The sequence below is a fragment of the Halichoeres trimaculatus genome, unplaced genomic scaffold, assembly GCF_033239565.1.
Source record: "Halichoeres trimaculatus isolate MK-OKI-2021-1 unplaced genomic scaffold, fHalTri1.1 fHalTri1_scaffold_6, whole genome shotgun sequence".
In the NCBI taxonomy this organism is placed as follows: Eukaryota; Metazoa; Chordata; class Actinopteri; order Labriformes; family Labridae; genus Halichoeres; species Halichoeres trimaculatus.
Genome location: NW_027437184.1, coordinates 30,811,642 through 31,099,999, shown reverse-complemented (window position 1 = coordinate 31,099,999; position 288,358 = coordinate 30,811,642). Strand labels below are relative to the sequence as shown.

General features: G+C 40.7%; 2 protein-coding genes across 4 annotated transcripts; both read left to right on the top strand.

The window, feature by feature from the left end:
• The first annotated feature begins 87,094 nt into the window (after positions 1-87,094).
• On the top strand, positions 87,095-232,395 carry med13a (mediator complex subunit 13a). Of its 2 annotated transcripts, none has more exons than XM_074671898.1 (30): positions 87,095-87,702; positions 105,137-105,371; positions 127,698-127,866; positions 169,524-169,669; positions 183,048-183,248; positions 183,352-183,546; positions 183,634-183,796; positions 185,312-185,422; positions 190,597-191,346; positions 197,561-197,777; positions 203,642-203,672; positions 204,094-204,215; positions 204,461-204,551; positions 208,592-208,803; positions 209,173-209,369; positions 214,308-215,227; positions 215,386-215,553; positions 215,993-216,216; positions 216,564-216,753; positions 216,993-217,371; positions 217,722-217,953; positions 219,949-220,140; positions 220,929-221,152; positions 224,184-224,326; positions 224,422-224,580; positions 227,365-227,553; positions 227,923-228,065; positions 228,176-228,340; positions 230,485-230,585; positions 230,770-232,395. In XM_074671898.1, the coding sequence occupies exons 1-30, from the start codon at positions 87,637-87,639 to the stop codon at positions 230,900-230,902; spliced, it is 6,468 nt and encodes a 2,155-aa protein (XP_074527999.1). In that variant the 5' UTR covers positions 87,095-87,636; the 3' UTR covers positions 230,903-232,395. The 2 variants fall into 2 exon arrangements, with proteins under 2 accessions (XP_074527999.1, XP_074527998.1); XM_074671897.1 differs by having other exon boundaries at positions 183,352-183,549.
• A 1,817-nt stretch (positions 232,396-234,212) lies between these two features.
• ints2 (integrator complex subunit 2) lies at positions 234,213-280,083 on the top strand. Of its 2 annotated transcripts, XM_074672965.1 has the most exons (25): positions 234,213-234,733; positions 237,169-237,477; positions 239,970-240,108; positions 245,393-245,495; positions 247,324-247,437; positions 251,106-251,236; positions 252,460-252,630; positions 253,012-253,232; positions 253,432-253,557; positions 253,767-253,838; positions 255,624-255,738; positions 256,190-256,258; positions 259,438-259,572; positions 259,683-259,859; positions 261,431-261,545; positions 262,288-262,392; positions 264,960-265,124; positions 265,899-266,100; positions 269,290-269,415; positions 271,956-272,157; positions 272,360-272,641; positions 273,252-273,359; positions 273,473-273,578; positions 276,078-276,254; positions 279,544-280,082. In XM_074672965.1, exons 2-25 carry the CDS (start codon positions 237,185-237,187, stop codon positions 279,723-279,725), a joined length of 3,636 nt encoding a protein of 1,211 aa, XP_074529066.1. In that variant the 5' UTR covers positions 234,213-234,733; positions 237,169-237,184; the 3' UTR covers positions 279,726-280,082. The 2 variants fall into 2 exon arrangements, with proteins under 2 accessions (XP_074529066.1, XP_074529067.1); XM_074672966.1 differs by lacking the exon at positions 234,213-234,733 and having other exon boundaries at positions 237,173-237,477; positions 279,544-280,083.
• The last annotated feature ends 8,275 nt before the right edge of the window (positions 280,084-288,358 follow it).

The following is a 288,358-nucleotide window of genomic DNA, read 5'->3' as shown; positions in this document are numbered from 1 at the left end:
CTACAATTAGGCAAACACAGGCAGTTGCCTGGGGCCCAAAGATTCCCAGGTGCCCCCAAAGCATCTCCTAAAAACTGATTTATGAAGTTGTCGTCAATTGAAAGCATTTCTATTTTCTAAATCTTACTTCACATGCTTCAAAATACATTGAAAGGCTTAATCTTTAATGATGGTTTTGGGTACTCCCCCTCCCTTCTTATTCAATGGGCTATTCCATGTTACAACACATCTGAAAATTTGATTCAGGAAGAAAGTGGAAACCCCCCCCCCCCCCCCCCCCCCCCCCCGCCTTTTTTTTTTTCTTCTTATTTTCAACCAAGTCAGAAATATAAACAATGTTGCTCTGAAATCTGAGATAAACATAAGAATTTTAGGATTTTAAGGACATTATCTAGCCCAGAAAATAGGATAATTTTCTCAAAATCAAACTTTTTCAGTTGGTAATAAACATTATTGTACAAAATCTCTTTTTTGGATGCATAACTCACTGGACAGGGGGTCAAATAAAAATACATTAACTTTAAAATAGCAGTACCAAAAAGTATGGTAACTGTAAATATCACCTCTTTCATTAGATTTTTTTCCAGTTTTATGTTGTGCTTGATATTTACACATTTTTCTTTACTAAATTAATTTTTCAATATTTACCTGTTGTAATGTTTTTCACTTCATACTTTCTTGTTTGTTACTGTTACTCTGTAAATTCCCCACTGTGGGACAAATAAGCTGTCAACTGACCATAAAAGATTTCAAATCCAGGACTAAGTGGACTAAAGTATGTATTCACTTTTTTCTAAATCACACTAAAGTTCAGAACTTGAGGAAATGCTTTTAGTTGTGTTAAGTTATCATGTACAAGATTAGCACTGTCTCATACCTTGATTCTGGGAAAGAGACAGTGGACCCAGGGAAGGCCAGTCTAGCTCTGAGGAAGATGAGTTACAAGGACATGGAGGGCCCCATTGACTGGGTTTGCCTTGGGCCCCCAAACAACTAAATACGCCCCTGTATCAAATACATAATCAAATGCATTTCAAAAAATCTCATGTGACAGGGTTGTGTGCTCAAGGTGCAATGAAGTTATACATAAAAATGAAGGTCCACTGTGGTAAAAAGAAAAAGTTTTAAGGTTTTAAGGGCTTTAGGGTTTTTGGGGTATGACAGTGTTTCCAGGAAGGCCTTAACAAATGATGTGCAGACTTTCATGATTTTTATTTCATTATTATAACCAAAATTATTATTATTATTAAATAGATCAGTTGCAGAGACAGATCCAATGCAAACTCAAACTGCATCGATAATTTATCATATTTACTACAAAAAGGTAACATTCTGTATGTAAAATCATGTTCAACACAACAACTCTTGATTCAAACTGACAATTAAGGCCTTTACACACTGAGTTTGTTATTATAATTATCTTCATTATGGTTTTTAGGAATTGGTTCAATTTTTGGCGTTTTTTTTTTTTTTTTTTTTGCATCAGCTCATTTCCAAGGTTTGACTATTTAGAGATGCTGTAGGCTACTTAACTAACATCACATTTCTGACATATTTTCTCTACACATTACGGGGAATGTTTGGTTGATGAATGCAGACGTGTGTGTGTGTGTGTGTGTGTGTGTGTGTGTGTGTGTGTGTGTGTGTGTGTGTGTGTGTGTGTGTGTGTGTGTGTGTGTGTGTGTGTGTATGTGTGTGTGTACACCATAGACTGTAAAAAAAATGGACACCATTTTGCTCAGCTCAAAGTGAGCTCACCACTAAAACTGCTCCCCCTGGTGGCTGGCTGCAGTATAGGTGAAAAAAAATCTGTCTCTCCACTCATTCCAGATGAGCTGAGGTCACACTTTAAAAAACTGATACTCCTCGTAAAAATGTTTCTCACGTCTGATTGTTGTGGTGATTTGAAGATATCATTTGGCTGCTTTGTATTCAGGTTCCCTTCTTTCTGAAAAAAATTGTTTTCATTAATTATAAGAGATGAAAAACAAGGTTTTACGTAATGTTTAACGATGACTGACAGCTACTGTTCTTGTGTATTTTTTTCAGTCCAGATCTTTATTGAACTTGTTCAAGCTGCTATGAATGGAAGTAGGAGCTGAAACCTTTAAAAAAAGACTTATCATGACTAACAATAGACATCACCAACTCACAGTTTTAGTTCTTTTTACACCTCACGCCACAACATAGAAACAGTCCTTACATGAAATATGAATGAACAATTTAATGCTTTTTTTTTGTTTATTTTTTCAATGCATGTTCAGGAAGATGTCACACAAAAGTGCCACATAAAGAATGAAGTGATTCAACCCTTTTAGCTGCAGGTACTCTGGGTTGATGTGCTATGTTAGCACAGAATATGTGCAGTGAGAGAGGTCTGAAGAGAGGCACAAGGATGGAGAGGAGAGGAGAGGAGAGGTCCTCCAGCTCTGCGGCTGTGTGACTTCAGGAGGCCCCAGGGTTGCTTCCAGACTGATTTAAGTTCTGGGACAGGAGCATTTGCCTCTCTGTGAGCCTCCGGTGAGCTGATTTATAGATCTCCATCTCTCGCCTGGTGGCAGCGTTTGTCCTCCTCTCCTCCAGTATGGCTGCTTTAAACTCTTCCTCCCTGGTGGTGGCCCTGGCTCGAAGCTCCTCATATTCTTTTTGGACCTTATTCTTGGCCTGGAGCTGAGCGTTTAGCTTCTCCACCTCTTGTCCAAACATCTGCTCTCTATGGGCAGCAAACTGCTTCAGGGTGGTGATTTCCTGTGCCATCCTCTGGCAGGCTGCTTGATGCTCAGCTTTTAAGGACGTGATGGCTGACTGGTCCTTGGAAGCACTGTTGGCCTTGTGCTGCTGGAGCTCATTCTGTAGTGACTGCAGCACCTGCTCAGCGTGCTGCATATGAGCCTGGTAGGTCTGGCTCTGCTCTGCCATTTTCTGACGCAGGGCGTTTTGCTCTTTCGTCATGGCTTCCATGGCGGCCCTGTCCTTGGACACCTTGTCAGTGTGAGCTTGCGTTTGTCTCTGAAGCTCCTGCTGGAGGGTGTCGGCTGTCTGCCTGGCAGTGAGCAGATCAGCTTGGTGCTTCATCTTTTCCTCCGTGGTCTTCTGGAGGAGAGCTTGGTGTTCAGCTCTGAGGGATGTATAGGCACCCTGATCCTGAAGAGCTTTGTTTTTGGCGCTCTTCTGCTCCTGGAGCTCATGCTGTTGTGACTGTAGCACCTGCTCAGCGTATTTGAGATTAGCCTGGTATGTCTGGCTCTCTTCTGCCATCTTTTGACGCAGGGCGTTGTTTTCCCTCGTCATGGCTTCCATGGTAGCCTTGTCCCCTGTGGTCTTCTGCAGCAGGGCGCTGTGGTGGGCTTGTAGAGAGGAGAAAGCAGCCTGATCTTGTGAGGCTTTGTCAGCAGCCTTCTTCTGTTGCTGCAGCTCTTGCTGTAGAGCCTCAATCCTCTGCTCTGCACTTTTGAGGTTGTTTAGGCTACTCTGTCTTTCTTCAGCCATCTTCTGAAGCAGGGCGTTGTGCTCTTTTGTCATCGCCGCCATGGTAGCCTGATCTTGGGCCACTTTGTCAGCATAGACCTGACCTTGTTTTCTGAGGTCGTCCACCATCTTCGTGGCGTCATTAGTCAGACTTTGGTGCAGGACTTGCAGCTGGCTGTGAGCACCTTTGAGCTCCTCCAGCTCCTTCCGCAGGCGTCTGTTCCTCCACCTCTCGAGGTCCAGCTCAGCATTGTCCAACTCCATGCTGTCATTCCCACCATTGGCTGCCTTCTTGGTCTGCAACAGCTGCAGAGGAGGAATTTGGACTGAGGCGTTTTTCAGCAGTGCCTCCAGCTCCTTGCATCTGTTCTCACAGACCTTCCTGAGGTTTTTCTCTTTGAGAAGATTCCTCTTGGCCACATCCAGGTCTTTGCGGAGTGCAGCCTTCTCCTTTTTCTGTAGCTGGCAGGTGCTCCTTTCTTGATTCAGCATATTGTTGAGCTTGCCTGCATCTCGTCGGAGTTTATCCACCTCCAACATGCTGGTGTTCCCAGCTTTTCCCTGGACCTGATGTTTGAAGGTCTTCAGGTTGATCTTACTTCTCGCCTTGTTGCCATTCATGGCGTTGTTATGGGCAGTTCTTTTTCTGCAGGTCTTTCTGTCGACCTGAGAGTTTCCTGCTTCCTTTTTCTGAAACATTTTCTGATTTGATGGCTCTTAGTCAGACACTTGTGTCTCCAGCAAACGAACAGTTTGAAATGACCACTTGGAAAGCTGCTCTCTCATAGACCTGCTCATGTAAAGGCTCCACTGTGACTCATAATGGAGAGCTTCTAGAATTCTGTTTGTTCTCAGGTTTGAACTCAAATTCAAATGTAAACATGTAGAGGCCAAACTTCTTCATTCTAAAATGTCACATTACTTGTTTGGGAAATTTATTTCAAAGTATGATTTATGGAATGAATTCCCTTTCTTAAATCAAGAGCATTTTTAATTGATTTGAGAGCAGTATTTCATTGATTTCATGCTCAGGTTTAATAATATTGACTCTGCTTTTGCACTCAAATTTGCTCTGCGAGTGCTCAAACTGCATCCTCGCATCATATACCTGGCGTTGAGAACAATGTTACACCTGTATGACAGTAAATGAGCAACCTTACCTTGATTAGCCAATGTGTATATGATCAAATATTTAGTACACAGCCCAATATAGTTTTCATTAAAGTGAATTTAATACAACTTGCCTGACTTCCTTGACTTTATTGGTCCATTTTTGCCTGAGATCTATTGTCCTGCTAGCTTCATGATGGTGACATTGTTTTCTCCACCAGTACACTGCAAAGAGCACTGTGTCATGCGGCTATGATTCACAATATAGCTATTTCAGTGAAAAACACGGGCGCTTATGTATTTAGTGAATGATATTTGAATCCAACAGTGGACAAAAAAAATAAAAATGGATTACAAAAATATTTATTGATGAGATTTAAGACCAGCAGCACCCTTAGACACAGAATTCAGATATTTACTGTACAGTATAGGTCAACAAAGGTTAGATAAGTTTTTTATTTTTTCATTTTTTAGAAGAAGGAGTGAAGATGGAATTTAGCAGAACTGACAGATTGACATCAATTAATGACATCGTTTTCATGCAAGCATCTCCCTATTAAAAAACAAAAGTAAGAAAACAAATCGTACTTCATACTTTGATAAATAGTCTGTTCAAAAAGAGACAAAAATGACTTAAAGAGCTCTAAAAAGGTATATATTGGTTGCAAAAGTAAGTGTCAATTTGTACTCTGTATTAACAAAATTGATAGGATAACATTTGTGTTCTTTTCATATAGATGTGCTGCAGTAGTATTTGGAATTAACGCGAACTGCTCCCTCTAGCGGCCATGATTGTGTATTGCTTCTAGGTTTTAATGAAGCTATGCTCACCATTGTAATGTTATGAAACCGAGACGTAGCTCATAAAAAGGCGTGGGAATCAATATAAATCGATTATGTGCCAACGTTGAAATGTGATAGACCCTCTTGTTTATATTAAAAAAATCCTGTGTCATTACGTAATTTAAATAGTCTGTTTTTGTTCAGGCGGCTGTAAAGTCAGCTGCAGCTAGGGTCCTAGTTCAGACTGGAGGTGACATTCAGTGGGTTAGCATCCACAGACGGGTCAACATGGCACAGGCTGTGCAGAAACTGGTTGCTAAGGTGCCCACCCTGGTCAACGGTGAGTTGTTATGCATTTCTAAACATTAATGATGCTAAAGAAAACGATAAAGTCAAATATAGTTAAGCAAAGCCGAGTTAGAACAGACTGTCCTGATGAGACGCACCGCTTCTGAGGCCGACTGTCACCTGCACAGCTAGCCATCAAATGAATGAACATGATACAGAGCCAGCTTAGGATAATTTTCTCAAAATCAAACTTTTTCAGTTGGTGATAAACATTATTGTACAAAATCTCTTTTTTGGATACATAACTCACTGGACAGGGGGTCAAATAAAAATACATTAACTTTAAAATAATAGTAACAAAAAGTATGCTAACTGTAAATATCACCTCTTTCAGTAGATTTTTTTTTCCAGTTTTATGTTGTGCTTGATATTTACACATTTTTTCTTTACTAAAGTAATTTTTTCAATATTTACCTATTGTAATGTTTTTCACTTCATACTCTCTTGTTTGTTACTGTTGCTCTGTGAATTCCCCACTGTGGGACAAATAAGCTGTCAACTGACCATAAAAGATTTCAAATCCAAGACAAAGTGGACTAAATATGTATTCACTTTTTTCAAAATCAAACTAAAGTACAGAACTTGAGGAAATGCATTTTGTTGCGTTGAGTTACTATGTACAAGATTAGCACTGTCTCATGCCTTGATTCTGGGAAAGAGACAGTGGACCCAGGGAAGACCAGTCTAGCTCTGAGGAAGATGAGTTACAAGGACATGGTGGGCTCCATTGACTGGGTTTGCCTTGGGCCCCCAAACGACTAAATACGCCCCTGCTGCCGCCAACAGGCCAAACTAAAAACAGACAAAAAAAGGGGGATTGAGATTCGTATTTTGGCTTAACAGTGTAAAATTTGACTACCTCTATGCACACTCTTTTGCTATTTCCTGAATTCATCTGCCTCCACTGATACACATTAGTTTAGTTACCTCAGGGGTCTTCAACAAAGAAATGTGGAAAATCATCAAACATTATATCTTTGCATTTAATGCAAAATTTGACCCCTACTTTTGACTTAATTTGTGCAATAATAGGCAAAATCTGTATAATCCTGGTCCCCACTTTGGGAACCACTGGTCTAAACTGACTCAACTTCTACGGTCTACAAACTCCGACAGTACATCCTGCATAGCGCTGCTAACGTCACGGTTAAGCACTGCTAACAAGACACTAAAACATGTCCTCTCTGTGTCAGAGACTTCATAAAGCCCATATTTACAAATGAGCTACAAGAGCCAAGCCAGCACAGCGTGTAAAGTCAACTATAGCAATCAGACTTTGATCACTTGTAGTTATTTGAATACATTTTTAATCACAGGAAACATATCTCTGACATTTGTAAATTTTTTGTTGGCTAATTAGCTCTTCAGCTTGTGACAAGTAAGCTTGTGTCACGTACTTGAGAAGTTTGACAGATATACATATTTATATCAAAATGAAAATGAAAAAGAAAAAAACAGCATTAGAAATAAAAAATAAACAACAAATGTTAAATATGAGTAGGAGAGGTTGGGGGGTTGGTATGAAGGCCTCACAGAACCAGACCTCTCATATACGCTTTCCAGGTGTACACAAACATCCATCCATCCATTTTCTATACCGCTTATCCTGTTTAGGGTCGCGGGTGGCTGGAGCCTATCCCAGCAATCATTGGGCGAGAGGCAGGGTACACCCTGGACTGGTCGCCAGTCAATCGCAGGGCTGACACATAGACAGACAACCATGCACGCACACACTGACACCTAGGGACAATTTGGTGTGACCAATTAACCTGCATGTTTTTGGACTGTGGGAGGAAGCCGGAGTACCCGGAGAGAACCCACGCATGCACGGGGAGAACATGCAAACTCCACACAGAAAGACCCACCGGCCGAGGTGGGGATTTGAACCGGTGACCTTCTTGCTGTGAGGCTGCAGCGCTAACCGTTGCACCACCGTGCAGCCCCGTGTACACAAACATACACATCAATTTCCCCGTTTAGATGATTGTAGCACCATGAATCCTTCTCTTGCTTCAGCTCTTTTTCTCATTGGTTTTAACAGACAACATCGCCTCACTCCTGTTTTGTTTCCCTCCCATGGCTCCCAGTGTGCTCCAGTATTGATGTTTAGATTTTACTGATCTCTTATAAAGCTCATCTGTGTTGTAGAATTGCTGACACCATATGAGCTGTCTCGCGGCCTTAGACCCTGGGATGTGGCTTTTTTGGTTGTTCCAAAGTTGAGGCTTACAAAGTTAGTGACATCTTTAAAACCTCTTCTTACAACTCACTGTATGTGATTTCACCTTTTAACTTCATCCTAATTTCAATGTAAGATGATTTAATTTATCCACTTTGTCATTATTCTCCTTTTTGCGTGTTAACCTTATTCTGTTGATCCTTCTCTGATTCTCTTAATTGGTCTTATTGATTTACTTGTTTATTCATTTATCTTTTCATTCTGATCTCATTTTGCCACATCCTTTCAACTGTTTCTATTTTCTGTGGTGTCATCTTCTTCCTGAAACCTTTGGTTAACCATCCCTTCATGCTTCTATATTATATTAGCAATCAGACTTTTCTGTCTGTTTTTTGTCATATTTCAAGTTTTCCCAGGTTTTCATCACTTAAACATAACACATAAACATCTATGTTTAAAGGTGTGATATATGAAGTAAGCATGATTATGATTATTAATTGAATCAGTGAATGTCTCACTCTGCCTTGATAGGCGGCTCTGTGTCCTTTTTTCATAAGTGAAGCTGTGTGCATACAGAACTTTTTTTTTTTTTTTTTTTTCAGTAGATGAGGAAGCAACATTCTAACGCCAATGCCTGAAATAGATACAGTTGTAGCTCTTAATGTTTCATACATGCTGTGTTCTTCTGGTTGAAATTTGCTTGCACTGAACACCGAGGCATACCAAGACATGCCAAGTCCACCTTCTGTCCAACAGCAATCACATCCGCTACATGTGTCGACTGAAGTTGCTTATTATGTTGTGGCCTGTTTACATGCAACTTAACAGTCCAATCTCGTGCTGTAATGCTGCGTTTCAAACAACTCGGAGGTCGAGGTTTTTCCTAGTCGAAAATTTCAACCTCTCACTTCAGAGCATTCTCGACGTACCCTGTTGGCCGTAAATATAAATGGCTGTCGGTAACAAGGTAATGCTGTTGTAGCAGGCGGTGAGGAAAATGAACAGTGAAAACTTCAGCCTGGTGTATTTAAACAAAGCAGATCATGTTTATAAGTGAGAAGTGTTGTGACAGGTTTAATTGACAGATTTAATTTCAGATATTGTTTGCAGTAACTTGCTGCCAATCAAATTAGTTATATATTAGCTAATCAAATAAGCTACATTTATGAACTCTACTTACATTCAGAACTGCTTCTGTCTGTAACTGAGTGGAAAACTGGAAAATGTCAATAATAATTATAATAATAATAATAATAATAATAATAATAATAATAATAATAATAATAAAAACATTTTTAACACCATTTTACCATCCACTTGTGGCTTTTCTGTGAAGGCTGCCACTTCTGTGGAGCTCTGACTTCAGAGGATGTTCCAATGTAGTTTTTCAAGTAAGGAGGGTTGGGATCATTCTTCATTTCTTTCCATTTTGTTTGTAGGTTTTTCAAAGTTCAAAGGTCAGGATGGATTTTCAGAGTTGTTTTTGGTCTTTTCTGCCAATAATAGGAGGGATATCTAAAGAAAGACAGGAAATACAGGGAGTAGAGAAAAGGAAAAGGCATGTAGAAGGTTGTTGCTGAAGTAGAGCCTGCGACCCCCCCTGTGATGAAGACTAAGGCCTCTGTATATGGGAAACATGCTTAACTGTAGGGTCTGCAGGAATTTTCATCACTTGTTAGTAAACACAACACTCAAACTGGACTCCTCCTCCTTGGATCAGTGCCAGCGGCAGCACACACCGACAGCTTCCAATCATGACTACGTGAACACACTCACTAGCCCAGCAACCACCTGTAGAATTGTGACACATACCTGGTTAGCAGACAGCCAACTCATGTCTTGTCCTGCTCTACAAGTGCCTGAAAACAAGTGCAACACAAGCTTCACCCTCGTCAAGGAAAAACTCTTATCTGTTTGGCGTTCCATTTCACTTTTGTTGTGTATTTCTTCCTCCATGCTACGTCCACTATTATAGCTGCTCAGGATAGCTTCTTCCACTTGCAAATCAACATACAAAGTCACTTGTGCACTGGGTGCGTTGTGATTGGCTGAGGTAACCACGCTTATTTTCAGCAGAAACATTCTGAAACAACCAAAACATCAACACACAGGCAGAGGAGAGGGTCTGAGGCAGACACAGACACTGACACACATGTATAGAGGCCCATAGGAGATGATTGAGCAGGGTCATTCTGCAAAAAGTTGACATTTATTTTTCAGAAAAATCTTGTAGACTCTACCTTTAAGCCAGATCCCTAAAGTTCTGGATCATTTTGGAGTCATAAAAGTCTGATTTTGTAAAGTGAAATCTTAAAACAAAGAGGAAAACAGAGAGAGAAACTTTCTCTTGGCCTTCTCCACATGTCTCTGTTTATGCTGTTGTTTTGTTCTCAGGGACGTGTTTCCTCTGTCCCAGCCCACTGTTTCGTGTTTTCAACCAGAACTCTAAGCATGTTACTCCCACTCGAGACACTCTGATGTTTTGTAATGAAGGCATGTAATATCTCAGCAGAGGTCCTTCTCCACCCTCTCCTCCTCCTCCTCCTCCTCTTCCTCCCTCTCTCCAATCCCCAATCTGGAGGCCAAAAGCTCGGGCCACCGTGCCAGTCGTCATAAATCCTCAGCTGAGAATGGCAGCAGCAGCAGAAGGCCTGCATTCTTCAGGAGCCCACACTTCCCCTGATCTGCCCTGGAGATGGAGCAACACTTGGCCCTACTGCTAGGGGAGAGGAGAGGAAGGGGAGAGTGGGAGCTCTCCTGTGACAGGAGCATGTTGTGTTTAATGAAAAACACTGGGAATGTTGGAGTTGGGTCCACTCACACCCTCTCTTTAACAGGAGAGAGACCCTCACCCTATACCTGCTTCACTTGTGTTTTCATCCACACGTACCACTTTGATCCTCTCTGCTTGTTTTTGTAGGAAAAAATGAGACAGAAAGAAGAAACTCAGAGGTTCAGGACGAGGAAATGCTTTGCAGATGTGTGCACTAACGTGTCAGCCAAGACATTTTTGCTGCTGCAGAAAAGAACATAAATCCACGTCGTAAACGCTTTGAAAGGTTTCATATGTTGCTGAAATGTACGAGCATCTCCTCAGCTCTTTAGCATCCTGTTAGCTTCCTGTGAAGGTGATTAACACGGTGATTGTGCAACAGAGCTGGTCAATACCCCGGGTTTTGTCTACTAATACAGCTGACACAGCGGTGTGCGGTCTTTATAGGGATCAGGCCTCCTTGAATGAATTCCTCTCTGCTGGTTTCTGGTTTCAATTGATTGCTTTAATTTGTCCTATAATGAGTGGGATGCCTCCTGCCTGCAATTAGTATATGTGTGTGTTTGTGAGTGTGTGTACTGGTGGGCTGTGTTTAATTACTGCAGTGGATGGATGCTGTGTGGCCCAGCAGGAGGAATGGGAGGATCCCTGACACCTCTGCCGACCGTGTATCAGGGCCAGAACATTACTCAGAGATTTCCTGTCCAGGGGAAAAAGCATATTTTGAATCTTAAACCCTGGTTTCTGACCCTGTGAACTGAGCTCCACATGATAAAACCAGGTCACAAGGATTGTGGGAGAAGACAAAGACATGAGGATGTGTTTAAATATAAATTTTTGCCTTATTGAGCCCAACTATCAGACCTTAGCCGTGGCTGCAGATCTGGAATATGTTACGTAAGGTGGAGAGGAATGAGAGCAGTTGGACTGAAAAGGAGGAGGAGGTGTGTCAAATCCTTCACTAATGATGTAATGATTCAGATGATCCAGCACAGGGGCAGTGTGGGACCATGTTTAAAAAGCTGTAATGATGGTAATAATAATGATTATAATTAATAAGGCTTATATATTACAGAGATAGGGAGGGAGTGGAGGTGTTTGACAAGGTTTTGTGTTGGTTTTTAAATGAGTGAGGTGAGTCAGAGCTATGGATGTTTGAAAGGAGAGAGTTCAGAGAGCTGGGGCTAAAGCTTGGTGTGGTCCTTGGTCTTGGTGATGGGGGTCAGGAAGCTGGTCTCTGATGCTCTGAGGGCGGGGAGTGGTTTGAGATGCTCAGTCAGATTTGAGGGGGCGAGGTTGTAGGTGATGAGGAGGATCCTGGGGTGAAGATGTTGGAAGATGTTGAAGGATGGGTGTGATGTGAGCTCAGGTGCCGCTGAGCTTTGAACATGGAGTTTGTGGAGGTCAGTAGAGGGAAGGCCGTAAAGGATGGTGTTACCCAGTCAGAGTATTTTCCAGCCTGGAGGTTATGAAGGCGTGAACAAGTGTTTCTGCTGTAGAGGACAGAGTGGGTCTATGTCATGTGGTCTAATGGGGCACTGACTGAGGTCTTATAACATTTTTTCCATTATTCCCAGTTTTAAAGCACTTTTGTTGACAATCAATCTTGGACCAGTGCAATGAAAAAAATCGTCATTGTCGAGGTCTAGACTTTATATATATATATATATATATATATATATATATATATATATATATATATATATATATATATATGTATATATACACATATATATACGTATATATAAGGCCCTGTTTACATGACAACGTTTCATCTGAAAACACTAAAACGCAGTGAAAAATAATCTGCGTTTTTACAGAAACGCTGATGGACTAAAAACGCTGTACTAAGCATGCCAGGCCTGTAGGTGGTGCTATGACTGTCTTGTCCAGAAGCCGCTTTTGGGAGATCTCCACCAAAGTAGAGTTGAGCCGATCATTCAGTGTATTGGGGAATACCAAGTTAAAATTTGGAGTAAAACATGCACATTTTGTATTAAGACAGTCAGCAGATACAGCAGATTGAGCAGCACAAGCACAACACAGTAGTTCGCGGCGAACGTAACAACTATACTGTTGTTCTGTCGTGTGTGCACGAGCGAGGCAGAGAGTGACGTCATCGTTTCCACTGAAAACGCCGGCTTACTGTTTACACAGCAACAATGTCGGCAGCGTTTCAGAAAAATCCCACTCTGGAGGCCTTTTAAGGTCGGCTGAAACGCCGTTTTCGTGTAAACGCGAGGCTGAAACGCAACAAAACTTTTTGTGTTTCACCCTAAAACCGTTGTCGTGTAAACGGCCTCTTAATCTTGTTGAGATAACATTTTTTTGTGATTTAGCATTTTATAGATGTAACGATTGATTGTTAACCAAAGTGCCTTAACTTGAGAGTAATAGAAAAACTGTTATAACACCCCAATCCTACACACATTGCTACGACCACATGACACAGACCCACTGTGTCCTCTACAGCAGAAACACTTGTTCATTCCTTCATAACCTCCAGGCTGGAAAATTGTTACTCTTAATGGGTAACACCATTATTTACAGTCTTTCCTCTATTGACCTCCACAGACTCCAAAATGTTTTACACTCAGCGGCTACTGAACACACATCACACCCATCCTTCAACATCTCCAACATCTTCTCCCCAACATCCTCCTCATCACCCACAAAGCTCTCAATAACCTTGACCGAGCTTCTCAAACTCTACTTCCCTGCCCCACCCCCTCAGAGCATCAGAGACCAGCTTCCCAATCTCCATCTCTTTGCTTTATCCAAACTTGAACACAATTATCGAGGTCAGCATTTCTGATATACCCCCCATTTTTATTATCACACTATTTATTCTAAGGATGAAAAAGTACTTACGGTGAGTATGATGATGATGATAAAAATCTACTACTTGTGGTTTGTGAACCAAAAAATGGCACTTTCATTTATATTTGCATTTATTTGACAGCTATAGATATACAAAACACCTACCAATAAAAAAGTCAGGGAGAACATTGATTCATTCATTCATTTTCTAAACCACTTATCCTGTTCAGGGTCGCAGGTGGCTGGAGCCCATCCCAGCTGTCATTGGGCAAGAGGCTGGGCACACCCTCACAGGGCTGACAGAGAGACAGACAACCATTCACTCACACACTCACACCAAGGGACAATTTAGAGTGATCAATTAACCTGTGAGCATGTTTTTGGACTGTGGGAGGAAGCCGGAGGACCTGGAGAGCCTGGGAAGAACCCACGCATGCACAGGGAGAACATGCAAACTCCACACAGAAAGGTCCACTGGCCCAACTGGTAGTCAAACCGGTGACCTTCTTTTGGGAGAACATTTTTGTTTTAAATGAAAAAAAAAAAGGAAAAGGTTTTTTTCAACTAAAAGATTCAGAAATAAAATGGCTTTAAATATATATATATATAAAAACTCACTAGAAGCCAGGCAAGCAAATTTTCATTTTATATTTTTTTAATTGTAAAGTTCACATCATTCCTGATCATTTGTGCAATTATTTCACTTTTAGGAGAAATGCATCAGAAATAAAACTGGTCATTGCAAGTAAGTCCCAGGTCATCCTGTCACAAGTCTTTAGGAACTTTCTTCATCCTCCAGGGGGAACCCTGGCCAGGAACCAGAGATGAAAAGTCAGTGCCTGTAAAGTCATTCAAAACATATTCAAGAGAAAAATTAAGATCCTGTTTTCAGAGCTTTTGAATATTCACAGAAAATTAGGACTCTACTTGGACCAACACGATGAATATTTGAACTATTGATGAAACTCATTATCTCAAAGAACCTCTCAGTTGTAGTACTTTGAATCATTTTTACATACATGCATTTGCAAAATGAGTTTTAATGTTAGCATTATAAGAGGAGATAAGTGTAGATATACAAAAATTAGAGCAGCAGAACTCCATATTTTGATCAAAATTTCAAGTTTGAAGATCTTAAGTCCAAAACATGAACAGTGACGTGTCCCTGAGCTGCAGTGTTCAGAATAAGTAGAAAGCAGCTAAACTGAATCTAACAAGAGTCTCTTTACGGAAAAGCAACTAGGAAAAGATTCATCTATAGTTTGCTTCTCTGAAACTTGACTTGTTAAGGAGAGTTTTCAAAGTTTTAGCTACTTTTCCCTTCAGTAAAAACCACTCATCACACCGTCTATAAAGCCTTTAGTCACATTGTCCATTTACGTCCGTCCTCCTCTTTCTCTCCTCCCACGTTAATAATGTTCAAAGTTGAGTCGTAGGAGTTAAAAAGGGGTCGTGATCTTTGAAAATGGAAAGTGAAAGTCACAGTGATTGCTCCGCAGGTTAAAGACTGAGATAATGATGCCAAACATATTTTGACAGTAAGAACAGAATAACATGGTTTTGAAAACACTTCTGTACGTGGGAATTAAAACCATTAATGCTTACAGAGTTTCACAGAGCGTGCTGTTTCTGCCTTCAGGATTTTGTATGGTGCACACTTTTTGGTGCATGTTGGAAAATCATGGGGGAATTACCAGACTCCAAAAATAACACACAGGCAAAACCTGCATGGAGACATCCAGATGGTAGACTATCAGAGGAGCTGATGTCCTCAGCATAATGAAAACAAAATTCACTCTTAGACAGCCTCCCTCTGTCTCTCATTTGTCTCCCAATCACTGTTTTCCTCTCATAAAATCATGCTTGCTCATCAGCAGAGGAGGCCGGCGTCTCCTCTCGCCGAGCGGAGCAGCAGTTCCCTCGAGGTGTGATGGAGGTGGAGGTGGAGGTGGTGGTGGGCTCGGTTAGGCATGATGGTCTGAAGTGAATGCAAATGAGACCCCGCTGTCTCTGATAAACTCTCCGTCTAACTCACTCCATCCCTCGCCATCACGCTCTCTCCCTCATTGTCTCTTGTCCCATCTATCTCAAGGTCCTGCGGGTGCACACAGCCTCCTCAACCTTTGTTTAAATCATGATAACAAGGTGCACTGAGCACTTAGCTGTCACACACACACACACACACACACACACACACACACACACACACACACACACACACACACACACACACACACACACACACAGAGTGGAAAACTGTGGCTTCAGTACGCCACGGGCATGCAGATTAATAGAGAGATACACGGTCGTGATCATGCGGATCATGACAGGTTTTTGACACAAAGCCCAACAAGGCTGCAGGCTAGTCCCCAAAACAGGCCTCCTCATGCATAATAAGTGATTGTAAAATGAGCTGCTAATACATGACTGTCCTTGTTTTGGTTATTGAATCCCAACAACAGCACGCTGCTTGAATTCAGACTCCAGGAAACAACTGACTATGATACATGAGAATCAGGCTGTTTGTGAGCCTTAGCTTAGCATTTATCACCCACTGTCAGACTCAACAACCCGTAAGTCTCTCATTAGACACTAAACCTTGGACAATATCTGACTTGAAGCCACATTTTCATATAGTCAACCTGACTTTGTTGTAGCCCTAACGACTGACTTCTACTGTATAATGCATATAACTGGATGTCCCTGACTTTTTACTCTTACTTTAATCATGTTTTGAGCCTTTTCAACACAGCATGTTGAGCATTCAATAACACTGGGGAACATTATTTTTGTTGAGTCAGGTCAGACAGCTGTATTTAATGATTCTTTGGGTGCCGAATCCCATGGCATAGGCAGTATAGGCAAATGCTAGGGGCGCCGGCAATCATGGGGGGGCCAGTGCAGCTATCTTTTTCGTATAGGAGATTTTTCAGACTTAAATTCAGGAATGTTCCAAAAAAATCCTGCAAAAAATGACAATAACCTAAAAAAAACTCTATTTTCCTACACTCGGCTTGACCCTGAAGTGCGCATGATCACAACACCAACACCGCTCCTCCTCACCTGCTCATTTATGGCCGAGATGAACAGGCAGTTTATGCTGCTTAAATGATACTGACCGACAGTACGCTAAATAACAGGTATCATGTCAAAAAGCCTAAGCCTTCAGGAGCCCAGGGGTGAAAGAGAAGAAGAGAGGAGAAGGAGAAACGCTAAAAAGACAGAGGTATGTGTGTATTTAGGAGTTTTACTCTCAGTTATGCTAGCTTGTTACCGGTTGGTAGCCACGTTTGACTGGGTAAGTCCTAAGTCCTTATAAAGTTAATGTCAGTGATTTTCACTACTTTTCAATCAGGTAAACAAACATTTTTATACATGTAGATAAAAGAACCAGGTATAGAATTACAGTTTTTCTTTTGTGAGGCAGGTACCGTTAGAGTCCTGCTTCTTATTAGCATCGTTGTGCACTTAGTAAGCTAACATTCGGCTAATTTCAGATACAAATATTGTAATAAATAGTTTGAAGCACACTTGCCCTGCTGCTCTGATGAAGAGAAAACAAATCTAGGAACCTCTGGAATAAAGCTTTTTAAACATTTGCTTTATTATCAATAAATATTCACTACTAGTTACTTAACTGATATGTGACTAACTTGATTTCTTATTTATTGTATTTTGTTTTAGGTTCCTGTGATACACACATTGTTTAAATCTTCAATTTGTGTTTATAGATCTTTGTATTTCTTTCTTTATTTTATTTTGTATTTATTTGAATTAGATTAAAATGTTTATTAGCAGGTTTTTCTTTTATAAAACCAAAGTCACTAAAATGTAGAGCTGTGTGATAGCTTTATTTAAGTATGTTAAAAATGTTATTGGTGCTGGAATATAAGGGACACCAGATGAAATCTTGCCTAGGGCACTAAACTGGTTAGGAACAGATCTGGCAGAATCCAAAACAGATCTCAGTTTTTTTTTTTATTTATCATGTCAAGTTTTTTTTTGTAACTATAGATACCCTTTTCTTAAAGTACATGAAAAAATACATTAATATAACAGATGTATGCTTTTTTAATATAAAAATCTTCAAATATTGACATACAATAAAATGTGAAAGCAACAGGCATGACTGCAGTGTTATGTTTTTACAAAGGATATGGCTCCAGGAGGAGCTACAGGAGCAGATATGATCTAGAACAAAGGAAATATATACCTATGTAACTAAAACACTAAGATGGAAAAGTTACAAGCTTTGAAAACTAAATTAAAAAAAGTATAAACAAAATGGAACTTACAATGGTATGTCCAATGTTAGAAGGTTAAGTGAAAAGCAGCACAAATTCTCAACAAAAGCCCCATTTCACCACCAAGCAGTCCAGTTTAGATTAGGACGGTTTGGTACGGGTTGGCTTGGTTAAGCTTGGTCCTGTTTGCATTTCCACAGCCAACCATACCCCTTGTGGTAGGCTGTGTGTAAGATGCCAATAGTTGTATCAAGAACATAATATCGTTACACCACAGCAGCTCGACACAGTGTACTCTGCTATTAAATTCAACGAAGAAGAAAAACACAACACAGTAAACAAATAGCAACAAGGGAAGACATCAAGCAATTCGTCCTCTTTATGATTGGCATGTGGCCCTTTGATACAAAGTATAGTCAAGCTTTGTTTCAGTGAAGGCTGTTTGCCGGAGAAATCCAGCAGCCGCTGTCTCACTGTAAATGACGATTCTTCAACCAATCAATGGTCTGCAGTGTTGTAGCTCCACCTCCCGAGATCTGATCGGTTCAGTCTGGCACCCGTACGGAAGGGTGCCAAAAAGTGGGATGGCTTGTCTTGGTTATTTTTAGATCTGTCCCGGAATCAGTCAGTGGATACGCCGTTGAATGCATGCTGTGCTGAGACAAACCAAACTGAACCACTTGGTGGAAACAGCGCTAAGGAGTCAGAGCCTGGGGTGGAACAGGAGACCACTTCAGTGAGGTCTATAGCTTCAGTATCTGTGGTGGATGCTGAAACGGTATGGTCTAAAGGCAAATGACCATCAGCAACATATTTACCTATTTCTTTCCTGGAACTACTAGCTAACTACTACTACTACCACTTCCACCAAACGGTTTAGTTTGATTCGTTTTGGTAGGGTACGCATTTTGTGGCTTTTTCTTTGACTTAAAACTGGGACAGGTCTCCAATTTACCAACTAGTAACCGTCCCATTTTTTGGTACCCTTCTGTTGAAGAGCCAATCTGACCTCAGAAGGTGGCGCTAGAAACACTGCAGTCCATTGACACATAACCTTGCCATGTTTAAATCTCGAGTCAACTTTGTGAAGATAACTTTGTATTTGTCTGGAAAATGACGTCATGGAACGTTCAGTGACAACAGCGTTTTTCTGCTTCACTGGATTTATTGGCGAGGTACACTGTGTGGTGCTGCTATGCCATCGTGCTATTGCCTAGCTGACACAGCTATCAGCATCCGGCTTTATTAAAAAGGGCACAGTTGGCTGTGGAAACACAAAAACAGGATCAGGTTTTACCGATCTAACCCTGTAACTGGAAATGAAGCTGCTGTGAGGGGTTGGTGTCAGACCAGTGGGTGATAAATTTGAGTGTTTAAATACAGCAGAATGACCCTTTAGGATACCAGAAGTTCCTCAGAGGAGCTGTCACGTACACCTGTTACCTCCTCATGGTGACTCCTGAGGATGTGATAAAAACTCCCACAGGCTGAAAACACGGTAAAATCTCAAACACAAATATTCTTTATTAGTTTGTAGAAAATATATTAAACTTTGAATGATTGTTTATGTTTCATTAAGAAGTATCTTTGATTGTTTGTTCACAAATCTCTGGTCTCCAGTAGGCCTAACCTCCACCTCGTTTTAATTATCTGCTGCCTGTCTCATGCTAATTTGAAGTGTCGAGCAGCTTTTTAATGATGTCCTGTGTTTGATCGCTCTGCAGCTCCTCCACCAGTTGGATGGATACCGTTTGTTTTTCTCACTCATTAAGCAGATAATCTTGTGTTGATTGCTACCAGCTAATTACAGTAGCCCCTGCAGGAGATTTCTGCACAGCAAAGAATAAAGCAGGCATACAGGTAGAGCTGAAGAGCTTTTATCGCAGCTGCCCCGCTGCTCTGCCATCCACAGTCCCTTTATAATCCTCATAAATATTATTTATTGTTTCCAGAAGACACCATATAGCTGTTTTATTCACTGCAGACTTGATTGACCTTCCATACAGATGCATTTTAATAAGCTGATCCTACAGAACCTTGTGCCCTTGGAGACTAAAGTAAGAATCATACAACACTTTTATCAAATATTTACGGCCTGCATGGATCGTGAAGCACAACATGACACGTGGAAAGCAGATAAAAAGCCTTGTTTCCCCCCAGCTGCTGGTTATTGAAAGCATACATTACATGCTTTGTGCTGTTTGTGCGTCAAACTGCAGTTAAAAAAAGTGTCAGAGCCCAAAAAGATAATGTAAGGGTGCTCTTTTTCTGCACTCCTTCAGTGTTTTATGAGCCTTTAATGTGTAAAACCTTGTGATTTGAGGTTTGATTTGAGGCATACGATCTTCAACGCCTGAAGAGAAGTTTAGTCAGCTGTAAAATGTGATCCCGTCCTTGTGCTCCTCCACAGCACTTTCCAAAAAATGACGGCATTTGGGGAGACCTTCCAGCCAAACGTGCAGCTGCTCCTCCAGAAACATCATTCCTGCAAATAAAGTGAAAGCACACGGCGGAGACGAGGAGGGAGATGATGCAGCAAAGGAGAGCACTCAGTCAGGTTTAAGAGACATAAAGCTGAAACAACAGCTGAGCAGGTCCCTGAGCCTCACAGCTTTATTAAACATTCTGAGCGCTGAGTCCACGTCCGTCAGGGGTCCAGGTCCTCCCTGAGCCGGCATGTAAACCTGTCTCTTTTATAACACCTCTTCACTCCACGGTTTGAAGCCCTGATAAATTTCAGGCATCAAGGTCTTCATGAGCAGCTGTGGCTCAGTGTGGAGCTGGTTGATGGTTTGACCCCAGCTCCTGTGGTCGGCGTGCAGACGTGTCCTTGGGCTAGTGTCCTTACAGAGACGGTAAAACAGGTCAATGGGTTTCCCCGTCAAATGTCTCAAAATTTAATGACAGAGCATTAGGACTGAATTAAAGTCATACATCATGACTGTAAAGTTGTACTTTTGGTTAAACGTTAACCTGAAGGTCGACCTGGACCGAAAGATGCCTAAACTACGACTGTCAGAAAGGAGGAAGTTTGTCATAATTGCGTATCAAAATGGCTGGAGGTTCTGAAAGTTACCCCAAAGGGGCAACCACTACGATCACAAGTGATGACAGGAGAGGAGGAAAAAGGGAAATAATACTGAGCAGTCTGAGATAACAAAAACCCTGGTGAGAAAGATGAGGAACCAAACCACCACTGCCCAGCAGCTGAAAAGAAACTGAGCCGGAGAACCTCCAGATAAAAAGGAAACACTATAGATGGCCAGGTATGCCTAACAGAAAGAGGTGGGATATAAACAAGACCAAGAGACTACAAATACTGGGAACTGCTTGAAAAGGCACTTGGAAACACTAGAAACTCACACACACACACACCTGACCCTGCTCTGAGATGACAGTCAACCAAGCTCATAGACCAGACTGAAACCCCTCACAAACAACAGAGACGACAACATGAAGCATCTTTTTAATTGAGGTTTCAAATTTCCTGCTCTGTTAGTGTCAGGACTCTTGTAATAATGTGCAGAAACCATTTGGCTTTTTATTTCTTTGTTTCTCTTTTCTTGCCTTTCTGTCTTTTGCACCATCTTTCTTTTCTCTTTTTTCTTTATCTCCTTTGGTAATATTTTATGTTTTTCTCAAACCACTGTCTTAGGTCATTATTCTTTCATTTCCCACTCATTCTTTTTTTTACCCTTCCTTTTGTTTTTCACTTTCTTTAACTTTATTTCCCCCTTTCTTTTTGTCTCTTCCTTCCCCTCTCTTATGTTCTTTTCCTCTCTTTTGAGCCTTTTCTCTTCCACTTTTTCTTTTTTTCACTTCCTCTAGTTTGTTTTTCCCTTTACTTTCTCTTTCTCACCTTCTGTCAGTCTTTTTCCACTCCTTCATTCTTTGTTTTCTTTTCTTTTTCTCCTCTTTCATATTCTTTCTTTTTTCCACTGCATATTTTTCTTTCGATTTTTTTTTTTTTTTACTTTTGTCCTATTCTGTCCTTTTTACCCTTTCCTTCACTTTTAGTCCCTTTTCTCCTATTCCTTCTTTCACTATTGTCTCTGATTTTTTTTCAGTTTTCTTTCTTTTTTCCCATGAGGTCCTTCCTTCCTTCCCTTCGTCCTTCCTTCCTCCCTTCCTTCCACTTATTCTTTTTTTTTCTTTGTTTGACATTGTTTTGCACACAAAGAATCAGTGCCAAAAAAGACAACAACAACAAAAATAATAATAATAATAATAAATAGCAACAAAAAAAAAACAGTAAACACTATAACACTGCTAGATAATACAAAAACCAGAAAGTTTTCCTCTGCAGTAAAACTAAAATTGTTTAGTGTAAAATAAAGAGTAACATCTATCCATATGGTATAAATATATCATTTTGCATAGTTAAGGGCGTGGCTGAGGTGTCTGACAGGTGTCGTGTCTTGATGCTGTTGACTTAAGGTTGACTGGAGTCAGCAGTTTTAAAACAGCGCCCATCATGCCTGGACCTCAACAGACCTTTACCCTCTTTATCAGGACTTTGGCTACGCCTGTCGAAAAAAAACCACTGATATAAAAACTTTCACTGTGACGTTGTACTCCTCCTGCTGCTGTGTCCTTATGTCTGACCCTGCCTCCTGAGAGGTGTGTGAACAGGCAGCTGAGAAAACCTTAAGGTACAGGCTGTGTTGAAATGTTCTAGAGGTTTCCAGGAGTCCATATGTGACAGAGGCTTTTTCAGGTGTCTTGTCTTTATAAATGTTTGTTATTCTCAGTCGTAGTTTGTCTTTATGATTCTATGCCCACTCTGATTTATTTTGCTGCCTTCGTGATGCACCTTGTATCTTGGATTCTGAAAATTACTTTATTGATGATGGTTATTATTCAGAATTTCCTCCCAAACACTCTGTAGAGAGCATCCCGCATGGGTGCAGTAATTGAATCCATTTTCCTCAGTGTGTAGAGACACTCGGCTGTCATCATCTGTTTGTCCTCCTGCAGCGTGTGCGGTTATTTCAGGACATCCAGCGGCAGCGTTCCATCTTTGAGGGAAGTCTTTACTGTACCCTTCAGATTCAGAAATATACAACAGCTCCCCTCATCCCTCTGTTTTACATCCTCTGTGTCATTCAGGTGTCCCCGTGCCTCGACCCCTCTTTGTTCGTACATTTCTCCTCTGTAATAATTGCCGTTGTTGCCCTTGGCCTCAGCTGCGGAGGCAGATACCTCCCAGATAACAGCTTACTCTTTGCTCCTCCTCTGTCCTCAGGGACAAGCAGACCGATGCTCCTGGCCCTGGAAAACACTCCTCTCACCGCAGTTTATCCTGTAATAGATAAGAACTACTTATACTGTGAGATGAATCCCATTAACTCGAATGCAGCCCAGTAATTGAAGCACAAGGATAATGCTTTTATACAGGTGAACTGGCTGTGTAAGGGAATGCAGCGACACAGCAGCACTGCTTTATAAATAGTCAGAGGTTGAGTGTGTTTGCAAATGAGCCCACACAGCAGAAATTGAGCGAATTAAATGTGTGTGTGTGGCTGTGAACTTGCACTTGTGCACCTGTGTGTGTGTGTTAGTGTGTGTGTGTTCCCTCGCCCCGGCTCTGTTTGTGTAAGCTGAATGTTGTTGTTGCCTTTGAGACCTTCCAGTGCCTCCAGCTGTGGGCTTCAACCCAAACTGCTATGGGCTGTGTGACCCACCACATCTCTCTCTCATCCTCACACACACACACAAGTACACACACACACACACACAAATTTATAAACAGGCATCTTAAGCTCTAATTTATGCAATCACTGCTCTCAATTTACATACATTACCATAGATCATACATGCTGAGGCTGCTTACAAGGTCACTGCTGAAGCGCTGCCTCCTGTTTAAATGAGAGCATCACATGTACGATTGCTGTTACTCTCCGTCTTTGAATTTATTCAAGGAGCTAATCCCTGAGATTTCTGACACTATGTGACACGTCTGCACTGCAAAAACTGAAATCCAAACAAGCAGTTATGTCTAGTTTCAGTAAAAAATGCTCTTATTAGTCTTCATATAAACCACGTTTTTCTGACAAGTCCAGAAAAACGTCTTATTTCAAGATATTACAAGACAAAAATGATGCTTGAATTGCTGCTCAGCAATGTGCTTGTTTATTTTATTTTTTCATTAAGACGTTACATTTTTTTTTAATAAACTTGATTTGTGATTCATTAACAGAGCCACCAACAGGTAGAAAGCTCATATCTACAAAGTCCCAATTGTCCATTAAAGAGGGGGTATCCTGATTTGCCATTTTTTAAACATGGATAAAAAGTCACAATACTGTATGGTCAAACTAAACGTGCAGATTTTCAAACTTCTACATTTTCATAGAAATCCCAGAATCTGTTAACTGGTCAAAATGGTCTGTTCTAGAAATATCACCATATCTTCTCGAGATCTTCGAGAGACTGGCTGAAATAAGAATCTCCTAATTAGTTCATGACACACTAGAGATGCGGGCCTTTAACATCAAGGTCTGCTCATAGCTCCGCCCCCTGACAGGCCTTATAGGGGGCTTATAGAGCAGGGAGCCTTAAAGAAACAGCAGATTAAATAGAATGTTTAAGATAGAGGCACGTTAGAGCCCGATTTGCAACAACCTGATTTTTTTTTTTTTTTTTTCAAGGAATAAGACACAGAATGTAACAAGTTGCAACATTTCACGTTTTTTCTTATTTATTTATTTATTTATTTATTTATTTATTTATTTATTTATTATTTTTATTACATTTCAAGTGGTTGTTGCAAATCTGGCTCCAACATGGCTGCAGTAAGAGTTCCCTTAAAAACACCAGCATGAGAAAAATATGCATTATTTTAAGCTTTAAAGATAATATAGGGGGACCACAGAGACAGAATAAAGTCGGAAAAAAAATCACAATACCCCCTCTTTAATTTTTTTTTTTTTTTTTTTTTAACTGAACATGGCATGTGGTTCAGCCACAAGCTTTGTAAAAAAATAATTTGTCATCTATCTAACGAGCCTGTTTGCAGAGGCAAGTTTAAAGTAAATTTAAACACATTAATCAATTTTGAAAATTACATTGACGAAGTATCGAGAGACAAGGTTTCTGCTCATTAGCAACAATATGTAACTGCAAGGGTGCAAAAAAAAAAAAAAAAACTACTGAAAAATAATGAGTGATGTTGGGTTGTTCATGTTTGAGGAGTAAAGGATTAGAATATTAACTTTTTTTTTCTTTTATCTGCACTCAGACAGCCAAACAATGTTTAAGTCACTGGAAACACAAACAGTCCTCAAACCATGTAACCTACATATATGGTCGTATTAACATTACAGGAAAAAAAAACAATGTTAAAGTAAAAATGGTAAAAAATGAAATGAAAATAATAATTATAAGTTAAATATAAATAAATTAATTAATTAAAAGTTTTAAAAAGTTAAATTTATTTATTTATTTATTTTTACTTCAATGTCTACGAGTTTTGCAAATCGGTTTGGACTCGCTCATGTCAAAAACCAAGTGGTCACAGGCGCCTCTGCAGCCATGGAAATTTTCTTTAAAGCAAAATGAGGTTTTCTAAAGTTATGGATGTGTTTTTGTTCAGATTTTTGTGAATGTACATAAAGACTTAAAACACGCTGACTTCTCTAAGCTTCACTTTGGAAGGCTTGTGTAAGAAACACAGTAACATGTAGCGATAAAGCCTTTATTCCCGAGCTGTGGAGGATAATCTATAGCTCACAGAGAAGAGCTGTAATCCCCATCACGACCATCCCTGCGTCTTCCTTTCTACCTGCTCCAGCAGCTGAAGAACATATGTAGAAATGCATTACGGGGTGTGCATAATTGCAGGGTGCAACAGCAAGGATGTCTCCCTGAGTATATAAGAGCCCCTAATGCTGAACAATGGGCCCCTGTGTCTCCTCTGTGGAGGTATGTAATGGCATGTTAGCGGGTGAAAAGCGGAGGGGGCTGGAGCCTGCGATGACTCCCTCCCTTTCAGCTGGTTAATATGCATTTCATTAGGCGGCCTGCTGTTGGGGAGCCGCGCTCCTTTGGCTCGTTTCTTCTTCTCTCAGCGTGACGCCCTCCGTGATGGAGCGCAATCATTCTCCAAAGATGGCTGCAGGTCCACGTGTTTTTCCACTCTGCATCCATGCACGGAGGAAGCTGTGGATAATGCACCGCTCCTTACTCCCCTGCCTCTTAACAGAGATGGATGCAGATGAGCTTTTCTATACCTCTCTTTCTGCAAGTGTGTGAGTGTGTGTGTGTAGGAGGGGATGTGCCTGAAGGAAGAAATGGATTGGTCTGTGTCTTTAGACAGGGCCCGGTGAGGCAGGCGGAGAGTATAATCTGATTTAAAGCATGTCAGGGATTGTGAATAATTTCCTCATTACCCCCACCCCTCCCGTCATTTTCAGGCCATATTTAATTTAACAAGAAGAAGGAGAGGCTTTGTGTGTGTGCGTGTGTGTAGGTGCATGTGTGTATTTCTGCACGTGTCTTTGTGTGTGTCACGTCTACGCTGAAGTCTGTCTCCTATCTTCTCGCTCGAGGAGGAAAGAATTACTCCTTGGATGCTCAGCCTCCCTCCCTCTTCCTCCTTCTCTGTTTCTCTCCTTCTCTTCGACCCCCTGAGAGCTACAGCTGTCACAGTGTCACTTTTCCCATCCATAATTGAGGAGTGCGCGCAGCACAAAGCCCATGAAACCATGTCAACCACTTCCAGTTGCTCCTGTTAAATAATCAGGCAGAACCAACAGTGCCAGGGGGGGAATCTGCCTTTGCTGCTGCCTGGATCTCTGGATGTGAAATCAGTCCTTAACTCAACCTCTTCTTCCTCTTCTCCTTCTTCTTCTTCTTGGATCTCACCCACATTCCTAAACACACATTCACACTCATGAATGTTACATACACACTTCAGAGGTGAGGATGTGATGAAGGGTGTTGGCTAAAGTGTCAGGGTTGACCTCAGCAAGACTTCACAGCTGTTTGATCAGAAACAGGTTGTACCATCAGATGTTGTACAAACATGCATAGAATTTTGTTGCAGTTTGTTTACTCTAAAAGCTTCATCCATTAAAATCCAGGAAACATCAGCCCCTCTCGCAGATGAACTCCTGACATTTTCTAGATAATTTCCCAACACTGAAGCTCTGACATTTTCAGGAATTTGCTCTTCACTCGTGTTCCTCATCACAGCAGGATATTCATTCTGTTGGAGGCATGCTCACAACTACAGATACTCTGTGAATTGGCAATGGAATTTGACAATAGCCCGCCAGGATGCAGTTTTGGGGACGATAGATGACACAAGCATAAACTGAGATGGACATCAGAGATAGAGGATCAACTTGTTGATGTGTGAACAATAAAAGTCATTTCACACACACTTTGGACAATTGCAAGAAAATTTTTGACGCTTCGGGATGGAAACCTTCCAGAGGTGACTGTTCACACATGTCCCACGCAGCACAAAGTCCTCTCCTTTAATGTGGGTAGGATTTTTTTTTTTTTTTTTACCTTATTCTGTCTCTCTGATGCATGAATTATTAAAACTTGTTGGAAGATTATTTTCCTAAGGTGTTTTTATTCTTCTTCATACATGGGATTTTAATTTAATTTAATTTAATTAATTCAATTTAATTTTACTTTATTTCATCTTTTCTAAATAAAAATATTAGTTTTTTATTTCAGATATTATAGACATTTCGGCTCCAGTGTACTACATCTTTCTTTCTTTCTTTCTTTCTTTCTTTCTTTTTCTTTTTTTTCCTGTGGTAATTTTAATAAATTATTACTTTTTTTTTTTTTTTTTGCGAGATTTTAAATATATTTTCACACCTTTGAATTTTTTGTTGGAAACATGCTTGGTGTAACATGGTGACCACTTCACTGGAGCCATGGTTAATTGTAATTAACTCCTTTTATAAAAAAAAAATAAATAAATAAATAAAAAACGAAAGAAAGAAAGAAAGAAAGAAAGAAAGAAAGAAAGAAAGAAAAGAAAAATAATAATAGAATAATAATATTACTTGCATGTCACTGGATATCATAATTTTTTTTTTCCCTTTATGGTCTTTGAAACAGACAGGTTTCAGATTGACAGGTTATCCCTGCAGGGTTTCACTAGTGTAGCTCTTGGATGGTCATCTTGGAATCAGGGGAAATTGACTTGCAATTACAAAGACTGACCATTGAATGAAGCTTAAAGGAATGGAGCGACAGAAAGCACCCCAGAGGCTTATACGTTGTTCCACCATAGAGATTGTTGCATTTAGGAAAAACTCACTTATAACAGCTGAGCACTGCAGCCACCACTATGAGCCAGAGGATTACAATTACTTTGTTTTCATGAGTTTGTAAATTTGAAGCTGTATTATTCTTGACATTTCAAATGAAGTTGATTTCAAACAGTCTGACTTGTGCTTTGTGCATCCATACAGACAGAATCCTGGAGCCTGCCCTGAAATCATAAGGAGGGGTTGGTAGGAGAGTATGAACACGTGCTGAGAGCATCTTTTGATAAAGGATTTTAGTGTAACGACAAACCCATCTTTGACATCTGATAGAAACATGTCATATAGAGAAGCCAAAACATTCTCTCAGCACACTTATATCTGCCTTATTGTCTTCTATATTTAATCTATTTTTGATACCCCCTTAACCCTCATGTGCTAGTTCCTAAATTCCTCGCTGTTATTGTCAGTGATTGGAAAAAAGTTGATTTCAAAATGTCTTCAGAAGAAGCAACATGGCAGGTATTGGTCTTTAGATCAATGACCCAACAACACACTGAAAGTACCCTCAGTGTCATCGAACACTGGATGCTTTTGGGTACCACAGTTTGCTACCTAAAGACATTAATAAGTATCATAACTTATCATACTGCAGTTCTATTTTCAACCAAATAGCAAAACTGTACACTGAATACCATCAACAATGTGGCAGTTTTTTTTTCACTTGTTAAAAGTAATGATAAAAAAACTAAGACATCACATGTCCATAAATATTCAGTCTTGGCATTTTACTTTTTGATGCACCTATGGCAGCAATTACAGCCTCAGATCTTTTGAATGATGCCACGAGCTTGGCTCACCTATCTTTGGGCAGTTTGGTCCATTCCTCTTTGCAGCACCTCTCCAGCTCCATCAGGTTGGATGGGTCACTCAAGGACCTTTACAAAGTTGTCCTGAAGACACTTTTTTGATATATTGACTGTTTGCGCGGAGTCGTTGTCCTGCTGAAAAATGAACCGTCACCTCAGTCTGAGGTCAAAGAGCTCTGGAGCAGGTTTTTATCCAGGATGTCTTAACATTTTGCTGCATCCATCTACTCCTCAATCCTGACAAGTCTCCCAGTTCCTGCTGCTGAATAACATCCCCACAGCATGATGTTGACACCACCATGCTTCACTGTAGGGATGGTATTGTCCAGGTGATGAGGGGTACCTGGTTTTCACCGAACATGACACCTGGTATGCACACCAAGAGTTCAACCTGTGTCTCATCAGAGCAGAGAATTTTCTTTCTCATGGCCTGAGAGTCCTGGTCCTGGGCCTTTTGGCAAACTGAAGGCGGGCTGCCATGTGCCTTTTACTGAGGACTGGCTTCTGTCTGACCACTCTACCATACAGGCCTGACTGGTGGATTGCTGCAGAGATTGTTGTCCTTCTGGAAGGTTCTCCTTTCTCCACAAAGGAGTGCTGGAGCTCTGACAGAGTGACCAACAGGCTCTTGGTCACCTTCGTGACTAAGGTCCCTCTCCTCTGATGGCTCAGTTTAGACGAGCCAGCTCTAGGAAGAGACAATTTCTTTCTTTCTTTCTTTCTTTCTTTCTTTCTTTCTTTCTTTCTTTCTTTCTTTCTTTCTTTCTTTCTTTTCTTATTCTTTTTTTTTATTTTATGCCAAAAATGAGACCTAAACACTTGCTTAGATTTCAGTTTTTGCAGTGAACAGTATACTGAAAGCTGAGGTGAGCAGTAAAGAGTATAAAGCAGAGCTCAACATAAACAAAGCCACGTCATCATTCTGCCCACTCATCTGCAGCAAATCCTCCTGACTTTTACCTGCTGCAGTCGCACACCGGCTCACCACAACATCTTGCAGATATTTCAGGTGTCTGCAGGAAAGAGTCTGTATGCATCTGCATTCATGCATCTCACCAAGATTAAGTTGATTTCCGGGGTTTGATGCATGTGAACTGAACTTTTTAAGCTTAATCAGCAGTTTTTTTATTTGAAGAGAAATTACAATAAGCTTTAAAATCAATTAGCTCTCTGATTTGTGATCCACAAAGCAGAAGAAGGAGATGTCTTCCCTCCTTTGTTTTATCCCTACTTGTCTTTCACACCCTGTCTGCACCCTGCTTTACTTATCTGCTCACAATCCCTCCCCTCCTCTCTCCTGACCCCTCCTCTCATTCCTCCTGATGGCAGGTTCTTGCTGGCGTCTCACCACGTCAGGAATCAAAGCAGGCGGAAAGCTCCCAGGAAGGCGTACGGCATGCTGGGTAACAGGCACTGAGCTCCCACCCTCACCCCAGCCACCTGCCCTGCCTGGGTCTCTGTATAATTAGGCATGGCCCCCCTCACTGAGGTACTGCAGTGACTCACACGGCCCCATTAGAATAACCCACATCCCCTGATGATGGTTAGACTCAGACTACACTCTCACAGCAAAGTCACCTATTTCAGCTCATGTGGAGAATTGAAGGAAAAAGGCGTTTAAGATGTGTCAGCCACTTCAAAACGACAGCATGCATTTAGAAAACGCAGGAGCTGCCAGGAGAGAATCTGAAATGATACAGCAGCCTACGTACAGAAATCACCCCGAGAGTGTGTGTCTGCTGTGTGTGATCAAAGCGCTGAGTAGAAACGTACACCCTCCTCACAAAGGTAGAGTATAGTGAAGCTCAGTAATGAAAGATCTGTAATTACCGTGTAGTGAGCAGTAATGGTGACTCCCACTCTGCAGGCTTTTGACAGCCGTAAAGCCCTCCCAGGGGAGCACAGATTTCTTTATATAACAACGCGCTCTCACCCAAGTGCTGTCAGAGACGTGCTGCACTATTCCAGGTCCGGTGAATTACCGGTGGATACCGAGGGAGTGGATCACCGCGGAGGACAGGTGTAGAGAAATACGGCTCTTTGTTTCTGTTATACACCCTGGAAGTCATCAGGTACTGTATACACTGTACAGCACAACAAATGTAGAGCACCACTGAGTGCTGGTGCTAACAGCTCACCTTAACAGGTTTTTTCAACAATCAGCTCAGAGGTTTTGTTATTCACTATAGAGAACAAAAACACCTTTCACTCTGTGCTCTTACCCTTATTTCAAAGTACAGGTCTGATCGCATCTCCATTTTCATCACAGTCATAAACCTTAATGAACAGTTTTAAAATTTATTAACAATGATGAGTAACTGCTCATATTTTCAGATCTTTTTTCTTTTTTCAAGATATTTTTGGGTGTTTTTTATGCCTTTTAATTGGAGAAGATAGGGCACCCACTTAAAGGGCAACACCGTTTTTTTGACACCTTGACCTCATTTATAGGTGTGTGCATGCTCATATACTTACTCAGACAAACATCATGCAGCTCGGAGTCCTTCAGAAGTTATTTAGATCCAACCGATTTTAGCCGCACTTAGCGGGGGCCACGGCAAGGAAGCTTCAGCGCGGGACATAATCTCTGCAAAATCGCTCATTTCAGCTATATTTTTTCATCCATCGCCAGTGTTATCACAAAGTCAGCTCGTCTACCGTCTTCAGACTACGACTTCGAGTTTGACGGTTGTCCTTACCGGTTTAAGCCTGAGTACACGGACGAGGAGCTCCATGAAAGAAGGATGCAGAGGGAGAGAGACGAAGAGCTGGCTCGAGAACAATAAACAGGAGCACGTCCACGACTCAATGCGAACTGCTGGTGCGCTTGTGGACAGTGTTCGCCTATGGCAACAGAAGAGGAGTGTGTTTGTGATGACGCTGGTGATGGATGAAAAAATATAGCCGAAATGAGCGATTTTGCAGAGATTATGTCCCGCGCTGAAGCTCCCTTGCCGTGGCCCCCGCTAAGTGCGGCTAAAATCGGTTGGATCTAAATAACTTCTGAAGGACTCCGAGCTGCATGATGTTTGTCTGAGTGAGTATATGAGCATGCACACACTTATAAATAAGGTCCAGGTGTCAAAAAAACGGAGTAGCCCTTTAACAGTAATGACTGAAGTGTCACTAGATGAAATTCATAATTAAACTGACTTAAATCATTCATATCAGCATATTTACTTCCGTAATTATTCAATTAAATTGGTGAGAAGTGATCCAGAGGCTGCACGTAGTCCTGGGCTTTTTGAATCATCTGTCTCAGTCAGAGGAGGCTGCAAAGACTTTCAAAATAACCCAGACATCTCAGGCTCCAATGTTTATTTAACCCTGAGACATTTCAGTGATATTTCATACAAACATACAAATATCAATGTGTATACGCTAAAGGTTACTTCAGAGGCATTATTGTTGTTGTATGATGAATCATTGTATGAAGCGTCCTCGTATGTAACCTGAACGATGATGTCAGGCCACACTGCTGAGCTCCTGCTTTGTTGTTATTTACAGCGACTCATGTAGGGAGAGGAAAAGGTCAACAGCCTCTCTCATGGAGGGAAATAAGAGAAGCTCGGGATCATGACGTCTGTGTATCTATTAGCCAGAGAGCGCAGCTCTGACAACCAGTCTGAATGAGGAGTGATGATTAGGAGGATCTGAAGGAACCAGCTCAGGCTGTGTTATGTTAATGTGAAGGCTGCTAAAGGAGAAGAAAGGAGCATGGTGTTGTGTTTGTGTTTCCTGCCACTTAGAGTCTGAATCTGATGAAGGCAGTCAGCTTGAAGGTTTGTGTTCTGTGCGCATCCAGAGTTATTCATAGCTGTGATTGCCCCTGAGCTTAGCTGTGTCGGCGAGGAAGGACTCACAAGCTGTGCAAGACGCGGTCGACGTAGGAGGCATGGCTACGTTTAATTCTCCTGAAGTTTTAGAGGTGACAAAAAGTCTGTAAGTCTGAGTTTAAATTTAAAATCAGACATAAGTATCAAGATAAAAAGTGACAAGATTTAATATTTACAAAAAAATACCATTTATTTTTTATTTGTATACATATGAAGATGAGTTCATCTGAAACAGTTATAACCTCTGAGTCAGCCTCCTGCTGCAGACTTGGTGATTTTTGTCTTTCTTTTTTTAGCAAAGACTAGAAAGCAGCGCCCGTCTTCCAGCCTGCCAGTCTTCATCAGTGGCTGAAATGGACTAAATTGATTGGAAAGATTTTCTTATTTTCTCTGAGAAGTAGATGACTTAGTGGAAACTAATCTCAATCTTGTGCAATCTGTCTGTCCGTGTTGGTGCAGAGTTTATTCTCTGCATCGCTGTATGCATGGACGCTAAATTGCTATAATAATAAGAAATGGGGACGTCACATAATTAATTTTTCAATTGTGAAAAAGTGCAGTATTTCAACAGTTAGTCACGGATTATTTCATGTTTAATCACATGTTTAAAATTCTGTTATGTTGCAGTTTAGAGCAGCTTTTAAGCCCACATCCATAAAGTTAAACATTTCTCACCAGAGCCTTGATTTTGGAGTTCGATGAGTACAGTGAAAGGAGGCTGCTTCAGACTGCCAATTCTGCAAAACACAGTGTTTATTTTTTAGATTTTAAGCCTTTAGAGATAACTTTGCATGAGTACATATTCAGAGTGTCCACTTCACTTAAATACGCTGCTGTTATTCCAAGATAATTGTGATACTCACCGGTGTCCAGTGACCTCTGTTTGAAGAAACAGCTTCACTTGGCTGATGTTTAAACACATCCTTTCACATCCTCATGTGTCCCCTGTTATTCCCTGCTACACTGTAAACCCCAAAGTTTACATTACTCCATTGGATTAAGCTATTTAAACTTATAATTAGTTTGTAGATTTAACTTTTGTTACTGTTGTAGTAAGCACAGCTTCATAAGTTTTTGACTGCGTTTTGTAACCGCAAGTGAGGAAGGGATGCAGTCCATATGAGACCCTACTGTACTAAGCTGTTTCCACCAAGCAGTCCGGGTCGGTTCAGTTTAGGACGGTTTGATATAGTTAAACCTGACCCCTTTTGCGTTTCCGCAGCAAACTTTGCCCTCTAGTGGTAGGCGGCGTGTAAGTCGGATGCCGGAAGCCACATCTGTCAACTAATAGCGTGACGCCGTAGCAGCTTACCCCGCTATTAAATCCAACAAAGAAGAAAAACACGACACAGTAAACAAAGAGCACAGTTGGAAGACATGCAGCATTTTGTCCTCTCTGTGACTGGTATGTAGCTCTTTGATACAAAGTGCAATCAAGCTTCGTTTCAGAGAAGTCTGTGTGCCGCCAGGAGAAATGCAGCCGCTGTCGGGGTAAGTTTAGTTTAGTTTAGTTTAGACAACTTTATTTATCCCAATGGGTAATTCTGATTTTGCAGTCCACCTAGGCTACACATTTATCTACAGACAGCAAAAAGAGACAACAATGAACAAAATATAAGTAAAGTCATTACATGACAGAGAGCACATCAAAACACAGCAGCCTTCAACAGACCCTTCCCGTAGCCAGGGTCAAGCAGATTACAGTACACATCCACAATTAGTAGGTAAAAGGAAACATAGAGATACCCAACATCCAAGATCCCACACAGTACAACAACGAGAAACAAACAAACAAACAAGTACCAGCATGTCAGTCTAACAGATTGCTATCAAGGTTAAGCAGTCTGATGACAGATGGAATGAAAGACTTAAAGTATCGGTTTGTTCTCCTACTGGGGGCGATAAAGCGTCGACCTGAGGGCATTAGGGTAAACTCTGAATACAAGATGTGGTCATGTTGGGAAATAACTCCTTTCGCCTTTCTGACCACCTGTCTCTTCCATAAAGAACACAGATCTCTCTGCTGGACTCCTGTTATTTTGGAGCAGGTTTTAACAATGCTGTACAGGCTGTTTCTGTCTTTGACAGACAGACCATCAAACCAACAGATGAAAGAAAATGTCAAAAGACTCTCAATAAAGGATTTGTAGAAAATACTCAGCATTTTGTCACAGACATTAAAAGACTTCAACTTCCTCAGTAAGTGGATTCTTTAAGTGAAGATTCTTTTCACCAATCGATGGTCTGCAGTGTGTTGCACCATCTTCTGAGAGCAGATCGGTTCAGTCTGGCACTCATACGGAAGGGTCCCAAAAAAGTAGGCCGGCTCGTCTCGGTTTTTAGGGATCTGTTCCGGGATTAGCCAGTGGAAACGCCACAAAATGCGTGCTGTACCGAGACAAACCGAACCTGTCTGCTTGGTGGAAACGCAGCTTTAGTTGTAGCAGTGACACAGGTTCTCTGTGCTCCACATAACACAAACTATTGGTGCGTCACAGTATGGACCAGCTCTCTGTGCTCCTTATGGCATTGATCAGCTGTCCATGCTCTATGTGGTGTGGACTAACTGTCTAGGTAAAAAATAAACAAATTTTTTTTTTACATTTTCAAAACTGGCCTAAGTAGCATGATAGTCCAGTCAAAAAATGCATTTATAAACACATTAACCATTAAGCACACAGCAAAATCAGTAGGTACAAGGGTAGCTGAGTCTATGACGTCTTTTCTGAGACTGAGAAAAGTAATGTAGCTCAAATACTGTGTATTTCAAACACTCACCGTGTAAGTTGCTTTTTCATTAACACAAACAAAGCATTCACTATTACTAAAATCTGAATTTTCTCATGAGCAGAAGTAAATAGACCTTCAACACCTCCCCAAAGGTTCCTCAATACACTAACAAAATCACTATACAAGATTCAAAAGTGGCTCTGAGACCACTTGGAGTTCAGCTACCAGGATAGGAAGAGTGATGACTGCTAATGGATTTCCCTCCAAAGATAGACGACACAATGACAGTCACATATTTACAAATGTCCTTCACAAGAGTTGCGGTTGAGCTCTGATTAAACAGTTGTTGTTTTTTTTCTTTTTTAATGTGAGCACTTTGCTTGTTTGTGATTAAGGTTGATTCAGGAGACACCACCAGGGTCTGGCTCTACTGGGAAGTACTCTCTGAAAGGAGCTCATTTCCTCCAACTTGTTTGCCCAGCTATCCAATTAAAAACACCCCCCTAAATGAATTTATCAAAAGGTCAGGCTGAGGTTTTCCAGTCACTGCACATGTGTAAACTGCTACACAGTAAAGGCATCACACACACACACAGAAACACACTGTATGCTGTTAGATAATTACCCTGTCACTTTAAAGAGCGGCTTGTTAAGGGTATCCTGAGATTCACTGCAAGGTCTTGGGCTTGTAGTGGATAAATTAAAACCTGAGTGTGTTGGCTGTTTTTTGATACGTTTAGTTCTGTTTAGGATGTTTTTGCAGCTATGATCTTAAATTTTTGATTAACAGCCTGTTTTGGTTTAAATCAAGCGGCAGCCTCCGGTCGAAGAATATGACTATGTGGAAGTGCTCAAATCTGTTGTTTCTTGAGCGTCCTTGAGGCTGGCTCTGGAAGTACCAGGAGTCACAAACACACAGCTGTTTTCACAGCCTTGTCACCCATCTGAATCGTTAAGTCCACAATCAGCACACACAGTAAGAGATGAGAATTTTTTTCTGACTCAGCAATTTTGAAGATATCAAGATCAGAAGTTTGCCCAATCAGGGGTACAGCTCAGGTCATGTGACTGACAGCTGCCCTATAGCTGTTGGTTTGGATGCTCAAAGCCCGCCCCACTTGAAATATGGCCGCGCCAGCCAATTTGCTTCAAAAATCTGTTTCGGAAACAGATGGGTGACGTCAGGGAGACTATGTCCATTTGTTTAACAGTCTATGGTTTACATGTCGTGTTTGATAAATCTATCTCTATCTACCAGGGCTGGGACGATGTGCTTTTTTTCCCAGTCTGTGATGATTGATTGGGATTTTTGGACTGTGGATTCAATATAAATCACATTTCTTCAACATTTCAGATTTTTAGTTTGCTTTTTTTTTTTAACACCAGACCATGTGAAAAAGTTGGATGATGATGATGAAGTCTACAGAGTATATCAGGATCCATATTTTACCCATAAAATGCACATCATGTAAGTCAGAAAAAACATTTTGCCTTCTCCTGAAGAAAAGGGATAACTTTTTTCCAACCCAGCTTATGAACAAAGACTCAAATGAAGGATTTGTAAATGGATTTTTTTTTAAAAACAAAAAAACTTAATTTAAATATCATTAAACGGAAAATCCTGATACTTTTATGGATCATTTTTTTCTCCAATCTTCTATCTACTCTGTTGTTTGTCCCCGGCACTTGTTCCTTCGTCTTGCATTTTGAAGCCCAACCTAAAACCTGCTTATGATCCATCAGTGCTATCTATAAAATGTATATATGTATGCATATGTATATTTCTTCCTCAGTGTTCTTTTTCTTATATGTTTGTGTGTATGTATGTGTGTAAATGTAAACCTGTATGTATGTGTAGGTGTATATGTAAGTATGCATGTATGTACGTAAATGGGTGTTTGTGTAAGTATGTGCATGTAGATATGGGTATATATATATATATATATATATATATATATATATATGTGTGTGTGTGTGTGTGTATGAATATATATATATATATATATATATATATATAAATATATATATATATATATATATGTGTGTGTGTATGAATATATTTATTGATTTGAATACATTTTTTTTTTCCCTTCCTTTTTTTTTCCTTCCTGTCGTTTTGTTTTTGGTTGTTTGCGCTGTTTTCACTACTATTATTATTTGGTACAATGCAGTTTGATAAATGTTGAGCTTTGATTATGAGTGAAAAAATAAAGTAATTAAAAAAAAAAGTATAAGCAAAATCTGGCAGCCATGTTTTAGATCTTTAATCTGACACCACAGGTGTCTGATGTCCATGTTCAGTCTACTGAAGGCTATAAGTGTGCTCTGGCTTGTTGGATGAAGGGCAGATGAGGCGTCGTGTGTCATGCGATTGAGAGAAACAGATTGTGTATTTCGTCACACGCTGCGCAGAAGAGGACAAATATATGCAGAGTGCAGGAACAAATGTTCCCTATCCGTGGTTTCAGGGGAGGCCTCTCTACAGGCTGCCTCACAGCCGAGCCTCTTGTGTGCGCCATGTGTTAGATAAGATGTGACACGGAGGAGGATGGAGGGGCTGTCGTGGTGATTCCTCCTGCGCTGTCTCCATGTGTGTGTTTGTGTGGATGCAGATCAACACACTGCTGAGCTCATGTGTGAGTGTATTTGGAGGTCAAGCTGTACATCATGAGGAGTGCTGCAGAGGCCTTGCACAACATGATGATAATCTGACTGCAGTGTTTATTCAGACCATGGGGATAATATCTAAACCTCACACAATGATGTCCACTGCTTATTCTGTCTCTGTGTGTGTATGTCCTCAGGTAAACATTTCTCACCATAACAAGGCACTTTATGGGATTATTTTACCCACACAGGAGGAATCATCATCCTCACTCTGATGTGTGTCAGGATCCTTCCTAATGACTTCCTTGTGTTTTCAACGGCCCACCAGTCAGAATGTCCTTGAATCTGTCAGCGGCTTAGCTGCATAGATAGCATGGGGAGAGTTTAATACTGTGTGTGTGTGTGTGTGTGTGTGTGTGTGTGTGTGAGGAGGAGAGAGATGTGTTTGTGAGCGGGAGAGCCATATACATTTTTTATGGAGTATGTGTGAATTAAGTATATGTATGTTTCTTTTTGTATTTGTGAGTAAACTTGAGTAAAGCTGTACAAACACTTTGTTATAAGAGATGTTTGGAATTATTTCACACAGTTTTTACAACCAACTTTGGATTTATTTCTGACAGAAGTTACAGTCTTACCATAACACTACTGATTAAAACTAAATTGTAATTCTTTCCCATAGTCCAAACATGGATGAAAAGTAACAATGCTGTATGTTTATATGAAATAAACGTGCAGAACTTTAAACCTCTACATATTCATATGTTGTATAAATCCCTGAATCTGTACGTAAACTGATCAAAATAGTCTGTTCTAAAAATAGTAGAGATCTGTATGAGACTTGCTGAAATGATGAAGTCAGCACGCAGAGATCTTTCATATGATAAATGGCATGTTCAAGGTGTGGGCCTCAAACACCAAGGTCTGCCTATAGCTTTGCAACCGACAGTTCTCCAGAGGACTGGCCAATCAGGGTGAACTGAGTTTGTGAAGCAGGGAGTTTTAAAGAGACATTTCAGACATATGGTTTTATGAGAGCTTTCTAAAACACCATGAAGAGAAAAATGGAGATTTTTTTTTTTTTAAAGTTTTAAATCATGCAATACAGGGGCAGTGTCATAGGCGGGCCCAATGGTCCCAGGCCCACCCACTTTCTGACAGGCCCACCTCAAACTTGTCTTTGAGAAAAAACAACAACAACATTTTTTGTCTTTTTTTTTTTCAGTTTTAAAGAGGAAAATTAATAATTTTTTGTCACTTTATTTCTGTTTTGTTATTGTTAGATGCCCTGTCTTTATAAAAGCCAAGTTTGGGAATCTTTTAGACTTTTGGTAAAAAAGTTATGAATCATTCAGCCTCATGTTAAAACGGTAGGACAAAGGAATGATGAAAATGATTTTGGAAGAGACCACAGATTTTTGTCTATAGCCTTTTAAAACATGGAAAATTGAGGCAGGGCAGCCCATTGGTGCATCAGAGCACCAATCTTTGGTCGATACAATTGAGAGCCATTGCTGTCTGATTTTTTTTAATTTTTTAATTTTTTTTCAATTCTATAAATATTAAAGTTCAAACATCAACCAAATCTGCTTTAAAACATATATAGTAACAGTTCTATATCAATTTCGTAATAGTAATAGTTATTTACAAACTTTTGTAATTTGAGGCCCACTCTAAGTTGGTTTGGCCCACTAAAAATTTAAATCCTGGCTCCATCCTTGGTGCAAAGCTACTACAGGTAACCATATGGATAATATGATGCTTCTAGAAAAGCACTATGTCCCCTCTTTGGGCAGTTTTCCAGTGTTACAGGCTGAGATTAGATTCTGTATCACATCTTTTCTTCCTGTACTGATGGAGAAGTTTTAGGTATGGTGTCATTGTATATTATGACATTTCTTCCATTTGTAACCAACTACACAATTAGTACCATTAAATCCTCCAATGGTGTAACCACAACAACATGCAGATTATTAAATAATTCATCTCTTAGAAATTACAAAAGTGTACTGATGAAACAAGCAATTTGTTATAAAATATCACCTCAAAGTAAAATTAAAATATTTCATTTCTAAACTTGATATAATTAGTTTTTTTGTTCTGAGCAAGCCACTAACCCACAGACATCACTGTATAAGTTTTTAACGTTGTAGTATACTAAAATCATTGTCATAGTAAACTTTTTTTTTTTTACACAATCTCAGATTTTTTCTTTCTTTTTTTCTTTCTTTCTTTCTTTCTTTTTTTCTTTCTTTCTTTCTTTTTTTCTTTCTTTCTTTCTTTCTTTCTTTCTTTCTTTCTTTCTTTCTTTCTTTCTTTCTTTCTTTCTTTCTTTCTTTCTTTCTTTCTTTTTACAGGAAACATTGCTTAAACCAGTTGACATTTATCAGTTATACATCTTTGGTTAACATGGTTAACATAGACATTTTACTTTGAAACTCCAATATTTAAAAAGTAAATAAACAAACAAACAAAACTTTTGACTATACATACATCTGAAGATAATGACCAGCCGCTTTGGGTAGTAAAATGACTTTTAGGTGACTTTCTTCTTTGCTCAGAACTTGCTGATATGTGATTGGCTGATACTACAACCAGAAATCAAAACACTTCTTATACAACATTTGACGCCTTACTGATTCTTCATCTCTTTGTTGACAATGTAAAAAGAGGAAGAGGGGCTGGAGTCAACCCCAGCAGTCAGTGTGTGAGAGGAGGGTCACGTTGAGGAGGCAATACATTCTCAATACAAATGTTTGTTATTGATTATCTGAGTTATTATAGGATCTAACATATGATTAAATGGAATTGAAATGATTGTTTCTACTTTTGCCAAAGTCAGTCATCTTTTCCCACACAGGGATCTGCTCATGTCCTTGGTGGAAACTGTTTTTACTTTTACAACCTCTGGCGTGCAGACATTGAAGAAACCTGGTCCTCCTGCACTGTACGGCGCAGGCCCAGTCTCTGCTCTCCCGACATCTTGTGCGTCTCTGGTGAGTAATCAGGTAATTGATCATAGAGACAGGTAATTATTCCTGTGCCAAGCTCACTGGCAAATGAAAAGTCCAGCAAAAGCATCCGTCTCATCCAACACAGCCTGGAGTTAGAGGACAAGGGAGGAGTAAAAAAAATGAAGCTTTGAGAGGATGGATGGCCTAAAGAAAAGACCTTAAATCAGTTTTAGTCTTGGAGTATTAAAGAGGGTTTTGTTCCAGATGTTCTTCACCACAACCTCAGAAAAATGAGGGGATTAAAAAAGGACTCAGGAGGGATTCCTGCTCAGTAGAAATACATTTCTCTCTAGCACAAGTTTCCCTGCTTGCTCTTTAGATGTTTGAATACGAGCCTGAAAGCAGCGCGTAGTTGGTTTCAGTGGTCATGTAGTGTGGTTCACTCAGGCCTGCACTCTGTGGGCTGTAAAAGGTGAGCTACTGTTGGTGTTACAAAGTGCTTACAGGCAGAATTTTACCTCCCCCTGCGTTCATCTGTGATCTAGATTGCTTGCTTCATTGATGTCATTTAGGTTTGTTCTGGAGCAGTGAGTAAACCAATCTTCTTACATACACCCCTGTCTGCAGTTTTCCTTGATTTATGAAGAGGGAATAACCCCGTCCAACTTGAGGCTCATTTGTCACCTGTCATTAAGATGTACTGGTAAGGTGTTTTCCTGTTACAAACATCCCCCATCGGCACCCTCGGTTGTTGTGCTGCTTCTGGGCCTGTTGTCGAGGCTCACAGTGAAGGGAAAGGCTGTCCTGTTGTTCGACTTGTCTGCTGTGATTCACAGTGTTTGCAGAGTCTTTTTTTTCTCTGTCACACTCAGGAAAAGAAGCTCACATGCTGCTATCATGTTGCACCTCATGCTGGGTTAAATGCTTGATTCTAATTGGTCAATTAAGGCCTTCTAATGTATGCTTTTTCTGTATTGCTATAGGAATGCCCTGTTGCTATAGAGGTTATACACTGATGTCTTTCCTATAATCATGCTCCCAGGCAGAACAGCCTGCAGCATGACTGCAGCCACAATATGAAGTCATGCTAACAATGTGTTTCTGTAACTGCACAGCTTCATTTCATGACTTTATTAAAGTAAAATGGCAGTTTAAATCTATTTACTTTCTTTAACTAAGAAGCCTTGTGTTTCCACAGCCTTCAGGCCACATTCCCAGGGCAGCAAATCTCTAGTGATTTTAATATCAGAGTGGGGAGTCTGAGCAAGTCTGACTCTGTGTTCACTATGTGCTGAAAGTTTCATTCAACCTGATTAACAAATATGCTAAATATATATATATATATATAAATATATATATATATATATATATATATATATATATATATATATATAGATAGATAGATAGATAGATAGATAGATAGATAGATAGATAGATAGATAAATAGATAGATATAAATATATCCACAGGGTCCAGGACTGAGCTTCTTCAGCAGTGTTCAGTCTCTGTCTCCTGTTTCCCGTCTGCTCACAGCAGGTGAAGCTCTTCCAATGTGGTGTCCATGTCCAGAGTTAGCTCTGTTAGCCATGTCTGTGGATAGCATGATGCTACTCTGCCTTCTGGTATTCCCTCTGTTGCTGGGTTAGCACAGCTAGCTTGTCCATCATATTGGAGATAGATCTTACGTTCCCAATAACAATGAATGGAAGGACAGGTCCATGTCCTCACTTCTTAGCTCAAACCTGAGAATCAGCATGTTGCCTCACCTCCTTCTCCTCACCTTGTAGGGAAACATCAGGCCTTGCACCTGTTAGCATTGACGTGCTACAGACTGCTAACAGCTGATTTCACAACAATGCGGCCATGGTTACATGTAGGATCTCCAGACAAACACGGGCGCAAAAATTGTAAAAATTTCACTGAAGACAAAACCAGTTTGGTGTCCATAACCAACGAACCATACAAAGTAATGATCTGCTCCAAATACAAAGATGACAAAAAAAGACAAAAAAAATTACGAGAAACGGACAAAGAAGAGAGAGCTGCTGCAACAGGCAGCCACAAGCAACATGGCGGCGCCTAGCAAGCCCCATCACTAATATGTGACCAGGTGCTTACAAGCCACACATGGAACAAGGAGTATGTTTATGTGGGACAATGTGGGACACTTAGCACAATGCTGAAACATGGGCAAAACTTTTAAATTTAATTATGTCCAACCCTAAAACATCAATATTTCTATTCAGACCAAGCTTATATGAATAACAATAATTTGATTTGGTTGCACACAGTATGCACATTTGTGTCGATCTCTTCCCCTTTAATGCAATTTTCCCAATTGAAAAGACAAGGAAATGCAATTGACTAACTATTGAAAAATCTACTTTTACTTATCTTCTTATTTTTATGATCAGTTCCTGTTCTTGACTCTTAAAGGTTAATTAATCTGTGCACAATGAAACAAAAAGGCACAACTGACAACATTTTAACTATCTGTGTGAGCTGTTTCTTGAAGGTTTTACATCATGACGTGTGTTGCTTCTCATCATACACACTTTCATGCACTGTGGAGAAACATTTGATAATGTTACCAAAACACTAACTGCATACATTTGATTTAGATGTCCCTAGCTCTTTGTGCCTATGAGACAGATATGTTTGCAATTTAACAATTTACAGTTTCACTTAGCAGACACTTTTGTCCAAAGTGACATCTAACACTGTGCAGATGGGGTGTATGGTACCTTGCTCAAGGGCACCTCGACAGGAAACCGCTCTCCAGTTATCAGCTGGATGGGGGAAGAGGAAGGATTTGGAGTAAAAGAGAGGAGGAGAGCTGAAAGCTAGGAGCAAACAGGCAGTGAGTTGGCCACCACTGCCGGCCCAACAACTGGAGAGTGTAGTGGTTCAGGGGCCGAAACACTCTGTGAAAGTTGTGTGCCACTTGATGTCTGCTCTTGGCCAACAGCTACAGTTCCCATAGCATGTAACCCCAGGCTCACACTGAATCCGGTGCGGGTCCGGTGTGGCTTCCGCATGTAATACGTATCATTAAAATTACTGTTGTAGGCTCACATTAGCCCTGTGCAGTGCGAGTCCGGTTGTGGGAGCTGTACGGCACAACAGAAAGAATCCGCAAGAAGTCTATCTCTTCTGGACGCCGGAGAGGGTCTGCATCAAGTTGAATGAAATATGACGAGCTATACAGGAAGTGAATTGCCGGGTGGCATGAAGATCTGTTGTTTTTTAAAATAAAATCAGTGTACAAACAAATGTAAACTGACTCTTCTTTGACAGCACAGTTGCGCCAGTAGTAAATGTAAACATTACATCACACCTAGTGACACGAGGTCACATTTTGACAACAAGGGACGACGAGAGACTCATTCTTGAAGTGGAAAGTCATCCTATTTTATATGACACATCCCATACTTATTATCAGGATAATACAAGAAAAGAAAAAAGTAACGTTATTAAAAATAATAACTATTAGAGGACTAAAGCTCTCGCGCAAGTCCAGACAAGAACGTGAACCCACGTGAGCTTCCACTCTCGCGAGTGCCCTTTCCGCACCCGGCACCGGAGCCAGCCGCAGCCTCTATCTGGAGCTGATGTGAGTGGCAGCTTGCTGAAAATCCGCACGGTATCTGGACTGCAACCGTCCCGGAGCCAATGTGAGCTCGACGTAACTGTAGCTGTAGCTCTAAGGTCAGCTCTTAAAAGCAAAGAGACATCGTCGGAAGCCTATGCTCACATCGACAAGGCCTTGGCTCTGCACACTTCCAGCAGCTGGGAGAGGCACTTACCAGGATCAGCTGAGATATGGTTCAGGCTGAGATTCAGGTAGGGGAGGATGAGCTACAGATAGCTAAAGCACCTTAGCAACATGTTTCCAAGGAGCTTGGACAAGATGGGACTTACCAATGCACAAGGTCACATGGCCAGAGCTGTGGCGACTAAAGCCTTACCATATACCTGTCTTCCTGCAGTTTGTATACGACATTCTTCCTTCACCATTACATCTGCACACATGAAGGCTTAGAGGAGATCCGTGCTGGCTCCCCATCCAACTCAGCATTTGCCCTAGGCCTAGATGAACGGAGCAAGAAAAAGGCAACTCACAGGATGGGAAAAATTTTTGGACTTATAGTGAGAGAAAGGAGGAGAGCTGAAGGCCAGGAGCAGACAGGCAGTGAGTTGGCCACCACTGCCGGCCCACCAACTGGAGAGTGTAGTGATTGAGGGCCGAAACATTCTGTGAAGGTTGTACACCACCTGATGATGTCTGCTCTTGGCCACCAGCTACAGTTACCTGCTAAGTTCACTGGGGATAACACCCTTGATGTAAGTCACAAACCCAATCTTGGTCTATGCCAGGTCCTGAACCAAGTCCTTATGGACTGGGCTACTGCCACCCACAAGGCAGAAGTGTGGTTACTTCACCTCGTACCATAACTCTCGTGTCACTTATGATCTGAATGGATAAGACTGATGTTCAACCAGGCGCAAAATTCAAATTATCACTTGAAAGAGATAGTAACTTTTGATCAAAAGTTTCAAAAGTTTTGCAAACCTTTTTGACTAGCAATGGTTTAGAACATTACTTGAGAACAAAGGACCTTTTGAGGAACCCTGCACTTTTTCTTTGCAGGAACTAGGGTATAACTTTGGTCCTGGGTTTTTAACCTTTGAAAAAAGGGAGTGGTACTTCCCAAAAGTCCAGAAACTTTGGGGGGTGGGACCTGCAATACAGAAAGTCTCAGATTGGTGGTGTACTTGCAGTTCCACTGCTGTCCACATTAATTTTACACTCTTACCATCAATTGTCACACACTTGGTGCAACAGTAGGTCTTCTTTGAGCCTAATTGTGTGAATGTGTCTCTGTCAGCTCCTGGTGTTATAGTTTAAAGGGTGACCCTGTAAACCTTCAGCTGAACCTGTCAGTGGAGATCCAGTTTACAACACCTGTGGAAACAAAAAGAAGTCATTAAGAATGCACCCTACTGTAGATTTTTATCCATCCATCCATCCATCCATCCATCCATCCATCCATCCATCCATCCATCCATCCATCCATCCATCCATCCATCCATCCTTCCATCCATCCATCCCTTTTCTTTACAGATTCTTCCGTCTTAGGATCCCGTGGAGTTGAAGCCTTTCCCAACTGTCTTTGAGCACAAGGCTGGTACACCAGGGACAGGTCACTAGCCCATCACAGGACTGACATGTTGACAGGCACCCATTTACACACACACACACACACACACACACACACACACACACACACACACACACACACACACACACACACCCCCCCCACACACACACACACACACACACACACACACACACACACACACACACACACACACACACACACACAAACACACACACACAAACACACACACACACCTACTGGCTGTTTGAAATGACCAGTCAGACAGAAAAGCATGTTTCATGTTTTTGGGCTTTGTGAGGAAGCCACAGTTCTCAGAGGGCTGTCACCCTGACATTGCTCTGGTTCCGGCAAACCAGCCCCTGCTCATACCAATTCGAGGAGAACAAAAGTGGGATGGTGTTATTTATGTTACTCAGGTGAAAGTAAACAAGGCACTGGCAAAATGCACTCTATCAGCTCTTTTTTTTATTTTTTTCCAAAACATTAAAAAAAAATAAAAAGCCAATAAATGTCTGCTTTAAAACTAAAAATCCATGTCTGTCTTGGAACAAAATGTAAACAAAGATACATCAGTAAAAAAAAAAAATTGAATAAATTAATTCTCTGAATGTGAAGTAACAATCAAAAGTATAAATGGACTTCATTTTAAATTTTCAATGATGTTTCTGACTGGTGTTGCTGACCCAATTTACCTATCCTCTAATTCCTTTACTTCCTACCTTTTGCTCATTTTATCAACACAGAATATGGCACGCCTTCCTATGATGTCAGGTGATTGTGATTAGTTGGCTAGATTTTTCTACATTATTAAAAAAATAAATAAATCCTGCTCTTAAGGCAGCACCTGCAGTCAAATAACTTGTAGCACTGGGTCGCTCTGACTGGATTTTTACTTTGTCCAAATTCTTGCTTGTGTCGTACGTTTGGGCGTTTGGACGCTTGGAACAAAAGCATCTGCAAAATGAAACTGTAGAACTGTAGCTTTTCATGTTCTGAACCAATTTTTTCCAGTCTGAACACATTGGCCGGTTTAAAATCAGGTTCGGGAACCGGCACCGGCACAGAGCCATGCATGAGTGGAAGTCCTCAGAGTTAGGCATCATTCTAGCCAGGGGATCAATCAAACCTGGATCCTTCTTGCTGTGAGGCAACTTTCCTAAATCTAAAGCTCTTTGTGAGAGACGCACTCAGCTGAAAGTCACAACAGTCTGACATGGTTTTATACAGTCTGCCTTCAGGCTTTTAGTCCCGTCAGTTGTACCTGTTTCCTTCCAAGTGCTGGTTCATTTAATCCATTTGCAAAGCCATAAAGCTCAATCAGTAACAGAACAAGTTGAATGAAAAGCACCTTAAGGTACCTTTATCCAGCTCATTAGTATTACTTAAAGCATTTTATCATCAGTTGCTGATCAGTCAGATATTGACAGATTACTCACAGTTATATGACTTGCAGACTTGAACATAGAAGTTCAGCTTTAAACAGCGTTTCCCATCATGCATGTTGCCAGAGACAGAAAAACACTTGCAGAATATTGTGCACGACACTTTACATCTTAGGACCTTATTTCCCCTCACAGCAATCACTCATTGTCATTTTTCATCATTTTCAAGAGCATGCAATGTCTTTTTCTGTCTCCTTCTTACCCCTCCTCCTCCTCCTCCTCCTCCTCTTCCTCATGCACCCCTCCACCACGCGCAGAAGTGGTTGCGCTCTTGTGGGCTCAAACTCCCACTGGAGACAGACACTTATTTGGCTCCAGGATAAAGCTGGATGTGCGCTGAATTGAAATGCTAAGTCTAGCATGAAACTCGGGGGCCATGGGAGACTAATCAGTGGCTGAGAGAAAAATAAATAAATATATTTAAAATTAAAAAAAAAGAAAAGAGGCGCGCTGCATATTTAATTTATCCTGGACGTTTGCTCCTGACTGCTGCTTAAGCTTTAGTTGTAAAACACAGGCAAGAGCACGAGCCCCCTCCGCCCCTTGTTTCAGACAAGAGCAATAAAGAGATGGATACTGGGGGGCATTAGCTCCAGAGAGGGGAGGAAGGTGGGAGGCTGGATGGGTGGGTGAGGCTGAAAGAGGCACAGTTGCAGATTTGTCATTAAATATGTATCCCTCTCAGCAGAAACCCCTCTAAACACACTCCCTGAACTGACATCCAGTTGGTATCCTCCGAGCTGTGAAGGGGGTGGAAAAGGAGAGACAGACACACAAAGACGAGACACACACAGACGGAAAGAGAAAGAGACGTGAGAATATGTTTGACAGGAGTAAAAAACAAAGGCAGGAGTGGCTGTCTGGCTAGCTTTAATCTAATGACAAGTGCTTCACATACACAAAGTCAACAACAACAGAAATCCTGGGAAATGAATGGGAACATTGTTAACCAAATTCAGCTTCAGATCTGCCCGATTTTTCTTTGAGGAGGAAACAAAAGTGAGGCTCCCGTTCCTGGAGTGAAATAACTGGAGCATGTGTGACAGCTAAGATTACACACAGCTACACCGCTAACACTCATTAATATCCGAGTCTAATTATAGCAACTCTGATTGAGCTTGTGGGCTCAACAGTCTTTTTCCAGAGTCTCTCAGTGTGAGTTCATTTACCTGTTCACACATAACTCTGAGGTGCTACTACGCCTTGTAACAGAGGTATTTCCAAGCCCACAAAGACATACAGGAACAAAGTAGATTCCAGTTAACCGATTGAGGATATTACCTCACTTTCAAACTCCTTGGGCCTCTTGCTGTATATCTCATGTGCATTCATTTTTTGATCATTTTGGCAGGAATGGGTCAGAAGGGCAGAAGTAGCTTACATCTCTGGGACTGGGAAACGTCTTTGGTTTTGACGTTAATCATTTTTTCTGCTCTGGTTTGAGTATTTCTATACGCCTATATTTGCCAACTTGGCTTTGAATAACTGAGCTCAAAGTACAGCTAAAGCTGAAAGGGTTAAGTAATAATTTTCACAGGTGTTTGGTTGTAGATAAAAGTATTAGAGAATTGAATTTTTAATAGTTGATGAATTTTTAAAGCTTCGGTCCAACTGAGATTAAGTTTCTATTTTTCTAAATTAGTTCTGTCAGAAACGTTGCTGTGTTTAACCATGCCTTCCTCTGTTTGGATTCATGCCTCCTGATTTTTTATACTATGGCTGAATATATTTGGTTGAATGCTTGCTGACAATTAGAGGTATTGTGCTCTGTTTGTGCATGTCAGAAAAGCATCCTCTGTTTGGTCTTCATGAAACCAGAGGGAGGACTGAACTCTCAGAAAGCCAGAGTCATTCCACTCCCTGACTTTAATCCATCAGATTTAAAAAGTGTAGGCTAAAGGCTAAAGCCAACAGATGCCATATATCATATACTGTATATACTGACAATAGTTACCATGCAGCCAATAACAAAAGCCCCTTTCTTTACCATACCACCTACAGATGGTGTGGTAAAGAGATGATCATGTTTGTGATCAAAAAGCTACGACCTTATGCACTCCTGATAATATCTAAAGCCTTAAACTCTCTGGTGCATCGTGGTGACTGCCGTGAGCAGCTAGTTAAAGTCATTTTCTCCTAAATGCCGTAGTCTCTGTGGTGGAGCTGCATATCAACCTGTGTCAAGATCATTTTCTCAGACGGTTTTATTTTTCATAAAGCATAATTTTTTATTTTTTTATTTTGTTAAATTTTTGAAAGCATAAAAACAAATAATTATTTGTGGGATAGAAAAAAAATATTAATGCATTCTTACATTAAGTCCATTAAGTTTTTAATGTTCTATATTGAAAATCAACACAGAGTTTACAGATGTTTGAACAACTGTGCAAGTTAAAGGGTCTGTGAGGAGTTTAAAAGTCATCTTGAAAAAGATATATGTCAGATCGTAATCCACACTTGAAGTGAGATTATGAGCTCCAATATGGGTTATTTAGAAATATTTTGTAGCTCATACTTCTTAGCTTCCTAGTCTGGTCGAGAAGGACTGGAATGATTTACGGCACATCCAAATTTCAATGACAACACCACGCTAGCTGATGAAGTTTAGTGGTGAGAAGAGATAAAACACTGAGATCTGTGTTTTTCTCTGCTGAAAACAGTTTCTGTGATTAATTTTGTAGTGATGGTAAACACTGGAGCCTAACCGTCAGACAGAAAAAGGACAGAAGAGCAGAAGAAAGATAAACAGGAGAATGATACAGCTGAAGCTAAAAGCTAATTAGCCTTTAGCTTGGGGGGGCTAAACTGTCTGTGCTAATGTTCATTCCAACCCACAGTCAGCAGTTATTCTGCAGTGGTCTGTTCAAACTTGAGAGTCTATCAATAAAATGAAGAGTGAGGTTACGTTAGCTCTGCTTGGTAGATGACTGGCAGGACATAGCTAACCAGGATTTACTAGCGTTATACATCATGGACATGTCTTAGAGCACCGAACGCTAGCTGCGCTAAATATAAACTACTTACAAACTGACAGTGTTTACTTGTTTTCACGTTAGCCTACAAGTACATCAGAGCAATAGGCTGATCATGTCACTAGCATATAGCCGGCTGCTACAACATTTGCTCGATGTCATGCTTCAAATCGCAGGGCTACATGACTGCACTGATAAACACCTTACCTTGGCGCGTCATATCCAGTAAAAAGTTGTCTTGGACAAAGAAATTTGTTTTGATCCAATCTCCATTTAATTCCAAAACAAACACCCACCTCACTAAAAGTAACTTGTGACAGTGTGAGGAGACTCCGGGCCACAAGGTGGCGAGGGAGTGCAATCCAAACAGATCCTCCTTATAGCATCTACAAGTTTATAATGTTCTATGTTGAAATCAAAACAATGATGCCAGATGTTTTGACAACTTTGAAAGTAAAGTCTTTGAAATGTCGCCCCCGAAGAGGCATCTGCCACATGAACTAAATATCACCCCATCGTCCACCCACTCGTGGTGAATTTTCCTTAAAGGTTTTGTCTGCTTATCTTGACTTTCTGTGGGAACGCTATGAGGGGCTGACAAGAAATAAAGGTGAGGTAAGTTAGGTTTGCTGGTGCAACACATCCAGAATATTAAAAAAGTGTTGTATGGAGTGTGAATACAGCTCAAGGGATGTCAGCTGAGACCAACAGTTCAAAGGCTCATATTCACTATGCACTTCCTCTCTGTGTAACTCACCAGAAGCATATTTCAAGCAGGGAATTTAAACTACCTATTCAGCATTTTTAACATGTTCGTCATCTGGGATTACATCAGCAGTCAAGCACAGCATAAAAGTACACGTAGATTAACCTCTGTGGATGACGGATCCAGTTTTTAGTCAGCCAATTTGTTTTGTGCAGGTGAGTCCTCATAAGATAAAATGGGTTTAAAAAACTTTTCTTACTTTTTATTTGTTGCTGAACAAATGCAAAATCAGTGCCGCCTCGGAGTACTAAAAAAAGCAGTCTCAGAAATCAACATGTAATTTCATAACATCCTAGTTTTGTTAAAAACTCAGAAGAAGCTTTTGGGGAAAAGAAATGTATTTTCAGTTAATTTTTCCTTGGACGTTCAATAATGCAGGAGCAAACTTTGTTCTCAGTTCAGTCCAGAAACTAAGCCTGAGCTGGAATTCATTCCTATTCCTGCAGAGCATGTTGATTTGAGAGCAGCCTGACTCACTGACTGTTATCAGAGTAATTGCATGCTGGAGAGATTGTGGGAAAATGTCCACTTGTCCTAAAGAGAAGCGTCATCGTAGCAGCGAGAACATTTCCTTTAAATTATTAAGCAGCACTCTCTCTGCTCCTCCGAGGCTCCTTCATATTTTTCTATAGGGAAGTAAAACCTACATTCCTCTGAGTGAATAAACTAATATTTGACATGCACTGCCTCACACACACATGGATTTAATTTCTCTTCAGAGAGTTAAGTGTTGCACGTCTGTGTCGTGTGAGCATTTGTTGAGTTAGTGTATATGGAGCAGATATCACTAACATCAGGCAGTGATAGCTGTGATAAACCTGCAAATGTTCTGCAATTACAGCTGCAACAAAGACCACTTCTGACTGAACGTGACATCAGTCTAGTTTTTGTTCATTACACTGACTGTGTGACCACGCAACTTACAACTCATTAGTTAGTTTTAAATCCTTACAATGTTACCCCAACTACATTGAAGTTTTTTCTCTTTAGGTTTTTGTTTTTTGTCCTTTGACAGGTCAATTCATGATGTTTTTATTGGAATACGACAGGAAGACAATCTTTTAGGGTAGATTTGTTTGTGTGTAAGCACAATACTAGTGTTAAAAAAAAATCGTATACGTTAACACTTTGTCACAGACAGATGACATTTTTTTAGACCAGGAAGATGTTGTCACTATACTTCCTTGAAAGAAACAATAATCTTATCGAGCAGAGCCCTGGAGTTCTTATGATACCATGACCAGGTTTTTTGTTACTATGTTTTTGTGACTCTGGAGTTTTAGGAGATGAGATCTAATCAAACACACCTCGTCACCAACACAGTAACAGATCAGGGTCGGTATGCACGTCCAGTCACTACACAGATGGAACTATTAGTCCCAACATACCATTTTGGAACAACCCATTTGGCTGTTACACCTATCCTACAAATTTGAATTGCGCATGTGAACTACAGCTTAACATTGATTAACATGGCAGGAAGTAACTGCCACTGAGAGAAAATCAAGCAAAAGAAAAAAAAAGAAAATTCAACAGAGGAAATGGACATTTCATTCAAAGAATATAGACTGACGAAACAGCTGTTATCAGTGAATCATTCTGAACTGATGGTGGTGATTGCCCATAACAAACACCATCTTCAAGCATAAGGGTGTCCATAAGTGCACTTGGCACCAGAACACCCTCGGCCACAGTTCGATGATCGACTTTGTAGTCGTGCTGTCGGACTTGCGGCCGCATGTCTTGGACACTCGGGTAAAGAAAGGGGCGGAGCTGTCAACTGATCACCACCTGGTGGTGAGTTGGCTCCGATGGTGGGGGAAGATGCCGGTCAGACCTGGTAGACCCAAACGTATTGTAAGGGTCTGCTGGGAACATCTGGCAGAGTCTCCCGTCAGAAAGAGCTTTAACTCCCACGTCCAGGAGAGCTTCGACTGTGTTCCGGGGGAGGTAGGGGACATTGAGTCCGAATGGGCTTTGTTCCGTGCCTCCATTGTTGAGGCAGCCGATCGGAGCTGTGGTCGTAAGGTGGTTGGTGCCTGTCGGGGCGGCAATACCTGAACCCGCTGGTGGACACCAGCGGTGAGGGAAGCCGTCCAGCTGAAGAAGGAGTCCTATCGGGTCTTTTTGGCATGTGCAACTCCTGAGGTAGCAGACAGGTATCGACAGGCCAAGCAGAATGCAGCTTCAGCGGTTGCTGATGCAAAAACTCGGACATGGGAGGAGTTTGGTGAGGCCATGGAGAACGACTTCCACACGGCGTCAAAGAGGTTCTTGACCACCATCCACCATCTCAAGAGGGTGAAGCAGTGTACTGCAAACACTGTATTCAGTGGGGACGGTGGGCTGCTGACCTCGACTCAAGATGTTGTGGATCGGTGGAAGGAATACTTCGAAGACCTCCTCAATCCCACTGGCACGCCTTCCTTGGAGGATGCAGAGCCTGGGAATGTAAGGGTGGGCTCTTCCATCTCTGGGGTTGAGGTCGCAGAAGTGGTTTAAAAGCTCCTTGGTGGCAGGGATTGGCAGACCGGGGTGGTGGTCCCTCTTGTTAGAAAAGGAGGACCGGAGGGACTTTTTATGACTGTGGTAGCTTCTGCACTTTTCAATGCAGTGGTCTGCTGGGGAGCAGGGAGTACTGAGAGGGACAGAAAGAGACTGACAAGACTGGTCAGGAGGACCAGTTCTGTCCTGGACTGCTCCCTAGACTCCCTGGAGGAGCTGGGTGAGAGGAGGATGCTGAGAAAGCTTGCATCTATTAAGAACAATCTCTCTCACCCACTGCATGAGACTGGGGGACTTGAGCAGACTCAGACTCCCACCCTGCAAGACGTAGCGCTACCGCAGGTCATTCCTCCAGACCGCAACAAGATTTCATAACACATCATAACAAACCAAACTCACACCTTGCAATCCAGCATTAAAAAACTAAACTGGCTTTTTCTTGCACATCATCTCTCACTGTTATGGTCAAGTGCTGATCTTGTACTGTACTTATTTGTTTTTATGTAATAATGTAAATAATAATATTTTTCTACTTTTCTATGTTTCTTTGAATTTCTAATTTCATATTCTTATTCTAGTAGTATTCTATTTTTACATTTTTATTGCATTTATTGCACTTTTTTTGTGAGCTACTGTGTCAAAAAAAAATCCACTATGGAGGATCAATAAAAGAATATTCTATTCTATTCTATTCTATTCTATTCAGACAACAAAGATGAAAGGAACGTTTGGCCAAAGATCTTGAACAGAGTAAATGTGTGTGACGTTTCCGAGTGCACAGTAGAAGACCTTAAAAAATGAAATAAGCAATATGAAAGCTGCTTCCTGGAACAAGCACCCCAGCAAAGCCCCAGTGACTTGATGAATAACTCTACAAACAGTTGTTTGATGAACTTACATTTCACCACACACATCTTGGGAGGACCAAGACGCATCAAAGCGAAGAGAAACTTGAAAAACTGACGGCAGCGAGCCGCTGGTTTGAGACTTCTATTGCCCTCTTTGTCTCATCTGTTCACTGAAAAACTTTTTATGTAGTTGAATCCCTTAATATCTGTTCTCTTCGCATATTTCGTCTTAGATGGTAATGCATCAGCATGACGTTCATCATCAGGCAAACAGGTGTGGTAAACCTGACACTAGTTCCTGTCACGGTGGAGTGTACCGTACCTCAGTTAAACTTAATGCTCTGTTGGGGCTCTGACTTGGCTTATACATACCGCTAATTGATTTTCTTTTTCACCATTAGCACCAACAGTCAGTTTTTATCTCTGGTCGGCTGGCCCAGACAAACAACATCTGACTCTGACTAGCTTAAAAACTGACAGATGATCACCAAACAGGAGATCCAACTCAGTGGCATCAGTGACAGTATTGTTTTGTGTCATACTGTATCGTATCCTGTCCCATTGTACAGAACTGTAGATTGGAGATTGACAGAAAAGTAATAGCTGATAGCTGAAGCAGGCCATGGAGAAATAATTAAACTTCCAATGCCTCAAAATAGAGAAATCAACATTTTTCAACTTGAAGTTAAAAGAGTTAATCCAAAAATAAACATTAGAAAAAAAAAATCTGTTATCATGAAATCGAGACACTAGATTGAATTAGTTCTTTGTAGCACTCTTATGTTTTCTGCTGTGAGATGTCTACCTCCTTTTACAGGGAAGAATCTTCGTCTTCTCAATAACTAAATAAAGCTGGGGTTTCTGAACCACTTTTAAAATCCTCCAAAGTGAAACAAGTTGGGAAGTTGAGTCAATCCATAAGACCTGGTCAGATTTAACAAAAGCACTGGGCTTTCCACTGCTGCTGGGTTGAAAAAGGTAGGAGAAAGCCAGGGAGGAACGGTCTTTCAATTCTGTCTCAAGGTCAGTTTCTTTCCTGCGACGGGTTAATCATGAGCTCAGTGCACTCAGACCTCTCTGACTCCCAGCTGGAGCTCACCCTGATGGGGGCAGGTAGTAGGGCTCCTCTGGCCCCCTGCTGAGACTGATGGGGGACAAAACATGGAAATTACATTCACAGGCTCAGTGGGAGCTGCTCTCCACTCCTTTTGCCTGGTCCCACAACGCCTGCAGAAAAAACACTACAGAGTTCAAAAGTACTGCTAAACATAGTTTATTACAAAGGAAAACATTTGTAATGTCTCAGAGAGGTTTTTATGCAAACCACTGATTAAGTCATTGAAGTACTTTCTTCTTTTTACAGCTATAGCCACACAGAGACCTTGGATGAACTCAAACCCTACAAAATCTGATAGCACTTCACCTCACTTTATTTTTTTTAAGGGAATAAATTCATTTATGAACTCATTGGTTAAGAGCCCTAGTGATCTGTAATTGTTATCATACATGTAATAACAATAGAATAACCTATACAAAATGCACTTTTACTATGTGATAGTAATGTAGTCATAAATTCAAAAAATTCTATTATTTTTCTCCATATTTTCCTTTAAATGTTTCATGAGTTATTAATTAGTTTGTATTTTTACAGCACCAAATCACAACAAATACTTTCCAAAAACATAAGCAGGTAAAAACCTAAAAAGGTCCAACATTAAGACAAGATAAGCAGTTTGGTCTCATCCAAACTCACCATGAGTCGAGAGCTTTGCAGCATTAAGTAAGTTACAGTGTTAAGAAAAAACTTCCTCTAACAGGCAGAAACCTCGAGCAGAACCAGACTCAAACACACATCTGCTGAGACTGTGATGGGGTTTAAAAGATAGGATGGACAGAGATGGACAGAGTTATAAGTTTGGCATTGTACTGGTAGCTGTAGGAGCTGGAGTCTGGCAGGTCCACAGCAAACGGCAAACTCAAAAAAGATGAAGCCTAAAGCTGCGTTTTCACCAAGCAGACCGGTTCTGTTCGTTTCAGTTCAGCATTTTGTGGCGTTCCACTGACTTATCCCGGGACAGATCCCCAAATAACTGAGACGAGCCGTCCAACTTTTTGGGACCCTTTCGTATGGGTGCCAGACTAAACCGCTCCACTCTCGAAGGTAGAGCTACATCACTGCAGACCATTGATTGGTCGAAAGAATCGTCACTTATGATGCGACAGTGACTGCATTTCTCCTGGCAGCTCACAGACTCCTCTGAAACAAAGTTTGATCGCACGTTGTATCCAAGAGCTACATGCCAATCACAGAGGATGAAATGCTGCGTGTCTTCCATCTGTGCTCTTTGTTTACTGTGTCGCGTTTTTCTTCTTCTTTAGATTTATAAGTGGGGTAAACTGTGTTGCGCTGCTACAGTGTCATGCCATTATTTAACACCTGGGGCTTTTGGCATCCAACTAACCCACCGCCCACCACGAGAGGGCACAGTTTGCTGTCCGCGGATGTTTCCTCTGTATTCCTTTCAGTCGCCATCTGTAGCAGCTCTGTGTGCTCCAGTTCATGCAGGTATCCTTTTGGTTCCAAAGTGAATGGAACTTCATCATCGCTGTCATAGTCACTAGTTTTGAATTTCCTCCGCAGCCTCACAATCCTTAGAGACAAACAAAAGAATTACGATACTTGATCGAACTTACACGAGGCTACAACCGGCGCCCGAAGCATAGCTTGTTTACATTCCCTACAGCTGAAAGGAGGAGCGGGGACGGAACACACTAGCGCTGCGCGGAAGGATACATGACCAGTTAGTTAGGTCCGGATAGATGTTTTTATTTCCAAAGACTTAATGCACTTAAAAATATTTTATGTATCGTACTCTTAAACTGTGGTTTTACTTTTTGATTTTAGTTCTTGTAGACGGAGAAAATAGCCTTTGAATTTGGTACCGTCTGTCCCTGTTAGCGTCTATTTCCTCGTCACCATCGATTACAGTCTGTGTCTTACTGAGGGAGAGGAGACACCTTTCTACTGTATCTAATGTCCTCAGTGGTCACATAGAGCTCATACAACCCCACTTCAAAAAAACTGAACTATCCCTTTAACTGTACCAAACCGAACTGAACCGGCCCGGACTGCTTAGTGGAAATGTGGCTTTAAGGTCCATCTCTTGTGTCAGCTTACAATATGGCTTCAGCTAACAAAATAGAATAGAAAAGAATAGAATAGAAAATACTTTATTTATCCCCGAAGGGAAATTCAGGAGTCACCGCAGCATTTAAGAAAACAAAAGTAAGAAAGAGTATAGAAAGTGCAAAAAGGTCCATAACAAATTAGATGACGACATCCCGTCCACCGCTCGTCCACCACTCTCCAGCCCAGCCAGTCTCCACCTCTACAGGGTCCAGGAATGAGCCTCCCCAGCAGTCTGTTCAGTCTCTGTCTCCTGGATCCTGTCTGCTCACAGCAGGCGAAGCTCCTCCAATGTGTCAGCTCCGTCAGCCACGTCCGTGAACAGCACGATGCCGGTGGGTTAGCACAGCTAGCTCGTCCATCCCCCGGAGCTAGATCCCACGATCCCAACAACAATGGATAGAAGGACAGGTCCACGTCCTCACCTCCCAGCTCACATCTGAGAACCAGCACGTCGTCCTCACCTCCTCCTCCTCAGCTCGAGGGGAATCATCAAGCCCTACACTAGTTAGCATTGACATGCTACAGGCTGCTAACAGCTAATTTCGCATGTAAGCAATGCAGCCATGGTTACATGTAGGATCTTCAGACAAACACAGGAGAAAAGTAGTAAAAAATATCGCCGTAGCCACAAAAAGTTTGGTGTCCGTGACCAACAATGAACCATACAAAGTGATGATTCACTCCAAATACAAAGATGACGAAAAAGAGATAAAAAAATTACAAGAAACTGACAAAGACGAGAAAGCTGCTGCAACAGGCAGATACTTGAGCAGTGCCTAGCAACGGAAAAAAAAAAAAAGGCTTTGTTCCTCTGTATCAGGAACAGACTGGTGACGTCACAGAGACTACATCCATGTATTATACAGTTTATGGTCCAGGGCAGTGGGCTGTCGACAGCAACAATCCTCCAATTGAAGATACTCAAGATACAACAAAAAGTCACAGTGAACCAGCTTCAAGTAGATGATAACGTGTTTCACAGTGCATCAGACCACAGCGCCTCAAATAACTGTCTGCATCCCACCCTAATGGCTAAAATGACCTTGGTCTGACTTGATAGAGTTTGGCACAGTTTAACTGATGTTCACATAAACTGTGGAACATGTTGGTGCAATTTTCTCTCTCTGTACTGAAAAACATACCCAGTTTATAACCCTTTCAGGACATTCTGATTCTTCAGTTTTGTGAAATCAGCTGTAGCTTTATTGAAAAATGGGCATAACTCAGGCTCCTTTTCTTGCCACAATCATAAATTAGTAACCAACAAATGAGCTTGAGCATAAATGTCAGTTTTTAGAGCTATTAATCTCCAGTATTCAACATGTTGTGAGTTGGAAGGTAAGAGCGCTGCGTCACTGCTGCTGGCCGGGGTTAACAGGCCACAGAGCGGCAGAGGAGTTAGAAATCCAGCCCTCATTCATTCTCCAGTGAAGCCAGCTCTGACTCATCCAGTCACACATACAGCCGTGAATCACAGAGAAAAGGCCAGACTGAACTGTCACTGTGTGTGTATTAATGTGTGTGTGTGTGGTTTTTGTAGCAGAGAGGACAGAGGTGCCAGGGGGACAATAAAAGCCTTTAATATGTCCTCAGACCACATGAACACACTCGCGCTGTATGGCGAGCAGATGTTTATCTCAGATCAATATGAGCACAAAGAGATTACAGCAGTTTTATCAGCTCTCATCTATTTCTGCACGACTCCTGTAAATATACTACTGCTGTCTGTGCTACCTGTTGTCAGGAGGGTTAGATCTGACTGAGCAGCTTTGAGGCTTCATGGCAGCAGTCCAGTCAGAGCTCTGAGGACGATGATGATGATGATGATGAAGTGAAAGCAGCCAGCTGTGCCCTCCTCAGGCTTTTTTATTAAAGCTATCATGAAGTACTTGAACATGTAAGGGCACGTCTGATTTGCAAACCAAATACCCTCAGCCAAACGCTCTCCTTCAGCTGAGTGTGTTAAAGAAGTATTTGACACTGAATGATATCACTTACTCAGTGTATACGAGGTTTTTCTGCTTTCACTGGCTGCAGATAAACTGACAGATTTTATCTTCAGTAAAAGAAAACTGGAGCTGTAGAGATGATTTTCCACTGCTTCTTCAAACGTGCTGAAACTTCTCTTCTCTACTTTTCCTTACGTGAAAAGAAACGCCACATGATCTAACTAGAAATGGTAGTTTGCTTCAGTCGGCCATTTAATTATGATCTCTACCAGGTGAAGGGATTAACACATAATGATTTTCAACAGCACCTGTCAGTCAGTGACATCCTGGTTGTCAGATTGATGTGTAGGAAGCAGGACAGACGTTCAAGAGTGAGGATCTGGATGTTTTGACAATGACCAAACTGTGGTGGCTTGACCAGAGCATTCACAAAACTGCAGCTCTTGATGCTCTCAGTCTGAAGTGGTCTGTACCTACAGAAAAACAAAAGTGGTCCAGAAATGGAAACTGTCAAACCAAGAGAAGATGTACATGGTGACTGAGAGCTGGCCTGTGAGCTTGGATTAGGGCTGTTGTAAAATATTAGTTTTGTCAACAACCTTCTTTACAAAAAAAAAAAAAAAAAAACACTTTACCCACCAGCTTTGGAGTTCTGGGATTTCCTTTGAAAAAAAAAAAGGAGAAAGATTTTTTCATGGAAAGTAGGGATGGGTACCGAATTAGGTACTCTTATAGGTACCAACCAAATTTTGCCAAAAATTCACCGATTCAACCGATTCACGTCAAACTATAAGGTACCATGTTTAGGTACCTAAATGCATCCTTGTGACTGTGAGGGAGTGGAAGAGAAGGAGATTTTCCATGCCTGACATGAACACAGCACTCCAAGGTTATATATTGAAGAATAAATATGTTGAAATAAATAGAGAGAGTTTATTATTAAACAAATTGATATTTTTTAAAAGGGTGTCCATGGGGTCTTGAAAAGTTTTGAAAGTTGATAAGTCAGTTGTGGGAAAATTAAGGCCCTTAAAAAGTATTAAAAAGTCTTAATTGTAATGTTATGAGGTATCTAATTCTATTGGTGTTCAAGCTTTGACTCCGAAAGTATCCATGAATATTTATTTTCCTCCTTGGGACTGTTACAAACTAACCTAACACAAGACAGACAGTTCCACATATATACCATGGAAATAGTCCATCTGGTTGGAAAATGTTTTCAGGGTCTGAACCTTCAAAAATAACCACACCTGGTGATTGGACGATCATTCTGCTCATCACACTCATCACAGACCTGCGTGTGTTTGTTTTAGAAAAAAAAAATCTTTTTACTGGCAACGCCAATACAATGTGGCATTGTATTTTACTGGATACAATGCCACAAGATTAGGTATTTATCAATACAGTTATGTCGCCCTGTTGTTTGAGACGCGACAACAAGCAAAGTTGTAATTTTGTGAGGCACAGGCCATATGTATCACTAGCAGCCCAACATATCCGTAGGCTAATGTGACAACAAACTCAGTTCGTACAGTACTTTAGTCGCCGTCCTTATGTAACACTGCTGGAAAGCAAACACAATCTCAGGTGCATGTCCTAAATGTTGATAATGGTGAAATAAATTCTTGTTTATTTGTCTGCAAGTTGGCCTTGAATAACTGCTGTTATTTGTTGTGGTAATGGGAATGTCAATTAACCTGGCTTAAGTTTCATTTATTCTTTTAAGCTTTATTCCTTCTCAGTTTACCTAGTTTATGTTAAAATGATAACTACAACTGTCAAAGATCTGCTGCTAACAACAGCTTAAAGTCACAGTAAGGTCTTAAGACTTTTTGAAAGGTTTTTAAAAAAGTCTTTAAAAGGTATTGAATATAACCTCAGGATTTCAGCATATACCCTGTTTTACCACATAAACACAAAAAAGTACCAACAACTGGTACCGCTGAGTAGCGTTGAGTACTGGTACCGATTGCCAGGTACCGGGCATCGGTACCGTAACGTTTCAAATGTGGAAGGTACCCATCCCTAATGGAGGGTGTACAATGCAGAATCACCACCCTTATTTTGTCTATCCATAATTTGCAGATACAATGATATATCCACCCAGTTTGGAAAGCAACAAAAAAAGAAACAAACAAAGAAACCCAATATAACTGGAGCCAAAATGCCAAAACTGTGGCATCAGACATGACTTTCTCAAATCTGTGGCTGACAATGCTGTGGATCTGTTAACTTTTTGTACATAAAATCTACACTGTACATAATCATATGAACATTTGCTTTGTGTTATACAGGGCCATTAAATAAATATCTAGTTTTTAATAGGTGGGGAATTTTCTACATTTTCTGCACCAGTCTTGTGAGGAATTAAATATTTTGTGTATAATACCTGAAATAGGCACCTAAATTCAGGCCCTGCACTGATCTTCCTTTTCCTTTTTTTTTCTTTTAAATCTAAAGCTAAAATTCACCGAATGCATCTCCAGTCCAAGTCAGGACACTGGATCAGTTAGATTTCCATTATAGTCAATAGTCATTATCATCAATCTGTCAACTTACACTGGAAAAAACAGACCAGGAGTCTCAAGGTTTGATGATTTACAGCCCAACATGAATGAAAAGAGACTTATCAATGGAGTGGGAAGTGGAAAGTGCAGGAACTCCTCGAACGGTGACTCCAGCTGTCTGCCAGTCATGTGCCTTGACAGACTGAACACGCAGCCAGTGTGAGTTGACAAACGCAGTCAACACACAACGCAACAGAGCAGGACTGCGTGTATTTGGGGTGTAAATTTTCCACCCCCCAGGCCAAGTCACCCAATCTCATCTATCTCCTTCAAACCCTGTGTCATCGGCCTGACATTGCTATGATCCTCTTCAAGTTGGGCAGCATCACATTGTGTATCGCTTTAATTAATCTACTGCACTGAGAAACATGCTGTGTTTTCTAAAGTCAATTAACTGTAAAGTTGTTCAATTTTTTAACACAACATTTTTTCTGTGATTAAACAATCGTAATTAATGCATTAGAGTCCCAGCCCTGCTTAGAATGCATTTTTATATCTACACATAGAGCAGTTATCTGAACTGACTGAAGCAGCTGCCTTGAATTGCTGACTACAGTGGTAAAAAACAGAACAATGATGCCTTACAATTTTTTGTATTTTTTTTTTCTTTTTGGAGCCAAAATGTGATATGATATGATAAGAACAGAGCAGTTTTTGATAGACGTTAGTAATTATTAAAAAAAAAAAAAAAAAAACGACAAAAGAAGGATTGTATCACATATCATGTATCGCAACAGCTTCTGTTTCTTGGTGGCCACCATCGCTTTGCCAGTGGGAGGGGGTGAATAATATCACTACATTTCTACACACCGCACCTTTAAGTCCAAAACATGGCACATGGAGCACTTGGAGAGGGTCAACTGCAGCACTCCAAGAACAAGAGGAAAAAGAGTTAGCTTGATGGCAGAGGAACATAAAATTCAAGGCAGCTTCTCTGAGTCTTATCTATTTATTTTTGGAGTTCAAGAGACTGATTATTATTATTTTTGGGGGGTATTGTTTTTCACAGGAAGTTGTTTTAAATATATTTATTATGTTTTTCTTTTCTTTGACACTCCTCTGTGCTGGAAGACAATGTTTCATCTCTTTGTCTTTTTGCAGAAAAATATGGAAAAAGTGAGTTGAATCTTTCAGGAGTGTAAAGTTTGGGAGTTGATTGCCTTCATTCAATGAGTTCTAATGTCCCCACATAATACTTTTAAGTACCAAACCTAATTCATTTTGCTCTGTGTGGAGGTAGGAGAGTTTTTTACAACTTCACTCTTTTAAAACTTCACAAAAGAGCTCATCAGTCAGACTAAAAATGCCTACAGGAGGTGAATTGGTTACACAATCAATGCAACATTTAAGGAAGCTTGTTTTTTAGACTGTTCAAACATCATGTGAAGACAATGTTTATCAAGTGTTAGCTTGCCTGGGTGGAATAGGTTGTCTTCTCCCATAAAACAGGGTAAATGCAGCATTTCTTAGACACTTTAGTCACTGAAATAGTTATATATGACGGCAAACACAGGCTGAGACTGGAAGCTTATGTCTTATATAGTGCAGGAATGGTGCAGGCTGATCACACACATTACAGCCTGCCAGCAATATTGCCCCTCAGTACAGACACAGTGCACTGTAGATGTGAGACACAGATGCAGACATGCATAATGCATGAGTGTTGAGCAAGTGTTCGCAGTGTGATGTGAGTGTGCTGTGTTGAGAGTATTTATGGCATATTGCACCATGAATAATGACTGGAAGCACATATATCTGCATGTACAGTGAAGCATGCACAGGCTGCACACACACACACTTACACACACCTCTGGCAGGATGTGCTCTTGGCAGCTTAAAGCATGTATCAAACTACCTGCTTGGCTTGCACTGAGCGAGCAGCGACATGCTCACAGTGTTATCCCGTGCATTAATAGAAATATACACTGTGGTCTTCAGCCGGCTGTCAGCTCTGTTCAGTGTTAATAATGAGGAGTCATTAGTGTGCTGTTCTTTACATCCACAACAGATTTAGAGTACAGCATGTATTGATCAGCCAGCCGAGGAGGAAACTGTATCCGTCAGTATCCTCTGTAGAGAGGAGGATGTTTACAGAGACCTTGGCTGCTGCACTTGGTAAACTTATTGACCAGTAACTAGCATGTTCAAATAAAGCCGCCTCATGAATATTGACTGGCAGCCTATAAAATGTTGATGAGTGTGCTGCTCTGAATCCTTCACTGTGTGTTTTTCTGTATATCCCCCCGTGGACGTGCATGTGGGAAGCTAGATGCACAGAATTTTCTTTTCACTTGTACATATGTATGACTGTTACAGCCTGTTGGAAACAGGGATTCTGAAATCCACTCTTCATACATGAAATTTATAAATACAACAGCAATCACCGCAATTATACACAGGTTATAAAGGTATTCTCCATTATGAGCAACATAATTCTGAAACAATGTTGAAGGAGCACTTATTCATCATTTAATGGAGGTTTCTTCTGAACATCTGGAGGTTTTCATGAATTGCAGTTAGTGTAGAATCAATCAGATGTCACCATCCATTATTTTAAGAATTTAGACAAAAAAGGGAGTTAATTTGTTGAAAAAACATGAAAATAGAAAATGTTTGATCTGTTGTCAACCTTTATTTCCTGTCACATGACCCCCGAGGTGACTAAACTGAGGTAATGACAATATTGGAGATGGCAGATTAATTCAGTAATAGCAGCAACACCTGCACATAGGGAATTTAAAGGGCAACTCCGTTTTTTTGACACCTGGACCTTATTTATAGGTGTGTGCATGCTCATATACTCACTCAGACAAACATTGTGCAGCTCGGAGTCCTTCAGAAGTTATTTAGATCCAACCGATTTTAGCCACAGTTAGCGAGGGCCACGGCAAGGGAGCTTCAGCGCTGGACATAATCTCTGCAAAATCTCTCATTTCGGCTATTTTTTTCATCCATCGCGCTGAAGCTCCATTGCCGTGGCCCCCGCTAAGTGCGGCTAAAATCGGTTGGATCTAAATAACTTCTGAAGGACTCCGAGCTGCACGATGTTTGTCTGAGTGAGTATATGAGCATGCACACACCTATAGATAAGGTCCAGGTGTCAAAAAAACGGAGTTGCCCTTTAACTGAGCAGAGGGTTGAAGTTTGGCTATCTGGGGCCAAAATGTTTGGGAAGCCTTATGGGTCATAAAAACATGGAAAACGTAAAATAACTGCGCAAACAATTGTGATTGCTCTTGTAAATTAACTCCAAACACAGAGATTAAACATCCACTCATCCATCCATCCATTTATCATTCATCATCTTTATCATTTTCTTTTTCTGGCTCGCTGGGGGACTGGAGCCAATCCCAGCTGTCTTTTGGGCACAAGGCCAATAGACAGCTGAGAACAGCCCTGAACAGGTCGCCATGCTACCACATAGAGACATACAACCATTCACACACACACACACACACACACACACACACACACACACACACACACACACACACACACACACACACACACACACACACACACACACACACACACACACACACACACACACACACACACACACTTAACTACAGCTCATTTAGAGTCACCAATTCATCTGGTGAGTGTGTTTATGGACTGTGGGAGTACGCTGAAGAGATCCCACTCATGCACAGGAAGAACATGCACACACATATGAACCACTGCACCAGCATGCAGCAAGATATTAAACATGTTACTGGTTGAACATAAATATAAAACATCATTGATTAAATAAAATGGAAAGCAGAAATTTGTCTACATTGTAGGTTATATTTCATCCATTCATATTTTATACATTGGTAGTCGATTATCTCCTCTAGCATACAAAACATTTACAAGAACAGCTCCTGCCTACCTGGAGTCCCTCATCCAGGTCTACAGCCCTTCTGGTCCACTACGCTCTGCGTGTGAAAGACGCCTGGTGCTCCCAGCACAGCGCGGCTCCAAATCTCTAGCCAGACTCTTCTCCTCTGTGTTGCGTTAATGATGGGATAAATTACCTAACTATATGATCCACAAAGTCTCTTTCTACTTCAAGAGGTGTCTGAAGACTCATCTTTTCAGGGAACACTTGGGCCCTTGATCTGACCCTACTCCTCTTTGTCCTCAGGGGTACAATGAGTCAGAAGGTCTAAGACTCAGCTCTTAGTGAATTTTCAGCACTAATTACTAGATGTTGTTGAAGGTTGAACTATTTTGTTGCAGCAATTAATCATGGTTTGTTGGCTAGATTATTCTACATGGAAAAAAAAAAAATAAAAACAAATAAACAAAAAATCTTCTTGCACTTAATGGCACCACCCAGAGCCGAATAACTTGTAGCACTGTTGTCACACTTACTAAGTTTTTTCCTTCTGTCTATATTCTTGCTTGTGTTGTACTTTGCTTTGGACAAAAACATCTGCTAAACGAAACTGTAGAACTATACAATTGTATGAGGACACTTGGCATATTTAAGCTCTTTTTGCTAAACTTGCCATTAAAATATCCATTAAACAAGTAAAAGTCCCTCTATTTTTAGGAAATTTAAGTCACTTTCCTTATAAAAAAGGAACAAAATGATGGACTGGCCCCCTGAAGTCCAGACCTCAACCCCATCCGGCAAATTTGAGCAAGTTGAAAAATAAGGAAGACAGATCTATTGAATTGCAGAAGTCATGGGAAACATTAGTGTTGAAGTTCTCAGAAAATATATTGACTATATGTCCGAGACACGTGCTGCTATAACTGCTTTGAAAGGTGGACAAACTGGATATTAAAGTTCAGAGTAGGCTAGATCAAAAACAGAAGGACTCACTTCATCTTATGTTTGATAAGCGCAGAGAAAACATGTGAATGTTTATGATCATGATTTGGAGACTTATAAAAAGTCAACATTTTCAGATCTGTCAGGGTTGGCCACCCCAGTGTATGAAATAATGTTTAAAATGATTTAAACCATTAGTTAATCTGCCTTTTAAAAAAAAAAAAAAAAAAAAAAAAAAAAAAAAAAAAAAAAAAACTGTAAATACCCCTTTCTCTTCGTCTCCTCTTGAATAAAAAAAAAAAAACTAGGAAAATATTACTGTTGTTTGGGGTAACATATGACAGTAGTTCCCACTTTAAAGAGGATACAAAAGCACTTTTTGATCAATTTTCACCAGAGAGTGTTTTGTTATTTGACTCTCAAAGAGACTCTAATTTTTAGTTTGATTGTTGATGTTTTACCATGGGCGGACTGAAAAACATTTGTGATGAATCATGTATTGTGGTGAATGAGTTATGTAGGATTGTTTCCCAATGTTTGATCTTCTATATTTTTGTCTTTGAAATCTTTAACCTCTTAGGACCTGGCGTCCACATGCGTGGACATGATGTTTTGGGTTGTATAAACATAATGCCTAATTCTACTCAACTGGGGCCTAACGTACACATACGAGGACGATAACACTGCCATCTGGTGGTGTCAGAAGAGTACAGCACATTACCGGTAAAAGTCAGCATGGCAGAATGCACAAGACAAAGTTAGAGTGGCCACTCGAAATCTAAAAATCGTTGAGGTAAGAAGTCTAAAGAAATTTAATGACTAAACCTTGTTTACATAAACTTAAAAGCATTGTTAGTTTACAATTACATGCAAATTTGTCAAAAGTTAGCAACAGTAATGATCTACTATGCTGTTAAACTTGATGTACACTTATGTGGACAACGGGACTTAGTTTTGTGAAAAATGTTCGCATGTAAGCAAAATTATTCATATTAGCATGGTTAGTAAATCACCTCAAAGCTAACCCTGGTGAATCTAAGAAGTTGTACATTGTCCCAAACAAAGAAATAATCAACTAAATAATTGTTATATTAAATAATTATAAAGTAAATAAGTAGAAAATCAATAAATCTTCATGGACTTGTACTTGATACTTTTTTTCATCAATTTATTTCTAGAACATTATTTTTTGACACAAGAACTAGAGCTACTGGGCTTTATTGATGGGGAAAACTCAGACTTGGAAGATTTGACAGACAACAATGATGCCATCGAGGATGCTTATTATCAAACCCCACCACAGCAGCAAAGCAGCAGTGAGGATGAGCAGATGACCCCCTTCCCAGGAGCCTGTCCTTGTTGACAGTATCTGCCAATGAAGCCAAACCCAGTTGGCATAAAGAACTTTGTTTGTGCTACAGCAGATGGTATTGTGCTGGACTTTGATGTGTACCAAGGTGCGGGTGCACTGCTGAAGTAGGTCGAAGAACCAGAGGGTCTTGGGTTAGGAAGCTTGGTCAACGAACGTCTGTGTCAAACTCTGCATCGTGACACAAAGGTGTATTGTGACAGGTTCTTCACAACCATCCAAGGTATGGAACAAATGATGAAAAAGGAGCTGTATACCAGTACAGTAACGAAGAGCCAGGTTGCTGCAGCAGTGCAGAAGTTACCTTGAGGCAAAAACATGAAGAAGGATGGAAGAGGTACCTCAGCCGAAGTTACCACTGAAGATGGAAAGATGTGCATTGTGAAGTGGTAGAACAACAAACCAGCACTGATGATGTCTGTTGTTCATGGTACACAGCCTGAAGATTCCTGCCACTGATGGGACACGAAACTGAAACAATATGTTGCCATCTTGAGAGCGAGCATCGTCCGTGAATACAACTTCGAGATGGGTGGAGTTGACTTGGTTGACAGGATGATTAGTTACTATCACATGAGCGTCCGTTCTAAGAGGTGGACAATGCAGATGCTTATGTACTTCACAGATCTGGCTTTAGCCAACAGTTGGCTACTCTGTCGCAAAGACCTTGCTGTTTGTGGTACACCAAAGAATAGCATCATGCAGTCCCTGGAGTTCTGCATGGAAGTGGTGAAGATCTTCTTTGCCCAGCATGACAGTCAAGAAGACAACACAGACTCTTTAGAATCGACAGACGATGAAAACCTTTCCACAGGTAGGGGAAAGCGTTCAGTGGTGGCTGTGCCACATGTCTCAGTCCGCAGGGCTGATGCTCATCACCCCAGAGATGGTCAGCCTGAAGAATGCAGCCCGCTGCAAAGCAGCGGGCTGCACTGGGAGAACTCAAGTGCGTTGTGTGACCTGCAAGGTGTTCTTGTGCTTGCAAACAGACAACTGTTACACAGCATTTCACACATAGGTGTGTGCATGTTCCTGAAGGAAAAGGGTAGGGACTAGGGACCCCTAGTTCAAAGCTATAGCTGTTTTAGTATTATTGGTAGTTGTTGTGTTCTTTGGACAAGTCAGATGCTTGTTACAAACAATCAAACAAAACATTGGTTTTGTTGTTGCTTATTTTACTTATTTAGTTATTTTTACATAGCCATGTTCAGAAACTAATGAACATCTTCAGGGAGGATGTAAAATGATTTAAATGTTTTATAATTTGTGAAAGGCATGTCATCCAGCAACAGTTTGCACAGTGATGTGCCAGAAGTTTTAAATAGCATGTATGTATGTTTTAATACAAAATACAAAAGAAGTTTGGAAAAACACTGCTGTGTACAGGGTTTAAATAAAGTTTTGCACATTATTGCACAGTGGTGACCTTAGTGTGTTTATGGAAATCCAGACCGAGTGTCCACATATGTGGACATAACATTTCTCTAAAACTACATCATGTGTAAAGATAATGCTTTGGATTTATACTTCTTAGGTTCCAATAAGCCCAAAAAGCAAAGAGACAACAAAAATGCATGCCAAAAAAGAGCTTGGGTCTTAAGAGGTTAAGTTGACACCAAGTAATATTACTTACGACTGTTGTTTCTTCTTTACATTTTTTGTTTTGTTTTCTGTTAACTTGAAGATGATTGTGTCTTGTTTTTAAACCTTTGATCAGTTTGATTTGAGAGTGTCTCACTGTGTGTTTTCTGTGGTTTGTCAGCTGTCGTCAGCTGCTTATGAACAAGTCAAACACGCCCTGTGACACGCTAATGAAGCCTGGCTCTAAACATGCTCCTTTCTTCAAGCTGCTGCCAGCTTCTGTCATTAAAAGTTAATAACTTAATTGCAAGTCCTGGATTTCTTTTCTTATGTTTGGTAATCATGACCCGTTCCATTTATCAGACTCTAGTTTTACACAATAAATCATGTGGATTTAATACTTCTTGTTTTACAGCCTCCTCTCAGGTGAAGTCGGGCGTCACATTGAACTTAGGTTTGACATTTACGAGCTGGAAATTGAACTGAAACTCTGACATGACAAGTTAAGCGACTATTGTTGTCTCATGTGTGCTGTTTGTTGAAATAGGGCTCAGCATATCCATCAATCACGACCATACGTTTATGTTCACGTTCCTGCAAGTGTTGCAATTTTTCACAGCGTGATCACCTAATGTAATGAGCCCAGAGCAGGAAGCTGAGGGGGGCAGGGGTGGAGCAGGGGCTGCTGATGTGTGTTGGTGGCCGTGCTGATGGGGCAATGAAATGTTATCATGATCGCTGGAGGCCCAGTGGGTGGTGTAAACAGGCCACTATATCAATCAGCTAAGGAGGAGAAGACGCAGACCTCCTCCACCCCACACGCAGCCTCCATTAAACAATTAGGAGCTGGGCTGCTCTAATTGGAAACACAGCAGCACGAGGGCTTCAGCTGCGTCAGTGGCTCTGCTCTCGACCTTCTCCTCGCCTCTCAGTACGCCCTTGAGTTGAACTCTCACACCCCCATCGCTGTGTGTCTCTCTGCCCCCTCCTGCCCCGTCTCTCTTTATCTTTCTGTCTGCCTGTCTCTCTTTCTCTCTCTGCTTCTGTTTCTGATCTAATTGCAGCAGCCCGTATGGGTGCTGAGGAAACTGCAGCGTCTGCAAACCTGGGCGTGTTTCCTGTGGCTGCTGCGTCCTTTACATCAGAGCAAACTGCTGAAATCAAACATTAAGTGTTTTAAAAATCCAGGTGTAAATGGAACCGGTGCAACCTTGTGTATATGTTTTTTTCCTTTAAGGTAAAAAACCAACACTTTGTCACTGCTTGAAATGTTAAAACCAGGTGCAAAAGGTTTCCTACAGTGTCCTACTAGACCTACTAGCACCAATAAAGGTTAATCCTAAATACTGCTTCTTAACTCCCTGATCAAGTTTAGCAGTATCTACTGGGTTGATTTACAGCATGTCAAAGTCTCTATGACAACACCACGCTGTCTGACAAAGTTTAGTAATAATATGAGCGCTGAGTATTTTATTCTGCAAATGATTTCTGTGATTAATGTTGTAGTAATGGTGGACACTGAAGCCTTAATGTTAGACAAAAAAGGACAGAAGAGCAGAAGAAAATAAAGCTAGAAAGAGATGGTGCACAAGCTAATGCCGAAGACATGAGTTAAAATCAAAAACACAAGCCTAAAGCTAAAACTTGGGGTAGGCTACAGGCTAAAACGTCCACCAAAGGCTATAACACTAGATAAAAGCTTAAACAAAAACTTAAGCCTAAAACATGGGCCAAAAACAAAAAAAACAAAAAAAACAAAAAAAACCTTAGGCTAAAACACTAGATAAAGGCAGAAACTTGGGCTATGGGCTAAAACACTAGCTAAGGGCTAAAACACTACCTAAGGGCTAAGACACTAGCTAAGGGCTGAAAATTCAGGCAAGAGGCTAAAACACCAGCCAAAGGTAAAACACTGGGTAAAGGCTGGAACTTGGGCTATAGGCTCAAACACCAGCGAAAGGCCTAAACACTACCTAAGGGCTGAAAATTTGGGCTAAAGGCTAAAACACCAGCCAAAAAGCTAAAACACTAGCAAAAGGCTAAACCATGGGCTAAAGGCTAAAACACTAGCTAAGGGCTGAAGTTTAGGCTAAAAGCTAAAACACCAGCCAAAGGCTAAAACACTAGATAAAGGGGGGGACTTGAGCTAAAGGCTAAAACACCAGCTAAAGGCCTAAACACTAGCTAAGGGCTTAAAAATTTGGGCTTAAGGCTAAAACACTAGCCAAAAGCTAAAACACTAGCTAAAGGCAAAAACACTGACGAACGACTAAAACACTAGCTAAGGGCTTAAAAATTGGGCTCAAGGCTAAAACACTAGCCAAAAGCTAAAACACTAACCAAAGACAGAAAACAAAGTCTATTGGCTACAACACCAGCTCAAGGCCAAAACACGGGCTAAAGGCTTAAACAGGGGCTAAAGCCTAAAATTTGGGCCAAGGGCTGAAACTTTTGCTCAGGTCTAAAATACCAGCCGAAGGCTAAAACACCACCAAAAGGCTCAATAACTACCTTAAGGCTGAAACACCAGCTAAAGGGTATAGTATTGGCTAAAAGAATAAACAATAGCAAAAAGCTAAAACACTGAACAAAGGATAAAAAACACAGAATAGAGGCTGAAACACTAGGTAAAGGCGGGAACTAGGGCTAAAGGCTCATACAACAGCCAAATGCCAAAACACTAGCTAAGGGCTAAAAATTTGGGCAAAAGGCTAAGACACCAGACAACGGCTAAAACGCTGGCTAAAGGCTAAAACATGGGCTAAAGACTAAAAGACTAGCTAAGGGCTGAAAATTTAGGCCAAAGGCTAAAACACCGGCTAAAGACAGAAACTTAGGCTACGGGCTACAACACCCGCTTAAGGCCAAAACTGGGGCTAGAGCCTGAAAATTTGGGCTAAAGTTTGAAATACTAGCTGAGGGCTAAAGGCTAAAAAATGGCTAAAGCTGTTTGTGATAATGTTCATTCCATTCAATGAAGGAGTGAGGCCTGTGGGCACTTTAAACAGTGAAGCTGAGCATTCGTCTTTTTATCAATGTCTTTAAAGAATTATGTCAGTCAAAATATTTCCCTTCTTTTTTTTTTTAAAGATTATTTCTTAGTCTTTTAGTGCCAGAGTGGGGAATTACATGCTACATAGGGCCTGAGGTCAAAGAGGAAGGTGTGAAACCTCTATGTAATGTGTCCCCCATATTTTTACTCTTTATCTAAACCAGCTACCTGCTTTAATTCACAGTGACTTTATTGTTTGTGCAAACACACTTCATGCCACCTTTGCAGAACTCAGTCGCTTTTGAAACTTTGTAAAATGTCTTTTTCCCCTTCACTCTGTGCTTTCTAAACTTAGGCTTTTTCCTGAACTTGGAATTTGTTAGACAGGAAGAAAACAGCTCCTATACTCCCCTATATAATGTAGAGTACCTTGGGTGTTTGTGTGAAGCTCACACAGGCTGAGACAAAGTGTCAGAAATCGGAGCAAGGGTGAGGCTGCGCTGAAACCACGCCACAAAGAAGCAGCCATTGTAAACATGAATGATTATACCTCCCTCGAACACAGTGTGAACACAGCTTCCTGGGATGTGGCCTGTCCCGCGGTGTCACCGTGAGGAAAATGACAAAGCACCGTGTCACAGAGGAATGCCGGGCATGTTGTATCCAGTCACCCAGGTCAGCCTCCTGACAGCGGGGCCAGTTTAATGCTTCTGCTGACTGCTGCTTTTGATGGTGTAATTGTGACAATGATCTCATTCTCCCTCTCAAGGAGCTCAGCCTGCCTTCCCAGCGCCGTCAGGAAAGAGAGGAGGGAAGGGAGGGAGAGGAGGTGGGGGTGCACATTTCATTAGCCTTCAATTCATATTGAATTTATTAATCCCATGCTGCTTCTGCGGGGTGGAAGGCTGCTTAAGAAGGGGGAGGAAAAATCTTTGATACAGACACCTTTTTTTCTCCATCTGCTTGCAATGTGTGCACAAAAGTGTATGAAGGAGAGGAGGGAGGGAGGGAGGGAGGAAGGGAGGGGAGAGGAGGTAGAAGGCGGGAAGGCTGAGGGAGAATACCAACGACAGACTAACAACAAGGACTCGTGAAAAGACTGCAGCAGGAAAAAGTGTGTCAGATCATTTACCAGCGGGGATGCATGACTCGGTCTTTTCAAAGGCAGCAGCCCTGCAGAAAAAAAGACTCTTGTCTAGTCAGCAGAGCAACAAAAGGTGCACTGCTACGGCTTTATTTGTGCGCCTGGAATGTTCCTGAACGCACCGGGGCAGCACCCAGATCTGAACAACTTACCCCTTCGCTCCATCAAGGGAGAGACGAGACCTCACCCCAGACCTCACCCACGGATAGAGAAGTAAAGCATTGTTGCCACAACCGTGCTGACAAGCACTTCACACAGTTTAAGCAGAGAAGTGATTCAACAAAGAGCTGCTCTCTGCCTAACTGGCCCTGAATAACACTGTTTGACGTCGTGGTGAAGAGACTCATGTTGTAGCACTCTGGTCCTGTTACAAAGCCGGCTGCAGAGCTGGGTGTGAGCAGGTGTCGGCTGACAAAGAGCTAAAGTTTGTCCATCCGCCGTGCAGACAAGCACACACACATTACTCTTTCATGCTGTAATGACTCATTGACCTGCAAAATAAGCACAACACCACAGTGTTTTCCCTCCTGGTCCACATTCTGCTCCTCCTGACCTCACACTCAGCGAGACTTTACACACTCCACTCCGGCTGCTCAGATGGAGGCTGGCGGCACAGAGCCAGCCTCTCTGCACGCTCAGCACTCTGCAGCCCTCTCAGGCTAATGACCGAGGGGCTGCTCCCACTCTGTCACACCGAGAACTCTCAATTTGGCTTTTCTGCGCTTGTGTCTGTCTGCAGGATGGGCTGGGAGGTTCCCATCCAGGTCCGGCTGCAGGAGTGGGTTAATGTCTGAGTGCAGCAGATGATTTAGATGATTTTTTTATGTGTGACATACATGTCCTCAATCCCCATTACAATTTGAGGAGATGAAGATAATAACACTAACACCTCTGGAGCTGCAGGCTTAAAACAGGTTCATCAGTCACTAAAATACTGGAGTTGGCAGGACTTTCTGATCTAATTCCTTCATGGTATTTATTCTACAGACAAGCATTTCAGTCATTCAAAAGTCAATGTATTAAGGGATCACCATTCCATCCTGCTTTCCCGCCTAAAATCTCTCCACATCACAGATGACGGCCTCACTTGGCTGACTTCATACCTCAGGGACCGGAAACGGTTCATTTTCATCAATAACTGCTCCTCTTCTACTGCCCCCCCCCCCCCCCCCCCCCCCCCCCCCCCCCCCCGTCCCAAGGCATCCCTCAGGGTTCAGTGCTTGGTCCCCTCCTGTTAATCCTCTACCTCAGCGGTCCCCAACCTTTTTTGTGTCACAGACCGGTTTTAATGTCACACAATATTTTCACGAAACGGCTATTCTTCTGTCTCCTCACTGGCCCTTTTACCCTGCCTAAAGAAACTTTCCAAAAATGTTTGTTTGTTGTCCATTTTGCTAGCTTGGGGAGTTTGGCATCAAGAATGAGTCAAAGAAAAAAAAAAGAAGAAGAAAGAAATAAAAGAAAGAAACTCTCTTTAAATAGCTTTTGTGTAATTGTAACTGCACATTTTGTACAAATATGCAGGTTTAGATCTGGGGAAAAACTAGCTACTAATTTTGCTGTGCTTAAATCTGTAAACAAATGTTTCAATTTTTTTTTTTTCATTCTGTTTACATAAAAAAAAAAAAAAATGTATCCTGCCCACTCCAGAGGTGTTTTTCAAGTTTTCTCTGTCTGCACGACAACACAGAAACTGTTGAACACACCTGTGTAGGCATGCCTGTCCAGTGAATGGTGAGGGTGTTTATTTACTCCACCACTTCAAAGTCCACAGAGGAGCATTGTGTGCATGTTTGTTAACTGTCTTCTTGAGTGAGCAGTAGTTTGGCCTCCAGTCTTAAAATATGAAGTCTGTGCCAAAGTGTGAAAATCTGCAGGTCATTAAAAATCCACTTGAGGCTTGTAGAGCCCGTAACACAACAGCGACCCAAAACTGAACAACAACATCCCAAATGTAATTTAAAGAAGAAAAAAATGTAACAAAGCCTGAAATGCAATAACTGGTTGATAAGGTAACAAAAGTGCTGAGCCCAAAATGTAGTAAAACCTAAAATGAAATAACCAACCCCAACATGTTGTTACATTTTGGGCAAAAAATTGTCACATGTTGGATTTTATTACATTTTTTAATTAAGTTTTGGGACATTGTTACATTCCAGGCTATAACAAGGCTGTCAACAGAATCACCAGAAACTACACACACACACACCCCAATCATAAAAGCTGATTTTCACAGCAAATACAAACATGTTTACAACCTGGTCCAAAAAACAAATTGGGTCTGAATAGCTAATTTCTTTTTCAGCACAAACTCTATGTTGGGGTGATTATCTTCATAGGTTTTAATTCATCAAATACATTTTTTTTTTTTATTTACGGAGAACAGAGAAGTGAGTCTAAAGGTATTGAGTGTAACACATTTGTTTGAATTCATTATGAAGAAAATGCACATTACTTTCTATACTTGAAATAAAACTTAACAGTACAGAGCAGAGGTAAACAAAACCAATAGCCCACCATCTTAGCACCATCTTTAAAAACGTCTAGCTTTGAAAGCCTTTTGAAAACTTTCATTTACAATGATCAAAACTGTTGTTTATGTGTGCAAATGAGAACAGAGCAAATTAAGTAAAGGCATATTCAGAAATATTGTAGACAGGGCTTGTAGCCTTTCTTGTAAATTAAAATAGAAAAACACAAAAAGCAAAAAAAAAAAAAAAAAAAAAAAAAATCTCCATCAATTTTTCAATAATTTGTCACCAGAACATTTTTCCAAACTAACACCTCTCCTCACCAATATAGGAATCGACAGCCTGAAAGTCGCAAGTAACTGTCTACAAAGTGCAATGCTCAGAAAAAGATAAATTGGAATAACTAAATAACTGTGTCTGCTAATGAAATCTCCTCACACATCAATGTGCCCTTAGGTTCCACTTCAACAACTTGGGAAAATGTTCTTTAACATAATTTCAAGATCATCTCTTACCCCAACACTTTACTTCTTACCCTCTAAATAAGATGTAGAAACTCAGTACTCTCGAGCCGCGTTTACACCAAGTGGTACAATACGGTTCGTCTCAGCATGGCACACATTTTATGGCGTTTCCACTGACTAATCCGGGTACAGATCCTTGAATAACTGAGCTGAGCCGTCCCACATTTTAGGACCCTTCCATAGGGGTGCCAGACTAAACTGATCCAATCCCAGAAGGTGGAGCAACAACACTGCGGACTGTTGATTGGTCAAAAAAATCATCACTTACCTTGCGATGGCTGCTGTATTTCTCTTGGCGACACACAGTCTTCTCTGAAACAAAGCTTGACTGCGCCACATGAGAATCACAAAGAAGGTCAATTACTGGATGTCTCCTATATTTGCTCCTTGTTTACTGTGTCATGTTTTTCTTCTTCGTTGGATTTATTAGCGGGGTACACTGTGTTGCGCTGCTATGGCGACACGCTGTCAATTAACTGATGTAGCTACCGGCTCCGGCTTACATGCTGCCTACCACGTGGGGCAGAGTTGGCTGTGGAAACACAAACATGACCAGGCTTTACAGATCCAATCCATACCAAACTGTACTGTACTAAACCGGACTGCTTGGTGGAATTGGGGCTTGTGTTACTGCAACAACATAGGGTTAATAAATGTGTCCACTTCTGTCTGCAGTTAAAGTCATGTCATCTTCATTGCCAGAATAACACTTTTTTAATCCTGGTTGTAATTTCATCCTTTTTTTATTTTTGGAGAGACCCAAACAGCTGATAAATGCGCTGCAGGCGAGAGGACACATATGTGCCCCGTCTTAGAATAGTACAGAGCTGAAGGAGCTTCTGACAGCACAGTTAAGGGCTGAAAATTCAAAATAGATCAACATTTAGAAAAAAGAACCCAAGTGTTTAGGCTGGAGTCAAAATAAACTAAATTAGATGAGCAAACTGCCCCTGCATGCAGCCAAGCCAAGCATGTGTTGGTTCTCTGACACTTTCTCAACAAAGATGTTTAGGCTGACTGATATTCCCTGCTGTGAATAATACAGTTATCATCTGTGTGTAGCTCAGACAACCCTACGTAGGAAAATGTCATTTTTGCACATCTATTAATAATCTCTTTGCTTCCTACACAGGAGATGTGCCATCTGAAGAAAATGACACAAATAGAGTAAATACTTGAATTTGATGCGCTTTTTGTGTGAACGATATCTATATTCTAGGCTTTTATCTCTTTGTACATAATGTTTTTTTAATTCATCCAGCTCGACCTTGGCTCTCAAGTTGTTTTTATTCACAAATTTAACAACTTTGCAGTCAGGGCCAAGTGCCATCATGAGAGTAAATGGATGGAATAAGTGCTCGTTCTCATTAAATTCAAAAGCTCTCCTCGTTGCATCTTTACAGATTTGTTGATACTGCGGGAAAAAAGGTCAGTGTGTGTGTTTGTGGGGGTGTTTGTGTGTGTGTGATGGCAAAAGAAAGCACAAATCTGTGCGTGCTTTAACAGGGAGACAGGGAGCCAAGCTACTTTATCTGAACATGGCACGCTTGTTGACCCTCTTCATAACTATTCCTCCTCTGCAGAGGCCAACAATGGGATATCACCACTTAGCCTCTGTAAACACACGTTATGCTGTTGAACTCTGGACCTCCGAGTCGCCCTCTTAACTGCTGGATGTCTCAGCTGTGTCTGCCGGTGGAGGAGAGAAAACATTTCCTGTCTGTGTGGTCAATTTTATTGATTCACAGAAAGCTTTTTCACATGATTCTTATGATCCTTCAGCGGCAGCAGCAGCAGCGCCGTTCATCCTGTCTCCTCCTGTCTGGGGTCATAGGACACACACACACAGCACACACATGATAGTAGCAGTTAATGTGGACTGCATGTCAGGAGCCTGGATGTGAGCTTCAACAGTCAGCTCACTTTCAAGAAGTACATTGACAAAGTGATCAAGTCATGCTGAGGAATACTGCCAGGAAACAAAATGAGGGATGATTTTATTACAGACGATCATGAAATCTCTTGTGTTCTTATTTTAAAACAATGGTCAGCCACTAAGTTACTCACAATTTAATGACCTTACTGTGAAGGTGCACAGTATATTTCAAATTTGCTGATAAATAAAAGTAGCAAATGCTTTCGATTAAGTTTTTACATTTCACTCTTTCTACTTAACTGATTATATTGTTTCTGTTTTGGTTGGTAAGGTTTTTACACGTCTTAAATGTTGATTCAGATAAATAACGTTTTACACATGTACAAATGTTTAGAATAAATTCCTCCAAACTTTTTTTCAAATAAAAGTTTGCCACGTAAAAAGACAGGATACAATATACCTCAGCAACCGACACAAGTGACTTATAACTGTGGCTCAGACTGTTGTGATGCGAGCAGTAGTAGTCAAAACAGTAGAAGAAAAAGGAGTAGACAAATCAACCACAGCAGCAGAGGAAGAGAAGACCAAAGACTTGAAGAAAATGAGTTGTGGGCTCATGTGGAGCGGTAAAAAAATAAAGTGCCGTATCGAAGTGCCTTCGTACAGTCAGGACTCTTAAAAACTACATATGTTGATCATATAGCACACACTGGTACATGAGCCATTAACACTATAACGCTAATTAGCCACACACGCTGTTGATGCTCCATGAAGATAAGGAAACTCCCCACCTTCAGGGTATGATTTCTGACCAATGAGGGAAAAAAATCGACTGCACGTGACATTTGTTTGCAGCTTTGGACCGCAACAAACTTTTGCCTTGTGAACGCAATTGAGGCAATTGACAACCACTACAACTGTATCATTTTTGCCCCTGAATCGGAACAAAGCAAACAAGCCACAGGTGTGAATACACCCTTATACACAACAAATACACTAAAATTCTCAAAAAAAAACAAACAAAAAAAAAAACAAAGTGGTACAGACAAATACAACATTGCACTACGAAATACAACAGGAAATTTTACAGTATGGTATGGGAACTATGGTACAATACAATTTTATATGATATAATTTAAGATACTATACTGTACAATATTATCATAAACAAAACAGTACAATATGATATAATGACATACAATTGAATACTATACACTTTAGTTCAAAAGAACTTAGTATGATACTGTACAGTACTGTATGAGATAATCCGTGCAATACAATATGATGGGCTACAATATATTACAGAGCGATACGGTGGGTATGATACCACAGGATATGGTAAGGTACGACATGGTACAGTCCAGTACATAACAAGATAATAGAATACAATATGATATCCTGTAATTGTGGTTAGTCATGGCTACATTATTCTACAATTGCAGCACCTGCAGCCAAATAACTTGTAACACTTTGTCGCAATAACTAAGGTTGTCCCATCTGTCAAACTTCTTGTTTGTGTTTTGTGTAGCTTTGCACAAAAGCACCTGCTAAATAAAACTGTAAAACTGTAGATATGTTGTGATACCATATGATACAGTGCACTACAATACGGTTCAGTACAGTACAATACTTTATGGTACTTTATAGTAAATTAAGATAAAATGCTATCCAAAATGATATGACAAGGTATGATAAGATAAAACAATGTATGATATGATATGATAAGATGCAAGAAAATACAAAACAAAACACTTTAACCATTCAACAATTTGATTCAATACAGTAGATTACATTACGATATGACATAGAATGACTGTATTGTACAATGGGATACCACATTACTCATTACAATATAGTTGAATACAACAAGATACGTTACAATACTGTACAATAAGGTGTGATACTCCATACAACAGAGCATGACACTGCATGACTAAACATGACACAATATGATGTGACATAAAACAGAATATAATATGTCTTAAAATTATATACACATAACATAACAAAATATTCATTTATGTAATACTGCATGATTGATATTGTTAAGTCTGCTATGGCTTTTTATGATAAAAAAAAAACATGACATCACAGTTCAATGTTTGTTATGCTATGTCACTGAATGGTTTGATACTGTATAATGCAACATGGTATGATAGGATAAGACACTTTTTAAGACTGAGATACAATACGATAAAATGCACATTACAGTATAGTACAATACAGTTTGACATTGTACCACAGGATATGATACGAGTCAGAACAATACGATATGACATTCTTAACTGTTCTACAATGAGTTTTTTTTCCAGTTTTTTTTTCTGACCAAAGGCACTCATTAAATTCAGCACATGTTCTCCTTCTCTCTGGCTAAACCACAGATTTATTATTCACTTTCTCATACAGGATTTAGTCACACAACAGTGAGACAGGGCCCTTTGGCAAACGCTCCTACAGCAGAATGGCAGGGACCACAGAGCATGTCAAATCAAATGTCAAAAGAGCAGTTGGCCAACTCCGAACTATCTCACACTTTCATTTCCCCAGTATTCTTGAGCGCTGCTGGGATAGAATATATATGACAGACTGTCTCTGTGGGTCTCAGATAAGAGGGAGCAGGAGATAAGTGAGAGAAAACCATCTCCAGATATGATAGCAATCTGGTATTCACATTAGTTACCCCGCTATGACAACTGTGCTCATCGGCTCTGCTATTAGACGTGTTTTCTCTCTGTTAAACAATCTCATACAGATGGTATCATGCGACAATTGTTTTTTCTTTTTCTTTTTGTATCAAGGAGTGTGATGATAAAGCGTGGGAAGCACACAATGTGAGATTATCATTCATTCCTATGGGGAGATTTAAGGTTGAGGAAGCTGTTTGCTCCACTGGGATCAGATGAAAGACAAAAAGCTCATGTAGTGAGGCCCCTGAGATGAGACAACGCTAGCGCTAACTCTTGTTGCATATTGTTTCAGTAATGAGTTTAAAGTGCTAAATAAATTGACAACTGACAAGGTTATTATCATTATAAATAATCTACAGGATCATAATGATGAAATCTCAAACATTTCTTCACATGATGGAGGGATGGTTCTTTGGCTTAGGGCCAATATAAATGTGGCCTTAAATGATCCAAAAGTTGATCATGTTAGTTCAGAATCCTCCCAATAATCCTCTGAACAAAATAATCTCTTCACATGTTGCTCTCCATTACAGTGTAAGTACTCATCAAGCTGCCACACCTTCATGACTCTATCAACACTGAGCTGCATTTGGGTAGCAGCCAGCTGGCCTCCAGGCCTGCTGTCATCACCTTTATTACCTAATTTTCTCTGATCTTACTTTCAGTTTAACAAACAGGAAATATTCCAGCGTGTGTTTATCATTTTGAGTACAGGGCTGTCACAGCCCTTATCAGTGTCAACACAGTTACATAACAACAGGTCACAGTGCCAAACTGTACACCAACATGAGGTAAGATACTTTACACTACAGTAAGAGTTATAATAATGCAATACAACATTATACAGTGATGCATTGAATAATACAAAAGGTAAAAATAGAGCACAAATAGAAACCATAAAATACCAGGTATGGTAAGAAGCCCAAGTGGGCTGCTGATCAAGGTGAAACCGATTCTTGCTATTATTTATTTTTTTTACGTTAATTGCAAAACTAGAAAAGATCATATCCTAATATTTTTTTAACTAAATTGCAACTGAGCAGACACTTTTTTGTTTTGTTTTTAAATTAGTACACTAAGTTTAGCATTTTACCAACAAGTCTTACACTCATCATTTAGGTTGGGGAAAAGAAAAGTGATTTGAAATGTCAACCGATATGTAAGAGACCATCAAGAAGACAGTGGGGCATAGTATATCACAGTGTATTACAGTGTGATAAGAAACAATATGATACAGTAAAATGGACCTTGCAATGCATTATGACACGATGCCGCGCAGTTTGGAACAATACAAAATTACACTATTCAGTGCAATAGTATAATCAGTACAAGATGGTTTCGTGCAAAATGATACAATGGGTTAGAATGGGATATGTCATGACTTGAAACAATAGGATACGATACAATGCTACATGATACAAGAAAACAAAACAATATGGCATGATATAATATGGTACAGTATTGTCCAACCAAAAAAATTACAGTACAGTATGGTACAGTATAAAAGGATACAATAAAGAGTATATAATGTGATGCAGTAAAATGTGGCCTGATAAGCAATGATATAGTACAATACAATACAATACAGTAATAGGATAAGATTCGGTATGGTAAGGTACATTACAATATCTTACAGTACAATACAATACTAAACAGTACGGTACAGAGGGGAATGGTGAGGAAAAAAAATACCATAAGAAGATATGTTTGGATATGAAATGGTACAGTATGATAAGACACCTAACTATATATTATGGCAAAGTACAATATATAAAACGAAACGATATGATGTGATAAGATATGCAATTGTTTGGTTAGGTTTGGTACAATAAGGTTTGAAATGAATTAATATGATGTGATGTGATGTGATGTGATGTGATGTGATGTGATGTGATGTGATGTGATGTGATGTGATGTGATGTGATGCGATGCGACGCAATATTATGTAATATGATGTGATGTGATGCGATGCGATGCGACGCGACGCGACGCTGCGTGATATGATATGATATGATATGCTATGATGATATTATATGATATGATGTGATATGATGTGATATGATATGATGTGATATGATGTAATATGATGTAATGTGATGTGATGTAATGTGGTATGATGTGATATGATATGATATGCTATGATGATATTATATGATATGATGTGATATGATGTGATATGATATGATGTGATATGATGTGATATGATGTAATATGATGTAATGTGATGTGATGTAATGTGGTATGATATGATATGATATGATATGATATGATATGATATGATATGATATGATATGATATGATGTGATGTGAAATGATGAAATGTGATGTGATGTGATATGATGTAATGTGGTATGATATGATATGATATATATGATATAATGTGATATGATATGATTTGACATAATGTCACATGATATGATGTGATATGATTTGATATATATGATATATGATATGATATTATATTATATGATATAATATGATATGGAAGACAATATGCAAACAATATGGTATTGCACAACACAATACTAGAAGACAGGATGCAGTACAATAATGTGTGATATTGTAAGCTTTGTATGATGCATTCTTTAACTGTCTTTAATTTAGATGACTGGAATGCATTTCTTTCAAAGTTGTTAAAAAATTGTTTAAAAAAATTAATCAAACCACACAAAAAACCCCACACATACTAACCATGACCAAAGTTTACATTGATACTTAAGAAAACAAACAGATAACAATATCTGATGAAGCTGTGAGATAAACAGAGACATATGTTTTGCTGTTTGGACTCAAAGATTTACTAACTAGATAAAACAAGCTTAAGTAGCAGCAGATAACACAACATGATTGGATTTGCTTAAAGCTTATCAATTTTTCATAAACCTACAGAGCACACACTCCAGTGTAGGAAGTTACAGCCTGTCTGGAGGATACTTTGAAGTTAGAGTCAGCCCAAAGTGTAAGTGACTGGATTAAACTTCTTTAGTTTCCAAGAGATCTTTTCACTAAGTAATCCAAACCAAGTCGTTGAGATGGAGGGAAAGTGTGAACGATGTTGTGACACTTGATACCTACTGCATGTACTTCATTGTAAAATAATAATAATAATAATAATAATAATAATAATAATAATAATAATAATAATAATAATTATTATTATTATTATTATAAAAATTTTCCCTTCAGTAAAAAGTTTCATTCAGTATTTTTTCAATGTCAAAAGCAAAATCAGTTAACAGCTTCCCAAGAAGAAATCTAACTCAGTGTTATGACATTTAAAAAAACGTTTAGTTTGAATTTACAGCTTTAGTGATGCAATTGATTTGCAGTCATTACGAAGATAAGAACTTGCAGGGATTTTCCCCCAATATTTTAGATCAAATTAAGTGCATAACAGGCTATTCTTGAGAAAAGGTCATGTTGTGTAAGTTATGCAACCACATCATTCAAGTAGGGAGTCATTTGGAAGGAAATACTGGCTGAATCTGAAACATCAAAAAATGAGTACATGAGGATAACTGGAGGATTATCAAACTCCCCACAGATGTGTCCTTGAGTAACAGGCAGACTGTCTGTTTACAGCTTCTTCCCTCTTCCCCAACATGTACAAAGAGTTTTGATCATGCTGCAGCAATTAATGACTGTGGCACAGGTGATGATTAAAGCTGTTGTTACAGTCTTAGACCAGTTTTTAAACAGGTTTGACACTGTTGTTAAACTTGGTGAGACATTCTTCTCTCCTGACTTTGATCTAAATCCTTACAGTGTCCTCAGCCTGTCCTCTTGATACAACTTCTGTTACTTTCCCTTGGCAATATGGATTTGTTTATTCCTGTCTCTGAGCATGTAATAACTATTTGATTTCACGGTTTTCTTTATCTCACTTGAGCCACAATCTGTGAAATTGAGGTCAAACGATTTTATTTGATTGAAATAAACAAAACAAAGGGCGCAGCAATGCATCCCGGGTGCATATTTCAATTGCAAGTGTAACATCACATGCGCTAGGTGGTGCACTGTGTAAGTGAGCAAGTTTGTATGGTTTGATCATTGGTAACAAAATCTGTTGCTCAGCAGCGCCACTTGCGCTGGCCTAGCGGCAATACCTATCAGTCTTGTGTTATTACAGCCCTCATGACCACGACAGTGTCAAGCTAGAGAAAGAGGAACACGGAACACGTCGATGGGACTACCAAAATAAAACATGTAATTATCACAACTGACACCTTAACCAGTGTAATTAACTTTTATTAACTCAAAATATCTTGAATAATAAATAAGTGCCTTATCTCGATATCTTATTTACATAATATATCAACACAATATTGATGGGTTAACTTACAGTACATTGCATTTTGACAAATAACTAAAAGTATATTCCCCAAAAGCATTCAGATTTTTTAATAAAAGTGTCTAATTTTTTATGTATTTAACTATCTTTAAATCGTTCTTTTTTTTATTTTTTATTTTTTTAGGAAACCTTGTAAACAAATATTATCCTGAATCTGATACTGACACTGAGCAATTTGAGTCCTGCAACTTTTTTTTTTTTTTTTTTTTTTTACATTGAACAACCTATTATTTTTTTCTTTTTCAATATATCATAGCCATTTTTTTTTGGCAGTAATCAAGTTTTAAGTCATTAAGATAAAAATTTAAAGTGTTTATGTTAAAAACTGTCTCACTATGGAAACCTGTGAAGTCATTCACATTTTATTTTTACAATATTTACTTGTCTATTATTATTATTATTATTATTATCATTATTATTATTATTTTTACTGTTTTTTTTTATCCATGTTTAAGATTACCTTTAACTCGTCAAGTAAAAATCTTGTTATCTAGCAAAGATAGTTTTTCAAATATGACCATTAAATGTGATTATTACCAGACAACAAAGTCTATTTTACCATTTGGTAAACCATAATTTACAGTGATCAAGTAAACAAAACAATGAATACCAATTTGATTAACCAATTTATATTATGCCCACAGAAATAAACAGTAAAATAATACAATGAATTTAGTAATATTTAAATAATTGGTATGCTTCTGTAGAATACCATTGTTATTATAGCTTCAGATAAAATACTGTTGTTGTTCTTGGTGATTGTACTTTAATCTCTCAAATGACTACCCTGGATCTTATCCTGTAAACGCTTCCTCTACCAGAGGATCAATAAAGGTTATCTCATCTTATCTTATAGTTTATGATTGCGGTCTTTTACTTTTCCGGAAGTGCAGCTTTCTCGGTGACATGTGTCGCTGTGTCTTCAGTTAACTTCACAGATCTTTGACCACGAATGAGCCAATCGGCTGTGGAAGGCAGAGTTGTCCCTGTGGCCGCCATTAAAGAAAGGAATCCATGAATTCAAATGGAAACCAACAGGAACCGAGGCTGAAAAAATGATCGAATTCATCCTTAAAATATAGGAAGATGGCAGATTTCGAGAGGTTTTTACAGGATGCGTTTCGTTTTTAGGCTGAATTTTGCGATGGAGGAGTAAGACAGGACGTTTTTATTTTTTTTAAAGCAGAGACCGTTTTAGGGCTAAGGGGGAGGGGGAGAGTTGCTTCTTTTGCTCTCCTTTTCTTTTTGTTTTATGATTTTTTCGCTTCCTTTCGTTTGTTTCCACTGTGGAGATGTACACGTAGTGACCACACGGTCTCTTTTATCCGCTTTTAGCTTCTGTGGGAAGGTTGAGAAATTAACTCTCCTCCAGCCAAATGTTAGAAAAAATATCTCTCGTTTGATTAAGCCTGCACATCTTTTGAAAACACAAATCCCTCGAATTGTTCTTTATTTCCCGGGACGTGAAACGATGGAGAGTTGGATCTATCAGTGAAGAAGGATGAGTGCTTGTTATGTACCAAACGGGGCCAGCTTGGAGGATTGCCATTCCAATCTATTCTGTCTGGTAAGAGATTTAAAACTAAAGGAAAGCAGCCATTTTTAACTAGCTGAACGGGGGCTGAGCTAACGTTAGCCACACAGTCATCAGTTGATAGGAGCTTAGCCAGGCTTACGGCCCTGTCTACCTGACATCATTTCAGGACAACAACCTACCCTACTTCACTATTATTACCTTGTCTCCTTCTTTTAACACCTTGTCACCTACTTATAACGCCCTCCTCCTTTTGATTCTCCCTCCTGCTCCGTTTACACTTTTCTTTTCGCAAAACAAACACTCAAGGTTAAGCTTCTTTTACTACATTTCTCTGCACGGAAATAACTGTTGTGAATTTGCTGCCAAAAAAAGCACAAATGTGTTTCTCAGAGAGATAACTTGTTGTAGCACTTTCTCCGTGTTTATTATTAACCTGATATCTCGCTCTCGTTGCGTTACCACTATGTTTTTATCAAGAAAGCCAAACAGCTCCTGCACTCCACTCTGCAGACTGAAGTTTGCAGACACATGCATGCTCTCACTGTGAAATATCACTTTATTTTTTTATTTAGAAGAAGCTTCGGAATGACTTTTATTAGTTTGATGCATGACTCTTGTTATGCAATGCTTAATAGAAGTGGGTTATTATTTCTCGGAAGCAGACAAGCACACAATTGCTGTGGGTGCAGCTCCAATTACACACTCCGTAATCGTATCAATGCGCAAAAAGTAGTCCAGTTTGTTGATGTTGGGAAAAAATTACTCCAAGGGAATTTATTGTGTGCAATCATGCTGCTCACAAACGTTGGTGTGCATGCAGAGCTGCATAAACAAAACTGTGTTGACATGCATGAATGGAGGGGTTGCAAAGTGAAGACTCGGTGCATTGGGAGCAAACCTGCACGCCTTGCAGACTTGATCTGTCTTTTTAAAGCAGGGGTATGCAACTGTTACAGTGTGATCATTACAGTGCTACAACAGCATCTAGAAAGTGTGCAATCAGCAGTTATAAGAAAAGTTATTTTATGTAAACACTGAAATGCTTCTCGTTTAGCACGCCTGTGTGTAGTAACCATGTTTGCATCATATTATGCAGTGAAGCTTAAGCTAGTTATAAGCTCTCCTTACATGAACTGTTGCTAATTTTGCGATGAAAAGGAAATGCTCCGGAGGAAACTTGTTGCATACCGTACCCTTCTGCTAATATTTGCTTTTTACATTTCGTTCATTTAATGCACTGATATTACTATCGCAGTATGCATATTCTCTCATATCAGGGTTTGTTTTGAGCGTCTCCTGCCCTCACTGACAACTCTCCTGCAGGAATGTGAAACTTGCACAGCGCGTCCATGAAAGCACACCCTTTTTCGCTCACAAAGCCAAAGCTTGTTGTGTTAACAGTATGTGTTTGCGCAGGATTTTTTTTTATTATTTATGTAATATGTCATCATCTTGTTTGTCACTGGCTTAATCTCCTTGGACTTCATTTGCTAGTATTCACACCAAGTAGGGCACAGGCCCCAGGCTGATTATATAATCTCTGGCAAAGCTACATTCCTGGGCATTACAAACATGAGGGTTGCTGCATATCTAAGCATCACTTTCCACCTCTGTAAATTTGGATGTAGTGATCATATCGTGTTTTTTTAAAATCTAGAATATCTTTCCCAGCTTCACAGTGTCAGCTGTGTGAGAATTGTCGTGTTGTGCTCCTCCTCTCTTTGACTTCACACAGCTATTGTTTGGATCCCCCTGAGAGATAGATGCACACTGAGCTGTCCTCACTCTCTGCAGCACGGTTTAAGGTGATACTCCGGGATGGAACAAGTTGGGTCCTATCACAAGGTCTAGGGCAGAAATGACCCCTACAGCAGTGTTTTTGTGCAGCAGAAGCCCAGGGCGCTCGCACCAAACACCCCCTCCCTGCTCCTCTGCCGGTTTCCTCTGCACTCAGACGGGGCCATATTTTACTTGACCAAAAACACAAATAAACGGACTCCCACCAAAAAAATCGGATATCGGTCTGCATTCACGCTTTGTTTGGAGAATTTTCAGCGCGTTACTTTCACACAAAAACACCGCTAAATAAGGCTCTAGTTCTCATTGTATCGTAAAACGTCGCTACCTCCGCTGCAGAGCCACAGCTGGCTACGAGGCGCTCGCCGCTTAGTGTATCAGTCCACGCGCATGGCACGGCCAGATATAACAGGGTGTCCGCGGGGTCTTAAGAAGTATTAAAAGTTGATAAATCAACTTTGGTAAAATTAAGGGCTTTAAAAAATCTTAAAAAGTCTTAATTGTGGTTTTATGAGGTATTAAGTGTCATAGGTATTTAAGCTTTGACCCAAAAGATATCCATGAATATTTATTTTCCTCCTTGCAACTGTCCCCTGATTGGGACGTTAAACCGCCGATAAAATTCTAAAATAGAATAGAATTGAAAAGAATAGAGTTACTGCATTGATCCCAAACTGGAAAATTGTTGTGTTAACAGCAGAAATCGATGGAGTCAGTAGAAAAATACAAAAATAAAAAAGAATAAAATAAAAAAATACATAAAGACCCTAGTTACAATAAAATACAACAATAAGGATTGTGAGCGGTATAAACACCAGCTATAAATTAACGTCATTTCTAGTTTCATAAAGAGAATAGAATACAACATTAAAGCAAATCACCCAATCCTGGCACATGTCCTAAATTTTAAAAATGATTAAATAATCTCTCATTTTTTTCAGCAAGTTGGCCTTGAACAACCGCTGTTTCTTGTTGTGGGAGTGTCGATAAACCTGCCTTTAGTTCCATTTGTTCTTTCAAGCTTTATTCCTCCTTAGCTTACATCATTTCTGTAAAAATGTAGACTATAACTGTTAAAAAGTGGATGCCAACAACAGCTGAAAGTTGCGATAAAGTCTTAAAACTTTTTTAAAGGTTTTTGTAAAAGTCTTAAAAGGTATTGAAATCAACCTCAGGATTTTAGCTTATACCCTGTATAAACAAACGCAGGTAGTCTTCCTGGATGAAGAGACACGATGAGAACTGGAGCCTTATTTAGCGGTGTTTTTGTGTGAAAGTAACGCGCTGAAAATTCTCTAAACAAAGCGTGAATGCAGACCGATATCAGATTTTTTCGGTGGGAGTCCGTTTATTTGTGTTTTTGGTCAAGTAAAATATGGCCCCGTCTGAGTGCAGAGGAAACCAGCAGAGGAGCAGGGAGGGGGTGTTTGGTGCAAGCGCCCTGGGCTTCTGCTGCACAAAAACACTGCTGTAGGGGTAATTTCTGCCCTAAACCTTGTGATAGGACCCAACTTGTTCCATCCTGGAGTATCACTTTAAGGTGTTCCCTGAGAGTACAGTTCCTTCCTGATCCTGGCCGGATAATCACGAACGTGGTCTGAATGTGTTTGTTGTCACAGTTAATTGGCTTGTCAGCAGGCTTAACAACAATTTCCCCGGTAGGTCAGCCAAAGAGTGTAATGCTACTCTGGACATCCTGTTACCAGAGTTGGAAGTTGTTGCAGTGATTTGTTGTTAAATGCTTAAATGCAACTCCCAGGAGAAGACAAAAACACTGGAGCAGTTTGTTGAAAAATGTTTGCAAAGAGCAGAAAAAGTCAACGTAGGAGTGAGGGGAAAGAAATGCATCAGTGGTAATGTTGACAAATGTTGGAGAGAAATAACAATGTACTGAAATACTACACTGCTTTTACCACCAATTGACACAGCTTCCAAGCTGTCCGCCCCCCTAAAGGTAACATTTCATCGCAGGAAAATCCCCACTCTCTCAATACTACTTAGTTGGGTCGATTGTTGTGTGCTGAACTGGTAATTACAATGTTTACGGCAGCACTTGAAGGCAGCGTTGAGTGTACAGTGGACAGGCGAGGTGGAGGCTGGTGCTGGTGGTGGTGCTGTGCCTGTCTGGCTGACATTTTCCTGCACACTGAGACTAAGCATAACACCACTGCTGTTATGACTCACCCGCTGAACAGACTCCACTTTGTGGTTTTATGGTGAAAGAATGTGAACACATTGTGGTGCCCCCCCCTTCACTTTTACACTGGATAGTCTACTGGAGTACGAGACGACTTGTTGCATGCTCATTTTTCTAAAGGAGGAACTAGCTGTGAGTTACATCCACTAATCAGAAACAGATCCTACTTATTGTGTTGCAGAACAAAAACACGATAATTAAGAAGCACAAAACTTGCAAGGAAGAACACGACAAGAAAAATGCATGAGAATAATATCCATAGCTTCTTTTTGTAAGTGTTATGAAAGAGTTAGTTTGTACAGGACTGTGCAAGATGTTTGCATACGGAGAGAGTGTGAATGTACACACTCATGAGTGATAAAGCTTGTGCAAAAGAGTGAGCAAATGCTAATTTATGATCAGATTTAAATATCTGCAAAAAGCTTCACTTGGATTTAAAATTCCCGCAAGACCTGTCCGTGCTGTCGAATTTGCATGTTCCTCAACCCCCCTGAAATGCAAACACACACTTGTTAGTTTCATGTCAGCTCCGTGTCAGGGTTATCTGAGGGAGAGAGGTGACAGACAGGAGGAGGAGAGCCTGGCGAGCTGGCGTTGGAGCATCTGTGACATGATTTGAGCAGCTTCACCTGTTGCTTGTGTCATTTCTTGATGGACAGGAAAGCAGCTGTTTGAACACAGTGTTCCCTACTGAGACCCTAAAGTGGCTGAAGGGAAGGTGAGCAGCTGGTGAAATCAGGGGTCACCCACCCCCACCCCCACCCCCCCACTCACAAACCCACCTCCCTCTCCCTATGTCAGCGTCACCTCAGGAAAACTTCCTGCGTGTATCAAGTGGCTCCAGATTCCCTCTTAAAGCAACCACATGCTAAAATTACTCGACATGCAGTGTCCCCCGTACCTGAGCTTACGCATGCAGAGGGATCACCTCCTGGATTTAGAGCCTGGAAAGCATTAGCATTGGAAAGAAACACTCGGAAGGCTCTGGCACACTCTGCTTTTGCACACAGCCTGCCACTAATTTCTTCTGAAAGGACAGACAGAACAACTGCAGAAGGCACATTTCTCCTTGATAGCACAGTCTGCCTCTCGGATATTGTTGATGAGGAGTGGAGGGCTGGCGTGTACGGTATTTGACAGAGAGGCTATTCAGTCCGGCCTCTTCACGCTGAAGAAAATGTGAGGGGAGTCTACAGTGTGGTTTGATCACATGTGCTTTGTCCAAATTGGGTTTAAGACGTTACAACAAAACTCGTGCAGACTGTGGGCAGCGCTGCTAATGTTTCCACACTGAGATACTCTGAATTTCAGATCCATAAAAATAAAATTAGTTAAACAACTGTACATCTGTGCACATAGTACAAGAAGAGAGCCCTTATTTCAGAGTATTTCCCCTGAAGGCTCCAGAGACCATCGGGAAGGGTTATTTAGCGTTGACTCACAAAAAGTCAAGTTGTAAAAGATGCAGTAAAATTTAGGTATTCAGCATTAATACACTATTTGTTTTTAATCTGATTGCTGCAGGTTTTATCAAAAAATGTAAGGTTTGTATGGTAATGCTTGTTTTAAAAAAACTACCTGATAACAAAGGCTCCTTCAAAATAAGAGCAGTCATTAATTAAATACAAGACTGAAGCTATGAGACACAAGCCAATGTAAAAAGGAACAAACGGATCTTGATGAAATTTTCAGGAAATATTCAAAATGGAATTAGAAAGAAGTGCTTACATTTTGGAGGTGATCTGGATCACCGTCTGGATCCAGGATTCTATTAAAAGGATTCTTCTCATTGTGAGATAGGGCTGTTTTCACCATATGTGTATATGACTCCACCATAAATGGTCAGATTGCTTTGCAAAACAAAACAAGGTCACCATAATTTCTGACAGATGTAATAGTACGACCCAGATCCTGGAAATATTCTAGATAATAAGATCCTCAGTATGAAACATGAACTAGGTCATCATAATTTTCAACACTGTCAGGTAACAAATTATCATACAAACCTGCAACTAACACCAAATTGTAGCAGACAGTCTGCTGAAAGGGAGTATAACATTAAAGTAAGACTAAGTGTTGGTGACAATCACAATATGCTTGCCGGAGGTCTCTGAATGCTTTTCTAGTTAACAAAACCAAACACCATATTCCCCTTAGATATTTTTTTTCACAGCAACATGATGTGCATAAAATGACTGTATTGAATATGAACAAAGCACTTGAAGGTGTGTTAAACTGATCATTATATAGGAAGAGGCTCGAACTGCTGAATTTAGATTTCCTGCAACAAGAGAACTGAAAGGAAAAAAAAAAGTCTCACAGAGGTTAAGTTTCTGCAACTCTTTCCTATAGCGATAAATTAACACGTCCACATGGTCAGGTGTCAGTCAGGAGCACAACAAGGTCATAAACAGCCCAGCAGTACAAAACACTCTTAGATGGCTTTGGCCTTGCAGGTCTGTAGACGCACAAGAACATCAGAGCCATCACACCATAAGAGAAGGTAAGGTAAGATAAGATAAGTTAAGATAAAATAAGACAAGGTAGGCCTGTCAAGATAACACATTTTGCTGGACGATAATTTTCCAAAATATTATTGCCGATAAATAATATTATTGTCAATATTATTTTGATTTTTTTCCTTTTTTTCATTGATGTAATTATGATAAATGGGATAATAAAGTGAGTACACCATATCAAAAGCAAGAAACTTTAATTTCTTAAGAGTATTTAACTGTAATTAAAAGGTCAGGATCTTTTTAATAAAATAAATTAAACAAAAAATATAATAAAATTAACAAACAAGAAAGAGAAAAAAAATACAATGAAAATGAAATGGACTCTCTTTTAGAAAAAAATACATGTCAATGAAAATAATTAATACTAATCAAAAACAATAAAACATATCCCTGTCTCTGAAGAAAAAACAAACCCCCCCCCCAAAAAACACAACAATAAAAACTATATCCTAAATAATAAAAGGGAGTTTATACAGTTCCTTAATTGTTTGTAACATGTACTTTTTCCCAGTCAATCTGTACTGTCTGTCAAACATTTTGAACATTTCTGGCTTTCAACCATATTGAAGGGCTGCATTTCTTTGGCAATGTAGCTGTCTTTGAGCGCCCACCATTTGGCGCTTTTATTTCTATTTACTTTGCAGACCAAAAGCCTCAGTAAGAGCGGATTGTCAAAGAACAAGGCTCCGCTGCACCTCCCCTTCTTCTTCTTCGTCGCCACTTTTTTCAAACAAATGCGACATATCAGCTGGTTGGTGTTCATGAGCTCACACTTTGTTCATTCTGATAAAAAACAAAATATTCCCACACTGGGACTGTGGCAGGCGGCTTAAGAGTTGTATCTTTCGTGCCATCACTCATATTAGCGTGTGTTTCCTCCTTACCCCTCAGGACGCTCGCTTCAGCTCTCTCCGTGTGTACGCACGAGCAGCCCCGTCTTCACCCCAAAGATTGCATTTTTGACAGATGCTCACTCAGCTATAAATCAGCTAAATCCGCTATAGAACCTATGCCGCCCGGTGTTAGGAAAGACAGACGTAGTGAGCCATCTTCTCATTCAGCCTCTTTGGTTGAAAGAGAGGAGGAAAACAAACATGCATGCACGTGTCAGTTTATCAAGGCTGGCAAACTTACCGAGGAAGTTTTTATTTATCGTTCAGTTAATTGATTTATTGATTATCGTGACAGGCCTAACTGAATGGAAAGACAGAAATACTGGATGTAGAAATAGCTACCATCTTAAAAAAACTTGCAGTAACTGTCGAAATTGCTCACACAAGATGTTTTGATTTTTGATGCCTAAGCCAGAAACAGCAGAAGAAATGTTTTGTGTGCTTTTCCATGTTGTGCGATTGGCGAATAGATCCGTCCTCGTTGGCTAATACATCCAGAGTTTCTCATCATTCTTGACATCCATTTAACCCCAGGCCTCCATTGAGAGTGTTACATCCCTGCGGTCTCCATCCTATCGTACCTCATGTTGCTGGAGTAAATTGCACAGCAGTGATTCTTACAATGATCAAATTCAGCCGTTCTTTTCCTTTTTTTCAAACCCAGACTTCTGTCCTTCCAGCATTAGTTTCATGTCTGTACAGCTGGTGGTGTTCAAATACAAAGAAAACCTTCTTGTGCTTCAGCAGGGACATTTGCTTTGGTTCAGAGTTCTTCGAATCATAAATTCTGATGACTTTAACACATTTTCAGGCCTCATCATTACTTCCATCCAGTGTGAATCAGCAGTGGCTTATTTCCTGCATAAACAAAACAGATTCAGCTTGAAGTTGTGCTGGAAAAGAGCTGCTTCACTGAAAGAGACAACACACAGTTTGGTCCAGTTCTCCCAAATTAGCTCAGCAGGTTCAGATGTGCATCGTTAAAACCAACTCGGCTAACTCTGTAGCTGCTTCTGATCTGTAGATTCACATCTCTCCTCTGTGGGATGTAATAATTTTATATGAGTTTCTCCCTCTCCTCTCAAGTCTGTTTCATACAGCTCACTGTACATGACACTGCATGTGTCACCTTTTTTAACGCAAGTAGAACACAACATCTAGAAGAAATCACATTAAACAGCATTAAACACCCACAAGAGGACAAACCCCAAAGCTACAACAAGAATCACTCGCTGCAGCGCCTCATGTGAGTGTGAAGTCAACATTGAGCTCTTTTAAACGATCCTTGAAGCAGCAGCAGCAGGTTCAGAGGTGTTAAGACTTGACAAGGGAGCTTTCGTCACCTTCAGCACCTCAGTTTAGCTTGTCAACAGGTCGTACTGCATTGAACCAGCAAACAAAGGATCAGAGGTTAAGTTTCTACCTCACCTGTTTATCTGCATTAACCTTTATTGCTGTTTTCTGCCACAACTGACACTTATATAATACAACTTTGACCCCTCAGCCAGTGCTGCTAATGCTAAGCTATATTCTCTCAGACAAGTTGGTGGTCTTTCAAACTCAAACTGTAAGCAGTACTGAAATGACTGGCTGTTCTGTGGCCAGTTACCAGAAATGATGCTACACCACCAAGTCAACTTATGTCAAGTTCTGACATAATTCTGAGCAACCAGTGTTTTGGTGTTAAGAGTGAATGTGCTAACTGAAGACCTCTAGCCAAATGTGTCAGTGGTTGTTTCGATTACAACAATTGTTGAAATGTGAAAAAAATCCTCACAAATGCACACTATTTTATTGCATAAAAAAAAACATCAGATAGAATAGAGTAGAATAATTCTTTATTGTACATCAAAGTGGAAAATTACAAAAAAAGAAGAAAAAAAATCTATTTTTATGTTTACATTTTTTTTCTGAGAACAAAGTCAGAGTTCTGAGATAATTTTTTTATTCTGAAATTAAAGTCTGAGATTAAAGTCAGTGTTCAGACTTAAAGGGACAGTTCAGTTTTTTTAAAGTGGGGTTGTATGAGCTCTATGTGATCACTAAGGACATTTGATACAGTAGAAAGGTGTCTCCTCTCCCTCAGTAAGACACAAACTTTAATCGATGGTGACGAGGAAATAGACGCTAACAGGGACAGACGGTACCAAATTCAAAGGCTATTTTCTCTGCCTACAAGAACTAAAATCAAAAAGTAATACCACAGTTTAAGAGTACGCTACATAAAATAATTTTTAAGTGTATTAAGTCTTCGGAAATATAAACATTTATCCGGACCGAACTAACTGGTCATGTGTCCTTCCGCGCTAGTGCGCTCCGTCCCAGCTCCTCCTTTCAGCTGTTGGGAATGTAAACAAGCTATGCTTCGGGCGCCGGTTACAGACATAAATGTTTATATTTCAGAAGACTTAATGCACTTAAAAAGTATATTATGTAGCGTACTCTAAAACTGTGGTATTACTTTTTGATTTGAGTTCTTGTAGGCAGAGAAAATAGCCTCTGAATTTGGTAAGGTATTTCCCTGGTAGCGCCTATTTCCTCGTCACCAGCGATTACAGTCTGTGTCTTACTGTATCTAATGTCCTTAGTGGTCACATAGAGCTCATACAACCCCACTTCAAAAAAACTGAACTGTCCCTTTAAATCCTAGTAGTCTGACTTTTTTTGTCTGAAAAAAAAAAACAAACTTTTTTTAATTTCAGTGACCCAATCCTCTTCCAAAGAAAATTGACTAACATTGATGATACATACTTAATGACCAAATAAGGTGCACTCAGCTGACAGTCACCAGTGAACAGGGTCACACTTTACACTGAAACACCGGCAACGTCAACAAATAAGTAACATTAACCACTGCAATTCCAAATCCATTTTGCTTGTTTGGTTGATTAAAAAAATAGTTTAGGGCTGAGGTTGTGGCCAAATAAGACATCTATGACTCAATATAGAGAGTAAATAACGGTGGTTACCTCCTTATGTGTTTCAGTTGCAAAAATGTGCATGCAGCTGTTAGTTTTTGCAAACAGAAATAATCTACCAAACTTACCTTACCTTATGTGCTTATTTTATATCCTGATAAAGAGATTACTCAACATGGTGTCAGGTGACCTGATATTATCTGCTACAGCTAACATCCCTCTGCTTTTTGCAGCAGGCTGAACAAAAGTCTGCAGAAAGTCTTTTCCTCAGGAAAACTGCCAAGTATTGATCAAAGCCAGTGTTTTACAGGTGCTAGTCATTGTCTTTAATAGCACTCAGTGGTTTCTAACATTGATCAGATAATTCTGATATTTAAGGATCAATCTTCAAGTGTGCTGATGCTACAGTTTCCATTATGAAGTCTCTGTTGAGGCGCTGATAGTGTTAATGTGATGTTTAATGTCTGCAGTGAGTGATGATCATTAAGGAACAAGGTGGCGGGGACAGATTGGTAATGAAGTGTCTGTTAATGATAATGTCATTAAGATATTAGAGATAGAAAGACCGGAGGAAATAATACGTTCAATAAGTCATTCATCACAGAGGACGAGTGTCTATTGACAGCAACACACACAGTTTAGTCGCACTTCAAGTGCACAAAAAAACAGCTGAGTGTTTCTTTTGTGGCACTTTCAGAGGGAGAAATTCTGCATAGATTCTCATCTGTGACTCCCTCCACAGCAGCTAAACCTCAGAAATAGACCAGGTCAAAGAGTGAGGATGTGGTTGGTTATTTTCATGTTCTCCGCTCACAGCTGTACCACAGTTACTGTAGTTAATAGAGAAAAGCTGGGTGATGTTTTCTCTGTTTTAAAAAGTTATCTCATGTCTGCTTTTGCTGATAGATGCTTAAATTTGAAGACAGCCTCACATGATTCCTATTCCTGTTTCTGATCAGCCTTTCAACACAAGACAGCCAACTCTAATTTTATTGTTGGGACATAAATGCATTACATTTAATTGATAAGCCAAACTGTCATTAGTTAATTGTTATTTGATTGACAATAAAACTAATGGCCTAATAATTTAGATGAGTTTGTTGCTGTTTAATTGCTGCACTGCAGCAAATGCTTGTGGGTGTTAAGAGCAGTTTGCATTGCCCTGTATTCTTTCTATGAGTCAATAAAGTGATGAATAAATAAGGCAGGGCCTTACAAATATGAATTCTAGCAATTATTTTGTGAATAATGGGAGTTTTTCTGTGTGTGAAGTGTTTTACCCCCATACTCAAACATCCTTTGTATGAAATACATTGTATATTACGGTCTTTGGCCACCATTTGAATTTTTTGGGTTGTTTCTTTTAAAGTATGTTATATAAGATATTTCACCTTGAGGGATTATTTCTTTAGTCAGAGGTCAAAAAAGTTAGAAAAAAAGCTGAGCCAAAGTTAGCAGCAACTCAGCTCGCAGCCCCTAAAGCCACAACAAAAAGCTCAGAGCTCAAAAAGCTAAATGTCAACCTGCTTATTTTAAAGAGGGGTGATGATGCTTTTCTGCATTTTAAACATGGATTTAAAGCAACAATGCTGGATGTTCAGACTAAACTTGAGCATATATTCAAAACGCTACGTATTTATATGATGTTGAAATCCCTGTATCTGTCTGAAAACAGATCAAAACTCACCTTTAAAAAAAATAGCTTGAGATGTTGACAAGATTTGCTAAAATTATGAGGTCATCACATAAGGATCTCTAACTGGTTCATGACATGTTGGAAGGGTAGCCTCAAACACCAAGGTCTTCCTATAGCCATGCCCTTGACAAGCTCTCAATGGGCTGGCCAATCAGGGAGTAGGGGGTTTGTGGAGACGGGTGCCTTAAAGAGACAGCAGCTGAAATGAATTGTCTTAAACAGAGGCTGAAAAATGGGTTTTCTGAAACCAGCGAGCGAAAAATAAGGATTTTTTTGTAGCGGTGAAATCATGTAAAGCAACAAGTGTAAAACCATAAAAGTTCAATATCCCCTCTTTAATGTCTTTATTTAGTTTTAATTTCTGTAAGTTGAACAATTGATGGTTAATGTGTAGGTGTTGGCATTGAAACTGAGCTCCAGTTGCTCCATTTGCAGCACTTCTGTGTCCTGCGGTCATCTGTGAAAGAAACAGAATTTAAAAATAAAACTGCTTTATTCAAGTTTTTTTTTACATTTCGCATTAATTTTCATAAAATAAATGCAGTTGCAAAAGTCTTTGTTTTAAGTGGTCCTTGTAACACTCAAAGTCATCATCCTTGCACTTGAGAGCTTCTTTAAACATGACAGGACTTTATAAAAGCGTTCAAGAGTTGATATTAAGACAATGATCTGACCTATAAGAGCAGGGGCTGCAGGTGAAAGAGTAACAAGAACACTTTTTATTTAATGAAAGTCAATCCTCAGTGTTTTTCCCTGTCACTAGCTTGATTCCTGGAAGTCTGCATGCTGCACATAATCAGATCTCAATGTGTGAAACCAATACCTATGAGGAGGAGAGGTGCGTAATAAAATCTGTGGAGCACTCGTGAACCAAACCTTTTCAGAGACGAAGCACACAATGCCACCGGGGACAGGCCACGGTCAGTGAGATGATGGGGGGCTGTTCACTGGCTAATTGCTGGGCAGCGTAGCCTATGATCTGGTTTCACAGTTAACCGTTGTCCCCACCCTCCCTTTGCATTGTGAGCACAGATGTTTCCTCGCTAGATGCAGGTGTAATGTGGTGTTTCTCACACCCAGACAGGAAGGAGCAGCCTAACTGCTGCCGCTCTGTCGTTACACTCAGACAGACTCGGCCTCTGCTGTCTGCTCCTCAGTTTCTCCTCAGCTTGTGGTGTAGTGTCTGGATTCCCCAGAAGTCGGGTTGTTTATTGTAGATTATAGTGTACGAGCATCCAGACCAATCCTGTGTTAAACTATGATGACAAATATTACTTTAACCACCCCTTTCAAAGTAATATAAGACTTCTATTTTCTTCATTGGTCACTTCCTGCAAGGAGGCATCATATCCTTCAATGATTTTATTCTGCAGAGCTAGTCTGCTTGCTCCAAAGCAAATCACTGTCCAGTGTGAGTCTTTGGCAGCTGAGAGCAGCAGCAAGACAGATTTATATGCATCTCAACCAGATGCATGGAGCCAAATTGGAGAGGTGTGTGGCACTGCAAGATGAAACAATGACAAAACAATGACAGCCTGAAAACACCCAATCAATCAGTCTTTGTTTGTTCAGCAGCAATTCACAACCAGTGTAATCTCAAGATGCTTTACCAGAGAGCAGGTCCAGTCCGTACTCACTGTTATAACTTTTACAAAGAACAAGCTTCAGTCTTATCTTAATCCAACAAGAGCGTTTAGGAAGTTCCAGTTACAGAGGTGTCAGCTGTGACCTGCTTTGAAACAGCAACACAAGTGTCAACAAAGCAACTGACATGTAACAATGAGAAAGTTAATATTTTAGTCATACCCCCAGCCTCTTCGCTCAAACCAGTTTGCTCCTGTTGTGGTTTGTCGATGTGTACGTCAGTCTCAAAGCTGTGGTAAGAAAAAATGGAAGAGAAAAGCTAGATTTTGACTTCACATACAAACACACACAGTCTCACTCAATAGTCCAGAGTGTTGTTGATGGAGTGTGTACTGAACCACATTAATCCAAATTTTTCAGACAAATACACGTGACTGGCTTAACTGCTGGAGCTCCTTTTGCAGCAGTCAGAGTTATAATACTTAAGGAATACTTTATTGATATTTATGTTGTTCACATTTGTCAATAATTTTTTTTCTTAAAAAACGTTACTTTAAAGATGCTGTGGGGAGGATCTGTTTTAATTGGACCGCCTCGCCAGCTTCTGGCCTGGAGTCTCACACACACAGTTATATATGTTACTTTTAACTAGGGATGGGTACCGAATTAGGTACTTTTATCGGTACAGAACGAAATCTGTCAAAAGTACCGGGTACCGATTCATGTGAAATCAAAAGGTACCATGTTTAGGTACCTTAATGCATCCTTGTTACTGTGAGAGAGTGGAAGAGTAGGTGATTTTCCATGCTGGACATGAACACAGCATTACAGGGTTGTATATTGAAGAATAGATATGCTAAGTTGAACAATTTTTATGTTTTTTTATTAAATAAATTGATATTTTTTACCACCTAAACGCAAAAAGTACCGAAAATTGGTACCATTCAGTACCTTTACCGATTGCGAGGTACTGGGCATCGGAACCGCATCGTTTCAAATGTGAAAGGTACCCATCCCTACTTTTAACCAAGCGTGTTTGTTTTGGAACAAATTTTCTTTGTTCAAGACAACTTTTTACTGAATACAACATGACAAAGAAGGGTGTTTATCTGTACAGTTACACAGCGCTGTTGTTTGAAGCGTGACAACAAGCAAACGAAAGTTTGTACCATACGTCAGCAGCTAGCTATAGTGCTACTAGCAACCCAGTGCTACGACGCGTCCGCAAGCTAACTTGTCAACTAACAAACTGTTAGTTTGTTTAGTAGCCATCCATACGTAGCGCAACTGACAGCCAGGTGCTCTAAGACATATCGTTAATGTCAGTGAATCCTGGTTATGTCCTGCTAGCGCTCATCTACCAATCAGAGCTAACGTAACCTCACTCTTCATTTTATTGATAGACTCTCGTGTTTGAACAGACCACTGCAGAATAACTGCTGACTGTGGGTTGGAATGAACATTATCACAAACGGTTTAGCTCCTGTGTTAGCCTTTAGCTTGGGCTGAATCTCTCTCCCGTTTAGCTTTCTTCTGCTCTTCTGTCCTTTTTCTGTCTGACTGTTAGGCTCCAGTGTCCATCATTACTACTAAATTATTCTCCGAAATCGTTTTCAGTAGGGAATACACAGATCTCTCTTATCAGTTCTAAACTTCGTCAGCCGGGGTGGTGTTGTCATACAGACTGAGAGACTGAATTCGGTCCTGCCCGAGCAGATCTTGTTGATAATCTCATTTTAAAGTGTGGATTATGATTGGCCTTTTTCAAGAACACTTTCAAACCCCTCACAGCCCCTTTAACCTTTACCAAAAAAAACCCATTTTTTTTTCTATTTTTAGAACGAAGGGTTTTGATCAGTTCACAGAGCGATTTAGGGACTTCTACAACATATGGATATGTAGAGGTTTGAAAACCTGTGTTTACTATAAACATCCTGTGTTGTTACTTTTTATCCATGTTTGAAACACAGGGAAGTGGAGTACCTCCTCCTATAGAAATATGCAATGCTGCACAAACATGCAGAAATGCTTGATTGTGTTTTGTGTGCAGTTCTTGCTTCCCATGCCCTCAAATATCGGTGTTATGTTACGTCCTTTTGACCTCTGAGAACTTGTGCTGCACAGTACAAGTAACTGAATGTCCACAACAAGAAACTTTAAAAAGCAGTCAGATGGCAGACTCTACAGATATACTCATGGCCATACACTTCCCCTGGCTTGTGAATGGTAATTCAGAGGGAATTTGCCAATTTAATTTTGGATCTCCTCTTATTCTGTGGAAATTGTACATGCTGTTCTTTACTATTAACAGAAGGCAACAGTTGGTGTAGTTTTTTCTATAGCAGCGCTGTCCGCAGTCTGCTGCTTAAAAAAAAAAAATACACAACTTTTTGTGCCCAGGAGTTCAGTTCTTGTATTTTCTGCTACTCGATTTTCCCTGTCTTTTGATTTTTACTAGCATCATTTCCAAGTTTAAAATCCTGTTTTTGTGACAGCCCTAGTCTGTGATCATTGAGTGTTTTAATGTCGACTTGTTATCACCCTTTGAAAGATCTGATTTTTTTTTTTTTTACTGGGGATGTGTCAAAATAATTCTGAAAAATGTTATCAAACTTGTAACAAAAAAAAGGTTAAATTCTTTTGAATGACCCTCCTACCTCTAATTCAGTTATAACTTCTCTCACTTCACACTCGTTTTCTACCTGTGAGCTCTCTGCTTCCTAACCAGAGCTCTGACATGTTGTTGTGATCCGGCCCCGCTCCAGCTGACGCCACACAGTGCTCTGTTTTGACATTCCCAAACACACCCCCAGCCCCCACCGCCCCCATCACCACTAACACCGCAAATCTCCCAGCTTATCCTTAGCCAGGCGAAAGACCACCGCTCCGCCACAGCCACGGGTAATCACTTGTTCAGGCTCAGCGCCTCTGCTCCAGAGTTAAGATATCCTCTGAATTGTAATGGATTAATTGGTTGAATATACAGAGGGACAGCTTGCCAACTCAGCCTGAACGGAATAAGACTAAACGGCATGAAAATGAACAGTCCGTGCTTGCACAGATTACTTGAAATGTCTACAAGGATAGATAGAGGACCAAGATTGCCAGCGGAAATGGGGCTGTATGCCTTAGGCATTGCGTGTGTGTGTGTGTGTGTGTGTGTATATTTTTTGGTTGTTGGTGTGTGTGTGCAGGCTTGTGTTTAGGTAGACATGGGTAGTCTGTTGGGCACTGGGGTGATAAGAAGCAGCGCTAGCTAGCAGTGGAGCGTAATGTTCCTGCTTTAACACTTAATAACCCCGCCAGTGATTTACTGCCTATGAGGCTTTTTCCTGTCTGTTTTGTTCTCTCTATAAAAGCCAGACAGTGTTTAGAGAAAGGAAAAGCACCCCCCCAGCACTCACCAATAATGAGGATTAAGGTGGTGAGACCACATTTACCAGCATTAGTTTTTCCCCTATTTGTGTTTCGAACATGTTGTTCATTCTGATATTGAAAGCACCTGAAGCCAAAGTCCACAGTCCTTTTGTTGAAGCAAAGTAATGTCCCAATTTTAAGGGCAATTTTTCTTTTGAAACAACACGCTGTGCTGCTTTATTTTCTTATCATCCTCTGTTTATCTTTTCATCTCTCAGTGCGCCATTTTTCTCCTTTTGGTCCCTCAGTTTTGACAGCCTGGGCGTCTCGTTGTCAGACGTGTTTGGAGGGTGAACTGCCCCACAGAAAGAGGATTAATTCCTTCTCTTTACTCTCTGCTCAGCACATGTTTACTCCGAGGTGCTGAGTGGATCCTGAAGCAGCGACTTTGCACACTGAAAGTCTCTCACCTCCTCCCTCTCCTCTCCTCTCCTCTCTTGCAGGCCGACTTGACGGGGATCAAATGGAAGAGGTTTGTGTGGCAGGGTCCCACCTCTGCACCCATCCTCTTCCCGGTGACAGAGGAGGACCCCATCCTATGCAGCTTCAGCCGCTGCCTGAAGGCCGACGTGCTCAGCGTGTGGCGGCGCAGCCAGCGGCAGGGCCGGAGGGAGCTGTGGCTGTTCTGGTGGGGGGACGACCCAAACTTCGCAGACCTCATCCACCATGAGCTCGCAGGTAGGAGCCTCTAAGAAAAACACTGAGCGTACGATTGAGAGGACAAATCCTTTAAGTTTCTGCTGCTTTTTCACATCACAGAGTTCATAGGTCAGGGTCAAGAGAGCTCGTGTTGCTTCACAGGTTCACCTCGGTGGACAGAGCAGTGCCCTCTGACTCTGAATCGATTCCAAAGGCCAGTTCAGGCCAAAGATCTGCATCCAGATCACTTAGAACTTGCTGCGTGCTTCAAGTCTCCACAGTGTTATGAAAGCAGCGAGTTCTCACCAATGGTGCCAGACAAGACTGGGCCGGTTTTTTGTCTCTGTAGTGGATTTAGCCTTCAGGGAAACACTACGAGTCTGGGTGTCTGTTTGACCAAAGGTAGCCTGAGCACAAATGCACATATAGATCAAAGAGGTTAGAGGTGCAGGAGAAAGCACACCTGAGCTTTATTTGTGCTTTATAACATGACAAAGAAAACTTATCAGAGAAAGAGTTCAGTTTGTCCAAAGATGGCTTATTTGACCTCTGAGGCTGTTTCCTGTTTCTGAAACAGGTTACAGAGATGAATTCTTCTTGAGGCTGAAACATTTCTTTGACATATGCAGTTAAATCAGTTATTTAAAAAAATGGTAGGAGTGCAGCATTTCCTGTTTGATTACTCAATTAACAGCCAGAATAATCAAAATATTACTTGATTACTAAAATAATCCACTACTGCAGGCTTACTCCTAGGGGTGGGAGAAAAAAAACAATGTATAGTAGTATCTGGATTTTTTGTTTAACAATTTTAAATTGTGTTTATTTGTAAACATTGACTGTGATCGGCCCATCCTGACATATGGAACTAATCTTATATACCTCCAGGAAGGTCTGACAGCCAGCCATTGTTGCTTTTTGCTCTGAGACCTAAAACTCAGGACACTTTATTGGTTGTTTTAGTTAAAACATAAAGATTTTATTGTTTCACAGGTATTGTTCAATGATTTTCTGTAAAATAAGGTTAGAAAATTGAAGGTAGATGCTGACAGTTATAAAAAATAAAAATAAAGATCGGTGGGTCAAGCTTTTTAAAGATCGGTGATAAGCCAGAAAATTGTGATCAGTGCATCCCTAGTTTTTTGATTTTTTGGTGTATTTGGAATGAAATTCGTTGTATGGCTTCCTGAGTATTGTCAGACAATGTATACAAATGAAGACAGTATAAAATGTATAACATATGGTATATGAAATGAATGCAAAAATCTATGAATACAAATACTATTGGCATAAATATTTACATGGGATATTGCACAAAAGTAGCAGCAAATGACCAAAATAGCTGCAGTGGGTTAAGTTAAAATTAAAATAAAATATTAGGGCGCAAATTTTTTTTATTTATTTAAAAAGTAACAGTCATTTACAAGGAAATATAGTAGTTATTGCTCATACTGAATAATCTGAAAAGGTAAAATTTCAAAAATAGTTTTTTTTTTTTCAAATTTAATTCCTTAATTTTAGACTTTGTTTATAAATTAGGGTGGAAAAATGTTGAGATGTCAGATCCCCTGAATAAATCCAAAAAAACTGACTTACATGTGATGTTCATTTTTTGGAAAAATATGGCTCCAGATATAGCCCGTAGACATCATCATCATCATTCACTTTTTTCACTTGGTTTGATGTTAAAAAAGCAAACAAAAATTGCAAAAATCAGAAATGTCAAAGAATTGCAGTTTTAATTGCATTGGCACCCCAAAAAAGAACCAAATCAGGAGAAAAGCATATCGTCCAAGCCCGACTTACTCCTCTTACTTTTGTTCTAAAAATTGCTGTTTTTTTTACCAGGTGAGAGTTTATTTCTAGCCCAAGAGGCTGGAATTGCTACAGGCTCATTGGCTGCTAAAACAGGTGATGTGCGTTAAGTTCAGCCACTTGTGAGGCGATAAGCTGAGATGCAGGGGATGAAACAAGCTGAGACACACCGCCTCACTCTGCTGCAGCTTCTCTCTTAACACTTAATTTCGGTCTGATGTTGGCTTCACGGTAAAGCAGAAGTCAAACGACATACATCTACTGACTGGTTCATCTTATAGTTTGTGTTTCAACTTATTTGAGTAAACTGAATGATTAAATAAAGAGTAAAAGTCGACTGCTCTTTTATTTCTCCGAGTTATAGCGACAGCAAAAAAAGAAATCCATGAAAATGAAACTCTGCTCCCCGCGTACCTGCGCCGCTTTTGTTGAATTCATTCAAGGTTATATATCTAAGAGAGTGATTGCTGTAAAAGATAGCTGGAAGTGTAGACGGCTCACAGCTTTTGTAAAAGCAGCGCTTGAACATCGATCACCCTGTCATGATACGTTATTGGTTGTACAATGAAAAATGATACAGATTTCAGTATTTGATTGTCAGGTAGGCACCGGGGAGAGAATCTGTAAGTGAGAGCCCGGGGAAGTGTTAAAATCTGTGTGATCTGATACCTCTCTAACGCCCCCTCTTACCCTCCTCTCACTGATAAGCTAGCCAGTCAGGATGGTTGTGCCAACACCTGCAGGGCGACTCCCTCCCTCTGGAGACTCTTGGCATCACGCTTGCTAATTATCACACGCCTGCATGAGGAAAGCTTTTTAATCGATCACATCTTTAAAAAAAAGATCCTCGCAGAGCAAGTAATGTGGAGTCTCACGTCGCCATTCCACGGTGGAGGAACAAGAAAAGGAAGAAGGAAACAGAGGTCGGTCCGATTATGACTTGAGTGAGAAACACAGCGTGCAGGAGCAGCCATGCAGAAATGAGGCAAATGCATCCACCCCCCGCTTTCTGCTCGCCCCTCTTCACTAAAAGTAACATTAGAGGTGGAGGGAAGATGGAAAAGGCCATCTTTATTCATGCTCTCTGCCATGTAGATTGAACTTTGGAGTTTGAGCCAAGCACAGCCCGTCTGTGACCCTCCTTCATTATGGGACATTGTGCCTGGAGTGGACTCAAAAATGGGAGCTGAAGGCTACGGTGGGCTGCTCATTCAGGCCTAACGGGTCCTGGTAATTACCTGAAGCGTCTGGCCCCGGCCCTCTAATGGAGTGTGCTACATTTCAAGTAGAGGGGGGCTCGTATAGAGAATCTATATTTGGAAAGTGCTGGAGTCAGTGCTGTTTTCTTACACTGGCTTTAGGGGGATTAAACGTAATGTGTTTAGTGTTTCAGGAGATAGAAATTACATAATTGAATATTGACGGAAAAATCTGTGCTGCATCCTTTTCTTCCAGGTGTTTTGAAGCAGGATAAATCATGTTTGCAGGATTCTTTCAGCTTCCACATTTCTTGAATATCCGCTTCCACGGGGCTTTCGTTCCCCCTGAGATTCCCTCTCGACTCGGACCTTCACAGAGACATGCACCCTGAGCACCTGATGAGACGTCTCACATTTCTGCTCCCCATGTTCCTCAAGTGTTTTTGCACCTTGACTGAACTTTGTCTTGGTGTGAATGTTTCCCAGATGGGCGGTGTAATCCGTGTTTCCTGTTTTTGGAGGCTGCTGCTCCTTTCTCCCTTGTGGAATACGTCTTCCTCCACCTCCTCCTCCTTCGTCTTGAGCTTTCCCCCCTCCTGTAGCTGCTGTGGGGCTCTGCTGGTGAAATGAAGCAGAGCAGCCTCTCTAGATGGATCTGAAGCCGGCCAGAGGGCTTCTTTCTCTACAGTCTGCAGCTGCTGGTCGTTGTGTTCAGCGCGGTGTGTCCTGAGACCTGATAACACAGCTGAGATGGGGATGCAGGAATTTTTAGTGTTCTGCGTCCAGATGGATTTACCTGAGTATATGAACCTGTTTGTATCACTGGGGAGGGGATGCTTCTGTCTTCTCTCAGAGCCCCTGAAGGTATAAAGCTACCAGAATACTCTACACTTGGAGATCTATTTGTCATTCTTTACACATCCATCTGTGCTGCTTTTTCTGCAAGCAGCTGAGTGCAACATCAACAACATCTTCCAGGAGAGAACATGTACCCTTTTATTCCTGCATTAAAACACTGCCGCACCTCCCCCCACTGTACACCGCCTGTCTGCTCCACCAGGTTGAGTGTGTCTCCTCTGAACACCTTTGCCTCTCGATGATGTGGTACAAAGTGTTCCAGACGTCTCTAGAGCCTGGGATTGTGAGATATTTGAACGTACACAATACAGATTTTAGAGGGGATGAACAGATCACTGTGTGCAGCAGAGGACTTAACAATTCGTCTTCTGAGTCGATTTGTCACAGCATGACTATGCAAAGATATTTAAAATGCTGCTCACATAAATAATTAACTTTGTGAAAAATATGCAGCATAATTGTTGCTTTGAGGCTGGTGCTGTCCTGCCACTTGACGGTGCAGAGACTATGTAAGTGGAGCTCATTCTGCAGGACAAGCATCTATAAAGTCTGTATTCATAGTTAATAGACAGGAAACGATTTGACTGCAAGAGTTTTGCAGGAGGGGGAAACATCTTTGAATGGTATTTTATTCTAATCATCAAAGCTCAGTTTCTTTGCAGCTGTGTAGCTCTTTCTATTACCATCAGTTTTCACCATTTAGTGTTGACAATCCTGTAGCTTCTGGTGCAGCGGTTAGGCTCAGTCAACTTTAGTCCTCTCATATAAGGATGCATCAAACCAATCCTTGTATCAGGTATTCTGCTGCGTTCCATTCCCATCAGAACTGGGAAGTGGGGAGTGGGAATGACGTCATCTCCAAGTTAAAAGCGCTCCAGTTGCCAAGTCGGAAAAACTTGCCATAACAGCAATATTTCTGTATATAAACATTGAATAATACTACATATACGGCTTATTTATTGCGACAAAAACTAGTCAGAAATTCTAAAATAAACTGAAAATAACAAGAACTTAATTGCTGTTTACACTGGGGGCAGCCATCTTTGATTGTAAACTTGGGGGTGATGACTTCCCAGTAGGAAATTCCGGCTTAAGGGGCGGTTCCAGTTGAAATTTTCCACTCATAAATTTTGACTCCTGAGTACAAATGGAACGCACCATTTGCCCAATATAAACTGAAAAAGCTAGACCAGATATCTGTGGTAGTGGACCATCGCATTGGGCAGATCTATTCAACCCTAGTTGGAAAAACTTTGAGTTGCCTAAACAACATTCTCCATCTCACCATCAATGTCTGTCTGCTGGGGTTGGTAGATAGCTCCCGCCTCATTTCTCTGGCTGGTTTTTTGAAAAAGGGACCAAGTCGACCGTGACAAGACACTCACCCAATAAGTAAAGCCCCCGTTTCCACCAAATGGTTCAGTTTGGTTAGTCTTGGCACGACACATGTTTTACGGCGTTTCCACTGACTTATCCCGGGACGGACCCTCAAATAACCGAGACGAGCCGTCCCACTTTTTGGGACCCTTCATTAGCAGTGCCAGACTAAACTGATCCAATCTCAGAAGGTGGAGCTATAACACTACAGATCGTTGATTGGTCGAAAGAATTGTTACTTCTTACTATTGTGACTTCTTTGAAACAAAGCTTGATTGCACTTTGTATCAAAGAGCCTCATGTCAATCACAAAGAGGACAAAATGCTGGATGTCTTCCATCTTTGCTCTTTGTTGCGTTTTTCTACTTCGTTGGACTTATTTGGGGGGTACACAGTGTCGCTGCTTTGGCATCACACTATTATGTTACTGATGCGGCTGTCGGCATTTAGCTTCCCGTACCAAACCGTACTGATCTAAACCGGACTGCTAGGTTGAAACCGGGCTAAAGTATATTTAATGCAGCCTCACTTGCAAAAACACAAAACAAACTGTCTTTCAATGTTCAAGGAAATATTACTCCACACTAACACCTGTGTGCTCTGTCATCTGTCAACTCACACTGGCTGCTGCAGACATCAGTCAGTCTCTACAACAGTAGGCCCCATACATCCCTCCTGGCCCCTTTATTATTGTTGTCAGATTTATAGGAGCCCCTTTCTTGGGAGAAGCCAAGGCACTGTCTGAAATGGCGCGTCCGTGTATTAAAAAATCACAGCGCCTCATGGAAAGCTCCCACTGTCAATGAAGACCATCTGCTCACCCAGTTGTTGAGCCCGGCTGTATTGAGTAGCAATAATCACCTTTACATCTAAAAGAAGACAAACAACACCTCTCAGAGGGTAAAACTCATCCTCTTCTTCCAAAGCTGAAGACTCCAGCTGCTTTTCTCTTACCTTGGTATTTGTGAGAAGTGGTGGAATATAAGATTTAAGGATTTTCTTGGTCCTGAGCACCGGGATCAAAGATCACTGCTCTAACAGAGTGTTTGCGTGTGTAGCTGAAGAACCAGGCTGATGATTGACAGGCTGTTGCATCCCGTGGACTCTCCTGGGTGCTCTGCCTGAGGAGGTGAGAATCGACAAATATCAGCTAGCATGGCAGGGCAGACCCCAGCAGGTCTGACCCAACCTGTGCACTCAACTGGAATGTCACAACTGTTGTCGCCTTTTAACCGCCACACTCTTTCATTTTGGTCCACTAGTTCGATGGATTTCTTTTGACTTTGGTCCTTGCCCGTCTTGGGAAACTTAAAAAGCTCTCTTTTTTTATTTGCAGCCTCTTTTTGGTCTTTAGTTCAGTGTTGGCGGTAAACATGAAAATCCACTCCTCGCCTTTCATTTCGGCAAGCTGAAATGGCACTTGCTCACTCCCTCACCACCCCCTTCCACCCTCATTAGATTAGCGGCCTGTGAAAGTCTTTTAATTTTGAGCAAGTGCCATTTCTGTATACCCGTGTGCCAGTAATCCCTCCCCTCCAAGGAGATGAGGGTAGAAGGAGTGAGCTGGAGAGACGAGAGTAGTGAAGGGCGGAAAACTTGAGGGATCTTTTAATGCCTGACACTTAATCACCATTGAAGGAATGTAAGGCTAACCACCAAGCCCTTTCTCTACGCTGTTGGACAACTTGCCTTGCTCATGCTAACACAACGAGGAATCCAATTCTAATCATCCCTTGGCCATGCACAGAAATTACTCCCAACAAGTGAATGGCATGGCTGAATTAACCCCCCTCTCCTCCTCCCAGTGGTGGAGTGTAGGGATGTATTCTTATGCTAATGCCTTGCTCTCTTCTTCATCCTCCTGGCCTAGAAGCGCAGGGAATCTTGTGACCAGGAACAAAGATAAACGCTTGCCTGGTCGCCCCCTCGCAGACACACTGATCTGAAATTAGGAATGCATGTCTGTCTGGATGTGAGGGTCAAGTTATAGTTATGGCTATATTCCTGGTCCCTCTTCCTGCTCTCAGTGCTGCACTTCCCCACTTTGACAATGCCCCACAGGGGTTTCCTCTGCTGGCACTCTGGCACCAGGTTTCTCTCTGGGGGTTTTCCTGTTCCCTTGGCTGCATGTGGCTCTGGAGTGGTGTGTGTTTTAGCAAAGATCTCATTTGATAAGTGTGTCTAACCTTGGTGTAACTTTCTTAAGGGATTCCTAGCCTTGGGTCCCTCTTCAGCACTGACAAGCTTTTGGCTGTGGTTCACCTCGAAAGGTCTGGACATTTGTCTTGATATTTTTGTACTTCTTAGTCAGAGTCTGGTCTTCTAGTGCTTTCAACTTGAGTCTTTGAGGAATTAAAACCCCTTAAAACCCATGGACTCCTCGCATTTTCTCGCCGATTTCCTGAATACACCTGCCTTTGACACATGAATCTCACAGCAGGAGATTATCTCTGATGGGTGACCTCTTCTTTCTAAGGAAGGGTTTCCAAGTAAAACTAAGTGGTGGTGACTTAAAGCCTCCTGGCAGCGGCTTCCGTTCACCCACACACACTGCAAAAAGTCATAACTAAGCCCATGTTTTTCTCTTAACTTATCTCACGTGGATGCTTTTCAGTAGCCCTATTATTGGCTATCATTGCCTCAGTCGATTGCACTTCTCAAAATAAGTGATTCATTCAGATTTAATGAAATGTAATGAGTCTATCTTTAGTGGCTCGTACTCTCTAAATTGTAGAACTAAAGGTTGTTTTGCAAATATCTCATAAATATGAGAAACAAATGTTGGTGTGAGCTTTCCTCTTCAGGTGAAGGTTGAAGGGGACAGACGCTCGTCTGCTGTCCAGTACAGGTTATCAGCCGTCTATCTCTGCTCTGGTCCCTAGAGCTCACACAGATCCCCTCCTCTGTGATCCCACAGTCTCTTGAGAACCCGAGAGAGGGATGGATGTTTGTGAGGAGGGAAAAAAGAGGATTGCATTTAAATTGTCTATCTCCTCCACCAGTCGATGATGAACACACTGTTTGGGATCCATCCAGAGACTGAAGGAAGAAAAGCTCAATTTAGCAGCATGTGTGAGCTCATGAGCTGTCTCTCCACAATAGGAGTTTGGGTTGTTGTTGGTATGCGGTTTCATCTTGGAGCTTTGCTGAGCTCATAAGATTTCTTTTGTTCTTGTTTGACCACTCTCCTCTGTGGCGGTATGAATAAAAGGTGAAGAAAAAACAACCCTACATTGCACCTCAGGGCAGAATATCCCGCTCCAAAGGGCATATTTCAGTAGTCTGCAAGGGCTGAGAGATTCTCTGCTCAGGTCAGATGGTATTTTTTTCCTGTCTGCTGTGAAAATCTCCCAAATTATTGAACTGCCCTTGTGTGAGTGAGAGTTGCTGTTTGAAGAACTACCAGCAGAATGTATACCAGTATATGTGTATAGACAGATAATATCTACAGTGTCTAAATATTTAAACCAACGACATCATCTACAGATCCGATCGGTAGCTGTTTTCAGAAACAGAAGTTGTTGGTTTTTTTAAGTTATTTTCTGGGCTGTAGGGGGTGATGATGGCAGAGGACAGTGGATAGAGCAGAAATAAGGGCAAGAGTGGGAAACAGGCCAGAGGCTGGATTTGAACCTAGGCTACCCTCACCGGGGTGAACCTCATGCAGTGCGACCTACCCCTAGGCCATCTGCGCTCCCAACCCAAAAAGTTAGATCAGATATCAGTGACAAGTCCTTTGGACAGATCCACCTCAGGAGTTCCAGTGCTTCCTCTCCTCACTCATGTTGGGCTGTTAGACCTCAAACCTGGTGACTCCTGGCCCAGCTCTGATCACCATGTCTGTTCGTTGTCGTAGAAAAGTTAGATAGGATTTGGTGTCGAAACACACTGTTAACTTCATTTTGGAAGTCAACCAACTCTACTTAACCTGATCTCTGTGTATATTGGTGCCATGTTGCTCCGGCATTTGGCACAATAAAAAGCTAGGATATCGGATGTACAGGGCTTTGACCAGCTGGATCTTACGTATGCAACTGGAGCTCAACAATACAAAGCCAGTGCAAGTTCACACATTGACTACAATTGAGACACTGTTAACATGACGTCTCATCTGGTAATGCAAAAACGCAGTTAAAAAAAACTGTGTTTACATGGAAACGCTGAGGGACTGAAAACGCTGTTGTAAGAATGCCTGATCTGTAGGTGGCGCTATAACTGTCTTGTCCAGAAGCAGCTTTTGGTAGATCTCCACTGAAGTAGAGTTGAGCCGATCGTCTGGTGTATTGGTGAATACTAAGTGCAGAAGTGGAGCAACAGATGCTCATTTTGTATAAAGACAGTCAGCAGATACAACAGATTGAGAAGCACAAGCACAACATGGTAGCCCACGACGATTGTAACAACGGTACTGTTGTATGCGCTTGCGCGTAGCAGAGCATGACGTCAGCGTTTTCTACTGAAAATGCTGGCTTACTGTTTACACGGCAACGGTGTTGGCAGCATTTTGGAAAAATTTCCACTATGGAGGCCGTCTTCAAAAGTTTGCATTTTCGGTTGGCCGAAACGCTGTTTCCGTGTAAACGCGAGGCAGAAACGCAGCAGTTTCACCCTAAAACATTTGTTGTGTCAAAGGCCCTTAAAGCCTATCAAATCCAGTGCCGTGATTTTACCGTTAGGGTCTGAAAACATCTACTGTTCAAAAGATGATCCTGACATCACCTGGCTCTTTAATTTTTGCCTTTTCATTGATATAACACAGATCACTTACAGACATCAGCTGCTGATCTCATTTCCCTCCTAGCATCTCAAAAGCATTAAATCTCTGCGTCTTTTTTTATGTGTTGAGTCAAAACTCTGCATTTAGCGCAGTATTTGAGCTTCTTCAGATTGAAGTAGCATTATCTGTCAGTACACATTTTTGGCCCAGGCTGTGCTCAACTTGTTCAGACAGGGTGTTCACGGACATGTGGTAGCAGTAGTAAGTGTTGTTTTTAACTTAAAACTGATCAAATATCAGTGTTGCAAAAGTTGAAGCTAATGAGACGAGTCCAAGCTTTTCTTCTCAGACTGAAAGGCTTTCAATCACAGGTTTTAAAGCCAAGTATGTAGATAGTGCAGTGTGTCGAGCAGCGCTTCAGGGCTTCTGTCTGAGGCATTAAGTTGAGTGGATCATGAGTGAGTCTGCATTGAATAGAAACAGATCTGTTTCCTGCTTTCCTTAAAGTCACATGACCGCTCTTTCAAGTTCAGTAGAGGAACAGTTTCTGAGTCTTGAATAACACTCCCACACAAACATGATGCTGAGCGTCAGATTTTAAAGTCTGATAGATTTTTCTGACGTGTTTCCTTCTTTTCTAACAACTCTGAGGTGTCTCTTTGGGGTGTAGCACGATGAAGGTAGACGTGAGATCCAGTTTCTTTCGTTTATTGAGTTTCCAGCCGTGAATTGAAAACACTAGTTGTGCTGAATTCAATAACCCATATTTATTTGCTCCGTGGTACCACATTGTCGTCACTCACTCTAATTCTCCGCTGCTCTTTCTCATCAAGCTTCAGCCTGTCAGCACCTTTCTGTCGTTTGCCACTTGTCTGCATTAAGAGCCTCGCTTTGGATTTGAAGTTTTACTCTTGATGACTAAACACAGTTTGACGTTAGGAAAGTGTAGCAGCCTGTTTGTTTATTGCAGAGTCACATTTCGACATCCTTTAAATGCTTGTCAGACTGTGCACTTGCAATCCCTTTCTTACAGTTTGTAACAATGTTCTCGCTGTCTGACACTGTGAGAGGAGCTGTGACGCTCCGCGGTGAATGTGATGCACAGATTCAGTCCTGCAATGATGTAAGGCCGGTTGTAAGCTCTGTAGCCCAGCAGATGCCCCAGGCAAGGATTCAGAAAGGAGAAATGCCACTCACTCTTTAGAAAGTCCCAAATGTTATTGACTTTGACAGCCTGTGAAAGTCAAAACTGAATCTTGAAATCCTCACTCTCGGGCTGTAAATATGCACGGAGATGGTCCAGCAGCTTTAGAGAAAACAGTGAGTCTGGACCATGGAAACCTGCTTTTCAAACTAAGAACAGATCATTTTAATATAATCTGTTTTGCTACAAAAGCTGTTTTTATTTTTGGGCACTCATCACTTAACAAGGGATACACTCATTGTTTTTTGAGGGAGTAATCCAGGGATTGCATTTGATGTCATTCTCAGAAAAATGACAGCTACAGTCACATTATGACAACATTTTTAGGATCCTCTCAAGAAAGTCATACACAACCTCTGAGCCAGAGCAAGATGACACCTCCCTGAACACCCCAATTAGTCCTGCTAGCAACTAGGGATGGAAATTTACAGTAATTCCTGTAGTCTATTACTCTTGATATCCAATAGAACACATGCTATTCTCGCGGTTCAATTCTATTACGATTTTTGGGGATCCGATTCGATTTAAAATTCCAATTCTTCAATATTGACAATTTTTAGTTTGCTTTTTTAACAGCAGACCATGTGAAAAAGTTAAATGATGGTAATGTCTACAGACAGTATCAGGAGCCATATTTTCCCATAAAATGCCCATCATGTGAGTCAGAGAGAAACATTTCACCCTCTGCTGGAGAAAAGCAGTAAGTTTCTCCAACCCAGTTTACAAAGACTGAAACGAAGAATTTGAAAAAGAAAAATCGTTTTATTTTATTTTATTTTTTTACAAAGAATCCCGATTTTGATATTGTCAAACAAAAAAATCCTGATTCATCGATTTTCAATTTTTTTTTTATCTTAACCATCAACAAAAATAGGGTCTGTTGGACAGGGACTTCCTGGACTATAATTAAAGATTTTAAGTATATCTGTTTCACTCGCGTGGATGTTGTTCTTCGTGGCGGTGGCTTGTACTCCAGCTTGACAAACGCTATCAGCTCTCTGAAGCCTTTACCTTCCACAAAACTTAATGGGAGCATATCTCCAGTTACCATTTTGGTTATTAGCAGGCTAACACAGCTAGCAGTTGATGTGACGTGAGACTGCCTGATTTTTTTCTCCTCTGTTTTCTCCTTGTGCTTTTAGCTCATGTGATCAAGCATCATACTAGCTATACTGTCGCATGCAAGTTTAACGCCACATATCCTGCACTGCAGATCAACTTCATGGTTTTTGTCGAATTACTTCCAGACATCACTTTCTTGACTGGCGTGTGGTTTGTTGCAGGTTTAGCAGACAGTTCTGCATTTGTTATGCTTTCGCTTTCGGTGTAAAAACATGTCCCTAGAAGGTTGCCCTAGCTGCCATAAAACATTTTTTTTTGCTGAAATCTAGCTGGGTGTGCTGAAGCCGTGGCCAGAGGAGTCATACGTTTGTATCCCGTTAGTTAGATTACTAACTAGTGTAGGCAAAGGGTAGGCAAAAACAAAAAGCTGGGTCACACATGTAACGCTGAATATGTTCAAATAGGGATGGAGGTACCAACTGAATTCAGTCAAAAGTACCAAGTACTGATTCATGTAAAATTGATAGGTACCATTTCTAGGTACCTAAATGCATCTTAATGACTGTGCGGGAGCGGAAGAGTGGGTGATTTTCTATGCTGAACATGAACACATATTGAGGTTTTGTTATTAAACAAATTGATATTTTTTACTACATAAACACAAAAAAAGTAATGAAAATTGGTACCGTTGAGTACAGATAGCAATTACCAGGCATCATTTCAAATGTGAAAGGTACCCATCCCTATTTTTAAGTTGTGTCGTGCTGGCACAGGTGCGCGAATAAAAGAAAATATTACTCAAATAATGAGGTCAATGGTGAGTATTTGAGTACTTGATTACTCGTACCCATCCCTACTAGTGATGCAAAGCTAATGCTTTGAAAATCTTCCCAGCTGAAAAAGTTAAGCTTGGTGTTGCAGATTCATTCAAATGCACAATTCTGTACTGATTTTGAGATGTAATAATGCAAAAAAAGCTCAAGGAAACAATGAAAGGAGAGGAAATGTAGTATGTGGTTACAAAAGCTTGAGCCAGAAAATGAGATTAGATTATTATAATAATAACAGCAATTTCATCCTGTTTTTTTTGTTGTTGTTAGGTTTCCAGAGGACTCTTTTAATTGCTGTTAACTTTTCAGCTTTTTATTGTCCTTATAAAAGTTTACATTTGGGCCTCTGAAAATGTTCTCCGCTCTCAACTTGTTAAGAAGTTGTTGGTCCCAGGGGCCGGCGCTTTAAATTATTAGCATCTCTTCCTGCAATTAGCCAGTGATACACGAGATTAACTCTGGTTTGGGATTTGTGTTGCTTTCTTTTTTTTCCCTTCTTTGTTGGTTCCAAAGTTCAGTGAGCAACGCAGGGAATGATGAATAGATAAACCCAGACCAGCTCTTAAGAGCAGAATGTAGGGGAGGCCAATGGCTTTTGTGCTTGGGGATCAATTTTCCTGGGCTAATCTCCTGCCTGTGAACCACCCTCCACTTTCCCTCCTGCTCCAGCTCCCTCTCTGGCTCCTTCTGTGATGGATCTCCATTGACTGGCACGGCGCAGAAATTCGGCCATGCATGCAGTCGCGGCCCATGGGTGCAGTCTCCCTTCTCTTTTCTCTCAATCTCTCCCTCTTTCCCTCTCTCTTCTCGAGAAATATTCATTAATTAGTAATGGAGATTTTACAGAGCAACACAGGTTCTCTCTCCCTCTTTTCCTCTCCCTCCTTCTCTTGTGCCGATAAGGACAAAAAGGAAGAGGAAGGGGAGGAGAGGAGAAAACCTTCTGGCCAGGCTTGGTAGAATCCCCCTGAGCACAGTCGATCACAAGGCATTAATCTTGCTGTTTAATGACCGACTGCTGCTCTAATTGCTTATACACAGATGAGCAACTGGAGGAGGAGGTGGGGGGAGACGCAAGTGGGCCTCAAAAAATATCTCCCAGTTTTTACTTTGCTCTAAAACTTTCTCCTGCGGTTATTATCGCAGCAGACACGCTATGCACACATGTTGGGGATAAGCAGAAAACTGACGATGCATGTTTTCATTATGAAATAGGAAAGGTGTCCGCGTGAAAGCTGTTTCCTCCTGATCGCCGTAGATCTGAGTGTTCGTACTGCTGTGCACCCTGCTTAAGAGCTCTTATAAAGGTCAGCTCATCTGGGCCCCGCTGCACAGGAGGCAGAGACATGAAAGTGTCCCAGCCATCAGCTGAGCTCATAAATCTTTTGTCTAAATGAGGCCACTCATCTTTCGCCCTGTGCGCTGACCACAGCACACAGCTCCCCACCCTCATGTCACATGTGTGCGCACTCACAGGTCTGTCACCGAGATGGGATTTTGGGTCACAGATGGAAGGGATAATGAGGTATCCTAAGTGGTTTAAAAACGTTCAATAATATCATCTTTTGCACTTAATGCTGCATCTACCAGTGCTCAAGGTAAAGACTGATTTGGGCCTGCAAAGTGCACATTTACTGCAGACAGTTAATGTGAGTGTTTGCTTTATGTGCAGCTGTTAAGATAACTCGATCTACAGTAAATTTAGCTGAGCTTTTATGCTAATGAATAGTCTCGACTGAGAACACTGAGCATCGGCTCTCGCTTTTTGTAAGAATTCAGTCCTCTCCTCTGATATGTCTGTAACTTAAGATAAAGTCAGATCGTTCAATCATTTGGCTCATTCTTGGCTTTTTGAAAAATCAGCATCAGCTAATATCTGCTCTCATGAGGTCATTAAAAAACAAACAAACAAAAAAGTCTGCAGACACTGCAGGCAGCCTATTCTCTATGGCTGATAAACAAAGCTTTGTCCATTTTGTGATTCTTCTCTAAACGACCTTGATCATCTTTTTTCTCAACAGTGTTTCTACCATCCGAAATGACAGCAAAGCAAATTTCAATCAATCAATCAATCAATCTTACACTTACACTTTCCAAAAACATTAACAGGTTTAGATCCATTAATGTTAACCTTTTTTTTTTAACAGAAACCCAACACCAAGACAAGATAAGGAGTCTTATCTCATCTTAACCTACCATAAGTACAGGACTTTGCAGCATCTAGCAAGTTACAATGGCAAGGAAAAACTTCCCTTTAACAGGCAGAAACCTCAGACAGAACCAGACTCATGCTAGACAGGAACACACAGTGGTAGCTTTTTCAATTGGACTGGCGCGATCAAAACCATGAATTAGCCGGCGAAGCAGGTCTGGCGTTGCCACTGCCAACTGATCAGAGCAGAGCCGACTGTGGGCGAGGCTTTACCTTTCTTGGCATGTCTTCACCAGCTCAGTTTACAATGCTAAAGATGGGTGGCTAACTTATGCTAAAATCTATTGACAGAGCCGAACCGTTTCGACCAGCAGCGTTCAGTCATTCGCCAGTATGGGCACAGACTAACCAGAGTTGTTCAGCTGACATCTCCTACTGTGGTAAACAAAGTCATTACCTGTTCAACAGAAACTCAGCTGTCTCGGCGTCAGTCTTCAGTCCCAAATCCCTCTGCAGCTTTTTCCACCAGTCGTACATTTCTCCAATATTCAGCCTCTGTTGGCACCTGTATCGCTCACAATTCTTCCTTGCGTTGGTCTTTTCCTTGAAACTTTTTCGTTTTCTTCCCTTCCCTGTCTAGGGTAACAGTAACAACTTCCTGGTTTCAGTCTTCTCTGGCTCCATGACGCTTCGGTAGCTGAGCAGCTAGCTGACGTGAGAGGGGTAGTGGGGAAGGACAAGGTGGGACCATGGGCAGTACGGTGCGGAGCGAGGGAGATGTATTGGATGGACTAACGCACAAATCCAAAATGAGGGAAACAGCGGTTCAGATTGGTCAATTATTAAGCCGTTTTACAGCTGATGTACTTAATGGATTTTTTCCGTTCTTTTTGGTTTTTATATTGCCTAGATCGGACCATCTGACCATAACAGCCTCAAAACAGTGTTAATAATAATTACCTAGCTTCAAATCGTAGACCATAGCTTTAAGACACTGGACAAAGCATTAATTTTTCCTGCAGCAGTGGAGGTAACTCCTTTTAATGACAATATAATTCAGTACTATGGCATTAATCAAGTATTATACTGCATCATTCATATATAATTGTTTTGTTTCATTTTGTTGCTCACAACACCTTTTAATGTCCTTCTCTTGAACAATGCAATACTTAAAGAGGGGTATTATGCTAACCTATTCCTTAAACATTGAGTAACAATACTGTTACTGTTCAGACTGAATGTGCACATGTAAACCATAGTATATCCATATATTATAGGAATCCCTGAATCTGACCAATCAGAGCAAATGGGCTTTGTGTTGCAGTGAGCCTTAAAGAGACAGCAGCTAAATCAGAACATTTTAGACAGAGGTTGAAAAAAGTATTTTTCTAAAACACCAGTTTGAGAAAAATAGAGATCATTTGAGCTGTGAAGCATGTAAAGCCACTACAGGGGAACCAGAGGGACAGAATAAAGAGTAAAAAAAAAACCCACAATACTCCCTCTTTAAACCACAATTTACTCTTTTTCTTTTGAGTTTTATTTTTTTTGCAGTCTCTGCATACATGAAGCACCTGACTGCACTAGCACCCACATGATGACCTTTGCTCCTCTTGTTGAGGAATTGACCGTCATTTGCTTCAGTCTTTCGAGTCTTGAGAAGGGAGGAGTTGTTTTCCTTCAGAAGCTGCCTGAAGGGAATTATTTCTCCATCCAGTTTAGTTTTCTAGTATTTAATTGTTTATCTCTTCGAGGAATCAGTCAGGGGACACTGTCTCTTTGTTTTTTCTCTTCTGTACCCACTGTTTGTTTCTCTTTTGTGAGAAAGGCCCACTGTTAGTCACACCCCACTAAAGAGAAAAGAGAGATGATTTGAGTTATCACTAAATAGCTGCTCTCCTCTTCTCTCATTGGACTACTTGACATTGTTTTGGTTTCACAGTCATGTACTCCTCGTCAAGTATTTTCTGTTTACTAATATGTCCAGCTCCATGGTAACAGTGACACTGCTTTCTGTGGGAAACAGGGCTGCTTAATGAGAACCAAAGCCTGGTTCTGTGTCAACCCTGCTCTGAATGTTTGCTTTTATTCCCTGAATTCAGTTTTTCTTAGAAGTAGCTGCGATACGATTTAGTGCGACGGAGCGTCAAAGCTCTGGCTTGTGACTGCAGCGTGTTTGTCTCTGTGCGTCTGGAGCAAAGATTGCTGCAGCAGGACTTGCACGATGAACATGAGGTCGTTAGGAACACTTGATGTAAACCAGACGCCTGTTTTCGAGTTGCTTGGCGCTGGAGGGAGAGACAGAGGAGGAGCAGGCGACAGGGAGGTGGAGGAAGAGGAACAGGGCAGATGTAGTGTTGGCAGAGGGGAGCAGATGGGATTGCTATGGCGGCTGATGTGAAAGTAGGTGTTGGAAGATTTTGGCCAGTGTTGCAGGAGAGCGTTCACCTCTGGATGATCCAAGAAGGATTGCAGGAATGCAAGCTTGGTTGGTGCCTCTCTCTGCAGATTTGAGCTCTCCTCATTTCCCCTTCATCTTTGCCGAATTATCAGCCGCTCTCATCTGTCTGTTCAGCATTTAAATTTGGCCAGAGTTCTATTTTGCTTTCTCTCCTCCTCAGCTGGCCGGCTTTGCTTTTCACGATGACTTTTTGCCCTCTTGCCTGCCGTGGTCCTTGGGATCCTGGGACCAGCTGCTCCATCACTCAAAGCAGACTTGTTGATCTCATGCACCACATCCACAGTTTCTGGAAAGTTATTCTGCTGTTGATTTATTTTTGTCCTGCAGTCGCTGTTAATTTTTGATAGGAAATTGCACTTTTCCTGCCTGCTTTCCTGCCTTTGCCCTGCTTTTTCTTGTGTTCCTGATCTTATCCCGAACATTTGTGTGCACCTTTTGAATGAAGTTATTTCTCCTAAAATCACAGAGCACGTAGCCTTTTTATTTGGCTGCTAGCCTGGGGTTTTTCCCCTATGGTTAGATGTTGTTGAACTTACTGCTGCGTGCAATGTTATTGGGATATCTCATTTCCTTTTGAATTAAAATTGATACTCTTTTGCATTTTTCCAGCAGATAAAATTGCTAATTGCATTCAAGCTGTCTTTGCTTGAGCTCAGGGAAGCATTAAAGCTCTCAGCGGCTCCTTAAACAAGCTCTTCAGACCTGCCAGGTTGGCACAGTGCCCATGTTATCTCTCATTTAAAGAAGGAAATCAATGTAATTTCTTATTTTGATAGCTTTTGAAATCATCCGAATTTAAAATCCAGCACAACAGCGAGCTGTGGTGTCACTTAATAATTCAATAAATTTTGATTAAGTTGCTTCTGAGCTGGCTCCTGCCTCCCAGCTGCATGCCAAACTGACATGAAGGGTGGGTCACCGCCAGTATTTATTCCGTCTGTGCTGAGGCAGAGACGGCACACTCAGGGAGATGTTTGCTGGAGACTTGACTGAAAGGAGCTTAAGTGCTGTAAGATGTGAGCAGTGGCTGTTAATGAGATTAGACCAGCATTCAGGCCAGCGCCGAATGTGATTCAGAAAGCAACTCTGATATGGATGTAACCGTGAGTTTATCCATCCTGAACAGCTTGATAGAGGACAGACGCTCTGTTCGGCCTGCCATATGAACCAAATAATTACAGTTCTGTGAGCCATAAACAGACTTATTACAGTCTAAGTCTTTGCAGGTGTGGAACTGAAACTCATAAGTGCAGCCTGAGAGTGCTGGCAGTGTTTCAGTAGCTTTCTCGTGGCTAAACCGAGCTGCTGTAGAGATCCCAGTCTGCAAACAATGCAAAAGTGAAGCCAGAGAAGACCACCCCAAACCTCCCCTGTGTTTGAAAGCACCGCGTTTTCCCAGAAAACTGAAACATTACTGAGAATGACATGAATATTGATCAGAGTGGTAAAAGATTTGAAGTTTAAATTAATCACAGGGTCACCAGTGTTTCCTAAATCCTCACATATGGTGGCCCTGAAACCTGGGGGTTGCAAAAACACCAAGTTTAAAACAGGAACATGAAAGCTGTGGGGGTTACTGGGAAGAGCCCTCATGGGAATCTGGTTACCAAACCTGCGAGAGCCATAGTACACATACTTTAATGATGCATCACCATGATCAACTATTTGGCTGTTTTTATTTAACATATTGTGTTTTTTTGATCATGGTCCTTTGAGGAAGCTTCAAACATGCTTTCACTACCAGATGCAAACAGTTCAGCACTCTCTTCTCCACAGCAAACTGTTAGCCTTGTTTTCTCCTCCACTGAAAACAAAACCAGGGTGTTAATGAGCTGAAACTTTGTGTACCTAAACGCTTTGAATCCCTGATGCTAGAACTCGACGTGCAGAGGAGCAGAAAGCACCTGAAATCTCCACGGTCTGAAAACAGACAGCTGCAGGTTTCTACTTAACCTCTCTCTCAGTCTCGGCCAAACTGCTGTTTGCATTTGCATCACCTCTGTGTCGTCTCTGTGTGATAGATTTAAGGTGTCATAATGGACAAAGCGGACTCGTTAGCATTCCAGGAAATGTGCACTGTCACAGTGTTCAGGATTCTTTACCAGTGTTTCCAAGAGCAGCATTGGTGACCTTTACTTTACTAGAAACTGTCTTAAGATCCTGAGTTACCCATGTGTTTGATTACAACAGCTCACATCACTGTAATAGAAAGTTTGTCGAACTAGAACTGCGAGGTGTTTTTAATAATGTCCTGAATTTATTTAACCTACCATGTGCCCATGGAAGTAGCTGATGTTTATCTGTTGCGTTGCACTGATTAAACACTGGCAAGCTATTTCTTCTAACTCCCAATTCAGAGGAGAAGAAGACAGAAGAAGTAGGACATTCTCTGTTGTTAGGGTCAAATGAAGAAATCATGTGTGAAACTAGGCCTGTCACGATAACACATTTTGCTAGACGCTAATTTTCCAAAATATTATTGCTGATAAACGATATTATTGTCAATATTATTTTGATTTTTTTTTTTTTTTCATTTTTTCATTGATGTAATTATAATAATTGGGATAACAAAGTGAGTACACCGTATCAAATGCAAGAAACTTTAATTTCTTAAGAGTATTTAACTGTAATTAAAAGGTCAGGATCTTTTAAATAAAATGAATTAAAGAAAAAATATAATAAATTTAACAAACAAGAAAAAGGAAAAAATACAATGAAAATGACATGGACTCTCTTTTAGAAAAAAATACATGTCAATGAAAATAATTAATACTAATCAAAAACAATAAAACACAGACCCTGTCTCTAAAGAAAAAACAAAACTTAACATCCCAAACATTTGGCGCTTTTTTTTCTATTTACTTTGCAGACTAAAAGCCTCAGTAAGAGCGGATTGTCAAAGAACAAGGCTCCGCTGCACCTCCCCTTCTTCTTCTTCGTCGCCACTCTTTTTAAACAAATGCGACATATCAGCTTGTTGGTGTTCATGAGCTCACACTTTGTTCATTCTGATAAAAAACAAAATATTCCCACACTGGGACTGTGGCAGGCGGCTTAAGAACCATATCTTTTGTGCCATCACTCATATTAACGTGTGTTTCCTCCTTACCCCTCAGGACGCTCGCTTCAGCTCTCTCCATGTGTACGCACGAGCAGCCCTGTCGCAAAAGATGCCAAAGATCGCATTTTTGACAGATGCTCACTCCGCTATTAATCCGCTAAATCCGCTATAGAACCTCTGCACCCCGATGTTAGGAAAGATAGACGTAGTGAGCCATCTTCTCATTCAGCCTCTTTGGTCGAAAGAGAGGAGAAAAACAAACATGCATGCACATGTCAGTTTATCGAGGCTGGCAAACTTACCAAGGACGTTTTTATTTATCGTTTGGTTAATCGATTTATTGATTATCGTGACAGGCCTACATGAAACAGATCAACCAAGAATGAAAAGATCAAAATCCTGCACACCTCTCAAGTTTTACCTAAAAGAGTTGTTCAGCTGTCAGCAGAGCGTCTGCAGCCAACCTGTTGGTTTCAGATCATGTCACCGTTGATTAATCAGATGTTAGATTTTAGTCATCAGACGCCTGGGGACAGAGGAGCAAGAGGAAGTTGTTGACAGCTCAGCGAGCAGCCCCCTCACTGCCCAAAGCAGAGGAACGTTAGAGAACAAATTTAATGCAAATGTTAATTTTAAATCAACCAATCAATCAGACTTTATTCCTCATGTGCCTTCTGTACAACACAACATTCTCTAAAATAACAGAAAAGATAAAGTAAATATACAATAAAACCCCAAACCTTGCGATCCAAACACACTGTAAAAAAAGGCATTGATAAAAACAGTAGACTTCAGGTCACTTTGTTTAGAAAGTAAGGGACTGTTTGCCTCAGTTGAAAATGTTGGGAACAAGAATTCACAGAACCAGACATATCCTAGAAATAAGCTAGCAGCAGCTCAGCTACCAGCCCCTCCATGATCTCTTTGTGCCAGCTACAAACTGTTTGAGGAACATAAATGTAAAAGGACTTTATCTTCATGTTTAAAGTGGTCATATCACCTCATTAAGTGGTTTTATAAAGAAGGTTATGCGAGTGAAGACACTTTTCTTAAAATCCATCTGAATGACTAATGACTGTTAATCACAGACAATAAAGTGAGAGAATTTAAGAACAGCTTTTTTTGGTTGACTCTGGGTCCTTTTTTGATACAATCACCAACTTTAAAGAGGAGCATCTTTTTGGCTTTATCCCCCCTCTTGTACCACTCTAGTAGCTTTACATGATTTACAGCTCAAACAAAATCCCTCTTTTTCTTTCACTGGTGTTTTAGAAAACCCTTATTTAAGCCTGTGTCTGAAACACTTTAATTTAGCTGATGTATCTTTAAAGCTCCCAGCTCCACAAACCCCCTTCTCTCTGATTGGCCAGCCCTCTGGAGGCCTGTCAGGTGCAGTGGTATAGCAGACCTCGGTCCAAAATGTCATGAACTACTTAAGAGATCCTTCAGTGATGACCTCATCATTTCAGCAAGATTGCACGTGTAGTATGAACATCCTGCCTTGTTACTTTATATCTGTGTATTAAATATGGAAAAGCGTTATACCCCCTCTTTGAAGAGGTTGTATCGACTCTGAACACCTGTCATCTCATCTCACCTGTTCATGCTTTTTGTCCTGCTTTCTTCCAGCTGAGGATGACGGTCTGTGGGAGAACGGCCTTTCCTACGAATGCCGCACGCTTCTATTCAAAGCCATCCACAACCTGCTGGAGCGCTGCCTCATGAACCGCAGCTTCGTCCGCATCGGCAAGTGGTTCGTCAAACCGTACGAGAAGGATGAGAAGCCCATCAACAAGAGGTACGGTGGCATCATCTCCTCACCTTGTTTGGCTGACTTTCTTTATCACGTTGACTCTCCTTCTGTGGCAGAGCTCTGCACATGTACCTGCACTGTGGATCTGTTTTTTTTATGGCTTTTTATTCCCTACTGCTGCCCTTTTTAGACATGTTATGTAGCTTGTTGTTGGGCTGTTATGTGGTCTGGAGCAGCTCATGTTGAGCATCGCTCCAACAGACACAGGGTTCACAGCTTTTATGTGTAGTTCAGTGTGTAAGCTATATAACCAACACTTGCAGGGTGAAGAGTTCTGTTCGCTCTGGGCAACTCTTGATTCATATACATGTGTTCATGTGGCTGCTGTGGATCGGGGCAGATATTAAATAACATCCTTTTTTTACTACAGCTTTACTGCTCATGTTTTATTTTCTGCTCAGACAGATTTAGTGTATTCTGATGCAGGATCCAATATGTGTCCATCACAGTCATAAATAGCTAATAGCTACCGGTTTATTTTAAGGTTTATATCACACCTCAAAGCAAGTCAAGCTCTGCTTTACAAGAATAGACGAACTCTCTCTGTAGGATATAGATCATACAGAATGAGCATTATGGGAAATATTAGCTTTGAATTGAAACATGTTGGTTGAAAAAAAATCAAAGCAAGGGGCTAACAATCTGTCTCATATCTCAGCTGTATGATGACCTCAGGCAGGATGCTCCTGAGCTGAAGAGCTGTTGTAGAGGATGCTCTCTCCTCGGCCTTTTCCTTCCTGGATCAGGGTGTGGCACTTTACACTGACCTTTCAAATGGTGCTAAACTTTAAAATAACCTTAAGTACTGAGCACTCAGTAGTAGGAATGGGTACCTTTCACGTTTGAAATGATTCGGTACTGATACCCGATACCTGGCAATTGGTACTGGTACTCAACGGTACCACTTTTCGGTACTTTTTTTTGTGTTATGTGGTAAAAAGTATTAATTTGTTTAATAATGAAATATTAATTTTTTTCAATTTAACATATTTGTTTCTCAAAATATAACCTTGCAATGCTGTGTTCATGTCCAGCATGGAAAATCGCCTACTCTTCCACTCCCTCACAGTCACAAAGATGCATTTAGGTACCTAAACATGGTACCTTTTGGTTTTAAGTGAATCGGTACCCGGTACTTTTGCCATAATTCGGTCGGTACCTTTAAAAGTACCTAATTCAGTACCCATCCCTACCTAGTAGCTTATATATTATCAGTCAAGTTTAAACTACATTCCCTTTTTTGATGTGTGTCTCTTTAGGCTTATGTGAAGGTTACATGTATGTTTAGGTTGTTTTGATGTCAGGTGTTTTGGTCTTTTTGTGAAGCACTGAAAATGATTTTGCAGCTGAAGTAAAATAACAGATGCTCATATAAGCATTGAGGCAGTATGATCAACAAGAGTATGGTGATATACAAAAAGAATCAGAAAATGATGATGACATTTTTTACAGATGGACTAGCGGAAACTATAACTCAAAATCCAAACAGAACTTGAAGAATCTGAAGTTGTGGCAAATGTGAACCCTTCAGTAGTAAAAGACTAGTAAAAGGCTATTGCTAGAATCAGTTAATTGCTAATAACATCAGTTTTTGACAATCTTGTGAACTCTGTTAATGAGGGATGCAGTGAATTGTTGACATATTGAAAGAGAAATAGAGGATTAAAGTTGTTGCCAATGATTTTAATAATCTCTCTTGCCGTGTGTGGACAGAATTGTTTTTTGGCGCTGAGTTGCTGTCGAGTGAAACATCTTCAATCTCACTATCTCTGCTGAGTGTGGTGTATGCACAAGGTTGTCGAAGCGTTGTGTGATGGCTGATGTAACAACATCATGTCTTAAAATTTCAAGAGCTGAAAAGAGCTGCCTGTTTTGTCTCTTTTCAACGTTTCATGTAGAAGCATGACAGTAATGGGCGAATGTTTTCAGTTGAGAGGACATGCTGAACGCCAACAAAGTAGTGGAGCAAGTTTTTTTTTTTTTATTATCGTTTTCATTTTGCCTTTATTCAGAGAGGACATGACAGTCAGTTGAGCAGGAAATGGGGTGAGCGGAGTGACATGTAGAAAGAGGCTGACCATGTGAGGGATAGTCTTATGAGGGAGCTTGACCTCGCTGCTAGGCTAAACCTGTGTTTGTAGAATTTAGATGATTTGAGTTAAAAAGACTTCTTCTGAATTTACATGCTGATAAGTAAACATGAGCTATTGATTAGTTGCAAGTACTTTTTATTGGGTATATGATATCAGGTAAAAATCACCTGGCGTTAGGGATGGTGTTACTAATTTTAGCGATAGTGTTCCAGGGTTAAGAGTGATACAGCCTGAGCTTAACGCTAATTAGCCTTTGGGCTACAGTGTCCACCACCAATACAAAATTAATCACAGAAATCGTTTTTAAAAGAGAAAAACATGGAACTGAATCAGCTGGCATGGTGTTGTTATAGAGACCTGGATGTGCTGTAAATCAATCTTGCCTTGCTCAACCTGATTGGGAAGCTAAGAAGTAGCATTTTGAAACAACCTGTAACCAGTAATATTGGAGCTGATAATCTCATAAATCAGGCAGACTTTTTCAAGATCACTTTCAAACTCCTCACAGCCTCTTTAATTTAGTGACGAATTATTGTAGTAACCAGTGACTGGTTAACTATCTAACTAAGCTTTAGCTTCAGCTCCAGCTCCTTTGTTTACAGGAAACATCCCTCAGGTGAGCCGCTGTCCTGTAGTGTAGTAAAGTGGTTGTGCAGAAGTACAGCGTCATCCATGTTTCCTCTTTTACTCGTTGGCAGTGATCTGAGCGCTGTGAGCCAAGCTGCTGCTAACTTTAGCCCACTAGCCGAGTAGAATCCGTCAGCTGGTTAAATTAAATGGTTTAAAACCGTCTTGATCTGGGAGGTAACTGTGGTGTAAGTAAGAAAGCAGCTGATTAGACATGTTGTAATGTCTCTGATAGGAGCTGAAAACTTTGAGCACGATGTCTCGTTTTATAACCACAGCTCGTTTCGGATGTCTGGCGCGGTCTCAGTCCTGATCCTGCAGATGAGTTCAGCTCGTCCCTGCATTGTGCACGGCGGTACAGTCGTGATGCGAGTGTTTCAGAGAGGACTGAACGAGGTGTCAGAGTACCAGCACAGTGTGTCTTCTCCCTCTCCTCTTTCTCTCTGTGTTTGTGTTGAGCTGAGACATCCTCCACCTCCTCTCTGCTATCTGCTGAGCTGGATTTGTTGCTCTGTGTCTGGGTTTATTGATAAGAGATGGAGACGCGGGTACAGGGGAGAAAATGACCACAGCAGTTTGTTAGCCAGTCCTGTCTCAACATTTAAACCACGGCTGTTGTTTGAAGATATTTGTTCAGGTGTTTGAAACGATCACTGCAGCGTGAAGTGTGAAAGATTGTACACTATCATTTGTATCAACAGCGGACAGAATCCGTTCTCTAATTCATCTGATAGCAGAAACTCCCAGCTGTACTCCCTCCCTCCCCCTCTCTGTGCGTGTGTGTATGTTATTGTTTTTCTGTTGTTTTGCTATTGTTGCCAGATTTCCTGATCAGCCGACCACGTGTGTGCTCAGACACGTGCCTGTTTGTGGAGGCTACTCTCTGTTTTTCTCTCCGTGACAGAAATGACCAGAAGAGTACAACCTGCTCTCAGCTCGTCTTCACCTCCCCTGCAGTTTACAGCAGTTTGTAGCGCCTCTCATCTCTGAGGAGAAAGCATGATTGATTTTTACTTCACCGTCAGAATAAAAGACTACAAAAGAAACTAAATAATACAGACTAATCTCCTCTGAGCTATATTTAGGGCTTGTTTTTTGCTGTGTTGCTTCTTTGCTCAGTGTGCTGATCACAGAGGGCCCCAGTCGAGGGAGGAAAAAAAAGAAAACAATGGTCTTTTCCTCTGCACTGGAATTCACAGGCCACCCTCTGTCTGTGTGTCTGGCTCTCCTCCCTCACTCTGCTCCTGCTCCCGCTCCCCTTCCCTCCACCCCCCTCTGCTGTCACGGAGCAGACTGGGCAGGTTATAAATAGTGGTGCAACCACCCTGAATCTTAGTTGTCGTCAAGGATGTTTTTGCCTCTCCCTTTGCTGCGTCCCGCCGTGCTCCGGCCTCACTGGGATTTTTCGGACAAACAAAGCGCCACTAAACTGTGACGGAAATTTACCAGCCCTCCTTTTTTCTTTCTTTCTTCCTTCCTTTTTTTCTGATGTTGCCTCTAAGACTAGACCAGCTGGTCTGACTGTGAAGGTTTTCCTGAGCTCTTACTTGCATTGTGGTTTTTATGATCTTTACATGGCGTCAAGTTATGTTGGTTTGAGATGTAAAGTAAACAGCGAAGGTCTCTCCGTCCTGACACAAAGAAATGCTCAGTGTTGTGCTGCTCATACAGCTAGCGTGAACCCGTCCACCTAAAGGGAGACTTTGTCCTCATGGGGGAAGTGACAGAGACTTTAATGTCAGCATTTCAATCTCACATAATTCCAAGTGACTTTCCCTTTCCGCAGGGACCAGAAAGTTCCAGATGATTCCCACACAGTGTCCAGTCAAAACTGCACTTTTCTCCATCTCTGTCTTATGTTTATAAGATTTTTGAACCTTACTTCCATGACATCTTACTACCTTACCCTTTTATCCCTGTTTACCATTTCCAAATGATTTATTTATTCAAACACTTTCACATGTTTAATTATCATGCAATCGTATTATTATTATCATTTTCATTGCATAACTGTACATTAGCGCCAGACTCTCACCCATGTTTGCGTCTCCTCCACTTCACACACACACATACACATTTAACAGATGAGTGAACAGTGTTTGCTAACACGGCTGCTGCTCATCTGTCTCCTGTGAGCACCTTGTTCACCTTTTCATGGACAAGTGGGTCAGGTGCTCATTGGTATTCCCTCTTGTTATGATTCTCTTGAGGATTTGTCACAAATGTCCTTGAGGGAAAGTGACCGGATGGTCCTCAAGGATAATATCTGTCGAGGAAAAGGTCCTTTTCACAAAACAGTTGGGCAATGATATTTGAATATTTGAAAAGCCATCAACATAAAAAAGCGGAATAGTTCATGCGACTATTGCAGGTCGCATTTTTATGCAGGATGCTGGAGCTGTTATGCGTCAATTTCACAAAAAGTAGGTTGAGTGAGACAGGAAGTTGTGCACGGAAACCATCTAACACTTTCAAATTAAAACAAACACTGTCCAAATCAGATTGTATTTAACTTAACCACAGCAACAAACTGACAAAATGAACAAAGCCAGACCAGAAGTGAACAGGCTGGAGGATTTACAGCCAAATCAAGACTGAGGAGACGCTCAAATATGGATTGGGAATTGCGAGAACTCCTTCGAAAAAATGAATGAAACTGAGGTGTAGTGCAGACTGTGCAGGGTTAGTCTAGCATATCACAAGTCGTCAGCAACTATGAACAGCCATGTGAGAGTGAGGCATGCAGTGGAAAGTGGGACGCTGTCCGCAGATCAACAGTCAGTGTTCAGCTTCATCACCTAAGAAGTACGTTTGATGATTGTCGTGCAGAGCACAGCAGCGCTTTCCATCTTAATAATTAATAATAATAATTTTTGAATAGTTATGAGTAGGGATGCACTGTTCCGATCGTGGTATTGGGTTCCGGCACTGATCCAGCCCCTCAAAGCTGGATTGGGTATCAGTGGGAAAGGATCGGTCCAAACTTGACACTAAAGCTAAACTATGATTTAGTCTACGAGGTATAAAATTTTACAATCAAATAGTCATTTCTGTAAATTCTAAAGCATTTTTTAACCAAACTGCTGTTAAACATTTTAACACTTGTAGTTTAAATGAATATTAACTTCAGTAATTCCATATGTACTCATTTTGTTTTTGACTCAAAACATTACCAGTCTTATCCCACAGTAGAGCATGCAGGTTATTATTTAACACTGGTATCGGATCAGGATCGATAGCAGTCGATACCCAAAGCCTAGGTATCGGTATCAGGACCAGAAAAGCTGGATCGATGCATTCCTGGTTACGAGAAGATGTGGCACAGCTCTTTTGCTTGAAATGCCCATCCCTATTTAATGTAGTTTATGTTATTTCCTGTGAGCAGAGTGATTGGAAAGTTGCTCCTCATTGAATTTCTGATAATCAAAGATCTCTAACTTTCCAAAGTTGAAAGTATTTCCGGGGATTTCTTTTTCTACCTGCTTGCAGAGACACCACAACATATGATCAGTAAGTTTGAACATAACAATACTACATTCATAAACAGCTGGCCCACATATTGCTGCACCATAAGACAAAGTGTGACATTTTTCTTTCCTGCAATTGATCTGATAAGAAAAACAAGTTTAGCCCTCTTGAATTTAGTTTGTGCTGTGGGATATGAGAAAATTTGACATGTTAAGTGTCATGATTATCTTAGAGTTTGAAATCCCTTCCTCCTCCTCTGACACCCACAGGACAAGGAGCACACAGGGAGGAGACGCACTACTTCCTACAGTTTACAAAGGAATGCAACTAGCTTACTCACGTCATCAAAAGTTATTATTCATGATGTTTAAAGACATGTTTAATCTGTTTCATCAGCCAGTAATAACTTTTAATCAAACAAAAACTCATCGCCTGCCTCTGCACGGGGATCTCACTGTGAGAGGAGCCGACACTCAAAGTAAACACTCTGATAATCTAAGTGTTCCCACAAGGTTAACAAGCACCAGGAAAACCAGTCGGCTGCTGTGGCATGGGTGACCTCAGCAGCATGGTGTTATATTTACAGTAATGCAGACACACAGCAGTAAGTCTTCCTCATGTTAAAGTGTGGAGCTGCATTAAAGTGGGATCAGGCTTTTATTGTGCAGTTATAGTGGAAAACAAGAAACTGATGTCAGGTAAATGAATTATGAGATAGCATTTGTTTATTAAATTTGGATCCCTATTCACTGTACCCTGTAGCACAGCTAGTCTTCCTGGGGTCCAAGCTAAAAATATATTCAGGAACATTTAATATATACAGCTCAATTAACAAGAATCCAACAGTCTGTACTGGACACGGCGCCAATTTCCTTAATTTTGGGGGATTGGTGACTGGTGATCAGTGATGGGTGATCGGCCCATTCTTACGTATGAAACTGAACTCATATACCTCTGGGAAGGTCTGACAGCCAGCCATTGTTGCTTTTTGCTCTGAGACCTAAAACTCAGGACACTTTATTGGGTTTTTTAAGTTAAAACATAAAGATTTTACTGTTTCACAGGTATTGTTCAATGGTTTTCAATAAAATACGATTGGAACATTGAAGGTATATGCTGTCAGTTATAAAAAATAAAAAATGAAAATTGGTATCAGCCCAAATCAGTATCGGCAGGTCATGTTTTTTTTAAGATTCGTGATCGGCCAGAGAACTGTGATCGGGGTACCCTTAGTCTGTACAATCAGTCTCATTTTAGAAAGAGAAATAAAAACATAGGACACACAAATTGAACTTTACAATAACATCTGTCAAAAATATAAAAAATAGATGTAATCCACAAAACACCGGAAAAGGACACCACCACTATATGCCTATTGTCCCACAATGATGATGAGCCAATGTGTTGTTTAATTTGGTTTTTAAAAATACATTTATGCGTTGATTTAGTCGATAACAATGGTAGGGAATTCAATGTGTATCATACTATTTATTTAAGAAAATTAGTATTTGCTTTTGGTAATGAAAACAGTCCATTGGTTGCATGTCTTGTAGGGCTGAATAATTTTGGAAAATAATATAATTGCAACTTTTTTTTGGCTAATATTGCGATTGCAATTTAACATGCAATTATTTGGGAGGGACTTTTGTCTCCTGCATTATTCTCTAAACACAACCAATAAATCATTCTTTTGTATGACCAACATGGCTGTTAACATACAAACAATTAAATCCTACATGGCGTACGTTTGGATGAAATGAGATGAATGCATGCGTGAATTGATACGAACAATATATCTTATTTTAATTTGTATAATCACAGTGGAAAATTGACAGATTGATTAAACTTCAAGCTTTGTAGACATGTAACATTCCCGCCAGAAAAAAAAAACATATTGACTTTTGCTGGTTTAAAGGGAGAACAAGTACAAGTAACAATTCCCTTCAAGTCTGAGTACATGAAACTTTTTATTTTTAATTGCGGCCTTTGCGATTTGAAACTTGCATTCTATTACATTGTGATGTTGGTTTTATTTCAATTAATTGTTCAGCCCTACTGTCTAGTATTGAATCTGTATGACTCTAGGTTTAGTTTAAGTTTCTTTAACCGATGATTAGGGATTTTAAATTGCAAAAGTTTCCATATTGCCAGGAGTAATGAAGCACAACATTACATGCATGTCTCCATTTTTGCACATTGTGATGGTCACATGTTAAATCATTCACCATGAGCTGCAACTTTACCACATTCAAAAATAACCCATCTGGTTCAATGAGAAATTAATTAACAAAAGAGCCTCTGATTAAACTCAATTTGATTGGCTAATTTGTGCATCCTTGCAGCTTATCCTGACTGCAAGTAAAACTCAGATATGTTGTCTTTAGGAGATCTTCCTCCTGCGTGCTGCTCTCATCAGATCTGCGTTTGGGGATCTCTGGCTCCCTCTCTGATGATCAGACAGCTCCTCTGCAGCATCCACCGTCTCCAGTTGGTGGAGGCTGCAGCCAGCTGACAGTGTTCATAACCTCAACCCCAGACCTCAGCCTGTGTTGAAAAGCTTACATCATCTCTCCTCCTCTCCCACCCCTTTCTCTTCCTCCCTCTTCCTCTCTGTGCTCATATCAGCCTGGTGTATGTGGTAAGCAGGAGGCAGCACACTGGATTTGCAGAGTCTTTGATAATAATAATAACCCCTCTTAGAGCCTCTACTTACCTCCTTTACAAATCAGATACTCAGAGAAATCAAGCATATTTTTTCCTGGCTGGCTTGTTTATGAGTCTGCAGGAAGAAAAGAATAGAGGGGAATAGAATAGTCAGCCTTTATTGTCTTAATATGATGCACAGTGAAAACAAAAAGAGCTTCACCTTCAGTGCACAACAAGCATGCTTTGCAAACAGATCAATCATGCATTCAAGTAAAACATATAAATAATGAAGGCTGCATGTATTGAAGATATTGTATCTTTGATGATGACGTTCATTGCTAAGAATATGTATGGTAGGTTTGCACAATAAGGTGTTTAACAAGAACTTGCTCTTGGAAATTTGTGTTAAATGTATTAAATGTATTTACACTCCACTGCTAGAATCAAACATTTTGCAGCCGAAGGATTAAAAAAATTACAGTGCACCACATAAAGGGTGTGTTTTTGTGGAGTGGAGCTGGGTGGGTGGGTCACTGCATTCTGGAGTTATGTAAAGATTTATGCCAAAGTGAAATTGAAAACAACTTGACAGTTTTAATATATTTCTGTATAAATCAGTGCCCGTAGGTTGGGGTGAAGAAGCGCTGTTTTTTAGCTGCAGATGCAGCATCGTGTGTTGATACAGCTGACAGTAATTTTCTTTGTCTGGAGCGCAGGCGGCTCCAAGTTGTGCAGCCTGGTTGTTTCTGTGAACCTTCTGCTGCGAGGTAGACTGGCTTCAGGAGACAGAGAGAGCAGGAGAGAACACAAGGGAAGGAAGGAGGGAGGGGAGAGCTCCTCTTGGTTGTCATGGCAGCAGGGAAATGCACCATGGGATCGTGTGTTTCCAAGGTGAAGCGGGATGCTCGTGCTCGATTGGTCGAACCGAGTGGTTGACTCTCTCCTAATTGGCTGCGTTACTGAAATTCAGAGCTACATTAAAGGCAGCGTGCTCTGATATTTGGTTTTGATCAGGACAAAGGGGATCTGGTCTCCCTCTCTGTCTGTCTGTTTGGTATGCGCTCTGTATTAGCATCAGCATTTACATGAGCTGCTGTGTACTCCAACTGTGCTGCAATCAGGAGTGTCGGATTACCACTCCACTGTTTTTAAATTTGCGTAGTCTGTTGTCTGGCTCGGAGCGTCATTAACACATCAAGCTGTTATGAAATGAGGCCAGCAGGCATCGGCTCATGTTACAGAAGCCGATCACAATCAATGAAAGCAGAAACTAGTCAGACAATAAGAAATGTGCCTGCTGCATGCATCTGTGTGCGCGCTCTGTCGTTTCTCCTCCGTTGTTTTGGCCCCGATGTTGGGAGGTGAATGTGTGAGTCCTGGTGCGCTGTGTCAGGCGGAAGCAGAGAGCAGCACTCTGTTAAGTAGGACAGTGCAGGATAAAGGGCCACTGCCTCCAGTCTGGGGCTAAAGCGCTAAATTTATCCCCTCCCTGCTCCCAGCACAACGCAAACACACAGGGAGCTGGGCACACAAACATGCTCGACAACAATCGGCATGCAAGCCAGTCCTCACTGAGGAGCTGGCACGAGAGCTTTTCAATACATCATTAATAGAGACAATGCTGTATGAGCTGCTTATATAAACAGAGAGAAGAGCTCAGCACCTCCTCTTAGCACACTACCTGTAACCCTCTCGACCCCCTGGGCTTCCCCTCGCTTCATCTGTCTCTCTAGCAACAGGAACTCCAGGGAGACTGACCGGGCTCAGGGTCCATGTGACCTATCATGTTGCTGTACAGATCATGTTGTCGAGTAAACATGACTCTTAAAGGAAAATACTGCTGTTTTTCATCTGCATGTGTCATCTCCTAAACTGCTGCACAATTAAACATTATTAAAAGTCCATTTCCTGTTGCGTGTTTTTAGTATTACAACTGTAAGCAATGTCTTCTGCATCACTAACCTTACAAGGCCCTGCTATTTGTAGCTGCCTTCCTCTCACTCTTTGTAAACAACATGCCCGTGTTTCATCCGACAGCTTCAAAGTGGATCACATCTTTTTAGGTTCCCTGCAAAGGTTGAAAGAACACGAGTTCAGAAGTTGTTGCCTGATGGAAAATGAGTAAACCTCTCCTTAGAAACTCAGCAGATGAAAGTGTTTTCTGCTTCCAGTCATGTAAATTAAATGATGCACAGAATATGACTTCAAACCTTTGGAAAGACGACATCAGTGTGACATCAATTAACCGATTGATTTGAAACAAAAACCTGCAAGAGAGTCCATTCTTTACTTTGTGCAACCAAAAGCTGAAGTATTTTGCGTGTTGTTTTAAAATGATTGCTTTGAATTTGAAAAAATTGCAGAAAGCAAAGGGCAACACTGATCTGTTCCTGTGTATTTATGTGTGAATTGACCATAAACAAAAACCTTTACAGCCAAAGCAGACCTCAAAAAACTTACAGCAACATTTTAAAGTTGGACGTAGGAATGCATTTAAAGACACTTCAAGAAATATCACCACATTAAGCATAGTTCTGAATGGAGATGTTTAGATGCCATTAAAAGCTAAAATTAGAGTGGCCAGGTCCGTTAGTCTGAGAACTTAAAGAGGGGGTACCATGCTTTCCAATATTTTAAGCATTGATGTAAAGTAGCAATACCAGATGTTCAGACTATCATATGTTGTAGAAATAAATCTGAATCTGAATCTTTTTACATATTGATTTTTGGGTTCTATACTGTTGATAAATTTTGTTTTTGTTATAATTAGAGTGAAAAATGGGGTAAAAAAATCTTTTTTGAGAGGTTTTAAAGTCCCAATACATTATGGGTAAGTTGTTTTCAGATTATGTATGTTTTAAGGGTCCATTTCGTCTCAATTTTATGTTTTTTGAAATAGAAAAAAATCTAAAAATTGTGTACTGATAGAGGATTATGACATCATTGTTGAGATATTTTGGGATTAATTAAAAAAATTAAGACAATTCTTTTAGAAACGTATAAAAAGAATCTGTCAGTGAACTGATCAAAGGGGTCTAATCTAAAAATTGTACAACGACACAATACTTGCTGAAATGATGAGGTCATCACACAAAGATCTGCTTACAAATTGGACCATGGTCTGCTCTTAGCTTTAACAGGCCTCCACAGGGCTGGCCAATCAGTGAGAAGGGGGTTTGTAAAGCGAGGAGCCTTAAAGAGATAGCAGCCAAAACAAAGCATTTAAAACAGAAGCTGTAATCAGGGTTTTTCTTAAACACTAGGGTGAAAATGATAGGGATTTTTTTTAGCTGTAAATCATAAAAAATCAGAAGTATAAAGCCTTTAAAAAAAGCACAATACCCTTGCTCTAAAAAGCAGTCTGTCCATTCGTCTGTGTTAACAGTTGTGCAGAAAACATGCATTTTGAGATGAACCTGACAAATTAAGTATGTAAGAATGTTCCAGTGCTTGCAGCAAATTCAGAATGGTAATGATTTATTGGCTTCCATTTCCATTTCTATAAAGGCTGCTCAGATTCTTGTAATAAGAAGCATTTAAATATGTTTGCATTAAATTGAGCAAAAATACCAATATAGCCACCAGCATCTGTTTCTTCAGCAGATTTGTTTGCTTTAATAAATACGTCCAGTTGTGCACAGGGAAAACAAAACTTAACAGTATCAGAAACTTAGGGAACATAATTTGAACATTTTGCCACTAATTACTGCTCTTTCATTTTTTCCAACGCCGGCTCGAGGCGCAGACAGAACAAAGAGTGTATCGCTCATTACTTAATTTAACATGTGTCATTGTCTCTTTATGCGCCGTGATGCTGAAGAAACTCACATTTGTGTCATCAGCAGAGGAAGGAATGAAAGCTAGCAGCTGGGACAAACTGTTACCATTCAAGTAGGGAATCCTGTGTCCTCACATTTCCTCCTCCTTCCTCACACCCCTCCACCTCCTCCTCCTCCTCTGCTGCTGTAACCTGCATTCCTCCCATTCCTCCATCCTGCCCATGTGACCAGAGACTCCTGTGCGGGGCCAAGCCGGGGTCTGAAGAAGTCGTCATAGATAATCCTCAGGCGTCACTCACCAGCCCCCCCGCCTGCACTTTTCTCAGTAACTATGATTCCTATGGTACTGTCTCTAATCCACCCGATGAGACAGATGGCCCCTTTTAAAGCTAATCCCTTGTATAGTGTTGGACCTTTCACCTCGACACCATAGACTTTATGGTAGCCGCACTGTGGCCTGAGCTAGTTACCATGTTGAAAGTCTCACACACACACCAGCACTTGGTGGGAAAAGTTGAGAAACACCTCACTCCAACTGAGTGTTTGCAAGAAGTTTGTGTCTAAAATTCACTTTATGGACTCCAAATGTAGCTAAACAATCAGTGACACTCATTTCAGAGCTCTATCTTTGTTTGTTGCGCTGAGGAAATGCTGAAGTGAAGTCGTCAGATTTAACAACTCAGGTCATCCTCTGTAATTAACACTCAATTTGTTTAGTGTGATCGTTTTCAGGGTTTATGGGAGACAGAGTTGGTGTTAAATTTGAAGCACTTTCTAAAGAGGAATGGAGGTTCAGCAGAACAATCCATCAGCCACAAACTATACAGTATAGGAGTGTAGCGGTCTACAGAGCTACTGCTCAGCAGCACTAAACAGAAACTCTATAGTGAGAGCTTGATAGTGGAAGTTTTTACAGTATTTTGTTCTCCTCACTTCTGATTAAGACCACATACTCTCATAACTTTTTAAAAAATTAACTTAAATGTAAATATATACATTTCAAGCAGAAAGTAAGAGTGCTTCTTTTGTTTTGCTTGATTAATAAACAGGACAGTTCAAGAATAAGCAGGTCAGACTTCTCGCATTGAGCCTTACAGATGTTTTTCATTGTTAATCTGTTCATACTTTTTCGTCATCAACATCAGTGAGTTTGAGGTGTTTTCTAAAGACCGATTTTCCAGTTGTTGAAACAAAAACTTTGGTTCCAATTCGCCATTAGGTCTAAAAGTTAAAAGAGCCTTGAAAAAATGTTACATTTGGGCAAATTTAATTTAATCGAAACACGGAATCACAATAACTCCTGGTAAATGAGGTCACATTGTGGGTTTTGGGGTTTTGGTTAACATTAGAGTCTATTAGGGGTGGGAGAAAAATCCTAATTGTATATATTTTTTTTATAATTTATTAAAAATTTTTGTTTGATAATATCAAAATCTTGATTCTTTGGCAAAAAATATGATTTTTTTTTTTTCTTTTTTTCAAATTCAAATTGTTTATTTCAGTCTTTGTTTATTAACTAGATAAAACAAAATTAACCACTTTTCTCCAGCAGAGGGTGAAATGTTTTTCTCTGACTCACGTGATGTGCATTTTATGAGAAAATATGGCTCCTGATATATCTGTAGACTTTGTCATCAATCAACTTTTTTTTTTTCTTCTTGGTCTGGTTTTAAAAAAGCAAACTAAAAATGGAAAAAATCGTAGATATCGAAGATTCGCAATTTTAATCAAATTGACACCCCAAAAATCACAATAGAATCTAATCGAAGAATAGCATATCGTCCCAGTGCTAGAATTTATCTGTTTTATCAGAATATGGCCAAACTGTGCTCTGGTATAAGATGCCTTCTGTGCTTGTTTACATATGGGTAGTAGCGCTTTATAGCTCTACAGCAGTGACCATTAACCAGAGCTTTTGCTCAGCTTCTTGCAAGAGGCGGCACTCTGGCTAAGCCACACCATATGACCCGTATTTCAGACCTACAGTAATGATTAAAACAAAAAAGTATTCATGAAGCCGACCAAACTCACACACTCGTAGTGGAAATATGAATCTTTATCAGATGTGACAGTTACTACAGTAATAAAACTAGTGAGCTATTTCTAAGTTTTTAATTTATCAAGCTAAGCGACAAAAGTTTGACAGTATCTGTACTTGTGGATTCTGTGAACCAGTCAGACTCTCAGTGGGAGACTTTGAAGTGTAAATGGAAGAAGAAAAAAGTGTTTTTGAATTCAGCCCTGCTAGGAAACGAACTGGAGCTTCAAACTGCTCCACTCAGCTGAGCTTTGTGTCCTGTGCACAGGCTTTCAGGTCTCATTTGTGGGAGTGGACTGTGCAGTTTATAAAACACAGCTGACTGTGCGATGCATGGCTTGATATTAAATCTGTTACCTTAAGAGGAGTTTTTAGTTGATTATTAAACAGACTGAAATCAATTAGATCAACACCTTTTTGTGACCTTTAAAAGCAAACAAGTGCAACAGAATCAGAGTGAAGTTTTTCTCTATTCTCACACTTATGCCTGTAACTTCTGCTGCATGTCAGGTCCCAGATTCAGTCATTAACTTATCATCACAAAGGTAGATTTATCATTTTCTGATGTGAATTTTCTCACTGAGTGATCTGTTTACCTGACAGTTGGATGAGGTGATTATTATTATTAATTTTTCTTAAAGGATAAGTTTGGTTTATACAGCTTTTACATTTTTTATAGAATAAAGTAGAACAAAATACTCACCCAGAAGGTTTTCCTGATCCAAGCAGTGCTTCGGGAGATATTTAGTTCCAAAATCGTGCAGCGGACGTCCGTATAATGGGATCCATCAGGGCATAGACAGCGCTGCTCCTAAAACTGCATTAATCGTCCAAAAACTCATGTTTTTCACCAATATTCCATCATAGTCGGCTCCGGGTCAGTCCTCTCCTGCAGTATGTGTCACTCCAGACAGCGCTGTGTGGCTGTAATGACCTCTGAACTGACGAAGACTTGTGCGCAGGGGCAAACGTAAACAAAGTCTTCATCAGTTCTGAGGTCATTACAGCCACACAGCGCTGTCTGGAGTGACACAGACTGCAGCAGAGGACTAACCCTGAGCAGACTATGATGGAATTTTGGTGAAAAACATGAGATTTTGGACGATTAATGCAGCTTCGGGAGATATTTAGATCCAAGCACTGCTTGGATCAGGAAAGCCTTCTGGGTGAGTATTTTGTTCTACTTCATTCTATAAACAATGTAAAAGCTGTATAAACCAAACTTATCCTTTAAGACTTTGTCCTGGGGGCGGAAAAAACTGACTCAGTCCAAAAGTTGCTTGCTGGAGCTCTAAACTCTGAGAGCTCCATATGTGTGTACCAAATGGTTTCATCTGTCATCATATCATTAAAATCAGCTTATTTCAAATTAAAGGAATGCTTTATGATGAGAAGCAGTAAGACAATATGTTTAAATGGCTTTCAAACTGTGAAAGTCTGCAGCAAGAAAACAAACTACACATTTCCTGTTGAGAATATTTGAAAATATACTTAATTTTGACTCATCAGAATCAGGCATGAACTGAGCTTCTGAAGCTGGTTGTCATTTTTGATCCTTTATAGTTTGACAAAAGGTTTTTATTTATTTCAGTCACTTTTCTTGTTATGTATCGACGCCAAAAGCGCTGTTAGCTTCTAGCATTTTTCTTCCTTCTCTGGGGGTAGAGTTGCCAGATAACTCAAGTGACAAGAAGCAAGGAAAATCACACTTGTGTCACTTCCCTTAAACTAGATTAAAAAAAAACAGGTCTGACTTCCTAAATTAAGCAAAACTCAATCAACCAACTCTATAGCTCTTTCAGTTAAAAAGAGTTAATGATGTTGCTCTGTTACTCTTTCATCCTTTAGGAAACAGCTTTCACAGTTTCCCCCGTGGCTTTTTGTTTGCTCTCAGCTCAGACCTGGTCAGAGTTCGTTTTTAAGTTTCAAACCACAGCAGCAGCAATAACTACAACAATATAACATGATTATAAAAAAGCATTACACTAATTTGAACAAATTGTCCAAAGTAGGCCTCGCCTAGAGAAGCGCGCCCGTAATCCAGGATGAGGCTGACTAATTGGCCATGGCTGTGGGTGATGAACCTTTTATTATAACAACTGCACAACTCCTCTTACTAAGGACATGACGACCTAATGATTCAGTGCGAGCGTGGCGTAAAAAACAGGCTTATATTTTCATCCTTTTTACCAAATTATTATTGTGCTCAGTGTAGTTTTTCTCCGTCTGATCCCAGGAGAATTCGTATTAAGACAATTAAACACAAACCTCACTGCAGAGCCCAGGATCAAGTGATGATGTGAGCGTAGTAATGAGCGCTATTACTGAAAATATTGAGCCTGCAGAGGGAAGGTATCTGGCTCAGACGCAGACAGACACTTTTTAGCTGACGGCAGACGTATTAGAGGAACCCTGCAGTGTGTGTCTGCGTCTGAGCGTGTGTGTGATAGAGTCTAAGAGGGAGGGAGCTGATTCCTGACTTGTTGTCAGGGTCATGTCAGTATTATCTTTAGTCTGTGTGTGGATATGATAGACTCACTGAGGGTCGGATTTCTCCTCTTTTTGTCGACTTGTCCTTCTATCTTTCCCCATCCCTGTCTCCCTTCCAAGTTTAATCTGACATATTCAAAGAGGCCGGCCCCCTCACTCCATTTGTGGCAGAGGGAAATCAATTCAAAGTAATAGAGCCTCTCTGAGCGCGTGTGTAAGTGAATGTGCTGCCTCTAAGAGTTTAAGTTGGGTGTTTTCTCCAGCACCTCGCCTCCTGTGTGAACTGCATGCTGAAGCCAAAGCTGGTGTGTCTCCAAAGACACTGTGTGTGTGTGTGTGTGTGTGTGTGTGTGTGTGTTTCTCTGGCAGCAGACAGTGCTGTTGTGTCCCAGTGGTCAGGTGGCTAGACAGTGGGGAAGATTATATCACCCTGGAAATTTGTCCTCTGTTTCAGTGCTGTTCTTCGCTCTCATCCCTTTAAACTGCTCCTCCTCCCTCCTGTTTATCGTATCTTTCACCCACGCAGCACTAAACCTTACAAACAAGTACCATATGTACCTGTATATGAATAGTGGTTGACTCATTTCTGTTATTTCAGGAGTGTTGCCGATAATTAGAGATGGGGTTGGCCAATCCCTGATACATAAGGCTGTGATGACAATGGTGTTGTGCCGGTTGTTATTCTTTTGCATGTTTTAAAACAACACTGTAGTATTAATAAAATCCACTTTACCATGCACAGGTAGCAAAACACAGTTCTGTTGTCAGGGTTCCCGCGGATCCTTGAAAAGTCTTAAAAGGCATTGAATTCATAATTCTAAAAATAAGGCCTGAATTGGCATTAAAAAGTCTTAAATCCAAATTTCAAAAGTCTTAAAAATTTGAACACATTGGTAAGATTTATGTGCATTTGAAGTAAAAAAAAAAAAAAAAATAGTAACATTTATCTATTTTTCTAAACAATTTCCTCATTTATTTTTGTGGCAACATCGAGTAATCACAATAGCGGAACTAACAAAACGGTGATGTGGTTGCACCAGGAACTTTTAAAGCAGATGCATTTCTTGGTTCTACCTAGGGTGCCTGGAAAGAGAAAAAAATGAGGAAAAATTGGCAAAAAAAATCCAAAAGTGGCTTTGGTAAACTGATTATGGCAGCAACATTGAGAATTAAATTTGAAATTAAATTTCAAAGACCATGCAAAAAATTCCAAAAATGGTTGTAACAGTGGCCAAAAAAGATGAATAGGGGCAAAATAGGCATAAAGTTGTAAAAATGGGGTTAAAAAAAGGTAAAAAGTGATGTTTTATGTAAAATGAACATTAGGTTAAAATTGCCTCTTACCCAGGTAATTCATGAGGTGTTTTTGCTCGTTAGTTTCATTAGTTTCAATTGAGGTTTATTGTCGACTTGTTTTTAAATTTGATTCCCAACGTCATTAAAAATGTCTTTAAAAGTCTTAAATTTAATTTACCTTCAGCTGTAGGAACCCTGTATGCTATTTACGCTATTCTCACAATTCGATTCTATTATGATTTTTGGGGCGCAGATTCAATCGTGATTCTTCAATATCTACAATTTTTTGCAATTTTCAGTTTCCTTTTTTAAAACAAGACCATGTGAAAAGGTTAAATGACAATGATAATGTCTACAGACTGTAAAAGGAGCCATATTTTCCCATAGAGAAAAAACATTCACCCTCTGCTGGAGAAAAGTGGTAACTTTTTTACAATCCAGTTTATAAACAAAGACTGAAATGAAGAATTTGAATTTGGAAAAACAAAAAAATTACAAACAGAAAAAAAAAAAAATTGACAAAGAATCCTGAGTTATAGATTTTTGATTTCTTTCCCATCTCTACTATGCCGCAGGTATCATAACATGACTGATTACGACATGACACCTTATTCTGTGAGTCATAACATATTTTATCTCTAACACCAACCAGTAAATGTTTTAAATTCAACATCCTTCCAATTGGGATCAGAAACACCTGTCATCAAATGATGGGATGTGAACAGGAGGCGGCCTGCAGTGTCTGCAGACATTATCTGTTTACCTTTTTCAACCTGACTCCTGTGAATGTTTTGCAACATGTTGGTTGAGCTAATGGGTAAGAACAGCAGGTAAAAGTGAGGAAAATTATTTGAGTTATTCCACAGATGTGATAGTTAACACCTCTAAAAACAACAGTGTAATTATCCTACCGATGTGTTTTTATTGTTAAACACACATGATGTAGTGATATGAACACAGAAACACTGTTAAGGGGATTCATCAAGCACTTGTTAGAGAATGTGAAACAGAGGTAACCTCTGACTATAAGGTGCACTGTGCATGTGTCAAAGTGAGGAGGTTAGAATAAACCTCAAGAAAGTTTGCTTGAACAACTTTGAAAACATGATAATCTGTGGAGAGGCTTTGTGGAGTAGTTAAGATGTTTTTAACCAGTATAAGAAAAAGCATAGTTTAACTTTTTAACTTTACAGATTTGTGTGAGTTGTCTCTTGTTGTTAACATTACTATGACTTTTTGTGTGTTTGGTGTGAAAAAAAGGGAGTAGGATGAAATCATTTTTGACTTCACCGTGCTCCTTTTAGAGATGGGAGTTGAGTAAAAAAATTCAGAAGACGTTTAAGTTGTATGAGTATGTACTTGGTCCACTTTTGTGTGTACTTTAAAAAGAGAACACTTGTTTACATGATAGAAAGATAGAAGCAAAATAAAGTTTAAATTATCTAGAAAACTTAAAGAGTGGATGTGTGTTAAGTTTTTAGACAATCAGACAAATGTACAGATCTTTAGAGGCCAATGAGAGACAAAACTTAAGACTGGAGCTGCACAGTTAATTAAACTATCAGGAAAACAAGGTTGTTGTCAACATTGCAAAAATGCATGTTGGTAAAAAACGATAAGATCAATTGCTCCAAGGTTTTTGAATGATTGGTGAAAATCCTTCTGAGAGGCTGTGCTTATTTAACTTTGCTGGTACTATTAAAAAATGTGTCTCTTAATAATGTTATTATTTTAGACTGTTACATTTAGGGATGGGTACCTTTCACATTTGAAATGATACTGTACCTATTCCCGGTACCGGTATCGGTACTCAACGGTACCAATTTTGGGTACTTTTTTGTGTTTATGTGGTAAAGAAATATCATTTTTTATAATAACAAAAAGTAAATTCTTTTCAATTTAACATATTTATTCTTCAATATATAATCTTGTAATGCTGTGTTCTTGTCCACCATGGAAAATCACCTACTCCTCCACTCCCTCATAGTCACAAAGATGTGTTTAGGTACCTAAACATGGTACCTTTTGATTTTATGTGACCCGGTACCCGGTACTTTTGACAGAATTCGGTAGGTAGCGATAAAAGTGCCTAACTCGGTACCCATCCCTTGTCACAGTAAAGGATGTCCCGATACAGATTTTTTGACTCCCGATCTGATCTGATTTTTTCAAGATATGTTTTGCAGATACTGATACCTTTCTCCGATAAACCCTGTACTCCGTTGGGTGATGCTGGAAATGATGAATCATATTTGTTGTATTGAAGTGAGTCCTGTTGGTAACTCCTTGAGGAACACTCACTTCACTAGACGCTGTTTTATCATCATTGCTTTCCAAAGAGAAGTAGTCCCACACAGCAGACATGTTTGCAACATGGTTTGATTTGCAGCAGCCGTAAAGCGAGAAGGTGTTGTCAACACGTGAAAACTGGATCTGTCCCGATCCTACAATGAAATCTGATACTATCTGATCCTTCAAAAATAGCCATCAGTGTATTGGATCAGGACATCCCTTGTTACAGTCTATGAAAGTGATTTCAGTATTGATTTAGTTTAAAAGTCATTGTGCAGCTTTACTCGAGGATTGTCTTTGCCAAGAAATCACAAAAGAAATCTTCACCAGCAGAGATAATCTGCTGGTAACAACTTGATATCAAACTGTTGTGAGGTTTATGCTTGGTTTTGATTGTCTCTCTTAGGCATCAGGATTCAGCTTTTTCCAAACAGAAAGAGAAATTAAAAGTGTGTTACTTCTCATATTCTGTTACACAGCTCTGTAGAGGAAGACAGTTAGGGAGGTTGTGGTGTGACGTGACCACTGCCTCATTCAGATGTGGTCAGGATGACTCACTCTTTACTGACTTACAGAGATGTGTGATTCTTTTATTTCCATTTCCTCTCTCTGCTGCTGTCAGGTAGCTTGTTTTAAAGTAAGACAACTCACTCATGTTTAACAGAAAACCTGCTACTACTCAAAGGTGATAAAACAATTTGAATCATAAAGTTTATCGTTAAGTATCATTATCCATGAAATAGCTCTAACCCGTCCCTTTTATCGACAGAGAGCCGGAGCTTAGCCCCACACACTCCCTGAGAGAAACTCTGGAATAACCCTGACAGTGGTTTCTCGGCCGCACTCATTTACGTCACAGCTCTTAGTCAAAACATTTCGTCCTTGCTCATGCAGCATGTGATTGTTATTATAAGCTTTAATTCCAGCAACATTGTTTAATAATGTTGTGCCAGAGACTGCGCCTATGCCAGCACGCCGTGTCACTGCAGCGGCCCATGACCAGTCAAAACATGTTTACACGCCGTGGTTTGTAACAACAAGCTGCTGCAAATGGCTGATATCCATGAACACGACAGACAGAGGTGACTGCTGCGCCCACTCAGGAAAGATGGCCACAGATGGAAGGGGGACTCTTCCCACTCCTTGGGACACTCTCTGCTGCTTCTGCTGCTTCTGCTGCTGCTGCTGCTGCTGTTGTTGTTGTGCACAGGAAGTGTACCGGAGCCAAGCGGAAGCTGGGTTCTCAGAGCGCAGCCAGCCAAGCCCAACAAACATCTGAGGAATGTCACAGAGCTGCAGCCTCCTTCCTCTCTCCTCCGTCTCTGTCTTCATATCTCCTCTCAAATGTCCTTTTTGACTTCAGGCTCAGCGGCTCAGCAGCATCCGTTTGACTGTAAAGTCACTCGAAATCAAGTTTCACTTTGCTTTTGTTCCCCTGTGAGTATGTTTGTGTGTGTATGCGCTGATCTGAGGCCTGAAAGAAAAACATCTGACTCTTGAGCTGTAAAAGTAGCTAATGGTCAGAAATCCATTTTCACTTTTAACTAAAACAGCAGCAGGAGTTTTTTTATACAAACACACACTGAAAATGTGTCAAGATACAGGAAACACTAATAAATTCTAAAGGATGTACAACTGCTGCATTTGTTGGAGGTGTTTCCAAACTTATTTTTGTCACACTGACGTTTACACTCTTCTTTTTCCATCACAAGAAACACTGAGTCATCCTTCTACCAGAATTTACCTGTTACTTTTTTTCGTTTGGGTCTATTTGTTTAAGCAACAGACATAAAACAAGTCATTAGACTCTGCCGTAAATGATGAAGGTGTTTTTTTTTCCTCTTCGGGATGACGGCTCTTGAGATGAGTGTTGTTTTGCACCTCATTGCATCACCTGTGCAAATAGTTATTTTGCTATCTGTTTTTCAACACTTGAGAATATCTCCATGCAGGCCACACTTTGAAACCTTCTGTTGGTGCATGTGTTGTCTCATCATCAATTCATATCTGTCAGTATCAGTAGTTAGCTGTCCTTACAAGTTAAAGATAAAAACACAGTAATAAGCAAAGATTGGGGCTGGGGACTGAAAAGCGACAAGGTGGAGACTTAGGCAAGGCAAGTTTATTTGTAGAGCACAATTCATACACAAGGCAATTCAAAGTGCTTTACAGCTAACATAAAATAAAATCACAATACTTAAATTCAGGTTTAATGAAATAGAAAGTGGGGAACAAACAGGAAATAAGACACTAGATGTAAGGGAAATAAGATTAGAAATAAAATACATAGAAAGCATAACCCAGGGGAAAATCTGTGAATGATAACAACCAGGGATGGGTAGCTTTCATATTTGAAAGGATGCAGAACTGATGCCTGGTACCTGGCAGTCAGTATCAGTACTCAACGGTACCAATTTTTAGTCCTTTTATGTGTGCTTATGTGGTAATAATTTTTTTTTTTTTTAAGAAATTTTCAAAGTTTTTCAATTTAATCATTATATAAACATGCAATGCTGCATTCATGTCCAGCATGGAAAATCCCCTACTCTTCCACACTTTCACAGTCATAAGGAGACGTTTAGGTACCAAAATGTGTTATTGTTTGATTTACGTGACTTGATACTTGGTGCTACAGACCTAATTAAGTGGGTACCTATAAAAGATGACGATTAACGTCTAGAACAGACCAACGTTTTTCAGACCAAGGACCCCCTTTCTGATGGAGAGATGGAGCTAAGATCCCCTACTACAAATAAATATTGCATATTAAACTGTTTTATGATAGAATCAGGCCTAGTGCCAACACTAAGCCACAGATTCAAATATTTTTACCTTCATCTGAAATATTTGCGAGGTACAGTGAGCAGGGAGTAGCAAGTTTTGGAAATATGAAAATTTGCCTGATTAACCACAAATGTCACAGGCCCCCTAGGGGCTGCAGACCACCTGTTGTGATAGATGTATACAATTAAATAAGACACTTTGCACTCCTGCATTCTGTACTTTTTTCAAAGTTCACAAAAGTCTGTATTAGGGATGCATCGATACCGATCCAGGTATTGGTTATCGTATCGACTGTAAAAAAATGGACGTCCGTTTGCCCGGCTAGAAGTGAAATCTCCACTAAACAGCTTCCCCTGGTGGCTGGCTGCAGTATAGGTGAAAAAATCTGACTAGAAATGTTTCTCACGTCTATTTGTTGTGGTGATTTGAAGATATAATTTGGCTGCCTTGTATTCAAGTCCTCTTTTTCTCTGAAAAGTTTCATTTTCATTAGTTATAAGAGGTTAAAAACGAGGCCTTATGTAACGTTTAACGATGATTGGCAGCTGACGTTCTCGTGTATTTTTGGGGGGGATTGTAAAATATGTCGCGAGGTAGAGTCAAGAAGTGATTAGACTCTTGAAAGAAAAAATAATATTTTTTTTGTCACCCAGCTCCACTCAGATTCTCCCAGAATCCCTCATCGTCTCTACTGCGCAGACTCTGGCTGCACAACTGTAGAATGGATTCAAAACTGTTCAATGATAAATCGCAGAGCCACACTGTCCACTCTATATACAGTCTATGGGTTATCGGTGTATCGGTGCCCCTCAAAGCTGGGTCGGTATCGGTGGAAAAGGGCCGATCCAGGCAACCAGCTCTGGGCCTTTTTTTACCAGCACTCTCGGCTACTTGATTTGAAATGTTCCGTCTGATGCACTTTCTTTGGTTTTTGCTGCATCACCAGTCAACAGGGTATAAAAGTTTACATTTGAATACAAACTTCTGCACATGCTGAAGCTTCGTTTTGCTGGTAAACTTTTAAATATTTTATAGTTTAAATAAATATTGACTTAAGCAATTTCACAACTGGTATCGGATTGGTGTCGGTAGATACCTAAAACCTATGAATCAGCATCGGAACCAGAAAAGTTGTATCAGTGCATCCCTAGTCTGTATGAGGAGAGTTGTAGCTTGTTAAAAACTCAAAAAATGTTAGTGCCCTTTTTTAAATATGAAGAAAATTTGTTTCTCTGATCTTGACAAGTGGTTTATTTTTAAAGATTCACAAATGAAGGAGATGAAGAAAACTCCAGAGTTCCCTGAGAATCTCCTCTAATCCAGCCTGAAAAGATGGCAATTTTTCATGAACCCAAATATTTGATAACAAACTATCTGGAGTATGATTCCACCTATGACAAACTTTTTCTGAACAAAGACCATCCATGTAACAGTGCAGACAACCTTTGAAAGTTAATGGTTTGTTGTAGATCTTTAAATTCTTCACCCTTAAGGAAAAAAAGACAAAGAGCCAAATCTATGTCAGTCCAGGTCCCCATTCTGTCAGGTGACAGACTCTAAAGAGCTGAAACAACAGAGCTGACAGGCCTATAGACGTAATACTCAATGAAAATGCCACTGATTAATGGAAGTTTGGCAGGAACAACATAATCCTGTAAAACTAAAATGACACTGCACATTATTTGTAGCAGCTCAGACAGTTTCTGAATGAATCAGGATGCTCTGGCTCTTTAGATGGGCAGCTGGCTTCGCTGCTTTTTTGTTTTTACAATGAGTCGTAAATTAATCTGCTGGCAGCTTCAGTGCAGATAACTCACAGCAGATAATGAGCTGGTGCTGCTCAAAGTGGCATTGTTTTTTTTTTTTAGTCACGGATCAGGTTTTGCAAAGTTTCTCTGTGGATTAAAATTCTGTCGTAATGGTTAAGACGATCCTTACCTTCAAAAATTAACCTGCGCAGAATAAGAGCAGGATTGTGGAGCTCAGGTAAAATGTCAAAGACGTGGATTCCTAGACTGCACACAGCTTTTTGTAAACAAACGGTGAATCTAACAGTAAGACGGTGAGACGGCTGATGATGTGTTTGTGTGCTGCACAGCAGCCCCGCATCGTGACACTGATAGAGGCTGTCAGTCCCACTCGGCTCCCCGCAGCCGCGCAGCTCGCCGCTGGCCTTTGGCACCTCATTTCCATTGGATGCCAGCTGAAGGCAAATATGCCCACCTGCCCTCCTTTGTATGTGGCCCCGCTTCAAATCCTCACTGGATTATCTTATTGTCTCCTCGCCAAGCCAAAGGCCACCGGCCATTTGCATCCGAGAGGTGGAGCAGGGAGTGTCTCTGCGGACAATCACGCCGTGGCATGTGAGCCAGCGCTTGCTGTGTGTGGCGCTGAGGGTAGAGGGAAAAGAGAGCGGATCAGAGAGCAGCCCCGTCTATTTTCCAGTTAATAGATGAAGAGCAGGGAAGAGGGGAGTGGGAGGAAAAGGTGGAGACGGAGAGTGAAAAGATGATTAAAAGATCTTGTGGCTTTTTGTCAGCCTACAGCAGCAACCCTCCCTCTGTCAGACGCTCTCCAAACATGACTAAGACAGAGCCAGAGATAAAAGGAAGACCACACACATCTAGTTAATGAACATGATATTCTGACAAACATGGAGTTATTCTGAAGGCTGCTAAACTCAGGCATGACTCATTTCATTAATCAGCGCGGAAACAAACAAGAAGTGAAATATTTAGTGCTTTTAAGAGAGATATCTGTGTCCGACAGCTCCAGTCAGCGAGCTGCTGACTGGAGCTGGTTTAATCACTCTGTTTTCTCTGCTGCTCAACTCTGGCCTTGGGTTTTTTTGTCCCTTTTTTATTGTAAGCAGTATTTTGCTGAAGGGGAGAGGACACTGTGAGAGCCCTGAAAGTCCGGAGGCAGGTTCAACATACTGATAGAGAGACGGTTTATCATGGAGCAGGGCCCTTAAGGGGGTCCCTCAGGGGGTTTGTGGGGACCTTAGTTAAAGTTCGAAGCGGTTTCTCAGGAGATCATAGAGACTCTAAATTGTGTCTCTGCCAGTTATGACTACTTTAGGATAAGGATGGTATCACTGGTGGCAGATAATGAGGTAGTGTGATTTCGACTTATCAGCCAATTTAAGTTTCTTAGACCTTTTTCTAGCTGCCGCTCAGTAGCCACGGTTACATGAGGAGTTTTTCGTCTTTCTGAATGGAATCTTTCTGAATTACTTTTCCGAAAACAACAGTATACATGGAAAGGAATATTCCAATCTCTGGTCTACATGCGCCACTGTGATCAAACACAACAGCCAATGGAGCATGCGCAGAACAACGTAAACATCGCGAGATTTATCAAAGACGGAAGACAACAGTTTGTTTATCACGGTGTTGCAATACTCCGTATTGCGAGTTTTTCGTCCGTTCAGTCTTGAAATTATGTTCATTTCTTTCAAAGTTTAAATCAAAAACAAACTTTCTGCAGCAGTCTAGTGCTGACGGCTCGCCGCCATTTTTAAAGCTGAGGAACGTCTCTAGTTGCGTCTTACGTCATATCTGAGCCTGCGCTGAAAAAACGTACCCTGACAACTTTCCATTTGAGTGGATACATGATACCTCAATCGGTTTGGGGAAAGGAATATTCCACCCCTGTGAAACCGATTAAATGTCCATTCGGATTGGTACTTTTCTTTCAGAATGAGGTGTATACAGAGGTTAAATTCTTTCCGTTTGAGCAAATAAACCGAATGCAAGCGGTATATTTGGGTCCATGTATACGTGGCTAGTGAAGAAGTATAATTATTGAACTGTTCCTTTAAGAGTTTCCCTCATCTATGTAGCTTTTCATCTTGAACTACCTCATCCTCTCCTAATCTGTTTCAAACGTATTTATTTGAAACAGTCCCCTGTACCGACACAGTAATTTATTGGACAAATAGTTGTTGAATCATTGTTCTCTCCCGCCATGCTTAGCAGCTGTTGTTTGCAGCTTTATGGTTTACTTCCCACATGCTGCGGTGTCAATACGCGTGTTTGCCTCACCAGCAGTCAGTGGATGTTTGCAGAAGAATTGGATTTGGCACACAATGCGTGTTTGTGTACGTCACATGTGTGGACAAGACAGTGAAAACTCCAGCACGTCGACACACAGGCGCACAGACGGATCCAACAGGCTTGTGCAGCATTTTGTCACAGTATGAGCTTTACTAAATCCTGTTCCTTTTGTGTGTGTGTTCATGTGTGTCATTGTGTGTGTGAGCGGCACAGTGTGAGGAAACATGTCATGTTTGCTTGATGTTACTTGGCCAAGTGCTGAGCAAGCACCTGTTGATATTTCAGCCAGTTTCTGAAGCCAATTGCTCTAATATTCAAAGTTGTAATGTGAGTAAAAATGATGAGAATTTAATTTGATTGAATTATACTGAATTTTCTTCCTTTTGTATGTGATCAGTTACAGAATTAACAACAGAATATTTGTATATAACAGGGAGGGGTTGCAAAATGAGGTATGATCTGTATTTCTTAACACAACAGACGGAGGCATATAGATTTCAAAACATGACTGATGTTTAATTTAGAAACAATATCAAACTGTATTTTTACAGAACACACACATTGCTACCTTTTTGTAGTTCCAGTTTTGTTTGCTTCTGTTGTTTATAGCAACTTTTTTCCTGTTATCACACCTTGAGAACATCTCGCAGATCCTTGTCACTGTTCTCTGGCAGTCGCTCATACACAAAAACAGTACCCAGCTGGTTTCAGTGATGCTTCTGCCCCCGGACATCAGTGTCATCAGCTGCACCTTCATGCTTCACTTAAGGTGGTAGCTTAAAATTACTGAAGAGATATTCCAATTCTGTTTGACACATAATGCGTTTTAAGGCTGGTACACATTACAGGATTCTCCAAAACTTCACACATTTAAAAAGCACACACTTGATGATAACAAAAGACGGATCGCACAAGATTTCTCTTTCCTGATCTTACAGTGTGTGGTCTGCACTCCGAGGGCACCACACACTTACAGATTCTTCAGTAGAGCTTCAGCTTCTTCACGCTCAATATTCCAAATCTTGCGTAGTAAAACGTGACTTCAATGTAAACAAACATGACAGACGTACGGTAAAAAGGAAAGATGTTTGTTTTCGGACTTTAGAATTTCGAAAAAAACACACAAAAGAAAAAGGATCATGGAAAAGGTTGTGGAGACAGTCGTTTTAAGTATTACAGATAGATTTCTTACTTCCTCTTCGGTCAGTCAGCTGAGTCAGCTCACATCTTGATTGGCTTTGCTCCAGTACACGTGACATTACACGCTGTACCTGCTCGGCTCCTCTCTAAGCGCACCACACAGTACAGGGGTTTTTAGTTGCAAATAATCAACATGTTCATTATCTACCATCTCTGAATCGGAGGCCTTCTGACCAGAAAAATAACTTTTGACACACCCAGCACCACAGGAAAATGACACACGATGTCATCTGACAAACAAAAGGCCTTCGCTGGTTTTGATCGTAAGGGGGAGATCAGGACAAAAATCAGCCCGATTATCCTGAAGTGTGTACCTGCCTTTACTAACTTGTGAAATGAGCATTTTATAAGCACAATGGTGTTCCTAATTGGCTGGTTGTGGCTCAGTAGTAGAGTTGGTCACCTCAAAATTGGGATGCAGAACTCAGGTCCTGCTGTCCACATTCTAAAGTGTTCTTGGAAAAGACATTTGATCCCAAACTATCCCTTGTGCTGTGCCATTGATGTGTGAATGGGATCACTATCGACTGATGGCTGCTTTACATAGCTTCACACACTGCTAACAGTGTGTAAATTTGGTGTAAATAGGCAGATGTGACCAGGAATTCAAACGGAATTTAAGTCAGAGGAAAAGAAAAGTCATGTTTGGGGTTATACCTTTAAACTTTTGCAATAACAACAGCAAGAACAGGGATATGCAGTGATGGTTTGACCAAAGTGTGCCAAAAGTGAAATTAAATAGCGAGCACTTAAAAGCTGAAACCCACTAATGTCAGTCATGTAATGAATGAAATAGGGATGCACGATATTGGATTTTTGCCGATATCCGATATGCCGATATATCGAAACCCCTTTTGGCCGATACCGATACCGATAATCACAAGTTTGTTTGTTTTTTCACTGTAAAGAAAGCTAAGTCTTTCCTGTACTGGAATTTATATGTTACTCTAATTGTGACAGTCTTATTTGTTTAAGAAACACACATAAAACAAGACAAAAAACATTTGATTTTACCATAAATAAGAGATGTATTATTTTTTCAAACTCAAGACATTCAGTATTGAAATACAGAAAAATAATTTCTTCAGATCACATGAACTTTAAATGTACAATGCTTTTTTAAACAGAACCAAGTTGCATTTGATTATTTTAGAGCTACTGTAACAACCTGGTGACAGACACAGAGCTCTGCAGTGCAAATAAATGAAGTCCTATATTTTATTTAAGGAGCTTATTTTTAAAATGGAAAAATAATAATAATCTTAACTGAATAGCACCTTATCGGCTGTGCATATCGGCAGAAATTTTCATATCTGCCGATACAGATAAACGTGTTTTTAAGCTTTTATCAGCCGATACCGATATTGTGCCAATAATATCGTGCATCCCTAGAATGAAATGAAAAATACTTTATTTATCCCAAAGGGAAATTCAGGATGTAAGTGTAATGATCAATTTCAAATTCATGTAATGTTCAATTTCATGTGTAATGTTCAATTCATATTCAGTAATGTAAGTCATTTTAATTCTGGATGAATGGATAAAAGGCTTGGGTCTCTATTCCAACAGGGCAGCAGCATGTTTTCCAATCTCCAATCATAATTTCAGCTCCTATACTACAACATGTTGTCATTTATGTAGATGTTGGTCCACCATGCACAGTGTTAATTATGCTTTTTACAAATTTTAGTATCATTTTTAAATTTCCTCAGTGAAAACATTCCTCTGATTTACTTTGGATTCACACAGGAGCATGTTGCAAACCCAGGTTTATGTTAAGCATTAAGAATAAATGTGATTTATAGTTAATATGCACTTTTTTAATATTTGTAGGTTTCATGCTTAACTGTTATTGCTTTATTAAACAACATAATCACATATTTTTCTCTTATAGTGCAGGCCTGCTGTACAATGTCACATTATAGGAGTTGTCCTCTAATCGCTGCTACATGGTCATAAAATCATTTTACAAGTGCTGTTTTTTAACACCAACAGCTGGCACGTCTGATAATCTTCTTAACCAATCATCTGACACCAGCACTGCAATCTGTAATAAACATTGCATCTGTAAAGAACTGATTTGAATCTGGTGCGATTGTGTTTGTGTGTGTTGTACTTCTGTGTGTGGAGCCACAGATGGCAGCCCTCTACCTCCAGCTCACACGTGCCCTGCAAACACAGCCGTGTGTGAATGTGTAGTGTCAGGTTTTCTTTGCGTGTAAGAGGAATGTGGTAGACTGCGATTATGTGGAGGTCTGCAGATTATAACAACACATTCTGTCGCTGTTTGTAGGAGTCTACCTCTCACTTGCTTTTTCCTCCACATACTGAATGCACCGCGGTAGCAACAGACGGGCCTTTTGGTTGGATTCTTCGCTCTTGTTGAGACGGCACAGATGAGAACATCCTCATTTCTTCACAGGCTCATCGCTTTGCTCCTTTAATAACAACCAATGTTTTAACGATCCATCGCTCTGCTCTGAGGCGCAGATCAAATGAAGGATGATCTTATTCTGTAGGTGAAACTTCAACCCATACTGTCATCTCTAGTGTGTGCTTTTATTTTGAAAGTCTCTTATGATGTTGACAACTGAGGGTCAGTAACTGTTCTTGTTCTGTTGACTGGGGATTTGGTTTTATCCCGTATCTATCACAGGGTCCTGTTTTCAATATTAATCATTCTAATACTGTATCTTGATGAAGTTTCAGCTCCAAATGCCTCCTAATAAACAGGGGCATGCCATATCATACTGTCTACGATAATACTGGCATAATTATTTGACAATATAAATTTATCATTTAGTGATATTTACAGTGCAGGGACACAATAACGTATGGCGCTCCCTGCTGTGCACAAAACAACGGTTGAGAGCAGAAGTAGCACGGCAGCATCAACTTTTTCATCACATGAGGATTTAGTGCCTAAAAGAGGAGCTACCTCAGTGATAAGGAGGTGGTTTGGCTGAACAAAGATCAGACACACATAGGGATGGGTACCTTTCACATTTGAAACGATTCGATTCCGATGCCGGTACCTGGCAATCGTTATTGGTACTCAACGGTACCAAATTTCAATACTTTTTGTGTGTATGCTGTGAAAAACAACAACTTCTTTAATGATAAAATATGATTTTTTTTTCACAATTATTCTTCAGTGTATAAACTTGCAGTGCTGTGTTTATGACCAGCATTAAAAAAATGCCTACTCTTCCACTCCCTCACAGTCACAAGGATGTGTTTAGGTACCTGAACATGGAACTGTTTGATTTTACGTGAATCAGTACCCGGTACTTTTGACTGAATTCGACCGGTACCTATGAAGGTACCTCATTTGGTACCCATCCCTAGACACGCAGCAAAACACTTTAAATGTAAAATGTGCAGGAGAACTATTACCGCGAAGAGTGGCAACACCACAGACATGTTCCACCACCATAGACTGTACAAAACATGGACATAGTCTCGCTGACGTCACCCATCTGTTTCTGAAATAGAACATGAAGCACATCGGCTATAGCGGCCATATTGGTAGTGGCAAGGGCTTCGCCTACAGCCATAGGGCGCCGGCCGTCACATGACCCTCAGCTGTGCCTCTTATTGGGGGAGCTTGCGATCTTAATATCCCCTGAACGGCCGCGTTAGAAAAAAACTCACCCCCCATACAGTGGGAGCCGGTAGTAAAATTAGCGACTCAGACAGGAGACGTTTTTTGACCCAGGCTGTAAATAGGTTAATTTCTGCTCTGAAAATGGCTTTTTCTGGCTTGGTGTGTATGTGACTTCAGCTACTTCCGGAGCCAGCCTCAAGCGAACACTCGATGAACAGCAGATTTTAGCACTTCCACATTGTCTCACATTCTGAGACTGGAGGTTGCTGCTTGTCCATCAACTAAAACTGAAACACACGGCCTAATACAACCAGGCTATGAAGACACGAGAGGAGGCTGTAAAAGCTGCATTATTATTGGTGGATTTTTCGCCTCTACAATGGACTTGTGGTTGAGCCAAATGTCCGAACCCTATGTCAGCAGTACCTCTAATTCACACGTAAAGCACAGTTCCACCGATTTTGGGATGCGTGTCATTTCAAAGATGTGATTCTTGAGTGCAGGGCAGGGCCCATAGCAGCTGGATACCCAAGATCACAGGAGGACCACATGTTCCTGCAGGAATCCCACCTATGACAACGTACTTTCATGGTAATCAAATCGTATGTTAAGCTCACCTGGCCCCTCCAAAACTTCAGCTCCTTCAGTCCATGGCTTCTCCTTTCCGTTGGTGTCCTCATAGAAAGAATGTGTTGTGTCGTATAGAGTTATCAAGCTTTTTCACCTGCAAGTTTAACTTTTCCTCCTCAAAAATGTCAGATTTCCTCTGGATCTGACCTTATTACTATTTCAAGCTTGTGTAGTAGTAGTAAATGATTGGAAAAGTGTCTTCCATGCTGTGTGTGCAATAAAATTGCTGTTATTTAGAAGCAGCAACCACTAATAATAAGATTTTTTTTCCTGATATCGTCAAAATTATCGTTACCACAAATTTCCTTAAAATAACGTGATATAATTTTGAGGCTATATCACCCACCCCTCCTGATAAATAACACCAGCACTCCTTCATAGCTCCGCCCACTCCAGGTTTGCCTCGTCTTCCTCTCCTCACCTCCACGCTGGGCGCATGCCTGGCCTCCACCTGTTTGTCACCCACCCTGCAGTTGTTTGGGTGACATGCCGTGCCCCAGGACTGGAGTGTGTTTTACACAACAAACACTCTGCTCCCTCACGGGGGACCCTCCACAGTCTGACAAACCTGTTGTTGTTTCTCATTTCAGCACCCCAACAATCACGACAAATGACACATGATTTACTCACTGTCCTTATGAAAAAAAAACTCATCTCAAAACTCTCATTTTGAAAATCCAGACAGTAACAAATTAATTTGTTGTTCAATATGAATGAAATCTACAACCAGCTTAAATATAATCTGCAAACACTTGTAGAATAACCTCCATTCACACTCTGGAGTTTAAATGGCAAATCTGACACACATTTCATTGTTTTACAGCAGCAGCTTTTAAAAGAAAAATGTACTGCCAACCCTTAAACATTTTACTGTTTCCGGACATCTTTATACGCACCTTAAGATCAGACCGCTGTTCTCCATCTCACCTGGTGTGTGCCCTTTAATAGTGACAACACCCTTCAAGAGAGATATCATCCAGCGTGTCAGCTTGTAGGATATTTTATACCAATAACTGAAGCCGTTAAATGTAACACTGGGTAGTTACATCTGGCGTCGAGTGTGCTGCTTTTTCCTGTGGCTTTGCCAGCTTCTCTTCCATGGCTCTGCAGTCTTCTGCTCTTTTTATGGGTGTTAAAAAGGCGTTTACTCACTAATTAGGAAAAACTGGCTCCAGCACAAAACTGGAATGTGTGTGTCTGGTGGACTACATGATTAAAAGTTGTCACCCTCACTAGTCATCACCAGAATTACTAGTCAGTTGAACAAGTTATTAATATCAGTGAGGGTCTGAAAGGCCCAACATATGTTCAGCAGCTCCGGCTGATGAAGACGACTAAAACATGCTCAGATGACAGATAAAGTCCTTTCGGGACACAGTTTGGAATATTTTGATTAATAAATGAAGACAAAGTAGAATGTAATCTGTGTGTGGTTAACTCAACAGAAGCAATGTATACCCAGAGCAGGGATGCACACATTACTTTACTTACTGAAGGGACTAAAGGCAGCGGCTGCTAGTTTTGCTAACATTAGCCACATTCAGCAAACCTGGTGATGATGTTGACCTGCAGACTGGGATCCTGTGTTTATCTGTGCTAAATACATCATACCTGACCATTTATTATTTCAAGTTTTTGATCTGTAAAATGTCAGGATAACAAGGTTCCTTTTTTATTGTGGGGAGGAAATGAAAGAAAACAAAACATACACTGAAGTATATTAAAAAAATTGAATTTTTAAAGTTCAGTAAAATTCCTATTGAAACCAAGGATGGGACGGCAAGTCAGAAACAGCAATGTATAGTGTATGATAATAATAATAATAATAATAATAATAATAATAATAATAATAATAATAATAATAATAATAATTATTATTATTATTATTATTATTATTATTATTATTATTATTATTATTATGTTACAAAAAGAAGATAAGGCTTAACAATATAGACAATTTACAGATTAAAAAAAAAATGTTTTTTTTTCTCACCTTTTTACAAGTCATTATGTTGAAATTTACTTTTCTGTTTAATTTCCATGATTTTGTGATTCTAGGACTTCCCATAACACAACTGGGAACAGTTCTGTTCATTAAATAATAGAGTTTAGAATCTAAAGTCCTGTGCAAGAGTTTTGGTCAGAAATCCAAATCAAAATAATATTTTGTGTAAACCTCCCTTTACCTATAAAAAGCATAATTCCTCCTCTTGCACACAGTTTATGAAGGAACTGGGCTGGCATGCTGTTACAAACATCTTGAAGAACTAACCCCAGATCTTCTGTGGATGTAAGCTTCCTCGGATCCTTCTGTGTCTTCATGAAATCCCAGATAAACTCCATGATGTTGATAGATAGAGTGATCCTTATGATATTAGCTTAATGTTTGGGGTTGTTGTCCTGCTGCAGAATAAATTTAGGACCAGTCGTTCACCTCCCTACGGGTGTTGCATGATGAATTAGTATCCTGTATTTACCAGGACACCTTTTATCTGCATCAGTACTTAATCTTGGACTTTTTTCTGTGAAGTTCCTTCAGGCGCAATATTACTTGCGTACAAAATCATGCTTGTTACAAAGAACTTGAAAAGGGGAAAAAGAGAAAACAATAATAAGTATTTTGTGAAAAGTTTCACAGATTTTTCATGATCACCCTAACTCATATTTGAGTTCCTTTAAGTCTTGAGAACTGATTGTTCAGCGTCAACCATAGACTGTAAAAAAAAATGGACGTCAGCTTGCTCAGCTCAAAGTGAGGTCACCACAAAAACTGCTCCCTCTGGTGGCTGGCTGCAGTATAGGTCAAAAAATCCAGCTCTCCAGTCATTCCAGATGGATAGATAAATACACCTTGTAGAAATGTTGAGGTTATTTGAAGATATTCGGCTGCCTTGGATTCAACTCCTCTTTTTTTTCTGAACAGTTTCGTTTTCATGAGTTATAAGAGGTTTGAATTGAGTCTTTACAGCTGCCATTCTTGTGTATTTTTTTCGAGGATTGTAAAATATGTCGGGAGGGAGAGCTAAAAAAGAGATTAGAATTTCTAAAGAAAATAATAAGCAATTTTTTTGTCACCTGACTCCACTCAGATTCTCCCAGAATCCCTCACAGTCTCTACTGCACAGACTCTGGCTGCAAAGCGGCTGCCATTGGCGGTGCCTGTGATGGGGGTATTTTGGCATCAAAACCATACAATGGTCAATGGCGAAGCCACGCTGTCCACTCTATATACAGTCTATAGCGTCAGCAGGCAGAGGGGATATTGGTTTTATTATGTCTAATGAAAGTGAGGTAAGTGTGGACCACAGTGAACTTCCTCCTGCTTTGTTTAGTCCCTGAAAGACATTTCAAAGTCTTTAAATCTCCTTTAGATATGCAGCTTGTAGAAAACTACTTGGGGGACGATGTGCTGAAAGAGCTGGTCATGATCCGTGCTCACATTCACTCCTTCATTTGAAGCAATAGACTGAGGAGCTGCCACTTTCACTGCTGGACGACTCTGCATTATTTAGTCCCCTGCATCAACAGAGAGAGTGGCCTCATTCAAAGGAAGGAGGCGGCCATGTCTCTTCGTGCAGTGCTAATGTCGCCTCGGACAGATTAGGTTTTCTAAGGTGAAGATTCCTTTTTATGTGCACTGTGTGGAATCACACAGAGGGACTTTTCTTCTGAAAGGAGCATAACATTGGATACTGCCCGCTTCATTTGTCTTATTTAGTCTGGAGAAGTGTTGCATTAGCTTCTGCCAAAGCAGAGGGAGCAGGCCTGAACGCTCCGCAGCCTAGCCCGCTGGAGCCTCAGCTGAACTTTAAAATGAAGAGTGTGGATTGTGTCTGCGCTGACTTTTGTCGTGTTTAGGAAGGATTGCTGCGTGGCTGTGGGAGGATTACAGCGATAAATAGCTCTTTTTAAATGTACGTAGACCTGCTGGTTGTGCTGTTAGACGAGCTGCTTCTTCTCTGAATCTGTGCAGGTTTTTGGGAGGATAACAGAGTCTCTTTCTGGCTCTGACTCACCTTCATTAGCCTCCTCGCCTCCAGCTGGAGAATATGGATATCATACATCCACAGCTATACGCTAACCAGCACCCACCACCTCATCTTTACAGAGTGTAAGATGAATGTCAAGCTCTGGGGGGCTTAGGGCATCTCCTCACTACGTAGGTGGTATTATCTTCTTGAAGTGCTCTCTCCCGCTCTATCTACCCCCCCTTCTCTCTGCTCCTTCTCTTTAATCCTCTGCAGAGTAGGTGTGCCAGCGAGAGGGAGCTGGAGAAAGAGACGACTGATATTTGCTTAACCAAATCCTCGGAGGAGGCAACCCTTTTTGATCCACTTCCAAATTCACAGCGTCCTCTTTCATTTGGTCATCCGTCACTTGTGCCGTCTCTCACGCTCCCTGCATTTGTGTGATGTGTGTGTGTGTGTGTGTGTGTGTGTTGGATGAAAGTGAGTGGAAACCCTGCAGACAATGGCCTGCATTTTTCTCTGCCCCTTCTCTCCTTCCGTCTGCCTCGTCCTCGCTTTTTTTCCCCCCCGTTTCTTCTTCAACTTGTCACTTTTGTTGTGTGCCGTTGAGGTCAGACTGGCACAGACAGGCGTTGTTGTGAGCAGAAGAGCTGTAGCATGCGTGTGTGTGTGTGTGTGTGTGTGTGAGTGTGTGAGGCAGCGAGGGAACTGTAGCGGGCTGAGCTTATTGGTTAGAAATCCAGGGTTAGTCCGGGCTTTCCCCTTTGTTTTTACTCACAGATCTCTCCACATATGGACAGAAGATTTTCACTCTGACCACCTGTGAGCTCTGCTGTGCTCATTCTCTGCCATCCTGGTCTTATTTTAAGCCTCTGATCTCATATTCCTCACTCATTTGCAGCATTTATTGAAGGATTTTCTGTCTAAATGAAATGATAAAGGATGCAGACACTTCATTACCAACTGGAGGGCATCACTGAACAGACATTTCCAGCTATTGCAACAATTTGAGACGAGTGTTTGGACATAAAACTCTCATATAAGATCCTCTCGAACCTTCTGGTGATCAATCTGACTTTGTGAAGATATAGATGCATCTAGAAACAAATCAGAGAAAAAAAAATGAACACAACTAAAGCCAGCTACTTTGCCCTTTGTAACTCGTAGGCTGGACACACTCAGCTGACTCTCTGACCCTGCCAGAGCATCATTTGTCAGATATTCATATTTTTAAACACAGTGATCAGAAGAGAATATCTTTGGTTATCTCAGGTTTTGAAGTTAAGACACTTCATCTCAACATGAAGAGGGGAACAGGCTGACTTAAAGCTCATGACAGTTTGACTCGTCACTTCTAAACCACCAAGAACGTGACCAACCAGTGGTTTTCATGTGATCCTGCTTGATTTAGTGCAGTAACTATTGCATGAATCTGTTATTTGCACCCGGGGAAGGAAGAAACCAGAGGAATCTTTTTTATATTTTCTTGTAAGATGTAAGACTGGCTTTTGGGCTTTTTGTCCTTATTGGATCAGACAGCTTGAGAGAGAGGGAAATCTGGGGAATGACACTCCAAATACTGTTGTGGCCCCTGGCAATCAATGCTACAACTAGTATGATGAGTACTATAGCCTCTGTATATGGGGTGCCCACTCTAAAGCCTGGTTTATACTTCAGTGTTGACCCTTGTAGAGTCTGACGCCCAGCTCTGCAGTACTCACCTGAAACTCATGAGGACTACATTTTCTTCTTGCTTTTTACTCGTGAATTTGACCACACCATGCGAGATTGAAGCTGATACATGTGGTTGTTAATCATACAGAAACTGGTACAAGAAAGTAGGGATGTTCCATACAACTTTTTTCAGACCAATACCAGTTCGAGTACTCTCTCTTGAGTACTCACCGATACCAAGCACTTATACCACTTGTACTTTTGATACATGAAATAAAAATTTACAGTGACACATCATGTCATCATCAGCACAGTCACTCTGACATTAAGCCCCCCCCCCCCCCAAAAAAAAAAAAAAACTTTCCCTGAGTTAATTTTTTTTTTTTTCAAATCACTATTTAAAAGAAATATTAAAAGTGCACAATAAAACTAACAATTGTCAGAGTAAAGTACTTTTTAAAGTTAACTGTAGTGCAAAATAAAACTTTTAACTGTTCCTGGTTCATTTATGCTGTCTGAACAGGACCTGACCCATATTTGCCGTGGTGTTAAACCACAGCAAGTATCAGCAACAACTGGCAACGATGACTTGTTCGACATAAGATTTTCTTGCCTTGAATATTGGCTGTTGGTATCAGCAGCCTTCACGACTACCAATACCTTAAAAAAAAGGGTGGTATCGGCCCTGATACTGACTCAGTACTCGCCCGTCCCTACAAGAAATGATAGGGAGAGGAGACAGAGGAGGAAATAAAAATGTATGGCTGATGATGTGCAGTGATTCTGGAAACGTAAATTTTCAGTTCAATGTTCCAATCACAGGATTAGGGAAACTTCACACAGATGACATGAGGCCACATGCGGGGTACGATTCAGCTAGGGCTGAATCTCACGATACTTGGATCACGACACAATAATATCACAATATTGTGTTATAATGTGATATTCTACACAGTTAACTATTTGATTGAAAACAACTTTTCTATTTTATTGTGTTTGAAATTCTGAACAGCAGATGCACTATTTACAAGTTCACACACTGCAAAAAATCTTATCAAGTGTTTTTGTCTTATTTACAGTAAAAATTGTCTTATTGCACTTGATGTGAGCCACATTAAACTTATCAGTCCAGAAAAATGTCTTGTTTCAAGTTATTGTAAGACAAGAATGAGGTCTGACTTGCTTGTAACAAGTTCAAAAAATCTGCCAATGGAACAAGAGAAATTTACTAGAAAATTTGCTTGAAACTAGACTGACATCTTCCTTTAAGTAATTTTATTCTTGTTCCATTGGCAGATTTTTTGAACCTGTAACAAGCAAGTCTGACCTCATTTTTGTCTTTAAATGTCTCGAGACAAGACATTTTTGTGATCTAGTCAGGGGAAAGTGGCTCAAATTAAGTCTAAAAAGACACTTTCTACTGAAAATAAGACAAAAAAGACTCGATAAGATTTCTGTTTTTTGCAGTGCACTTTTACACACTTAAGTTAACACTTAACTTTTAAACATAAAGTGCATAAAGTTTGCCCCTTAAAGTACCGTGACATTAAACTGATGCTGCAAAGAAATTATTGGTTAAGAGACGTGGTCAGTTGGTGAAACTGATAAATGTCATTTAGTGTAACCAATCTATTATTGCGCAAAACATGACTATGATTATTGTGTTATCAGTCTACCACACCTTAAAATTACACTTAAAATGATTCTAAACTAACTGACCCAAGAATGGAGAGAAAACATTGATGTTTACGACATCAAAACCCACATCATCAAGTTGGGGAGTAAAATATTTTAAATACACTAAAATAACTCTTTGGCGCCATCTAACACAGTGGCAGGGCAGAAGAGGTATTGAACTTCCAACTGACCTAAAATGTGAATTTTTAGTTGAACAAAATTATGGATACAAGTGTTGAAAATTTTATATCTTATTGCAGGTCAAAGTATCACAATGTTTTGACGTATCCATATTTTTCACACCTCTAGATTCATCGCATACATTTCAAACTAGATTTGAGGTACATTGCACCAGAGAGGGTCACAGAAACTTAAATTATTATTTATGACTGGATTGTGCTTTTTTTAGCTGAAGAGAAGTGGATGAATAAGGGCCTATTACCACTAATAGCTGCAACCTCAGACTCAAGAGCTCGCTTTACCTTTCAGGGCGTTGACAGGTGTGGCGGAGTTTTTAGAGTCGAACCAATTTAGGATCATAAATGTTGCTACGTAGAGGCTGAGGGCGGGTTTCCACTTTGGATGCCACATGCTGCAAACATTCGTTACAGAACGTCTCCACTACCTATGCAACAAATGCAGTGAGTGGACACAGGCCCTGAAGTGTGTGATAGACATCTTTATGATGAAAAATATGTAAATAAACAAAATGTAGGTCTCCATCATCATCAGGATAACCTTTTGACTTCTAAAAAAAAAAAGATATGTGTAGATAAAGAAGATAACATTTATATTATTTACTGATAAAAAAGGTAAACATTGTTTTTCCAGCCCCGCTCACTAACAGCTACTGTCTCACATGCAGATTTTTTATTTCCAGAGTAGATTTACCATAAATTTGACTCGTCCAGTCATAGTTTATGAAGCGTCTTTGTATCACCGCAGAGTGAATAGATTGCTTGCATCTTCTTCTATCTGCTGCTGAATCTTTTCCATCAAAAGTCCGTGTCATGTTGAAGCAGAATAACAATGTAGCGAGAGACTTCATTGTAGCCTTTGACAAAGACGACAGTGGCTTTTCCTGTCATATTTTCCCCCTCTACTACTACTCTTCCCGCAAACTCTTCTTCTCTTTGTCTGTGAACAGAACATGAACCAGACTATCTGATCTCTCCCCTCACAGCAGCCTCTCCTCCACCTCACACTCTACTGGAGTCGTTCAGAGCAGATAGCGCTTCTTTTCAAACTTGCATATTAAAGCAATGTGAGACCAAAACACTCATCTCTATCTTTATTTCTTTTCTCCTCCTCGCAGTGAACACCTGTCCTGCGCCTTCACCTTCTTCCTGCACGGTGAGAGCAACGTCTGCACCAGCGTGGAGATCAACCAGCACCAGCCTGTCTACCACCTGACGGAGGAGCACCTCACTCTGGCTCAACAGGCGTCCAGCCCCTTCCAAGGTGGGTCCTCACATCACAACAAACAGGAAAAGCTCACAGGCTCAGTTTGAGCCAAAACAATTAAAGAAGGCTTGTTAGACAAAGACAGCGAACGCTGTGTTCTGCGTGAATTATTCAGCCCATGAACACAAAATGATACCTCTTCCCTGCCTCGAGACGTCACTTAAAAAGTTTGCTTTGGTACACATCACTCCTGAAAATCTGATCCAGAGAGACACATAATTACCTCTCCGCTCTGTCGAGGTCTGATCATTGGTGTCTGGAGCACTGCATGTGACAGAGGAACAAACACAAGAATATGAAGCCTACTTATATGTCTGGCTTTTTGTTTTCTACATTTCCTTGAAGCTCTTGATCCTTAAAATGACGAGCCTGAATCATCTCACTGAAAGCTGTTTGATCCCTCCAACATTTACATCTGTACAAATACCTCTGCACTCATTTGGACAGGTCGGACGTAGCCTTTTCTTTCTGCCATTAACACAAAACACAATCTTTCATACTCTTCACCTGAATAAGATTTAGTTTTGGGACAAACTACTGAATCTTAATATTCATTTTGTAAAAAATTCTCCTTTTAAATCATAAATAAAAACCAAGCTGTGCAGAGCAGCTAGATCTGACCCAAACATGTGATTAAAAAAAGTGGCAACAAAGCAGCTGTAAAGATGAAAAACATCTGTTTGAGTTTTGATCTTTGACACTAGAAAACTTCTGTTTGGATCCACAGGGAGGAAAATTTTATTCACAGCAAACAAACTGCCAAACTTGTTTAATCTCTTGTGAAGAACATTTGTTTCTTATTTTGGCACGCCCTGTTACCAAAATATTACTTCTGTCTTTTGCAGATCTTGTCCTGTACACACACACAAGTAGTATCTGTTATTGAAAAATCTCACCCTGCTTTTTATGTCAGGCAAGTTTATGAACTGCTCTGAATATTTTCTCACAGAGAAGTGCGCAAGAAAGGTTTTGGCAGGATGTTTTAGGGGGATTAAATTCCTACTTGTTTGAACAGAAGTATGAAAACCTGACAGAACAACATGTTTGAAAACACAGAGCACACTTTATTTATCATGGTTACACACAGGATCACAGGGTATCAGATTGGTTAGCTTAAAGTGATACTCCGGGATGGAACAAGTTGGGTCCTATCACAAGGTTTAGGGCAGAAATTACCCCTACAGCAGTGTTTTTGTGCAGCAGAAGTCCAGGGCGCTCGCGTCAAAGACTAGAGGTCGACCGATATGGGTTTTTTGGGGGCCGATGCCGATGCTTTCCAAATTCGGACAGCCGATGCAGATATGCATAGCCGATTTTTCCAATTTGATATTCAGGCCGATTGTTAAATAAATATATATTTATCACATTTTTGTGAAACGCAGCAATTTCTAAGCAACTAAAAGAAATCTATGACAACAAGTCATGTCCATTCCTCTGAACATTTATTCAGCTTTCAAAACAATGAAATATTTTGTCTGAGTAAACACACAATATAACAAGCAGTAGTAAACATTCACACTCTTCTTGAAATGTCAAAAAAGAAATTTAGAATTATTAATATAATTTGAACAAAAGTATGTAATGTATCCAAGTGGTTCCACAAGTTTGAGGTGCTCATCTTTTTTGTGCCTGATCAAAAATTGCGTCATTTTATACAACGGATCAAAAATCGGCTTTTTAAAAGAAAATACGGCCGATGGCTGATAGAGACAAATGTCCAAATATCGGCCCGATATATCGGCCGGCCGATATATCGGTCTACCTCTACCAAAGACCTCCTCCCTGCTCCTCTGCCGGTTTCCTCTGCACTCAGACGGGGCCATATTCTACTTGAGCAAAAACACAAACGGACTCCCACCAAAAAATCTGATACCGGTCTGTATTCACACTTTATTTAGAGAATTTTCAGCGCGTTACTTTCACACAAAAACACCTCTAAATAAGGCTCTAGTTCTCATCGTGGCTTAAAATGGTGTTACCTCCCCTGCAGAGTCACAGCTGGCTACGAGGCGCTTGCTGCTTAGTGTATCAATCCTCGCGCGGCGTGCCAGATATAAACAAACACAGGTAGTCTGCCAGGATGGAGAGACACGATGAGAACTAGAGCCTTATTTAGCAGTGTTTTTGTGTGAAAGTAACGCACTGAAAATTCTCTAAATAAAGTGTGAATGCAGACCGATAGCAGATTTTTTTCGTGGAGTCCATTTATTTGTGTTTTTGGTCAAGTAAAATATGGCCCCGTCTGAGTGCAGAGGAAACCTGCAGATGAGCAGGTGGTGGTGGGAGGTGGTGTTTGGTGCGTGCGCCCTGGGCTTCTGCTGCACAAAAACACTGCTGTAGGGGTAATTTCTGCCCTAAACCTTGTGATAGGACCCAACTTGTTCCATCCTGGAGTATCACTTTAAGATCAAAATACTGCACAACCTCCATCAGTCACAGGTGCGTGTTTTCATCCAGGTAGTAGAGGGTTAAAGCTTTAAATTCACTCTGTTTCAAAACAAGCTATAAATTCATCACAGGATGTTTTGGTCTCCTTTGAAATCCTTTTTTCAAACATAAGTGGTGCATGGTTTCTGTTTGTTGGAAAAAAAAAAGAAACGTTAGCAGCATCAGTAGGTCACCTTTAAAAATCAAAGCTATCTTTGTTCCCGTGTAATGAAAGAAATCAAAAGAGACAAGTTAAACCAACACTGATCAGATATTAAAAGGTTCATTCATCGAGTGGGTGTGCTGTAGAACATCTGAAACCAGGAACAAATCTTAATTTTCATTTGTACACACATAAAAGTTGTGATTCCGAGAAATTGTGATTCAGTAGAACAGAAGTTAATCTTCAGGATTCAAAGGTGCCGTTAAGCTCAGACACCTTCGGGCTGTTTCTCATTCGCCCTGCAAAGATAAGGCAGAACTTCCGAGAAATATGCTTTCTGAAGAGTTTCTACCATCATTTTCTTGTGAACATTAGACGCTCAGCAGTGTAATTTTTTTAAGTGAAATATGTAACCACGCTGGGTCTGTTTAGTGCTGCGTGCTGTTGCCAAGATAATGCATGTTCAGTCTTCTGTCAGGCTGTCGTTCATTACAGATTGGCATGCAGCCAGTAAAAAAAGAAAAGCCTCTGTAGTCGCTTTAAATTATAGTGTCGTGTAGTTATAAAATGTGAGGCTCTAATGATATTCCATCATTGGCTCTAAATGCATTACCCCGCCCTGAGCCAAACACTATGTAATCCCACAACCATTGTTTGGGTTTCCACTCATTGAAATGATAATGTAATGACTCTGATACCCATTCTGACTTTTTTTAAAGGAAGGAAATGACGGGCTTTCAAAGTATATTAGGATTACATTGTTATACAGAAGTATAGAGCTCTTATCCTGCTGGTATTTATATAAAAAGTTTGGTGTTGAGCATGATTCAGCTGTCCTCCTGATCTTTCCCTCTCTGCCATGGTGTGACACTCAAATTACCTTAAGAACAATGAAGACTTTTAATCCCATGTAGGGTTGCACTTAAATGGCCTAAAACCAATGCTTCAATATTTTAAAGCTATAATCTGAAACACAGAAATTTCTCCTCTTGATCACTATATAAACATTAAATTCAACCCTTTGATGCACAAAATGTCTCCAGTGTAACGATTCAAGCAGACCCTTCAGTTGGATTTTTAGAATTTGCTTTTACAAACCCCAACCCCACAATTGGTAAGATGTGCTAGCAACTTTTGCATCTTCCCTGATGCAAAAACACACATCAGCAGGAGAGTTTTCTGGGAGGGTGGGGGAGTGTGCACACTCTGCTGCTTGCCATGACAGGAGCACCAGCAGAAAAGAATGGAAGTGTTCCTGGAAAGACTGTTACATACAGATATCCTAAAACATTTGCATGGCAATTCTTACTCGGTGGTCGCGATATCCCGATTTCATACATCCCATGTGCAACAACCCGTGATATGTCGAGTATATTTGATATATCCCCCACCTCTAAATGTAAGCCTTTCCTTGGTGTATTAGAAACAATGATTCACACCTCGTCTTATATAACAATACAATTGAAAGACACTGACAAACATTTTCCACTTTTTTTTACAACAAAATCAAACACCTGTTAAGAAACCTGAAGACTTAGCCTGGAGTTGAAGAACTTTGAGCCTCTGTTATCAAGTCTCCCCTTGACAACAGAGGTGTAGTATTATTTCTCGGTCAGTTCATGTTTTGAAACTAAATGTGCAGTATACACACTTATAATGTTTTAACCTTTAAGACCTCGCATTCACATCATAGACTATATATAGAGTGGACAGTGTAGCTCTGCCGGAATGACTGGGGAGACAGATTTTCTGACCTATACTGCAGCCAGTCACCAGGGGGAGCAGTTTTTGTGGCTACCCCACTTCGAGCTGAGCAAGATGAGGTCCATTTTTTTTACATTCTATGATTCACATATGTAGACATTACTGCCATGTCCACACGTGGCCAGGTATTTGGGAAACCTGATATATTTTATACGTTTACGCCTGTCATTCAAAACGATATTTTCTGGAAACTACAGCCAAAGTGAAGATTATTGAAAACTCTGGTTTCATGATTTCGTGTGGATGTCGGTAAACAGAGTTTTTGGTCCTAAGATGTCACAGCTGAACGACGGGGGCTTATTCTGATTGGCTGGCACAGGTCTTACGTCTGGAAAACACTGCCCACTATGGGTTTGGCTGGTGGATTTACCCACTGCATGTGGATGAAAGTATTTTTAAAAATGAACGAGGAGGTATACTCATCTTTGAAAATACCCGGCTTTGTGTAGACATGGCCTACATTTCTGTATCTCAGACCCATGATACTTCATTTGTTAAAACTTTGACCAGTTAGCCACATTTAGGGAGACATCATCTTTTGGTGATATCACAACATTACACCCATTTTAGTGAAAAAACAACGTATTTAAGTACAATAACACTAACAACAAACAACTAATAGAGAACTCATGACACAAATAATCAAACTTCCTGTGCAATGACCAAGTTTAGTTCAGAAAATCAGAAATCATAAATACTTTATTGATCCTCTAAGGGAAATTACATTTATATACTCATTAGGTCTTACTTGTCCCAAATAGTAAGGTGAATTAAAAATCTGCACACCAGACAAAAGCTTGGGTACTAAGAGGTTAAAGAGAAATGTATTTCCAGTCAACAGGTTTGACATGTCATCAATTTTGATTTCTGGTCACATTGACTGTTCATGACAAGAGTTATGAAGTTTGGCCACATTTTATGATCACAAAAGATTAAGAGGAGTTGAAATATATATTTCTGTTGCAAAATAATTTGGGGCCACACACATCCTTTATGCTAAAGCAAACCAACATTACACAAAAATGCAGCATCCAAACTCTGATAAGAACTCAGTGAACCCTGGCTGCTGCTGCTGCTGCAGGACAGTCATCCTCCTCATCCTCCTCCTCTATGCTAACCAGCTAAAATAATAACAACTCAGCTTTGTAGCAAGTCCTGTTATTTAAAAATGAGTCGTCCAGTGATGAAACCCGTGTTACATATTTTCTGTGTCTTTCTACTGAAGAGAAGCAAAGTGTTGATGTAAAATTAGAAAATAGAATTAAGTGGAATACCTTTTTATTGAGCCCCATGGAGAAATTATTTTGTTACAGCTGCTCAAATGAAAGACAGAAACAAAGTGAAGTGGAGCTTGCATGCAATCATAGAAAGTAGATTGTGATAAAAATTTAAAGAATCCAAGAATTTAGAAATTAATAAAAAGTACAAATTTACAAAAAAATTAAATGTAAGAATAAAGATAATAGCAACACTGTAAAAAACATGTGCAGTGATATAGATGACATGATGGTGTGGGTCCAGTTATGTGGTGCTGATATTGAAAAGTCTTGTTGCAGACCGGTGGTGTTTGGCCTTGCAGGGTGGGAGGTGAGAGGGATTGTCAATAATAGATGCAAGCTTGGCAAGCATCCTCCTCTCACCTGACTCTTAAGGGAGTCCAGGGAGCAGACCAGGACAGAAATGGCCCTCTTGACCAGTCTGTTCAGTCTCTTCCTGTCCCGCTCTGTGCTCCCTGTGCAGAAGGCACCATAGCGTCATAAAATGTCCTGAGCTGGTGGAGACGACTGTGGCCCTTCTTGTACAGGACGTCTGTTTTATGTGACCAGTCCAGTTCATTGTTGAGGTGTAGACCCAGGAATCTGTGGGTCGAAAATCAATAAATACTGGGATTGTTAAGGCGGATGTCAGCATCAATAAATCTCAGCATCGCCTTCTTCAGATTTTCAGAGCATCCAGTGGAGTTTGTCTCTGCATGCTTCTGTTTTTTTTTTGTTTTTTACATTTTTTTTGTTTTATTATTATCTTTACAAATATATGGTACACTGATTATGTTGATCATAAAAACAAGAAAAGAAAAAAAACGCAGGTCAAGTGCAAGACAGTAAAGTTAAAGCAAACCATTTTTTTTCTTGCACAGTTTTAAGTTGTACTACAGGTGTTTAAGGTGGAGCTCTTAAATCTTTCATGTAATTGGTCAATAAAGACATGGCACATGTCTTAAAAAAAAAACAAAAAAATCAAGGTAATTAAAAACAGTGTAAGTATTCAATAAGGTGTGAAAGTTAACAAACGACATAGAAAGACATGTTTTGTTTCATTCTATTTAAGATAAGAAGGTAGCTACTGCTTTCCCCCCCTCCATAAATGATCAAAATTATTTCCCCCAAATCTTCTTGAGTGAGCTGTGTTTACCTTTGGACGTAAAAGTGAGTTTTCCAAGAGCAGGGAATGTGATAGATCAGAAAACCAGATTTGAAAACTTGGGTCCTGTTAACACGACGTTTCATCTAAAAACGCTAAAACGCAATTAAAAAATAATCTGTGTTTACACAGAAACGCTGAGGGACTGAAAGCGCTGGAGTAAGCATGCCAGGCCTGAAGGTGGTGCTATAACTGTCTTGTCCAGAAGCTGCTTTAGGTAGGACTCCACCAAAGTAGAGTTGCGCTGATCACCTGGTGTATTGGTGAATACTAGGAGCAGAAGTGGAGCAACAGATGTACATTTTGTTAAAGGCAGTCGGCAGATTCAGCAGATTCAGCAGCACAAGCACAACACGGTAGTACTGTTGTCCTGTTGAATGCGCTCAAGCAGAGTTGAGCATGACGTCAGCGTTTTCACCGAAAACTCCAGCTCTGTTTACACGGCAACGGTGGCGGAAGCGTTTCAGGAAAATCTCAAAAAATGCCGATTTGCTAAAATGCCGTTTGCGTGTAAATGCAAGGTTGAAACGCAACAAAACTTCTGCGGTTGTCGTGTAAGCGGCCCCTTGGTTTGGTGACAGATCTCCAGGAATTGGCTGTGGAATATTTCGCTTGTCGAAAGCAGTTAACTGTCATATTCCTTTCAGTCTTTTTCAGTTTTCAGGAAATATTCCAAGGATAAATAGCTTTGGACATATTGCCAATTTTACACCTGTAACATGTGAAAGAACATTTTGAACTTCCATCCAAAAAGTCTCAATGACAGGGCAGCTCCAAATACAATGAAGAAGAGTAGCTTTAGCTTCACATTTAATACAAACACCTCAGGTATTGATATCAAATTAATTTAAGAGAACTAGTGTTATATATGCTTCTGGTTTCCTATTCTTCTCCTCACTGTTACTTATATAGAATCGATTCCTTTCTTCTCCCTGTTCACCCTTTGAGTATAAACACTGATCACTTCCTCTATTCACCTCAGTAATTCCTGTATAACCAAACCTTTAACGGCCTCTGGAGCCGTCCTAAAGGGAGCCGATAACACAACATCCCGTTCAGGTAAAGACCTGAGCCTGAATAAAATTAAAATGATTATTGAATCCTGCGGTATGGATCCCTTAAAGGGATGTTGATGGGTTCTGTTAGTCATTAAGGATGATCATATTGCTCCCGAGCTGCCAACTGGTAGGTTGTTACTTATGACTCATTTTATTGGTCAATGAATGCGCTCCTTTGCACAGTTATTTTCTTTCTGTTTGCTGTGGCTCTGTAGCTCAGGTCTGCTTAAAATCAGAAGCCCACACACACACCTCTTCTTCATCCACTATCAGATAACACTGCTTCAGTTAAATTGCTTGTGATTCTTGTGGATAATCTGGAAATTGAACTATGAAAAGTATATTGATTCCCACTTCGGCAAAACACCCTCAAGCGCCGTGCGTTAAGAACCGCAGATTTATATGAACCCCAGTAAGCAGCTACTCGTCTCTACAGTGTGTGTGTGTGTGTTTTATGATCAGCGCAGTGTGTGTGTTCAGTGTTTGGGGTATGGAGTATGTCAGCGTGCAGGTGCGTGTCTTCACCGCCGCAGTGCATCTCCTCCTGGCTAACCAAGCATAGCGTCGAGGAAGGGCCGACTTCCATCCTCTTCATCCATCCATCTCCCCCCTCCTCTTCCTCTCCTCCCTCCTCACCTCTGCCAAGCATGGTTTACTGTGCGGCAGAGCGCTCCGGCAGGCAGACCTCTCCAGGATGTGACCTCATAAAAGGGCGCAGAGTGAATGTAATGAACTCTCAGCCCATTACACTGATCTGAGCACATTTGACATGTCTTCAGGGAGCCGCAGATAGACTCGCAGCCTGGGAGAGAGGAAGAAGAAGGGATGTAAGGGAGGGCGCAGTGGCGGCGGCGGCGTGGTGATGGGGGAAATGTAAACCATTTCAGTAATTGTGCTGAATTTGATCTCTCTTCCACAACACGCCTCGGGTTTGGGAGCGTGCGTGCAGCTGAAAACCCAGGATTGAAAGGAATAAGGAGCGGGGTTGAATTTAATTAAGGTTAATATGATCGACCATAGCTGCATGTCGTTGTGTACCGCAACATAAATAACCTTTTGTTCTGTCCTCTGCGGAGTTGTTTCTGCTGAGGTTGTGTGTTTGCAGGCCGAGGCGAAACCGTTCTCTGAGGGCGTGCAGGATAAAGTGAGTCTAGACTGCAGGATGTTTCGCACTTAAACTATGAAAAATGTTTCACCTGGGCTCACTTAACTCCAGAAAATAACTTCACATTTTTAAGCACCAAACTTCTCCCGTTAATGCCTGCTCCTGCTCCAACACCTTCGTACTTATCTTCCACCACCAGCTGCCGTAAATCATCCAAAAGTGTTGGATCCATGTGTTGGATTTTTTTCTCATCAAACCAATTTTTGCCAAACCGACATGTTTTAAGTTGTAATCCTTTAGATTTCAGCTCTGACTGATTTGGTCCCATCCATGGTTACGGTGGTGACAGGTGCACAGACAACAGCAGAAGTTACTTTGTCAGAAATACAGCAGAGGAGCAGCTGGAGTTTCTATTTACAGCACAATATAACAAGCTCATTTGGTCTCATGAAGAAATCCTGCTCCAACATTTTGATTTGATTTTACAAACAGTGTGGTTGGTTTTGCAAGCAGCTCACAGATACATAAAGCTTGTTACGACACAGAGGAGTTGTACAGCTGATTCACTGAAGAAAAATCTACAAAACCTTCCTCTGTTGTTTGTAGATGCAAGATAACACTCAGTGCCAGATGCTTTGAGGAATTTACCGTGCGAGGAGTGTTTTTAACTCCCTGCACTTTTTCACCTCTTGCTCTCTGGAAGCAGTCGAGGTCTCGGCTTGGCTCAAACAGTGGCTCTAATGCAGTCTCAATTGCATCATGATTGTAGTCAGAGCTTCACAAAAACCACATCACTAACATCTGTATTTACTGCTGTGACTAAGACAGAGTCAAGGCTTTCCCACTCAAGATGTAAAATCACAGTTTTGATGTGTCTGATGCTTTTTCACTCCTTTCGGATTCAAATTAATGAAGCTTAAATTGTCATCACCAGATTAATTTTGGCTTTTTTTAGTTCTCAAAAACTGGAGGTCTGTTTTGTCAGCATGGGTTAAACAACCGAAGTAGTGAATCGCAACTAATGTGCGCCCTTGGTAATATATAATGTATAATTTGTATAGTAGACAATAAACACCAAGGGACACAACGAAAGGAGGATATTTATCTGACAGACCCTAAAACAGTCCAAAGTTGGCAGCAACAGCAACATCTGCCAAAGAAAAGATTTCCCCTGATCTTCAATTTTTGTTTTTTAATAAGCAAACCATGTGTTTTTACTTCTCATAGACCACCAGGTGTTGCTGGAATTTAAAGAGACAGACTTTAAACTCTGAGAATGATTTTATTTCAGAGAAAAATTCAGCTGAATTGTTTCTGTTTAGGATAACAATGTAAAGCTGCTCAAGTTGATTTATATAGCACGACTCAGCAACAGGGCAACTCAAAGTGCTGCACACAAGAGATAGACAATCATTACAAAAGTCAACAAAAAACATTGAAATTAAAACATTTCAGTAAAAAAAGCAATGAATAAAGATTAAGACAAAAGTTTTTATTTTATTTTATTTTTTTTAAGATAAGTATAAAAATTTGAGTACAGACTTGTGTGATAAAAAAAATATGAAGATTAGTTCCATCTGTTAAAATATTTCATCACAGCGCATTTTGATTAAAACATAATCATCATTTAATCATCAGAATTGACTCATAGACATTAAAAAATGAAGTTTAAAATGAGTTTGCATTCACTAGAGAGCAGGGTAAGAAGAAGAAAAGAGGAAGGTTTTTATTCTGGACCGGGCTTTAAATCTGGATCTGCTAAAATTAAGAGACCATCAGATACAGTTTTTACTCAAACCTCAAATATTGTTCCATACAAAGAGCAATGATTCAGGGGAAATACTTTGGCTCTGCTTGTTACTTTTAGAGAAATTTTAGCTATTTTGTCTTTTGTTAGTATCAAAAAAAAAAAAAAAAGTTTCTCTGACTGTTTCTGTACCAGCGCAATTAGGGATGGGTATCTTATGAGGTACTTTTCTAGGTACCAACCCAATTCTGTCTGTAGTATGGTTTCCACCAAGCAGTCCGGTTCGGTTCAGTACAGTTCAGGCACGGTTTGGTATGGTTAAGCTTGATCTCGTTTGCATTTCCACAGAAAACTGTGCCCTCTCGTGGTAGGAGGCGTGAAAGTCAGATACCGAAAGTCGCAGCTGTTAAACAAAAGCATGGTGCACACAGTGTACCCCGCTAATAAATCCAACAAAGAAGAAAAACGCGACACAGCAAACAAAGAGCAACAATGGGAGACATCCAGCATTTTGTCCTCTCTGTGATTGGCATGTAGCTCTTTGATACAAAGTGCAATCATGCCTCGTTTCAGAGAAGTCTGTGTGCCGACTGGAAAAATACAGCAGCTGCTGTTGCAGAGTAAGTGATGATTCTTCCGACCAATCAACAGTCTGCAGTGAGCGGATCGGTTCAGTCTGACACCCATACGAAAGGGTCCCAAAACGTAGGCCGGCTCTTCGCGGTTATTTGGGGATCTGTCCTGGGATAAGTCAGTGGAAATGCCACAAAATGTGCGCCGCACCGAGAGGAACCGAACCGGTCTGCTCGGTGGAAACGTGGCTTTAAAATCAAATGGTACCATGTTTAGGTATCCAAACCCATCCTTGTGGCTGAGGGAGTGGAAGAGTAGGGGATTTTCTACCCTGGACATAAACAAAGCATTGTAAGGTTATATATTCAAGAATAATTATGTTGAATTGAAAAACTAAGAGATTTTATTATCAAACAAATTAATATTTACTACCACAAAAAAACACTCAAAAGTACCCCAAATTGGTACCGTTGAGTACCGATACTGATTGCCACGTACCAGGCATCAGTACTGTATCATTTCAGATGTGAAAGGTACCCATCCCTATGCGCAATGTGCACTTTGAAAATCAGAAGTAAATGTAAATAGTCTTTGGTGCCAAGGAGTTCATTTTGTGTTGCTGTGCCATCGAATCCTTGTCGTTCATTCTGGTATCTGATCAAAAGTTCAACATTTGGTGTTCTACATGAAGATACAGAAGCTGGTTTATGCAGATAAAACTCACATCGTAGATAGTATCACAGGCTCAGTCTGATTCAGTGACATTTTATACCTGATGCACAGGAATATCTGCGAGTCAGTCCCTTCCCCCCTCTTCCTTACTTCCTTCCTTCCTTTCTCTCTCACCATTTTCTCATCTGGGAGTCTCTTCTTTGGTCCAGCCACAGGATCGATACCCTCGGACAGAGGCCATCCAGTCTAGTAATGACACACTAGAAACCTCGCGCAGAGAGGGACATTTACTAATGCTCACTCACACACCCACCACCAAACCTGTCAGAATGTTCCAGAAACATTCACAGCAGCTCGTAGGATTCAAATGTCTGAAACGCGCTGAGAGGAGTGAACGCGTAACAAGCTGTCAGGCTGCGCGTGTGTGCACTGTACACGTGTGTGGAGCTGATATGCATATGGTTTCTGTGCCCACATGTATGCATAATGCATGTCGGTTTATGCTCCAATCTGCATCCTGTGATGGATGTGGGTCTGTACTATAAGCGGACTGATGGGCTCTCAGTCTGACTCCCATATGTCTGTGCAGTCAAGTGTGTTTGCTGAGGAGTGGCCCCTTTTTATAAGCTTCTGTTTATGGGCTCTGAGAGGCCACCGCTTGCCAATAATTGGCGTCTGGATTGCTCTGTAAGTATTTGGCGAGTCAGGCGGGACCGACTGGGTCCAGCAGTGCTCAGGAAAGGTCAGAGCCGATGATTCGACCCAAGATGGGAAAACGACATGGAGGGGATTACATACAGGAGACCAGACAAAGGAGGATAATCAGGAGGAGAGGAATTAGACTTAAGTGGGAGAAATTTAAAAATTAAAATATGTGTGTGTGAGGATATTTGAATTAAAAGGACCAGATTGGGGCGCCGCTTCATCGCAGCGGTCTCTGGGTCGACTCCTGTCCACAACCATTTGCTGCATGTCTTCCCCCACTCTCTGCTCCTCACATTTCATGCCTCTCTTCAGCTTTCATATTTCAAAAAGGCAAAATGCCTGAAACAATAACTGGGGAAAGACAGACTGGGGAAGGAGGAGTGTAAAGACACGGCTTGAGGAAGAAGTGGAAGACATTAAAAGACCAGGAAGGAAAAGCAGTAAAAGGCACGAAGAAGAAATGAACTCTACTTTGACATTAATTTTACAGGGGACATAAAAATAAATGAAAGGAGGGAGATTAAAAGGTACAAAGTATGTAGAATAAAAAAAAAGACTCAGTTTTGCAGAATAAAAGATTGAGCAATTTTAAGAATGAGTGCGATTAAAAAAGCTGGAACAAAAAAAAACACAGGGAAAAGACGTCAAGCTGAAGGAAATCAGGTGAGAGAAGGATTTCAGACTTGAGGACATCATCATGCTGATTAACATGATTCTCTGTCTCTTTCCTTTTTCTCCAGTGATCCTGAGTCCTTTCGGCCTGAACGGGACACTAACCGGCCAGTCGTTCAAGATGTCAGATCCACCCACGCAGAAGCTGATTGAGGAGTGGAACCAGTTCTATCCCATCAGCCCCAGCGCCAAGGAGGGTGTGTCCGAGGACAAGGCGGAGGACATGGACTGGGAGGACGACTCTCTGGCGTCCGTGGAGGTCCTCGTAGGTCAGTGAGGTTTCTTCCCCAGGCCGACATGTTTTCAATGCAGAGCTGGTTTGGTGGTTGGGTTCGTGAACGCCTCACCTGTGTGTGTATGTGTGTGTTGCAGGTGGTGTGCGTATGGTGTACCCAGCATGCTTAGTCCTGGTACCCCAGTCAGACATCCCCGTTGTGGCCCCTGTGGGGTCCTCCCACTGCACTGCCGTCTACCCGGGTGGCCACCAAGTGCCTGCTTCCCAGCGAGAGCCAGCCATGTCTCTGGTGACCCTCACGCCTCCCACATCGCCCGAGGAGGCGCAGACAGGTAGTGGTACAGAGGAGAGCAGGCGTATGACATCATCATATGTGTTATTGAATCACTCATTTCCTGTCCTTCGTCTTCTCTCTGCAGTGGACTCTCACTCGGCCCAGAAGTGGGTGAAAATGCCTTCGTCGTCTGATGCGTTCAGCGTGGACAGAACGAGTCATCATGGAGGCAAGATTCCTCGCCGGTTTGCGAGCCAGGTGGTGGAGCGCGTCTGGCAAGAGTGCAATATCAACCGAGCCCAGAACAAGTAAGCCATCATGAAATAGCATTGTTACCATATTTTCCGCACTGTAAGGCTCTTTGGAGTATAGGGCGCACCTTCAATGAACGGCCTATTTGAAAACTGTTTTCATATGTGGGGCACACCGCATTATAAGGCGCGTAGAATAGAAGCTACAGTAGTGGCTGGGGTTGCGTTATGCATCCACTAGACAAAGCTGCGCTAAAGGGAATGTCAACAAAACTGTCAGATAAGACAGTCAAACTCAGGCTACATCCACACGGAGCCTCACATTTTCCGTTTAAAAAAAAAAGTGCGCTGTAAAGATGAAGCAGCTTCTGCCGTCCACAAAACCTGTTTCCAGATATCAGTTCACATGCCAGACCTTTGGGGGGCGCTGTATTGCTCCAACGATAAACAAGAGAAGAAGCCAGGGCCAGCCTTTAAGCTAACGTTAGCACTTAGCAGAATTCCTCTTTTCCGTTTCTTACCGCTGTTACTTCGGCTACCCTCCCCCTGACTACGGTAGCCATGATGAATCAATATTGATATGGCACATTGCGTTATAAGGCGCGCTGTCGGCTTTTGAGAAAATTGAAGGCTTTTAGGTGTGTCTTATAGTGCGGGAAATACGGTAATTTCATTATACCATGAGAACAAACACATCCCTTTCTTGGACCTGTGTGTGAGCACACACACATGCACATAAAAACCTACAACAAGATTTTGTCCTCACCTTCTTCATGTAAATTTCATCAACAGCTGTGAGCTCACAGCTTCTGCTGAGTCTTTTAATCACTGTAAAGTGAACCTGTCAGCCTCCCCTGGTTGTCCTTTCTTGTAAGCATTTTGCAAGTTGTCGATGTAACAAAACAGAAAAGGAGGAAAAATCAGAGTGGAGAGGTCTCCAATTAGTTTTGCGGTTATGTATCTTTTTTAAGAGTCTTCAAGGGAAATTTCCTTGCAGCTTTTTTCTTTTGATTCAGAGTCATATTGGTTGATATTTAAACATTTATTCTGTGAACTCTTTTCTGAGACCCTTATAGTACTTTCTTCACCTCAATGGTTCAAATATATTTAACATAAATCAACATGCACTGATGTCTTCAGCACTCCTTTAGCAGCTTCAAAGGAAAAGTGAAAAACCTGGATAGAAATGCTAATCGCTGGTTGTTGAAGTGAGGTTTGGTTGCAGTTTTGTCTCTTGGTCTTTTGTATTATTCACCGTCTGTGAGTCTGACACATTGGGAGCAGCCCAGGATCTGCTGCCTCTTGACCAAGCACAGTGTCAGCCGGAGTTAGCTGTTAGCTCGTCAGCCAAAAAAAATTCCTGCTCCAGGCGCGGAGATGAAATCAGCCTGAGCACAAAGCTCATAAAATTCAACACTTAACACCAAAGGATCATGGGAAAAGATTGTGCATTTAAAGCATTAATGTTTGCGAAATTAAAATACCAAAGGAAAGGTCCTTTTTCATGAGTTTGTCTATGTAAGTAAACTTGATGTTTAAGAGCTGTGATCAGTTTTCCTCTTCCCTCCATAGGCGGAAATTTTCAGCCGCAACAAACGGTACCTGTGAGGAGGATCTGGCGGAGAAAGTGGGCACCTGGGACTTTGTGGAACCTTCACAGAGGTCATACTGCAGCTGCTCCAGGTCAGTCACTTCCCATGTGAACGCACCGCAAATGCAGGTATCGCTCGTATGTGTGCAGCCGACGACATTTCAGAGAGGTTACAGAGAGTCCACAGAGCTTTGAACCCCAGCACAGAGTGAAGTCAGCAGAATATCAGCCAGTTTTATCCATGTGTAGACCTTGACAAGCTTATTATTCTTCATACTTTTCAATTTATCACTATTTTGTCTAAATGACAGCTGTGTCCGCACTGAAACCTCTGCTGGGCTCCATGTTTTTGTAAGTCACGCTTTTATTCGCACACTGATGGGAATAATTTCAGGGAGAAAGAATAGTTTGACCTCTGATGAAGCACTCAGGGGAAACTGTGGCTTTACAAAGAGGGTGAATGTTACAAGCATGACAAATGAGCTCAAAACATGTTGAAAGAGTTCATGTGTGCTTGTTACAAACACACCACTGTGTTTATTTACTCAGACAGAGGGAACAGCTAAGGTTGATCAGAGCTGTCACGATACAAAACAAGGGTAAAATACTGTCAAGTGGCAACAGTTCATCAATAAATTAAACTAAAGAGGGAGCATTATCATTTGATAATAGTGTCATTAATATAATTGAAATAAAATAAAAAGCTTTTATTGTCATCACATGACTTGCACACAATGAAATATGCACTGCTGCTCTGTCTGGTGCTACAAAAACAATATGTATAAACATCAGTATATGGATTATAATGCAAGAAAAAGAAAGGCAGAGAAAGAAAAAGAATGAAAAAGCAAGAAGATAAACATACTGTGTAATAAAAAATACAAAAGAAATGTTTGACATAACAAATAAAAACAAATAGCACACACGGGAAGATTTAATAAAATATCAGATTTATCAAGAAAAATGACTTTTTATTGCTCTAAGCCCTTATAGCAATAATATTCGCTCCTTTTTTGCTTGTTACAGTTAATAATTGAAATATTTTTGGACAAAGAAGCAACTTGGTGATTGTATTTCTGTCTCAAGAAGTCTCCAAGAACCTTTTTTATACATTATTGACTTGAAATGGTCTCATTAAGTTTTCATAGAGAGCATTTAAATCAGCATAAATAAAAAGATAACACTAAAAGTTAGAAATTTGTGTTTTTGTTGCTATTACAATAGAGAAAAAATGTACTTTAAATAGTTAGTGGCAGACTAAGCTGTTAGGCATTGGCAGAGAAGATTTGGCCAATTTTTTAACCCACATTCTTAGCTCTGCTGCTCATACCACAAATATATCTTCCTAAAAAATGTGGCACCATTTAATAGTAAAAAATTTAAAAAAAAAATCAACAGTATAGGATTTGTTACTGAGAAGCATTGAGAACAAATTGAGTAAAACAAAGAAATAATCTGCCAAACACAGATTGCCTTACTTTTTGTGCTGAGTTTACTCATCTGATAGTGAGTTAATGAAAGCAAATGTTACTTGTAAACTTTAATTACTTTAACTTTTGCTTGAACTTGAATCATTTTAAATCTTTTACCCCTAAAGAAAGCCCAAAGAAAGTTTATTGAATGTTTATTTCTAGTCTATCAGCTTCCTGTACACATGGCATGGCTTTAAAGCTCATGTGAGTAACTTTTGATTTGTGTCAACTTTGGTGCCCTCTTGTGGACGCACTGGTCTCACTTGGCTTGTACATGTGTAATTCCCTCCAGCTCTTTTTTGCTGGTCAGACAGTGTACAGTGCACATTTAAAATCACTCAGTCCGACACCAGCCTCCCATCAGTGATATCAGTAGGGCTGAGACGATATGCTATTCTCAAGATTATATTCTATCACGATTTTTGGGGTACTGATACGATTTAAATTGTGATTCTTTGATATTCATGATTTTTGCGATTTTTATTTTATTTTTTTTAACACCAGACCATGTAAAAAAGATAAATGTTTGCCCAAAAAATGCACATCAAATGAATCAGAGAGAAAGATTTCAGGCTCTGCAGGTGAGAAGTGGTAACTTTTTTCCAACCCAGTTTATAATCAAAGAATAAAATGAAGAATTAAAAAAAAAAAAAAAAACATTGACTTAGAATCTGGATTTTGATATTGTATAACAAAAAATCCTGATATATCAATTTTTGTTTTTTCCCCCACACGATATCAGTCATTATGAATAACATGTAGAGAAAGATACTTTTCCTGTTGATGGTCGTCTTTGTTTTTAAGGTCATAAAAAGATACATTAATTTTAGTCTTTTTTCATGAACAGAAACACACTCCTCTCAGGAGCTTTCAGGTTTTATACGTGCCTTGTTTTTATCAGTCACTCATGGATTTGTTCTGTGGTCGAATATGTGGCTGCTTTTTGTCCGTCACAAACTTTGTGGAATGTGCTGCTTCCTGTCTTGGCCAGGACACTCTTCACATGGTTGAATAAAGACTAGACTGAAAAAAGATATTCTTGAATCATACAGCAGATGAGATGTCAGCATCAATCTTCAGCGACCAGCTGTTTTCTTCTCACGTTTGAATGAAACCATGACCTGTCCTGTCAAAAAGCTGGGTCCAAGTCTCAAACGTCACTCACTGCGTTCAGATTAATGCTTGATGAGTAAGTTCTTTTTAAACTCATCTCTGAGTACGTTTTGATTGGATGATGCCTCAGAAGTTTGGGCACATTTCCACCAGGGAATCCGTCGTACTCAGCTTTTTATTTTCCACCTTAGAGGAGAGGAGAGCCAACTTGGACGGCAGACGAGAGCAGAGTGGATTGGGCCAGTCAGCTGGAGCATGTTAATTTGTTGGACGTCACCCAACACTTTGGTGACACAGAAATGGGACGCTCTCTGCGTTGCCAGTTTTAATGGCCATTAGCTTTGTTTTGTAGATGGAAGCCGTCCATGTGTCTACTTATCTTGACATCTGATTGTCAGTGCACGCTAGAGTCCGGGCCATTAAAGAGACACAGCCTTCTCGTCAACACCTTAATGTGGAGCCGCGGTCGTGAGCCAAGAGGTGATACAGGAGCAGAGGGGCAAATGTTGGCCTGAAAGATAGGCGGTGCTCGGTGGTTATAGGGAGGCCAACAGATCACAAAACCCAGAGAGGACAAAGGTTTCAAGTCACACATGAGGTCAGGCTGGAGCTTAATCATGTTTTGACCACTTCCCTTCCCACTACGATTATATTTTACTGGGATACAAAAGGGCTTCCTGACATGCTGTAAATGTTGCCTGTAAAGTGTTTGGGGGTCACTGTTACTGTTTGAAACCCCATGACCCAGAGTGACCTCTCACCCTGCATACAGAGCATGAGAAGGCGCAGAGGGGGCAGACACTGGGTCAAAACACATTCATTTCTGATTGTTCAAAACAAGATTTCACCAGGGCACCTTTGTTCTTGATTTCTACCCCTGTACCCAAACTGTTTTGCTCAGTATGGTTGGATTTAGGGCTGCAACTAACAATTATTTAAGTAATCCATTACTCTGACGATTATATTTTCGATTAATTGATGAATCGGAAAAAATGGATGAGAATGAACGATAGTAAAATTCACAAAACCAAATTGTTATTTTAGTTGATGATTGTTGTTTGCTAAAAGACAAAGAAACAACATATTTGAACTGACCAGCTGCTTCATTCAGATTAGATCAGATTAAGAATTTAGTGGGCCAAAAAGGCAAATAAATAAAAATGTGTCCTCTACCTTTTCACCTGCAGGTCAAACAGTTCACCCCCTCTGCCCTACCACTATCTGTAGCAGCTACCACTAATGCTAACCGTAGACTGTATAAAACATGGACAAAGCACCTGCGACGTCACCCGTCTGTTTCTGAAAACATGAAATGAAGCCTATCCTCGGACGCTGGCTGTGAGTTTTTCTCTGAGCAGCTACCGGACGGTCACGTGACCTGAGCTGTGCCTTTGATTGGAAAATCAAACAATCCTAATAACTTCTACAATGCAGAGATAGAAAAAAAAAATCACTCACCGTACAATGGGTGCTGATAGTGAAATCATCTTAACCCAAGCTGTGTTTTGAACCATGCTGTAAATAAGTTTTTTAATGCTGTAAAAGTCTGTTTTAATGGCTGGGTGTGTATGTGGCTTCCAGTCTTTCTGCAGCCAACCCCAAGTGGATTCTTGACAAACAGCGACTTTTAGCACTTCAGCATAGGCTTCATTTTTACTGACCGGATGTTGCCCCTTGATACTAACAGGGAGACGATCTGATAAAAAGACTGAACTTCTAAAAGACATACCATTCATTTCACAACATAGGAGTGTATGTTGGATTTTGTAGCTGTGTGCTTATACTCAGCATGAAATACTCCCAAACTCTGACATTTTTTGAACGAACAGCTTTCTCCGGCTCTGCCATTATTCGCATGTTTACTAGTTTCCCTCACCTGCCGGCTCAACTTCTCCTCCTCCACGCTGGTCTGTTTACATGTGATGCATACATCCCCGCAGCCCAGATTATCTAGGTGGCGGTAATGCACCTTCAGCTAGTTGCCAACCGCTAAATAATCCAACAAAAACGAAGAAGACAAATTAAATTGGCATAAAGGCATCTCTGATGGAAAAATGTTGTTGATGCTTATACTAATAGATTTTTAGCAATTTTATCAATTCGTCATTGCAGCCCTGGTTAGGTATAGTAAATAGCTCTCGTGCTGCCAGATCTGTAGAGGCGATCCAAACAGATAGTAGATCAGCGTTTGATTACACTGCACCTTGGCTGTGATCAGGTGAGGTGGTTTCAAACCAGATGTTCTTATCTGAATGCCAACAGATGCCAAAGACCGAGGTGAAGCCTGCTATCTCATGTTCTAATCATCCTCATTTGCACCAGAATTACATGTTTTCTCTTTTCTCTTGACAGAACTGAGATTGTTGTAAATCAGTTTTTCTTTCATGAGATGATTTTTGTTTCCAGTCAGAAAGCTGCGGTTTACACTCTGTTGGCATGTCTGTTAATTGTTTTGAAGTGAATCAGCTGGGTGTTTCAGGTTCGTTACAAGAAGCAGATAAAAGGATTTACAGGGAATTTCACATAAGCTGCGCAAAATCTCTGCATCATGGAAATTGATATTAAGTTGCAGCCTCTCGTGGTTTGACAGAATCTCTCTGCCTCTTCTCTCCGCACTGTTCAGCTTTGTGTCAGCCATGCCTCATAGCCTCACCTCGCCTTATTTGTTTTCCTACCCGCAGGTACAAATCAGTGAAGCAGCGAACAGGCAGCACCCCAGGCCAAGCTCAGTCTGCAGGCCAGCCCTCTCAGCCTCCCACCAAGCACAAAGCCGGGGGAGAGAAGCCGGAGAAAGGTGACAAGCAGCAGAAAAGACCTCAGACGCCCTTCCATCACCGCAGCCTGACCTGTGACGACGCTTCAATAGAGACCGAGACAACAGCCGGGCAGAGGCTGGCCATGAGAGGCCAGGATGGAGGAAGATTCACAAGTATTCGATCAACAGACGTGTCCGCCATTCAGAAAGCCCCGCAGCTCCACGCTGGAGGGGTCAACCCTGGGCCGTCAGAACAAGCCAACTCCCCACAACCCCCACCACTTAGCCCTCACCTCTGTGAGCGAAATGAGGAGTCAGGAGAGGGCATGAAGAACCCTTCAACCCCCCACAGCCAACACTTCTACCAGCCTCCCCCTGAGCCCTGCCTGGTTGGGGGGAAGGGTGGCGGCGAGGATCCTGGAGGGCAAGAGGGTCTCAGTCAGCACTTCCACCCCCATCACTGCCACCCCGGAGGTTCCTCCTACTCTGAGCCTCCTGAGCCCACCGTTTACGTAGGGAACGCAGTCAACCTGGAGGAAGACGGCTCGCACACACCGTGGCGATTATTCAACCTCCCACGCAGGAAAGAAGCAGAGCTGCCGACGCCGCTGCTGCCGGGGGACAAACTGAGGGACGAGGCCATGGCATCACAGGACAACCTGGTGTCAGTGACAGAGTGAGTGACAGCTGTCGGTTAACAGCCACTAATCAAACGAAGGCAAACGTAGCACTTGGATAAACACATGCAAAGGTCCAAATAACAAAACACACATTCACTGCAAATGAAAGATTTAAAAAAGAAACTCGCCAAAAGGAAATGGATCTAAATCTAAATCTAAAAAAGTACAAACCCAAAGAAATAAACGTGACAAAAAAAAGCTGTAAATCCACATATGACAGAGGAAATGCTCCAAGGCTTTGGGTGTGCTCAGTGTAACAGTCGCTCACTTATTAAAGAGGGGCCTCGGTCTGCCTGCGGCGCTGTGGATAGAGATGTTTCAAAACTAATGTAGAGGTTTTAGAAAATTTCTCACACACAGTCCTCAAAACTTAAGATAATTCTTTATTGATGCTCAGAGTAAGTTCGGTCAACCCCCCTGCAAATACAGACATGCACTGCACTCAGAAACCAGCATCACTAAAAGTACTCCTTTGTTTGCCACCCCACCCTTCATCTCCCTTATCTCAATATAATGCAGTATTTGAAGTCAGTAGAGCATGTTAAAAAAAAAAAAACTCTCCATTGTAAGATCCATGTACATGCGAAAGGTAAGTTCCTGAATATACAAGAGCCTAAATGTTGTTAAAGAGGGGTATTATGTGGGTTTTTTTTATTGTTTTTTTTTCTCTGGTGCCCCCAAGAAAAAGAAGAAAAATCCCTTTCTCCCTCTAACTGGTGTTTTGGAAAACCATTATTTTAGCTTCTGAAGTGTTTTATTTGCTTTCTCTTTAAGGCTCCCTGCCCCACTAACCCTCTTCCCTCTGATTGGCCAGTCCTCTGGAGGCTTCCAGTCAGGGACAGAGCTATAGATAGATCTTGGTGTTTGAGGCCTGCCCCTCCAACATGTCATGAAGTAGTCAGTAGATCCTTATGTGATGATCTTATCATCTCAAGGAGTCTCGTTAAGATCTCATGAAGATCTGGTGCTATCAGTTTACAGACAGATTCAGGGATTTCTACAACATATGAATATGTCGCCGTTTGACAATCTGCACATTTTGTACGAACATCTAACATTGAAATCAGAAATCAGGAATACTTTATTGATCCCTGAGGGGAAATAACATTTCACTCCCTTCCAAACATAAGGACACACCATAGTCACGTAAACATGGACCTAAGTATCCCGCTTGCATTTGGTTTATTTGCTCAAACGGAAAGAATTTAAACTTTGTTTACACCTCATTATGAAAGAAAAGTGCCAATCTGAATGGACATTTAATCGGTTTCACAGGGGTGGAATATTCCTTTTCCCAAACCGATTGAGGAATCATGTATCCACTCAAATGGAAAGTTGTCATGGTGCGTTGTGACATGGAAATACAGGAAATGAGAGAACCTTGGAGCTGCTAGTGTGCCCAGCACCCCATTATAATAGATATGGAATAAAAACACTATTGTTGTGACTTTATATCCATGTTTGTAATGAGGCAAAGCATTATAGCCCCTATTTATATAGAAAATCACATGTGGTTCATGCCAAAACTATGAATTACTCAGTAATTCAGTCTCCTCTCCAGCCTACAAAATGTTGAGACTGCCAGTTGCAATTTCTGCTTGAGACTGTTGCAGAAGAACTTTGTGCTCTTAGTGTAGAGTGAACATTCAGTCCACCAAAGCAAAGAAAATGATGGAGAGTAGAGTTTTCTGATCACGTAATTTGAGGGCATTTTTCGAGATTAAGAAAAAAAAACATTTGAAAACTTTAAAGTTATAGTTTATCTGGCAATTTCTGTCAGGAACAGAAAATCTTAAGGGCCCAGACTTGGCGCTGACTAACATCTTTTTAAATGAAGATTCCTTAAAGCCCTGTTTCCACCAAGCAGTCCGGTTTAGATCAGTACATTTTGGTACAAATTGGCTCGGTTAAGCTTGGTACTGTTTGTGTTTCCACAGCCAACTGTGCCCCCTCGTGGTAGGTGACGTGTAAGCTGGATGCTGATAGCCGCATCAGTTAAATGATAGCGTGACACCATAGCAGCGCAACACAGTGTACCCCGCTAATAAATCCAACAAAGAAGAAAAATGAGACACAGTAAACAAAGTGTTTCAGAAAAGACTGTGCTGTGTACCACAAGGAAAATTACAGCCGCTGTTGGAAGGTTAGTGACGATTGTTTCGGCCAATCAACAGTCTGTATTTGCTTCACCTTCTGGGATTGGATTGGTTTGGTCTGGCACCCCTATGGAAGGGTCCCAAAAAGTGGGACAGCTCGTCTCGGTTACTTGGGGATCTGTCCCGGGATTAGTCAGTGGAAACGCTGTAAAATGCAGAGACAAACAGAACTTAACTACTTAGTGGAAACGTGGCTTTAAATGCACTAACCTAGATTCAGAAGTTAAAACAACATTTTGTTTTTAGAAAGTGGGCGAGTTGTCTTACTTTGAGCCATTCAACAAAAGTAACATGTTTGTTTTATTCAACAACCTCTTGATAATAATGAGCTACTCTTCTAAGTTGTTGCTTTAGTGTGGCTTTTGAAAGTGATGATAAGAAAAAAAGGTGTTGAGACATTGCAAACAACCAGAAAACCAGGAAAAGAGGAATTGATCTGAAAGAGTGATGATGCTAAACCCACCTTTCCTCCTCTCACATTCCCTCGCTCAGATCCCCCTCCTCACTCCTCCTTCCTCATTCCTCTGTGTCAAAATGTTCGCTACAGCGCTTAGCTGCACACAGCATGTTAATCTCTTGCTATGTGCCCTTTTGACATCATACATCACCAATGTGCAGGGCCAGCATCGATTCCTCGATACACACACAAACACACACACATGCACACACCAGAGCTGGGGGAGAGTGATGGTAGGGTTAGATAAAGATAAAACCCTCAGCTCTTGTAATACAGCTGAAGCTAAAAGAAATACTGTCTGCCAGCGGTCAACTTGGCAGGCACAGGAGAGAGACTGGAAGGAGCGGCTTGTGAGGAGGAGAATCACGGATTGAGGAAGGAGGGGTTGTGCGGTGTGAAGGCGGGCAGAGTGACCAGCAGGCCGTAGGGTGGACGTAGCAGGAATTAGCAGCGGCGGGGTTACGCAATCCCAAGGGGCCAGCCGCCTGGACGGGCTATTCTAGTGAGCTGTAATCCTCCGGGCCACAGCTCTGAATGGCGGCTAATCTCTGGCCCAGGCCACTGCACACCATCACCTCACATCAGAGCCGGACAGGCATGACGAGAGCACAGAAGTACAGAGAAATATAGGAGGCAGTGAGGGGATAACACATGAGTTGGGTCAGTCCCTCCCACCCTGCTGAGCGGCGGTCGTTTTTTTCCTCTCTGCTCTGTTACATACATGGAACAAGTAGGCCACAGTCGTAGTCACATAAGAGATTCTGATGTCCCAGTAACAAGTGATGAATGTGTCTGTCTGAAAGTGTGTGAGCCAGCACGTCTCCATAAATCTGCTAGAAATGTAATTGTCTGACAACAAACATGATGCATCCACTTCTGCTGCATGACAGCTGTCAGGATAGTTTGCAATCGCTGCCATTTCTGTTTCTGCAGATAAATATGGCAGCAACTCTGACATATGATATCAGGCAGCATCAGGCCAAAACTGAGCTGTTGAGGAAATGTAGATGTTAGTTTTCTGATGCTCTGCTGGCACACACACAAAACTCTCCTTTGTATAATCTGATCAGAGTGCTCTTTTGATGAGATGAGATTGTAACACACTCTTTGAGTGAACAAAGTATTTTTCTGATGCCTGTGAAGTGAATCTCTTATGGTTGTCAAGTTAGGCAGCAGAAAAAAGCAAAAAAAAAAGCAATAAAACAAATGTATTTTTCTCTGTGACATGCCCTGTGTTGCAAATGAAAATACAGGCACTTTATTTGTTGTTCAGATATTTTGTAAGTTAGACTAAAAACATCGACTCCAACATTCTTAAAGAGAGGGTATTCTGTTTTCCCATGTTTTAAACATGAGTATAAAGTAACAATGCTGGATGTTCAGACTCAATGTGTGCAGATTTTCAAACCTTTACATATTCATATGTTGTAGTAATCCCTGAATTTATCAGGGACCTGACCATAACGGTTCTATAAAGCCGCGTTTCCACCAAGCAGTCCGGGTCGGTGCATCTCGGTACGGTGCGCTTTTAGCGGCGTTTCCACTGACTCATCCTGGGACGGATCCCTAAAACCCGAGATGAGCTGTCCCACTTTTTTGGGACCCTTTCATATGGGTGCCAGACTGAACTGATCCGCTCTCGGGAGGTGGAGCAACACACTGCAGATGGTTGATTGGTCAAAAGAATCGTCACTTACCCCGACAGCGGCTGCATTTCTCCTTGCGGCTCACAGACTTCTCTGAAACAAAGCTTGATAGCACTTTGTAACAGAGTTACATGAAAATCACAGAGAGGAAGAAATGCTTCATGTCTTCCATCCGTGCTCTTTGTTTACAGTGCCGCGTTTTCTTCTTTGTTGGATTTATTAGCGGGGTAAGCTGCTACGGCGTCGCGCTATTGTTTACCAGCTGCGGCTTCCGGCATCTGGCTTACACGCCGCCCACCACGAGAGGGCACAGTTTGCTGTGGAAACACAAACGGGATCAGACTTAACTGTCCCAAACCGTCCCAAACCGTACTGAACCGACCTGGACTGCTTGGTGGAAACGCAGCTTTAATAACACAAGATGTTCACAGGATCCTCACAAAGCTTGCTAAAATGATAGACGGAGGATGGGCCTCAAACACAAAGGTCTGCCCTTAGCAGGCTTCAAAAAGATCAACAAGAAGGGGGTTTGGAGAGCAGGGAGCCTTAAAGAGACAGCAGCCACAGCTAAGTGTTTTAGATGGAGGCTGGAATGAGAGTTTTCTAGAACACCGAGATCATGTACAGTGACTACAGGGGCCCTAAAGGGACAGAATAGTACTCAAAAAAAATGTCTCTTTAACTTTCAGAGACACCTGGGATGAACCCAAATAGTTTGAGTTTTTTAAAGATTTTGATTGGACTTGTTTGTACCTCAGCTGGTAGATAAAGGACTGCAAATTAAACTATAAGTTACACCAGATATTAATGGGTCAATCTGCTCAACCGCCCTGAAATTTTAACATTCTCATGCAAAAGCTCGCTGACATGGTGAGCAAGTTATTTTGCACAACCCTACGCTTTCAGTGAGCCATCTAGAGGACATATTCAGCCACAGTAAACAGTGAAGTTGAGACATACTGTGAAAAATGAGGATACACACACCTGAAAGCTCCTTCTTCTTACGCCCATCTGCAGCGTACAGCTGACATTATCTGCATTGATTTTTGTGCATGTTTACACACAGGTAGCACATTTGAAGCAATACAATACCAATGATGGCTAACGGTATCAGTCCTCAGCGGTACCAATTTCTGGTAATTTTGCATGCGTTTATATGGAAATATATATTAACTTGTTTTACAATAAAATCTCAAAGTTTTTTTAATTCAACATATTTATTTTTCAGTATATAACCTAGCAATGCTGTGTTCATGTCTAGCATGGAAGATGTCTACTCTTCCACTCTCTCAGTCACAAGGATGCATTAATCAGAATCAGAATCAGAAGTGCTTTGTTAATCCCCGGGGGAAGTTGCTCTTTTGTCTCAGTTACTCCTTCAAAAAGTTGAAAAAAGAGAGAGCAAAAAAGGAATTAGAAGATTTGAGAAATAATTACAAAATATACCAATATAAGAAGTTATAGAATTAAAGATGTAATAAAGTACAAGAAGTGGAAAAAATATAACTGTACACTTGAAATTGAATATAACTATGAAATATAAGTATGATCATTGCTTAGAATATGATATGAGAAAAAAGGAGTATAAGATATAAATATTGCACATTTACCTAATTATGAAAATTACACAGCAGGTAGTTATTGCTTAAAAACAGTGAGTCCAGAGTGAAACTAAGAGACACTCGGAGTGAGGAGTTATACAGTCTGATGGCCACAGGCAGGAATGATTTGCTGTAGCACTCGGTGGTGCACCTGTGGAATCAGTCTCTCACTGACTGTAGGTACCAAAATATGGTACCGTTTCATTTAACATGAATCAGTACTCTGTACTATTTCCTACTGTTACACGGGATGTCACATCATACATCCTGCTCTGTGATTCTGTACATGCACACTCAGTGGTGTGAATGCCATAACCCAGTCCTCACACCTCGCCTCCTCCTCTCCTCAGGGTGATGTCCACGTCAAAATGTCCTCTGAAGGTGTCTGAAGAACGCGTCCAGATGTATCGGGCCAGGAGGAACCAGTATCTGTCTGCTGCCATAACCGACGGAGACCACGAGCCGGAGGTGGACCCTTACGCCTTCGAGGAGGGGGACGTCAAATTCACGTTTTCCAACAAGAAGGATAAATCAGGAGGGGAGCGCGAGCCGGGGAAGAAACATAAGGTGAGAGAAGTGCAGATATGGGTCATGTGAAAATGTTACGCCATGCTTCAGTCATTATACTTTGTCCTACATTAACTTAATGTTGTACACATGAAATAAAAAACAGGTTTTGCAACCTGTTTCCATAACAACAACCTGCAGTAGCTCTCTAATTTGGCAAACATTACCTAACTGTCAAACATCAAGCTGCAGTTCCCACGAAATATCCTCCACACCAGGCCTTTGCAAAGTGACATGCATCTTATTTTAACAGTCTCTGGTCTTTTATCAGACTCCACATTCAATACTCTTCTTCACTAAAGCGGTGAAATTTAAAACTTTTTAAGGTGTAATCTTAATATTGAATCTGAACAGTGACAGACATGCTTCATGTTTGTGAGGAAATCCCGGTCAAACTAGCTCAAGATTAAATGCAGTGTTCTTTATTTAGTGAGAGATCATGTCACAGGATACGTGGGCATCATGATTCAGCTCAGATTAATCACCCTGGAGTGTTTTTAGTGGTGGGATATTTATACAGCTCTCCTGCCACTTGTAATGCTGCTGCTTCATCTCATAAATTCAACTTCTTTATTTAACGTGACACCCCGACATTTCTCTATCGTGACTAGTTGACCTGAAAACAGCCAGAACTCGCCCTGGAAATAAGCCACGCACGGTGCCTTTTCCAAGTTGGCTGCTTTCGAGCTTTCCCTCCAGCCACACCCCATTGGATTTATTGCCGTTTGAAAAATGCTCAGTGCCACGCAGCCTCCCTAAAAGGCGGCACAGACAGTAACCACTCCATCCGTCGCTCCTTACTGGTTCCCTGAGGGTAAAAAAAAAAAAGGGAACAAGAGGACTGATTTTAAGATCAGGGAGCAGGCGAGGTAGAAAAATAGGCCATCAGCGGCATCCTCAGCAATCCTGCACTAAAAATAACGTTGTAACTGCTTTCCGTGTACATCCGCTTTCGCTGCCCAAGTCTAACAGAACAGGAAGCTATTCCTGAATCACCATTGTTAGTGGAGCCCAGAGGAACACCAAATAGTCAGCCTGTCCAATTTCCTTTAAGTTGTTTTGTTTTTCCTGTTTGATCGGCCCTCCTCTCCCCACCGTATTCCTCCGCGCTCCCTCTGAGGTTGTTGGCTCCAACTCCAGACAAGGGCCACCTGTTAGCTTGGGATCGCCCCCAGCATCGAAAGGGAGATTCAGTGTGTGTGTGTGTTTTACTGTGTGTATGTGTTGGTTCCTTGGCTGCGTGTCTGCATCAGGCTTCACAGAGCCTGGAGTCTAACCACGGCAACAAACCTAGCTCACTGGACCATTAAGCTTAAAAAGCACACTCAAATATTTTGCTTCTCCTCGGTCCCTGCGGTCTGTGCTGAGAATGTAAGGGTGAAGGAAGCTCTCAGTGGAGTGGAGAGTCCCTGAAGAGCGGTCTGTGCAGTGGAGCTATTCCACTGTCTACTTTATACTGAGTGTGTGGATCCACCATGTGTGTGAGAGGGGGTAACACAGTGTTGGGGACAGTTTTCATGAGCTTTAGCAGGACACCTGACCCTCTACCTGGCTGGTATGAATTTTTAACAGCTTTGGTCACCTGATATGATCTTAAGCTTTATAAAGATATCAATCAATAAAACTTTTTTTGATTATTTTATTTAACCTTACATCAAGGTTACCTTATATCCTGTTAAAAACAACAGGAGTACTTTTATTTGAAAGAAAACAACAAGAAATGGTACAAAATATTAAACGTTTTTGATTTAAATGCCTTAGTGAAGGTCAGATGAAGCAAGCTATATTTTGTCTGCAGCTCTGTGAGTCCTTCCAGAAAGCATCACTGATGTTTTTAATATATTTACTTTTAATATTTTAAACAAGACAGTTAAAGCACCCACAGACTGACCTCAAATGAGCAGATCATGTCCATCAGCAGCCTTTTTCAACTCTCTGTGTCTGCTGGACTGGAGCGCTGAATAAATGCAGATTTCTTGTCGTCAGATAATTCTGCACATGCAGAAAGTAATCTTTTGAATAAAGACAACTAAGGTGAAATTCTGACAAGGGATGGGTACCCACTTAGGTACTTTTATAGGTACCAACCGAACTTTGTTGAAAGTACCGGGAACCAATTCATGTAAAAATCAAAAGGTACCATTACCGCTTTTACTTTAGAGGTCTGCAAATTTCATCACACTTAGGTAATAACGAGACAAAGTATTTTCTTATTTCTTTGAAATTACCCTGAAATTTCATGAGAATTTGGTGAAAATTAGCACATAACTTCTGGCCAGATTCTGTTTTGCAGTGCATCTGTACTCACAGTGTCTACCACAATCAGAAAAGGCCAATTTACAACCTCACTCTTGGTGAATATCATATCTGAAGCCTTCGGCTGTATCATGTAAAACATTTCAGGCCTAATCGTGAAGGTGAATCATTTTGCATGTGATCTCGATTATGCTTATCAACAAACTGGTTACTAAAGGACTTGATGAAATTAAATAACAAACAGCTAACTATCAACTGCTTATTGGGAAATCAAATGATTCACTCAACATTTCAAAGGTAATTATCAGAGGAAACAATGAACCTAACTTCTGTGTTCAAGAACTAAGCAGATATTTATCACCTGCTTCTCTGGAAACAGCAGAAACGTTGGGATACTTCTAAAAACATTTTGTGGTGGGTTGTGATTTAATTTCAAATAAATTATTTGCTAATCGTCACCTTCTTACCTTACAATTTGGAGAAAATTTCAAAGATTCTAGGAAAAACAGTAACCTACCAATTATGACTTGCAACAATAAATTTAGACATAATTTTAAAAAGTTATGAGCTAATTTCAAAGAAATAAGAAAAAAATAATTGTCTAATTATTAACTAAGTATGATAAAATTTGCGGACCTCTAAAGTAAAGTGTTACCAAAATATATATTTCATTATTAAACAAAGTGATATTTTTTTTTACCACATAAACACAAAAAAGTACCGGAAATTGGTATCATTGTCGAGTACTGATACCGATTGCCAGGTACTCAGCATCGGTACCTCATCGTTTTAAATGTGAAAGGTACCCATCCCTAATTCTGACACAGGGTTTGTTAAGTCTAGTTTCCCTTTCTCTGCTTCTCTGCAGATTTAATAGTGAGTAAGCTCAGATTCTGTCTTGATCCTGGTCCAAACATTGTTTTATAGAGAAGCTCTTCATTACACACGATTCACACTCTGAAACCTCTGTCTCCTGCCTTCTGCTGAGAGCAGAGATGGTGTGAACTGTACATGAGCAGCAGCCTATAAACTCTTCAAACCGTAGCGTTGTTGACCTTGCTTCAGACCATGTGACATGTGCTTCAAAGGAGCATCAAACACACCATAACACAGGGCGTGTAAATGTATGACATGTATGTCAGGGCCTGATGAATGCAGAGAGACTGGGGGAAAAGTGATTTGATGCTTTGATGCGAGCAGCCTTGAGATCTTCAACAAGCTTTTGCAATATGTAGAGACTCGACACACACGTTTTCCCACCCAAGGCCAGCTTATTGATAAGGGGTTAAGGCATCATTAGCGCCTATGGATTGTGGCCTGGCTGCAGATTTTGTGCACCGCTGTGGATTGGTCCTTTAAGGGAGACAGATTAAAGTCTGCGTTACTCAGAGAAAAGCCCTGGAGCATAATGAAATCAATGACTGGGACATAACATTCCTGCTCCCCAGCTAGGACTGCTCAGCTCACAGTACGCACAACCCATCAGAACACACACGCACACACACATACACACACACACACACAAGGCCAGTCCTCCCACATATTGATGTCTGGGTTGGAGCCTAAGAGGCTATTCCTTGGATCATGATTTCACTCTGATCCACACTGGAAATCTCATTTGCCACAGCAGAGCCAAACAGACTCTTTTCTTTGTCCCTTTCTTTCCTCTTTTTTCTCTTTATTTTCACAAGTATTAACCTTTTTTTTTTACCTTCTCCGGTTACATTTGCATGGCTCACGTTATTTTCTGTGTTTTTCCATCATCTGCTTTGTAAATTAGCCCGACTCTAGTTCAGTTGAATCGATCTGTATCACTTTTAATCGAAGCTTTGAACTCTGAGGATTTTAAATACTCACATGATAACGGAGTAATGAAACAGACTCCAGTAATTACCTGTTTCAGTTGAATCCCCACACACCTGCACGTCTCCTCTCTGAACACACACTCCTGATTGTGCTGCCTTGCTTGTTTCTGCTCCTTTAAATCCCTTCATCAGCAGCAGTGATCCCAGCGTGTGAGCCTCATGTGGAGGATGCTAAACAGTGACGTAACATTGAAACATGCAGCTCCGCAAATTAACATTCACAGATCTGTTGAACAGCATAAGAAAGCTCATATTTAACCTAATACATGATGTTGTGTAAGATCAGTAGAGAAACTTATCCTTGTATAAACTCCAGGTGACTATATAAATAATGCAGAAGAAGAAATTAAAAGATCAGACACATGCAGAGATAGAAACAGATAAAAGAGTGAGTTTTGAGGACGAGTCAGAGCAGTGATTTTATTAGGGTTGAATAAAACAGACATTGTAATAAGATGCAATTTTCAAATCACAAAGGCTGCAATGAAAATATATATATAAGTACACAGACCTGAAGGGAATATAGTAACCTGTACTTGTTCTTCCTTAAAACCACTAATAGTCAATATGCTGTTTTTTCTGGTGACATAACACAAGTCTACAAGGCTTGAAGTTAAATCAATTTTCTACTGTGATTAAATTAGTTAATAAAGATATGTTATTGTCAAGTTTTTTTCCCAGCTGTGCAGTGATCCCAACTTGAAAGGAGGAGTAAATTGCCCAAAGTAGACTGGCAATTACCCATGAAGCATAAAAAAGGCAGATTCCTCTTAGATTTGTCATTTTATTCTGTTTCAAGGTAAAAACCTTTAAAGTGATACTCCGGGATGGAACAAGTTGGGTCCTATCACAAGGTTTAGGGCAGAAATTACCCCTACAGCAGTGTTTTTGTGCAGCAGCAGCCCAGAGCGCTCGCACCAAACACCCCCTCCCTGCTCCTCTGCCGGTTTCCTCTGCACTCAGACGGGGCCATTTTTTACTTGACCAAAAACCCAAATAAACAGACTCCCACCGAAAAAATCTGATATCGGTCTGCATTCACGCTTTATTTAGAGAATTTTCAGCGCGTTACTTTTCGTCCGTTTATTTGTGTTTTTGGTCAAGTAAAATATGGCCCCGTCTGAGTGCAGAGGAAACCGGCAGAGGAGCAGGGAGCGGGGGGTTGGTGCGTGCGCCCTGGGCTTCTGCTGCACAAAAACACTGCTGTAGGGGTAATTTCTGCCCTAAACCTTGTGATAGGACCCAACTTGTTCCATCCCGGAGTATCACTTTAATCAACAGGTGATCATATATATTTTAAGTCCTCATTTAATTGTTTATCTACATAACTGCACGGGAATCGAATGCAGAAGACAAATGTCCTTCTCAAAAAATTGCAATCCCAAGATTGGTCAAAAAAATTGCAACTAGATCATTTTCCAAAATTGTTCAGCTTTTATTCATTGTACATTGAGGGAGTCCCGGTGAAGACAGCAGCTAGAAAGTTTCACATCTTTTCTCAACAAACACAATGTTCCATGACAAATAAAATTTGATGTTGAAATTTTTAAAAAGGTTCAGTCAAAACAAACCTCCTAGAAACAACACATTTTCTTCCCTTTTACTTTCATATTGTGAGAAACGTTCACCCTTTACCTGCTCGTTCTGGATTTGAAGTATGAGCTTTAAATCATGGCGTCTCTTGTGCGTTTGTGCTGTTTTGTCTGAGTGTAACTTTCTGAACTTCTCTGTGTATCCTTACAGGGTGAAGATGGAGGAGCGGGGCCGTCGGATGGTGAGGAGCTTCTTTATTTCCTCACTTTGATTTTTCTTTTATTACTTTGTTTCTGTGACTAAAACTATTAGAGTCACACCGGCAGCCTTGGCAGAGCTGCACAATGCTGGTGTTTATTCACATCCAGAGAGAAAGCATACCAACACATAAACCATAAATATAATTTCAATTCAGTCTTAATTAAAAGAAAAAAGCTGGTGTCATTCAATAAACAAGGAAGAGTCATTCTCAGTAAATTTTAATTTAAATCCCATGAGACTGATTCGTCATGCCATGAGCGTTTTGATAATTGAATTCAGAACATCAGCTTCCTGTATTTATTGAGCAGAGAGCTGAAGAAGCCAATCCAGGTAACTGGTTTCATCAGAGTCAACACTCAGAAAAGATTTAACACCAACTAACTCTGAGTCTGTTTGTGCAGATGCTCAGCGGGCGGCCGCTCACAACCGCATGGCCTCCACCAGCCTGATCCACGAGACGGACTTGGTGGTGTCCATCAACGACCTGGACAACCTCTTCAACTCGGACGAGGATGATCTGGCGGTTAGTAGAGACCTTGGCTCACACTGCCATGAGTATCTGATTACACAGAGCGTGGTCTGGCACACACTCTGTGGTCTGGTGTGTGTGTGTGTGTGTGTCTCAGTCAGCAGTCATGTGTTACAGAAGTGTCTCTCAGGCCTCATGAGTGTGAGAAATATTGAAGTATTCAGGGGATCATAGGAAGCATCAGTGAGATGGTTTACCTGCGTGGTCAGGTGCTGACGGACTCTTCTCTTCCTGAACAGCCTGGCTCGAGGCGGCCCGTGAACGGAACAGACGAGAAGTTTGGCAGCAAGGAACCGAAGCCATCCACTTTGGACCCCGTCTCCTGCATTAGTATGTATCTCTGCATCTGTCTCTCTGCTCCCTGATGTGCTGTGTCCTCTTAAATTACAAGAATGGATTTACTTCAAGTGTTAATTTAGAACCAGATCCCAGGGAGCCCCTCGAAAATTAAGAGTGGTTAGCTGAGATTTCTCCACCAGTCACTTGGTTTTGAAGACAGAATTCCCCCTGCTCATCATTCCAAATACTTAATGTAAAGACTTTATATCCTTTAGATCCACTCATTTGAATTAAGCCTTTTAATACTAATGCATCACTGATGCTCACCCATGGCTCGGCCACCTAGTGGTGAAAAATGAGACTGTTAACGACTGGTTCTTTCCTCTATAACTCTGCCCGCGCTCTGTGAAAACACCTTCCTTTGTGTTCACCCACTTTGTTAGCCTGAACATACCTTCACCCGGCAGTATCGTCAGTAATTTTTTATCCTTTAGTTATTTATTTATCTGAGCTCAGGGCCTCTAAAGTAGAGCTAAAGAGGATTTAAGGACGCTCTATATTTTACTGTGAGGTAAATTGGTCTCACATCAACCGTTTTGCTTCACTTTTTATGAACAGATACCACACGTTCCTGGCTCATTTACCATGAAAAGTGTTTGTTAGACCCCTGGAAGCCTTTAGTAATTACAAAAATTATTGGCCAAGGTTATTCCCCGTGTAGCGTCTTTATATAGAGAGTTGTTGTTAGGGAGCAGAACAAGCATGAAATGAAAGCAGCTAAAAGAAGATACCCACCTTTATGCTCTGAACCTCTCCTGAGCTGTGTGAATATTCTGTAGGTATACTTCAACTCAAACTAAACAAATATGCAAACATAACAGTGACAAGTGATGTGAACACACACATCTGTTGAACTTAAAGCCTTACTAATTGGCGCTCCTCTGTTTGGTAGTTACATCAGCCACCAGTGAAGACAGCTTGTTGTCTTAGAGCAGCGTGAAAGAAAAACAAGCGCCTGAACAGGAGCTGTGGTTTCAATCAGCTTCGTCCTAACAGCTTCAAATTACACCCGCTCTCACTGCTGCATTATGTCATCATCTAAACTCAGAGTGGTGACTTAACAAGTGTTATCTTGTTGAGTGTTATCTTTAAAAAAAAGGTTAATGTCTCTAAGTGTTGTTTGTGGGGCTTTGAGTGGATAGCATCAGAAGCAGAATATAATTAAGTTTATCTCTTTATCATTATTATGTATGGCTGTGTAAGCCATATGATTAAAGCAGAGGCATGCTGATAGACTTCAGAGCTTTCTCTTTTAAACACACAGTCAGTGTGAAGGATTTGAACACTAAAACTATTCAAACATTAGGAAAACCAAAGGAGAGGCTTTACTGATTATTGATAACTTCAATAGGTATTACAAAAACGAGGACTTAGTCTTATTATTTTTGTGCAAAGAAAGGGAACACAATATTTTTATCTATTTTTTTTTTTCCAAGTCCCTCTGTTTGCCTTTATTGTTCATATATCTGTGGGTGTTAATTTTTTCATACATCTATTTATTTATAACTAGTGCTGTCAGGCGATTAAAAAAATTAATCTAATTAATTACAGGATTTGTAATTAATTAATCTAATTAATCGCATTTTAATCTCATATCTGCTTAAGGTCCCAAAATAAAGAATTTGAATTCCAGGACATTAAAATTACATTAAAAGACATTAAAAAACATTTAAAAATAAGGTGGGAATATATAAAACACATTTTTAGGTACCCTGAGGCAGAAGGAACAAATGAAAAAAGTGTTATGGTTCTATCTTTACAAAATCTACACAGTCCTGCACCTAAGGTAAGGTGATTTAATTTTTAGGACGTTTTCTGCTTCTGTTCACATTTTTACTCGATGTGGACTCAATTTTCACTGCAATATGAACTTCTATACTTCTATGAGGTCTGGAGAACCAGGGCTAAAGGCTAAAAACTGTGAGGAACTATGTACAAACACTTTTTTCAAGTCTTGGATCAAAGACAAGTGAAGTATTCTCAGTTTAACATGCTCTGAACACACAAACTGTTGCTCATTGGTGCAGAGGAGCCCCAAGCTGAAAGCACCAGGAAGATGGAAGGAAATTTTCCAAGAATTCTTTAGATTTAAATGCAAGACTTTTTTCGATCATTCAGGGCTTGTTTGAGGCAGTAGAGAGTGAAAAATTACCTGTTTTTTACAGAATTGAGCTAGAGAAAACGGTTGATTTTCTGCAGATTTTCAAAAAGGACATGTGAATAAACGACATGTGGACGGCAGTCCCCTTAACAGCGCTCTCTCTTCCCCCCGGTTCAAAGCATGTTGCTAGGTGTGATACATTCAGGGACCATCGGAAATTTGAAAGTCTGACGAGAATACCACTTTTTTCATGTAGGACAAACGGTTTGTAAATGCTAGACATTTGAAAATAAGTGCGTCTTTGAACACCCCGCGGGTTGGGATCCAGATTAATCTGCGTTAATTTTTATGACGCGTTAATTTGCGTTGTAATTAATTAATCTAATTAACGCGTTAAAATGACAGCCCTATTTATAACCCATTGTTCCACCTGATGTGATATCGTCTTTCTCTTCTTTTTCTTCTCCTTCAAATCAAATCACTCAATGGATTTATTTCCATTTATTACTTTTAGCAAAATAAAAGGGACATATCTGAAGTTTTGGTAAAGAACAATATGTGCCTTGCTGGTGTTTCCATTGTGACTAGAATTGCGCACAATTTGAGTAGAATAATATGTGATGTCCTCCCAGATGCTGCACTTATGATAATAATGTTGATGATGATGCTGATTTGTGAACATTTGTGTTTTTATTCACTGGTCAAACCATGCCAACTCAAAACAGACAGAAAAAAAACACTGAATGGAAATCATCAGCTCCAGCTGGTTTGTTCTGTCATTCAGACACACCTCCGCCCCTCCCTCATGCTGCACACTGACCAACCAGCTCATAGCTTTTCCAATGCCTTCGCTTCTATCTGTCAAAAACACAAACATCTGTACTGAACATGTAACAAACAGCAGAGCTGATAATATATAAACGCTGGGGTCCGTTTGTGTGGCAGTGAACACATATGAGGAGGTGAAGGTTGTTATGACAAGGTGACATGTTTTTGCGAAAAAGGTGTTTCCATTGCACTTTTGCAATAAACTTTAATATCAAAACTTCTGAAAAACAAAAAAAAAAAACAAAACAAAAAAACTTTTTATCCAAATCTAAGAGTTATTTTTTTGGAATTGTGGTGTTTCCATTACCATTTTTTTTTTTTTTTTTGCGATATTTAGGTTTGCGCAATTCTAGGCGTAATAGAAACGCAGCTAATGACTCCTTATTTCTCTGTTAAATTTTCCCTTGAATCTCTGTCATGTTTTTATAAGTCAAAGCACTTCACAATCATTTTTGAAGTTACCTTATAAATTATGTCACTATTAATAACATTGTTAAATTTAAAAAAAATGAAATTTTGAAAACACAATATCTGCAAATAGTTGCAAAAGTTGCACTGGAGAGATGTCCTGTGTGCAGGACGGTGCGAGATGATGTTCAGGTAAAATCTAGAAGTGTATGAATGTTGGTCTAACAACATGAAATTCAACAGCCAATTCTTAATCTAATGTAGCGCCAATGATGCAGGGCCTGTGTGAGGGTCTGTGTCAGGTGGGGTGGGGGGTGAAGGAGGTGCCGAGGCTTCATTCATGAGGCTGTGAGAGGTTTTGGTCCTGATAGACTGCAGGCTCTGGCCTGAGGGAAGGCTTTCAGAGAGAATGGTCAAAAGTTAAACTCATCTACATCCAAATCAAAAAGTAGTTATCATTTTTCCTTTTAGTCAGAGTGTTTTTTCTCATCACACAATGTTTTCTTTCTGAAAGTGTGATGGAGATGTGTTATTTTGTGTCACCACTTTACCCCACAGTCCTATTACTTACAGTGCCACTAAGGATTGTTTTCAGAGCTCAGACTAAAAACATTCCCCCTGCACTTGTTGCACCTCTATCACACATGAATCCATCTTTGTCGTATCCTAACGTCTCTTTCCTCTGTCTCACCAGGCTCAGCAGACCTGCACCAGATGTTTCCCACGCCTCCCTCTCTGGAGCAGCACATCATGGGCTACTCCCCCATGAACATGTGCAGCAAAGACTACGGCAGCATGGAGCCCAACACGGGCATGACCTCGCTGGACGGCACCTCCACCCTGGGGGGCCACTTCAAGATCGAGGTGGAGGAGAGCTTCTGCAGCCCAAAGCCATCGGAGATCAAGGTGAGTAAATCTGTCCGCGTTTATTACGGCGCCAATTACAGGTGACAAACCAACAGGTGAGATTTACAGGCAGGAACAGCTCCCGTCACCAGTCAAAGAGGGTGATTATTGGTTGATTTACTACGTGTTCTGTCGGCTTAGTTAAACGGCCCCTGAAGATCAGAGGATACAGGGTTAAATTCTTCTTGCTGAAGTGCCCATGAGCACTGTTTCAATTCTTAAAATTTAAGTTTTCTTTTTGAGGTCACTGTTCTTTGGTCTCCTGCATATTTCCTTCCTTGAGGAGAGGATAGATTGTCTGTACAGTTACCTACAGATACACATATGTTTCCCTACCTAACTAATTCTCATTTTCCATCCATCTTCCAGGACTATTCTTTCGTCTACAAGCCAGAGCTGTGCCAGGCATTCGTAGGCTGCTCCATGTTTGCTCCTCTGAAGACGTTACCCAGCCAGTGTCTCCCGCCCATGAAGATCCCCGAGGACTGCATCTACAGACCGAGCTGGACCATGGGCAGGGAGATGCTCAACCCTGTGCCTGTCATGACCTTCCTCAACAAGGACAGGTACGTCTCTGCTCTGTTTTCATTAGAGGATGTGAAAAGAAGTTGTTTTTAACTCTTTGGTCTTCAGGTGTTGCTGTTTTCTCACAGCTCAGAACTTTAGAGTAACAGCATGTGTGTGTGTGGGGAGCAGGAAAATAATCCACTTTATCACATATGAGCAAAAGTCAATCCCTGTTTTTACTATAAATGCTGGGCGCTCCTTTGCGTGCCTTATTCCTGAATAATAGCTTGTGTCTGAGATTCCCCCCCAATATTTATCTGGATGATTAGGTAACTCCGGCGCTCTGATGATGAAAAGCCGATGCTCTGCTGGCTGGTTTGCTTTCTGTGTGCAGGGGAGCGTACCCTCATCCTCTGCTCCCTCTCGGTCCACACACCCTCCGGTCTCTCCCTGGACACCCCCTTAGCTGGCTGCTCAATTTCCCATGCATGGCTGCCTCAGGCGGAGCTGGGAAATGAGTGTAAAATGCCTTCTTGGTGGAGGATGAGGATTATCACTGGAGTGGCGAGATGGGCCCCACAGCGGCTCCATGCCACCTCACTGTTCAGAGCAGCCAGGAGTCCCTGGCATATCTGTCACTGCGCGTCTTAACTACGCACATTTACACCTCTGCTGCCCTCCACGCACACACACGCTGGGGTGGTTCTTTTTTAATCCTTTATATTTGACTCTTTTATCACAAACAAGCTAAACAAACAATGGCCGGTTCATCATGAGTTGCTCAGTAAAAGCTTTCATGGAACACGATATAGGTAAAAGACAGGGGTAACTTCCATAGCTGAGAGTCCTGGATTGTCTTTTCAAATCTGAGAGGTCATTTTAATTCAAGATGTTATATTGAGGAATTAAGCAAATATTTCCAAACAAAAGAGGTAAATCATAATTAAATCATCATCAGAAGAGGTTAATTGGAGGATTTCCACTTTGTCTGACATAATTAACATTCTTTTTATTACTTCTCTTAGAAAAAAATATACATTTGTTAAGTATCTTAAATTCCTAAATCATGTCTCTCCATTTGGGCAGTTTATTTGTTTATTTATTTTTTTAATTTTCTTTATTTTTTATTTTTTATTTATTTCTTTATTTTTTAAACATTGAAGATTTTAAACCACCTTCCCTCAATATAATGATTCCCAGAGTAACTTATTTATTATAGATAGTTCATCATTAAAAAAAAAATCACTTCTGAATTTATGGGTCTGATTTTCCTCTAACATCATCATCACTAGCTGTGTTTCCGTTACACGGTTTCATAAATTAATAGCAGTGTTTTTGAAGTTTATTATGATATTTGGGTTTGCGCAAATTAAGGTATAATGGAAATGCAGATATTGATGGTACAGTTGTCAGCAGCAGCTTTGTAAGCAAGGTAACAAACTATGATTTCGTAATGATTTTATTTAATTGGCTTTTTAGGTTTTTAACATTTCTGTTCTGAGTACATTTTAGCCACATTTCCACCAAGCAGAGTGGTTCGGTTTGTCTTGGTACAGCGCGCATTTTGTGGTGATTCCACTGACTTATCCCGGTAACAATCCCCAAATAACCGAAACAAGCCTTCCCACTTTTTGGGACTCTTTCGTATGGGTGCCAGACTGAACTGATCCACTCTAGAAAGATGAAGCAACAACACTGCAGACTGTTGATTGTCAAAAGAATCGTCACTTACCCCAACAGCGGCTGCATTTCTCCTGGCGGCACACAGACTTCTCTGAAACAAAGCTTGATTGCACTTTGTATCAAAGAGCTACATGCCAGTCATAGAGAGGACAAAATGCAGCACGTCTTCCATCTGCTCTCTTTGTTTACTGCAACACGTTTTTCTTCTCTGTTGGATTTATTAGAGGGGTACACTGTGTTGCGCTGCTATGGCGTCACGCTATTGTTTAGTAGCTGTCTTTTGACATCCGACTCAGTTCTGATGGAGACAGTGGACATATATGTGAGAGACGAACAAGAACTCTCATCAACTCTTAGGTAGAGAATAAATAGTAGTTAAAAGTAAAAGATAAACAATTAAAAATAGTTGTATTCTTTTAAATAAGTGACCGTTAAAAGTGCTGCTTCTCAAAACAATAATCCTCACATGTGATATTAATTCAGATTAATTATTAAGAGCCTCTGATTATTGAAGTGTTATTTTTAATCACATAACAGCACTTTAATAAATGTTGCATGTGTTCAGGAAGTTGAAAAACAAAACAGTTTGAGTTTCTCTCAGCTGTATTTTTTCTTGCCAACATGAGCAGGAAGCTAAACAGTGATTCACTTTTTGCTCCAGCTTTTTGAAAACATTACGTCACTCTCTATGACACGCTCCATTACACAAAATAAATGCGCTGCAAGCTTTTCAGTCCAAACAAAGAATTCAATCTTGTAAACTAGTTAACTAGCCCGGAGCGTATGCAGGAGATTTTCCAAGTGCATTTGGGATTGGAAATGTGAGATCTGTCGCTCAAAGAAGTGAGCTCTCAGCTGAGTGTAGATTGGAGGGCGCTGCTCTCCTCGGGCTGTTTGATTGGCTTACACCTGACCGCCAGTTCCTGGGTGGCTAAGGTGTCTCTTTCTCTGCATGACTAACCAAACAAGGGAATTTAACTGCTTAATTAAGACTCTTCTCCCAACATATACTGTAGAGATTATTTAAATGCTGCTCTGAAACATAGAAACTGGCCTGGAGTGAAGTCCAAAGCCTTTCCTCAGGTGTTTTTGTGGTAACATAATGTTTTGGCTCAAGAAAGAGCAGGCTCTTTTAGATTGGATCCAGCAGGCTCAGGCTAAGCTGTTAATGTTGCCTAACTTTACACGAGAAGGAATTTATTCTTTGTGCTGCAGAGTTAAGTGCAGCTGTGGGGATATACTTCTGTCCGACGATTATTAGACTTCTTTTTATTTCATTTCACTGTTATTACAGTACACTGGAGCATGACAGGAAATTTAAAGCAGAACAAGCAGCAAAGGTGGTCCAATAAAAAGAGAAAATAATCAGCCCTACTCATATTAAAAGTATTAAGAATCGAAGTGTGTAATTGGCCTTAAGCCTGGTAATATGCAGGGAAGGAGAGGTGTCTGCAAGCTTGGCCAGCATCCAGAGGATCACAGGTAGAGACCGTATTAAGAGAAGTATGTGCAGCTTTAGCGTCTGCATCCAGTCTTGGAACGTGCTCTGGCTGCAGCAGAGAAAGTAGTGCTGGGACTTCCTTTGGATGGGTCCGTGCCAGGAGTTGTTCCCCACATATAGTCAGGGACACGATGTGCTCACCCTCTCCCCTGCTCTCTAATACACACACACTCCCCCCCACCCATGCTTCCTCAGTGTGGCTCGCCAGCCCAAAAATAAACCTCACCTCAGAGGGCCGCTCCTTTAAATGTTTATTGAATGTGTGTTCTGTCTTTCTCTTCTTATTCCCCCTCTCTCTGTTTCTCCTTCTCCCACATTCTTGTTCCATCATGTGTAAACATGTGCAGTCGAAGCCCACTCTGCGTTCCTTTTGTTGCAAATGTGGTCGTGCTCTACTGCCGTATTACTTAACGTATCTTCACAAATGCAGAGAGACAGCTGGATAACAGGACATTGTTATTTGAAGCAATGTAGCGAACATCGCTTTTTAGGGAAAGATCTGGAAAAACAACTGAGTTCTAGTACGGGGCGTCTTCCCTATTTTCATGCTACAGCTAAATGTTCTTTACATCAGATCAACTGCCCAAGGTTTTTTTTTTTCTACTTTAAAGAAAACAGTTAATTTGTGAAACCCTGCTTAATGGTGCATGCTGGGTAAAGAGGATCATTTCTGACTGTTCATGTGGCCTTTTGGGATCCCAAGAATCTTGTTAAAGAGCCCTGGCCCATTAGAAATCCAAAATGTGTGTCATACTGACCAAATACGTATCAGAAATTGAGCATTGTGGTGAAATTTGACTCTATGAAATATGAAGAGTGACAAACATCAAAAGGAAAAAATGTTGCAGATGTTTTGCAGGCATGCTACACTCCTGGATTCATTAACAATAAAACAAGTTTCACAGATGATATAAAAAAAAAAATTGATTACTTAAAGAGGGGGTATTTTACTAATTTCTTGACCTTTTTCTGCTCTTCTGGTGCCCCTGGAGTTACTTTACATGATTTACAGCTCAGAAAAAAACCCTGTGTTCTCTCACTGGTGTTGTAGAACAGTGGTTTTCAAAGTGTATAATAATATTGTTTATTTATTATCTTATATATTTAAATATAGTTTTTTTTAATAACCATTTTTCCTGAACATACAACACGTAAAGTGCATTAATCCTAGAGTTCACATTTTTCCAACTCTACTGAATTGTACCTAGTGTGACAGCTGCAACTTCAGCATAGTGATGTCATAATCGGTGTTGACCTGGCGGTTCTCGCCTGTTATTTAGCCACCTATAAAACTAAACTGAACCTCGAGGCTCTTTCCCTGTCTGACCACTGGCTACGTATAAGAAAGGAGTATCTCACCTTGGCTGACAGAGCCCTGAAATGCTTTTTCCCTTTTGCAACAACCTACTTCTATGAGTCTTGCTTTTGTTTGTTAATAGTTTCCTGTTCAAAATGAATGTAATAATTATTGAAAAGTGAATTAAAGTTAGAAAATACATTCTTAAAGTTGACATTCCTTTACGCATTCTGAAGTCTGTTGGTTTCCAAAGGGGGTCCTCGGCTAGAAGCAAATGCTGTTTGCAGGACCTTGGCATAGTAAAGTTTTGGAACCCCTGTTGCAGAAAACCAGTATTTCAGCTGCTGTCTGAAACACTTTGTTTTAACTGCTGTCTCTTTAAATCTTCCTGTTCCATGAGCCCCCTTCTCTCTGATTGGTCAGTACCCTGGCAGCCTGGCAGAGACATAGCTGTAGGCAGACCTTAATGTTTGAGGCCCTCACTTTTATAACTCGTGTCATTTCTGTCTCTTGTAGTAACATCCCCAGTGTTGGCGCCTTGGACCAGGACTACAGCCAAACCTACACCCCTCAGTCTCACACCCCCTTCTTGTCAAACAGTGCCCCACCCAGTAACAGTGGTACGGGCATCCTGCCATCACCCGCCACCCCACGTTTCTCTGCCCCCACCCCACGTACACCACGAACGCCACGCACGCCTCGGGGTCCTTCTAGCGTCCAGGGATCCCTAAAGTACGAGAACTCAGACCTGTACTCACCGGCATCCACGCCCTCCACCTGCCGACCGCTCAACTCTGTAGAACCAGCCACCGTGCCCTCCATCCCCGAGGCCCACAGCCTTTACGTCACCCTCATCCTCTCGGAGTCTGTCATGAACCTCTTTAAGGACTGCAACTTCGACAGCTGCTGCATCTGTGTCTGTAACATGAACATCAAAGGAGCCGACGTAGGCGTCTACCTAAGCGACCCTATCAGCGAGGCCCAGGAGGCCTGCAGCTGCGGCTTCAGCGCCGTGGTCAACCGGCGCTACGGCAACGGCTCTGGCCTCTTCCTGGAGGATGAGCTGGACATCATCGGCCGGGGTTCGGATGTCAGCAGAGAGGCGGAAAAACGCTTCGAGGAGCTGCGGCTCCTGTCGCTGGAGAAGTGTGGAGTCGGACGGGGCGACCGTGTCACCGACGAGATGATTCTCCTGATGCAGGATCAGTGCACCAACCCTTTCTCTCCCATTTCAACGCTAGAGCATGATGTTGTGACACGAGGGCCGAGCGGGGCCCCTGTACCGGCCTGTGTGAGGGTGGAGGAGAGGGACTACCACAGTGACTGCTACATGGCTCTGGAGCACGGTCGGCAGTTCATGGACAACATGTCTGGAGGCAAAGTGGACGAGGCGCTGGTCAAGAGCACATGCTTACACCACTGGGCCAAACAAAACGGTAAGGAGGGATTCATATGTTGAAATGCAAGACAAAAGATATTTTTCAACCAAATACAGAACTTAAGACGTGTTATGAAAGTTTCCAGTGTGTCTCACTGGGTTTTGTTTCTTGTAGTTGTGTTTCATCTTTCGTTCTGTCTTTCCTCTGTTCTCCAGCGGTGGACGTGAGTGCGCTGTGCTCTCAGGACGTGCTGCGGGTGCTAATGTCCCTCCAGCCTGTACTCCAGGACGCCATCCAGAAGAAGAGGACAATACGGTCATGGGGTGTTCAGGGTCCCCTCACCTGGCAGCAGTTTCACAAGATGGCTGGACGAGGCTCATACGGTAAAACTTGGGGAGGGCTTAGTTTGAGTTTATCCTCCTGATACACAGTCCTGGGAGTTTTATTCAAATCAGATATCCGTGGAGTTCTTTTTAAAACAAACTATTGGCTGTTTCAGTGTTTTAAACTTTCGACAAGTTCAGCTCAAATCCTTGTAAAGGTGATAAAAGCATGTGGCGTTTCCAGGATGCGAGTGTCTTTTCGGGCTTTAAAGCAGTGGACGTTGTCAGATCAGTGGGCAGTGTGGTCCCTCGGCTGTTGTGCAGATGTCAGCTCTGCTGGGAGGAGCTGTCACATCGTCTGGTGACCTCACACTCTGATGCACAGCAGAGGGTGGAAGAAGGAGGGAGTGCGGCTGACACCTTACCTGTTAATAACACTCCTGTCTCTCCTCTCGTTTCCCCTCTTCCTCCTTCTCTCCTCCTCTCTTTACTCCCACAGGCACCGACGAGTCCCCGGAGCCTCTGCCCATTCCCACCTTCCTGGTGGGTTATGAGTACGACTTTGTGGTACTGTCGCCCTTCGGTCTGCCCTACTGGGAGAAACTGCTGCTGGATCCCTTCGGCTCCCAGCGGGACGTCGGGTACCTGGTGGTTTGTCCTGACAACGAGGCTCTGCTCAGCGGCGCCAAGAGCTTCTTCCGTGACCTCACAGCTGTTTACGAGGTAGAGAGTCTAAAGAAGGGTGCAGACAGCTCAGCGTTGATGTGCTTCTCTCTTCCTCCTCCATTTTTTCCAATTTTCTTCACATCTCAAAAATCTACATTTTAGCTTCTGTTGATTATTCATCTTTTAGCTATTGTACTTACCGTTTGAAATGAATCAAAGTATACCGTGGCTTCAAGCAGGAGGTCATTTTCACGAGGCTGATAATAAAATAAAACTGCCTCTAACACATGAAAAAGCCCAATAAGCCTGATTAGTAAACTGATAATTATAATATTGGCTTGCATGTATCACTATATCTGCTCTGGATCAACACTCATCATCTCTGACTCTCTGTCTCTCTGCAGTCGTGTCGGCTCGGCCAGCACCGGCCCATTTCCAAAGGTTACCCTGATGGCATCGTCCTCGTCGGTGGCAACGAAGCAAAGAGCCTCGTGGATCAGCCCGTCAGCGACTGGTTCCTAAAGGCCGCCAGCAGCAACAGCGATGCCTTCACTAAACTCAAACTCTATGCACAAGTGTGCCGCCACAACCTCGGTGCGTGTCACTTCCAGCTGGCTGAATTTCTGATTATGTGTAGTCATATTCTTCGGTTGCGGCAGCAGAGCCTTCCACCTTCGACTCGCTCTGAAAAGACGAGCTGGAGAGGGCCTTGACTGCTTTAAGAGAGCTTGAATACAGCGTCAGGGAAAATGTAGAAGGAATTGATCAAATGCAGTCTTTTCGTTTTTACAAAGTGTGTTCATTGACTGACGTTTGATGCGCTCTCTCCACAGCTCCATACCTCACTTCTCAGCCATTGGACGGATCTCTCCTCACGCAGCCCACTCCCTCGCCTTCGTCCAGCCAGTCATCAACCACACAACTTTCTAGCTCCACCTCCAGCTCAGCGGGCCAGCAGGGCTCAGTGAACCCTTCAGGCACCAACAACAGCAGCAGCAGCAGTGGGTCGACAAACGGCTCCACGTCATCCAACAGCCTGGTGACGTCTGCCAAGCCCTCCTCCTTCCCGCCTTTTGGGAGCATGAGCAGCCAGGGCCAGGGAGGAGCCCCTCAGAGCGGACAGCTGGGGCAGCAGGCTGGCTCCCAGAACACCAGCACCTCAGGGGACAACTCCAGCAGCCAGGCCCAGGGGCCCGCAGAGCCGCCGGAAAGGTACTGCAGCACATATTATAGTCCTGGAAAATGAGTGGATCAGTTAGTGAACATCACCAGAAGCTTTGATCTGCTGTAATTTAAATAACTGTTCAGAAGTTAATTGGATAATTTCTCCCTTTTATGAAATAATAACACACAGGACAGCAGTCTAATTAAGAAAACAACTTTTAAGAATCTGAAAAACATTTATTCCTAAATTACATTATTGAGAGCTTGTCTCTGATTACTGATATTTAAATAAGTTTACAGACTTATTTTTTCTTATTAAGGACGCACCTTTTAAACTCAGGTGTATTCAACTTCATTTTCTAAACTTGGTATCTTTGTTGTCTTGTGTTTTTCTCCAGCACTTTGGAACGAGAGAAGGTCGGCGTTCCCACAGATGGGGAGTCGCACGCCATCACATATCCCCCTGCCATCGTCGTTTACATCGTGGACCCTTTCAGCTACGAGGACGCTGACGGTGGTCCAGGCCCGGTACCAGCACACTCCAGTGTGTGGACGCTGGGTTTGCTGCGCTGCTACCTTGAGATGCTTCAGTTCCTGCCCCCACACATCCGAAATTCAATATCAGTACAGGTCAGTGACATTCAGGAAGAGAGAGGTGGTCCCCTAAGTGGGGATCGTGAAATGCCTTCAAAAATCGAAGTCTGTCAGTTGATGTTTCATTCATTATTATTAAAATAAAACAAAAAAAGGGTTTGAGTTTGATTAAAAAAAACATAAAAGAAAATGTTTGATCTGTTTTCTGATTTTATTGAAGACCCGTGAGGTGACTTAGCCAGGATAGGAAACAGCAGTAACCTTTGTTTTAATAATATCAGCTGATTCTTAGTATTATAGGCTCTTTTTATTCATCTTATCTGCCTGTATTTGGATTGGCCTGTTAGTATATTCACACAGCGGGGGGCCGCCAGTCTCCATTCGGGATAGGTACCAAGTTAGGTACTTTTATGGGTACTGACCTAATTCTGTCAAAAGTACCGGGTACTGACTCATGTAACATCAAAAGGTACCCTGTTTAGGTACCTACACGCATCCTTGCAACTGTGAGGGAGTGGAAGAGTGGGCAATTTTCCATGCTGGACATAAACACAGCATTGCAAGGTTAAATATTGAGGAACAAATATGTTAAATTGAAAAAAAATTTTTTTTTTCTTAAACAAATGGATATTTTCTACCACATAAACACAAAAAAGTACCAAAAATTTGTACTGTCGAGTACTGGTACCGATTGCCAGGTACCGGGTATTGGTACCGCATCATTTCAAATGCGAAAGGTACACATCCCTAGTCTCCATCACTGCTATTTTGGGAGTTGTGGGCTGAAAAGTTGAGGGACCTTGGGGATATACGACTGACCATGTGCAGTTTTGGTATAACAGAATTAACTGCATACGATTTAAAAGCAATGCAATGATGTCATATCAGTAAGGGGTAGGAGGAAAAAAATCGATATATCTTTTTTTTTTTTTTGACAATATCATTATCAGAATTCTTTGTAAAAAAAACTTTTTTTTTTTACTTCTTCATTTCAGTCTTTGTTTATAAACTGGATTGGAAAAAAGTTTCCACTTTACTCCAGCAGAGGGTGAAATGTTTCTCTCTGACTCATGTGATCTGCGTTTTATGGGAAAATATGGCTCCTGATATAGTCTGTAGACATTATCATAATCATTTAAAAAAGGAAACTAAAAATTGCAAAAATATCGAAGAATCATACCCCAAAAATCGTAATAAAATCAAATCGTGAGAATACCAGCCTTATTATCAATGGTTCAATCTGACATCACTGGTAATAGATTACACTGAGTGGCATTGTTGCTTACACACCCATCACCATCATTTCCATTACAGGCAGTAAAGTAGATATGATTTCTCATCAAGTGTGTTCAAATTCACCTTAACGATTTTATGCATTATATCATTAACTAACAACACTAATGGGCTTCACCTCATGTGGGTAATTTTAGGACTTGAAAGTGCAATTATAGATCCTTACTCTACAGTAACATTTCTACTTCATAATACATATGAATCAGGAAACAGGAAAATATAAAGAACTGCTTCTCTAACTTACAGAATACTTTTGCATTAACAGTAATAAAAACTTTCACTGTGATCATATTTGTTCCAAAACTTTACTCATTAACCCTGAGCCATCAGATTTCACACCGTATTAAAGTTTGAAGCTGAGCAAATTTCTCATAAAGTTTTTCTTCCTGCTTTTGCCCGTGAATAAATAGGTTTTCTTTTTTGTGATAATACACAGCATTTCCTTTTCTCATCGATAATGCTCACTCATAATCATAAGAGCTGTTTTATTCAAGGCATCGGGCCAGAAACAGATCAGCGCTGCCCCTGCACACCAAAACCCAAGTTTAGCTCCCAAGACTTCAGGTTTCATTAGGTTTGATAAGTTCCTGTCTGTCAGTCTGTGCGTGATGCAGCGAAGAGAGTGTGCAATGATTGATCATTCTCTTGTTTTTTTAAGATTTAATACCTTAATACATTTTAATAGAGAGTGTAACTCCTTTGTTTTCTCTAACAATTTCCGTATTTTGTCACCCTCAGATCATCCCCTGCCAGTATCTCCTCCAGCCAGTGCGAGGTGAAGACCGCCACATCTACACCCAGCACCTCAAGTCTCTAGCCTTCTCCGTCTTCGCTCAGTGCAGACGGCCGCTGCCCCACTCCACCAACGTCAAGTCACTGACGGGCTTTGGTCCGGGTCTGGCCATTGACACGGCGCTGAGGAGCCCAGAGGTAAAAAAAAAAAAAAAAAAAGAGAGAGAGAGAGAATCCTACAGTTGTGAGGTTTGCTCTGACAAACTCCTGTAAATCTAAAAAAAAAGTGGTGTCCTTGCAGAGAGTTGTTGTACAGCATTTTAGACAAACAGTTTTAAAACTGTGTGTTAGCATCAGCATGCTATCGTTGTTCTCTGATCGATAGCCAAGCAAACAGAGCCTGACACCGTGGCCTGAGCAGCAGCCTCTCAGTTACTTTGAGCTCTCCCGCCAGACATGAGCTTGACCTGATACGACCCAGCCTCTTGCCCCGGCTGTGTTCAGTCTGCCGCTGAAAACAAAGAAGGCAAAGAGATAGAGAGTTCTTAGTGTTAACCACCCTTGTGGGTTTTTTTCTGCTGGAACAAGACCAAGGGAACCTGTAACCTTCTGCTACTCCTGAGTTTTCTTTCCATTATCTGCTTGGCTAGCTCCCTGAAACCTCCATAATGGGATCTTGACTCCAGGTTTAGACAAAGAGGTGTTTTAGATCAGGACCTTATTCAGTTGACTTCTTGCAGCCAGAGCTGCTGTTTTGCAAACCTACAGCTGCCCTGCCAGGATAACCAGGGCAGTGATGGGACAATGAGAGCGAGAGAGAAGACGGTTTAGGTTTAAAGGCCACAAGAATGTGAACTTGGATCAAAATAAGACCAAAAGGAAAGGGTTCACTAGCTGAACGCTGACACATCCAGAGCATTTGTGTAGAAGGGCGTAACATTTGTCCCTCATCCTCCATCCTGACGTCTTCACTTTCCAATCAACAGAGGCCGGAGTGTCTGCGTCTCTACACACCTCCGTTCATCCTGGCACCTGTGAAGGACAAGCAGACGGAGCTCGGGGAGACATTCGGGGAGGCGTCACAGAAATACAACGTGCTGTTTGTGGGTTACTGTTTGTCACATGACCAGCGCTGGCTCCTGGCTACTTGCACTGACCTGTATGGGGAACTGCTGGAGACCTGCATCATCAACATAGATGTCCCCAACAGGTAGGTCCACCACCACCACCTTACACCGACAAGCCTTCGTGTATTCAACAGCATCTCTAGAAATCACCCTGATTCTGCTGCTGAGGTAGAACGCTCTGTGTGCGCCAAGAAGAATAAAAAAGTGATGAACATGACACAGCTCAGAGAATATTTAAGTTCTGTTTTAACAAATCTTGTCCATCACATTTGTCTGAGGGCTATAGAGACAGAGTAAACTGCATCAAACTCTGAAACGCAAACAAAATGCCTGAAGCTTGCCAAAATGTAAAGCATCATCATGTCAAAAGTTTACTCCTCCACTTTTGTCTACCAGGGGGGAAGGTACACTCATATATCCAATACTGTCAGCATTACTCAGTATGCTTATTTGTTTTTACCTGGGGCGATGATCCTACAGATACGACAGACATGCAGAACATCAGCTTTTTTATTTTTATTTGAAAGTTATCCAAACAAATATTAATGTTAGACATGGCCAAGCATTATGTACAGATTCTATATGAATGTGTCAAATCTGCAGATGGTCTGGACTTATATAAATGAGTTCTAGTTTCTGTTTGTTGTAGTTTTTATACAAGAACATGCCGACCAACCACAGCTTTAGCTTTAATTTTTACAAATCTGTATCACATTGTTCCTGTGTGCAAAAAAACTTGACTAACTGGCAGGCTTGTTACTTTCAAGTTGATTAAACACCTTTTTTCTGCTTAATACAGCTAAAATAAGCCAGATTGAAGTCTGTGAATAACTTATTTACTATGAAACTGAGACTCACCAGAAAGAGATGAACAATTGCTACTCGTGATTATAATCAGATTCAGAATCAGAGGTATTTTATTAATCATGGAGGGGAAATTAGTGACAGCTACTCCCATCAAAAAGTGTTAAAATAGGAAGTAAAAAATATGAATTTATCAGATGTAGGAAATAACAAAATATACAAATATAAGTAGGGATTGTTACCTTTAATCCACAGGTGTCAAACTTGTGCCATGGAGGGCCGAGAGGCTGCAGGTTTTCGTTCCAACCAAAAACTCCACCAGCTGATTTCACTGATTAGTCCCTGCTCTCTGCTTGAATGTGAGGTAATCAGTGAAATCACCTGGCAGAGTTTTTGGTTGGAACGAAAACCTGCAGCCTCTCGGCCCTCCATGGCACGAGTTTGACACCTGTGCTTTAATCGGTACCTGGCAATCAGTATCAGTACTTAACGGTTCCAATTTTTCCTTCCTTTTATTTGTGTTTGTGTTAAAAAATATCCATTTGTTTCCAATAAAATGTTGTTTTTTTTCAATTTCACACATTTATTCTTCAATATATAAACTTGCAATACTGTGTTCATGTCCAGCATGAAAAATTGCCTACTCTTCTACTCCCTCACAGTCACATAGATGCATTTAGGTACCTAATCATGGTACCTTTTGATTTTACGTGAATCAGTAACAGGTACTTTTGACAGAATTTGGTCGGTACCTATAAAAGTAGCGAATTGGGTACCTATCCCTAAATATAAGAAAGGGCAAAAGTGCTGAAAATACATTTAAAGCTTTTTTTCAGTTTAATACAGCTAAAATGACCCAGACTGAAGAATGTTTGTAACTTATAATGAACATTCAAACTAAGACTCACTAGAAACTGATGAACAGGCCTGCTGAAGTCAGACCTATGGGCAGACCTTGGTGTTTGAGGCCCGCTCTAGAGGTGTAAAAAAATATTGATATGGCAATATGTTGTGATACTTGAACCTCCGATACAATAGCAATATTTCAACTCTTGATATCAATATTTTTGTAAAAATAACAATTCATATTTTAGCTGAGTTGGAAGCAAAATACACTTCCGCTGTGGTGGATGGCCCCAAAGGGCTACTACACTGTATGTTGCCAATAGATTGTACAATAAATATCACCTCAAAGTTTATGTAAAATATCTTATTTCTAATTTCCAAAATTTGGGGTTTTTTTGTACTGAGCAAGTCATTTTGCCATAGATATCCTTGTTTTCCTTGGTCCTCCTAATTTTGAGTAATATTTTGATTAACATATGCATCATCTCAATTTTTTCTGAGTTAACTGTGTAGAATATCACTGTATATCACAATACTGTGATACATCGTGATACCGTCGTATCATGACATAAGTATCATGATGCAAATCTTATTGAGAGGTTCTTGCTTTTACTCACCCCTGCGCTCCTCTGACATTAACCAGTAACAGGATCCTTACGTGGTGACTGTATCATATCAGCAAATCTCGTGAAGATCGTTGGCTGTTTTTTTCAAATAATTGTTTTTACCAGTTTACCGACAGATTCAGAGATCTTTGCTAAATAAATACATGTAGTTATTTGACTATCTGCACGTTTAGTTTTTGAACATTCAACATCGTTACTCTAAATCCATGTTAAAAATATGAGAAAGCTGAAGACCCCCTCTCTAAAGATTAACTTTTCTGCTCATTAACTTAAAGAAACTTAGTTAGGTGTACCCTGACTGTAGAGCATCCAATCATGCAGCAGCATCCAGGCATTTATCTTTGATTTTCCAGTAGATCAAAAGATCAAAGAGGCTCCTAACAAGGTACAAAGTTACTCAGAGCTATGTGTGGGATTTAGGAGTGCTCTCCCTCTTTCTACTCAGAGTCACACCTGTATAGTGACAGCAGCTTTTTTTTTTTTTCCCAGAGTCTCACATTCAGTCACAGCTGCACAACAAATCTGCGTAACCTTACAGGTGTGGGACAGCTGTCACCAGCAGCACACACACACACACACACAAAAAACGTGTGTGCTTTTTATCAAAACTGTGATTTCATATCACAGCATTCATCCCGCTCGCTGTCAGGCTGCACTTGTCACTCAGGTACAAATTAGGCCTGAGTGAGAAGACACATAAATGTCAGTCATACCCACACATTCCTGAGTAGAGGTCCACCACAGCTGTCTGTTTACTTGGCTCCATGCATCTTTTTTGTGTGTGTGTTTTCTCTGAGTGCTGTGAAATGTTTAACACGTGTGGTCGTATGTTCCACAGGGCGAGGAGGAAAAAAGGCTCGGTGCGACGGCTCGGCCTGCAGAAACTATGGGACTGGTGTTTGGGTCTGGTGCAGATGACCTCAGTCCCCTGGAGGGTGGTGATTGGCCGACTTGGCAGGATAGGACATGGAGAGTTAAAAGGTAAGAAGAAATGAAATCCAAAACATTCAAACATTTTTCTTTCCAGCTCGACACTTCTTCATTCATTTCTTTCTTCTCCTCTTCCGATGTTTCAGACTGGAGTATTCTGCTAAGCAGAAGGAACCTCCAGTCCCTGAGTCGCCGTCTGAAGGAAATGTGTCGAATGTGTGGCATCTCCGCCTCAGATACTCCCAGCATCCTCAGCGTGTGCTTAGTTGCCATGGAACCCCAGGGATCTTTTATCATCATGCCAGGTACAAACTGTGGACGCAGTCTTCCAACTTTTTTTAACTCACACTTTTCATGTGAGTCTCATTACTCCACTCAGACCAGCCGCTGATGGGATGTGTTGAGTGTGTATGTGTGTGTGTCTGAGGTCGTGATTGATAACAGCAGCATATCACAATGCGTGTCCCCTCCTTGTCCAGATCAGATTGATGGCAGGGCAGATCGTGTACCTTTCGCTCATAAAGCACTACCTCTCAGATGGCCATTGATCTCGGCGCGGTGTGATGGAGAGGCAGATCAATGGGTTTATTTTGGGAAACGAGTGGGGGGATTGTCGGTGCATCATAGCTGGATTGTGTTGAGCGATGCTGGGCCGAGGACATCTCCTTCCCTGATTCGCTCTCAAAGCTGAAAGAGATTAGCACGGCTGTGTTCTCCTCAGATGACTGAGACTGGAGGGCTTTTACATCACTGTAAGATGGATTTTAAAATGAAGAGGCTTGTTGGCACTAAATGTAACAGCTGTTCTTACATCGGAAATTAAATTTCTCTTTTGATTATGAAGTGGATCCTTCCCATGCGGTTTCAACACGTGTGATCAATACTAATCAATACTGGACCAGTCCCAGGCGGACGTTTTATTTTATTCAGATTCAAAGAATGGTTTAATTATTGATCTCTAAGCAGCACTTGACCTTCATTTGGTATCACTTCAGATCAGCTGTTTACATAATCATTAATAGTTACATAAAACTGCACAGTGATCCACATTTTCAGCATTAAGGTAAAATTATGGAACATGATAAACAGACTGGATTTTTCCTGTTAAAAATGGAAAAACTTCTGCTCAACAAACAAAAGTCCAAACAGAAGAGTTAAAATATTTAGGAAATGTGTTTGCCCTAGTCGTGCAAACAGGGGCTAAATTGTCCATTACTCTAATCTAAAACAACATTTGTTATCAGATGTCTATCAATGCTGCTTGGCTTAAGCCATTTATTTATTCCCCTTATCAGGCAGCTGAGATTATCATCCTCTTGAGTCATAGATGTTAAATTGATGCTTTTTTGGTCTTTCCAAAGATGTTTCATGCAAACACCAAATGCTGAATTTAGCACATTTAAAGTTTTGTTGTTTGTTTTAAAAAGTTATTTAAAGATGTTGTCACAGGAACAACCCTCCTGAATTATTATTATTATTATTATTATTATTATTATTTTTATTTTTATTTTTATTTTTTTTTTGTGGGGGGGGTGATTGTGAACCAAACAGCCAAAGTTTTCAACCCAAATTTGACCTGTACTGATTTCTAGAAATGAAGCAGCTTGTTTGACCTTCCTCGCTTCAGTAGCTTTTATCTAAGCAAGTGTTGATGTCTTATTTTTAGTTAAAGTTGTCTTTTTAGACTTGAGATGAACCAAGTTCACCTAAAAAGTCCAGAAACATGTCTTATTTCAAGATCCTACAAGACAAAAATGACACCTTGACTTGCTTACAAAAACTACCAATAATGCAGAAGAGATATAACAAGTACATTTATCTTACCACATCGACAGATAATTACTACTTTTTACACTTAATAAAGTAGGACTGAACAATGAATCGAATTTAAACCAATATTACAATGTAATAGAATGCAATCTTCAAATCGCAAAGGCTGCAATTAAAAAAAAAAGTTTTTGAGTGCATTTAAAAAGTGCAATCCACAAGTATACATATTTCAGTGGTTGAGCCAAAACTTTGCTTTTATTTATATTTCTGCACTCAAGATTGTGTTTTGTTACTGATGAGAGAGCAGTAAGACTTTTATACATTTGATATTTATGTTCACACAGTGTTTCTTTTTCATTTAATAAAACAGTGTGTTCCACATGTTGACATATTTCACTGGTTGAGCCACAGATTTGGTCCGCTTTGTTTTGTGTTCTCTGATTTTATTTAAGAAAATTGATGATAATTTTATTACTCATCTACAAGGCTTGAAGTCAAATCAATCATTCAATATTCTACTGTGTAATAGTGAAAGACATTAACACTTCCTTGGATTTCAGTCTTTTCATTTTTCTCTGAACTGCAGTGACAATGTGCAGCCCCTCAGTGTGAAGTCAGGCTGAGCTGATGTGAGCATGTGTCAGTTAATTTCTGGGAGTTTCTCCTGGTGAATAGACAGGCGGGATGGTGTTTATGTTATGTTCACGTTTCGTCAACTATTTTATCACAATGTGGATGTGTCACTTTGCCCCTTTGACCATGTTGTAAGTATTACAATATGGCTTTTGCAGACTTCTTTTGATGTCACTTTCTGCCTCTTGGCATCTTCCCCACTCCTGTTTGCCACCTCTTTTTTTTTTTTTTTAAATCTTTTTTGAGACTGTGAGAATATTTCAGGAAAGAAAAGCTTGTATTACCTGCTGCTCAGGTCATCAAGCCCTCTGTGATAAAGAAAGCTTTATTTTTGTTTTACAGGGAACTTGAATCTCTGAAACTAAGTTCAGGAGTTCAGGCCAGAGTTCAGTTTTGTAGAGGAAACGAAATAATCAAAAGTATTTAGATGTAAGCAACAATGACTGTTTTAAGGCGCAGTAGAGTCAGTGGTTAGTTTGGCAGTAGTTTCCTGTCTGACGGATGTTTTATTGCTCTTTGAGTCGTAGGATGTCCTTGGTTGAAACATGAAGAGTCTTTTCAGTGAGGGACTGGTCGAGAGTTTCCTCTCACTTGATAAAAACACTGACTCAAGGATTTCCTTTCCTCCTCCTCCTCTGCTGCTCTGTTTACTGACTCCCTCCTCTCCTCTCTGTTCTCCCTATCAGACTCGGTGTCGACAGGCTCCGTGTTTGGCCGCAGCACCACCCTGAACATGCAGACGTCCCAGCTGAGCACCCCACAGGACACCTCCTGCACCCACATCCTGGTCTTCCCCACCTCTGCTTTCGTCCAGGTGGCCAGCTCCAATTACACCAACATCGACCCCAACATCGACATCCTGAACGCCACCACGGGTCAGCAGCGCTCCTCCATCTATCACGCAGTCATTATCTGCCTGTGTTTTTAATTCACCGTGGCTCTGGCTGTTTGCTGGACTTTAACGTGGGCACAGATGTTAAAGAGAAATCCAGCAATTACCTTCTCCTTTAATCTCTCCTGTTTGTTTCTAAATCCTTCCTGTTTATTTCCTGTTCTTTAAACGACTGTTCTCTCTGCCTGCATCCAAAACACTCTCAAACGCTTGCAGCCCTTTCCGTTCTGCACACATATTTGTGTCCAGTTCTCAGTGAAAAGCTAAATTAGCCTCTTAATGGTGTTTCAGGTGAACTCCACTTCCTCTTAAAGACACAGAGAGATAAGAATGTCTTGCCTCTTTTCCTCAGATGGGTCTGATGCTATCGGGATCTTTGATCTGCTGGATCAGGAGAACGAGCTGGTGGACCCTGACATCATCAACATCTCCCCCAACACGTCTCCCGTACACTCCCCTGGCTCTCATTACCACCATGGAGGTGACGGCAGTAAGGTGAGACTGGATGTAAACACCCACAGGTGACAGGGTGTGCATCAGGTGCTCTCATTGTGTTTACTCTGAAGGGAAAAACAAGTAAGCTAATCGTGTCGATCTCACTGCAGGGTCAGAGCACAGACCGGATGGAGTCTCATGAAGAGGTCCCTAACCTCCTCCAGCAGCCACTCGCCCTCGGCTACTTTGTCTCCACAGCTAAAGCCGGTCCACTACCCGACTGGTTCTGGTCTGCCTGTCCACAGGCTCAGAACCAGTGCCCACTCTTCCTCAAGGTAACACACTCTGACCTTTTTCACATGTTCATACTAGGGATGCACCGATACTGATCCTGGTATCGGGTATCGGTAGATTAGTGCCCTTAAAGCTGGATTGGTATCGGTGGGAAGTGTCCGATCCATGGTGCCGATCCAGGCAACCAGCTCTTGGATACTGGATTTGGAATGTTACCTCTGATGCAATTTCTTTGATTTTTGCTGAATTACCGATCTACTGGGTAAAAAATATTACAATTGAATATTGATTTCTGCACATTCTGAAGCATGGTTTTAGCCGAACTGCTGGCAAACATTTAAATATGTTATAGTTTAAATAAATATTAACTTCAGTAACTCCATTTACTCATTTTTTTGCCTTTTACCTAAAACATTACCAGTCTTATCCCACAATAGAGCATGCAGGTAATTATTAAACACTGGTATCGGTCGATACCCAAAGCCCAGGTATCTTTATCGCAACCAGAAAAGTTGGATCAGTGAATCCCTATTTTATACAACTGGCTTCTTTTGAGTGCAGCTGCTTTAAGAAAGCGCTCAGCACAAGATGATTAGATACAAGTACTGGTGCATTGAAAGGAAAACACAAACCAACTGAAGTGATCCTAAGTCATTTTACTTAAATGAGAAACTTCACAAAAGGGCTTCGAAGATCTGAGATTCCCACACAAACTAACAGTCACATCCATGTTTACTTTGTTTACCCCAAGGTTTTTTTTGTTATTTTGTGCTTTAGTACAAAAATGTTTAACATGTAGTTGTGGGATGGACAGACATGCATCCTACACGTTATCAAGTTTAAAATGACCTTAAAGTCTCTCAGTCAAAATTGTGTACATGTAGACAAAGTATGTGTTGTAAAGGCTACAGCTCAGTACTCAGGCCTGATGTTTTACTGCCCGTTTACACAACAATGTTTCGTCTGAAAACGCTAAAAAGCAGTGAAAAAAATCTGTGTTTACATGGAAACGCTGAGGGCGCATGCCAGCCCTATAGGTGGTGCCATAACTGTCTAGTCCAGAAGCTGCTTCTTTGGGAGATCTCCACCAAAGTAGAGTTTAACCGATCATCTGGTGTTTTGGCAGAGTGTGACGTCATTGTTTCCACTGAAATAGCCAGCTTTCTGTTTACACGGCGACGGTGTTGACAACGTTTCAGAAAAATCCCACTCTGGAGGACGTTTTCAAAAGTTTGTGCTTAAGTTTGGCTAAAATGCCCTTTCCATGTGAACGTGAGATAGAAACGCAACAAAACTTTTTGTGTTTTACCGTAAAACCGTTGTCGTGTAAACGGCTCCCTAGATTTTGGAAAGCGGGAAAGCACTAAGTACGCAAACACTTAAAATTTGTGAGTGTGCAACTTAAAAAACAGGCGCCTGTTATTTATTTTTATTTTTATTTATTTGTTTTTTTTTCTTAAAACTACACTGCTCATTTGGGCTTCAGGGGACAAAAAGTAGTCTGGAGTGGGGGTTTTCCAAACCATTCACCCTCAAAATAGCATACGTGAGAGATTAGCAGCCCCCTGCTGATTGAATACACTAATGGGCCGATCCAAGCGCTGACAGATTAAAAAAAAAAAAAAAGACCTGAAAGACTTAATTTGGCTGAGTGGTAAATAATTAGTCTACCTTTATGCACGTTCCTGTGTTTCCTAAATTGATTTGTTTCCACTGATAACATCGTTAGCATGTGGTACTCACCTTAAAGAAATATGGGAAACATTCAACATTTCCTGTTTACATGGCATTTTTGTTAAAATATTTACAGTCAAGGTTAAAGTGTGCAACTGTAAATAGTTTTTGATTTCAGAAGATGTGTTGAGACCCTCGCTTTGGGAACCACTGCTGTAGCTCTCAGCATCACAAGAAAACAGCTGTCATTTAAAAAGAGTGTTTAAACACATTTTTATTAGAGAAATAAACTGTTAGTCCTTAAATGTTACAGTTGTTTTGTGATGCTAATCGGTGTGTGTCTGTAGCAAAAGAAAAACTTTGATTTGCTCTAATACTCCTCGCTTTAGGAACCTGGCTCACTGCTCGTGTTATTGCTCTGTGAAACGAGCTATAATTATCCAAATGAGATGCAATAAAAGGTTAATAACTTAATAATAATGCCATTTACGCCATCCTTTTCCTCTCGCAGGCCTCTTTGCACCTCCATGTGTCTTCAGTGCAATCAGACGAGCTACTGCACAGCAAACACTCCCACCCCCTCGACTCCAATCAGACCTCAGATGTGCTCAGGTAAACACCAGAACTCACACACTGCTACACACAGGTGCAGAGAAAAAGATGCAGCTCCCTGGATTCGTTTCTTTTTTATTTAAGTTTGTATGTTTTAGTTCAGGATTATGGAGGATTATGAAAATGATGAACCTGATTGTAACTGGAGGAATTAATGACTGTCTTCTCGTGTGTGTGTGCTCAGATTTGTGCTGGAGCAATACAACGCCCTCTCCTGGCTGACGTGTGACCCAGCAACGCAGGACCGCCGATCGTGTCTCCCCATTCACTTTGTGGTGCTCAACCAGATGTACAACTTCATCATGAACATGTTGTAACCAACGCTCACAGGGAGAGGAGAAAGAGGAGGTGGAGGAGGAGGAGTGGTGCACAGGAAACATTTCAGCTCCAAAGGAGGCTTCCAGACTGAAGAACACTGAGGGAACCAGACCAGATCACAGAGCTGGATCCTGCACCGAGATGAGAGGATGAGATGAGACGGCTGTTTTGTTTACTGGAGGAGACAGTCCTGTCCCTGTGATTCAAAGACATGCACATAGAGACAAGGGAATAAAGAAGACGGGAAATAAATGAACGTGAGAGAATGACAGATTGGCTGTCATGATATGTAGCATGGCAGCACAGTCACTGGCCAGTCTGTATTGGAGAGAAGAGTCTAATGTTATTGGAAGAAAAGGGACATATTTGATCAAGAATGGAGCTTTGGTTTTAAGACCTGAAATTCCTTTTTAGTCCTTTGGATGAAATAGAATCCAAAAGAAATGCCTGCATCTATCTTATTTATTGTAAGTTTTTAAATGTATAATTTGTCTTATTTCTTAACCTCTTTTATATATAAAAAATGGAGAAGGTTTATATCACCTTCCTGCTTTAAAGCAATTGGTCTAAGATATATGTAATCGTCTTAATTAAAAAACAACCAGGAAAAAAAAATCACATAAAAATGGAATAAAGTCCCAGTAGGTTGCTTTTAGAGTATTATTTTTTGTAATGGAGACAGAATATTTGTATTGTCACATTGTACAGATGAATTAGAGTGGACAAATTATGTTTCATGCCTTTGAGCATGAAGGACTTACAGCAAAGCTGTAGCTACAGAGGACTTGTACAGCAATGAACTTCACTGTGTTCAAATAAAGAGGTACATTGTTGTATATAGTATTTTATACCACACATTTAGACACAAAACCAAACGGCAATATATATAAATAATTATATATGAATGCCATGCCAGCAGTTGGTGGTGTGGCTTCTGTTTTAGGAATAAAGTGCGTCAACTTATTTACCTGTGCGTGTGTCTTTCTGCTTTCTTGGGAGGGGGCCTGTGATGTGCAATAGGACACCATTGGTGGGGCAGCAGAGGGAGAACTGTGTGACCTCAGGTTATTTGTACGGGAGAAACAAAACAACAGCTAAGCATGTGGCAACAGTTGTCTTCACGGTGTCCTTCTCAACACATCCTGTAGATTTTGACACCTCTCCTCGATCTGATTGGCTGAAATCTTTTGGCATCACTTGTGATTTGGTTACGGATACATTTAGACCAAACCCATTTTACTTCCTGAAGTAAATGTGTGGTGTAAATGGACTTTAACCCGCCATGGATGGATGCCTATTTAATATGCAGTGTTTGTGAAAGGAACATCTGTCTGGATTTCTCGTGTTAAGAGGAAAACTGTAAGACCGTCGCTTTTTACATTGGATATACGCCACGCTTCGTTGGCTTAAAAATTTGATCATAAAATGTATGAGGTCTTGTCTTGAGTGTAGATAAATACAGTCAGTATTTAATAAAAACCATGAAAATGTATTTTCAGTCCTGGCCCACGTTTTCTTTTTAGAAAACCATGGTTGTTTGCAGCGTCTGCTGTATTGTAATTCTGCAGGCTTGTTACCACACTCAATTCACAAGTGGGGTAAACATTAGAATAACCCTGCATGGCAATTTGAGTCAGATATCTTACTTGTAAATTGCTGAATTGCCCTGGGGTCTTATAGTAGTAGTAGCAGCAGCTGGTAATTCCTTCTTTGAGATTTTCTTTGCTTTTCCGTGCTGTAAGCAGCCTCTGGATACACACAGAAGTCTCACACTGTTTGCCTTCATTGCTCAACAGCTACTCTCAAGGCGCCCTTGAACATGTAGTGGAATTTAAATCAGCTTGTCAATGAACGGATGTGTTTAATCCTTAAATATGTGAGAAATCTATAAACAATGGAAATTTATGGATGCTCTGAATTTTTTGTTTGGCCTCCCACATAACCTTTAAACCAAGCATGCCAGAGCTGCAAGGATCTATAAACAGACACCGGGTTGATCAAAGGCGATACAATCCCCAGATACATCTTACAATTATTGTTTCAGATATTCTTCAATGTTGAACATTTTTTCGGCCCCAAATCCCTTAAACATGAGGACTTCCAGCTTTGTGTTAGAACTTGAAATTGATTAACAATAACAACAAACAATAGCTACTGTGTAATAAATTTTAATTATTCTGTGTTATCTACATATATATATTGATTTTTTTTTTTTTTTTTTTTTGCTAATTAACATTATGGGAGCCCTAAGTGGACATTTATCCGCATTTCTTTCTGTTTTCCATTCAAAAGAGGAGAACCACTGTATTTCATTATCCCAAGTCAAGGAAGCTAGTTTTCTTTGGACAAGTGATCCTTTTGTAGGTGATCAAGAAAACAAACAATAAGCCGGTTATTGAAATAGGTCAAATCAAGACATCCCATTGAAGCAGATAAGCCAGTTTATTTGTTATTGCTGTAGCTACAATCTTTATGATCATAAATAGATAAATCAAGTTCTCAAGAAAAAAAAACTAACAATACACAATCAAAAGGACTCAATAAAACATGGGGATGCATGTCAGTATGGAAGCTCTAAAGGAAGGGTCTGCAACCTTTAATATCAAAGGAGCCATTTTGCTTCATCTCACTTGGATTCATGAGCCCCAAAATCTACTTCATCTTTCCTAAAAGCCATAGGTGTATGAAATTTTAAACATAGTTGAAATATATTAAATAACAGCCCAAACAAGAAGTGGTTTGAATTTATGAAATTATATAACTACGAAAAGAAGACTTGAATTTGATAGCATAGCCTATACTGCTCTACCTGTCGTTTTTTTATTGGCAGCTAGTTTCTTGCCATCAAGCATGTATATTAAACTAGCACGTTGGCAGTTAAATGAATCCATCCGCATGTAATCAAATTTTAATTAGATGTGAATTTACGTTTACGTTGGACAGACTTAAATCTGTTTTTTTTTCTTCTAGGTTTGTCTTTTTTAACCTAGTTAATTTAGTTATCTTACCAGGGTTGTTAAAGTTGAGGTTAGCCACAGGTACAAGGAAAGTTAGTGGGCTGTTGATGTCGTAGGAGGTAAAGTAGAAAGGTGACAGGCTTTATTGCAATATGTGATGCATATTTAGTTTAAAAAAAAAAAAAAAAAAACTTAAGTTGTGATTTTGTAAAGGGGGGTTGAGAAAACAATTAAAACCAACTTGCTCACTCGAGAAAAACAACAATATAAACATGTTTTAATCATGACCTTTTAGGGATACCATACTTGTCTGAATGGGACTTCCGCGTCACATTTACTACGTCACGTTGTACCTTTAGTGCCTCAGTAGTTTCATCATCAGTTAAACTTTCATTGTTTTTACAGTTTCATAATGAAACATCATGGTGTTATAAGAATTCCGTTGTTCAACTGTTGAACCAAGCAGCTGTAAAACTGTTTTAAAACCACTGCTTTTACCTTCAAGTTGATAAGACGTCTACAGTGTGTCAAACAGCCCACAGTGTAGAGCTGGAGGATGGTGCTGCCTCCAGTCAGTATCAGAGCTTCATTCAGTCAGAGCTGCCTCACGCTGCTCATCACATCTCTCCTATCACTGTCACACTGACTCAGTAGTCCCCGTAAAAAGAGGTTAGACTTACGTGGATATGCGAAACTCACAACAGACCAAGACATTTCCATAAATCTACCGACAACAGCTAAGAGGACAAGCTTCTCCATGTCATTGAGTTAGCTCTCACATGCAGCCTTAGCTGGTGTCGGCACACAACCGAGTCCGAGGTCTGAGAGCCTCCATGGTGCACTAAAAGACTAACTTTCATCATAATAAGTGAGGTAAGGTCATACCGATCACTCTCCTTTTTATCTAGAATGGCTTTGTACAATAATACGAAGGCCAGGCTGCAATATGAGAGTAATGTTGTGTGACGAGTAGCATAGCTTGGCTAACTAGCATGCTAAGATTTGCCCATAAAGCAAACTGGTAAAGTTAATAAGAGCTAGCCGTTAGCAGTTAGCTATTAGCCTAGCTCACAAGATATGTGTATCTTGCGTTCTTGCAGCCATTTCAAAATTAATAAAAACAGTTCGGAATCTACTTATTAACCAAGCGCATATTTTTGAGTGTTTAAATTAATTTTGTGTAAAGTTACGTTAGTTAACGGTTTTCAATAACAACACAGGCTAACATTGGCACCACTATCATTACTGTCACTTGGCTTTAATAGCTAACGTGTACCATCTTTGCTTCTGTCTTTCTTCTTCCTAAAGTAGTTACAGTTTCAACACAATTAGGCCCAGGATAGTAAACTTCCAGGTGGTTCCAAAATGAAACATGACTTATGATTCAACTTCTACCAGAAGTAGGGCCACTAATGTTACTTGTACATAGTCAGATAAAGCAGCTTATGACCATCAATTTACCTAAAAACAACCACGGGACAACACAAAACACAAGTTAACTAAGAAACAGAACAGAGCAACATGGTGTAGCATTTAATACTACTATTTACAACTTCTAAATAAGTACTGTTTACAAGTCAGAGAATGTGTGCTGTGCAAAAAAGTTGGACTATAATTATGTACAGTAGGTTTTGCACTCATGCAGCCAATATTTACTTGAATAGAGTTCATATAATGACCAGTCTACTCCACAGCCTGTTTGTTTGGCATGAGCAGATGTTTTACAAAGTCTCATAGAAGCAGAGAGGGTCTCCTGTATCTATTGTTGAACAGTGAAGATGGGTGATTCCCTTTCCGGTGGGTGACATTGTCCAAGGCGTTCAGCAGTTGCTAGAGTATTCTGTTTTCTGCTACCTCCTCTCACCTGACTACCTGCAAAGATGTAGCCCAGGATGCTTCACAATTAAAGCTGGAAGCATATCCCTCTTTATAGGTCCTGTGTTTGAATCAGTAGGAGAGCATGACATTTTTAGAAAAAGACTATTTTGCGTAGGAGTAAAATTCTGCTTACTGATGCAAGACAAGAAGAAGAGAAATGGTGTAAACCTGAGTCTTCAAACCTTAGAGAATAAGACAAAACAGTCAAAGAAATCTTTTGAGGAGCTTCTGCTTCTTCTTTTTTATCTTGTGCGAGAAACTATGGGTGTTGTACATATTCTTCTTAATTAGAACATTCAGGTCAGCCAGTGAAATAAGAAGATATGAAGTTACGTTACTCATTTAAGATAGTAAAAGGACATAAAAATCAACACCATAAGAATTGGAATCAAATACAGTTTTTTGAGAGACTTCATAGGGATGAGTGAAAAGAAGTTTGCAATGTTTACATTTGTTGAAAACAGCAACAATTCTAACATTTTAACATCTGTATGAGTTAAAAAATGTTTGATTTTGGCAAATGAAAAAAGGGGTATTTATACAACCATGGCTTTTTAAGATAGTTGGTATACTGCCCATCACCATCGCTAATAGTGCTGGGCAGTATACTAGAGTCAACAGTATACCGTCGGCTTCCTGTCACACACTTACATGGCAGGATCCCTTATCAACTATGTACCCTCCTTACATTGTGTGTCATTAAATAGTGCTTTAGATGTTTGTCCATCGTCCTTCTTCACTGATGCGTTTGACTCTTGGTTCTGTGTGCCGTGCTCTGTATGTGTGCCAGTGCTGCGTTCCCCCAAACCCTCTCAGCTGAGCAGAGAGTTACAGTTTGTCACAGTATGACACATCAACTGCCCCTCCTCGCTTAAGTAATAGCAATAAATCTCTATAATTCAAACACCAAGACGTGAACTTGTAAACGCTTTATTTGTTTATTCTCAAACCGGCATTTCTGATGGCTGAATATTGAGGGTAGGACTGAAGAAGAACTGATCTTTTGCAGTGTAGCTTTTAAGTTTTGAAATAATTTGTATTCTACATATCCAGAACTTTTTAATGCACATTCACAAAAAACCTTTTATATACCGCGATACTGTCACGACCTTAAAAAATACTGTTATAATTTTTTTTTGCCACACCAACCCGCCCTAATCTCTAAGGTGAGTTACTCTTAAACATGTTACCAACTTGAAAGGCTGATATGACCACATGCTTTCAAAAAAGAACCACTAAACTAAGTCAGTTTGCCCATTTTAGCTTCACTTGATTTTGTAGAGTTTACAGAGTGTTTTTTCGAACACCTATCTGCTCATGCCAAAAATAATGCTCACAATAGAAGATTGTCACCTTTTCTATCCAATGGCGTCAGACTCTTCCTTTAAATGGTCTGTTTTTGTTTTGTTTTTTTTATCTTGAACCTCCAGGTTGACCTGCAGAGAGATGGCATACAGCGCAGGGCTGCAGTTTGTCAGCTCTTATGCTTTTGAAGCGATGCAGAAGGTGGACGTGGTGCGCCTGGCTGCGCTGAGTGACCCAGAGCTGAGGCTGCTGCTGCCCTGCCTGGTCAGGATGGCTCTGTGTGCTCCAGCTGATCAGAGCCAGTCCTGGGCTCAGGACAAGAAGCTGATCCTCCGCCTGCTCTCTGGAGTCGAAGCTGTCAACTCCATTGTGGCTCTTTTGTCTGTTGATTTTCATGCCTTGGAGCAGGATGCACGGAAAGAGCAGCAGCTAAGGTATGATTACATTCGTACGTTATTAATATTGCTGTGGTTTGGCTGTAATTAAAAATGCTCATCTAGGCATAAATGCGTTTCATATTTGTCTTTTTACAGCAGATCATTGTTATATTGCATGAAAACACTCTGGGAGTTTCTTTTAGTGTTTTATTGAGTTGAGTTGTTCATATGCCAAAGACTAGAAGTGGAAGTGCCTCTGATGCTGACTAGATGTTAAAATGTATGAGCTGAGATAACAAAAAATGTACTTTTTCTGCTCAGAAGTGTTCTACCTATCAAGCTGTACTTTGATGAATTCCATTTTGCAAATTAGAATAGAAGAGTTATTAGAACTAGAGAAGTTGCATTTCCTTGCAGCAAATGCGTTGAAATGCTGAAGCTGGAAAAGTTTGCATAAAAGTGGAAAAAGCTGAAAATGTAAAATAAAGGAGTGGATTAAGAACGTGGATACAGTGGAAATGTAAATCAGCCTTTAAAAGTTAAAATAAATAAATACAAAGAGAGAGAAACCAAACAGTGAAATCTCAAAAATGTAGAAGACAGCAGAAATCTATGACTAATGTGTTAATGGGATGAAGAGAATAGGACCAGTTTAATGTGTGAACAGAGTCTCTCGTCAAAGTCTGCAAAAGGTAGAAGCAGTTGAAGTTGAAGGAGTTGCAGGGGATCAGAATATTATTGCAGTCTCTGTTTTTGATGGTAAAATGTTTTAAATAAAGTTTAATCATTTAAAAGTTAAAAAGGGGGTTATGATGTGAACTAGAGCTGAAAATGTGGAATGGAGAGAAGAAGTAGAAGAAATAGGGGAAAAAACAGTACAGAGATTAATGAAGCACTAGTAAGAAGAAAGGAAGAAAGAAGAAGAAAAAGTAGCAGTTTGACAATTATTAGGTGTGGGACAAAGCTGTATAAATAGTGGAGCATGTAGATTAAGTCAAAGGGGGAGGTATGGTATTATAAGTAACTGAAGTACATGTGTGTCTTTGTTCCTGGATGTTTTGATTACTTAGTATAAACAGCTGTGTGTGATGAAAGGGTTGTCATGTTTGAATCTTCTGCTGCCTTGTCACTGTTTTGGATGGTTAAATGTTTGTGTGTGTGTGTGTGTGTGTGTGTGTGTGTGTGTGTGTGTGTGTGTGTGTGTGTGTGTGTGTGTGTGTGTGTGTGTGTCTGTGTCTGTGTCTGTGTGTCTGTGTTGGTGTGTGTGTATTTGTGTGTATGTGTTTGGGTTGGCTGTATGCGTTCGTGTAAGACAGTTTGGGTTGGCTGTCCTGGCATAATAAAGAAACATATGTGTTGCTCTGTCCTTCAAAGACCTAATCAGTGATTACCCACAGCTGTGTGGTTACCATGGTGATCATCATGATGTCATAATGAGTGTGACATGGCAGTTGAACTTTGGAACTCCTTTGTATCCACTGATCTTAAGCTGGATTTTTGGGCTAGACATAGGTCCGAACAAACTGCATTTACCCTGAAACCCTAAGGGCTAGAAGAAAAACAAAAACATTGTGAGAATCTGGAGACTCTGATGAACAAGATGCTGTTCTTCCCAGAACTGTGGGATTAAAACTGACCGTAGGAGGGTGATGTATAAAAGTAGTTAGGAATCAAGTTGATGAGAAATATAGGTCAGATTTTAACATTACTACAGGTTACAGGGATATGAGCGTTACTCTCACACTGAGGCGTTTTTTGGCAAAACTGTACATTTTTTTGGTAAAATACTGCCTTTGTAAGAAGCAGGAGCCTTCAGGGAACGTCGTGATGTAGTTTTTATTTACCTGCTGTGAAGATTTTGGAAGTTATGACGATTCGATCGAGATTCGCACAACCTTACTGCAGCAGCCTCTCTCACTCTATTTGAAAACATTCCGCAGTCTAGCAGCTTCGATTTCAGGGCAAAGTGGGAAAAGTTTATGTTGCTTGAAGAGTGAAATCTCAAAAACAGTAAAAGCTGTTGAAGAGCAGATAAAAACCTGAAGAGAGGAAAGATAGCTGAACATTTTAAAGTTTAATTGAAGTCTGTAAGTGGAAGTAAGCTGAAGTTAGAGCTTGTTAAAGTTGAAGGAGATTTAAAGGAAGGAGCTGACATTTCCCATCTGTTTAACATAGAGAAATTTTTTTGGAAAAAGCTGAATAAATCAAAAAGTTTAATAGTTAGAAAAGTGAAAAGATATAGCACACATGTCCTGAACAAGCTGAATAATTTAAAAGTTGAACGGTGAAAATCGGACAAAATTTGAAGGTTGTGAAAAGGTCCAAAAAACGTACGGAAGAATAAGAAGAAGAAGAAGAAGAAGTGGAATAAAGTCACAGGATAACAATATGTTGAAATGCTGAGTCAGCATTTCAACATAATTATTACAAGAATAGGACTGTGCACAGTGGTTACATACTTTTATCAGAATCAAGTTAAAGGAGTAAAAATGCCCTTGGGTTGTTTCAAGTTTAAACAAAGTGTGAGTTTTTGTGTGTTTTCTTTCCAGGCACAAGGCAGGGGGGTCTAATGGAGAAAGCATTCTGGTGTCACAGCTCCAGCACGGTCTGACTCTGGAGTTTGAACACAGCGATCCCCTCAGGAGACTCCGTCTGACCCTCAGTGAGCTCCTGGCCATCATGAACAAGGTACAGTCAGAAATCTTTGCTTTATTCAGTCGAACAAAGAACACAGGAAACGAATTAGGTTCATTATAACGGTGCATGCAGGTTTTTATTGTTTTAATGAACAGCAAATTTCAATGAAAAAGAGAAAGAATGATATCAGCTTAATATTGCCAAATTAGTTTGATTAATTAAACCAAGAGGTTTTGTGTAACATTGAGATGGGGGAGAGGCATTTTCAATGATGAACTGTTGAGAGAAAGAGTTCTCAAAGGGATGAAACAATATTAAAATTCTCAGGATACAATCATGTCATTATTTCAAGTAATGCAGCATTCATTATGAACTTTTGAGAGAGAAAGGGAAAAAAAAGATTTTAAAAAGATTTTTAAAAAGCCCTTATGACACTGAGACAGGGTATGAAATGAGTCAAATGACTGATTAAACCCTTTTATTTGCTGAAGTAATTGCACCAGCTTGACCTTGTGAATGAAACAGCTCATACTCACAGTATCACATCTTTGAAATGGTTGATTAAAACAAATCACCTCTGTTGGATTCAGTGTATGATTGAAAGGTAGTTTGTATTTTCGGACAATACCTTTAATTTTCCATTCACTGGTCTCTACATGTGTATCACAGCTCTGAGTTAGTCTCAAAGTCCGCCTGTCTGTGGTGAACGAGGGAGATGCTCTCTGCCTTTGAGTTCTGTACACTGTAGCCTGTGTTTCTTTGTAGAGAGCTCGTTCTAGTGTTTGACTGAAGTAAGATCATGCTAGGACTAGGGGTGGGCAGTATACCTGTTTCACCACCGTCACCGGTATCACAAGTTGCCACGAAATGAATTTTGCTATACCGTAATTACCGCAGTAAAGCCATATCTATGGTCAAACCTCAAAACCTAAAATGTGATAAAACCATTTTTAACAAAAGTAGTGGCATCAAAATTAACGTTTTGAAGCAAACTGAAACCATAGTTTGCAGACTGTGAGCTGCTACATTTATCACATGCTGCGGCTTAAACAATGGTGTGGCTAAATTAAAGATTTTAACGGTCTAAGGAGCTTTATAGCCTCGTAGCATTAAAACCAAGATAATCCTCCATTATTTTCTTTATCAATAAAATGCGTGCCAATGAAAAATATGAGTTTTGCCGAGCTGTGGCGGAGTTGAGGCATAAATAGCCAGCCTGCTCTGGTGTCTCTGGACAGATTGGCCGCTGTCACGTCAGTAGGTGTTTCTGCTGATGGGAAAGGTACAACAAGCGTTTTGCTAGTTTTTTTATAAGTTTATTTTCAGTTTTTTGACCAATATGCATGTAGCTGAAAAATACCTTTGATAGACTCTTGTTCTGAGGATGAAGCCTGAGCGCTGTTGTGGTTCAGGCTGAGTCTGAACTCTCGCCCTCTGTTCTTCTGTCAAAATCACTGATCAGTCAGTATCTCTGCGTTGTCTGTTTGTTGTCCAAAAAACATGATAGCTGCGGAAAAATCACGCAAGTTAAATTTTGTGTCATGACACAGCCGTCTATATTACAGCAGCAGCGTTTAGAGGAATAAAAGGTCAGAATTCTTAAGCGCTATATTAGATAACCTGACAGGCTTCAGAAAACATACAGAACATAAATTTAGGAACTCACGGAACGAAGAACTAGTAATGTTAATTTTTACAAATTTATTTGCTTCCACAATGTTATTAGTTAATTGCTCACCCTTTTTAGATAACATGCAAAAAGTTATTTTTTTCCTGTAAATATATCCTCAGACCCAGTTTTCTCACCAGTACAGTGCACTTTAAGCTCGAAATGGGATAAGTTTCTCTTCCAACAGCACATTGTGGGCAAAGGCCTTTTTCTAACCCAATATTAGACATTTTCCACCTGCTAAGTACACTTATAACACAAAACAGAGTCAGAATCATGTTTTTAAAAGACTTCACTTTTTTACATGTTGGAAAACTGCTATATAATACTGTAAACGCAATACGAAGGAAAAATACCGTGATGTAAATTTTGGGCCATATCGCCTCCCCCTAGCTAGGACTTATTACTTTGGCTGCACTGTCGACTCCCCTAAATCCTTTGTGGTTGACTTCAGAAAACAGCAGTCTTTGGCCTTATAATTAATACACTTTGTGCTCAAACTTTTATGGGGAGGTAAGAATCAAAAAGCTCCTTGAAACTTTTGACCTGACTAAATATGTTTCTTTGCATACCCTTACATTTTTTGGGGTGACACTTTGCCATGTTTACCTCTTGTAACACTTGTCTAACACGTAGTCTCCAACTTGTGGGACACCACAGTTTTGCAGTGTATGCATATTCTTATTTGTTGGTCCAGAATTCTTCCAGACTGCAGATTTAAAGCAGCTGGAGCCTCCACAGTTTCAAAAACATCTCTCTGTTCTTCCCCATGAACCCTAGTGTCCCCTTATTCACTGTACCAAGCTGAGGCAGAGAGTGTGCAGAGCATAAAGGATGAAGGACATGCACGCAGCAATGATCACTGTTGTACCTCTATACCTCTGCTCTGCTTCACTGCGGCTGAAACAAAACTACATCTTTGTCAGGAAGACCTGTGGTTTCATACCATCACAGGTCCATGACAGCATCACAAAACTCTAAACCCAGTCGGACTTTGACGATACCATTACATCCCTTCTATCAAACAAAAATACTGATGGATTCAAAGCATCATAAAATACAAATAAAATGTGTTAAAGCAGTATTTCAATCAATCAATCAATCAATCTTTATTTATATAGCGCCAAATCATAACAAATGTTATTTCAAGACACTTTACAAAAACATTTACAGGTCTAGACCCGTAAATGTTAATAAAATTTTATTAGCAGAAACCCAACATCAAGACAAGATAAGGAGTCTTATCTTATCTTAATCCACCATGAGTACAGGACTTTGCAGCATTTAGCAAGTTACAATGGCAAGGAAAAACTTCCCTTTAACGGGCAGAAACCTCGGACAGAACCAGACTCATGTTAGACAGACATCTGTCTCGACTGTGTTGGGGTTAGAGAGAGACAGATAGAGGAGAGAGAGTGGGAGGGGGGGGGGGGGGGGGGAAGGAGGGGGGGGGGGGGGGTAGGGATACACACACACGCACACAGACACACACACAGACACACATACACACACACACACACACACACAGAAAGGGAGAGAGAGAGAAACAGACGCAGTCTGAAGTTTGGCGCTGTGGCGACAGTTAAGGTGAAACCAGCAGGCCAAATCCAAAGCTGTAGTAGCTGGTGTCGGACAGGAGCACAGCAGCAGGCCGTCTTCTTCACCGATCCCCAGGAACCTACAAGACAAACTCAGACCCTCCCAGAGAGGTGTATGGTCAGTAACTATAACAGGACATTAAGACTAGAAGTTAGACTGACAGAAAAAGAGGGAAACAGGAGCCCTGTGTGTCAGTTCCCCCCAGCAGTCTAAACCTATAGCAGCATGACTAAGAGCTGGTTCAGATCTGATCCAGCTCTAACTGTAAGCTTTATCAAAAAGGAAAGTTTTAAGTCTACTCTTAAAGGTTGAGACCGTGTCTGCTCCCCGGACCTCAACCGGTAAGTTATTCCAAAGAAGAGGAGCCTGATAACTAAAGGCTCGACCTCCCATACTACTTTTAGAGACCCTAGGTACAACGAGCAGACCTGCATGTTGAGAACGCAAAGACCTAGACGGATTATACGGAACAATTAAGTCTTTAAGATACGATGGCCCGATGCCATTAAGCGCTTTGTAAGTCAAAAGAAGAATTTTAAACTCTATCCTAGATTTTATAGGTAACCAGTGTAGAGACGCTAACACTGGAGAGATGTGCTCTCTCCTTCCAGTCCAAGTCAGTACCCGAGCGGCAGCATTCTGAACCAGCTGAAGAGTCCTAATAGACTTATTAGGACAGCCGGATAGAAGAGAGTTACAGTAGTCCAGCCTAGAAGAAACGAAAGCATGGACCAGTTTCTCAGCGTCGCTCCGAGACAAGATGTGTCTAATTCTCTTGATATTGCGAAGATGAAAAAATGCCGTCCTTGAGACCTGTTGGATGTGAGAGTTAAAGGACAGGTCCTGATCCAAAAGAACTCCCAGGTTCCTGACAGTGGTGCTGGAAGCCAAGCTGATGTCGTCAGAGGCGGCGATGTTGTTCAAGAAAGCTTCTCTGAGATGTTTAGGTCCAAGAACAATGACTTCAGTCTTCTCTGAGTTCAGCAGTAAGAAGTTTCTGCTCATCCAGGACCTTACGTCTTTGAGGCATGCTTCAAGTTTAGATAAGCGGTTGGTTTCTTCAGGCTTCATTGACAAGTAAAGCTGAGTGTCATCTGCATAGCAGTGAAAGTTTATGGAGTGTTTCCTCAATATAGTGCCGAGAGGAAGCATATACAAGATGAAAAGAATCAGTCCGAGCACTGAACCTTGAGGAACTCCATATTGCACCCTGGTGTGAGAAGAAGAGACGTTGTTCACATGAACAAACTGATGTTGATCCGAAAGATACGATCGAAGCCAGGCTAAAGCGGTTCCTGAGATACCAAGAAGACTCTCTAATCTCCTCAGAAGAATGCAATGATCAATAGTGTCGAAAGCGGCACTAAGATCAAGCAAGACAAGCACAGAAAGAAGACCACTGTCCGAAGCCAAAAGTAGATCGTTGGTTACTTTCAGCAGCGCAGTCTCAGTGCTGTGGTGAGCTCTGAACCCAGATTGAAAGACCTCAAAAAGACTGTTGCTATGAAGAAAATCACAGAGCTGACTCGCAACAACTTTCTCCAAGATCTTAGAAACGAAAGAGAGGTTAGATATCGGTCTGTAGTTGACAAAAGAGCCTGAATCAAGTGTAGGCTTTTTAAGAAGAGGCTTAATAACAGCAACTTTAAAAAGTTGGGGCACGTAGCCCGACAGTAAAGACGCATTAATCATCCTTAGTAAAGAAGATCCGACCAAGGGAAAGACTTCCTTTAACAGCCAAGCTGGGATGGGATCCAGAAGACAAGTTGATGGTTTGGCTGAAGTGACAGTTGAATCCAGCTCTGACAGGTCCACAGGCGAGAAGCAGTCCAGGAGTATATTAGCTCTAAGCGACGTTTCCGCAAATTCGCCATCGATCGAAGGTTCTATCACGGTTGCATGTAACACGCTACTAATTTTATCTCTAATTTTCAGAAACAAGATGCTCTCACTTTGACCAATGAGTAAACTTCTCTCTAGACCAAGTTTGTCCTCCAGTTCTTGACCTCATAGGACCTGTTAAATGATTGATGGATCACAGCTGTCTGTTTTTCTGTTGTTTCTCAGGTGGCAGACTCTAATGGAGAATTTTTCCTGAAATCCTCTGAACTCTTTGAGAGCCCGGTCTACCTGGAAGAAGTGGCTGATGTCCTCTGCATTTTACAAGCAGGTATTCAACTCATTTCAACTTCTTTACAGTTTGTTAACGAGCTCATAGGAATTACTGTGAAAACCAGAGAACCCTCAGAATTACAGGTATTGCTGTTTAAAGTTTGTGATATATCACATTTACCCAAATATAAGCTAAGTTTTTTTGTGTTGTCGTTGAATATAATGTGAAAGGGGGGGTTGTCTCATTATGAGGTTCTAACCATTGACACATGCTAATAGATGTCTGTGGTAGCTGTACAACCACAATAGCAGAGAGCGCTAGTTTATTATAAAGGCAGTGACCTCACAGTGGCTGCAGTGATCTGCCAATCACTGTATAAAAAAGGGATGCCCACTACCAGAGCTGTCATCAGAATCACATTTGAAAAACAGATCTTAGTGATTATATTTAAAGTCAAAAATGAAAACAGTCTCCAATTAGAATTCCAATGATTTTCTCAGAATTTCAATAAAGAATAGTTCTTTTGAGAACAAAGTAAATTTTGGTTGTCAAAGTTTTTTTTCTTAAGATTGGTCTCAAAAAGACAGGGTTGTCTTATAATCAGGGTCATCCTTTCTTGAGGTCTAAGGTCCAGAATGCCAAGAATGGGGCTTTGAATTATATTGTTGTTTTTTTTCCTTTGAGGACTGTAATTCATATAAAAAATATGTACTGGACATGAACAAACAACTTAAAAGGTTTTATTATTACGCTGATGAACTCTTTGTAGGTAAAGTTAACAAAGTAGATCGTATTTTACTCAAAAAGCAGTGGAACATTTTTTTTTTTGATTCACAGATCAACCACTAAGGTTATTTCTTCCTTAAGGGAAAACTAAATATTAACTGTCAGGTAATACTCAAATTCTTTAAGGTGGTAGTTTGCTTGGACTATCTTTTGTTTGATGAGGTAGTTAGACAGGAATTATTGTAAAGATTTCAGTAGATACTTCCTCCCTATCATTGACGTGTTTCTAAATAAGTTTTTTACAACATTTAAAGTTAAAGATATTTTAAACATAGATATTACGTAACAATGCTGGATGTTCATCTGCATGAGATCTTAACAAGACTCATTTAAAGGTGGTTGAGGTCATCACATAAGGATCTGCTAACAGGTTCACGATACATTGGAGGGGTGGACCTAAAACACAAAGTTAAGTCCACTGCTGCCCTTACCAGGGCTTCAGAGGGCTGGCCAATTAGAGAGGAGGGGGTTTGTGGAGCGGGAGTTTTAAAGAGACAGCTCATGGGACAAAGGGGAAACAAAGACAGAGGCTGAAGTGTGGGTTTTCCAAAACACCAGAGTGAGGAAGAGAGATGTTTTTTTTTTTCATCATTTAAAGCTGATATAAGGGTACTAGAGGGACAGTATTAAGCCAAACCAAAGTCACAATACCTTCTCTTTAATGATGCTATGAGGAGGATCTGTTTTAATTGGACCACTTTGCCACCTTCTGGCCCAGAGTCTCACGCACACTGTTATAAAAATGTGACATTTAACCAGGCATGTGTTTGTTTTGGACCTAATTTTCTTTGTTCAAGACAACTTTTTACCGGATACTACCCGATGAGGTAAAGTATTTATCAGAAAAGTTATGTAGTGTTGCTGTCTGAAGCCATTCAGGTGTAAAGCACGATATCCTTCAAACCTACCAAAGGGATTCCTAAAATGTCCAGAGCCCTCAGAGGAGTGATGGAGGTGTGAGAAGATGATAGAAACAGAGGGCAGAGTGTTCCTGACAGCGTGAGGCAGGGCAGCGTGACTCATGTCTGTTTACTGCTGTGCCACTCTCTACTCCCAGGATGAAGGTCTTCACTGTGTGTTTATTTTCTCCTTCCCTCAGAGCTGCCTTCCTTACTGCCCATCGTGGATGTGGCGGAGGCTTTGCTTCATGTCCGTAACGGCGACTGGTTTCTGTGCCTGCTGGTTGCTAATGTCCCTGACAGCTTCAATGAAGGTAATTCATCTGTTTCATAACAGTGCACATGCTGTCAGCTGATAATGTGAGATAGAGTGGCTGCTTAATTGCCAGTACCAGCTTCATATGTTTTGCGAGTGTGCCTGCTGTTGCAGGAATGCAGAGCCTGAGAAGCTTTCTTTGATAATTTAATTATAAGGAGATTGTTCCAGTGTTGCCACCACATATTTCCTTCCTGAGTTTTGCTGTTTCTGCTCTACTCCTAGCTGTGCCACACTGGCCCAAGGGTGTACGTATTTGTCTTTGATTGATGATGAACATTATTGTCTCGCTCTGGCTCACAGAGTGCAGCGTCTGTGCTTTCAGAGACGCATTATAAGAAAATGCCCACTGTCTCCAGTGCCTCCTTATCACGCAGAGGGTCAGGGCTGTGTCGATAGCTTTTGAGTGCATTTGTGTGTTTTTACAGCCGTCCACATCAAGGAGTCCTTTTGGCTCTGTTACAAAGAAAGACATTGTTTAGTCGAATTGAAAGTGAAATGAACTGATCAAAGGGTGAAGTGCTGGAAATGGCTCTGTCAAGAGGAATCAAGGTCTGTCGATTTGAACATGAGCTGGTCACCAGATCTCTCTCAAATGGCTCTTTCATGTTATACAAAATAACCCAGGAGTGAGGAGAAGGACATTAATATCATTCCAGTGCATGACTGAATTAGGGCTGCAACTAACGATTATTTTTAGTGTCGACTAATCTATCAATTATTTTTTCGATTAGTCGATTAATCACGATTATTTTGAGTTTCAACCTAATTTGGCCTTTAAAAGGTGCAGACCTTTATAATTCAACCTGTGTTTTGCATTTTTACTGCATTTACCCAGAGTTAGGTTCTCACCTCTGATTGGTCAGCCCTGTGTCACGTTTGTTTGTTTGTTTGTCTTTATTTCATTCTTGATGACGTGAAAAAATATAAGTACTAGGCTATACAAAAAATAAATAGGCTAAATCTCAAACTGAATAAAGCAGGTAACAGGGAAATTAAGTTGTTGTACGCAGTGTTGGACAGACCGCTTATTAGTGACTTTGGGCGTGTTTTCTAATGTTTATTTGCTTATTGGGGCTTGCTTTGCTCTCTGTGTGATCCCGTCTGAATCTCTCCCAGCTCTCCATAACAACGCGTTAAGTTTCGTTTCTCTACATGCGCTACTTCCACTTCGCTCATGCGCACTCCGCCCCTCCTCCTCCCTGCTGAGTGTTACCGCTGCAGTGTGAGCTTGAGAGTAATAAATGTCCTCTCTTTTCTAAAGTTAGGGGAGTTTTGACACTAGTTTGTCGCTTAGATCCTGAAAAATTGTCTGTAACAGAGAGTGAAGGAGACTCTCTAGATCACGTTATCAGACGCTAAACTCCGGGAGCTGTCAGGCTCCGTCAAAGCCTCCATCAGCGCATAGCGCTCTCTGGAAGTGGAGATTTTTCCTCATCAATATTCCTCACGTATGAACTTAGTGATCTTTTCCCATAAAAGTATCCAATAACACAGCACCTCATGGTGTGAACTGAAGTTACAAATGAGTGTTACCCCCTGGTATTTGATTTCACCATACGACAACAACAATAAAAACAATAATACGACGCGTCGACTATTAAAATTTGCGTCGATGAATTTTTTTCGTCGACGTAGTCGATTATGTCGACTAATCGTTGCAGCCCTAGACTGAATGCCTTTTAAAATGTCAGGAAAGTCAGGAATGTGAAATAAGGCTGAGAAAAGGCTGTTTCATCCTTTCTACAGAAAATAAATAAATCATATTTCCACAGTTGGATGTATTTATGAAGAAACATCTTGACTTTTAAAGTACATTATTAAATAAGCATGACTTACAGCTTAAAACACGTTTTGACTGAGCTTGATATAATAATGCCATATAATAATAAAATGTGCTGTATTTCAGCCCAGTAGTCATTCATTCATTCATTATCCTTTATTTGTTTCGGAGGGACACTGCACATTAATAAACATTTCATTAAAAAAAAAAATGTAAATGCACCCGAGTTAGCCAAAAGGCTAGTTTACATCGGCTGTCCCCCCTGCCAGAGCAGTATAGGCTAATACCTGGTAAGGAATAAATAAAAAAGACATACAATATACATATGCAAAGTGCAAATGCCATGCTGGTCCACAGTAAAATACAATGAAATACAAATACAAGAATAAAATACAATGTCATACACCATACTGGTTATAGGTATCAGTGTTCACATCTTTGGTTGTCAATTAGCCAACTCTTAAGTTTGCTTTTGAAGGATGTGTATGAGTTGGCCTCTCTGAGGCTTTGTGGGATCTTATTCCACTCTTGGGCTGTCTTGTAGGAGAACACAGACTGTCCAAATGAACTCTTACAGAGAGGGATTTTACAGTCACCTCTCAGTGCTCCTCTAGTTACAGCTACAGTGGTTGTTGAGGAACGAAAGTGTATTAGATTGCAGAGTGGCAGGGGTGCAGTGCGCTGATGAATCCGGAACATAAGACAACAATTTTTAAAAATAATGAGATTTTCCCAGCTTAACAGCCTGTATTTTTGTAATATGGTGCAGTGATGGTATGCTCTAGGTTTTTTATCCAAGACTTTCAAAACTTGTTTGTATAGAGACATGACAGGTGTTAAGGTAGTGCTGTTAGCAGTGAACCAGGTGGGTAAGCAGTAGTTTATGTGGGATAGTATAAGAGAAAACATGTACATTTTTGCAGCTTTGGTGGTCATGTGATTTCTAAGATGCCTGAAATTTGCCAAAGCAAACCTTACATTCTTGCAGATTTTGGAAACATGATTTTTAAATGTGAAATTACAGTCAATCACAATGCCTAAGTATTTGTATTCCTTTACTATTTGAATTCTCTGTCCAGCAAATAAAACTTCAGGTTCTATATGCGCTTTTTTTGTTTTGTCAAAGAACATTGCAACTGTTTTAGTGGTGTTTAGTTGTAAACAACAGTTGTTCAGCCACTCACTTACTGTGACCATGGTTTTTGTAAGTAGTGTAGCAGCTTCTGTGTGGTTTCTACCTTTGACAAAAATGACTGTGTCATCAGCGTACATGAGGACTTCGCAGTCCTGGCACACAGACGGGAGATCGTTGATGTAAAGACTAAAGAGGATTGGGCCTAGGACTGATCCTTGCGGAACACCTGACGTAAGGTTTTTATAGCTGGACATTGAATTATGGATTTTAACACACTGGGTTCGATTGGAAAGATACGATTTAAACCAAGCAGATGTGGATATAGAAAAATTAAATTGACTTAGTTTAGCCAGTAGGACGTGATGATTGACTGTGTCAAACGCTTTCCTAAGGTCAAGAAAGACAGCACCAACTACACCACCTCGGTCGATCAAGGATTTGACCCTCTCGGCAAAGTAAACAGTTGCAGTTTCTGTAGAGTGATTGGCCCTAAAGCCATGCTGCATAGGATGTAGAAGTTGATTGGTATCAAGGTAAGAGATTAATTGTTCTGCCACCAATTTTTCAATTACCTTAGATACGACAGGAAGTATACTTATGGGCCGATAGTTTGATACAGATTCAGGGTCGCCACTTTTGAAGATGGGAACAATAGCAGCTAATTTCCAATGTTCTGGGAAACCACCCTGAGTCTCTGAAAGTCCAGATGTTTCTTTTTTTTAATGGGTGTTAAATTGTGTGCTTGCAGTCTGTCGGGGATTGATCAAGAACGGAGAGCGTCAGGATGAAGAGAGTGTTGGGGGTCGACGCAGGACTGAGGCCCTCAGGCAGCTGTGTCAGATGAACCCCTCACAGGCCCTCAACATCAGAGCTATGGTGGTCAGTCCCTCACTTCACATTATCACAGGATACAAAACTATCAGCTTAAAAACACTTTATCCATAATCATCCAAAGTTTATCCATTCACATCAGAGAGCTCATCAAAGCTGCTTTATTCTGATGGGAACGCATTACAGCTGAATTTATTCAGCATCCTTTATTTAACACATCAATTATGCAGCTACAAACTGATTCTTGTTAGCACAGCTTTTGCATCTAATCACTTAGCACAAAGAAAGCTGGGATAGGGAAATGTTGACTATAACTGAATGTTTGAAATGATTATACACGTTCTCTTTACATTTATTTAAAGCAGTATACAAGTCTTTTTTATGCATTTTTAAGCTCTCTGCAAGTTATCTGCAAAATATGTGAGAAATACATTATTAAAATAGTAATGGATCAAGTGACTACATCAAAAATGAACAAATATTGAGGGTTGTCTGAGCCTATTTTGAAAAAAAAAAGTGTATCTGGGGCTGCAACTAACGATTAATTTAGTAATCGATTACTCTGACGTTTATAGATACGATTAATGGATGAATCGGACAAAAAAATAAGGATGAGAATGCAAAACAGTAAAATTCGCAAAACCACACGTGTTTATGTTTTAGCTGATGACGATTGTTTGCTTAATGATATATACAAAGAAACAACATATTTGAAAATTATTAAAGTCACCAGATGCTACATTTATAAAGTATAAAAAGTGATATGAATGTATTGTCACGTAAAGAATCAACAGTATGGGCAGAATAACTCTGGGCTCTGCTATTATTAGCGTGTTTGTTGTTTCCCTCACCTGCCGGCTTGACTCCTCTTTGCCACACTGATCTGTTTACATGTGACGCATACAGCCCTGCAGCCCAGGTAATCTACACTCAGTCAAGTAGGTGGCAGTAATGCACTTTCAGCGATTCACCAACCGCTAAATAATCCAACAAAAAGGAAGAAAACAAATAAACTGAAGGCAAACTAATACAGTAATAACCCAGCACAGTGCATCGATAATAGAAAAACGTTGCCTACACTTTTAGGAATCGATTTTTATTGATTTTATGGATTCATCTTTGCAGCCATAAAAATATCTTAAAATCTTAACAGATCCTGAAAATGTGAGACTCAACATAGCGCGCAATGCCATGCGATTACCTTTAAGGACCAGCCAGAGTCCCTACTACTGATTCAGTGTTACAAATGATTGTGTTTGTTCTGTTTTCAGGTGGAGGAGTGTCACCTGCCTGGTTTAGGTGTGGCTCTGACTCTGGACTATAAACCAGATACAGCAGATGAGGCGGTCAGTCCTCTGGTCTCTTATGTCAGCGGACTCCTGCTGGGTACCAACAGCAAAGTCCGAACCTGGTTCAGCATGTTTATTCGCAACGGACAACAGGTGAGGGCCCAGGGTTTGTGACCTACTGCAGTTATAGTGTTAAGTTACACAAACACAAATGACCAGTTTAAATGAAACAGAGATTTCTCTTCATTCTCCTCAATTTTGTTTTAACTTTTGGTCATATAGAATAGAAAAGAATATAATGGAAAATGCTTTATTTATCCCTGATGGGAAATTCAAGAGGAGTCACAGCAGCAATCAATACAACAAAAGTAAGAAAGTGTATAGAAAGTTCAAAAAGGTCCATAAGAAAATAAACGCTGACGGCTTGGCCATATGATTTACTTTATCACATATTTTGACAAAATAAAAAACATGAAATGATCTAAACTTAAATCTCAACATGCCATTGAACTCATGTCTTTCCCTCTGCACCAGCGAAAGAGAGAAAGCAGCTCCGTGCTGTGGCAGATGCGCAGACAGCTCCTGTTGGAGTTGGTCGCCATCCTACCACGCTCACGTAGCACCCACGTACCGAACGACCAGGACATGGAAGAGGACACCAGCACGGGGTACTCTGGTCTCAGAGAGGAGCATGTGGTGAAAGCCAGCGCCTTGCTCCGACTGTACTGTGCCCTCATGGGTATCGCAGGTCTCAGGTAGGTCACAGATGAAGCCTAAGCCCTCCTGATGTTTCAGATTTGAACCATTTTTGGTGCACACCAGAGATTTTCAGTGTCATTTTGAATCATCAGAGCTGCCTTTTTGTTTTCTCTGAATACTTTTTTTCAGTCCAGACCCTGTAATTAGTTGATTTAAACGTTAGTCATGTTTTGAAATCAAAACTATCTCAAACAGACCCACAGATGAAGAATCCGAGCAGCTCTTACAGCTAATGACCAGCCGGCCCCCAGCCACTCCTGCTGGTGTTCGCTTTGTTTCTCTGTCATTCTGCAAGCTGCTGGCCTTCCCCACTCTGGTCAGGTAAAGGAAACTTGTCTCAGTATCTCTTTTCTTAGAAGTCTTTGTTTTATTTAGCAAATACAAACACATTCAACCTGCAGAGGACTGAGAGTTTGATTCACTGCCAGTGCGTGTACTGCCAAATGTGCCGGTGCATTTTGGCACTTGATTTTGTCCTTTTGTTATATGAGAGTAGTTCTCATTCTGTGTGTGTGTCTTTTTGTGTCCAGCACTCCAGAGCAGGAACAGCTGATGGTCATGTGGCTCAGCTGGATGATCAAAGAGGAGGAATACTTTGAGAGGTAAGAGAATCTAAATACTGATAATGAATATGACTGAACAGGCTTTTACTATGTTGATCAACTGTTGACACATGAGCCTGAAATTATCAGTCTAAAAATTGTATTCATGTGAAATTCATCCCATTTAACTTGGTTTAGTGACACAAGCTTACAGAAGTCTGTAGAATACAGCAGCCTAGGGATGTCCTAATACAGATTTTTTGGCTTCAGATCCAATCCAATTTTTAATGATATGTTTTGCCAATACTGATCCGATATCAATCCCATGTCTTTCTCTGATAACTCCCATACTCTGTTGGGTGATTCCATTATAAACAATGAATCATGTTAGTTGTATTAAAGTGAGCCCTGTTGGTTTCCCCTCCATGAACACTCACTTTACAAATGTTGCAAGATGCTGTTTTACTATCACTGCTTTCCAAAGAAAAGCAGACATGTTTGCAGCGTGGTTTGATTTACAGCAGTCGTAAAGCATGATGGTGCTGAAAACACATAAAAACTGGATCTGTCCTGACTAGTAACGAACTCAAATCTATCTGATCCTCCAAAAATAGCCGCATCGGGCGCTGATACAGATCAGTGTATTGGATTGGGGCATCCCCACAGCAGTGGATTAACACAAGGAGCTTTTTTAAATAATAAAACTAGAACGGATAAAGCTTTTAGTATCCTTATGATAATAATGCTGATTCATAGATGGTCATACATTATAGTTTTTTTCTGGATCTATGAGTATACTATAAGTGTTTTCTTACATAAATGCTTTAAATAAATGAACCTTAACATTACTCATCAAGTCTGAAAAGCACATCTGAACCCCCCAAAAAACTGAAAAAAAGTGCTGGAAAATAAACAATTCATATCATTAAAACATATCTTAACAACAAATATGGGGAGGGTTAATTTTCTAAAATAAAAAAACTATTTTAAGTCACATAAACAACAGCAATAAAGGAAAAGAGATCATTAAGATTCAGAGTCTATTGCCTACTCATCAGTAAACAGATCACCATAACACAATGACAAAACCCAAGACAATTTTTGGTGCAAGAGGTAATTTAAAAAGTTGAAACCTTCGAGCCTAATAGTGAAATCAAAAAAATGATTAAAATATTCACAAGACTCCTAACCCATTCATGATAAATTGGCTGAGCGGGCCTCATACACCAAAGTCTGCCCCAGACAGGCCTCCAGAGGGCTGGCCAATCAGAGAGGAGGGGATTTATAGAATAGGGAGCCTTAAAGAGACAGTAGCTTAACCAAAAAGTTTTAGACAGAGGCTTAAGAAAGTCACGTGAGTCACATAAAGCTGCGACCTGAGATCTATTTTTTTTAATCTAAAGATTAAAAAGCACATTTTGCTCTCTTTAGGTACAAGTTAAACCCGCCAAACAAATATTTGGATTCATGGTACTGTGTGCATTTGCATTGGTGTGATTAAATCACCTGAGTGATTGTTTGGTCTGTGTTGAACAGGCTGTGATAAACTGAGTGTTGATACATTTGTATTTTCAAATGAAGTTATTATAACTGTCATAGAAAGAATCCTAACTGTATTTCAAAGGAGTGTGTGTGTGTTTGTTGAACCAGGCTCTGTAAAGTATAAATCATTTATGACTAACAAACATCACGTCTAAAGGGACACAGGCCTGAAGGTGTATCTGTGTTTTTATGCCACCAACATAATCATTATGTTAATTTTCTGTCCTATAAGATGCAGGATTAGCAACAAGTCTTGGTGCCTCTCCTCACTCTCCTGCATTCATATGTGTGTCCTCCTTCCAGCGCTGCGGGCGTATCTGCTTCTTTTGGAGAGATGCTATTACTGGTTGCCATGTATTTCCATAGCAACCAGCTCAGCTCCATTATTGAGTTGGTGTGCTCCACTTTGGGGATGAAGGTAAGGTGGTAGGAGGCGGTGATCAATACATCAGTCTGGCTGACCAGCTGCTGGCCCCGCTCCTCCTCTGCAGCACATAAAGACTGTATCCCTGATGAAACATTGCAGCACACACGTATCTACTCAGACACTCTTTACCCCGCGGCCAATTTGTTGTTTTATTACTTATTAAGTGCTCTATTGTTTCCTGCCTGTGTGCTAAGTAGTTTTCCTGTCTCAGTGTATTTTCCACTAAGATGTATAATGTAATTGGATTTAGAGCCTGTTTGTTTCCTCCCTCAGGGTAGTCTCCTCTGCTCAGCGTCGAGCCTGCCATGTAGAATTTTCTTATAAATTATGAAACGAGGGATTACAGAATACCAGCTCTGTTGCCTTCAGGTGCTTTTCACTCACAGCAAACCCACAATTGTTCTTGTTCCTCATCTTTTCACTTGCCAATGTTTAACCACAGATTGCCATCAAGCCCAGCTCGCTCAGCAAGATGAAGACGATATTCACTCAGGAGATCTTCACAGAACAGGTACGTTTATAAGCAGCCGGTTGCTATGTGTACAACTCTGCCTGGTTATATCAGCATATAGCTATTTATTCTGAGTTTTTGAAAGCTTTTACATGTATGCTTGTTATTCCAATGTTATTTAAAAAAAGGTGTGTTATTTAAGAACTAGAAAAGCACTCAGAGAGCGCAGTCGTTCACCAAGCATATCGTGACACTTACGTCCTACTTTGATATTATACTCCCTTTCAGCAGACTGTCTGCTACAATTTGGTGTTAGTTGCAAGTTTGTAGGATAATTTGTTACCTGACAGTGTTGAAAATTATGATGACCCAGAACATATTTCATATTCCAGATCTTAGTATCCAGAATATTGTTTTGCAAAGCAATCAAACCATTTATTGTGGAGTTACATACACATTTGGTGAAAACAGCCCTATCTCACAATGATAAAGAGTCCTTTAAAAAAAAATGGATCCAGACAGTGATCCAGTTTACCTCCAAAATTGAATCACTTATTCCTTATTCCATTTTGAACATTTCCTGAAAATTTCATTAAGATTTGTTTGTTACTTTTTGAGTTATGTTGTTCAGACAGACAGACAGACTCTCCCGAAAACATAACCTCCTTGGCGGAGGTAATAAAAATAAGTTAAACTGGTTTAGAGTCAGTCTTTAAAAAATGTCTGATTGATTGTTCTCTATTTGGTCTTGAATGCCTTAAACTTTCAAAATAAAAGTCTTTGTGGCAGTTTGGGACGTGTTATGTTCAGTAGATATTATGAGATTACCTGTGATCATTTTGGTTATTCAAGAGCTTACAAATGAAGTGTTTTATCCTTAATCAATTAACTATTTAGTACTTAAATGTGAGACTTCACCCTTGGATTGAGTGAAAAATTAACAAAACATTTTTTGATATATTTCCGGTAAACTCTTTGTGCACAGTATTATGTTTTTCAGTGAACATAACGTTCACTTCAGAGGATAAATGCACTATGAGATGTGTGCTTTTGATCCCAGATGGGTTGATTCTATTTTTGTGTATAACTTGGTGCTAAAACTGGTAAAAACCAAAGGCATATTAAATTTCTTGCAGATAAAAAATAAAAATACTGATTTTCTTTTTGCAAACACTGAAATGAATAACAAAAAATGAATTAGAGCCCGACCGATATGGGATTTTTGGGGCCAATACAGATACTGGGGGCAAAAAAAAGCCGATATCCAATATTTTGGCTGATATCCTATAAATAGACCGATATACGATATATTGGCTGATATGTATATATATATATATATATATATATATATATATATATATATATCAGTGGCGAACCGTGAGTACTACAGCTGGGCCTTCACCTCAGCCCTCACAGCCCAGAAAAGAAATCATCGCGGAAAAAAGTAGTTGACAAAGAACATTTTCATTGAATAAATAAAATAAAAATAAAAAAGAGGCTTTACATAAAACAATGACTAACATTATTAAGTGAGTTTACAAAACTTACTTAAATAACCTAAAATTATGAAGAAAATGTCTTTGGTTTTTATCTTTGTCAATCTGTGTCATACATAAACTCGTTACTTTTACCCATCGAGAATCCTGGCAGGCTGCCAACACTCCTGAATATGGAGGGAGTCTCCCATTTTTTAAAACCCTTCTCTGGCTGTTCTCCTGGCTTATGATTTCTCCTAATTGTCCCCCAACTTTAAGTATACTCCTGTGATCGCTAATATTTTTTGAAAGTGAATCAAGTCCCGAACTTGGGCGTTATATCGGAAACTCAAAAACCATCCACCCCCTCTCTCTTAGTTGGTTTGATCCAAAGACGCTACAGCAGACCTAGAACAGTAGAGAGTTCAGGTGGAGGAGACTGACTGCGCCAGTCTGTGCCAGTGGAAGAGAGGAATCATTCAAAACAAATTGTCCCTTACAGTGCCCGTGATAGATGAAGTATTAAGACGTAAGCACTCGCACGAGCGCCACCAGATGCAATTTTTACTCGCACACGCTGAAAAAATGCTAATAAGCTAGCCACAACTTCGCTCTTGTCCTCTGCCATTCCTCTCACCGCTCTCACCGCTCTGCCCACTGTTCGGACTTCACGAAGGCCTACGCTCCTCTGTTTTTGTCCCGCCCCCCAAAAAGTCAAATCGTGATTGGTCAATTTTCCTGTCTCTCTCCAAACCAAAACACATAGCCAGGCCTTCGTGAAGTCCTAACCACTTAACAAGCCAGCAAACCGGGCTCCGATAGAGATAACATGTTTCAGGACAGTAACCCTTTCATTGCTGAAGTGAACTTTGCAGAACACTTAATTTCAAAACTTACATGATGTATTAAATGTATTTTATTCAACTAAATGAGAAATTTTATATATATCTATATCTATATCTATATATATATATAATATATATATATATATATATATATACAGAGAGAGAGAGAGAGAGAGAGAGAGATGATACTTATATTTTTTGGTCCAGATTTTTTTAAGGCCTTCTCTGAAGGCCTAGAAGTCCCTGAAGGTTCCCCACTGATATATATATATATTAATAAATAGATTCATTGATAAACACAGTACGTAGAAAAAAAAAGTCAAACTGTAAACACACATGAGCAACACAACGTAAAAACGCCATATTATAGTCTTACATAAGATAATGGTGGAGTGTAAATTAACAGTACCATTTATCTCTGTTTATCTCTCAAAAAAAGCAACTAACAAGACGTTGAAACGCCGTTCTATAGTCTTACATTAGATAATGGTGGAAGGAGGCGGCGGGCAGTGTGCAGCCTAACACACAGACACACAGGAGCAGGAGTGACAGAATCCCCGCGGAGCAGAATTCTTTTTAAATCGGCAACATTTTGGCCGATGTTGATTAATTGGTGACAGGCAGAATCGGCACGATTAATGAATAATTAAAATCCCTTGAACTTCCTAAAAATTCTCGTTGTCACATCCAAACAAATGACATAGTAAATGCACAGTGATGTCCTAATCAGTGATTTCCAGAAATGACAGCATCACGACGATACAGTTAAACTTGGTCGTAAAGGCATCAGTAAAGAAAAATATAAGTTCATTTTTATCTTTGTTGTAAACATTATCTGTCTGATAACAGAGATGTTGCAGAATTTGTGGCTGTTTTTCCTTCCAATGTTACAGTAAACTTGTATTTTCCTCGTGTGTAGGTGGTTACAGCTCATGCTGTGAGGGTCGCTGTGACCAACAACCTCAGTGCCAACATTACAGGATTCCTCCCCATTCACTGCATCTATCAGCTGCTCCGGAGCCGAGCCTTCACAAAGCACAAAGTTTCCATCAAGGTGGGAGATCCACGGCTTACTCTGAAAGCTCGATGACTAACTGCTGAGTGTGACGTCTGCTTAAAAAATGCATTTCTCCCTCTGGTGATGTTCTTGTGTGTGTTGTGTAGGACTGGATCTATCGGCAGCTCTGTGAGACAACCACCCCCATCCACACCCAGCTGATTCCTCTTATCGACGCCTATATCAACTCCATCCTTACGCCAGCATCCAAGGCCAACCCAGAGGCCACCAACCAGCCAATCACAGAGCAAGAAATCCTGAATGTCTTCCAGAGCTCTACTGGGGTGAGTCAGCGTCAGTGAGTCACAGGAACTAAAGAAATATGAAAGTCCTTGCCAAGAAGTTCAGATCAGGACGTGTTCTTTAAGTAACATACGCTCATCGGCCACTCTATTAGGCACACCTTGCTAGTACCAGGTTGGACCCCCTTTTGCCTTCAGAACTGCCTTAATCCTTCGTGGCATAGATTCAACAAGGTACTGGAAACATTCCTCAGAGAGTTTGGTCCATATTGACATGATAGCATCACACAGTTGCTGCAGATTTGTCGTCTGAACATCCATGATGAGAATCTCCCGTTCCACCACATACCAAAGGTGCTCTATTGGATTGAGATCTGGGGACTGTGGAGGACATTTGAGTATGGTGAACTCATTGTCATGTTGAAGAAAGCAGTCTGAGATGATTCCAGCTTTATGACATGGAGCGTTATCCTGCTGGAAGTAGCATCAGAAGATGGGTACACTGTGCTCATAAAGGGATGGACATGGTCAGCAACAATACTCAGGTAGGCTGTGGACTTTAAACCATGCTCAGTTGGTACTAAGGGGCCCAAAGTGAGCCAAGAAAATATCCCCCACACCATTACACCAGCAGCAGCAGCCTGAACCGTTGATACAAGGCAGGATGGATCCATGCTTTCATGTCGTTGACGCCAAATTCTGACCCTACCATCTGAATGTGGAGCAGAAATCCAGACTCATCAGACCAGGCAACGTTTCTCCAATCTTCTATTGTCCAGTTTTGGTGTTGCTGTGTGAACTGTAGCCTCAGTTTCCTGTTCTTGGCTGACAGGAGGGTCACCCGGTGTGGTCTTCTGCTGCTGTAGCCCATCTGCCTCAAGGTTGGACGTGTTGTGTGTTCAGAGATGCTCTTCTGCAGACCTCGGTTGTAACCAGTGGTTATTTGAGTTACTGTTGCCTTTCTATCAGCTCCAACCAGTCTGTCCATTCTCCTCTGACCTCTGGCATCAACAAGACATTTAGTCCCAGAGAACTGCTGCTCTCTGGATATTTTCTCTTTTCTGGACCATTCTCTGTAAACCCTAGAGATGGTTGAGGGTTAAAATCCCAGTAGATCTGCAGTTTCTGAAATACTCAGACCAGCTCGTCTGACACCAACAACCATGCCACGTTCAAAGTCCCTTAAATCACCTTTCTTCCCTATTTTGATGTTCGGTTTGAACTGCAGCAGATCGTCTTGACCATGTCTACATGCCTAAATGCACTGAGTTGCTGCCATGTGATTGGCTGATTAGAAATTTGTGCTAACGAGCACTTGGACAGGTGTGCCTAATAAAGTGGCCGGTGAGTGTATATTTGGTTTCCACAATGAACAAGATGCATAAAAAAAGACAGAGCAGAATTTAAGAATACTCATTATATCTACCAGAAGATTTCATGCTCATTTCAACATCGCCCCTAGTCCTGCTCCTTCATTTTGATAATACATCATTATATCCTCGTGCGCACTGAACAGGAACTCATTTTTACACTCACTGATGTTTCTCAGATCCATTTATCTGCCCATACCTGATTCCTACCTGAGCTTTTTTCTGTCACTCTTTTCTGGATAGCAAGGGGAGGGTAGCAGAGGAGGACGACAGCGCTACTCCATCACCACCCAGCTCCTTATCCTCTACTATATCCTGTCTTTTGAGGAAAACCTGTTGGCAAGCACTAAACAGCTGGGTATGTACAAGACAATAAGCATTCCCTATATAAGCCTGCGCTGTAGCTGGATTCCCACTGAGCTGTTGGCTCAGTTCCTTTCTTTTTCTTATTTTCTTTTCTACTGCCGGTCTAAAGTGCATCCATTGTCATCTCCTCCACTGAAGGAGGCTTTGTATGCACGATGGAGAGAATTTGTCTGGCAGTTAGAGGAGAAAGGCTGCTTTTGTCCTCTGTGAAGTTGTCGGAGATGCTCTCGCTCTGGATGTGCAGTCATTCATTCTCTTCTGAACGTTGGCTGCTTCATGGAGAATAAATGGAGGGCTGACAAAGAGCCAAGCACAATGGCTGCAGAAGCTGAGCTAACTAGGACAGCTGTAGGTTAGATTGAGCATTAACAGTTAGCCTAGTCAGTGTTTATTCTCTCCCATGACGAGCTCTCCTCTTGCCCTTCATTAAGCCAGATTTATGTGAGAGTTTATGCCCATCTCTTTAATTGCTCTGTTTACCCAAGTGCTCCCGCAGCCTTCAAGGAAGGAGTAATGAAGCCCATCAGCAGTGGTAATGAACCCACGTCAATGAAAAATCACCTCCGCTCCTCTAACGCATCGGCACAGTGGCTCTGGCGTCCTTAAATCCCCTTAATAAAACACTTGTGCTTCTTCTTCTTCCTGTCCTTTTCTTACTTAATGTTCCCACCCTCCCTGTGTCCTGTCTTATTGTTTCTCTGCTTCACTCACACACCTTGTGTCTTTTTTTAAAGCCCTTATGCAGAGGAAGCCAAAGTCCTACTCAGCAGCTCTAATGGACCAGATCCCCATTAAGTACTTGGTTACTCAGGCACAGGGACTGCAGCAGGAGCTCGGAGGTGAGTTATGGACTTAATGTTTGTTTACATCTGAACATCTTAGTTGTATTTAGGCGGTATGGTTTTATATATGCAGAATCACTCACAGCAGTCACAAAACTAGATTGGAGCTGTAGCTTCTCGTTATATTTCACCTCTTAGCAAGAATAACCAATCTGTCAGGTTAAGGATAAGGTCTCAATCTTTCTTTCACCAGATATTTCCTGTGTATTGAAATAACATCTGGGCTTTTAAAGTTGATGATTCACAGACTCACCTTTCATTTTGTCAGGGTGCACTCAGAGAAGAAGTTTTATTCAAGCCAAAAAGATCTCCTTCTGTTAATTACAAGCTGGCGATTCAGATTTGTAGGATCACTTTAAGAAGCATGAACCTGTGTTTCCCTCAGGCACTTAAAGCTTAGCTGATAGCTGTGCTCAGGTTGATGTCTTTGATAAATTAAGAACTAGACGCACTTTGTATTTCTAAGGTACTTTACCATCTAAAAATGACACAGGTTGGTTATGACTATAAACACTGAGATTATGTTGGAGTGGGAACTGCTAGATGTCGGTCTGCAGCTCAGCTGGGTCATCCAGGTCAAACACAAGCCTGTAAAAGTGAAATGGATTTTGAAGCAAACCGACCCTCTCGGCCATATTGGAAGTGACACAGGCTTCAATTCTGTCAGTTGCACACTAACAGCTATAGGGCGCTCGTCAGTCAGATGACCTGAGCTGTGCCTCTGATTGGGCAAACTTGTGATCTTAGTATCTTCTGAACTGCTTTGTTATAAAAAAAAAAAAAATCACCCCATATACAGTGTGTGCAGTTAGTAAAATTAGGGATTCAGACAGGAGACGTTTTTTGAACCAGGCTGTAAATAGGTTAATACCTGCTTTGAAAATGGCTTTTTTTGGCTTGGTGTGTTTGTGACTTTTGGTACTTCCAGAGCCAGCCTTGTAACACTCAAAGTCAGAGACTGAAATGTCAAAAATGTTACAACTGTCCCTGGTCCTCCCTACAGTACAACATTTTCTGTTCCATATTTTTGTTTTCATGTTTGGGCTGATCTCCATTACATAGAACATTTACACAATATAATCCAGATTACATATGTGTATGTCTTTCAACATTTCAGTCCCCAATAATGTTTATGCCAGTAACTAGGGCTGAACGATTTTGGAAAATAATCTGATTGCGTTTTTTTTGGACCAATATTGCGATTGGGATTTAGCACGTTTATGTTCTACATTATTCACTGGACACAATCAATAAATCATTCTATAGTATGACCAACACAACAAATAATACTGTCAACATAGCAACAATTTTTTACTGTATGCTAGGCTTACATTTTATGATGAAATTAGATGAATTGAAGCATGAATTGATATGAATAACATATCTTGATTTAGGCCTTGTAGACGTGTTATAAAATTATTTTCAATTCCCTGAAATACAATCAGAGAAAGGAACAACGCACTACAGAATGACAGGTCTGTTATGAACAATAAAACAAAATGAATATGAATCCTCTTGTCTATGGATCTCACAGGAGATACAGTGCAGAAATGTATATTGACCAAATCTCTGGCTCAAACACTGAAATATGTCAACAATGAGATGCACTTCTAAATGATGATAAAGAAATACTGTGTGAACATAAATTTAAATTTTGATTGTATAAAAATCTTACTGATCTCTCATCAGCAAAAAACACAAACTAAAGTAAATGCACTTTAAAATTCTTTTTTTTTTTTTTTTTTTTTTTGAATTGCAGCATTTGGGATTTGAAAATTGCATCCTTTTACGTTGCGACGGTTTAAATTTGATTAATTATTCAGCCCTACCAGTAACACTCATTTAGTGCGTTTTTTCTAATTGAGAACTTCAAACACATTCTTTATAAATTCAGTTATATTTTATTTAAATTTGACTAATTAAACATCCCACTAGTTTTTGAAATAAATTTGTATTCAAGATTCATGCTGGTATGCTTTAAGTCAACAGTGTCCTGGTTGTGTAATGTGTTTTTGTTTGTTTGTTTGTTTGTTTGTTTGTTTGTTTGTTTGTTTGTTTGTTTTAATTAAGACATCAATTTTGGTGGTTTATTAAATAATTCGCCAAATTCTTACACTTTCTTGATTAAAAAAAGTGCAACACCTGCATTTTATAAGTAGTGATGCAGTTTATGAGAAGTTTTTACATAATGTGGCAAAGTTTATTGCATACTGTGTTGAAGAATTTCATATCCAAATACAGCAGATTGTTACAAATTGTGGCTTTGTTACATAATAAAGTAAAAATGTATAACATTATTACATATTGAAAAATTATTCATATTTTTTAGAGGAGGTCGAAGCTTGGGCAAAACACAGGAAGTTGACAAGCTGTCGTAGAGGTTTGGCTGAAATTTAAAAAAAAAAAAGAAAAAGGAAAAATGCTCCTTAGTTCATGACAGCCATTATACTCACGAACAAGACACACAGACAAGAGAGTTAAACAAACTGAAAAAAGGAACAAAAGTCTTTGGAGTTGTATACTAACAAATCCACTCCTCTTTCTGTCTGTCCTTTGCATCTTAGGTCTGCACTCTGCCCTCCTCAGGCTGCTGGCCACCAACTACCCCCACCTGTGTCAGGTGGAGGACTGGGTGTGTGAGGAGAAGGTGACCGGGACTCTGCCTCTGCTGAGGAAGATGATGCTCCCCAGCAACACTTGCAGATACACTCAGAGCCAACTGCACCAAGGTGAGGAGTAAGGGGGAAAGAAATGGGGTTGAGCAAGCGGATTGAAGCTTGAGGGTCTGCATTTTACGCCATACACTCTGCATTAATGTCTAGAGATAGAGCGATGTGATACACGTTGCTTGAGTCTTGACACCTATTATGAAGGATAAGATACGTACAAAGAAAAACAACTGATACATCTGTGAGGTGAATGGATAATACTAAAATTGGGGAGATGCAGAATGCGCAGGAAGCTGATAAGAAAAGCATTGCATCCTTTTATCCCCCACATCACTCAGCAGCTTAACAAACTCTAATGCACAGTATCAGCTTTGCTCGCAGCAGTTATTGAACTTGACACTTGATATTCCTCTTTAAGTAACCATGAAGTGATTTAATGATGCACTTTTTTCCATAACTTTGTTAAATGTTTATTTTGTGCTGTCGTGTACGGTTATTGATGTCTCTCTCATTTATACGTTATTATGCTCTTGGTGGAAAGCAAATATCTCCCTGGAGCAATAAAACGGCTTCAATTTATTTCAATGACATGGAAAATATGGTGATCAAAATTAGATCAGCGGAGTAGTGTTTGTGAGGAATTTGACCTTTTTAAGTGTGACCGTCTCGGTGTCTGATATCTGATTGCACGTCAAGGTTACAGAATAATGTTTTCTCTTTCATTTTTTTGTCACTACTGTTAAACTTAGCAGATTATTTTTTCGTATTTTTCATGTGTTGCTAATTCTTTTCACCGGAGTAATCTATAATCATCCTTCCTTCCTTCCTTTTCAGCCTTTCAGAAGTTACCCTCCAGCAGTCCCAGGCTGATGAGGATCCTGGAGCACTTAACACTTCTTTCCCCTGGAGACCTGATCCCTTACGCTGAGGCCCTCACAGACAGTATGGCTCTGCTGCTGGAGCCCGCCGTGCCTCGCAGAATACTGCAGACCCTCAACAAGCTCTGGATGGGACTCAACACCGTGATGCCACGCAGGTACTTGATCAGGGCAGAAGAGGGAAAACACTACTGTGCCTGTCTCCAGTGAGAGTGATGCTCAGTGTCAGGGAAGATATTCAGTGAAGTTTCTTCAGATTTTTAAGTTGTGTACAGCTTGGAATATGAATTTAGAATCAGGTGTAAAAAAATGCCAAAAGGATGTCTTTCCTTCCCCCACAGACAGTCATTAGCTTCCTTTAATTAATTTTAGCATGTGGATAATTGGGTGTGGTTTAAAGATCTTACTAAGTAACCTGTAATTGCTTGTTTTAAGGGTTCCCACCCGAAATGACTTGGATGGACTCCTGGCTAAATTTCCTTAAAAAAAAAAAAAAAAATTTACAGTGATTTGAGTAAAATTGTGGCATCTATAAAGAACTATTTGCAAAACATTTGTGAATTTTACTCCTCTCTTTGCTGCAGTTGTGTGATGTGGTCACACACTGATGAGGAGTTTAGTGCAGCTGGTCATGTTTTAAACATACATTATAGAGGGATGAAACCTTGACAGAGAACTTAAAAGGGCACGACATACGGTTGTGAAGGGACTGGAGAACTGCTTGTTAGACCCACTAAACATGCTCAAAAACTCACCAAATTTGGCCCCACCCTCGTGATCTCTTAAAAATTTGATATGATACCAAACCTGAACCTCAACATCCCATAATTTCTCTGGCACGCAAACTAGCCACACAAAAAAACACACAAAAATGGCTATAACGAGGGATAGGAATGTTGTACGGACATCAAACCAATGTCAAAATGTTTGTCTGATTGAGACGCACAAAAACTATACCAGTTTTTTTCCGCCTATCTCCGACAGGAAGCTGGCAATTTGCCTCAGTGTTAATTTTGACAACAAATTCTGATTTAGTCTTAGTTTTTTTGAATCATGCAATATTTAGTGTTGGACATATTTTAGTCATCTGAAGCCTTACAGTCTTAGTCTAGTATTAGTCGACGCAACACCACAAGAGTTGAAGTGTTAGTCTAGTCTTTAGTCTTTTAGTCTTAGTCTTGTTTTAGTCGACCAAATACTTGAGATACAATGTAAAAATCCTAAGTGTTGTGAAAACGCCCTGAAACTAAAGTTCTGTAAACTAGTCTGAGGTCTCCTATGTAACTGCTGCTGCTGAGGGGCTACAGACAAAGACGTTAACCTGTTCAGTTATATATGTGTGTTAGTGTGGATGTTCATTGTTCCCACTGTGTTAATTCGGTGAAGGCAGAGTGCAGCAGGAGGGAAGGGCGGAGGTGAGTGTGAGAGCTGAGAGAGGTTAGACTGTTATGAGCCATTCATTTTCATTTAAAGGTTTGTACTCATTCTCATGATCCTCTGACAAGCACTGCTGCATGTGCGCAAGCTTGGACGTGTTGTCAAGGCAACAGGCGGTTGTTTTTGAGGAAAAAAAGCAAAGCTGGTGCAGGCAGCCCCGGAAAAATGTTATCAGCTTCTGTGAGACATTTCAACCCGGTGCTAGTCCAGGCCCTCTTCCCTCCCAAACATTTTCATCTCGTCAATTTTTTTTTTGACAAATGTCAGTTATACATCATCATAGTCTTCGTCATCATGCCTAACTTTTTGTTTAGTCATTATTTATCTTTTGTCTGTGAAAAAGGATTGTTGACTAATATTTTTTTGTCATAGTCTTTGTCGACAAAATTAAAACTGATTTGCCTTTCAAAATAAAAATTTTAAACATTCAAAAAGTCCAAAACCTTAACTGCTAGTGGCTTTAATTTTGCTGACATGACAGTGTGGACCCTGCTTTACAGAAGTTTTTTTTTTTTTGACGAGCTCTCAAAGTCGATGAACTCCAAAGAAGCCCTCTGAGCTCCCTCCATCAGAATTAATGGGAGCAGAAGAAACAGCTCCAAGCAGGCTGCCGTATTTGGGCCTCTAGACAAAAAAGTAAAAGTTATACAGCTTTAGAAATGACATGGATGGATCCCTGACAAAATTTCCTACCGAAATACCATATTCTTTATAGCTATTGGGTTAGATTGTGGCCTCTTTGAGGAGTTGTTGGTGAAAGTTTTGTGAATTTCACTCCCTCAGCAGTTGTTGCTAATGATGTCATACACTCATTAGGAGTTCAGAGCAGCTGGTCATGTGACCAAACTGTCACTAAAGAAGGGAAAATGCTATGTTTTTCACACACACACATTATAAAAGGATGAAACCTTGACATTGGAGGTACCGATGCAATACACCAGTGAGAGTGTGAGGACCTGTCCAATGCTGCTTGTTATTATTTTATTTTATTGAATAACAAAGAAGTTTGAGTTAACTGGAACAGTTAAATTGAATTCTAAACCTATGCAGCCACTTCAGTTTAAATTTTCTTCCTGTGGTTAAACTTGACTCAGTATTTCCAGTAAGTACCTGAGCTGGTGTTGTCCTTCCCAAGGCGCTGTAAAGTTGCTGTGAGACTCAGTAAACGGATTAAGGGAAGCACTGTGGAACAAGAGTTGTTGCCCTTGACCCCGGGCTGCTTGCTCAATGATCATGGTGTGAATAGATCAGAGATATTGAGCTGGACTGCTCTGTCAGCCTGTGTGAACTCTCTGGACAGAAGAGGGTGACCCTCACCGTGCCCCGGGCCCCTTAGGAGCACAGTTACCAACGCTCAGAGCAGACACCCGATCGATCTTAAAGGGAACTTAAACAAGAAGAGCTCAGGGCGGGAAAACCAAGGGAGACTCCATGAGGGAGATGTTCTGGATTGATGCCTCCTCCTCCTCTTGCTGTACTCCCTCCTGTAGTATTGAATGATGCATTGGACTGGACCAGAGGCTGAACTGTAGGAGGAGACACATTTCACACAGATCTGGTGATTGATGCAAGCAGCAGGAAGGCTGAGCGCTCCAAAAGTATCCTGCTGTTCGTAGTTTAGTTATGGTCTGAGGATGAAATGCTGCCACAGGCTAATTTGTGTTTAACTGAAATATTGAAATCATTAGCCTCCCTGCTGAGGAGTGGCTCATCTTACAATCCCAAAACACAATAAATCAGTCATCTTCCTCCGGAATTATGTTATTTGATAAATAATAAAGCCAGGAAAAGAAAAAAAGTGACAATTTCTGGTTGTTTTTCCTTCTCTTGAAGATATAAAAAGACATAGTTTAAAGTGAATGAGTTTTTTAAATAATGTGTGTCTGTATGTGTGTCTGTGTGTGTTACAGGCTGTGGGTGATGACCGTAAACGCTCTCCAGCCTTCAGCTAAGCTGCTCAGGCAGCAGAAATACACTCAGAACGACCTGATGGTGGATCCTCTCATTGTGCTGCGCTGTGATCAGAGGGTGTACAGGTAACTGCAGAGCATTTTGTTAACAGTAACACTTAAATAACTAACAGCACAAACACACAGTTAGGTTTGTGAGAAACTACCTGTTCACGTAAGTTTTGGAGTGTTTAGGTGACATGTATTAAGAGGTCATAAACTGCATGGATGGTATCTATAGAAGCATGGTTAGGCAGTGAGATTTAGCCCTGTTTGACAAACACAGGCAGTTGCATTGGTTCACACAATTCACACAGTACTTTTGAACTGACACCTTAAAAATGACAATGAAAACAATGGAAAACATTTTAAAATGTAGTCTTGTAAAACTAACCAAAAATCTGTTCCTATTTAATACTTACTATCAAGTTTTTTGTATTTTTTTTTCCTTACAAAAATGTGTTTTGTCGCTAAGTCTTGTGTTATGTATTTTTTTCCATCAAAAATTTTAAATGTGCTTATCAGGGATTTACAAACTCTTCAGAATATGAGCCCCACATTATTGATGTCATAGACCAATGACCCTCTTTAGGTCATAGGAATAGGAATGCAGTAAAAGGCCAATCCAAAAAAATACATAAAAAAAGATCCAGAGATTTATTTAGCTGAGCCGTAGAAAATCAGACTATCTTTGTACACATATTGCCCAGTTTCCTAAGTTTATCATTTCATCAAAACAGTGTTGGCTAATAAACCACCCTGGTTTAGTCACCTCAGGGGTCTTTAACAAAGAAATTAAGGAAATTTAACTCATTGTTGTATTTTTACAATGATGGATGAAATATATATTGGCATGTAGGTTTTGAAATTGTTAGTCATTTTGTAACCTCCGTATCAGCGTTTAGTCACCCCCATTGTGGGAACCACTTGTCTGTATCGAGTTTCATACATTTTGAAGAAACTTTTCAAAGCCTGTCCATTATTGGTTTTAGATTTTAGCACCTATAAGAAGGTTTGCTCTCAGCTATCCATGTCTAACTGCACTACTCAACTTGATTGATATCACTCTTACTTATATAGCATAGGTGTGACACAGGAGTGGATTTTCACTCCTGTCCCACCCCACTCCAACAAAAAAAAATATCCCATCCCGCCCCATTCCTGAGCTAGAGAAACAAAAAATCTTGTCCCATCCCACTCCCATAGGCTCTCATTTTTCCCCTTCTTTTAATTTTTAGACAATACATTTAATTTGATTTGATTTTCTTTTTGAAGATTACTGTTGGCCTCTGGGAAGTGTAGTTCTTTACACTTGCGCTTATTGGAAATAAACTACAAAATGGCGGGGCATGTCACATATTATTTTTAATCTTCCTGATTGGTTCCCGCTCCTGTCTGCTCCTGTTAAAAGTCCCATATTATGTCCCTTTTCTGCAGTTTAATATGCATCATTGATGTCACCATGAAATGGTAGTAACATGTTTTGGTCCAAAAAGCCAATAAATCAAGCACAGCAGCATTGTTTCTAGGCTCTCATAGCCCCTCTGATTACCATGGTCTGATTTAGTGGGCGTGGCCTTCATATGTAAATGAGTCACTGCTGATACCGCCCCGCTCTTCAGCGTCACTGAGAGCGGCGCCACGAGCTCCGAGTGCACAATGTTGAGAAAACAGCGAAGCTCGTTTACCGTAACATTACAGACTAAAACAACAGGCTAACTGCAGCTAAAGTTAGCATCCTGAAGCTAACACAGAGACAGGGGGGACACTGAGGAAAAGCTCTTACATCTGCTCCACAGCACACAGCATTTAAAATACTCACATTTCCAGGGTCCAAGCGGGGAAGGGAGTGGGCAGGTATCTGCTCCAGTTGACCAATCAGGTCAGACTTGCTCCTGATTGGTCAAAAAAGGGAATCGCTGACGATGACAAATCCCCAAACAGCTCGTTTTAGGTCAGGGTTTTACATTCACAAGCACTACTAAGTACAGGTTTTGTCATTAAATATCACATTTTGTGGGCTGGGAGGAAAGCCAAAGATTGAAATTTAACTAAAAGACTTAATGAAGTGATTTTTGCATAATATAGGATCTTTACCTTTTTATCCTGTACCGTCCCTATCCCGTCATGCTGTAGTATAGCACTGAATTACAGCAAATGTTATCTTAAAATACTTTCCAAAAAGAAACTCGACATATTATTAACAGGGACCCAATATCAAGACAAGATCACATCTTTACCCAGCATGAGTTGAGAGCTTTGCAGCATTTAGTAAGTTACAGCAGTAAGAACAAACTTCCTGTAACAGTCACAACCACTCATGTTAGGCAGACATCTGCCGAGAGTGTGTGGATAAAGCACATTTTTAACATACAGGCATGCTGCTAAAAGTGCTTCACAAAAACCTGACAGATAAACCCTGAAATGAACAAAATAAATTAAGACTAAAAATAGATGTTGTACTTAAAAGTTTTTTTAAAAAATAATAAAATCAATAAAGTGTTAAAGTATAGACACAAAATGTAAATCAGTGAAAGTTAAGATCATAAGCAAACCACTGAGTTTAGAGTAGAGTGAATAAATACAGATTCACAGATTTAACCTGATTCTTTTTTTCTGATTTTCAGGTGTCCTCCTTTCATGGACATCGTACTTCACATGCTGAACGGATACCTGCTGGCCTCTAAAGCCTACTTACACTGTCACCTGAAGGAGACAGGTGACTTTGATCGTCAGAGCCAGACGGTCTCTAACCTTGGCGTTCCTGGACAGCCAGACACACCTGAGGTCACCAGAGAGGAGCTGAAGAATGCACTTCTGTCCGCACAGGTAGGAGACACGTTCACATGCTGTTTGTCTCAGATTCTCACAGCCATGTCATGGCTTGATTGTGGGCTGTAAGTGTTAAAATGGAGACAGCCTCATATGGTTAGGCAGAAACTCGGAAATAATCTGGAATGAAGTAATAAAAAGTTTTTAAGAAAGATCCTTTCCATCTTGATTAACTGCTTGTTTCTTTTTTTAACCTCAGGACAGTGCCGCAGTCCAGATCCTCCTGGAGGTGTGTCTGCCAACTACTGAGGAGCAGGAGCTGGGGGCCAACACAGAGAGCCTGCTGAGGAGCATCAGAGGCCCCATGCCGGGAAAATCAAAACAAGGAAACCCCGGGCAGAGAGCCGCAGGGAGCGCAGAGGATGCTGAGCCTGAGGGGGGCCTCCTCAGCGACCTGAGGGAGGTGCAGTGTCTCATCTGCTGTCTGCTGCATCAGATGTTCATCGCTGACCCAAACATCGCCAAACTGGTCCACTTCCAGGTAACATGACAGAAACAAAAGCACATTTAGTGTTTGCCCTTTCACTGTGGAAGCTGTAAAGCTGGTGGGTTCACGGAGTCAGGAACATTAAGCAGTGTGTTGTAGTCAGGACTAATCCAGGACTGAGAGGGCCACGTGTGCTGCTTGACCCTATGGCTTTCATCACAGCTCCTCTCTGACATTCCTGCATGACCTCATTTTCTAACCTCCCTCCAAGTTTCACCATCAGAAAGGAAGGATATCATGCAGAATCCCTATTTGTGAGTGGTTGAGTTGATGGTGCCATATGGATGGAAATACCTTCCAGTCAGTTGTTCATGAAGAGCCAAGTCATGCTGACCCCATTAGTCATCACACTCTGCCGTGGCTTTAGTGGTGAGGAGCTGCAGCTCTCCCAGGAGGAGCAGACAGCCATATGGTGGACTTCATCAAACCAATCCCTCCTCTTTCACCCTAATCCACCGCCGCCCTCTCTGCCAAGCACGAGCTGCTCTTTCAGTCTATCACCAGTTTAATGTCAAAGCGCTCTAACCGTGTGTTCTTCACTCCTCTCTCATGGTTCTTGGGTTTCTAGCGTCAGATTTAGATTTTCTGTTCCCTTCTCTGTCAGGGTTACCCTCAAGCTCTACTGCCTCTCACTGTGGCAGGCATCCCCTCCATCCATATCTGTCTGGACTTCATCCCAGAGCTGCTGGCTCAGCCCCAGCTGGAGAAGCAGGTGAGCCCTCCCTCCTCCCCTCCTCCCTGTCTCATCTCCTCTCTTATTCCTGCTTGTGTCTGAGCATCTCTCTCAGTTGTTTTTAAAGAAATTGTGAACATTTGTCCTCACAGATCTTTGCAATCCAGTTGCTGTCATACTTGTGTACCCAGTACGCCCTGCCTAAGTCTCTCAGCGTGGCCCGGTTGGCCATCAGTGTCATGGGGACCCTCCTCACAGGTCAGTCAGCCTAACGTTGTTTTTGTTTTGTCTTTACACCACTCACATTTTTATGGTTTCTTTTACTAGACCTGGGATGTAGGAACAATGTGAAATGGGTAGCAAGACAATAACATGTTTTTACAACAGCGACTTCAAAGTAGAGGTGGAACAAAATATCAGTATGACAATATGTTGTTGTCCTGACGTGTGATACGATCATTGATATGCGAGGGCTAAATATCGATATTTAAATTAAATAATAAAGTTACTCTAAAGAGCTAGACCAGGGGTCTGCAACCTTTACTCTTATAAGAGCCCTTTTTCCCTCAGCCCAGCGTGATTGGAGACTTTCTGGAGCCACAAAATTTACTTTATCTTCACAATAAATCTATAAAGTTTAAAAAATTCTATAAATAGTCAAAATCTGGTAAACAGTTATTGACACAAGAAGTTAATTTAGTATTTATCAAAATGTACATGTGAAGTCTTGGTCTTTTTATTGTTGAAAAAAAAATCTTTTTTTTAAATGTAAGATTAAAAAAAAATAAAAAATAAAAACTCAAAAAGAGATTTGAAAAATTTGCAAAAACAAAAAAAAAAATGTCTTTTCAATTTTTCCAAAACTTGCCAGAATTTAAAAGAAATGCATTTTTTTAAAAATATTGAAACTGGAAAAATTGTACAAACCTAGAATTTCAAAATTTGCAATAAAAAAAAATTCAAAAAGTAAAAAAAAAATGTCAAACAATTTAGAAATATTAAAAATGTAAAAAATCTAAAGTTTTTACTCTTAATCGTTACTTTTTTTGAAAGAATACTTGAATTTGATCAAATATATATTAATGATATATCTCAACTCAGCTTTTTATGTTGTTATCAAAAGTTCTGCCTTGTATCAAGCATGTATTTTAAGCTGGCAGTTACATGAATTCACCCACACAGAATCAAAACCAGTATTTTCTTTCAGATTTGTCTTTTTGTAGATGTAGATGTCTTACTTCCTTGAGGTTACCCCCAGGTGCATGGAAATTTGGTGGGCTGTTGATGTTGTTGGAGGAAAAGTAGGGTGGTAGCAGGCTTTATTGACAGATGTTTTGCATATTTAGTTCAACAAAATGTTAATGCATGATTGTATTTAGGGTCAGTGTCTTTAATCATTAATACCCTCTGTAAGACAACTGGAATTTCTATACATCAGTTAGTTTTTTTTTAATGTCACAAGGAGCCACTGCAAAGGAGTCAAAGAGCCACATGAGGCTCCAGAGCCTCAAGTTGGAGACCCCTGAGTTAGACTTTCAGCATCACACTTGGTAACTTCACTAGATGGCGCTAATGAGGTGAATGAGGGGAACTTGAACAGCAGTAAATTGACAGCAGAGTTGACAGCTGCTTAATACCTATAGAGAGAAGCTTGATGTCAGGCAGAGTTTAAAACTAACTAAAGAGATACAAAAGACACTTTTATCTCAAAAAGAGAAACAGCTGTTGCAGCTCTTGATGCTAAGATGAGAGAAAAGATGGAGGACGCACCCTGGACTGAGTGAGTGTCACTCACCTGTGATGGGAAGACTTCATGAAACAGAGTCCTACAGGAGTGTTAACTGACGTTTTACTGAAAACGAGGGGAAATATTTTCAGTTTGCTCTAAACCAGCATGATGTACAGGTTGTTCAAGAACAAAAATGTGTTATTAAATTGCTTTTTAAAAGATGTGTACTAATTACAGTAAATTTACATTTTTAAGTTCTGTAAATTAAATTTACAGAATAACAACATTTTCGTCTCAAACTTTTGTGAATCAGATATTATGATGTGTCATTACATAATTCTTTCACTATATTTCCATATATCCCAGTATAGATGTTTCCAGGTATCACTGCTTTCATCAGGAACAAATAACATGAGTGACCCAGCGATTCACACCCTTACTTTAATCATTATCCTGCAGCAGAAATGGCAATATCAGCTGGTTATTCTGCTCTCATAGAAGACCAAAAACCAGACATCCAGGTCTGTAGGAGAACAGAAGAACATTGAATAGTCAGATTTAAGCCTGGGGACTTGTTTTAAACTGGTTTGATTTTATGTGTTTGGGGGAAATCTCTGAGGAAAAGGCTATTCCTTACACTCTCAGCATTACTAAATAAAAACATCATAATGTGTGTTGATTTTACCAGTAAAGGCAGTTAAAATTTCTCTTTTTTGGTGGTATTGCCGAGTCCTACCTTTACCTGGTCTTGCGTCTATCCCAGGTCTCAATCACTGAGTTTCCCCCTTGTACCCTCTGTTTCTCATGTGTAGCTCAGAGAGCAGCTCATACAGTGGATCAGTTATGTCATGCAGCATGTTGTTGATATTTTTATTCCTTTATTTGGCTGCCACCCCCTGGCCTCTGGCTGTCAGTGCATCATCCCCTCTCCATTACACAAGTGTACAGTGTGTACCAGCTCATCAGCCACTGTATGTTTTTCTGCAGCCTGTGTGTTTACCCTGTGTGTGTGTGTTCTGCATCTTTAGTGCTGACTCGTGCCAAGCGTTTCTCCTTCTTCATGCCCATCCTGCCGTGTCTGGTGGCTTTCTGCCAGGCCTTCCCTCCTCTTTATGACGACGTGGCTGCTCTGCTGGTACAAGTGGGCCAAGTCTGCGCCTCTGACGTCGCCACAAAGGCCAGAGACATCGACCCTCTCATCGCTCGTAAGTTGCCTCACTCATTTATCTGCCTGTTTATCAAAGTTATTTCAGTTTCATTTAAAAAGTGTCGTTCAAATATGTTTATTTTAATTTATTATCCTTTCAATTTTTTACTTTGTCGCCATGTAAAAGCACAACATCAATGTATTATTGTTTATTAAGCTTATCAAATAAAAATTGTCGCATACAGAGCTTAGATATTAATCAGTCTTAAATACTAGAAACAGAAAGTGATGCTTAAAACTTTTTATATACATTTTAATAAAGTTTTTTTTCAGGAAGAACTTTGGATTGAACAGGGCAGAACAAGAATTTTCTATTATTTTGATCACACATGCTCTTGAAATTTTAATTTGGTTTTCCTATACAGTGAGCAGTGGTTGATTAGTAATGCCTGCTTACAGATGTCATGTGATGACCATAGACTGTATAATTAACGGACGTAGTCTCCCTGACGTCACCCGTCTGTTTCTGAAACGGATTTCTGAAGCAAATCAACTGGTCATATTGGAAGTGGCATGAACTTCAGGTCCCCACACTAACAGCTGTAGGGCGCCCGTCAGTCACGTGTCAAGTTAGAAAAAAAAATCACCCTCTGTACAGTGTGTGCTGATAGTGAAATAAGCGATTCAGACAGGAGACTTTTTTTGTTCCAGGTTATAAACATGTTTTTTTTCTGCTGAAAAAAACATCTTTTTGGCTTGGTGTATGTGACTTCTGGTACTTTCAGAGCCAGCCTCAAGCAGACAGTCAAGAAACAGCAGATTTTAGCACTTCAGCATTGTTTCACATTTTTAGACCAGAGGTTGCTGCTTGGTAATGATGCCTGAGACGAGTGCCTCTTAGCAGGCATTGCTAATCTATCACTGCTCTGCTCAGTCTCCTACATGACCAATCAAACAAGTTTTCGTTCTTACATTTCATTGCTGATCACAGATGGACTCATACAGTCTTGTTTTTCGATTAGTCGATTAATCATGATTATTATGTGTCTCAACCGAGTTTGACCTTTATAATTCAACCTGTGTGTTGCGTTTTCATTGCATCTACCCAGAGTTAGGTTCTCACCTCTGATTGGTCAGCCCTGTGTCATGTTTTTTTTTATTTCATTCATAATGACATAAAAGAATAAATGCAATACAAAAAAAAAACAAATAAATCTCAAAATGAATGAAGCAGGTAATAAGAAAATGAAGTTGTTGTTTACAGTGTTGGTTGGACAGACCTTATTAGTGACTTTGTGCTTGTTTTCTAATGTTTATTTGCTTAATGGGGCTTGCTTTGCTCTCTGTATGATCCTCTCTCCCAGCTCTCCATGACAACGCATTTAAGCTGCATTTCCACCAAGCAGTACGGGTCGGTTCAGTACGGTTTGGGACGGTTAAGTCTGATCCCGTTTGCGTTTCCACAGCAAACTGTGCCCTCTCGTGGTGGGCGGCATGTAAGCCGGATGCCGGAAGCCGCAGCTGGTAAACAATAGCGCGACGCCATAGCAGTTTACCCCGCTATTAAATCCGTCTCGGTTTTTAGGGATCCGTCCCGGGATGAGTCAGTGGAAACTCCGCTAAAAGCGCACCGTACCGAGATCAACCCACCCGGACTGCTTGGTGGAAACGCGGCTATAGTTTTGTTTCTCTACTTGTGGTACTTTATCTTTGCTCATGCGCACTCCACCCCTCCTCCTCCCCACTGAGTGTTACCGGTCATAAACATTTTTTCCCAAAGATGAAATCGGGAAATCCACGCCCAATCACATGGGTTGTGGGCGTGGATTTCCCAATTTCATCCTAGGGAAAACAAGCTTGCTACCGGTACAGTGTGAGCTTGAGAGTGAGAGCTCCATCAGACAAATGTCCTCTCTTTTAAAAAGGTAGGGGAGTTTGTGACTTGAGTTTGTGACTCAGACCCCGAAAAAACTGTCTGTAACCGAGAGTGAAGAAGACTCTCTAAATCAGGATATCAAACGCTAAACACCGGGAGTTGTCAGGCTGTCCAAGCCGGAGATGCAGAGCCGTCAGCGCGCAGTGTCATCGGGGTGTGGAGATATTTCCTCATTAATATTCCTCATGTATGAACTTAGTGACCTATTACCATAGAAGTACTTGTTTACGTGGAGCCTCATGTAGTGAACTGGTGTCACAGGTGAGCATTTACCGCCTGGTATTTCATTTCACGATATGGCAACAACAATGAAAACCACAATACGACACTCGACTGTTAAAATTTGTGTTGATGTTATTATTTTTTTTATGTCAGCTTGTCGTTAAAGAGGGCTTAAAGAGGGCTTATTCGTGTAAAATCTGAAGAGCTGAGGAGATAAGATAAGAGATCTGAACCTTTTTCTGTAGGTCCCCTTACAGTACAACTTAAAATGAACTATTTATCTCGTGCAAACATGGAGAGAGTGTCAAACAGAAGAAATACTGGAAGAAGTGTTTTTCAGCTAAAGATTAACAATCAGTTTGGAGTGTTGAAGCGTTTATTTGTGGATGCTGCCGGCCATTGGGCTGAATGTGAACTTTTAACACCTCCCACACAATCCCCACAGATGAGCTTACTTTCACAGAAGTTAAACCCATGATACTGATACGCAGAGTGCTTAACACATTAATTAGACCACCTGTTACAAAAACAAGTACAAAACAATTATTGTTTTGTTTTTGTCGTGCTTTGATCACTTTGATAAGCTCTGTATATTGAAGACTTGGAGCTGTTTTATTTTCTCTGGTTCTCTTGACATATTGAAGTTGGGAGTATCAGAGCTGCAAGTAAACAAGTTCATTTCAGCCCTGTTAGAGTTTTTTCCCCTGAAGCTATAAATAATATTAAGATAATCATAAAGAGTAATCTTCTATCCAAAACTAAAAGCCTCAATCTAACAGAAGCTGTGTTTTTCCCCACAGCAGATTGATTGCTGGCTCACACTAATGTTGTCTGTTTATGAACGTCTCACACACACTACAGCTGTGCCTGTTTTTTATTCATTAAAACACTCTGAGTCATTCATTACTCAGCCTCAGTGCAGTGTTTAATTTTTAACACACAATGTATCAGCTCACTCAGTCTGAAGTCATTCTGTTCAACATTCAGACGTTTGAAGCTCAGTTTAGATCAAAGCTTTGATGGTGAAATGGATCTAAATGAAGAAAAACCATCAGTCATTCATCAACACATCCTCTCCCATTAACAGCGTCCTTCATCAGCTTTCTGAGCGGAGCTATCAGACTGAATGTGGCATCTCTGTTCATACATCACAGGTTTAACAGTGACATTGGTTTGTCTCACCCTTCAGGTCTGCAGTACATGAAGGAGAAGCCTCAGACTGCGGTCTCTCCAGGAGGAGCCCCCTCTAAGCTGACTCTACCCCAGAGGACAGCTGAGGACCTGGGTGGAGCCGACCCTGACGTCCAGCTCTGCTACTGTGTCGAGGCCACCTTCATGGAGATCATCAGCTCCACCCTCCACGGGCTTTAGAGCAGGTACAGACGTGCTGTGGAGGACGAGGAGGAACCAAACCATCATCTCCAAACACTTCCTCTGACAGAGACTCAAACACACCTGTGGACAAACTGTACTGAATCCATTCAACCACTGACCCCTTCAGTCCCCTTCTGTCTACCTGTAAATAAATCATGATTTGCATTATATTTAGAAAAACCTTTCTTTATGTTCTCTGTCACGTTTGTAGAATTTAAAATATTAAAAAATGTTAAAGGGTCCATTTTCTCGACCTCGAGGCGTATTTTTCTAAAGTCTGAGTGTTTGATGTTTTACTTTAAGACTCAAAAAAGGAAAAAGTTGCCTTGAAACAATTTGTAGAGTTTTTGTATTGTACCTGTTTGTAATAAAACAAAAAAGAAAAATATTCATGATTAATGAGGTGTGTTTTATACCAATAAGATTATTAATCTGTGTTGACAGTAAACTCAGCTCTACCATCCCGTAGTTTATGTCGGACTCCTCTGAGGGTGAAGCAGCATCCCACACGCTCCCTAAAAATGAGCAGACAGGTGCATCATGTTTCATCTCTTGTGTGAAATGAAATTCTTTGATCTCAATCTGCTTCATTAGTTTTGAATCTTTAAGAGCACAGACAGGTCATCGATTAAGACCTTCCTGTGATTTTGAGCAAATGAAATATTCTTAAGCTGAGGATGCTCTGTTGGCGCTCAGTTAGATAGGAGCCTTCAACGTGGAGCTTGCATGTTCTCTCCATGCATACAAGGGTCATCTCCAGGTACTCCAGCTTCCCCCACAGTCCAAAAACATTCTCATCAGGTTGACTGATCACTCTACATCAATCATTCCCAAAGTCTGGGTCCAGACCCACAGGTGGGTCACAAGAGATTTTTTATGGGTTGCCTGATTAGTTTTCAAATGGCTACTCTCGCTGTCAATTCTGGTTATATTTCCATTGTGAGGGGTCATTGCCACAATGTTTACATGTAACTGCTTTTCAAAAGTCTGATGCCATTAGCTGGCGCTACTCAAACAACCAAAGCCAAGCAACCATATCTTTCCAACTGTTTTACAGCACTCAGAGGAAAACGCTGTCACTGTGTCACCATCACACAAAGAGCTGACCCATTGATTCTTTGATCGCTAGTTTCCAAAAGAGAGACTTGAAGTCGGGTTCAAAACCTCTTTGAGTTTGGAAGTCTAAAATCATTGCTGGATCTTTGATGGGCACCAGCTGTAGAAACAGAGCTGTTAGAGCTGTGTGGTGACGTCACAATGAAAAGAAAGAAAGACATGAACGGATGCAGTTACCTTTTTTCTGGATGAGCATCCCATCTGGATATCTTGTCCTGAGTCTTGTATTTTGTTTCTCATCCCTTTCACAACCATATAGAAAAGAATAGAATTGAAATGAATAGATTGAAGAAACATGATTAAAGAACCTTTTTTATGTAGTTATCAAGTCAATTGATTTACATATTGGACATATTTTGGAATGGGTGGCCATGGCTTGTTCCACCAAAAAAGTGGGTCACCTGAGAAAAAAAAAAGTGTGGGAACCACTGCTTTACATTACTTTTAGGGGTTTGTGTGTTAATGGTCGTCTGTCTCGACATATTAGCTCAGTGATAGTCTGGTGACCTGTCCATGATGAACCCTGCCAATGACAGCATGGATAGACTCCAGCCCTCCAGCCCAGAAAGGAGAAGTGGATAAGATAAAGGATGGATTTAAGTAAGTAAGTAACGTGTGTTTGTTTGGCACCTTTCACAGAGAAAGCTCACAAAGTGCTTTACCGAAATTCAAAAATTAAAACAGGCAAAATAACATGCAACAAACAGAAAGACACGTTCACGCATTTTTCATAAAGTGAAGATCTGCACCAAGTAAATCAAACAGATTGAAAGAAACGCCTGTTTGAACTGCTGGTACGGCCACACCGGACGCGAATTTGCGGCGAGATTATACACAAAGTCAATGCAAAAGCGCGTTTGGACGCCGCTTCGCCCCGGACGACGCGTTGGACGCGTTTGGCGCGGCGTGTTGGAGCGTTGACGCGTTTGTAGCATGTAGACGCCTCTACGCTCAAGTTGAAAACTGTCGACGCGAATTCGCGTGAAGGCTGTGCCACGGCAGCCAATCAGCAATGACATTTCCCCACAACGTCATTGATTTGATGACGTGTGACGCTCCCGCCACCTGCTCCGGCTACAACCCCGAAAAAATGGAGGAGAAAATAACGGGTTCGGTGTGTCTTTATCCTGAGTTGTATGACACGACGTATCTACTCTACACGGAAAAAAGGAGCAGGCTTGGGTGAAAGTCGCACAGGACACACAGCTTTGAAGGTAATTTCTGTAAATATTCGTTTCTAGCTTGATTTGCCTGCTCGGGTCATCACTGAGTCCGACTGTGTTTTCCTCAGTGGAGTTATGTCGTAGGGACACCTACCTCAGAGAGAGGAGGAAGGAGCAAGAAAAAAGGAGCGGGGCAGGGGCAGAGCCAGGGAAAAAGTGGAAGTTCTCTGCAGTTCTCTCTTTCCTCGACCCCTTTATTACCCCCAGGGAGACCTCAGGGGAACATGGGTCGAGGGGAGGATGAGGTCCCAGGGAACAGCCAGGCGGGGCCAGTGGAGGTGGATAACCAGGGAGAGGCAGCAGGCCCCTCAGGGATTGAGTGTAGAGGTTTGTTGAGAGATGAATATGCACACACATAAAGTATTGCCAACTTATTTTAGAGATATCTGTATCAGTGGATTTCTTTTCACAGCCTAGAATTTCAAAAGGGACAAAGACAATTTAAAAGTACCTTTATTTGATGTATGTAAACACATCCCAAACCCTGAAATTAAAGTAATTTCTTGTTTTATTTCTTTACATAAGAGATTTGCTGCATTAAATGGTTGTGGAAGCCAGGTATTGATTACTAGATATGGCTGGAACTGTATGCCGTAAGAATATGGGTGTATTTATTTAATTCCTGATGTGCTGTAATTACCAGTGCAAGCTTGAGTGATTGAGGTAATTAAAATGTAAAAACATAACTTAAGACACCTATGTCAACACTACAGACCACCTGCCACAGGCCTCTCCCTACAGCAGTGATGCTGAAGACACTCCTGCTGCCTCTACTGCTCCTGACCCTGGTCCCTCTTCTGGCCCTGCTGCTGCCCCTGCTCCTGTGGGAGGGAAAGCATCCAACGGTAGGTGTATACTTTTTGCATTGTTTTTCCCTATGAAACATACCTTTCACAGTTACTTTCAGTAGAAATAATAAGTAAATAAATAAAAGAAATAACCGTGTTGTTATATTTATAATAATAAATAAGAACACAATAAATAAATTCTTAATATCATATGCAAACAATTTGAAACAATTATCATTCTAAACTCACCTACTTTTCTTGTAATCACCTTCTCTATGTCCACCCTGTTCTTATGTGCCCACCCAAAAGGTTACGGGGGGCCATTTTGTTGACTGTAATGAGTTATGTGATGAAAAAAAAGTGAGCACATAATAGTAACAAAGAAGGATTTATTACTTTTTTATGCACCAAACTGTATACAGTTCAAGGATTGCATTTATTTAGATGTTACAAATATTGTAAGACAACAATAAAGACATGTAGATATGTAAAATATTCTACTTGATATTGTTAACCAAAGTTCACCAGCTTTAACCTGCACAGAAATCACAGTAATTGTTTTACATGAGTTGACCTTGTGTACTTATTACTGTGTTCTGTGGTTGCAGTGAGGGTGTTCAATGTGTCACACCAGAGTTTCAAACTAAAGATACTTTTGATACTGTTAAAAGAGACTTAGTTATTCATTTAAATATTTTTAAACAGCAGTTCATGTTTCCAAATACTACCTTTTTTGTGTTTCACACAGTGACAAGGAGGAAAGGAGGAGAGTGGCGGAGGGATTGGATGCTGCAGACCAGCACATCAGGGCGATGCTGATACAGGCCCTCCAGCAGCAGGCCCAAGCCCCTCCTGCTCCACCAGTGCCTCCTCGTCCACCTCCCTCGGAGGATGAGATGTTCCTCCTCAGCCTGCTTCCTTCTCTGCAGAGGTTGCTGCCCCAGCAGAAAGAGGTAGTTAAATTCCAAATTCATAAATTGGTCTTCGTGGCCAACACAGTTGTGCTTGATTTGGAATCAGCTGACCCTTACAAAAAAAAGCTTTTTAGCACATGGGGCAACAATCTCTGCAGAGAGTGAATCAGGCTTTCGGTTGGTGTCCCTGAGGCCTTGTTCAGTTTAGCGCCTTTTACCCAAGCCTGCTTCGTTACCGGCCTCTGTAAAGTACACGTCACCTATAATTTTAAAATGTATCTTCAATCTTTTTTATAAGTCCATTTTTTAAAATTATTTATACATATACTTATCTTTATATTGAATTTGTTTGTGTTTTTAGTAGATTTATTGTAATATTTTTATAAATTTCTTGTTTCATTATATGTTATACATACATATATATAAAAAAATCGAACCCAGCAATATTTTGTCTTCTCTTTCCTACACTAACATATCTCTGGTTTCATACATTCCTTGCACACACAGAACATTGTGTACTGTATTCTGCAGGCTTCAACGGTGCAGAAAACTTTAATATAAACGTGACAACATTAAATTCATGTTGCAGGACATTTGCTCTGTAGTGAAGTGTAGGTGGCTCTTAAAAGATACGTTTTGCGAGTGCTTGGACACTAGACGTTGTCCTGCCACGGGACCGCTCCCTCTGCAGAGAAGGAGGTTGCAAAGGTCTCCTGAACCCTGATGGCCTCCCTGGTGGAGGGCAGGCAGGGGCTCCACATCACCATCTGGGAGGCCTCTTGTCTCAGACGCTGAGGTGGTCTTCTGCAAGAAGTTGTGCAGGATACAGGTGGCCTTGACACACCACAAAGTCAGACTGGAGCTCCATGGGACGTTGCCACTGGGAGGCGAGGATCCCAAAGGTGTTTTCCACCACCAGCCGTGTCTGGGACAGATGGTAATTGTAAACCCAACGGTCTCTAGGAAGTGTGCGCCCAGGAAATGGCCTTATTAGGTTTTTCCTGAGTGGAAAGGCCTCATCTCTGACGAACGCATGCGGCTGTGGTCAGCTCCTGGTAACAGCAGGCAGTTGGAGCGTGCCGTTGCGGAGCGCACGACCAAAGGCTGAGTTAGCCAGGATGCCACCATCACTGGTCCTGCCGTAGCCCCAGACACCAATGACCCCGAAGCAGCACCAGGCGTCCATAACAGCAAGGAGGACAATGGAGAACGTCCCCTTATCGAGGCTTAAAGCTGGGCGTGCGATGTATTGGAGCACAAGTATCAAATCATGACTCAGTATCAGCAGATACTGAAGATCAAATGACTTGGACACAGACTCAGGGCAAAAAACCTAATTGGGACACCCCTATTTGAAACTGATTTTATGTTTTTAAAAACTGGAATTCAGAAGTTGGAAATTAATCCAATGCTTTTTCTGTTCAGCAGTAAAAGTTAAAAAAAAAAAAAAAAACTATAATTCAAGTTAAAAAAATGAAAAAAATGTGCTTTAAAATTTTTAATATACTTTTGATTGAAGAGCTTGTACAAAAGTGAAGAAATATAAAGATATACATTGGTAATTTGTAATAAATGGTTAATTTCTAGCAGCGATGTCAAACACCTTACACTGACAGGTGGGCTAATAAAAATCTATTAAGCTCTGTTAGTGATTAAGATAGTTCCAGCTGTTCTCATTCATTCCTTACTTAATTAGTAATCAAACTTTTTAGCCTTTATCACATCACTAATGTTCATAATGCAGCATATTTAAACCATCAACCTCATCCTGGTGTTTTCTGACATCCTGAATCATTACAGAGGACCCTGCTCCTCTTGTTCCAGCTGCTCTTAGTTATGTGTTTTTGTTGCATAATATTTAGTATAGTATTTGTTTTTGTTTGCTTGTCAAACATCAGTGTCACATTTGTTCATAGTCAGAGTGTATCCTTTGCTCATCACTCAGCCTCCATCTGCACCTAGAGTCAAAGCTCCTTGTTGAAATAAGAGCCTCTTTCTCTTTTACGCCGCTCTCTAAGTGCAGTTATTACTCAGCATTAATCCGTTTTATGGAGTCTGAACCATCCTGTCCTCACAGACATATCTTGAGAATTCACCAGAGGGCAGTCTTGCCTTTCTGAAAACAACAGATCCATCCTGACAGACTGAAAAATTAATTAGATGAAGCCTTGAGAGTCAGCACAGAGGAATCTGAACACATTTAGAGATTTTAGCACAAGAATTAAAATATTAACAGAAAAGTCACCGTGAGAAATGGTCTCATGTGATTTACTGTGTTAGTGATCAGTTATGGTGTCTTTAATTCAAACGTCAGGACCACTTCCTGCCTCTGTGGACTCACTTTACAATGAGAAAGCAGATTAATTATGGACATGAGAAAAAGGTTTTTGAAATTTAGATGAAGTCTAATATAAATACCTAAAAAAACAAAATAAAAGAGCTTGTTTGGTGTTTCTTTTCGAGAAGAAGAGTGGGTGACTCCCTCCTCGTCTTCCTCTCTTTGTCGTGGAGTCGTTTATGAAGCGCTCTGCATCAGTTTGTTGTTTTCCTGCTGCAGTTCCTCGATGCTGAGAGAGACGCCTGAAGCAAAGCGAGGGTGGAATCACAGAGCAGTTTTGTTTTCTGCAGCGGTGCCAGTTTGCTTCTAACACCGAGCTCCTGAAATACAACTCTTTAAAATCTGCACAAGAAGAATCCTGAGGAAGAGACAGAGCAGGTTACAGTGATGTGTTTACTCTCTGCTCACAGGTGAGAGGAGGCTTCTCCAGTCTCCACCTGTTAACGCAGAACAATCAACCCCGTCGAGCTCTTTGAATGACGGCTGGCTTTCAGTTTGAAACACAAACTGTCGCTCAGCAAAGATTGTGAAAAAGTTGATGTTGATATGATGAATTGTTGAGAACAATGTATTTAGTATAGCTGACCAACTCTTCCGCGTGAGGAGTCCAAAGTGAAACACTGGTTGATAGACATTGTCAAAATGTCCCCAGTAGATCCTTCGCTGATGTTTCTGTAATTTTCTTTTTAAATGGGATTATTTTCATTTAAATATTTCAAATTGTTCAGTAAAATTGTATTTTTAAGTGAGCGCTAAAAGTCCTCTCCACTGTCTGGCACTAGGCACTGTTGATTTTGGTCTGGTCTTATGCCGCGGCCACACTGGACACGAATTGGCGAATTTAAACGTAGCAGGTGGCAGGAGCGTCACACGTCATCAAATCAATGATGCCAGGGGGGAATGTTATCGCTGATTGGCTGCCGCGCCACAGCCTCACATGAATTTGCATCGAAAGTTCAATATTTTCAACTCAAGTGTGGAGGTGTTTGACGCCCCAAACGCGCCGGACGCTCCATTCGCACCGCGCCAAACACGTTCAACTGGGGGAATCTGCGTCTAACAGCGTTTTTGCATTGACTTTGTATGTTGTTGTGATTTCACGTCCAGAGTGGCTGTGGCATTAGGACCATACTAAAGTGCCCTTCTGGTTGGAAAAAAAAATGCCTCAACAGCTCTCGTGCCCAGGTGGGAGGTTAAACTTACAAGTGCGATGAATGCAGTTTAAATTTATACTTGAATTTCGACCAAGCAGTCCAGTTCAGATAAGTACTGTTTGGTACAGGTTGAATCAGTAAAGCCCATAGACTGTAAAAAAAAAAAAAAGGACGTCATCTTGCTCAGCTTGAAGTTAGGTCACCACAAAAACAGCTCCGCCTGGTGGTTGGCGGCAGTATAGGTCCAAAAAATCTGTCTCTCCAGTCATTCCAGATGGGCTGTGGTCAAACTTTAAAAAATGTGTACTCCTCGCAGAAATGTTTCACACGTCCAATTGTTGTGATGGTTTGAACACATCATTGGGCTGTCTTGTGTTTAAGTGCTCTTTTTTCTGAAATATTTTTCATTAGTAATACCAGGTTAAAAATGAAGTTTTAAGTCACGTTTGACAATTATTGACAGCAGCCGCTCTCATGTATTTTTTTGGGGGGATTGTAAATTATGTCTAGAGGTAGAGTCAAGAAGTGATTAGACTCTCTAAATTAAAAAATATATATTTTATTTTTGTAACCTGGTTCCACTCAGATTCTCCTAGACTCCCCACAGTCTCTACTGCCCAGACTCTGGCTGCACAAATGGGGCGAGCCCGCGAGCTAGTTCAGGCAGTCAACTCGAGCAGCACTGCTATACACATACCACGTGTCTCACACGTCATAACCATCTTGCAATCACACTCTCTCAATTGGGCGGTCTATTTAAACCGGGAGTCTCTCATCCCTCTCTGCCTGTCAATGCCTTGGCTGCCCTGCGTTTGTAATGCCGCATGTTTCTTTGCCCCCACCACCACCCCAGCAACCACCTGCAGGCTCCGGGGGGATTGTGTTCAGTATGTTTTGCTCATCACTCCTCAATGTCACCATGTAAATTTATTGTGAGGGGTGATGAGGCCGGAGCCTGGACGCCAAACATAAAATATATTTGCTGCTAAATAAACAATTCAAATTTGAGTTGTCTGACTGAACTGGTTTAATGGCTGCGCCTGTGACGGGGGAATTTTGGCTTCAAAACTGTACAATAGTAAATGATGAAGTCATGC

Coding starts and splice junctions, on each gene's coding strand:
- med13a (XM_074671897.1), top strand. CDS start 87,637: ATGAGTGCTTGTTATGTACCAAACGGGGCCAGCTTGGAGGATTGCCAT. Junction 87,703..105,136: donor ATTCCAATCTATTCTGTCTG/GTAAGAGATTTA, acceptor CCTCTCTTGCAG/GCCGACTTGACGGGGATCAA. Junction 204,216..204,460: donor CGGACGAGGATGATCTGGCG/GTTAGTAGAGAC, acceptor CTTCCTGAACAG/CCTGGCTCGAGGCGGCCCGT.
- ints2 (XM_074672966.1), top strand. CDS start 237,185: ATGGCATACAGCGCAGGGCTGCAGTTTGTCAGCTCTTATGCTTTTGAA. Junction 253,233..253,431: donor ATGGGTATCGCAGGTCTCAG/GTAGGTCACAGA, acceptor TATCTCAAACAG/ACCCACAGATGAAGAATCCG. Junction 261,546..262,287: donor GGCAAGCACTAAACAGCTGG/GTATGTACAAGA, acceptor CTTTTTTTAAAG/CCCTTATGCAGAGGAAGCCA.